The following is a 288,358-nucleotide window of genomic DNA, read 5'->3' on the forward strand; positions in this document are numbered from 1 at the left end:
GGGATTAGGAAACAGACTCCAGAAAGAGCACATGATTTATCTATATAAATAAGAACTAGAGAGAAGCCTCGGTAACCATCCTCCACAAATCTGCATGAAAAATGGTATAACTCTTCTTTTTCATAAGCTCAAAATCAAAAGCGTCATGATGTCATTTTACAGCATCTGGGAAAGGTTTGTTATAGACACATCTGTATAAAATGGTCCCATTTAATCTGAAGCAAGCTTCTCTGGTGGGTTGGCAGCCCTGTAGTAGATTTTTCTGAGAGTTTGAGCTGACTCCAGCATTTTGAATTTTGTTTCAACACTGAGGTCACAGGCAGGTGAGCAGGAGATAACACCTACAAACTCCCAGCACAGGAAGAGAAGAGGGATGATAATGAAGCTTCCCCTGTTGTATACCACTAACACTGGAGAAGAATGAATGCATGGATACATATTTTACTTGGACAGATAATGATAGAACAAGGGGGAATGGTTTTGAACTAAAGGAGTGGAGATTTATATTAGATATAAGGAGGAAATTCTTCACTATGAGGGTGGTGAGGCACTAGAACAGGTTGCCCAGAGAATCTGTGGATGCTCCATCCCTGGAGGTGATTGAGGCCAGGCTGGATGGGGCTTTGACCAACCTGGTCTAGTGGATGGCATCCCTGCCCATGGCAGGGGGGTTGGAGGTCGATGGTCTTTAAGGTCCTTTCCAACCCAAACCATTCTATGAAATTCTTTATCTGTTGGTCCTCCTTAATGAATCGACAATGTAATCTGTACCACAATAACTAGCAGCTTACTTTTTTTGTGAGACCACAATACATGTTGCAGTCAGATTTGGAGCTGTCCCATACAGGCTGTACTTTTCATAGCTTATCTGCTTAGTTTAAAGGACTATTGAAGATCCTTAGTAGCCTACAGTACATTTGAAAATATTGTAGAAAACTGACCACAGATACATGTTTTTATAGGTTGAGAAGTGTCTACATAGTCTTATCTCAAAAACTCTAGTGACTCTCAAACAGAAAATTCCTATTATCATAACATCTACGGTCAGATATTGAAAAGAAACCACGACAGGTAAGTCATTGATAGCTTAAAAAAAAAAAAAGAAAAAAGGAAAAAATCTCATTTAGCCGTCTTTGTACAACTAGGAGATATCCAGTTCAATCGTTCAGTCTCTGAAGTACTGGCTACACTTACAACTAATTTCATCATCAGACCTTTCTTCAAAATGTGACAATGGCTGCTATTGTGTGGTGATGACATAAAGCATACGGGATGGTTAAGGGACGCTTTTTTTTGTGTGTAATTGCCAAGCAAAGCCAATCTCAGCGAAGTGGCATGAGTTAAAGCTATGAAATAGCAAAAGTGGAAAATACAAGAACTGGGACTGCAAATGAAATTATCTACTAGTTATCGCCATAATTAAAAGTAGATCAATGGTGTAGATTCCCCAGGGGAAGCTGCTGTGGTTAAAATAAAAGAAATCCCTTCATCCCTAGCTGTGAATGGAGTTCAGTTGGACAATGACTGAAGTTTTTCATGTTATTTGCCTTTTATAATCTTAAACACATGCTTCGTCTCCTTGCTCCATCATGAAAACCACAACTAGAATAAGTATTAACTTATTAATAAGTATTAACTGTCTCCTTTGTTTATTCACAGGTATTGAAAAGAATTCAAAGTCTGAATACACACTGAATTTTCTTTCAGCTTCTAGAGCAAGAAACTGAAATACATGTACAGGAGATACCACCACTGTTGTACTACTGTACTGATACAGGAACATCGAGAAGGCCCCCTAAAGATTTTGGGGGGTTATTTGGAAGAGTTTAGGGCAAGCCTAAATCCTTCAATGCAGGTAGTTGTTGGCAGAAGCTCCACAATGCAAATGGTGGGCTGAGCTTTGTCATGTTGGACACCTGATTTTGTCTGGGGCCACAAAGCAGTGGGTGGTCCCATAAAAACATGGGCAGTGGGGTAGGACAGCATGGCCCTCGGGTTGCTGGGTCAGTGCCTGGCACTGCAGGACACTCAAGCTGCCAGGGGTCCACCCTGAGCCAAACTGTGGGTCACCTGAGCACAACATCACTCCTCTTAGTTTTGGAGAGAGAAAGGCAACTGTGGGAAGTTGCCCTCCCCATATGCCATGAAACACTTCTGAGAAATAATGGAGAAGCCATATGCACCTGTACTGCTGCGTTTCTTTTGCATTTCATTTCATGCCAACATGATGGAACTCAGCCATCCCCATCACCCTGGATGTGCCTAAAATCCTTTCCACAGAGCTCCCCTTTCCCTCCAAAGCTGGTCCTACTTTGCTTATGTCCATGTGACATAATAATCCACCTTCTCCAGCACAACATTTTCAGAAGGACAAAATAATTTTTTTTTTTCTGTAAAATGCTTAGCTTTTGAGTTAAAAAAAATATGATTAATAATTTTATTCCTAAAGTACTCCCTCTACTGATAGACTCAGCAAGAACTGTACCACATATTTAGGTATATTAATAAATAAGTAAGTAAATGTAGAAATGGTCACTGAAGAAACCTTGATAATCTGTAACTGGGATAAAACACAAGAAAGAATAGGGACTGAATTCCAAGAAAAAAAGAGCTAAGATCACAATAGGAGGATGTAAATATGGAATAATAATATTAAGAATTTGCGAAGAGATGGGAGAAGTTTCTCACATTCCTTAATTAGGAGGAAAAAGGCACTTGTGACTTCAGTACAAAGCAACTTCTGCAGTTTAGGTCCTCTGCAGCACACGCTAACCACCTGATAGTAGCATTCCCCTAAATGGCAGTGTTTGGTAGGCGTCGATGTATGTGAAGGGCTCAATGTGCACTGTGCTAATTCAAGGGATATAAGTCTCAAAGAGGACACCTTGAATGATGTCAAGGCTCAGAATGTTCCCAGCTGCTAAAAAACCTTCCTTACTCAAATCAAGTTGCTGCTTCTCGGGCAGGCCATGTAAAAACAATCCTGTACCATACTAACGGCCAGAAATGGAGGCAAGCACAGATGTTGACAGCTCTGAAAAGCAAGGAAAGGAGTAGAGAGCATGGGAGAGGTGTGGAAGGGGGCCTTACTGACAATCATGATAAATGTTTGTGGCTTTTCTTTCACACTTGGAAGTGTAACAAATGCCAGACTAAGCATTCGCAGGTAGGAATTTGGGCAATCTTTAGTTAATGTTAAACTCCATGTGTAATACTATTGTGTGGCTTTATTATTACAATCTGTTCCTACCTCTCATTCTGGTTGCCCCTATTCTCTGACAGCTCCCAGTGCAGTAAGACACTGAAACCATGGATGCCCTGTTTCTACTGAAACCCTTCTCTCAAGTCTTTAGATACAATCATGCATTTTAAAGGATTGTAAAAACAGTACTTGTAGTGTTGCTGAAAAATCTGTCCAGCTTTTATTTTCATAGGAAATATGTTTCATGATATCCAGCAGTCTTTCCTGTTGATAGCCTTTCCAAAAGTTGGAAAAGTGTCATGATTGCAACCCATCAGAAAAAAAAAAAAAGAAAAAATAAAAAAGTCAAAGTTTTTCCAGGGTATTACCCAGATAATCCAGTCCACACGTATCTAGCTCTATGCATGAGTGAGCAACCCCATTGACTGCAGTGGGTCTACTCACATGTGCAAATCAAGTATGAATCTTGTACAAAACAAGTATCAATCTTGTTTGCAAGATCTGAGCTCTGATTCAGTTCTGAAACAGAGTAAGATTCACATGGTTGCGATTCACATCGAATTTGAGCCTCAAATTTGAACATGCCAGCTTGTCATCAAGCTAGCTGCCTTTTCTTTATTTCATTTTTGTTTTTTTCTTTGTCAGTGCAAGCTTCTTATATTTCAGACATATATACATTTTGTGAGGCAGCTCAGCCTGCTGAGCCAGGATCTTTCATCAAGGAAAGAAAAGTGTATTGCTTGGTTCTTAGAGAAAGAAGAAAACATTGCTTGCTTTTTGGATTACATCCAAACTGTCTGTGACACCTTTAAATACCATACAAGTAGTGCAATTGGTCATAAATTAAACTATATATGGGTTTTAAAATACACATAGTCTGATTAGCTTGTGCCCAAGTAAAGCAGTCAATAACATATCCTTATTTGATTCTACAGCTCTAGTGGTCTCTAAGGAAATTGTTCCTCAGTCTTCTGTGTTTTAAAATGTAATGGATTCACTAGGTTTTACAGCATAATTCACATTTTGAGGGCAATATTCCTCCAAATTCTGTCCTCAAAGCTCCTAGAAACCATAGTTTGGTGACTTAATTTTTGTTCCTCAGATCTTCAGAGACAACCACCCCATCACCACTAAAAATCCCCAACCCCAAACTTTGAGTCTGTCATTAAGTTATTTAAAAACAAACAAACAACTAATTATTGCATATTTTCTTATAAGAAAACCAAAACTACTCTGGTATTTCCACAGTAATGAGAAAGACAGTTAGCCTTTCCAGTTTTGTGTCACTTCTATATTTTATCTTCTCACTAGGGGCCAAATGCTTTTCTCCCAGGCTGTTGGTGCAAGTGGATAGAACAGTGTTAGAAAATTCTATAAAATACATGGGGAGAAATCCTTCTTCCTGTATATGAGTTGGAAGCTAGTGTCAAGAACCAGGATGTGGCAGAGCTTATCAGTTCTGTCACCATGCTTTGCTACAACAACTGCGTGGCTTGAGGACAAGAGTGGGACCGCATCTGGACATTAGGAGCTAGAAGCTGAAAAATGCAACCAGCTGTGAGGGCTGTGAAGACATGACCAGTAAAGGAAGCCATATTTCTACTTCTCTCCTCACACATATGACAGCCTTATGGAACTAAGTTTCAATTAAAGGATGTGAACGTAATGTGTGGCCTTGCTATGTTCCAGAGCTTCTTTCTCTGTTAGGAGAACTGTCCCAGTTTCCTCCAGGTGGGCCACCCCCCTTCTATACTACTCATGCAGGATTATCCTTGGGGACCATTTCAGTGAATAAAAGTGATATAATAGGATTCAAGCACACATTATTCTTTTTAAAATCACTTAAAACTTGTGTGAGGAAAACTGAAAATTCCATCTTGAAGTTGCAAACTACCTTTCTGCAGAACAGTTTCTATTACATTTGTCCATTTCTCACCATTACAGCAGAAATAAAGAAATGATCATGACTGTTACTATGTTTTATTTTACTTTATTTGAAACTTCCTGAACATTTTTTTTCATTAGCACTAAATTCTTCTTCAGGATGCACTACACATTGATATCCATGGAGAATCTGAATAGTCAAGAGCAGAATCGGACCTCTGTGTATCACTGTCAACAAAAATAATACAGTAGATATGTATTTAAACAATAGCATTTTGCTAATTTAATAATATCTATGTGAAATGTCACATGATCAGTATACTCAGAATTGTAAAGTATTTTTATTGTTTAAAGGATACAACTGGACAAGGTATTTTGTGTAGTGCTTTATAGCATACCAATATATCCTACTATACATGTGCCAGAGAATCAAAGAGGTTTCTTGTTTTCATATTCTACTATCTTATCATTAAGTACTTCTATAATGTGTCTGTGACATTAGAACTCATCTCACTATAGTGTGTTCTATTGCCTGGCTCATTGTCTCAACAGTTTCCTTATGGCTATTTGATGGTTTGAAAACTTGGGATTACTTCCAAAACACATGAGCACAAGAGAGTTGTTCTTACTTAAAACCATTTTTCTAAATTAAAAAAAAAAAAGTTTCTGTAAATCCATATTATCTGTAGACTTCCATGATGTATTTCTGAATAGATTAGTTATTTTTGTGTGTACTGGATACTATGATATACTGAACCAAATTCAGCCCCTTCATATTACAGTATTGAAATCAACGCAATAGGATAATTTAGTAAAGATTTCAGCAAATGATATCAACTCAAATTTAATAAAAAATAACGGTAGTATAAATCCAGCCCCCAATTAAATCATCCAAAGTTTCTTTTTTTTCTTTCTTTCTTTTTTTTTTTTTTTTGGCCTACTCTTTTAGCCTTCCCTTCCCTTCCCTTCCATTTTCATCTTTTCAACCTTCCTCTTCTTCTACTACTCTACTGTAAATGCCTCACCTGCTCTGCAGTCCTTGAAAGCAGGACTTTTGGTCTGACTGATGATGCACAGCTTTGTGTAAAGGAAGACAGTGAAGCTTAAACAGTACTTAAGCTCTGTGCAGACAGAAGCACCATCAGTTATGGCTGAGTTATTTGACCACGTCCAATTTAAAAACAATATTGTAAACAGGAGTGGGATTTGAACAGAGAAAGAGTCCACAAAAATACAAACATCTCACAGTGTTTAACCAGAGAGAGCAGTAACTGCAAATCTGTCATTGTTTTTCTTTGTTTTGCTTCGAGAGCTTCACAGACACCAGACTTTGATTTTTGCCAAGTAAGAATATGTGTACATTCTTTTTTCAAATGTATACTTAGGATATTTATGGATACCAGTTCCCATATCAAATCATAACAATACAGATCTTTCTCTGGTATGAAATGCCTGGTGATTTTCAAGTCAGATGTGGGACCTCTGCCATGGGTCAAACAGCTTCCACATTTACTGGTACTCCAAAACAATAGACAAAGTACACATCTGCACATCTGTTTAGACCATCAAAACAATTGTTTTGTGCTTTGTTTGTTTTCAGACTTAAGCTCAAGATGCAGTTAAGACTGTGCTTGAACAAACCCATAAGAGTTAAAAGAATATCTGATGGTAAAATGAAGAAAGGTTTATAGAAGTGAAAAAATGGGACACTGTTTTGGTCAGGCTACTACTTCAGGAAGCAGAAATCTACGATATACAGCCTGGTATATGGGTTTAAATTATTGCTATTCAGTTACAAGTTTCACAGTTTTGGCATCTCTGTCTTTCATTGTTCCTTATGAGTTTATAATGTATAGGTTACAGCCTGTCCTGGTAGACTCCGGAAGCCCTTCGCTATAAGGAGGCCGTTCATCATTGTATCTCTGGGCAGCCTGGGGTCTGCAACTTCAATACTTAGAGTTGCCCTTTGAGCAAAACAGAGCGTGCGCTGTTAACTGTTTAGCTGTTACCCAAATGAAACTCATATATTACAGTTTTAAAGTAAAAATAAAACAGAACAACATAGTTTTAATTGCCATTTCTACAATAAAATTGTGGCTTATTTATAAGTTGGGATTTTATTACCTACTGCAATTTATACTCACTTTATCTGGAAGTTCATGGTGGGCAACAAATAACTAGTCACAGTTTTTTTGGTCATTTTTCCCTGAAAACACAATGACATCTTAAAATATGGAAAAGCAATTTATAAGAGAAATGAAAAAAGCTTACATGGAAGATTACATAAAATACATCTGTGTTTTCAAACCACTGAGATATATAAACAACTCATTCAAAACTGAAAAAGCCAAAGAAAAGGACAAAAGATCTTTTAATGTGAAGACATTTTGAACAGATATTTTTCTGCTTTTAAAAAGACAGGATGTTACTTCATTCCTAGGAAGAGAATCTCAAATGAACAGGGGAAAATACCAGAATTTTCAATGAGCACTGTCCCTGAGAGGGCTTATGTTAAAGGTTTAAAAAAAAAAAAAAGCTGCAAGTAGAGATGTCATTTTAAATAGAATCCAGGTTCTTATTTTTCCATTGCAAAGAGTTTTCTTTTATGTCAAATGAAATTTTAAGATCACCTATGAATTTGCAACTCAACCCTTTACTGCCAAATCTGATTCCAATCCTTAAAAAATCTGTTTCTGTAATACGGCCAGCAATGCACTAACTTCTAAAAGGTAGCCAGACATACTGGCAAAAAAAATATATGTGGTTAATCAACTAAAACTATGGAGTAGTTTGGGAACAATCAATCAACTTCCAGAACCTTTAGAGCATGAAGTTGCTGTGAGGCTATCCATGAGCTAGAGTAATAGTAACGGCTAATGTACACAGATGTTTTTGAGATAACCTTGTCTTCTTTTGGTTTTATTTCTTATTTTCAAGATGTTTCTAGCCAAGTATAAGCTTTACTATTAAACAATAATAAAACCACCACAAATAAATTCCTGATAATAATATAAATATAGAGGGACAGTAGGCGTCACTTTGCACCAAGTTAAAATAAGCACTGTCAAAAATGAGGTTTGTGTTCAAGCAGTGGTGGTGTCTTTATCTGTGCTCATCCAAACAAGGACTTAGGCACTTAAAGTGTGATATAAGTGAAAATACAGATAACTGCATGCAATATTGGGATTCTAAAATCTCCCAATGAGCTATTACTTGAGGCAGTGTAGCTACTAATCTGAAAGATGCCTAATCACTTGAAAATGTTCATCTTTATATATGCGATAATATTCCATTCTTAATAAGAAAAGCTGAGCTGCTCACTTCAATCTTCACACTTAGGCATGCCTGGCATCTAGGAACCCTCTGCTCAGTTCCTTGAGGGTCTGTGAAAATAAACTGCATGAAGTCACCCCTAAAGCAGAGCAGTGAGGAACAGTCACCCATAAAATGTAGTAGCACTCTGTAGGTCAGAATAGCTGGAGAAGGACTCCCAAGCACTTATCCTGCCTTTATAACATAACACTGTGTTTTGAGCATTGGTGGAAGAAATCATGACCAAGGTTCAGTTCCTGGCTTTCTCTCAGGGGATTTTAACCCCCCTTTCCACTTCCTGACTTAACTCTTTATTCATCAGGTTGCTGTATTCCACTCCTAGAGAGGTTTATGTATGAATATTACATTAAACTCTTCATGGATAAATTAGCAATTTGAGAACAGTCACTAAGAGAAACACACCTGTAGCTTCCATGTGGAAACAGTATCTAATTCACTGCATGTGCTACTGAAAATTATGGAATTGCCTTTAATCTCCTTAATAAATGCTTTCAAAAATCAGTGATCAAAGCAGACCTAATAGCCCTGTCACAAGAAATGGAAGTCGACATTTTTGTACTTAAACTACCATACTCCTGTTTAGGTCATCTGAGAATGAAAAAGTCTTGAATTTTACAGTTTTGCTGCCCCATATAAAACTATCTGCTTTTCAAATCTAGAATCCTGATTCTGAAGGGGTTGCTCCATCCCAAGCCAAGTACCACAGAGATAGTCTTGTTTTGGGCTGGTATCACCTAGGTATTTTGTTGGGTTTTTGTTTGTTTGTTTGTTTGTTTATTTTCATTGGAATCAATGCATACTAGATTATGCTCTGTAGGGAGATGTACTGAAGATGGACAAAGTATTTTTGTAAAAAATCTGTAAAGAAATTGTGCCATATAAATAGCTTTATTATTTTACATTTTGTCCACAAATGTGACAAGTTATCATCATTGTTAATAGAATGGTATTTTAAGTCAGTTTAGGATTTTTCTGAAACTATTATGGTCACTTAGATCAAGGTGGGATGTTGGGCTAGGTTTAAATATAGTGCATTTTGGAAACACTTCTTTCATGAGATAGAACACATTTTTTCTTTTTCATGTACTCCTGTGGCTCCAGTCATTTCGGGGGCAACTTTGATAAACTTGAATAAAGCAAATGGTCTGCCTTACAAGGTAGTTAGAAAGCATTTCCTACAACTAATTACATTCATGTTTACTCAAGGAGCAGTTCTAGGGATAATTTTATAACCTTGAATAAAATGTTTTTCTTTTCTCTTAAAGGTTAAGAGGAATTCTCATGTACACAGAACACTCATGATCCCAAATCATTAACAGAATCTGTGTCTAAATTAAGTATTTCATTTTAAAGCAAAATATTTTAAAAAACAACTACCTTTCAATTTATATACCAAGGCTTGAACATCAGGATTTTGTTTCCACTGCAACAGATGATGTCATTGGCACCTAAACCATGACAAAAGAATGCCCTTTTGTAAGTATCGGTGACATCATAACTAATTTGGGGTGCAGATTACACCCAGAAATTCTAAGTCTGGAAAGAGAAAGAACTGATGTCAAAATACCCTTGTATAAAATGTACTCGTTACCAAGATAAAAACTATGCAAGGTCTTGCTGTGGAGATCTTAAAGACTTCACAAAGAAAGGCGGGGAAAGGGGGAGAGAAGAGAATAAAAGATGATTTTTCTGCTCACACAGAAGACAGTTAAAAATATGTGTAAAGTGTGTGTTTTGGTATTTTGAAGTGGTTTGCTTCTAACAATAGAACTGCACACTCATCACTGGTCATGGGATTTGTGTGGTTTGGGGCTCTGTGTTATGCCAAGGCTCAAAAAATTGAGTAGTAGCTTTGCTCTGGTGGAATGGCAACAGCAAAAGGGAACTGATATGCAGACAGTGGTGACTTCAGGCTTCTGAAAGTTATATGATCACTTAGGATCTGATGTTTCCAAAAGTCCCGCGTGACACAAGAACATCTGACCCACTAACCATCTGCTAGGATTTCCCAGATTCTCCTCAGCAGATGTACCTTCACAAGCCCTGGTAGAGCCGAGAGGATAGTAAACTCTTCCTGCACAAGACTTTTGCAACTCTCGCTGGGCTGTGCTTCACCTCTTTTTATACAGACTGGTTAGTTTATGTCCATTACCTGCTTTGTACAGAGCCTCCTGGCAGGAAACAACTCATGGGCTTCTGGGGCAGTGTGCCAAAAAGTGAAACAACAATAATCTAAAGCAAAGACATTGTTTTCTATCACTTTTCCATTAACATATCAGCTGGTCTCATTTCTCTTACTATTTTGGTATTTAAGATGATTGCTGATTTAGAATCAAAATTCCTTTTGTCTTAAGACTCTGTGTGGATTTAAACATTCATTATGCATGTCCCTTGCAGCTCACCAGGACAAGATTCTCTTTTGCCACGAGATGTAGCATAATAGTTAAAATCTAAGGACAAAGCCAATTATTTTCCAATGTACACTTTATACAAACTTAAATATTGCATGCTTATGGATGCAAATCCAAACATTTTAGGATGTATATTGTATGTATTCTCATTATTTAATATATATATTATCTGTTTTGTGTGTATATGCCTACATTCACACCTTGGCACAGCACGCAGATAATGTGCACATGGGCTACCATTCTCCCCTTTGAATTTTAACTCATCAGGCCCAATTTCTATTTGTCATGGGAGATGATCTTCAACACAGACAAAGGACTCCAAAGAGCTGTTTTAGGCTGAAGATCTTGACCTCTCCCAGTCCAGCACTCACCTTTCTGCCACATCTTTTCCTCTTTAAGACTCATGGCCGCTCTTCCTTACACTTTACAACACTGGAATATCCTACACTCACAGTTACAAAGTCCAGAATAGACTAAGGAGAATAAATTTTGGGTAGTCTGAGAAAATGAAATTGAGATCCAAGAGTCTTTGAGTGCCTTACTGCTTCTATCCTGTGTGACCCTTGAATGTAAGGGACTTGAAAGGAGCCAATGTTACCTTGTTTTGCATGAGGCTCATACTTTACATGAAATTCAGATGAAAATGGTAACACCGACAAGAGTAGAAAACACAAGTCATCAGCAAAGTCTCAGCTCGCTTGCCTTGCTCAGGTAAGTAGGTACCATGATGTTAATGCACATTAAATCCATGTTTCATTTGTATGAAGTCTTTGCAAGATTGTGTCCCCTGATGGAGACCCAAGTGCTTCATAACAAGTAAATAGGAGAGGCATGGAGGGAGAGGAAAATTCTGAATTCTGATGAAAAAGAGTGGCAATAACATCGGTTGCGAAAGTACCAGTTATATTTATGATACAAGGTCTCATCCATCTGTCATTTCATTTAATGGCAGAAAGTGGGTGCAGACCCTCCATGTCCAGGTCTCTAGTCTGGATATTTCTGTAACATTTAAAACCACTTCCGCAATTTCACACAAACACAGATTACCAAACTGGCAACAAACTATAAAAGTAAATGCATTTACAATATGCCCTCTAGATAGCTTTACTGCCACGGAAATAGTTTGCTGTGACCGTGGGCTGTAGGAGCATAAGTCTGGGGAAACTACACACTTTGTAAAGATAAAATCCGATAGGTTTTAGCAGTACATTTTGCTTCTAACCTATGGTCATCTCACCTGCAAAGAGTGCTTATTAAGTTCCTTTCATGACCATGGGACCTGCAATTTATAAATGCTGCAGGTGTGAAGGCATCGTGTGGCACTTTTTGGTTAGTGAAAGAACATTGTTATTCATGGGTGAAATATTCCATTTATTCCGTGGAAGAGGAGTAATACGTGTGGGGGTGGAGAGTGTGAAGTTGAAGATAGAAAGACATAAATAGAAGCAGACATCTACCAAACACCTCAGCTATTCTATTGTGTTACTGCTTCGTGTGTATTTAAATCTGCCAGTAATGGCTGGGTGCTGGGACTTTCCTCTAATGATCCACTAAAATATTTTTAAAAAATTATCTAATCTTGATTAATTTTTATGGAGTTACAGTAATGGTACCAAACCGTACTAAACCAGTGGCTGCTTTTACGTAAAGACCCACATTCCTGTTGGTGTGGATCATTCTCCCTGACACCTAGCATTTTGCTGTATTTGTATACTGTGCTCCTGTTATCAGAGATGTCTATCTCTGAAACAGTTGTCTTTCAGAAGTGGGACACTGGGATTCCTTGAAGTGAAAGGCAGGACTCAAACTTGGTGCTACTTTTGTAACTTCTGGTTTTTGTTTGTTTGTTTCTTTAAGGATTTAGAAGAATTGTTATACATCACTACTATTGTAGAATACTACCAATTACTTTGTCTTCATTCTTATGACTATTTTCCATTAACTATCCACATTTTTGTTCTAAAGAACTGACAGTGAACATTTTGAATGTAACATTATCTTAATGCAATTAGCAGGCTTCATAATTTTGTGTTAGTTAAGGATTTTTAAAAACATCTAAATAATGATTTTTGTTTTGAAACAAGTTGGGTAAGTAGTTGAATCTAAATTCAAGTATTAGTGCTACTATAACATTTTATAACTAAAACCACCATGACCAGACAACACAGAAGTTAAGGAAACTATCTGGCAGGAACTATGATTTCATCCTGTGTTTTTCTTGCAACGTCAGCACCATTGTCTTTGACCTTGTTCCCTTCATTACAGATGACGATGGTTTCCTTGTATTTCTGTATCTTCTATAAACTGGATGATTAGACTGTAGCTGCTCTCATTCACACAGGAATACATCTCCAGCAAATTTTTACACAAATGACTAACAGTAGGATGTGTAAATACATTATTATTTTACAGCTATATACTTGGAGGTTGGGGAGGATTTTTCATGGACATCTCTGAGGCGACAGAACTCAGCTGTTTGAATAGAACATACAAATTTATGTTGATTTTTTGTCAGACCAGCAATGTAAAAATATTTATTACATAGAATGGTTTGGGTTGGAAGGGACCTTAAAGATAATCTAATTCCATCTAATTACATGTAGCAAAGGATGTAGATTCAGTACCATCAAGAATACTGATAAGTAATTTAAAAATATATATATATATACTTCATCACTTTATTTTTTCCTAATATGGCTGCAGATACTTATGAGTTTTGATTTTTCAGCTCTGTGTGTGCTGCATTTTAAGTCATTCAATAAAAAAAAAAAAAAAAAAAAGCATTCTTTTCCCATCTGTAACTGTAATAATGGCTGAAAGGCTAAGATATGTACTTGTCTTTAAAGAGTAGTTCATAAAAGTTGTGTGTTAACATCAAAACTGCTTAAAAACTGAAAATAATGAAGACAAAAGATTTCCTTGCTTCCACCTCTTCTACAATATTGGCAAGTGCTGAGCAGACAGTTATGTTGCTTTCACATTAAGAACAAGTAATGTAGAATATTTTATCCATGTGAAACTCCACAACAAACTTGAGCAACATTTGAATTTACTTAGAATTAAAACTAAACATGGCCTTGAGTTGCTCAGAGCACCAGCATATTTCCTTTTATATGATGAAATCTTTACAATTGTCAGAGCCCCAGCATCCCATTCACCAGACAAGGACATAATTAAGTACCAGATCAGAGTACCTCCCGTCCATGTACCAGCACAGCCCACTACAGCATTTGCAAGATCCTTAGCATCTGTGGAAGCAAACACTGATCAGTTTGCAAGATTTCAGCAAATCACACTCAATTGTGGTAAAGTTGGAAGCAAATAGTTGTAACACCAACAATGGCACATACATCTGTTTTTAACAAAGTTTTTCTGAGCATTTCAACATATTACAGTACATTACAAGCCTGAATCAAAAGACAAGTGGAACAGAATTCTGAACCCAAGTTTCTTTCAGACACACATTACTTCAGGCATTTGAAGAAAGTGTCGAACAGCTTCCCCACCCACTTTCTCAAAGCTAAGGAGAAATTGCTCTCAAATGTTGGTTATAAACGTGTAATCTGAACTCCAGCCACTCGGCAGGGCCGCAGAAGAATTTACGATGTGCTAAATATTTCCTTTGTTCTTCCCAGTGGTAGCCTGCTGTAGCAATTAGAAAGCAACTGGCTGCACATGTAAACTGTAGCTGTTTTTTAAAGAATTGTTGATAACTGTTAAAAGCCTTCCTAAACAGGACTTGGTCTGCTAATACTGCAATACTTTCCTTTTAAATGCATGTTTGTGTTAATTTTCTCTTTCTTTTCTCATCTTCTGATCGCAGTCTTGTCCTCTAGGTCCCTTACTACAGGAATAGAAAACAGACACAACTGTAGACCATTCCTGTGATTTAGCCGTTGCTAAACTTAAATACAGCCTCTTGAATCACTGTCTTTTTACTGGGCAGCCATGTAGCTTCCATAGGAATGATGTGGTCATGTAAATGATCCAAGCCACTATGACAACATCTATTTCCGTTTATACATGAAAATAATACAAAATCAAATCCAATGTCATTCCATCTCTTCTCACTTTCAACAAAGAAAGCAGTGTCCTAAGCTTCCCTGCAGCACTCTGAGAGCACGAGGAATCAGATCTCATGGTGGCAAATTTGAAGTAAGCCCACTATGAAGGAAATTGAAAAGAAGTGTGCCTCAGGAAGACTGCAGATTTTCCAGTGGTCCATTGCCCTTGGCCCAGGGCTTGGCATGTGGGTGCTGGCTGGGAGTCAAGGGCAGCCCAACAGTCTCACTGCCCACCTTGCCTCTGAAAAAACTGTGGGAGCGGGGAGGAACTCAGGGGGAAACTTCCTCCACATGCCAACACCAGGATCCATAGGATTTGGCCCAGGGGTTCCTGCAGAGTTTGAACCAATACGTCAAAGTCAGCTCCTTGGCACTTGAGTGCTATTGCTTGGACCCCTGGCTTCCCTAATCCTTGGGAAGGTACGTCCTTCTTTCCCTCTGAAGCATGAGGGAAACAGAGTTCTCCATTCAAAAAATGGCGTCTATTGGCTTGTCAGAAAAACACCACCCATGTCAGGAGGCTCCCCTCAAGGTAAACCACTGGCTGTACAAGACGACAGAAAGCTTTCAGATGCAGGCTTTGAGGAGGGCACACTGTCCTCTACTGGGGCCTTTACCCTGTTGTACCACCTGGCAACGTCTGGAATGAAGTTATTTATAGTCTAAACAATGAGATGTCAAGTGAGTTACAGGGTTCAGGGTTCTGGTAATGGGATACAGAACTTTCTGTTTTGGGCGTGCTGGGTCAGCCCCAGACCAGGTTGGTGTTAATGAGTGGATGTTATTGCCATTCCATTGCTTCTGAGTGATCTGTGTGAAATGGACTTTTCACACAGATGGTTTGGTGCCTGGGCAACCTTTCTCTGAAGGCTCTTCAGACAAATGAAGGAGAAGGAAGGCAAAGTGAGCAGTCCCTTGCTTATGTATAGTTTTGAGCCTCACCAGACAGAGTGGAGGTACAGCCAGTGCTTGAAAACCTTCCTAAATCTCACCATCTCTGGTGAGACATGTTTTCCAGAGCAGCCCCAAACTATACTGAAGTTGGTGGAATTAACCCCAGCTTCTGCTACAGCCTTCTCCTCCTCCTACATTTTAAATGTAAGCATGGCTGAAGAGACTCTCCAGACTGATATTTGAATTCACAACTGTATCCATTTGCCAAGATGACTTGTATCTGAACAAGTCATGTTTTTACTCTGTGCTGTAGTACCATCTCTGTATTTCAAACACAGCCCTACTATTCATTCTTTCATTCAGGACAACCACCAGTTTGCCTCTTCATCTGGCCAGCTTCTCATCACTGTTATCAACTTGCATTTCTTTCGATTTTTAGGGCAAATGATTAACCTCTGAAACCCAGTCATCACCCACGCCTGTGTGAGTGCTGAATATTCTTGTGGTTAGTGCCCCACAGGACCAAAATTACTCATCACCCTCAGACTCCAATCGCCACAAGACGCTTTGAAACACAACCCATCCCCAGCTTCCATGTTACATGGGGAATCCCAGTGATCCTATCTTTTTGCAATTTTAGTATTAAAATGAACAAGAACTCATTATTTATCTCCTTTTGTGTCATCAGCCAAATATGTCTGTCTTGAATCGATGTAAGCATTCAGTAACATTTCTTACTCATATATATCACAAGAAAGATACAGCAAGTAACACAGGAAGAAAGGGGAACACGTAACAAAATTCAATGGGAACTGAATAGAAAGGTAGCAAGGACTTCAAACAACCCCCCGTTTCTCCAATGATATCAATAAATATTGTTCTCCATATACGGAATGAAGCACAAAAAAAAAAAAAATCAACATTTCCTGACCAATCCAAGCAGAAGCAAGACTCCAGGATAGAAGATGTGCAATCCTAACAGCAGACATTTGCCTTGCATTCTGCTGACCCACTTTGCAGTTAGACAGGTTTAGGGTCATCATGCTCAGGACTGAAAGTTGCTGTAGGCTCAGAGGAACAGAAAGAGTGGACGGAGTCAGAAGAATAAACCATTGTAACTCAGATAAAGATAGCGCAGCAGAGAAGTGGCACAGACAGCACAAGCTAATTACGAGGGCAGTGATTTAACAGGTTGTGCAATGAAAGAAAAATCCTCCCTATTAGCATTTTAGGGTAGCTCTGATAAAACACATCCATATTGTATATTTTTAACCCACTGATCACTGTATTTAGAATATTAGCAAGAAGCACTGAAACAATGAAATGAAGTTAGCACAGCACTGTTAAATTTCAGCCACTTGTACATCAGATAGAGTGTCACTAACTTGCGCCATCAGTCTCTGATTATTTTTATACTTTGTTTGACAGACACTTCTGGAAATGTCTTCTTGTTTTACGTCGTCAGCAGAGCTCCCAGGCTAAGTTCCTTACGTATCTTTTAATGCTGCTAAGCTGATTGGCATTTACTTGTACCCCCCTCACTATAAGAATCATGGGGTCTGACTTGGCAAGAAACACCTTTTTTTTTTTTTTTTTTTTTTTTTAAACAAAACAGCTGCCCTCCAAACTTAAGCCCATCTGGTCTTATTTGAAAAATGAAGGGGGAAAAATTAAAATCAGTTCTAACTAATTAGAGGAAAATTGTATGTAAACAATTGAAAGGTCTTTTCAGACTTATGGCCTGACATTTCCACAAAGAGTTTAATTGCTTGCATGGGCCTAAAGGGTTATGTTCTTTTTTTAAGTTGCATATGCTGTCTGCCAAATACTAGCTTGGACATGCTGTGAGTGATTTTTGGATCACCAGCAGCTCTTGCTATTTTAGGCTCTGTCACAGCTTGAAGTTGTAATTAATTTTGAGGATCCTGACAATCATAATTATGACAGTCCTGGTTTCTGATAAAGCTCACTTAACTTTTTTTTTTTTTTTGTAGGGAAACTTTTGGTTTTAGTATTAGGAAAATAATATCATGTTGCAGACTATCACAGTGCAATAAAGTCTCAATTTAAAGAATAAATACATACAGTAAAGGTGGGCAGAAACACATTTATTGTACCATTAAACTTGTCATGTTTTCATAAATGTTCCCACCATGACATCAAGATTCTTCAAAGCTCTATTTATAAAAGAAGATAAAGGAAAAGGCAGTCAAAAACAACCCATCATGGTAATCTGTTGTTTTGGATGCTCAAGATACATTAAGAGAGATAATTTCAGTTTCTTTTCTGCCATCCTGTTTATATGAAAGTGAACAGCCCTAAAGAATAGACTGCTACATGTTCTGTAAGAAGCCTCTCCTGCTGAAACTAGCTAAGTTTATGCAATATCTAAATACTAAGTGGACCAGAGCCTTTAGCCTGTGTGTTTCTCTGTCCAAGTCAGTGTTTAAGTTGTTTTTTGCTATTCTGTGTTTTCTGTCACTTTCTCTTCCTATTGCTTCTGCTAGTTTCTCTCTAGAAGAAAATTGAGTTTTGGACTAGAGAGATCCGCAAAATATTGCACTGAACTGGTGAGTTCCTATAGAAAGTTTCTATTCCACTGAATATTTCTCTGTGGAATAAAAAAAAATAAAATAAAATTGAAAATATCCCATTTGTCCCCTGAAACTTAAGAATCATTCAACTTTTTTTTTTTTTTTTTAATAGGTAAAAAAGCATGGAACATACAACTTCCAGTATCGCTTACCTTCAGTATAGCTTACCTTCATCGTTCATAATTTATAATAGCAACAATTGCAGGAGTATATTCCCTATAGAGATTTTTGGAGACATTAAACTAAAAAATCACTGGAGTAGGAAGCACAACAAGTATACAGTGGAAAAAAAAATGTTTGCCAGGACTTTGGGTGCACTTCTGATGACTCTGGGAAATAATGTCTCCCTCTGCTCTTCTATGGCCCTTAAAGAGAGGGAAAGCATACTGCATGTGCTTTCACACCCCAAGCTAAGCACACACGTCATGCTGCAGTCACTGTTTTCTGAGATTTATCCTCTCTCTTTAGCAGCTGCCATTAATAGCAAAAGGAATTAAATGGTTACAGAAAGGAGGATGTCCCTTATGAAAGAATATTGTTGCACATTATTTGTAATATAACACTCAAGGCCAGCTTGTACCTTGCAGGTTTTGGCTGATTTAGGATAGAGCAGGGCTTCTGTGAGGAAGCAGCTCAAGGATTTTCCTAGGGCATGTGTTCCTAACTCTAGGAGCAATCCAGATAAGTGAGGGAAGACACACAGTTCTGTGCCGTCCTCTGTCCTGAGAAATCACAATGTCTGTGTACACAGACAGCTCTGCTGGCCTGCTGTCCGAGAAAGGAAGAAAAGTGATGCCTGTCTTCTCATCTGCTCCAGGGGCATTTCTTCCATCATGGGGATCAGGAATAAGCCTTCTCTGTGCTTCCCCAGCACAGCAATGGCAATTTTACCTGCATTCATAGCATCCTTTTGCTTTCCTTTGACAAAGAAGTGCCAGACATAACACTTAGGAGATAGTAGGTTTACATCATTATTTGAACCATATTCAGAGTTTTACCGGCAACCCTAAGCACTAAAATCATGCAAGGTTGAGGTGTTAACTTTCTTTTTTTTTTTTTTCATCAATAACTTGAGTTTCTAGCTCCTCTTTCTTCTCCAAGAATAATCTGATGGTGTAAATGGTGTAAACTAAGTAGGTATTAAGTGCCAGGGAGAAAACAAAACAAAACAGTAAAAAGAAAAACACTCGAACCCAAAGTGGTAATGAAAATATTCCATTACTTGTTATCATTTTTCTTAATTAAGAGTTTCTAAAGGAACGTTGTAATTTTGATTGATTGAATCTGGGTTTTACAGGGACCAGGACTGGTAATCCTGCCTAAATATTTACTGAATCAAAATCAGCACTTTTAAACACGTGCTTTTTTTTTTTTTTTTTTTTTCCCCTTTATTCCCTTTATTCTGTGGAAAACTCATGCTGAACATGATCAGCATTCAGACCTCAGCATGGATGTGAGAAATTCTCATGTACCTCCACAGAGCCACTTCAGAGCTACATCCACATCCATAAAGGAATAGATGGCAACCTGCACCCTCGAGGACCAAAGTCTGCCATAAAGACTGTCAACCCCCTTCTCAGTTTTTGTCTAATCCTACTTAAATGTTTTATTTTAAAACTTGCAAATAGTCCAAAATCTGCTACTGGATATGCCCAGAATATTATTTACCAAGCAATTTGGTAATTCACTCATTCCAGAAGCTAAAAGGTCATTGCCTCACTGAGCTTTCAAATGAACTTTGATCTGGTAGCCAATATTTGAATATCCTTAAATATTCAAGCCTTGCACAACTACGGCCACCAAAAAGTCCACTAGTACTCCACTAGTGGAGTAGTCCACTAGTTTTAACCACTAGTACGGGTTAAAATATTTCTGCAGCTTCAGTTCTGTCCTTTATCTGCTTATCTCAGATGTCAAGGTTTTGTCTATCCTGGGATATCTAACTTCTTCCTGCTGAAACAGCTCTGGTCTGTTATACAGGAATCCAGGCCTTCCTTCCTTATCTCAGGTGACTTGCCATCACCTCTGATTGTACTCACTCTTTCACTTTCTTTAGATTAGTAAATTGAATTATCTATTTGTTTCTCTCTCAGTATAGCCGCTGGTCTTGCTGTGGTGACTTTTTCCTTGGGATGCAAGGAAGATATTGAACTCAGGGTGGAAAATGCTCAAACCGTTAAGTGACTAATGACAAAGAAGGAATGAGGTGCATGATACCCACCAGCTCCAAGCCTGCACTTATTGAAACACTTCTTCAGTTATTCCATTTTTTTTCACCTGTAATTCTCACAGTGTGTACTTGGTTAAGGAGCAAGACAGTGAAGATACATAGAGGTGTTCCTGGGTCAAGTTCTGAGTGCTCCACTTCTTGTCCTCCCCACAGCTCCCTGTGTCCACTCAGTTATAATGTGGTGTCAGTGACTTTCACTTCACTACATTGCATTTTGATTTCAACCCCGAACTATACCACTGTAAGACTAATACATATTCTGAAAACACTGAGAAGTTCTTAATGTACTAAATATCATACATTGCTCATGTGTTTTGTCAAGTCTGTAGATTCTACCATACTTAGCCTTTGAAAATAACTGTACAAAGCCTCTGGGGACATCTCACAGCAGCAATAGATGTAAGAAGTTCCTGCACAAAACCTGACTCCAAGGACTCCTTTCTCCTCCCAGCATATTGCAAGGCTTTGGGATTCCTGAAACGCAGGGAGTACCAACAGATTCTTCTATGAAGTCTTCAGAAGGGAAGAAACAACCCATTCCATGGCAAAAGAAAAAAAAAAAAGAAAAAAAAAAAAAAAGAAAAGAAAAGGAAATTAAAAGAAAAGAGAAAAGAAAAAGAAAAAATACTTAAGGACCTCAGTCCAGGAGAGGAGCCTGGCAGCTCGTGTAAGGCATCTGTGCCCTAGAAAGTACTGACATCCAAGATCTACCACGTCCTCAAGACTTCTCTCTGGCAAGGCGAGCGTCCCCTGCTCCGTGTGCTGGCTGCTGTGAATTCCAGCAGGCGCTGAGGCAGGCGGGTGCGTTGTGCTGCTGGAGCGAGGTGACTGGCTGACGAGCACGGCCATGGAAAGAATTACAAGGCCGAGGTTTCTTTTTGGCTTTGGCCCTGGGATGCTTGAGATTAGGCAGAGCACCGCCCAGTGTTTCCAAAGACCCCTTTTCAGGCTTAGACTTTAGAGTATAATTTCCCTCCAGATGTGAATGTATAACAGGCAACTTAGGAGGTAACAGCTTAATTGTTCTTAGCTAGTAACCCTCTGTCCTGGTCATTAAAACTTTTTATGTACTGTTCAGAGTTTGTACATTGTATTAGCAATTATACTGAAATAGATAAAATAAAACAGACTGATAAACTGGATTGTTTATTTTCCTTTAGTTTTCTTTCCAGACCTGCTATAATTGTTTGTAATAACAGAAAGAGTATAAATAATGTTAATTAATAGGGTTGTTGGTAAGGCATGGCATGGATTCTGCCCATAGCTCACTACTGAATTCCTGTGTGTCCTGGGGCAAGGCTCCCAGTGCTACCATTCCCCTTTCATAAAGGGAGAAAAATGCTTCATTGTCTACCTAGCGTGTGTAGGTCTTATCTTTTAAGATGTACTGTGTAAGGAGTAAATCTGACCTGCCATCAATCTGACCACCTTAAAACATTAACTGATCGTTGCAAGGTATCTTCAGGCTCAAAGCTTTCTTTTACCTTGAAAACCCCACCAATACTCTGGCTGTGATCACATTTCCAAAAACCAGGTGGTACAGACCTAGTCATAAAGTCCTCATTCCTTTTAGAAAGGTTCTGCATCCAACACCTGGTAATTGCTCATAATTCCTGTCTAACTTATGTTTGGGGTACTTGCAGAGTTGCAGAGGGATGTAGCTGAGTAAACACCTTAAACACAATTAAAATCAAGACATGTATTTTATTAAAATAAGTTAAAATAAATAGGTAGTCTCCAATAAATAATAATAATAATAAAAAAACAACAACCAACCAACAAACCAACCAACAACAACATAAAAAAAGCACAAAAAAACCCAAACCTCAGCTGTATTAAAATGACCATTCTCACAGAAACTCAACCAGTGAGTAACCATCAAATTGTTGTTATCCACATTATCACAATTGTACAAGAAGATTCATAGATTTTTAATCTGTAAGGGACAATGAGTAATGATGACCCCAAATAGACATAAATTATGGAAATGTGTGTAGTTACCATTCATAATCAAAATAATTTGTCTATAGCATTTAGACTTGCTTAGAAAGACATAAGGTTATGGTGGATGCATTATTTCCTGTAGGATTTTTTTTTCCAGTAATGAACATCCCTTACATTTAAAAATAAATGTTTTTTTTTTAAACTGTTTTTGTTTTTTTTTTTTTTTAAATTTAAACCATTTTTTTTCTTATTCCCCACTTTTTCTTTTTTCTTTTTTTTTTTTTTTTTTCTTTTTTCCTACTAGGTACAGGAGCTCTCTAGTACTTCATATTTCTCCCTGTGAAAATGCCAGGCACTGAACATTGCCTGTGTGAAACACACTATTAGTGGTCTCCACAAACGCTAAAAAACAGTTGAGTTTTCATCTGTGTACCTGGAAGAAGATGTTTCCAACTATTTCAGACTACTGAGAAATTAAGTACCGACATCCAAGGTTCTTGCAGAAAATGCCTTGCCTGAAGTCAAGGGCAGTTCTAAGATTTGAAAAGCAAGCAATCAACAGGACAAAAAAGTAAATAGCTATTCACATCTTGAATTATATGAACAAGAAAAAAGGAGTAGAAAATCATTACAGAAGCACTTGTGAAATCAGTAATGAACTCAATTCTCCGCTTATTCCTAAAGATTGCATGACGTTGCCCCAAGTAATTAAAATAGGTCAAGTACCTTTGGATATTTGGGAAGAAAACAAAAAGCTTATTCCTAACATAAAGCTGGCACCAGAAGGCATCCCGTTTGTTCTGTGAAGAGGGATAAATTACGTCTATTTATAGCTTGTGAACTGGGATTAGAAAATGTGGGCTTATGACTCGCTTGGGTTCCCAATGTTTGCTGTTGGAGTATTGTGCAACGATCATGCATAGAGCATGTTGTAGTTATGCTTTCAGGCTTAGACTACAACTCCTACATGATTGTGTCAAACAGTGAAGGAGGTGGCTAAGCAAGCCTGGCAAAATGGAGCACAGAAACTTCTCTCAACTTCTGATATATAAAGTCTAATTCAGAAGTTATTTTACCTGTTTATTCAATTAGCTTTTTTAATTGATCTGGTTTCTCTTTCATCTCTTTTAGTTTCCTGCCAATACCCATATTGCTTGTATTGGGCCATATAACAAATTCTACTTGCAAACACTTTCTGAATCACTGGCATATCAGGTAGTCATAGAGTAGCATGGCAGAACCCCTCTGGCTCCAAGACCCATGTTCCTGATACTCCTGGCTGGCTTTGTGGTATGATTTACTTCCTGCTTGTGCTTGGAAAATAGAGTCAGTGAGAAGATGAAAGTCTGTGCCATATTAGAAGCATACTGCCTAGATAAGACCCTGTACTAAAGGGGTCTTGGTAAAGGCAAACTCCCAAAGAGCATCATGACCATCCTCTTCATGTGACTTGATGTGACAAGGGGTACCTGGATAAACCCGGAGTGGAGTTTATTTTTCACATCACCTGATGCTACCTTTCTTGTTGATGAAGCTGTGGCCGTCTGTGTGGTCTTGGGAACATTTGAGTCAGAGCTTAGTCAGTAAACGAAATGCAATGGCCCTACTAAAAATGCCGTTTTCCAGGGACCGAAGGCATGACGTATGACTGTGTCTTTATAGGAACACTGTTTTGCTAACCTATGGTTTATCTAATTGAATGGCTCATGCAGTAGTCTGAATAGTAAGACTCCATCTGTAGCCACATATAACATTAAGAACTACCAAAATTTGTTTAAACATCTACATAGCAGCAACAAAAGATATAATGAAAATACAACTGCTTAATATCACAGAAAGGACATCCTCTTAAAACAAAAACTTGGAACATGAACTTTGAATGAGTTTCTACTGTTTTCTAACCTGGGAAGAAAATAAATATATATATATAGAGAGAGAGAGTAATGAATGGTCTTTGCATTCACACATGAAATCCTACACCATCATAGATGTTTTTTTAAACTCCTTTAGTCAACTCAGACAATCCTTCTAGAGGGAAAAATGTGAAGGTCATTAAAAAAGTGCATACCAGAATATTGCATGTAGGTATTTAGAGCTCAATGAACTACACTCTTTCCCACTGGATTCATTTACTTTCCAAAGTAGCCCCTCCTAAAAGATGAATCTGTATGATTAAAATGTGGTCACCATTTTTTAGTCTTTACCACCTTACAGTAGCCAGCTCTAGGAGATATTAAGCTCCAATTCAAATGAGCAGACATCTGGGTTGAGACTTTAACAGCAGGCTGCTGGGCCCATGTGCAGTTATGTAAAGCTACACTTAATGGATTGGATGACTTCATGGAGTCTCTTCTAGCATAGTTTTTATGTTTCAATGGTATTAAAATGAAGTAGTTTAAATCTCATTTAACATTTGATTTCTCAAATCTGAAATTTCTGTTGATGCAGAGTGAAGTTTCATTTGAAAAGTTTCTTCATGGGTGAATCTACAAAATTTTATTTTTTACTGAAATAGTACTGCATAAAATATACACTTTATTTCCTATTTGACTCTATTTCTTATTTATGTTTCATTTTGCAATTGTACACCTACTGAAAATTCTTAGTGCTGATAAGAACATTAGATTATCTTTCAGTGCTTGTAAATACTATCAGAAATGAAGAATATTCAACTAGACAGTTATGTTAAATTCAAGCAAGAAAGGTGAATACAGACCTATGCTTGCTTGAGTTTTATTCTGAAATTAATACAGAGCTTAGGATAGTTTATTCTAGAGCTATGCTCTTTAATAATAGTTTAGAAAGATTCAAATTGTTTATTGAAAATATTGCTACCTTTTAACCTTCTTTAGATATAATAATTAATCCAGCTTTATTTCTTTATAATTGATAAATTGTATTAAGCAGTACAAGGTATGCAGAACGAGATGACTGTACCTCACATTTTACATCCAGGGCCTGAATCTTTGTGGTATTTAGTGCACCCAGTTATAATCTGCCACCCAAGATAGTCACCTATTGCCATCAATGGACTTTGACCATATAAGCAATTTAATCTGTGCTAAAGACAGTTTAGCTATCATTGTAAACCAGACCAGCCATTTTCAACAATATATCAAAACCTAGTGTGGAGCTGATTGTTTCCATGAATTCAGAGTGTACCATGCAGAGAGGGTTTGAGTGCCCTGCAGAAGTCAGCACATCCACCCTCTCAGGACCCCATCCTGCACACTTCATAGCAGGTTTGCTAGTTTCTGGTGGAATGATCTACTAACGTACTGAGTTATAGCTCAATAGCTACACCTAAACAAAGCAGTAGCATAGTACCAGGCTGAGCACTGCTGCCCAGCACTGCCCATTACTAGCAGGCTACTACTTGGTATGGGTTTGACTCAGGCTAGATTGAATATCATGGGAACATCATGGTATCCCTAGAACAGCTGTTTTTCCAGCAGTTTCATGTAAAAAATGTATTTTCAAAACCATTTGCTCATACTGAAAAGTTCAGAAGATGTAGGTTAACCAGGGAATGTTATGTCAGAGGGGCTTTACTCTCCTACTCCTGTTAGCAGAGGCTTCCTCTGATTTGTGATGTACTCGCTGTAACAATGTAGTGCAGCCCTCCAGCCAGACTGGACCATTGTAGTTGTTGTTCAATATTATTTTGCCAAACATTTCCACTCCTATAAAAGTTGAAAGTTTCCTGACAGGTTATGTCTTTGGTAGTAAAAGGAAAGTGTTCAGAACTAATGAAAGTACTTGATTTTTAAAAAATAAAGGAAGGAAAGATCCCACAGATATTTCTTCTTAAAGAAGATGTGAGCAGAACCTGTGATGGGTCCCAGCCAGGTCCTTAATAAAACGAATGATGCCTGTGTTCCCCAGAGAGTTCATGACGCCACTTTGGAGTTTGCAGTCAGCGAGAAGCAGCTCATGTTGCACACCGCATGACACTGGAATATGACTAATAAACATCAGGAAGTCCCCAACGGCTGCAAATTTGGCAGCACAGTCTGAATTGGCATGTCATGATGTTCGTGAATCTTGTGAGCATACCTGGGCCCAGTTTCAAGCTGATAGTAGATCCCTGGGTTTTGATTTAAGGCATATTGCTGTTCAAAAGAACCTGGCAAGTGAAATAACAGGGGTGTTGTGTCTGAAGCCTGAGGTGCACCGAGTTGAGCAGCAGGAAGCTGAAACTTGTGCGGCTCCTTTCTGGTTTAAATAATGCTGTAAACAGTCCTTGCTAACTTTCACATATACATCCATATTAAGATGCTAATAAAAATATTCAAACCACATCTGGGAGCTAGGTATTGCTATTGCACATTTTTGCTGTGAAGTCACAGACTTTTCAAAAAGAGTTTCTAATGGAAATGTTGATAGGCCATGAGCTAAAGTGTAGTGGTGAGAATGGCACTGCTACAGTAAGAAAGACCACGAGTCAGTTTAACAAATAATAAAATACTAGTAAATAGATGAGGCTTTAAGCCTATTCATTAGGCTCACTTTCTGATGAGTTAAAACAGACTTCTTATTTCTTGTCCATAAACACCCCCAGGCAGTTGAAATCTGTCACGGATAAGGCTGGTGTGACAAAGTTTATTTAGTCCTAGAATACGGTAGTCAGAAAAATGCAAGAAACCACATATGGTGACATAGCTCCCTTAAGTCTGTAAAGTTAGAGGGAAATTTTCTGGTTAAAAATTCTAATATGTTATAATAATGTATGTTATCCTACTAAAAATTAGATATCTGTGGGACCAGTTCAGAACAATGGGGCTGCTAAGAATATCATTACTAAAAAAGTGAAACCATTGTCTGAAATGGTCTCCGGCTGGAGGGTTGTGTGGTGGGAAAATATTTTAATGGGGCTTCTTGTTAGTGTGATTGTTCTTGAGATGTAGCACCAGTATTAAAATACAGTGGAATGCTCACCATGTGCATCTCTCTACTAGACAGTAAATAGCTCGTGGTGATCTCATTTTTAAAAATCTCTCTTTTAGACTTTTGTTTTATATAGTGATTAATAAATTGACAGACTAGTACAGTTGATGTTTACTTGAAACATTTATGCTGCAGGGGCAAACACATTACAGCACTGGATAGGCAGATCTGGGGAAGAAAGAGGAAGCAGGAAGCCATCAGAGCATACAATGCACACTGAGCCAGGAACATGCATGGTAGCTCATGACACCCAAAGTCAAGCCTACCTCCTGCCAACAGTTCACAGCCAAAGGGTCTAAGTCTGCAAACCCTGACAATTTGTAACTACTCACATGGGAAAGTATTTGCAGTATGGCTCCGTGAGCAGACAAAATATAGGCATAATCTGGCAAAAGGAGGAGGTGAAAAATGTTAACGTTTTCATTAGTTCCATTCTTCTGTCACTTGACTACCAGTTGTAGTACATAAACTTACAGCAAACATATTCCAGTAACAGGTTTATTTATACAGTAGCGTGTTTAAACCCAGTTTTATAAAGAGTGATAGAGAATTTCTATGCAACATAACAAGGATATGCTTTGATTTAGTAGTTCGGGTGTTAATGAACACTGACATATTTGCACATTACAATACTTTAATAATCAAATAGAATAAGAAACCTACAATTTTATGGCCAAATCTTTTTATACTACACTACACTTGATCTTAGCCAAAAGGGCCGAGAAGCGATTATATACCTGTATTTTTTCAAACCCAGTATTAAATTATTTTTCCTTGACAGTAAACTCACAGTTGCACCAGTGGGGGTCCTTGTTAAGCTTTTTCCCACTGTTAACACTTGTTCTTCTTACAAAACCAGTCATTATTGTAGGCTATCTTAAATGTAGGCTTAAATTGTAAGCTATCTTAACTTCCTTGTCAGGCAAAGTGGAATAGCTCCTCCTCCTTGCTCCTCACATCACAAACACATCACTCAGCTAAGAAGACAGAACTCCTCAGTTCAGCATTATGCAAACCCTGCATGTACACTGCAGTTCTGCACTTCTCTGGAGAATTTATACAAAGTTTTGTATGAATATAACCTCTAGGACAAGGTCCTACAGGAACAAACATACCCTGCAGAGATGATTTATGCAGATGTCTTGATACGGCATTAGCATTAGTTATGTTTGTTTTTTAATATCACTATTCATGTGAATCACGAAAGGATACACAGCTATCTGTGCTAACTGAAATGCATATCTGATTTTCAATATACATATACTGATGAATCAGTGGCATGGCACTTTCACAAGTGTAAATTACATTGTCTGGGCCAAGTTGGCATATGGATAGTTTAGTTTTGTTTTGCTTACTCACAATTCCTGCTGAGTGAAATTCTGATCCAACAGAAGTCATCAGGAGCCCAGCCTCTGATTTCGCATGGTCCAGAACTTCCTATCCTATTTTTCTAAATGTCTACAGTGGTGGGTTTTCCAATTCCTTTTACAGAGCTGCTATGTTACAGTACTTCTTTTTCTCAGACAATTGTCTGTCAAGTGGTTCCGGCTTTTGTTGTTTAATTTCTAAGTATTACAGATCATATGTAGTGGAGAAAAACATCACTGTTTAAGTGGTTTCTTCCACAGACTAAGGTTTCACTAGTATTAGAGAAAGTTGAGAAAAAAGCATTCTTTTGAAGGTATCTAAGATTCCCCTTCTTTGTTGGGCCATCCTATTCTCCCTCTGCAAGCATATACTAGTGAAAATGATAAACGTTGTCTCTAGCATTTGTCTTCATGGTTTTGGTGTTGTCATTTAATGTGGAATTTATCTCCCTTCAAAACTCACAGTAGTTTCCGACTTGGCTGTAAGAAAAGAAGAGCAATCCGCAGTGGTGAATCTTTTCACCAGTACGGATATATCCCGGAAGTTTGTTTTACAGCTCCGTCATGGGATGAAGCTGCCCTTAATATAGATGTAGTCCTATGATGTTAACATACTTCAAGAAGAAAAGAATTTCGGAATAAAGTAAAGACTGAGGTAGAAATTCTCTCCTGTTCTGGATTCTGTTATGCTTCTGTAAGACAGCAAAGTACAGTGCTCTAAGGAGACCCTCTGAAATCTACAGGACTTCACAGAAAAAGAGCTAATACAGGGAAGGCTATCTGGCCTGGGTTTTGGTAGAAGATCAGACTGTCTTACTGATCATCATCTGCTCTTCTTCCAAATGCACAGGTCACTGCCACCTTATAGGTTCTGAGTACCCTCTTTTCCAAATGTCTGGTTGAAGACAGCAGGCCATCTGCATACGGTTATGAGGGCAGTAGTACTGTCCCTCATCCCAGAAGATACACCAGTTGTTTTCAGACTGCCTGATCTCACTGAACCTACTACCAGGCCTCACAGTGGCTTGGAAAAATGTCCCTCCTCAGGCCTGGCACTTGTGTGTGTGCTACTGGGGACAGAAAGGATAGCAGTGCAGGGACCATGTGCGGGGACCATGGTGATGTGAGGTGAAAGTGATTTCATTTCAGGAGAGTGGGATGCCAGGAGAGCACAGCTTGTGCAACAGTTCTACCAAACAACTTAATGGGGAAGTGTGAAGCGTAAGAAAAGCTCTTAGCACAGACATGCCTACACTGCATGCACTTTTTGTTGATAAACAGGATTCTTCTGCTATTATATGCTATGTAGGTTTCCTCAGTTCTTTGCTGACTGCAAGCTTGTATGTATTTGCACCTTTGTTATACACAGTGAGCAAGCAATGCTTTGAAGTTCTCAGTTGTTTAAAAATGGCCCATGCTTTTTGCATAAAAGTGAAGAGTGAGTGAGCAAAATGTTCTTTTATTCATAGTTCAACAATTCCTGGTGATTTTACTATTTGCATTTTTTAATTCTCTGAATTTAAAATAAAGAATATTGAAGGAGAAGCATAAGAATTTATAAAAATCCTTTTCAGTTACACTGAAACATGGTGCCAACATGGAATTAGAAAGAAAACAAAAGGCTTAACAGCCTTAGTAGTAAATCATCTTTGTCATATTTCATAAAAACAAAATGAAAAATTCTGTAGAAGCTGAAAAGCATCATGGAATTTCAACATCCATAAAATTACAAATGATTAATACACCACATGAAAAATTAGATTAAACCAACATTTATGACTGTATGCTTTGAAGAGTTTTTTTCCACATTAAAAAATATGGGTTGCTTTCTCTGAAAGGTTTTAAAAGGATTTTTAATGAGACTGTTTAAGGCAACTTTAATGGTAGAAAGACAAGCTTCAGTATGAAGATTTGAAGATGTATCTATAGAAGTATTTATAGAAATACACAATGGATTTGATGAATCCTTTACTGGAGCATATGCAGCGGAAAGAAGATGGCTGAATGGACACAGTGAACAACATTTATTCCATAATTTGTATTCTTGAAAGGCTGACTGCTTGCCCAAAGTATGAATCCAATATCATACTTAAAGCTGGACAAAAGTGTACCTGGGCTGGATCCAGCAAGGGGAAGCCTCAGTTTTCTTGACTTTTCTAAATACTTTCCTACACTACTGATCAAGATCAAATAATGCTGCACCATCAGAGAGGAATATTTCTTGAAATGGACTGGAAGTCATTGCAGAGCTGACGAAAAGACCCAAAGCTCATCTCCTCGTTCATGCTTCCTTTCAGACTCATGGTACCAAATGGCCTCTTTAAAGCTACATCTAAACTGGAAGAGTTAGAGATGCTTTTGAATGCATGTGTGCAATTTATTTCTGGCTGTATCTTGACCTAAGAGTAGGTCAATAGCTATGCCTAGCTGTGCAAATGTGCTTCAGTTTCTCCTACAATAAAACTCAGGTGGATCTAGTCTTATTGGCCATCCTTCAGTGACTTATTCCTGCTGCCAGTAAAATAAGCTAAGAATTCTCAGTTTTCATGCTATTACATGTGTAATTTTACAGTTCACTGAATACTTGTCTATTACACCTTCTGAAACCAGAGGTTTTCATAATAGACAAGTGTTGCTTCTTTACTTCATTTTTACAATAAACCCTGCTAAGGTTTCTGTGTAGCTGCATGTTTCTTGCATCTGTGTAGCTTGCATCTTGCCTTACTCATTTCTCATTACAGATCAGAGCAATCCTCAGACTAGAGAATGCTTAAAGTGATGGACCCTGTGTCTTTCATATTTGGAATTCATAAGGTGAAGACAGCTGTATTTCTCAAACTTTGGGGAAGTTCTGTTCTCCTCATGGAGAAAAGAAAAGACTTAGGGAGAAGGAAAGTAAGATAAGAGGTAAAATAAGACAAGAGTGATATTTTTGAAAGTAATGTGATATACCTAGCTTTGAAAACCTGGGTTGTCTCATCTTAGCACTCAAAGGACCAAGCTGTAGCTTCTGAAACAGGCTCTACATTTTACTGATTTAAACTTTTTATATAAATGACCCAAATATAGCCTTCCTCAGTGCAGTTGAGATTTTAAGCGATATGATGATTGGGATATAAAATTAATTGTTAATCAGAATCAACATTAATATTAAAGAAAACAAAACAATTTGGTACTGGCAATAATGGGGATGTAAGATCAATGTAACTAAACATCCCAGCAAAGATTTTCACTAGAAGCATTATTTAGGCAAGCTTTCTATCATGATGGTAAAGTTATTCCAAAAGTGTGAGTTTAAATTATGCTGAAGACAATATTCCAGTTTACCAAAGTAAACAGATACCTTGTCAGTTGGGTTGAGGAGAAAAAATGCAATTCTCACTAGCTCCTTAAGTCTTTGTGTACTACTGACTACACAAGATGTCTTAACTAAAGCTCCATTGGTAAGTTTATAGAGCTTTGAAAAAATGGCATCCCTGCCTATGGCAGGGGGGTTGGAACTAAATGACCTTTAAGGTCCCTTCCAACCAGAGCCATTCTATGAGTCTATGGTATATATAAAGGTATAATTAAAAAAACGTATTAAAAAGATAACTTAAAACCCAGGGGAATCATATTTTTACTCCCACTTCTTCCCTTCATCCTGTACCCTCATTTCTCCAACCCTCTACACTCTTTCCTCCATCTTTCAAACAAAGATAGAAGATGAAAGGAGCCAAGTGCCCTGAGTTTCATGAGGCATCTCCTCACCATGGATGGTTTCTAATTTTAAGAGCTGTGCCATTGATCTCTGCTCTAACTCAAAGGAGGTATGTGAGAAGAATAAGGAAGAAACCTTTTATTATCTCTGGACACTTGAGCTTAGAAAACAAAGTGGCATTTAAGCTGTTTGTAGACAGAAGCAAAGTTTTCCTTACTAATCTTCAGTGTAATTGTGGGACTGGCAAAAATCTGACCTTTATTTACTCAAGAAGGTGGTGTGGTTTTTGTTTGTTTGTTTGTTTGTTTTTGTTTTTGTTTTGTTTGGTTGTTTGTTTTTTCAGTTATGTGCTTTCAGCAGAAATGGAGATCTATCATAGGAGTAATCTACCTCTCCTAAAATTGAAGTATACTGTAACATGTGGCTCAAGCCATAAAATGTTGGCTGATTTATCTGTGTAGATTGCATTTTTTTACCCTTGTGATTTGTTAAATCAGTTGTTTCTCTTGATTTGAGAATGAAAATTCCTACTTGTTATACTTACACTTAAGGTATTTACTGCAGGACCAACATTGTCTGACAGAAGCCATGGTTCTGTATCAGCTACTGGAACCGATGAGTGGTTTCATCCACGAAATTACTTTAACTAGCCCATATTCATTTCTTACACACTAAAATAAAGTAGCAATCAACTTCTGGTTTTCAGAATAACACTAAGTTATGAAGCCAGTATTGCAGTTCATTGAAGTTTTTGTTTATTTGGTTTCTTGGTTGTTGTTTTTTTATTTTCCTTTTTTCTTTTCTTTTGGTTTGGTTTTTTTGTTTGTTTGTTTAGTTTCTGTTTGCTTTGTTTTTAATTAGAGACTTCCAATGATGCAAACTTAGCCTCCTTTTACAGTAATTTTAGCTTAACTATAATCACTATACAGAATGAAACAACCACTAAACCTATAGATGTATGAAAGATTCTTGTCTTTCATGTATTTATAGTTTTCTTCTTCTTTTCTCACCTTTTGACATGTACTTTTGTTGTTGTTGTTGTTGTTTTTCTTTTCATATATTTAGTATTGACAACTTGTATAAACACTAGGGAAAATACTAGTTTAGGATTCTTGTGGGGATGGAAGAAATCTTGCTGACAACATTAATCACCTGCTTTATCTGTAGACAGAGGATTTGTTTACAGCTTTATGAAAAGAGATACCTGGGTAACCAAAGCTCCGTATGTATGAAAGGTCTGTCGAGCTCAGACTTTCTGTGTTTCCTTGAAAAACATAATTCATACTTTATTTCCTTGTGTTTTGTTTGTTTGTTTGTTTTGGTTTTGTAAAATTGTGCTAGAAATATTTATGCACATTACAAGAAATAAACTTTAACCCACTGATGTATGAGTAAATACCAGGGAAATTTCAGAAAGTATTATTTTATTAAAAAGCAGCTTCTATATTAGGAAAGTACTAATGCAATTTTTTTATGGCATGAGTTGAAGATTGCAGAATTAAAACTAAAAAATCCAGAGAAACAAAACAGAAGAGGATCTGGCAATTCTTGAGACTAAAGTAAAGCATGGAGAATGGTACTGAATCATAAATGAAATTCTATTAAATATGAATTATTAATAAGCTACCTAATAATCTTAAAAAACTGCCTGAAAATCCTAATTTATTTGTAAACATGCATATATACATATATATATATTTTTTAATTTAGAGAATTATAATGTGGACACTAAATCTCTCAGACATTAGTGTACAAACTACAGATGTGGTATTTGTTATACAAATACGATACATATCGAATCACTTCAAACAGAACATGATCACAAGAGGAAAAAATATGGGCCAATGTCAACACCCTTTATCTCAATATTATAAATGTCACCAAACTCAGCTGTTACAAGAGTGCAATTCCTCCTTCCTTGGACATTTCTTACAGATGATAATACAGGCTGCAACTATTGCAGAGCCTCAGAACAATTCAGACAAAGAAATTTCTCCAACTGAAGATGTGATTTAAGTCTATTCTTCAGGTCTGTTCCTCCACAATTAAAATCTGCAAGAATTTTCATTGCCAAGGACTTTCCAGAATTAAAATGACAAGCATTATTTTTCTTTACTCCAATTGTCATCAAAATATTGGTGATAACAGGGAAAAAAAAAAAACACATTTCTGCTTATACAGGCTGAGGAAGTTATTTTTGTGGTTCTTTCTTTTGATGGAGGAAATCAACCTCTGCCACAGGGAAGTAGGTGAACTCATCTTTTCTTGCTGTCACTTGGTTGTATGTTAGGGCAATATATTGTTTTGCTTTTCCAGACTAATTCACTTGAGGATAATTCCTGAAGCAAACGTTATGCTTCCCCTAACTGTTTTCTGATTTTCAGAAAGTGTTAATTACTTCACCAGTACCTCTCCTTCTAGAAATCCTGTTTGTTTTTACTATTCATTTAAAACTTTGTGCATGGTACTGAAGAGGATAAGTGGAAAGGTTCCTGGATAATTCAGCAAACTACTTCACTTTCACTCTGTTAATCTGTTCCTGCTGGAACTGTTTCATCGTGACAAAACATTCTTTAAACTTTCAACTGGGTGCAAAGTTAAGACGTAGATGTTGTTACCATTCGTTTTGAGAAGTGAGGGTACCTGGAAAAAATGTGTGAAAACACCTCTGCCATGTCACCTGCAAGGTACACTGAACTTGGCAGAACAAAAAAAGGGCTTCAGCACTTCCCACCTGCCTCCTTATCAGGAAAGTCACCTCTGGCTTTGCATAATTAACCACATATTTACACAACTAAAAAATCATCTCCTCTTGCTGCCATCTGTGGTAATATCAAGACTTAAGTACAACAAAGCTAGAGCAAAGCCATGACACCACATATTTGAGCATCATCAGCATAGTATATGTTGCCTAAGATATGGAACCATCTATGGAATTAGTCTGGAAAAGCAAAACAATATATTGCCCTAACATCAATTCTTTTTTTTTTTTTTTTCCCCAGTAGGTGGTATTAAACTCCATCCATAATAAAATGAAGTTACTCCCGAAGTTGTTACTTGTTTACAGAAATGAAAACTAAGGAAAATTGTTACAACTGGATAAAAAAAATAATAATAAAAAAAAAGGAAAAAGAAAATGTGATGGTGAGAACTACTATAAGGATTTTACTGTTTGTTTGCAAAGATTGAGTAAATTGCAAAAAAGGCAACGAAGCTGGTGAGGGTTCTGGAGAACAAGTATTATGAGGAGTGGCTGAGGGAGCTGGGATTGTTCAGCCTGGAGAAAAGGAGGCTCAGGGGTGACCTTATTGCTCTCTATAGGTACCTTAAAGGAGGTAGGGTTTGGTCAATTCTCCCACGTGCCTAGTGACAGGACGAGGGGGAATGGGCTAAAGTTGCGCCAGGGAGGTTTAGGTTGGATATTAGGAGGAACTTCTTACTGAAGGGGTTGTTGGGCATTGGAATGGGCTGCCAGGGGAGGTGGTTGAGTCACCATCCCTGGAGGTCTTTAAGAGACATTTAGATGTTGAACTCAGTGATATGGTTTAGTGGAGGACTTGTTAGTGTTAGGTCAGAGGTTGGACTAGGTGATCTTGGAGGTCTCTTCCAACCTAGACGATTCTGTGATTCTGTGTTATTATGCACAACTCACAAGCTGAGAGCAGTAAAACTGTTATTACACTTTGCACAAGTACACAGGTACTGTGCATCTCTAATACACAATCTGAAGTTCGTTTATTAACAACCACCCTTGTATAAACAATCCACAGAGTAACCTGACTTGTTTTCACTTGTTATTGATGATCTTTCAAAACTCAGAAATTGCCTCCTCTTCCATTTCCTACCACTGAATTCTTAGGTAATCACCTCATCAATAGTTCTCAATGAAAATAATTGTTTCCAGAGCAAAACTCTCCCCAGATTTTAGGCCCTGTAAATTGGTCCCTCTCTGGGCTTCAAAAGTGTGAATAGTAAAAATAATAATAATAATAAAAAGGTTCAGTATGTGCATATGCTTTTATTAAGTCAGAAGTGAAGAAAAGTTTTCCCAGAACAGGATATGGGGCAGGGAAAATGAAACACAGATTGTCATCTTTTAGGATATGTATTTTTTTCTTCTGACATGAAGCTCAACCTTTAGTCTCATTTTCATAGCAGAAAAGGCCCTTCACATGCTAATAAGGTACTCGCATTCACAGCCAATCCCAAGTGTGGTCAGCTACTGGAAAAGATGAGGAGCAAGAGAGCGTTGTATGTCTTTCAATGTACCATAGAACAAGGGGTGAAGATTTGCATTAACTGCTTTGTTCTTTCCTCTCATATTAAGCCGTGGTTCACATCCCATGGGTCCCTTTCCTGAACCCTCTTCTCTTCACTGTCATAGCAAAGATGCTCTGAAACCAGAGCTGAAACAAACACCTGTACATCTCAGAAACAACTTAGGAGCTGTGGCAGAACCTATGCCATTTCATTTTAATTCTTGAAAAAAAAAATGTTATTAGGAAGAGAAGAATACAATGGGAGAGGTATCAAAAAAGATAAAGGTTTAGGAGAGCATGTTTTCCTTGATGGCACTCTCTGCCTCCTATTATAACCTACTTCGGCCTGCTTTGGAGACCATTGCTCAAAATGTCCTTTTCTTGTCTTGGAATTCCTGTAGCCCAGTTGTAAACAAATGTGTAAACAAAGAAAAAAGTGCACATATGTTGTTGCATCAGTACTCGATGCTTCACACACAGAAGTCTGTCTGACTTGGGCTCTTCTTCCCAGAAAATGGAACAGAGAACTAACTTAAGATCTACTTGTCTGATACGGAAAGATCAGCTGATGGCAGTGCAGGCAACTCTCATAGCTCTTGATTTATCAACATTATTCAGTTATCTGAAACAAGGCCATGTGGCCTAGTTTCACACTAGCATCTTCTTATCTTATAATTCGCAGCTTGTGGTTTTAGAGAATATTTCAAGCGGTTGCTTTTCTATCACGTCTCAGTTCCATCACCTATATAACCCTGTGCACTTACAATACTAATGTCTAAAGCTCCAGATACTCATCAGTCTGATTAATGTTAAAGCTGAAGTGCTTCCTTCCAAGTGAAAAGTTTGATTTCAGCAGATGGATGACTGTGCCACAAGAGAATTATATCAGTAATTTGTTTACGTGGGGCTAGCTTGTAAGATCTCTGGGGCAGGGACTGTGTCTGCCTGTGTGTTCACAGAGTACAATAAGCCCCCAACCAGAATATATGCATTACAAATACATGTCTGTAAGTAACCAAATGTAAATATAATAACTACAGAATATGTTTATCACCTCACAGACAGAAAGGAACAAATTTACATTTTGCTGGATGTCCTAAGATTTCAGTACATAAAGAATGACTTAACACTGAGCTTGCCCTCAAGATTAGCTCACAGACACGTGAAAAACAGACCCCCTAGGACTGTTGTTTAAATGTCCTTAAAATAACCTAAACAGTTTATTTCTAATTTGTATCTCTGAGATTCAGGATTAAATCCTCAGAGTAACTAACATCTGAAAAGTCTGGTCAGGAATATCCCAATGAAAAACAACTTTGTAATACTTTCTGAAAAAGAATGGCAGGCGTCCCTGAATGCTGTGCACTGCTTTCTGCCTGTTACCATACTCTAAGTGCTAAAAATAAAATAGCAGCCTAAATCGATATAAATTTTTGGAACTGTATCTTACAATTTCAGAAATGTCTCAAGACTTTGAATATAACACTTTAACAGGAGAAAGGAACTTGTACTTTGAAATAAACCAGTTTCTTCCAAAAACACTCTTTGACATCATTTTTTTGGAATCTCTGCTTTTCATTTTATAGTTTTTCTGTGTTTCCTTCCTCTATTGCACACCACCTGCAAATAAATGAGTGAAATTGCCTGAGCTTCATTTAATCTTATACTACTAGGAGAATTTAATTCAATCAGGTTTCTGGAAGAAACAAGGTTATTTTTAGTGTAACAGTAATATATAATGTAATTTGTAGCATCACTTTGCAATGACATTTTTATTTCTATCAAAGACGTGAAAAAGCTCATGGTCAATTATGCCTTACTGAATATACGTTATTACATTATAATGCAATACAGCAACAATATGATGTTACAGTGTAGTAAAAAAATTCTTGGCATGAATTTATATTTGAGTTTATTGCATAACCAGCTCAATCCTGCTGACAATGAAACTGATGAAAGTTTTGCCATTGGTTTCACCAGAAAACAAAACTTGCCTGATAACTGAGTAATAAACACCAGTGCTCACTTACATAGATCATTTCTGCTTAGCAACAGTAACATGATTATATCATGTCTTTGATTTATATTACCTATATATGTAACTATTTTCAAAATGCTAGGTTTTATGTCTGGCAGAATTTGACGGTGTCTTAAATAGATTTACAGAAATAGTGAGGCGGCCATACCAAAGTTATTCTGTTGGAAATGTATGTAAATAACAAAGAGAAAGCTTAAAAAATGGCTGAAAATTCCTAGAAGTAATCAGAAAGTCAGGAAACTACATTTAACATGAAATCAATTAAAAAGCAAGTACAAGGGAATTACACTGTGCTGCAGAACTAATGTCTAATGAAACAGATATAAATGTTCACATTTTTATAGATCACTCAAGGATTGCTCTTTATTTTATTTGTGATGATGTGAAATCTGCAACAAGACTCAACTGCCAGAATAAACATGGATGAGTCCAGGGCACACCCGCAGACCTCCCAGCGTGCTGAGGCCCTGGAGGTGAGGTGCTACCAGCCCTGACAGCTCTCCCACCTCCCCAGCAACATGACACAATGCTGTCTGTCTCTGTAGCAGGTCTAAGAGTGACTTTCGGGCTACACCTGCACATGTAAATGGTCCGGGGATTACTCAGCCCTGAGGCCATCTGCCACAGCAGTGTTCCTTTAAGGCTAAAACTCTCATCGTTATTAAAATTATATTAAAACCCTCATATTCTCCAACACAGGATGGTTGCATCAGACAAAGCACTGGGACTGGTCTTTGGCCTGTGCTGCACCCTGAACGTCACCAGGGCATTTTTTAGAACGCTGGTTGATGAGAGCAAAAAGCACACCAATAGCCAAGCTAACAGATCTGTGTGCGAGCCCTGATTAATGTAGGCATAGCTTTTGTGTCCCATGGTGACAAGGAAGGTGTGGCTCATCATAAAAATAGATGACCCAGAAACTTTTCTGGGTAAGCTCCATATATTACATCCATGAAATTTCCATGAAGTGTGAAGGAATGGTGTCTTGCTGCAAGGAGAGAGTAGGTCTCTCCCAGGAAGGAAAGAAAGATCCTGGTATAATTGCAGAATACAGAATAAAAATTATTAGGCACACCTCATTCTGCCTGCACAGCCAACTGGAAAATACAGGTTTTCCTTTGCACCTAGCCAGCTTTATTTCAGGCAAGCTTTAAAGACAAAACTTCCACTACTATCAGTGAGACTTTTGTCTGTGTATGGGATGCAGAGCAGAGCCCTCTCCTGGTAAGCACTGAAGATAATTGAGGACACCCCGGCACTGTGTTTGGCACCATCCACAGCACATATCTATGTGATGAAGTATTGAACGTAGGCACTCAAAATAAAATATTAGAAAAGCTCAGCTATTTGGAGACATGAAACCTTGTGACTGAGGTCAGGTTTGTTTGGATTTAAAAGAAAATAAATACGGAAATCTAAATAACACTTAAATGATGGCATACTTGAAAACTGAAACTGAAAAATAGGTTATATAACATACTTAAAGGCACAGTTGGCACTTCAAACTCACAATGACTAGCCAGTTGTAACCTGCTTTTGAACCCACAGCTGAACCCTGGATGTCAAATTACTGAAAAGGGTGGGCCACTTTCTTTTTAAACCTGAAATCTGATAACCATGGCAAAAGAACCCCCATTCATTCTTTCTTTTTATGACTATAAAGCCATGAAGCACCAATAACAACCTTAAGTATACAGATCCACAAACTTAGCCTAATTAACACACTTGTGGATTTCATTCTTGATCCTGAAAATTAACAGCCATATTTCAAAGCCATGCTTTTGTAAAATAAAATTCGCAACAGGTACATAAGCTAGATTCAATATATGATAGACACTTAAACAAATCATAATAATGATACATTGCCAAAATAGTAGCAGTTGGTCACTCGATTATCTTAGAGTGTCTAAGTATAATCCCTTAAAAAGAAAAAGAAATATCAACCAACTAAACAACAACAAAAAAGACCCTTTTGTTACTGAGATGCAATCTAAAAGCATATTGGTTTTGTTTCAAAATTATTTATAAAGATTCTAAACCTTACTGTTTGTAATAACATGTGCAAACATGATTATCTGGAACCATACTATTTATGGCTGTATCTCATTAGTCTTCACAAGGTAAGGAGGGTTGGGCCTATGATACTTGCATGGAAGACCTGCAAGGAAATTCCAAGTTACTGTATGAAGTGGTATTTGTACAGGGCAAAATTCTTCTGCTGACTCAGTATTGAACAAGCATGAAGTATATATGATCACAAATGCTGTCTTTATATAAGAGGTAAAACCAAGAATATCGAACACTTGCAGTCATTAAACACCCTATGGTACTTTTTGCAAGTGTAGGAGTGCCTGGCCAAATACCAGTCTAGATAATTACATCCTGCCTACTTACATTCTTCTGTAGCTTTAAATGGATAAGGTATTATTCTTCTATTCTTGTGTAAAAGTGGATCCTACAGCCCTTCCTTGGGCTCCGCTAGAACTATTTCTAGCATGACCTTCTCCACGCAGGGCTCTATATGGTCACACAGAGTCATTTATAAGACCCAGTGCATTGCACTAGATTTTGGACTTGGAGCCTACTGAGATCACTTCCATTAAGCACTGGAATTTTCTTCAGCCCAACGGCACCAATTTAACCAAAATCATCATCTAATTACTACCCAGAAAAGTCATATTTACAATAAACCACTGCCAAAAATTAGTGTGCATTTATGATAACAGTTTCTGCAGGACTTCCTTCAGTGCACCTGTCCCAGGCCAAAGGCCCATTGATTTTGTATGGGACCCTGCCTGCTTTCAGCGAAATCTATAGCAAAAGAGCAATGATGTTCAATGACAGCAAGTCTAGGCCCTTTAATGGGAGATTTGCCTTGTGCCAGGTAACAGCAGTGAGGTTCTCCCACCCCTCCTCAATCTGAAACCGGTTACATCAACAAAAATTATGCGTAATCTTGTTAAGTCACCTGCATCTTACATTTTAAGAGGGGGTGCAACAGATGGTTATAAGTTTGCTTTAAAGTGGTATGTCTATTAAAACATTAAAACAAGCCAGGTTACTTGGTGACAGTTCCCTGTAGCAGGAATTTGCTTCATTGAAGTAAAGTGGAAGGAAACCAGACTTCAGAAAACCTTCATTATGGTGTTCAAGTGCCTCATATTAGAGCGCTGCTGTTCACAAAAGTCCTCTCGAAAGGAATGGGCTGTTAGCACGTTTTCCTACAGAAGGAGTCTGTTAGCAAGATGGGTGCTGGTGTGAGTCACAACTGGTACTCTGTAGCAGGGCTGTCAATTGCAATTATTTTCTGCAAATCTGAGTTCTTCCCCCTGCCAGTTGCTCTCTAAACACCCAGTTTCAAAATTCACTTCATTTTTTTTTTTTTTTTTTTTTTTCTGGCTTGTCCTAGGCTATGTCAATTTGAAGGTTGGCTTTTGGGGGCTTTTTGAGTTTAAATGTTTTTCTAGCTGTATTTGTGTAGGTCAAAGATTTTTCCAAGTCTGTTCTCTTTCTGAGTGGCGACTCTCCCAAGACAGCAAATACAAGGTTTTTATAGACTTGTTTTCATGAAGTTTTAGTCATCTGAAGTCTGAAATTATTTAGGAGGAAGATGACCATTGTCAGTACAATTCACTGGATGCAAATCATAAAATTCAAAGGCAGACAGCTTCAGTCAAGTTATGCTTTGAATAGTATCATTGAATGCAAGACCGAGCAAATGGAAGGCAGGTAGGAAAGAGTCCTTAGGAGTATGCAATTCCACTCCCCCCCCCCCCCCCCCATTTCATGTGATTCACTGAGCTCAGAAGCTTCTGACGTGCTTCTTCTGAAGATCATGGCATTTCTCTGAATGTTGCTGTCATTCTCCCCAGCTATAGGGCCTAACTTCTGATTCAGCTTCTGAATTTTTGACTTTATCCCTTTGAAGAGCAAAATTACTTGATAGAAAGAGGGTGATGCAACTGGTTGAACAAGAGCCAGCCAATCCACCCAGTGAAACCCAAGAGGAAATACACGGTTGATGGTAAGAGTGTGAAAAGTGACTAGGCAGGGATTTTCCTCCCCTTATCCACACTGGGTAGCAAAGAGGACCGAACACAGCTTTTGAACTTCCAGCAGAAAAGAGCCTTCAGCTTCCAAGCAGGAAGTGTCTCAATCCGCACTGACGAGCTTGAGAGGAGGGAGACAAACGCATCCCGTAAAAGGGTACTCTGTGGTGCTCGGTCAGCCTTCAAAGACAACCAACCGTCCCAAGAAGCCAGAACCGCTTTACTGTGGTGGTTCTTTGTAGAACAAACAAGAGGGGACAGACGGGAGAAGTGAACTGCTGGCTTTGGTACCCGGACTCAAGTGGGTCAGTGCCCCAGGCCCTTCAGCTCCCTTTCCTTCCTCTGCTCCCATCAACGCTCCGCGGGCACAGTGAAGGTGCGGGGTCAGGGCACGGCAGGACGGAGCAGCCCCCAGGCTCTACAGTGCCTTGCCGAGCCGTGCCGTGCCGTGCCGAGCCGTGCCGTGCCGTGCCGGGGCGGGCGGTAGCCGCGGGGCAGCCGGGCCGGCGCCTCCCGGCACAAGTGCACGGCAGCGTCCGGGGCTGCGCTCCTCGCCCCGCACCTCCCCGCTTTCGGGACCGGGCTTTTCGGCAGGGAGGGGGTTACCTTTCCTTAGCAAGGTCCCGTCCCTTGCCAGGGAAACTTTCTTACGTGCCTGTTGCGTGAGAGGCAACTGGTTGCGCTCGCTGAAGTGCGAAGAGTGTTTGGCTTCTCCCGCACCAGCCTCCTCCTCCGTCTCCCCCACCCGCCCCAAGTCTCCCCTCCCGTTTTGCTCCGAGTTGCGCTTTATTTGTGGGGGGGGGGGGGTTGGGGGGGGGGGGGGACGGGGACTTGTAGGGGGGATGTCCTGGTTTTGCCAGAGGAACAGTGCAAAAGGGGAACCTCGGCTCGGAGAAGGGACGAGAATAAATAAATAAGGAGCGGCCATAAAATAAAGGTAGCGGCATATCCCGGCGGCTACGAGAAGGTGAGTGTCTCCCTCCCGCCCCTCAGAGGTGCCGGGAGCCGCTTCGCTGTCGCATGTGCCCGTGTCCGTGCGGATGGGTGTGAGCGTGTGCTTGCGTTTAGGGCTCATTTAGCATTGTTTTCCGACAAAACAAAACGTTGCCGCGAAACAAGCGCCGTGGGAAGGGGCCGCGGAGCCGGCTCGGGCTGTGGCCCCGGGCACCGGGCGAGCCGAGCGGCAGAAATCCGCCCTCCGGTGCGAGCCGGCTGCCTTCCTCCCCACCCGGCCGGCCCCTCCGCGGCTGCCAGCCCCTGCCGCTCCTCCCTGGCCCCCTTTCCACTGGCTGCCACCGCACTGCTCCCGGCCCGAGCCTCCCGCAGCCCCCGGAGCGGGGCACGGGGAGCGGCAGAGGGCAGCCGGCCCCTACCGGGGGGCGCCCGCCCGCTCGTCGGCAGCGCCAGGCGCTGAGCTCGCCGGCAGCAGGCACGGGGGGTGCCCGAGGGGAGCCACCGGCACCGTTCTCCGTGCCCAAATCCCCAGGGCTGCCGGCCGCTGAGCTGCCCCCCCGGGCTGTCACCGCGGCCGAGGGGAGCAGCCCCCGCAAGGCCAGCGGGACCCCGCGCCCAGCGGTCACCGGCGTCTAAAGTTTCACCCGCGTTTGTGCGAGGGCTGCTCAGCGCCAGGGAGGCGCGCCGCTGCCCTGCCGCTATCCCGCGGGCAGGACTTGGAGCGGGGCGCTCGGGGGGCCGCCGGGACCCAGCAAGTGGCGATGTGAAGTGTCTGCTGCTTGCAACGCTCCCGGGACGCACGCCTGCCCAACCCCGGGGAGCGCCTCTGCTGGCTCGAATCTGAGCACGAAATCGTGCTAGAACAGTAAGAAACCAGTGTTTTCAGTTCTCCGAGGTTTTATTTGCGGGCGTGGGACACCAGAAAAGAATTGCTAAGACTAGAAACTGTATCCGAGGTAAACTAACCAGCAGTTTAGAGCTACAGTGAGGTATGCAAAGCAAGCATCTTCTCTCACCGTGGAGTAAATATTTTTTTTTGGTCTGACCTCAATATTTATTTGTTTATTTTTTGAAGACTGTACCTTGTGTAAAGCTGGGATTCTTTCATTGTTTCATTTCCTTAACGCTCAAAAAGCAGTTTCCTAAAATTACCATGGGTTTGCCTTTTTCCTGCCAGTATTTCTCAAAAATGCTGCTGAGTTACAAATATTTGCACACCTACACTATGTATCAGATTGTGAGTAAGTGGAAATACAGATTGACGTTTCTCTATCTTCTTCCTGTCTGTTTTGACATCTAACATTAGCTGGGCTACATCTTAAACGGTTCTTCCTGTTTTCTTTTGAAGTTTCTGGTATTTGCGTTACCAAGTGGTCTTCAATCAAATTTAATAAAACTAAAAGAGGAATATGTTGACTAACCTTTTAGGTACCTTTGTTCAGATAATGCATATGCACCTATAAATAGTTATGTATGTATGGTTGTACTGCTAATGAGTTTAGTTGAAGGTTATTCTTGCAGGATTTGTGTGTATTACTGGCTTCGCAACACTTTGCAGTAGAAATTTATTCTGCCTCATGGATAATGCCAATGCAACTGATAAATTCTAAACAAGGAATTTAATGAGTACAAAACTGGTCAGTTCCCAGGTAACTGCAGTTTCCAGTTAAAATGTTTCAAACAAGGCAACTAGAAATCCAGCTATAGATAGTATCCTGTTGCATATTTTTAGCCTCTGATGCAAGCTTTCAGAGCTACTGTTTAAACTTTATGTGACTTTCATATATCGCGTTCTACTTTTTAGTCCTAGAATTAATCAATGTTAAGCACTGGAACTTGGTATGGGAAACGTACCTGGTTCAATGATGACCTGGCGGAGTTGCATAATGTTCAATACAATCTTCAAGTGTTAAAATTTAAACTACTTTTTCCTCTATTAAATATGAAAGTTAATTCATAAAGAAGAAAGAAATTCCTGGAATTTCTGTCAAACACTGTAGGACGTAACTGTGAAGTTTTTATGTGTTATCTTTTTCTTTCTTGAAAGTAAGGATTTTATGAACTCGGGGTAAAACAGGTCTCCCTTTTTATAAGGAGAGTTTATTCAGCATACTTCTATATTGCAGCTGCTGATCATATTTCATAGAGCTGTTAAAGCACTTAAAACCTAAAATTAGGTACTGTCTGGTAGTAAATATTTCAAATCACTCCTTGAAGAAATAAATAAAGTGGGCTTTAAAAAGAAACATTTTCAAATCTATCGTCAAACAAAAGTAATCTTGCTTTGCTTTTACTCAAAATAATACAATTTCAATCTAAATCACTGTTTTCAACAGTGCGCATTTTTCTTAAGTTTTCTTCATCTCCTACACTTTTCTTTTAATTTTATACTGACTTTATTTGATATCATAGTATGCTACTTTGTTCAAGCTATGTTTACTGTGGCAACACTTATATTAACAGGTATCAAATTAACTTCTAACATACCTGTGCTTCCAGTGAGTATCCTTATGATACCGGGAGCTGAAATGTAAGTTCCTTTGCTTCCTGTCATGAGTGTTCTTGTATGGCTTTTAATTGCAGAAGCTGTACACTTGCTTGTTTTCCAGATTTAAGATGAATTAATTTACAGATAAGTATTTGTATTTTTTTTCTTGTTTATCTTGTTTTAATAGTGGTTTTCTATTTGTCTTCCAGTTGAACATGGTTTCCTTATGAGTGGTTTACTTATTCATTCTCATTCATTTTTAGTATTGTCAGGATTTGCAAAAAGAATGCAAACACAGGAGTGTCAGACTGAGAGACATCTGTTGAGTTTATCGAGTGTTTTTTAAAGCTTTATGAAATTTCAGCACTAAACCAGGTCTGGTAGCAGAAACACTTCTCTGCTTTAGGTCTTACTTTTTACTTGTGAATCCAATGTTATTTCTGCTGTCTGACATATCCATAATCTTCTTGCCATTTTGCTTGAGAAAAGCAGTGTTTATGTTGTGCAAGTGGAAGAAAAGTTTTGATACTTGTCCATCAATTAAGAGGTTTACAAGTAAACTTCTAATATGTAGTATTAAGTTAATATGTGATATTTTCCTTTTTTATATTTAAATATTGTGTAAATGTGTGTTCAACTTAACCTTTCTGTCATTGAAAAGCGCTAATTGATCTTGCTGGCCCTGACATAATAGTATAGTTTGATATTTGAAACCATTCAGCTTTGGCATGGCCCTTTAATCACCCCTGAGATTTCAGAGCAGGGTTCTGCTGAAGGCATAAGCTGCTACTCTTTTTGAAATTAAATAAAAATGGTTATTAAAAATAAATTCTCTTTACTTGCTTTTAAAATCAGTAGATGTTTGACCTATCCGCTACAATGCGCTACAATATACATTAAAAACTTTCTGTTCTACTTATGTGTATTAGGTGACATTTTAGATGTTACTGTACAGAAATCAGATTTTTATGAAACTTTTTTTTTTTTTTTGGCGAAGTCCACACTTCTGTGTTGCACTGTTACTAAATCTATCATTAAATCAGAAGTGCTTAAAGGAACTTAGATGCACTTTGCAGTGCAAAGGAACTGATATGAAGAGTGCTTATCTGTCAAGTAAAGAATAAAATTTATTTGAAAAGGCAATAAAACTTACATTTCAGACCACATTGTAGGTTGTAATATTGCCAGAAGGATTCCTTTTGGGATGCCTGTATTATGGGACCCTGGTGAAAAATATTTTAAAGTGGTTTCTTCTTAGCATCTCTAAGCCCAAGAAATGTGATGAATAGGTGGCCCACCTTTTGCTTTAATAGTAAAAAGTAAAATTACTTTGATGATTGATTACCCTATATCAAAATGCATCACTGGGTAATCTCACTCACAGGGCTGTCTATATGCTAGCTGTCAGATTTTTGAGCAAAATATCAAATGCTAATGGCTGTCTGAGGAATACTAATGTTTAAGCATTTTATTTTCTATTTGTTTTAAATTTCTTCACCATAAGGGAAGATTATCATAAGAAGTGATTATCTTCAGAACTTTCAGAGATTCATATCCCAGTGAGATTAGTATATATTTCGTCTTAAGCTATTACACTCAGGTACTGGACTAAATTCTGATATGGACTGTTACTACAATGAATTTTTAAAAGCCAGATTTTGGAGGTTTTCTGTGCCTAAATTCTTGTGAGGGTCTGTGTCCCTTTTCTAGAATAAAACGAATAATTGGCAATTTTTCCTTAAGCAGCTGTCCACAGAAGTACAGCACAATGAATAACATGTGTAGGGTTGTTTAATTGTATGTAATTTAAGTGCTGTCTCTGAAGAACAGAGTCTGTCTGGGCCGACTGAATACTGTGTCTCTGCACTGGGGTTGCCTCCTGGACTATACAATTTGACTGATTTGGAGCAGCAAACTGCAAAAAGACCTCCCATATGCAAATTATTCACTTATGGAAGACTAACTCTCATATAGGTGATAACTTTTTACTTACTCATTTAAGTTAATACATACTACGTTTTTTGGCAACATTAAAATTTACTACTATTGCGACGTGACTCAGTGTAAGTTGACATTGTCAGCAGCATAAAGAATTACCGCTGCTTTTTTAAAAAAACTGGGTAGACACAGCAAGTATTCTGCTCTTGACACATACATAATTAAACCACAAAAACCTACATTAAAATACCATGAAGGGTCTGATTTAACCCACAAAAATAAAAGAAATACAGAGCTGAGTTTGCAACTTTTCAAATAATTCTTCTCTATGACTATGTGTATGTAACTATTGAAATCAATGCTGGTGCATGAGGTAATTGGAAACTTAGCTTGATGTTTTGTGCCAGATCCTTTGCTGTTGCAAATTGAAGTAGGAATGTTGAAATTACTGGAGCGGTCTCACATTATGCCAGATGAGTATCTAGTCCTCTATTCTTAGAGCAGTCTGTTATTTTTTCGGGTATTGTAGTATACTTTGTATGTGTGAGATCACATGCACAGAGGAGTAATCCCACAATGCTTAGAGAAAAATAGAGGAGGGCTAGGTAAAAAAGTCAAAATCATACATTCATGTTTTGCTTTTATTCCCCCCCTTTTAAGGCATTTTCATACTCCTGTGTTAGAATATATATGTATATATTTTTTTAATAACACTTTATAAATGACCACAGAAATATCTTTTGCATTAGTTTTATTCCTGAAAGTGATTCTGTTAGAAATGTTGTCAATTGACTACGTTCTTTTAATTCCTTTTAGGCAACTTTGTTGCTCATGGAACTGAACAGCCGGATTGCATTTACTCAGGGACATTTCATGAATGCTAAGTCTATTCAATGAAAGGTGTGAAGTCAGTTTAACATGTTAAATCCCACCTGGATGTTCCTTTTTATTTACTGCAGTATATTCCCAGAGAACTGCAGAAAATGAAGGTCACCGTGCTCCCACGTGAGAGCAACTAAACAAGACTCGGTATGCTTCAGCTTATGCATACTGACGTCACACTATATGTGAGGTCTTTCTTCCAACTCTCCTGAGTGTCCCAGCACAGACATGGTTTCACAAAAACAGGCATAGCTCAGACAGATTATGCACATTTCCCCTGCCAAGTTCTAGCAGTGCAGCTCAGAGTCAGTCTAATGTTCCTGTTCTGGTCTTCTTAATACAGAGAGCTAAGGAGCTGGAAACTAACGGGGCTGAACAGCACAGAGGTTTTACAAACTGAGTAATGGTATTCTGGGAAAGGGTCTCCAAAATAAAATTTTCAGGTTACCCTGAGGCAAGATTTGGAACTGTGGTAGGTTTCCAGAGTGGAAAGATTCAAATGCTTTTCCACTGAGCCATCCCACATGTCTTCCCACCCCACAACCTTAATCTGGTGTGGTAGAAGGAGCTGTAGTAATGTTCATGTTAATTTGGTTATTGCACCTTCTGAGAAGCATTTTTTGTTCAAAGCATGCTGAGCTTGCAGTGCAGCAGTATTGCTGGTAGTCAACTGCAATGAGAAGAATAGCATCTTTCACCTTAAATGGCCAGCTGTGTATTTCCTAAACATTTCTGTTAGCTATTTAGATATGATTTGGCTTGCTTTCCAATTCTGTGATTAAACTATACTCTAATTTCTCCAAGGACTAGCTGAGTAGTCAGCAGATTTTTGGTTTAAGACACAAATGAAACAGAAGGAGCTTAATCCTTGACAGTTGTTGTGAAACTACCCTGCTTGTAGTCTTAAATCTACATTCAGGGAGTCCATGATTTCAACTGTAGCTAAAGAGATGCTGTCAAATCAGGGCTAAGACTCCAGTAGACAGACTGTAGGGTCTGTAGGAAGAGGAGCATCTGTTTCCTTTGTTTTCATGGTGCCAGTTCACTAGGGGCCTTGGTTGGTACAAGCAGTGATACCAGTAAGCTGCGACTAGTTCATGTGCGTGGCTGACTGTACCTGAAGTTTCTATGTCTATCCATTTTCTTTGGCAGAGCATGGAAGAGTGTGAAGCTGTGGTTTCTCATTCGGTGGCAGTGCTTCTTAAGCAGCCCTTACCCCTCCTCTGCTGGCCACTCATTTAAGCTGGATCCGTTCCTCACCATGGTTCACAAACAGCTGTGCTGGCACGATGCAAAGGTCGGAATGAGTGGCAGCACCCACGCTGCTGAAACTGGCACTGGTGCTGCAGAAATACTTGTGGAACCACAGCCTTGGTTACCTAATCTGCCACCTCTATTAACTGAAGTGCGGGGTCAAGTCTGTGGAATAGGTGGAATTTTTCAGAATGAAAACATTGTCTATAAAAGCGATCGCTTGATACTTAATCAAAAGTTGTCATAAATGTGTTCTTAACTAAAATTAAAGTTACTGCAAATAATTTGCTATACGTGCAGGTTAAAACAATGGAGAAAGTTTAGGTATCTGTGAAGGGGATGGCTGTGATGTTCTCAGAGGAATGCAGGAAATCAGATGTGATACCAGAATACATAAACTTTCCAGATCTAGACACTGGTGCCCAAAAGCAGCGCTCACGAGGGAGAGGCAGAGTGTAAATGCACTAGCATAAAATGCACTAGCAGGAAAACATCATCTCCAAAGTCTATAGCATTCACAGCTGGTTGTGTTCTTTTACCACTATTCCTGTGGAAAGAGGTTGAATAATTTCTAAAATATGGCCATTACTTAGCTGTCACTGTAGACAAGTGCTTAATTTATGGCAATGATTTTTTATTAGTCTCCACTGTCACAAAGTATTAACTTACATGCTATCACGTTCCAAATGCCTTTTGAAAGTTGTTCACATATAACACTGAAATGTGCATAGTATACCGCATCACAGGCTTATGAAAACTTGATCATGCCAAACTAGCAATATTATTTTTGATGTGAGTACAAGTTCTAGAGATAAGAGTGTAATACAGTTCTGTAAGGTTTTTGACTTGACATGACTTTTTGCTTAATAAACCTGAAGGATACAAAACCAACTCAACATAAATGAAATGGATTAAAAAGGAAATTAAATATAGAGTTCAAAAATACTTACTTGCTAATGAATCTTAAAGGAGGGCACTATTACACAGAGCCTTTCAGGGGTTAGTCATCAAATCAAAACTAACTACTGTTTTACAGGTGATACAAAAACTAGTAAGATTGTGTGAAGTGGTATCTTTTATTAGTTCATTTACTGACCTAAGAGAGAATTTCTTGCAAAGTATGTTGTACTTCTGTCAATAGACTGCAGTACTGCGACTACAAAGATTGAGGGAAGAGTAAACAACAAAGAGAGCAGAGTGCTGATAGAGTCTTCTAGCTTGTTCAGTAAACTCAGAACAAGCAGACAGTTTGTGCTTCAGTATAAATCAGCGGTTTATTTAAATAGAAAAAAAAAAGCAACAAAGAAACAAACAAACCTAGAGGCCATGGCAAATGATCAGATTAGTGTCAGAGCCAAAAAAGGAATGATAACTGTTTAAACGAAGAACTGCATGGAGCAAGAGGAGTGACATCATCTGCATAGGTAGTATGGGTGCATCTACTGTTGGAGAGCTGCAACCTCTTCTAGCTTTAGAAAGGAAGCTAGAAAAAATGGAGAAGACCATAGGAATAATTAAACAATTGAACAGCATGTCTTCCAGTGAATGATCATAATTTGACCACAACTAGCAAAAATCTAAGTAGGGAAAAGGCAGTGTCAAAAATGTAGACTGCATGGCACTTTTAATATTGTTTTTAACATTTTCTTTGTGATGTACAAAGATGGAACATAAGAGTTTTGCTCCTTTTCATTCATTGCTTTCTGATTGTTTCATTTTAATTTGACAGGCTTGGTGCTGCTGTCGAGATTGGATGAGTAGTGACTGTCCTTACCTTGGGTATGAAAACACCCAAGGTGGGTGCAGGAGCAACCGGGGGGATGCTGCCAGCTGGGAGGCATGGGCGAGCTGCCTGCTCCTTCCTGCACCCAGATGTTCTGAGGAAGCCTAGCTATTGTTTGGATTTCTTCTATAGCTAGCATTGCATACTCATTGAAGCATGAGACTGGTGAATACAGCATTGAAAGTGTGGCGTGATTTTTAAAAACAAATAAGATGTATAGATAGCATGCTGTCACAGCTTTCATTTTCACAAATGATTGGATTCTCTGGCTTAATTTGATGTATAAAACTGCTGATTGCTTTTACTGGAGGATGTGCTTCTTTTTAAGTTCTCCCAAATGATAAATATGGTTTCTGTTTTAAAAATAATCTTTATTGTTAACTTATGCTATTTCTGTGTCACAAGGTGATTTATTGATTTATTTATTTATCTATTTATTTATTTGTGTGAGAGGTAGATTTGACAGATCTTTTGGGGAGAGGAAATCATAAATAATTAATATTTTCAAGTTGACAGTGTCTCATTAAATATTCTGGCTGACCAAACATAGCTTTTTTCTTTCTGTTTTCAGTGGCTTGTTTATAAGGAAGTGAAATGTTTTATTTGGTTTGTTTTCAGCTACTTTCTTCAAAAAAGAGAGCCAAAATGTCTCAGAAATTAACAAAAATAGGCTATGTAGTAAAAAATAAAATCCTTCCCCTAAAAAGCTCTAGTTGTTCAAAACATTGAAATGGCCAGCTGGTAGGAAAATAAATCTATTTTTTTTTAAATTAAATTTATAAAAGAGTATTCATGTATGTGTAGCATCGTTGCATTATTTATTATTATTATTTTATTATTATTATTATTTTTCCCTGAGGATCATCTTTCCTTTTGGTAAGGTTTGTGTGGTTTTGAACTTTGATAAGTTTGAAAACACTACATGTAATTTTTTTTGCAGACCAATTTTCCTTTATTTTTAGGAGAACACAGTGGTGTTCTTGATCAGATTTGTTTACAAATTGAGTCCAGAAGCAGTCTTCACATTTGTTTTATTTATTTCTGGCTGAAATAACCTGTAATTGATTAATCTGGAACGAGTCAAAAGAGGTCTGTGTAGCTGCATGCTTTATCTAACTGTTGGGAAGCCCCCAAGCATGAGGGGATTCGCAGCTCTGTTTTCGATCTTGGCAATTTCGCAGCATATTTTGAACTGTTAGGATAAGGGAGGAATGGCCGAGTTATAATTCCGCACTACAAAATTTTGAATGCTAGTCCTTGATATTTGTTACACAAGTGTGGGATGGGAGTGGTAGGAAGAGCATGGGAGTCATTCTGAGATGTATTTGGGTACCAAACTCATACCCAGCTTTGCAAGACAAATAAATGCTGCACTGAAGCATTATTTTACCAAAAGTAAAGGAGACAAAGTGGTTGCAGTTGTTTACCATTTGCCAAGAAATCTTTCAATTTTCTTGACTTTTTACTTGTTTTCTTGTGTGATAATAATGGGACAGCAGGCTGATATATCATTGCAGACCATTGCAGTCCCTTACCTGTTTACTTCCATAACTGATGCAGAAACCTCTTGGTCTGTGTTGCCATGCCTTTTTGTCTTGAGGGTTGCTTTTAACCAGTAACAAATGGTTTTGTGATGCTTTGAGTTGCTTCCTACTCAGAAATATCTGATACAGAAAAAATCAGGAGCTGATTTTTTTCTTGAATAAAATATCCACAAGAACTGCACAAGCAGTGTTCTCCTTCAGGAAACTCAGTTTACGGAAGAAAACTGCACTGAACTGACAATGGTACAAATGTTCACCAAAGATCACGCAGAATTTACATGACTGTGTGTAATGAATTCATAGTGACTGGCATGAAAGCCAATTATTTGACTGGAATTTTGAGAAGTTTTCAGTGTATCACAGTTTGGTGGCATGAATTTTGTCTGTTTCAATTACTCTATTTAATATCTGGCATGAATTCACATGCTCAGAAAGCAAGATATTAAAAAATAGCATATTATGTCCTAGTTAGAGCTGTGTAATTTTTAACAGGAGGGAGGAGATAAAAGGAAAGTAGATGAATATAGAGCTATAAACACCTAATTAGTGTCAAAGCCCTCTCCCCTGTTCTTAACATTCATGAAAACTCAGAGTGGATAATTTCGTTGTCTCAGGATGTGGAAATGGCTGAGTTGTGTTACTGGGACCAACCAAACACCCTTTCATTTCCAGCAGGAATACTGAGCAGACCTTGGATTCCCTGTGAATCCGAGCCTCAGGGTTATTGTCATCCTATCATAGAAACCCAGATTTGATTTTTACTTCCTTTGTTTTTGTGCTGATAATATCTGGCATTGAACCTTGAAACTTACTAATTTGGATGTATGGTTTTTGTATAGAATAGAATATATGTTGTATACCCAGCGTAGATATGTGCACAGTCTTCTGCACATGCATGCCAGGTAGAGTGGAAGAACAAGAATGGTGAGCAGTTCCTGAGGTGTTCCTGCACGTCTTCCTCCACCCAGCCGGTACACTGACACCCATGCAGTTGAGTCTGAGGTGAGGGCTCAGTGTCACAGAGGAAGTGGCCACGCTCATTATTTGTTCCTCAGTAGGTCCTGCAGATCCCTCCTGTGTCTCCTCCATGCAGCCCAGCAGTCGGGAGGTGCGTGTGGGCACTCATCCCTTCCCCAAAGCCTACTCAGGTTGTGCGAGTTGCTGTATGAATTCCTGGTGTAATTTTGATAACTAAAAACAAGGAATAACAACGCGACTTCTCTATTTAAGCATTCCAACGGTAAATGTCAATTCCTGCAGTCCCAGCAGGATGTAGAGCCCAGCCAAGAAGCTTTGCCACCACCAGGGGCCGCTGAACGTACCCATAGCTAAAATAAGCTACGGCCTGGGCATGGTGCGCCAGGCTGGCCACCTGCTGCGGGGCAGGGCCTCTGACAGAGGGATCTCAGGGCTTTGGGGGTCGCTTGTGGTTGGAGACATGTCCAGCTGGGGGCCAGGGCCTGTAAGAGAGGGACCTCAGGACTTTGGAGGTCACTGGTAGATGGGGTTGTTTGGCCGGCTGGGGGCCAGGGCTTTGGGGGTCACTCGTGCCCTGGGCATGCTACAGGGAACTCTAGAGGAAAACTTCAGAACTTCTCTAAGGGTAAAATCCTCATTCTCAGCAAAGCAAAAATTGGCTGAAACCATGGGGGTACAAAGAAGGCCTTATCTTATCCTCTAGAGATGAAGGCCTTAGGGGGAAAAAAAAAAAAAAAAAGTATTAGAAGGGATGGAAAGAGAGGCATTCCATATTTCTCTTAATTCCCTAGATTGTGGAGAAAGGTTTGTTTCTGTAACACAACAAGAGCTTTCTGGGAGGCGCATTTCACCCACCTTGATTTCAGGTGGTGGGACCAGTTACCTCAGCTAAGCCTTTAGCAAAATTTCAAAGCCACTTCTACCTCCTGCAAGGATCCTTCTGATAAAAAGGAATGCAGGAATAAAAATGTGAGAGCTAAAATAAATAAATAAATGTACTCTGTACACTGTATATATTTCTCTCCACCTGGCAGCTTTCCTCAGAAAAGCAATATGTGTTTAGATCCTACTGTCAGGATGGCTTTGCTTGCCTTTTTATCTGTTTATTAGATTTATATTTAAAGTTTGTTAATCATTTGCTCTCCCTTGAAGTTAGATATAAATGATAATATTTCTTACTGTTTTTTTCCACTGAAGAATTGTTTCAATTAAAGTTGACATTCCTTTCAAGAGGATACAGCATAAGAGAAAACACAGAAGCCTGCAAAACTAAAAAATAGTTAACCATGGGAAATATATCAAGTAACAGCTCTTCAGAAATTATGTTAGGAGCTGAAATTTCATTTTGCTTTACAACATAAGAAGGCTGATCTACTCTCTTTTTCTACCAAAACAAGGACAGACAATGATCTCCAGTTTTCAGAAAGCCTTAATGTTATAATTCCATTTATTTTAAATGTGTTAAATTAGTATGGCTTTTCTTATTTGCTTGTCTGCTAACAGTGAATTTTGAAGAAAGCTTGGTTATAAAGCACATCACTGTTATTTCTCATCTGGAGCGTGGATCTTTCTTCTTTTCCAAATGTGATACTAATAGAGACTGAGAAAGCAGCATGTTTTTACTGTACAAAAAACTTTTTTTTTTTTTAACTATAGCTATAGGCTAAGTTGATATTCTATTAAATCAGGATTCAGTATCCTTTTCTTTTAGTTTATTCTAGGTTCTATTTTATCTTATTTCAGAGCAGACTGCAGGTGATATGCATGCAGACAGCTAGAGGAAAAAATGCTTTCCAGGCAGGAAATGCTTGAATGTTAGGCAGTGGCTGTACCATCTCTCTTGTTCCTTTCAAGAAATTAATTTCTTGGGGGAAAAAATGATCATGAAATCATCTAATTTAGTGAGATCACAGTGCATATGCACTACACATTCTTGCACTGATTCTGGAGCAATTAATTTCCTCGTGGTCTTCATGCATAACCTTTCATAGTGCCATATTTTAGGTATGTTCCTCCTCAGATGTTTTGTAGCAAAGGCACAAAAAAAAACCAAAACCAAACCAACCAACCAACCAAAAAAAAACGGACAGAGGCTTGCCTGAGGCTGGGGGAGTTCAGACCCTTGAGGCTGTGCTTATTTGTTCACACAATGGCACCTTACTGTGACACTTGCTGCATATCTTCAGTTGCAGTTATAAGCACTACATACTTCTGCTATCACAGGCTTCTGAAGTGGAGAACTAGAAAATGAGAAAATATTCTGTTTGTGAACACTTATCACTTAACATTTTGACTCTTAACCAGTCCGTGGCCATAACAGAAATGATTCTTTGTGGCTACACATTGTGTTAACTACAGCAGCATCCTTTCTGTTTATTCTCTAGACTTATTATTGACACACTTTATAATGTAAAAGCAATATAGTAAACTTGACTGGTATTGCGCAGCTCCTTTACTATACAACCAGAGCATAAACCATGATATAACCTCAATACAGGTTATATAGGTTACCTCAAAGTAGGTGTTCTGCAGTGAAGAAGAATTAAAAGAATCTGACGATGTTCCCCAGTGTGGGATTCTCATTCAAAAAAATGTTGATGTGGTAGAAACTGAGGACACTTCCCCCCAGCTATTTCAAGTGGCAAGAGCAACTTCTAGTGGAGCAAGAGAAGTCTTTCTTGCTCCTTTTAGGTTACGGTGAAAGGAACTAAAATTTTCTTCTGATTGCCAAGATCCTCTTCCAGATGAGGGACTCTTGTTGGAACACCATCACCCCATCTGGCTGAGTGGACAGCCTGAAGCAGGCTCAGAGACGCTTGGGAAATGCCTCAATGCTTTAAGGATGTTTTTTAACCTGTGAGTTCGCAAGCTTAACATTCTGTTTTGAGCTTGGGAAAGGTATAAGACATGAGTTTTTTCCACATCTCTTATGAAATAAAATTGCCTCTGTCAATTGTTTATTTGTTGCAATCCCAATTTTCTGTTGAATAAAAGCCTGAAGAAATCACTGTTAGGGGAGAGACTGTGTCCTTGCTGTCTTGCATTTTCAGTCATTTACGAAGTGGTATGCCAGAGATCCTTGCGTAGGGTTTTGTTTTTGTTTTTTTTTTTTTTTTCTTATGGGCGTATCTTTGGGAAGAAACACATGTTTCTCCTCATGGTGGAGTCCTGGAAGTTGCAGTTTAAATTTGATGAAGTGTTTTATTCCCCCAGATAAAAATAAATAAATAAAAAATTATATTTAAATGCATTTGTTGATGAGGAAAGTCAGGAATCCTTCTAATTAAGACATTTCTTAGAAAGGTAAAATTTTTATCTGGGAGCATAAAACACTTCATCAGTTTTAAAGCCACATCTGTAAGGACTGGATCAAGAGCAGAAACAGACATTTTTCTTCATTCCGGCTTGTCTGTGAGTTTAAGACTTTTAACAACAGTTTTTAAAATAGTTAAAAACAGTTAGAAACACTTGCAGTATAACAGGGATAAGAGTACCCTCCCTCCCTCTGTTTTTAATCTGGTTCTCTTGATGGGATAAACTACAAGGTTGAATTGGTAACTGGATTATTGCCTCATAAAACAGCACGAGGTTACTATTATCCTTTAATTTTATATCTTTATTAGGGAGTAATGTTGGTCTTATTTAAATCACTGACTTCTCTAATGGTTTTTCTCCTCTTTTACAAATTTATAAAACTAAACCCTAAAGGATTTGGTCTAAGTGCAATTGGAATAACTGCCATTATAAAAATCATTGTGTTAGCAGTTGGTTATAATCAGCAGCTTTAGCTGGCCTCAAAATGTAGTAGAATTTAGCTGTTGATATCTTAGACCATTAAGTAGAGTGCTGATAAAACTGTAAGTCTGAATTTTATTTTATTTTATCTTTTTAAAAAAGCTTCATTTCCAGTAGTAGAGTATTTGAATATTGAGGCAGTGTGAAGATGAACAACAGAGCCCTGAAAATGATTATACTATTGCATGCTTGTGGGAAGATATATTTAACACATGGTGTATTTATGCAAAGGTTAATACAAGCTTGTCTTGCAATTCAGTGAAGTCATTAAAAAAATTCCTGAAGGTCAGCCTTTTTTAGAAGAAGGCTAATATAAGTGGCATATTTAATGATGCATTGCAGTGGGATATGTCCACTTGAATTCTGGGACACAGCTTACACATTGTGGGTGACACATGGGTTCTTAATGGTAAAACTCCTGTTGGACTTACTTAGGTCAGGATTTATTTAACATATTGATAAACTTTATTTTTTAAGGAAAAAGGTGGCATGCATCCATTGATTTCAGTGTGCTTTGGTTAAGCTCATGATTACTATGGAAAGAGATGTGAATATGGCTGTCTGTTATGGTGTGGTTCTGTAGCTGGCTTTCATAAAGAAAGTGAGGGATCAGTCACCGTCTATGAGCAACAGTCAGACTTAGAGCATTTTCTGTTTGAATGCAATCCAGGTACTGACTTGCAGTCAGTAAACTTCAAAACTGGTCAAACAATTTGTTCTGAATCTTTTATTTTACTATGAGTGCTTGACCTTTTTTTTCTTTTTTTTCCTGCAGGCAATCTGACTAATGCAATAACGTGCACACACTTCAAACTCCTAATTAAATTAAAACAGATTTTATGTTTAAGTTCTTTGTGGAATATTTTAGCATTGGTTGTGAAAATTCACCTTTGTGTTTGGAATTGCCTTCTTTGGCAGGGGCTGATGAGTAATGGCCTGCTACAGGAAATCCCATGTAGAACTGCTTTCTTTCAAAATATCCGTTGTTCTCTCTAGTCTCCCATCTTAAATATGCCTATACTTAGTATTTAAAAGAAAGCTTTCAATTCCCCTTTTGTCTCAGCTGGACAAAGAGAACAGCAAATTTTTACAAATACAAGGGTGTTGGCTCCCAAAGCCAAAAACTATGGGAGGTGGTTACCATTGTAGTGAAGGCATCCTGGGTGAAGATGTCTGTGTCTTGAATCCCTTTGAAACTGAGAGGAGATTGAAGCCATTTTGAAAGACAGGAGTTCTTTGCAGCTTTCTCTTAAGGTGAAACACATACCACAGGATTTGCTTGCAGTTGGTCTTTTCCTTATGTAAACAAATGGCAAACTTAATGAAATGCTGATTAAACTTTTTCTGAAACTTAGACAAGAGGGAAGGAAAACAGGAGCGTGTAATCCAGGATTGATGGGAAACTGGAAAGAAAATAGATTGGGGTTCTAATTCTGTATGTGTGTGTGTTCTAGAAAATATCTAGTGCAAAACCCAAGGAAATTTGGGGAGTTAACACTTTGAGGATGGAGATATGGAAGAGGCACTTCAGACCAAGAGGAGAGGTGTTCGTAGGTGAATGCAGGGAGGTGCATGGAGATATGGGTGGAATGATCTGGAGCTCCAGTGCATGCAGACAGAGCTGTAAATCATTTAAGCTCAGATAAGTAATGGTTTCAATTATGCAGGTTGGAGATAGCATAAGGTATAAGCACTTACTGGTCGAATTTAATTCCAAGATGTATCCATAATATGTTTATGTTATTGGAAATACTCCCAGTAACTCCCAATTTCTTGGAGCACCTTGTTGATAAAAAAAATCCAGGTAATCTCAGATTGTTTGGGCTGCTTAATTTATGCATTTGCATACCACAATGTGTTTTGTTTTCTTTTGAATGTAACACCAGGTTTGATTTATAATTTTATGATTATTTATATATAAAATATCCCTGGCAAATGTTTTATTTTAAATTATGCAAAGTGTTTGTTACTCTGAAGTGGATCTTTTCTGAGAATGGAGGTTGTAATATAGTTGTGTGGCTTTGTAGTTAAGGTTACCGTAATCATCGCTATGCAGAATTCTTAGCATTGCCATATTTAAGATCTCAATATCTGATGATAGTGATTCACCCTATGAGAGTAGGCATAGACATGGTAGACAATTAGGCTGATGTCTATCATTTAGCACATTGCAGGGAGCTGCTTGTTATAAACCACTTTGTGTATTTTATTTAATCCTAAAGGAATTTAATGGACCTTAGAGAGGGGACTTCATGCTGATAATTGCATAATAACCTTTTTCTGCCAGACACTTCATGACTAAGAGGTTATCATTAAATGTGTATTAAGCTGTTTTGTTCTGTGTTCTGTAATTGTCTCTCTAATATGTCCTCCCAAGGGTTATCCTTTGTTGTCTACTTAAACAGCTGCCTGTATTAAACATTTTAGCTTTTCCATTGGCTTGTTTTCATGGCTATTTTTTCATCTAGGAGTGGAAAAGTCATTACTTAAATGTGTTTCTGTATCTGTCTGTGTATTTTAGATAGCTTCCCAAAACAATACTGGAGGCATTGAAACGTTTTATATGAAATGAGGCTTCATAGAAATCAATGGGAACTTTGCTGCAGATTTTAGTGGAACCACAGCCTCAGTTAGGGTGTTTGTTTATTGCAGATTGCATTAGAAGTGAGGGCCATGGACTAACATGTTAAATTTTTATCTCCTCTTTAATTTAGACCAGTGAGCTGTAAATTGAAGGGAAGATAATTTCTGCTTGTGGTGGAAAAGAAAGGTGAACAACCTCCATGGAAGACTCTCAGGATCTAAGTGAACAGTCAGTAAGTACAAATGCTGTTAAAGTTAATGGAATAAATTGAACTCTGTTCAAATTGTGTATGGAGGGATTTTACTTCAGATTTGAGAATTATAGTAAAATCTGGCAATCTTACTAGTAAGATCTTACTAGATAGTAAGATAGTATCTTACTCAGATAGTAAAAACTTCTGTGCCTCTAGATTCAAATATTTTCTTAGTTCATATATGAAAAGAGTGGTTTTAATCTTGCCTTTTTCCTACTGGAAGATCACAGTTATACAGGATTTTGCAGAACTAGATTTGTTGGAGAGCTGATGAATATAATTGATGTACACTGGAGGAAAATAAATATTAAACTATTGCATAGTGGTATGTCTTGTTCAAATAACTGTATCAAAATGTGTATCTGTAGTGGCCTGCCAGTTTTGCTAAAGCAAGTGTTACCAAAAACACGAACAAGAAATGTCAGGTGATTGACTGTTGAAAATGATGTCCATGAGTTCTTCTAGGGCTCTCTTGGCTTTCAAGAGGATTGTGAGAACTGACAGTGTATCTTCCGTGTCACAGGGAGATGCCCTTTGTCACTGATGAAATCGCTGGGAAAAATTGGGTGGACATTTCTTCTACGTGTTTTCTAATTTTTCCTTTCCCTTAAGGATGTGGTCTCCAGACTTCTTAGCCACCAGACTGCAGTTCTGAGGAGGCAGTGTTCTCTGATCAAATTTAAACTTGGCTGGGCTTGCCATCCAAAGTATTGGCTTTGTTTTTAACGTCTTAATTTGTAGCGGTCACAGCGCTGGCAGATTTTGTGAGCACCCTGTTCCCCATGAGTCTCAGCTTGGGTTCGGTGTAGTAAAGATCAATAAAGGGATTTCATATTTCTATTTCTGACATGCTGAAAGAGGTTATCCATGTAATAAACTAGTTTTAATATCTTTTTTATAGCAGAGACTTTTATATGTAACACAAGTGCAAGGAACTGAGAAGAGCTTGTGCGTGTTTTTAAAATGTCAGTAATTTTCTTTAATAAGAAGTACTTTGCTCCTGACTGGGTAGTTCCTATCTGAGACTTTATCTTGGACTAGAATTTTATAGCTTATTTAAAATGGGACAGAACTGGAAAGTCTTAATAGCGTCTTAAGTCACTGTGGTGGCACTACTCAGGACAGCTGCATGTATTTATGTACTTAATAGTTCCCAACCAAAACTTCAGAGCATGTAAAAACTACATGGCTTCATAATTTAATAAAGTTTTATAAAGATCATAAAAGATTAAGCAGAAGTTCTCTCATAGTCTGTGAAACAATTATTATGTGCAATACACATAGTATGGTTATTAATGGGAAGTAGATGAGCCAGTTTAGCTTAGTGCAAAAACGTGTTTTCATAGCAGTTAAAATATTTTTGCACCACTGGATGCCTGATAAATGCATACTTGAATAGCCATTTCATTGCCTTATCGTAGTCTAATCTCTAGTATTTTTCATAGTTATGACATAGTTTTATGCTAATGTGAGAACAGTTTTGCAGATTAAAAATTGAGGTGACATATATGCTATATTGCATATAGATAGCAAACACTACTGTTAGTTTCACAGAAAGTAGTGATTTAAGGCAGGAGTTTATTTTTCTACCTCTTTGCTGAACAGTGGCAGAATTTCAACATAATGGGTGGGAAGTTTCCCATTTCATCATCGCCTTCCTCTTAGGTGTGCACCCAGACGAAGGTCTAGCCCAGGTGTTGGGCGCTATCCTGAGAAAAGCAATTGCAGTGTGAAGCCTGTCTACCTACAGCAGATACTGAGTTCCCCAATTCATAAGCCTTTTCATTGTTGTATTATAGTTGAACTCTTCTCACAGCCAAGTTTTGAAAAAAAAAAATAGTGTTTCTGGTTTAGTTCTTTAAAAGCCACAGGGCAGGACTGGAGGTTCCAGGTAGAAAGAGGTGTTCTCTAGCCGAGGCTTTGGTGGCTTAAGCTCCAGGAAAATATCAGATGTATATGCTACACACCTTCTTCTCGTACTGCTATGGCATTTTGTAGTGGTTAGTGTGTTTTGTACTGGTTAGCTCTAGGCAGCTCCTGTTCATCATGCAGGATTTCTGGTTTTTAACATGTCCAGGGAATCTAGGCATTTAATTTTGGCTTCAGGATTTCTCTCTGGGAGCTAGGTGCATAAGATTTAGATCATGGAAATTCTAGGCGCTTAAGGGTCCAGCCTCTGCTGGAAGCACATTAGATTGTGTGAATAAGCATGAATGCAAGACCTGTGTTCAAACTTGTGCTGGCATCTTGCCCTGAATATTCTAGTCCATAATTACTTGAAAGACTGCCTGTCTCTGCAACTGAGATAGTTTAGAAGGTGCTTGCTGTTAGATAATATGTTTGATGGACAGATGAGTTTTCTGAATAGAGAGATTCCTTTATTGAATTAATTTCCCTGAGCAGTCTGTTAAGAGCCTTTCATTCTTGGTAAAGGAGTCCAGACACAGTTACTTGGAATAGTTAAATAAAGAGGCTGATTTTCAAGTTTTATTTTAAAGAAAAGAAATTATGCTAATTTCTTCAAGTAAGTAGTCCTCCTAAGGTATAATGTAGTGTAGTGTACCTTTGATTCTTACAGTCTTTTCCATAATTCTGAGATCACTGTTCTTGCTCTCATTCAAGTTTTTGTTGTTTACTCTCTTTTATTCTTTTAAAATAAACTAATAAGAAACAATTGGTTCTACAATTCCTATCCTTAAACTGTGTCATGATCAGTGAAACTCACATTATTGTAGCTATGAGCAATTCCACAACATCCCTGTTACCATATGAGAAATACATTCCCCTACTTTTGTCTCCAAGTAGTGACTGCATGACCACATGCTGCTTCCTTCAGCAGTCTAAGTGCACCCCTCTTCTCTGAGCCCCTACAGGAATTGCATCTGACTGAAATGAGCAGCTGTTGTGTTTTCTGAGATGCCTGCTTGATTAGATATAAGATATACACCATTTGCTGTGTTATGTCACTAATTTATTTGTTTTTCCTATTTTTATTTGTAGTAAACTCCTTTCCCCTGCTACATTTTAAATTTTTATGTACTCCTTGCCAGCTTGTCAGACAGTAGGGCCTCGGTATAGTGAGGAATACTTTGTGCTTGCTTTCCTTTCCCTTTTCACTCCCAGTCCTGTGTGGCAGAGGTGGAGGAATCTGTTCTTCTAGATATTACAGTGTTCAAAACAAAGTCAGAATCAGAGCAGGGCTTATTGTACTTTAGTTTTCCTGTCTCTTTTTTCGTGGCCTCAGAGGTAAAGAGCCGTATTTTGAACAGCAGGAAACTGATGCACGAGGAGGGATGGAATCGATCAGGCACAGTTCAGTTCTAACTGGGTTCCTGCAACCAACAGGGAATGGGCTGTGGTGGGGCTCATCATTCAGTGATGCTGTACCTCTGGGGGTGTTGTATCCTGAAGAGTTCACAGTTCTCTTTTTCTTTCCAAATTCAAATGCACAACATGCTCGGACATCCATGCATAGGAGGGAAAATTGAAGTTAATTGGCAGAAAGGTTCAATTTATGAGTATTCTGAAAGATAAGGAAGAAAATAGTAAGACATGTACGTCACAGCTAGAAGAAAATAACCAAATGATACTTTCATATTCTGATGTGATGTCAGTCACCATGTGCAGGCTGCTACTTATCAAGTGAAAGAACAATTAAAGCCACATAAATTGGTTTTATGGAGACAGATGTAGCTATGGAAAATGTAGTTTTGATAACTAGTTGCCATATATTCTATATACAACATATTAAAAAACTGTAGAATATATAATGAAACACATAAGATTTTATATTACTATTGCTCTCCTTCAAAATAAATATCCTGATTTTTACTAAATGCTAACTAGAGATACTTTTTCAAAGGGTGCATATTAAAAATTCTTCTATTTAGTTTGAAAGAGGAGAGAAAGAAATTTACAGATCTTGTATTTATGAAGAATACAGAATTTAGGAAAAAATTTGTTTTTATTTATTAATTTATTTTTAAGATGGAAGATATTTAATATTTTTAAGACTGTCAATGTTTAATAAAATTATAAATTATGTTTAGGATGGATAATTATTTATTGTGTTTTGGTATAGCAAATGGAATTTTCAGAACTACAAAAGTTTTAAACTAATTATTTTATATTCTTCTAGTCATTATTTGCTGTTCAATCTGTATTAGTAGAAAAAAATAATTTGGCTGCTAACTAGCTAGTTTAGGGTTTCAAAGGACCTTATTAGAAACTGATGTAATTTCATCCTCTGCCCCTTTTATATAACAGTGTGCATATTTAGATTACTTCATTTTAAACTAGAATTAAACAATAGATTGCAGTTGAGTAGGACAGGACGCTAGCAGATGTGAGGCTAAAACTGAATGAATCGCTTTTTTCATTTCTGTGAAGTCTGGGCAATCATCAGCATTGTGCACTGGGTAAGTTACTTGGTTTTCATCAGATTATGCAGATCATCGTATTTGTCATTTGCATTTATATTCGACACGTAGTTGGAGTCTTTCGGATTGTAATGTTTCTGTGTCTTTTATTTTATTTTATTTTATTTTATTTTATTTTGTTTTGTTTTATTTTATTTTATTATTTTTTATTTTATTTTATTTTATATTTTATTTTAATGTGTGAAGGTGTCAGATGCGATCTTCTTGCAGATCAGTTTTCAGGTGTAGCTGGTTCTTTGTCGCAGAGTCCCCACAGTTGCAGCTTTCGGTGAGGCTGTGTCCTGTTGTAGCCCACTGTGTTTGTGCAGCCTTCTCATGCCATGAAGGTTGGAGCCCTGGGCTTTGGCTGAAGCTAATTTAAGTGAAATGAAAAATATTGTAAACTCTCTTGCCTTCTTTTAAGTGTCAGTCTTTTAAAAGACTGTTCTGTATTACATCATAGCATGCTGTGGTTCTTATCTCTGTAATATCAATGTTTGTAGCACTTGGTATATTACAAGCAATTCATCTTGCCAAATTACAGAATTGTAGAACTGGTGGTTGAAAGGAAGCTCTGGAAGCTGTCTTGTCTAGCTTCCAGTAATGAATTGCTGAAAATATTTCATTGTTATGAAAGCAATGAGCTATATTACATATCAGTATGCAAGTACCTTCTGAAAAAAAAAAAAAAGGATTTAACGAGCAAAAATAATTGCCTTAAATGATTGTTTGCTTTTAACTAAAAACAATCATTGAAGAAAAATGCTGTAACTGAAAGTCAGATAAAGAAAATCAACACATCTTTCCAAGGTATGTTTGAGACTTTTTTTAAGAATTGCTTAGATATTTTATTACCCCCTTTCTAGAGACACGGAAACTCACAGAAAGATGGGTTGCCACAGATGGTCTAAAATGATCACCCATTGTACATTGCAGAGGATCAAGAATAAACTGTAATAGCAGGATTCCTGGACTGTATTCAAAGAGGAAAGTACAGAAAATTGAGGGAGCTGAATCTTTCCTGTTCCAACAAACTTGGGGTAGAAATGCCATTGTTGTTCTCTCCCTGCTGTCAGACCTTTACATAGAAATCTCTGTGAACACTCAAATACTATTTTTCTAATTACTTTGCCCTTCACCATTTCAGCATGCTGTGATTTCTGTACCATAATCTACCAGTGATAAGTTTGAAGGCATTTTTCCAAACTACATTAGTGGTTGTGTATGTGTTTTATTTTTCCCATTTACTGTTTGCAGACCAAATCAGACAAAACTCAGAAGCAGATAATGCATTTTGACAATCAGAATAAACTGAGCTGACTCATGTTTCGTATGGGTTGCAAGTAATTGGAGAAATACTGTTTGGCATTGGTCAAAGACACAAATGTTCACCATTGACACACATGTAATAGAAATGTGTATTTTTTTCAGAGTTAATTAAAAATATAATTTGAAAGCAGTTTTCTTTCAAAGCTAATTAGTCAATGTCTTCAAAAAAAATAGCCAAGAGAATACAATAGAATGACATTTGTGGCTTGTAACCTTGCAAGACAGGGTAAGAAGTAGGGTTAGCAGAAAAACAGAAATGTTCATGTTATCGGTACTGTCACATCTCCTCTAGTTCAGCTCTCCACCTGTCTTCTGGAAGATGTTACTGAGTCTGTATCAGAGGTTTAAATGGAAAGGCATTATATGGGCTGTTTTTAATAACAAGGGAAACCAATAAAAGAAGTATGTTGTGTTGTCACATACTGTCCTTGGAGTGCTGACAGAGACTGACACGTAGCTGCTATACAGTTTGTTATGACTGATATTTATGGCTCTGGAGAGGCCCCAGCTTGGAATTTTAGGGATAAAACTACTTGGGAAAATTGCTACCTCCATCAGCTATATCAGCTTCCCTCAAAGTAGGTACACATAGGGCTCCAGGGTGCCTAGAGTATCGAATTTCATATTAATGGTGATGTCAGAGCTCTGATGATATAAGGACAACAGGGATTATATGTTATATATGAACAGATTGTACTACTAGAAAAAAATGGAAGAAACTTGCAGGTACCAAACTTCCCTTCAGATCTGAAAACTGGGCCAACTTAGACTTGCTTTGCAGCTTCAAGAAGGGCTCACTCACCTAAGAAAATGTGTATATACACGTGTATGTAAGATTTGGAACATATCAGCCAGTATTATAAAAGCTACTACCCCTCCATATAGACGTGCTTCTCTGTATTAAATCATCCAATCTGACAAACACATTTCAAGCTTTGCAGCCAGATATTGGATGCAAGATATGATACTTGTTCAAATATTTAAAATGCCAAATTTATAAATTCTGTACTTTTAATTGATTTTAGTATTGTGTTTTACTTCAGAATTAGCCATGAAATTTCCAGCGATGTCCATGTCAGTCCTATCTGAGAATGAAAAATAAGAATATTATAATTTCCCTAGGACAGTGATTGTGCATCAGCTTAGACTTTTAACAGTGTCCACATGATGTTACCATGTCCAGAAATACTTTCTTCTTCAGTAAAAGGGGTCAGAATTCTGTTAATGCACACAAAATATTTGACAATATGACAGTGGATTAGCCCATCCATTTTTGTATGACACTGTTACACTCTAAGCCTTATGGCCTAGTCCTTTCATCTCAATTAAATGACCGTCTACATTTTTACGTGACAAGTACGTATTGCACTGAACATGTATTTCGTTTAGTCTCATTTGATTACTGTAAAAGCCCAGATGCAGCAGTGCACTGAAGAATGTGCAGGACTTAAGGGTGAGATTAAGCCCATTGAAATCAATGGGATTTCTCATGTGCTTTAAGTTAGGCATGTGCTTCAATACATTTCTGAAAAAAAAAAAAAAAAGAAACAACTTGGAAATACAGTACAAAATAAAAGCAGTAATTTCAGAAATATTTTATTAGCAAATACTTTTGAATGATTTGTGGCTAAGGATAATATTTGTTCAGCATCATATAACAGTCATGGTTTCTTTCTTCCCCCTGTAGTAACTTTTCTCTGTAGTAACTTTTCCCCTCAGCATCTAAGTGGTTGACTTGCAAGTCAACTCTTATTAATAAAAGAGAAGCATGATAGGGAGAAGCTAAATTTTTAAACAATAAAATGACACTAGATGAAGAATCTAATATCAATAACGTATTTTACAAAATACATCTTAAACATATTGAGCACATCCTGGTCAACTATAGTCATAGACTTGTCGTCTTTTCTACTAGGTTACTTCTCTAGCAACTTGAAAAGTTAAAAGGGTTGAGATATTATGGTTAGAGTGGATGAAAATAGTTTTGCCATACTCTTAGATAAGGTGGAAGTTGTCCCAGAGGATCCTGTTGAAGAAACAATGCAAAACATGTATTGGTTATTTTGTTATTGATTTATTAATAACACAGTTTGTCTTCGGATTGGTTCATGCTCCCTGCTCCTGAAAGCAACACCTGATGATAGGTGAGAAAATGTCATCATGGAGTTCTTTGCAGTGACCATGCTTTAGTCCAAGATGTCCACAGACTCAAATATGAAGCAGCATTGAAGCCAAGAGACAGTTTTGTGTTGGAATGTAACTTTCATAAAGGCAAATTTTGGGTAAGAAACTGAATTTATTTCAACCAAGCTGACAGTCAGAGCTGACTGACCAAGCTTTTCTTAAATGTGGCAACAGACCTAGTTTATCGTCTCTCTCTCTTCTTCTGTGTGTATATGTGTTAACTGCATCCTGATGCTGGCTTCATGATATTTAAAGCAAAGCCAGACCAGAGGATTGTTGAACAAAGGCACTGCAAAACTGTGTTAGTCATTTGTCAACTAACAACAGGGTTGAGAAATGCTCTGAAAACATCTCTACCCTGCAGTTCTAATGCATTTGAGAGACCAGTACTTACAAAAAAAAAGAGTTATTTACCTGGGAAAGCCTAGGCAATCTATTGTAAAATTTTTGTGTTTTAGTAGAGTCAAGAGTTTTACCCATTTTCCAGGTGCATTGCCTAAAGCCAAAAAGGGAAAAAAAGAAAAAAAAAATGAGAGAAAAAAAGTATAGTGGTTTGCACAGGTGCCTTTGGATAAACCAGAGTCTCAAATGCAGTAGGACTTGCTAGTTGATGTTTGTGCACTTTTACTGACACCAATAGATGATAGAGCTGTGTTTGGGCAGTATGCAGACAAGACATTTCTTTCTCTGCTTGAGACTGATATAAATTCAGAACTGAACAGTTTAATGTGCTTTCCCATAGTGAAAGAAAAAGCTGTATACTGAGATCTGAACAATCTTCTGGTTAGATGTAGTTTATAGCATGAACTGTCATTGGTATGCACTGGAAAAAAACAAGTCTTTATAATAAATGGCAACATTACAAGATTTTTTTTGGTATTGTTTAACAGGAATTTTCAATAATCAGTGTATCAAGTGCAGCATGTTGCTTCCCAGCAGTTCACATGTTTGTCTGAGTGGAATGGCCTGTTTTTGCCTCTCCTGATTTTTATCTTGGTTTATTTCAGATACGAAGTAAAGTTTTGTATGACAATTTTGAAACAATTAAAATAATTCTGCATTGAAATCTTCAGAACATTTGTATTCTCTCAGTGAGTTTTGGTATTGGAGGGAGCAATGTGTTCTATGCTTAACAGGTCTAGTTATGTTGTTATCCCGTGTTTTATATCAGCCAATATTAAATGCATTTATTTAAACAACCTCTATAAAACTAAACAAATTTGCCACTTTTATAGTCATATACATTTGTTTTATGTTTATATCATTCAAAGATCATAGTCTGTACTTTCAGGAGCATCTGCACTGTTAGGTGTCACCTACTGGCTTCTTTGTCTTACTGGCATGTATTGGCCTTGAGGGACCCTGATCCATTATGAGCATCTGAGGTCCACTTGATTACCTGCCCATTGTCGTCGGCCTTTCCAGAGTACTTTTAATCTCTCTTATTTCAGGAAGTAGATTCACACAGACTTCAGTGCACTGGGTACAGGAGTCCCCATTCTCGGGGAAGTAAGGTAGATGGAAAGGGTAAATGCTGTGTGCTGTCAGTCAGATCTTTTATGCATGGGTCTAACTGTTCAGGAGCTTGAATCCAACCACAGTTTCCTGTTGCATACATTTAATTAGTTTCGTGTACACTTAATCATACATTGAGCTACTGGTTATCACCTTCCTTTATGTATCTATTAACTCCTTTTCAGGTTATAAATTAGGGATAGGCTAAGCTCAAGCCCCAGTCATTAGCACGTTCACATAGTCAATTAATGCTAAATAATCTTAAGAGCTGTATTGGGGTATTTCTTTCTCTGTACTTCCTCTTTCATGGGGTGGTTTTGTAGGGGTGTTAGTGCTTTGAAGGGGGTACCAACACCCTGCTCTCCAGTCTGTTATTTAACTGATTGTGTATCATGTTTGCAAACTCATTGCCCAAGTTAAATAGCTTTAATAATAACTTTCCATGTTTTTTTTTCTTTTTTTTTTTCAGTCCTTCTTTTAAAAAGTAAACATTATCCTGTAAACTCTGTAGTGTGGCATCTGTATTTAGAAGATTCATACAAATAACTGATTTTCTTCCCCTTTTCTCATTGCTTTCAAGGTACAAAGGTCCTTATTATTTCAAATGGTAGGCAAATGGTAGGTAAATGTATAGGTATGTTAAGGTAGGTAAATGTAAAGGTAGGTAAATTCATAAATGGAAATTTAAAGTCTACACTTCAGGTCATCACAAGTGTAAATCACAGGCCATCAAGGAGTTGATACCTTACTGAGTTTTGTGCATGGCATTCTTTTAAGTCAAGGAATCCAGATTATAAATTCAGTGAAAGCAATTTTTATTTTTCTTGCAGTTGCTAAGTGTAATTGGGAGATAACTGCATAATAAAATTAGCAGTAGAGCAGTCTTTGTAGGACAAAGCACAGTTATGTGATGGATATTTCATGAGTCATTGGTTGATCGTTCATAACCTTTTCAGTTGTTTCTTATTAGTAGTAGAGTTCAATAATACTTAATTTTCACTATAGTAAGAACAGACTGAAAATAAGTTTTCCCTGAACTGTCAACATTGGCCTGAATGCTCCAGGTTGAAATTCCTGATGTTAATTTAAATAGGGTAGAATTAGAATTAATTACTGAAAATTTCTTTCATGCAATTTAAAATGTTGTTTAGAATATCTGTATGGTAGCAAATATATTACAATAATAACTGTACACTTTAGCTGTTTTTATGCTGTTGGTTATCTTGTTTTGTACATTAACCTTATGAAGAGTTCTGTTGAAAGTTATGGTGCTGAGCTGTGCGAAGACTAGGAATAACTGCCTAACAGGATATCCTACCACATGTAATCAGGTATGAAGAAGCATCCTACCTGTCCACAGCTGCGAGGTTTGGAAAGCCTACAAACCTGCTCTATTTTTTTATCTCAGCACCTGTATGTTGATAAAAGATGACTTGGAATTATTTTTTTCTCTAATATCCTCAGTGTTTTACACATTCTATAGTCATGTAGATAGAGTTAAACTGTTGATGTTTCTTTTTTATGTCTACGGGAGTTGAATGACTGAACAATGAGTATGATCCTAACATAGTTATCTTTTAGTCCTGGAGCTGTAAAATTCCACAGTTGTAGAAAACCTATCAGCTGGATGTCAGGCAGAGCTACTGTGTAAAAGCTTATGTGAGCTCTTAAAAAAGGCAGGAGAAAAAGAGGTATGTTTAGATTGTACTAATTGCTACTTTTGTCTTCTGTGGTATATGGGAAATTGTATATTTTGTCAGACAAGGAAACCTTGGTGTGGCCTGTGTGCTAAAATACATAATGATGAAAAGCAGACTATGATGATCAGAGAGCTTGTACGACATTTGCCTTCATGGATGAAGGAGTTTCTCATGTTTATGAGGAATATACTGCACATCATAAAGACTTCTATAACATTTTATGTCTAAAGGTACTTCTGCTTATAACTGCTTTGCAATATAACTAATTGTTGTGGGTATCACCTGATAGTGGATCTGCAGACCATGCTGCAAAATTCATCCAGTTTACCAGTAACAGTGTGGGGTTAACGAAGAACTGTAATTATCCCCGGGGAAGAGCTTTATTCTTTGCTGTCTGGGTTCACCTAACATGGTGTGCATTGAAGAGGAAGGATGCCAGCTGGTTGCAAAAGGGCTGGAGCATGGCTCCTTTAAAATCAGCAGTTACAAAACCCCATCTGGCATGTCTTAAGAGCCGGAGTTGACCTACTAGCTGTCCTCCTCCAATTTCCAGCAATCCCAGGGGACAATACTGGGAGTGAGTATGGGATGCAGTACCCAGCGAGGAATGGTGCAGTATTCTGAAACATCTGAATTTTTCAGCCAAGTGCTTTTCAGTGCTCAAAAATTGTACTTGCTGCTAGCATTGTTTTAGAAAAAAAAGATTAGAGAAAATAGTAATTTTCACAATGCAGGCCGATTAAGAGTGTATTTTAAAAATCATTATCCATAATGAGAAAACCATAAAACTCAGGAAAAGGGGAAAAAATGGAAAGAAAAAACTACACAGCTGATAAACCCCATTGGAAATCTGTCTTTTATTATTCTATGGAAATGGCCATTTCCTTTTTTGGAGTTTGAAACTTCATTGCCCTTAGTAATAGTGTTCTTCCTGCTGACTTTTTTTGTCTTTTTTCCAGTTAGGCCATTCCCTGGGTGATGAGAGGAAGAAAATATAGTGAAGTTTATTTGTCTTTGTGGGTAGTATTTTAAGCTATTGTTCAAATGAAGAGGCTCATTTTGTGTGAGGCTCATCTGGCTGTGCATGGATTTGGCTTTCCTTTCTATGTCTATGCAGTGCTAGTTGCCTTCAGTTAGAAAGATATAGCTGGAGACTTTGCTGCTTAAGCATTGCAATTTTAAAATTCTCTCCAGGTAAGGCTGTCCTGCAACTCTTAGCTAAAATGGAAAACATTAAAAAGGTTCTTTACCAACATAGTACGACATTTTTGAATTAGTGTCACTTTTTTCTCACCCTTCTTTGTAGTAGCAAGGCTGTAGTTTCAAGGGCACACATTAATTCCTCTGAAGAGGATAGGATTCCAGTAGATAGAGCAGAAACAATGTCTGAAGTACAGAAGAATGATACTAGTATTGGCAGTTTTATGTGGAGTATTTTTTTTCACATTACATGAGCTATGCAAAGTGTTCTCCATGTCCCCACTTGTGTATTATAAATATTCTATATATCATTCTGTTGAGACATAATTTTGTTTCTTCATTAATTAAATTCAGACATAGACCATGATTGAGTTACACAGGTGAATGCTGAACCCTCTAATCTATCTTACCTTATTATTATTATTATTTTAAGCCTATAATACTCATACCATCTGTAATATCTAGATCAGTTCTTTTAAAATATTTCTTTTTTCTACTGAAAAAAAAATAGTGAAAAGTATAAATAGGATTGAAGAGGTTAGGGGTGGTTTTCCTGCAATTTTTTAATGCTGTGAGTAAAAATGAAAAGAAAAAAAAAAAAAAAAAGAGCAACCAAGGCTGAAAATGACAATACTGTGGGTACTTTGACCAAGTGTATAAAGCAAAGTAGAAATGTGAAATGCAGCATGGCAGCCTGCTGTGGTGAATAATACAGTCAACAAGTTCAGATATGAATCTTTGGCTGTTGCTTTTGACAAGTAACTGTGCTTACTTTTCATGTTTTGTACTTTTCAGTGCTGCTGTTTTAGCAAAACATCAAAGTGCTGTGCCTGATTGCTACTTGAGAAATGGATTTAGACTAGGGGAGGCTAAGGAAAGTGCTTAGAGAAGCAGAATGATGGTATTATTAGGTGACAACGACTGGAAATGGGTAATGACTTACCTTCCAGGAACATAACAGTGTGAGGAAACCACCTCTTCCATGTTTATAGAAAGCTCCTGAATCCTGGTCCTAAGTACCACCTTGTATTGGGTTCTGACTATTGAGAGTCTCAGCTCAGAAGCCTGACTGTGAAGAGAGCTTGTACTTCATGTCATATTTGTTAACTCTTCTGATGATTTGAGCTAGCCTGCTCTGCTGGTCTGTTCCCGATATTCGTCCATCCTTTACTACTCTTTGCTGGCAAAGAACAGTAGAATCGGGTTCTTCTGTTCTGCTGCTGCTCTGTGATGACTTTTGTCCTTTTTCAACACAATTGTGAACTAGTTTGCATTGGATCCTTTTCTGCCTAAAAGCTTCCCCCCACCCTGTGGAAAAATAATCAGTACTGCACATTCCTTTAAAAATCGAGTTTATTGCCTATTGCACTCTGTGCTGATGCAAGTACACAGCATGATTTCACTGTTTATAGAGAAAATATTAACAAAAACCTCTATCCCAGAGAATCAGATGATTATAAAAATTTAGAAGCTGTTTAGGGGCACGGACACAATAGATTGTGCAGGAATGTCTCCAGCTGCTTTATTTATAATTTTGATCTGTCCTTCCTTGTAATTTTTAAGAATTTCTCTCTTAGGAGACTGTAAATAATTTCTCTTGAAATTTAGTTTTGGAAGTTTGTCCTTAGCAGATGTGATGGTACAAAGCAGGCAGCACAAGTTTGTGTGTAAATCTGTCTGCAAGAATAAGGTTTTTATGATGGTGATGAAGATCTGCACAGGAATCTTGTCTCTGTTATGACTACTTGTCATGAGGCTTGTCATGACTTGTCATGACATTGTGATTGTCATGCACAATGCTTGTGGATTTGGCTACACAAAGAGGTTACTGTTATGTGAAGACCAAAAACTGACATTGTTTTCCATTTCTTGGTCTACTGTAAGCTCAGTGCAGGTAGGAGAAAAGACTAAGCCGTCTTGTTATCTGTAAATGTTAGTAATGTCACCCAGTAAGTTTGCATGTGTAACTTTTCTACTTTCCTGAAATAAAATGTCTCCATTTAAATTAAAGTAACACAATGACTGAATTGCCCAAGGTCAAACTCAGCTATGTTTGTGAGTTTGACATCCATAAGCTCCACTGGAACTTGGCTTCATTCCCAGGGCTTCCCATTTGACATCATGTCGTACATACTGTGAGGTTATAATGCACTGTAAGTCATAAACTTAATGATGTCAGATTAAAGCAGGTAAATGGAGAAAAGATTCATCTTTAAAATAAAAAGAAACTGTAGCTGCCTTCCAAAGGGAAAGAAAATGACGGAATAAATCATTCTCTCATTTCTGGAGCTGACAAGATTATTCTGCATTAATAAAAAGTGAACACTAAAATTGTAATAAAGTACAATAAAGGTATTGCACATTATGTATTATTTGGCACTGAAAAGATACATAACTGGGTAGATGCTAAGCAGGTTTCAAACCACCTTTAGGCTTTTTTTATGGTTGTTGTATTTTTCATAGTTGCTTGAACAAAGCTATTGGTGTCACGTTATTTTAATGGCAGCATGTACTAGAACACAAGAGATACTGCTGTGCATGTTGTGCCCAGTACTCACACAAGTGACTTGTACAAAGCAAATGTGCCTTTTTACTGCAGAGAAAGGTAAATCACCATGGCACAACGAGAATGAAAGGGTTCTGTTGTATATTACATTTTTAAGAAAGCATAGAAAATAGTGCATATCTTCCAGTAAACATTTTTTTTCTATCCCTATCTACCTTAAAAGAATAGAATTAAATCATGTATGCAGAAGAAAAAAATGAATTTCTTTAGCAATGCATTTAAGCTAGTGGGAATGTTGTGTTTAAATGGTCCTTTTTATTCTCATTATTCAGTACAAACCCACTTTGGTTGAAATATGTTTAAGTAAATCTTTTGGGAGATGACAATTTTTCTCCCCAGAATCTAGCTTATGATGAATAGCAGTCTAAGGTTCATTAGTAGTCTCATTGTATGCTTGCATATCCTGGATCCTGTCTCCAATCGGTACATTTTGAAAAACATCCAACGTCTGTGCTACTACCAAGAGATTTATAGTATAATTCCAGTAGATCAAACATCCATTTTCTACCCTAGCAAAGAATCAAGTAGTTAAATTTTGACAACATTTAGATATTCTAAAGACTTAGACTTTATTCAAATGTACAATCCCCTCTTTTTATAATTATTTGCTACATTACTCTCTCTTTACAACTATTGAATATGACCCGTATACACATTTTTAGTAAGCAGATAATGTGTATTATGTTGGCAGATGAACTCTATCATTATGGCAGCAGAGGTCTACTCATGACAACAGTGACTGTTATTGTATATAGAACTGGCTGTGTCTTATGAATGAGTCTACACTGCCTAACATGGCACTGTATATTTTAAATCATTAAAATTAAAAAAAAAAAAAGTCTTGCTACTTATTATATAATGTATGCAATTTGAAATGATTGTGTGGTTTGAGAATGAAATACTATAAAAGACATTATAATTTTCCACTGCCAGTTAAAGAGCACCTCCTTTCATATGACACTAGACTCTTCTGAGTAGTTATATTCATCTTAAAACAATATAACTGCATGTATTGAATAGCAGACTAAGTGCCTAAGACCAACATTACTCTTTGGCTTAAGAGTTATTGCTTCCCTGGGACTTTAGTAATTTGCAAACTCTCTATAAAGAAAAGAAATCATATATTAAAATCGGGACCTCCACAGTTTTACAGTGGATCCTATATGGCCTGCTCCATTTATGTGGAACTTGACATTGTTAGCTTGTATGCTAGGGAAGAGCTGGTTTGAACATCATAAACTTCCCATATCATGTGAGGAAAAGCACTTTTCACAGTTGCTGTCAGTGTAAATACCTTAATGTATCAAATTCCAATGGAAATAGTTTGAAGATTTTTAATGCATCAGTTTAAACTCCTTTCCAGAGGGGAAAAAAAAAAAAGCACCACTGTTTAAATACTGAAATATGTTAATACCTTAAATATTGAATTTTGATAAGCCAGTAAATATCTGCTAATTTGTCAGAAAATTCTGTGCTTCCAAAATAGCAATAACCAAAGAAACAAAATACATGGTAACACAAACAAGTCCTACAGATCCTTAATTGTATTATGCAGTGGGATTCACAGGCAGGTGCACATGTGCCAGGGTCTTGTAGTTCATACTGCAAATGTTTGTTATTTCAGCAAAGTCGGTCTAAGGATGAGACAAAAATTGACAAATTTTTGGTAGTGGTTTTGGTCGTAATGATGTGTATGTGTGTGCCCAGCACATATCTATAAATTCAAGCTGTATGTATATATTGACTGTGAAGAGAAATTGATACAAGGAATCAGTTATAAAGAATTGTGAAGAAAAAGAAAAATCCAACCTGGCTAATTTTGTAGAGTACTTATAATTAGTATAGCCATAGCGGATACTGGTTTTGAGGGCTGCAGGAAGGGAACAGCCCATGATTCAGTATTTGGCTTTTATACTCAAAGAAGAACTCCCCCATCTTTACTTGGCATACAAAAGCATGCAGTAAAGAAATTTTTGTGCGATTGTGTGGATTTGTGACTTGGTATGTGATGCTTTAGAGATCTTTCAAGGATCATTGCATGATGAGCAGTAAAACCATTGGAAATCATAAGTCAGTCCATGGTAGCAATGCGTTAATTGGTATGAAGAATTTGCAGCCCACTGCAATTTCTGTCCTACTTATTTGTCATGTTGCTGTGACTTGAAAGGAACCTTGCGTCCCTTCCTGAGGTGCATATGCAGTCCTGATAGCATGCTCATGCTGTATACATCTTTCCATTATGCAAAGTTGGGTTGACCATCAAGTTCTTAGTTTATGCTGCCTATTCAAAGACTATTATTTTGATTTAAGTGCACGATGCTATGTTTTAGCATTGCAAGTAGAGAATGGCGTCTAATTAGTGTGGCTACTTTGACTTTCAAGATTATCTCACAGAGGTACATTTAATAACTCTGCAATTGAATTATACAAAAATCTCTGTGTTTTGATAGATTGACTGATTGCAAAATATGTTTGTAATGTTGTCAGAGTTTATGTGTAGTTTCTGGCTTGTTATATCCAAAGTTTAGAGTGTCCAGCTCTTACTAGTTCTTACTGCTGTTAAGAATAATTGCCAAGGAATGAAACTGTAGCTTTATATTTCATATTCCGTTATTAAAACCATGGTTATCTTGCATTGAGGGAGATTCCAAGTCTAGCCTTTAACTCTTTGATCCAAGCTGTTATGTGCAACAGAATATTTTTAAACTTTGTGGTTCTCAATGTAATGTTTTGGATGGTTCTGCTATAATACACTTTTATTCAGCTTCATATTATTTTTAAGTGATAGAAAATCAGCATGAACTAGATGAAAAAAAAGAGTAACCTTTTTTAGCAAAACAGTTATTTGAAACTAAATAAGGGGTCTGGTATTCCCATACATATGCATAATTACCATCCTTAGACTTGGTTTTCTCCAGTGCAGACCGCAGGGTTTTCCTGCTGGCTGATAATCACATGCAGAAATGACAGCATATCAAAACTCTACATTATTTAGTTCTTGCCAGTGGCTCTTAATACGTCTGGTCTATGTGTGCACTCAGTCAGCTTCCTGCTTTGTTAAAAGCAGCAGCTGAGCAACCTTACTTGCTAGTGGCCACCATCTTTTTCAGCTTAGTATTTCCCATAAAGAGGGATGTGCTGAACGGAAGCGAAAATGCAAATATAAAGTTTTTGCTCTGCAGTGCTGCTAGTGAAAGAAAATGAATGACCTTCTCTGAAGTTATCTTTTCTGTGCATGAGTAGCATCACAGAGCTTTTTCTTTCCTTGTTCCCTGTTTTTGCTGACTCTAACTAAGTATGTGTTGGTAGCTCCAAACTACTGTGATAAGCAACTCTTTGACCACCTGCCATTTATTCCCATTATATCAATATGCTCAAAGCTTCCCATCTGCTAGAAAATAAAGTAATGCAAAGAAAAAAGGTTACTCTGGACTTGTTCAGCTTTTTTTTTTTTTTTTTTTTTAAGTAGACTAACCTTATGAGATACTTAATAGGTCTTGGGATATGGTTATACTTGGGTCTCCTTTTGTCCATGCTGCATTTTCCAGTTGATCATGCTTAGCTGGGTTATGTTTTAAGCAGTGCATCATATCTTACAAATACAAAAGCACATAAATGAAAGCTTATGTTATGGAACTAAGTTCTCAGTTACTTTTACTCATGCGGTTTATGTCTGTTATACCCATTTCCTATGGTACCATGGACCTGATTCAGAAAAGCACATAAGCATGTGCTTAATTAACTGCTTTCCTGAATAGGTATGCTTTTCTGAATTGGGGCCCATAAGAGTACCTGGCATGTGGGCCGTAATCTCCCACCTGGGACATTCTGAAGGTGGATATTAAAAGACAAACTATATTTTTTTTTCTGCTATTCCTGCTTTCTGGAAGTCTCCTAGTGCTCTAGGTGATTTTAGTTTTTGATAAAGTGCATTTACCTGTGAGATGAATCAGGCTTTTTATTTATGGTATTCATCATTTAATCGCCTTTGTTTTGAATTCATATGAATTGTAATTGATAAAAAGCATATTTGAATTTCATGTTAGAAAGCTAGATGCCATGGTACCTGTTAAAGAAGTTAAATAAAGCCTTCTTCTCAATCTGGAAATCACTTTTGTACCCTTTGGTTTTGATATTTAGTGGGGTTTAGTTTTTATTTTTACAACAAAATTAATTTAGTTATTTTGAAGATCATGTGATCAACTGCCTGAAGTGTGTTATTTGGCACAGACCCAGATCCCTGTTCTCTTTTGGAAGTGTTACAGCTGCAATAAATTTGATTTCACCCTTGATAATTTCTATAATGTATAGTAATAATGTATTGCTGATTTAGTGTTGTTGCCTTTCTACTAAGGCAAAAAAAAGTCACAAATCACAAAATCATATATTTTTTTTTTGTATTTACCACACCTAAATAGATGTATATACATAAAATTCAAATAGGTTTCAAGGTTCATTTTGTGTCTAGTTTTGGGAGGTTATTCAAATAATGTAAACTCTGTAATTTGCATGTTATTTGTCACTTGTGAGAATTCTGGTAGGTTCCAGTGTTTCCTTTGAGATCTCTGTAGAGTACTTAATAGGAAAAAATGCACAGGAATCAAGAAGCTTTGTCACTACATTCATGAAGCACAAAGTATTCCGTATATTTGGCAACGTAACAAAATATTACAAAACACATATATCAAAAAGGATATTTGTAGCAATGGAAAAGTTGCTGTTTTATTTTAAAAAAGTCTTTTTTTTTTTCTGATTTTTTTTTTAATGTTCTGTGGTCTTCAGTGTTTATGCTCATTTCATAGTTGTACTATTTCTTCCAAAATGTCTTTCAGTTGTGTAGTTAGTAGCCTTTTTAGCTATTGCATTGCTTAGACAGACACAACATTGCAGGCTTGCTTTTTCTTTTTTCTTTCTTTTTTTTTTTTTCTAAAAGAATATTTAATACTTCATAAACTTTGCAAAATAGATTGTCTTAGAGAAACAGTGTGGGAGCAAAAGGGTAGTTAAAATGGAGAGTGACCAAAAAGTGACCAAAAAAATACCCCCCCCCCAAAAAAAAAAAAAAATTGCACTTTGTGTTTTGAGATATTCTCTGTGAAGGCTAAGGTAATACTTGATGATTGAACATTCCCATCTCTGTGCATAGTCTCATTAAAGATCATTTTTGGCAGATGAGATGGAGTATGTCTTCCCCATAGTCAGCAGCTATTAATGTATGGGTACGGACAGTGCTTTCCAGCTCTGTGGGAAACAAATTGTTCAAGGGGTGACATAATCACTGGTCCACCGGTCTTGCACGTACCCATGTACTATCCCTATACTATCTGCTTACTGGCCCTTTCTTTGCATATACACCCATTGCTGGTGTTAGCTTGTGTACCTGGTACCAAAGAAAGGGTTTTGGATTCCTCCCTTTTTTCATGATATTGCCACCTGCTGCCTGTTTTACAGTTTTTCTTGAGGAGCTAGCTGTAGAGCAGACACAGTTTCCCTGTACAGCCTTCAGGGAATGTAATACTTTGAAGGCGTTGGAGCAGAAGCCTCAGTTTTGTAACCTTCTTTTTGAGATGCAAGAATTACTGAATATGATCATGAAACATCATGAATGAACTGAATCAGGAACAATAATGGTTTCCTGTTGGGAAAAAAAAATTATAGCAAGATGGCAACTCTGCTGCTACTGTTTCATCCATTTTTGATTTCACTCTTCTGTAAGTAGGAAAATAAGTCAAAAGCCACCAGACAGAATCTTCAAAGGCGTCTTTCCTCAGTTGCCCATTCAACTCTACTGGTACTGCAGAACCTGAACATTCCTTTGCTTCATTAGCTGCAGAGGAAGATCCTGCTTTTCATTGTTGTTCAGAGCACAATTTGAATAATTTAGTAAGCCCAAGTGATTAAGACATTAAGAATTTAAGTAGCTTTAGAGTTAGACTGTGGTAACAGAGAAGAATTGCCTAAGTTGTCATCTCAGCAAAATATGGGAAATCTATTCACCCAATTCCTCTAAAAATGGCGAAGGTTTTTTGAAAATAACCTGACTCAAAAGCACTTTTTTTTTTTTTTTTTTTTTTTTTTTTTTTTAGGAAAAACAGCTTCCCAAACACTGTAGCAGTTCTTTAATAACATTTGCAGGATTACTGTTCTGTAGGTTCACCTCTAGAAAGCAGCATGTATTTTTGGCAACATGTATTTTAATAAAAGATTTTGAAACAAAAGTATTCATCTTTATTTTTAAGTCTTTAGATTATCAGTGTCTCCTTAACTCTTCATTTATACTTAGGTCTTTAGATCCTTAGTAGAATGTTGCTAAATAAGTAAAAGAAAGACTGTTGATGAAAATGTTGTTTTTATTGTTCACTAGATGGAAGAAAAAAATTAAGGGAAAATATTTAAATCAAAATGGTATTATTATTATTATTAATTATCCAATGGATGTTGGGCTATGTTCTGTCTGTAAGATAAGACATCAAAACTAGTAGATATCTAGAAGCTTGCTTGCTGATGAATGGAAATCATTGGTACAAATCTATAAGAATATAATTTGCAATAAGTGAATATCACTTATTTGATGTGTTGATAAACTTCAAGAACATCATTCAGAGCTTGCTCAGTAAGAAGCCATCCTGTTTTTGGTGGTGTTCTCACAACTGTATACTGTTTAAGGTAAAATTAGTTCCAGGAAACCAGTTAGAAGCAATTATAATCAATGCCCTTATTAGAAAGAAAACTACTAACATAGGTGAAATAATCTATTCTTTCTAAATAGAAAAAGGTTTGAGAGCCCAGGGCAAAATTACAGAAGCAAATGCTTCCCATTCCCACTCCATTCTTTTCAGTCTTCCCTTCTACGTCTGTGCTTTCTAGTTCATGGGTAGAAATCAACTGTATATGTCATTTCTGTTAGAGAGTAGTTTTATGTCACTGGTGAGCATTGCTCCCTTGCCCTAAAGGTGACAAGGACAGGGAATGAGTAATAAAGCAAAGGTATTCAGCTAAAGCAAGCTGAAGTAGCAAGCATCAGCTACTGCTGCACTCTTCTGACTTGTCCCACGAACCACTCAGGTGTGGCATTTCAGGCATGGTATCTAACCACAAAGATGTGGCTTTTCATTTTTTTAATTATTATTATTCTTTCCCCCTCCTATTATTAGTATAAATTGGTTTCTGGGCAGGAGATAGCAGTAATTGCAATTATCATATTGAAGACAGGGTGCCTGTGGACTCTCTAGATCTTCTCCCTGTGTCTTGGCATATTTTCTGCATATTGTCAGTTGTACTCATTTCTTTGTAGAGGAAAGGTTTTTCCATCAGAAAAACACAAGTATGTAATCAAGAGTGAGAGAGGTACATGTAGGAGAAAACAACTTCAGCCATTGTCCACATTAGTGACCAGAGTATAATTTCTGATACACAGTTACATTAATGGTGTTCATCCGTTTTGATCTAAAATAATAGAAGCATTGACTAAATTAGTAATTACAGCTCTCTTGAGCTACCAGCAGTTCTAGAGATAGTAGGCAAAAAACATCACTGCTATAAGTAGTCTGAAATCAATAGGATTAATGCATTTTCCCCTCTCTGTAGGCCAGTTAATTTGGAAGGTAAGCACCATTGTGTTTAAGACAACTTCACAAGTTTATGATTTATAAAATACCATGATAATGCCTTGTTATATCTTCTCAGCTTAGTGTAAGGCAATGATGTTAAATCTCTGTAAAACAGGAAGACCTAGCACTAAGCACCCAACTATAGAAAACACTGCTATTTCTTTACCCTGCTATGTCTGAGGGATGCCACAGGGTGTGTGCTTTGGGAGGTACATAAGAACTTTGCTGAAGGCTTCTTTAGGAAAGAAAAGAAAGCATTTCCTCTGCTTACTAGAAAATTATGTTAAAGGCAACAAGATGTACAAATCACTTATCTGTACATTTTATATTTTCCTATCATCTTTATTTTCAAGTACTTGATAAGAGATTTTCTGTCTAGGTTTGGTGTCAACAAAGAATGTCAGTTTTGTTTTGCCTTTTTTTTTTTCTTTCTTTCTTTCTTTTTTCTCCTTGGAACTGTATTTTTTAGTGAAAAGTTGCCTTAGGGTGAAACTGGGCATGCCTGCAAACATGCCATGGTACAAAGTGAGAGTACGCGAGTGGTGTCCTTGCTAGTTAACAGGTTAGAATCATGCTGAGCCCAGCCAAGTGTGATTAGTGAAAAGGTGGAGAGAGAGGGAACAGAAGTCACTAAGCATCAGCTTGAACCAGCAGATAAAAGTGGGGGAAACCCCCCAGAATGATGTTATGTTGTTGCTATAAAACTACTAATAAAATTGTCAATACAAATATAAAAACCAGAAGAAGAATTAAGAGGTCTCACCCCCCAGCCTCCTACAAATTTTTTAGAGGAATACAGCCATAGAGCTCCAGCAAATAAGAACATATCTGAATTTTTGTCATTTTTGGGGTAGTTTTTTTAGCAGAGAAGTTCAAATTTTGGTGGTGAGGTACAGTTATGTTGCTCAAAAGCTGATTGCTTACAAAGACCATAGCTATTCTGAGGATGGATTTTAAGTCTAGAGGCTTGCCTTTTGGAAAATTTCCCTAAGAGCATTAAAGTAACATATGAGCTTTCAGTATGTTATTTGGAGCCTGCAGTTTTCCCCAAAGTCACTGATCAAGATAGAAAAGCAATGAAAGAATATAAATGTAGCTTCTATATGATATTCAAAGTTTGAATTACAGCATGACATTTTTACCAACATAGCCCAAATCTCTTTTAAGGTTATAAAATAGTTTGCTCTTTGACTATAACTCTACAGCTAATCCACACAGATGTGGAAGCAGAGGAAAGCAGCTATTGAAGGAGATGTCTTTTCCTTGCTCTCTTCCAACCTTCTCTCCAGTCTGGTGGAGAGGAGCGATCAGAGGCAGGTGGGAATGTTTGGGTCAGGAGTTAAGTTTCTTCCCGTATATGTTTATAAACACCACTGCTGCTAAATCAGTTTTGTGATAGCACATAGCTCGTATGCACGGAAATAGGGTAACAGTTGAATCATCTCTTAGAGTGTATGTGGCCCATATCTAAATGATGGCAGTTCTGAACACATTGCAGCATAGCTTCTTTTGATGATGAGCTATGAAATTATTTAACTAATGTAAATGAAAACAGTGCTTCAGAATAATTAAGATATAGATCTAGGAAGAGAAGTTGTTACAACATGCAGTGGAACCATGAAACTGACAAGTGACAGAGGCTTTTTGTCTTTCACATTTCAGACAATATTTTGATGAGAGGCTAGACATATGGTGTTAAAGGACTGACATAATTTTGCAGATGCTAAAACAGGGTTAGAACAGATATATAGAAAAAGGTAGGTGTTTGTGTACATATGTATATAGTTTCCTAAAATGCACAGGAAAATTGTCACTTTCAACCTTAAAATACAAGTATCAAAACAGAATTGTTGATATTTGCAAAAATACCAAATGTGCACCATTCCAGGATTCTTACAGGAGTGGTTGTCAACTCTTGGTCCCAACTAATGTCTGGTATTGATGATTTTAAGTGCAACTTTCCACTCACGAGTGGAAACAGTTACTCTATATGCCAAAAATTAGAAACAGTTTTTGAAATTTGGCAGACTTAAAATAGTTAAAAGCTTTTTTCAAAGATACATATTTTGAAGATTATATACTTTAAATGCAGACAGAAATGGAAAGAAAACAGAGTTAAAGAAGTGAGCAATGAGAAGATGCATGAGGGAAAGTACACTTTTTATTTAATGGAATAATTACATTTCCAAATACCTGTATTATTTAAGCCTAGCTGTCACATTGCAAGGAACTGAATACAAAGATAAAATTAAGCTATAAAGACAAACCACTGCAAGAAGGAGAGCTGATGTTTTTGTTGCTTTGAAACTGACCATTGAGTGCTGTTTTCATAGTGGGGTTCATCTCACCTAATTTTAGATATCTACAGTAAAGTTGTTGGCTTCTTAAATAATCTCTCTGCCCCTCCCTTTAGAGTCAGGGTAGAGATTTTAGGGCCGTTAGTTTGACTCACTTTAGACACTGTTTTTAGTCTGACTCACTTTAGACACTGTTTTTCAGTGAGACAGATTGACCCTTAAAAATAACCTGCTTTTGTGCCTCTGTCTGTAAGAAGAATGTGGATGTCCATCTTTAGTATTGCGGTTAACCCTAGATCTTAGGCTATGGTGCAAAAGGAGGGCTCCATCTCTTCCAGACAAGTATTTGAGGATAATAATATCAATCAGCATCATCTTGTGCATAGCCAGATGTTGCTGATCCCTTGGTGTTCTCCATAGCTAAATTTAGGAGAATAGTAACTTTGAGACACGGATAGTTTCCAGGTCACTAGAGCTTAAAAAATGGATAAAGGAGATAAAACAAGAGATGAGAGCTGTCAGTCTTTCCATAGGGGACTCTTCTGGTTTTGTGCAGAAGCAGAGCTACAACACAGCTAATGAGTGGATGTTTTGAGTGCTATTTTAGTTGTTGACATGTGCTCCAGCCCCACTTTAGCTACTTCTATCTCTTTTGCATATTGTCCTCAGAACTAAGTTTCTACCAGCAAAATCTTGTATGACCTTATGGGGTGTATGCATCTAAGGCATTTGGGGGGTGATGAAGGAGGTACATGTCTGTATGTGTGTCTGAATGTTTGTTGGTTTGGCTTGGTTTTGTGTTCCCCCTGGGTTTGCGAATGAGCATTTCTTGCTGCATATCAGACAGACATAAGACTTCATATTCATTACATATGAATGTATCTATTGCAGGCCATCCTTTTAATCTGATATTGGAGAACACCCTCCCCAAAAAAGGTCTGGTCTTGCAAACTGGACCAAGTGGCTCCTAGTTGAGAATCCAACACCAAAGCAAGGTGGATCACTGATCTAGCTGGTAAATAGCAGCTTAACAATCAAGCCTGTTCCACCTGCTCAGTGTTTCTCCTGGGGCAGAATATTACAGCATGCTGACTTTTTTGGCACTGCCTTTTTCCCTCCGTGTAGCATATGTGAGCCCAAAAAGTAAATTAGGGTTCACGTTTCTCCTTAGTTCTGAATACCTAGATTTGTTCTTTTAGATTTAGCCCTTCGTACTTAATTGCTTACAGCTTTAGTAACACTGTTGGCTGTTCAGTAAGATTATCTGGTGATCAAAACGACCACCAGATTTATCATTCACAAGTGAGTGCTACGCAAGCTATAACCTCACTTGCTGCCAAACAGAAACAGAAGCAATGATGTTCTGCATAGGGCTTTGTTAACCGTCCTGTGGCAGAGTTCAGATGGTTTGAATGGGTAAGGGCCACCTGGTGGAGGTGCAGCTTCCATATTCAAAGTATCCTGGGCAGTTTTGTATGATTTTAATCAAAAGTATCTGTATAAAACTTTTCAATGCTGAAGGAGAACTTGCATTTTTATTGGGAGCAATCTACGGTGTGAAAAGAATACTGCTTGAAGTGGAGACTTTGGCTATGCATTGTTTTCTCTGCCTGATACATTCAAGTATTGTTTGGTGATCATGAAATTCAACGTATGTTGTGCTTCTGTTAAACTGTGTTTGTGAAAACAGTAGTATGCAGCAGTTCAAGAGCAGGCAAATATAGTTGCCTAAAAATAACACCATTAGCCCACAAATGCACCCATTGACATGGGTCTTATAATTCAGTTTCATATATATATTTTTTTTCATTTTTCTTTACACTGAAGTCTTTTAAAAAGTTCTGTGAGGCTTTGTGGAATGTAAACTGTCATATGAGATATAGCACACTGGAGAAATATTAGAGAAAACATCTTTCTACGGTTCTGAACTCTTGTCACAGAATTTTTATGCCACTACTTGGCTTCCTATCTGCTCATTGTTATGTTCATTCTATTTCTTACAAAACAACCTTATTAGCTCTCTCTCAGTGGCCTGTTCTTTTAGACACTGAATTTGGAAATTCAAATTAATTTTCTGTATACCAATCTGAAATATTTTGTGGCCGTCTCAGCTGCTTCATGATTCAGAGAAGAAGCCACTTAAAATACTCTTATGTTAAGTCCTCACAAGTATTAAAGTTCTTTTTACCAGATTCAAAGCTGACCTCATTCTTCCTCATGCCACACATCAACACACATATACTTATTTCATTATACTTGGAAATGTCTATCTCACCTTATCTGAATTATACTTCAGGTTGCATGCCCTGCTTGGCAAGAGAAAAAAAAAAAAGTAGAAAACAATTAAATAATACAGCTTCTCAAGTTAGGACTAAAACCTTGTAAATCTGTGTCATCAGCAACATCTTGTAAAAGATGGCACAAATGGTGACATCTGGGAGCCAATTCATCATTTAATTAAATGATCCTGTAATGAAATCTGCCTTAAAGAGATTAATTTTAATTATTAATAAGGAGCTGACATGGGCACAAGGCACCATAAATAATAAATGGAAGCTGTGTCTGCTCTGTTTCTGAGAAAGGACCTACTTTAGAAGAGCAGTGCTTTTTGTGAAGTTTTTTTTTTCTTTTTTTTTTTTGGTTTGTTTTTTGCACTGTCACTCTTTCTGTTCTGTTGAGTTTGGTTTCTGCTTTAAGCTTAAAGGCAGAATATTCATCCCTATACTAGGAGTAAGTGTTAATGTTTAAATATTTAATTTGATTCAGTCATTATATAACCAGTGACCTTCATTATTCCAGAAGTTAACTTCTACTTTTGTTTTCATATCTAACAATAGTAAAGTTAATTTTTGGAAATATACATTATAGATAAGTACTGTAGGTTTAAATTTACTAAGACTGCTTAAAGTGTGTCATTCTTTAGCTCATCTGTGCTATCACACCTATATTTATATGCATATATGTGCTTGCACACATGCAGCTTTTCCCTTGTTCTGCTGTAATGTCCATTTTCATGTGGATTACCTTAGTGTAATTTGTATTATGAATGCTGTTCATAGAGACTTTTGTAACTTGGCCATAATATAAGTTTATCTGGGAAGCATGGCTGGCATATGAGAAATGATCCTTGTGGGTACCAGCCACAAACACTCTGAGCCTTGTCATGATCATCTTACAGGTGGAGTGAACACTTCTGCCTTTATCTCCATCAGCGAGCGGAATACCACTGTGCTCTCACTTGCCAAATGCAAACTAGCTCCATAGAGCTGAAGGTGATTATTCACTACTCACAGAATGATTATTTCTTTGGTCTCCTGGGCTGCGCATGTTACCTGCTATATGAATTCCTTTCGGAGGAATAGTCATTTGTTTTAGCTCCATCATTCCATGAGTATTTGCTTTTCTTTTTTGTCTTTGCTTTCAAGTTGAAAAATTATTTTACTTCAGAAAGAATAATAAAACCAAAGTTAGAACCAGAGCTGTTGATACCGTGTAGTATCAGTAACAACCTTCCACATACTTAAGCTCCTGAATACAATTTTTGTGGGCTATCATTAGCCTGCTCACCTGATGGCACAGCCCGTGCTTGAGCCTCATTAAATGTGAGAATGAGTAAGGATGTGAACAGACTCCTCTCCAATTTGAGGAAATTCCATTTTAGGTTAGTTTCAAGGTCATTTTCAGAAGAATATCTCTTCCCAGCTCAGTCTGGGTGTGCTGGTGAAGAGGCATGACAGTACTTTGTGGCCTTTAGGTGTTGAAAGGAAACCATTGGCACTGGAGGTAGAAATAAAAGGTATGGAAAACAAAAAGGCCTTCAAAGAAAGATTTTAACTCTGGTGAACTTGATAAGAATTTGCCATCTGTTTTAGCAGAGCTCAAATTTAAGCTCTGGTGCTCCATCAATGTTGTGTCCCTTGTCAAGCTGAAATGCTGTAGTTCTGGTAGCTATCATGTTCTTCAGTGGCACACAACACTTCCTTCAGAAGCATTTGGCAGCTTTATTGGCAGTGGTGACTGTAGAAGGTAGCAGTTCCTGTGACACCTTTCTGTAAGCTTTCTTTCCTACAAAAACTACACAGGTAGGTGTGGATTTCTTAGTAAGGATAAAGGGATTTGTATTAAGTTCTATATGCTGCTAGTTATTTAACAGGAAGGGATTCTGTTTCTTCTTCCCTCCCAAACACACACAAACATATAGTTACAGTAGTTGGACCTTATAAGGGCATTATGTTGCTTGTAACAAACAGTGATAAGAGCAGATATGCCTAGAAATCATGGACTGACATGATTCACTATCAGTTTATGCACAGCTGAGAATTATTTGTAATGGGAATAGTTCACATCCCAGTGACTTTCTTGTGTATGCCCCATAACTGTTCTCAGGTACTGAGGATTTTGGAAAGGGCACTTTTCACTCTTTATCAACTTTCCATGGATTTTTAATGGTCATTATTGTTTTTGTAATACAGTGGTGTCTGCATCATTTGTTCGGTGGTGCTTATGCTATATGATATGAATAATTATAAGTATTGTACATGATAATTGTGTAAGTCAAAAAAGTTATAAATAATTATAGTATACAATATGAATCCGTATTTTATTTTATTTTATTTTATTTTTATAAAGGGTTACTTACAGGAAGAAACATCTCAGCCCAGAAGAATTCTCTGGCTCACTTAAAAGTGAGATGTAAAGATTCTGAGAAATAATCACCAAAGCTTGGAGCATGACAGATTCTTGAAGCCTTTCCTTTCTATGCTTTTACTAAAATAAGTAGACTGAAATTCACTATATCATAGTGTTACCTGTTTTTCAATGTATGTGACATATAGCATCTGTTTTAGATACTCTGATTCTTAATTCAAAATGACCTTTTTATCCAATAAGACTCTTATCCCACTAATTCCTCTCTTATGCAATAGTAAGCAATAATACTAAAGAATTGAAATGCCTCATTCATTTTAAAATTCTCTTAGGAGATGGAGATCTGGCTGATCAGTTCTTCATGCCTTTCCAAAAGGCACTCAGTAGTCTTCTTCATGGAATGCTTTTGATTCAACAGGCTTGGGAGAACAGGTTCTTACATGGATCAAATTCTGCTTAGAAGATAGGAAACAAGAAGTGGAATGCTGAAAAGGGGGGTTAGATGTCATCATGGAAAAAAGTTACTTGTTAAAAAGAAATCAGTTAAAGTTAATGTGTAGAGATCCCACTATTAGCTGACAGTCCCTTGGTTAGTCCAACAATTGCTGGAGGATTAGACAATTCTTTGGGAAAGTATCACTATGTGATTTCCCTGTTCTTACACATTTTCTTAACTGTTTACCTATTAGCATCTGCTGAAGGTGGGATGTTGGTCTCACTGCACTTTCTGTCATATTGAGCAGATCTCCTTATGTTCTTAAGCAAAGACTTGCAAATGCCCCAGCATCATTTGCTGCAGTAAGGACATAATTAGCTCTGATACCAAAACAATAGATGTTGGTGCTTTCCTTCTTGCCTTTCACAGAAATTAATATCCTGATTTGTGCACAAGCTTAGTATCTTGTTGCCTGAGGTTGGGTTAGAAAATGAATATGAGTTGCTGACAGTAAAAAAAAAAATAATTATTATTTAACTGGGATCATATCTGAGAAGCTTTTGAGCATAGTGTGATCTCCCAAGCACATCACATACTTTCAGAGCATGTCCTACTTTCTGGTATACATTTCTCCCATGCTACTAAGCAATGAAATTTCCCTTAGTTTTCAGTCCTTCTGTAACAGTCTTGGTTCAAAGTTTCACAGGACCTGGTTCCTTTCCTCACCCTCACTCAACAGGTTCCCCTCAGCTTTGCTTTTGCCTTCTGTAGAACCAAGGGTAGCCCATGCTGACCTGATAAGCCTGACTGGAGTGAGATGATTTTATCCAAACTTATTTGCATGTCCCTACCTCAATTCTGGGAATGTGACATGACCCACGATGCTAACACAGATTGTATTCATTTGGGATCCGCATGTACCTCCAAACTGAATACCTCATGCCTTACTAGAGGGGCACGTGTCAGTTGGTTTTGAGTAACTGAGCTCAGTGTTGTAAATTCCCTGGTGCTGGCCAGTCAGCCCTTGTTGTCACTGTTGTTCTGTTAAAATGCCGGACAATCTGTGGCAGAGCAAAATGTTCCACTGTGTATTAGCAGTCAGGTTTACTGACCTGTGTTAGTTGGATTCCTACATATATCTCTACATTGCAATCAAACTTAAATTTGGACTTGTTCTCCAGGAGCTGATCCAAAGAGCACTGATGCACAGAGGAGTCTTCCAAGTAACTGCTGTAGGCTTTGGAATGAGTTGAGTATTGTAATGCAGGTTGGAAACATTCAAAGAAGAGTCACTATTTCTCACACACACAGACACACTTGGATGTGTTCAAACGATTCATTATTCAAAGCTTATGTAGAATATTTTGTTCAACAGCTACAAGTAAAAATATTACTATCCAGTCAGAAGAGAGAAAACTCACTTCTGGCATGGTGGCCTGGCAGATGTTAGGAAATCTGTTTTTGAGGGTGGGTGTGCAAACACACCCGCATGTTTGCAAAGTTGTCTACTGATCCAACTCATTTCTAGCTTTAAATGAGATTTTTCAATGAGAAATGTTTCACTGACCTGTGGATTTATTTTCATGTTCTGTCCAGCTTCTCCCAGATGCATTCAATAGATGAGAGATTGGAGCGTAATACTGGCTAGTCTTTATATATTTAACATACCATCCCTTTCCTTCTGCAAGCATATGTTGAGATCTGGACAAATGTTTAATATCATTGTTAAATTGCAAAATTAAACCTTGGCCAATTGGACATGATCTACTTGGAAGAGCACAGCTCTGTAGAACATTCTGGTAGTCTTCTGGGCAGGACAGCCATAATCCTTTGCAGAACCCTAATTGCATTGGCTGAAAGTCAAAACTACCCCCAGGCCATTAACTTAGCCTTTTCTTAACTTCTGAGAAATGTCTGCTCCCCACAGTTTGTAGGTGGACATAAACCCTGTGCATTTGGACTTGTTTCTTTATACTTTGTTCCATGCTCCAAAGTCCTAGTTGGTTCCCACTGAGTTTAAAGTATCCCATTCGAAACGATGTTTTCATTAGTCTTATCACCCTTGCATACTGATCTGCTTTTGATCTGATTGGGTCTGTGTCTGTTCTATAATTGGTTTATCCGCATTTCCTAATGTATAAATGGATAAGGAGATCTAAGATGAGATATCTAACTTGCCAAGAAATTGGAATTTGTAAGTTCAGCCAATCTAGATATCCACTCGCTTTCTGATGTATACATATGAATGTAAATTGGTTTCAGTCATTTAATTTACATACCAAAGAGCCAGAAGAAGGTGTAAGTTACTATAACAGTGGGTAACTAACTTATTAATGCATGCTCTTTTTAGTTGTGTTTCCTGTTTAGCCTCTCTCCTGACTGTTCAGTTATTAACAATGTCATTATAAGCTAAAACATATTTAAATAATTCAAATTCAGAGATAATGCATACAAGGATGTAATTTAAATTTTGTGAATGAATGTGGATATAAATTTACCTGTTTTACAATTCTAGACTCACTCGCTTTGCTCTTAAGGCCTATTTTGACAGCCCGAGTCAAGAGACTAAAAATCAAGCTAACAGAGAAACGTGTCCTAGACAGTTCAGAGTATGCTGGGTCTGGCCTATGAGTGCCTATGAATTTCTTAGAATTAATCCAAGCCTTTCTACTTCCCAGAGTTGCCTGGTTTAAAACCATATGATTTTTAATCACCATTTTTAACCATGATTTAAACTACCCATCAAAAATAAAGCTTTTATCTTTTTGTTGTTGTTTGCTTGCTTGCTTGCTTTGTGTTTATTAGCATTTTAAAATTGTTATTCTTTAGAAACCTTCATTGTCATTGACAGTTTAATCATTAAACATGGGTTTGTCTTGAATGTCATCTGAAAAATGAGTATTTGGGGAAATAATTGTCTTTAACGTAATTTTATGGACTTCAGCAGCTTCTGAATCTCAGTTCATATTTTGTTAGATCTAAGGAAACTGCATTTTTTACTTGATAAAAATTTATAGTTAAACTCATTATTCAGATCAACCTGCAGTTTGAATGCAAATCAGAATTCCACCCAACTTCAGAAAAAACATTTAATTTATTTAATTGAAATAAAACTACCTTAAGTAGTTTGAATAAATAAAAAATATTTTAATGCACAACATTTTGCACAACATAATGCACAATATTTTAATCACAATTACAAAGTGAACAAGTCATCATATTGGGACAGGTTTTCAATACCACCTGGATACATTAAGGTATGGAAAGGTATACAGAAGGATTCTTTCTTTACAGAAAGATGTTACACATGAAAGTACTGATTTCTGGAAAAAAAAAAAAAAAGTTTGAATTGAGAATTAGGTTTCTTCCTGCTTGGACACCTTTGATGTTCTCTGTACCAAAAAACTTCAAAAAGTAACTGGTAGAGCTCAGCTTCTCTTACTTGATTTGTTATTTATGATTTGGAAAAGTGAAAATTTCCTGCTTTTTCAATTCTTAATTGAGTTCCTTTATGTTAGAGTTATAAAAACTTGATTTCTCTTGAAAGAAAACTGAAACAGTGTCTTGGAAAACACATTTCTGTGCAAGTGAAAATAAAATGTTTATCTGAGAAAAACAATTGCCAACATTTTCTCCACTGTATATTGTAAAACAATGCAATTGAATAATATGATTCTTTAGTTTAACTTTTTAATCTTGAGTTTTACTTAAAAGTTTTTCTTTCTATTTTTGTCTGAGATTAAAATAAAAATTCTCATTTATGTTTAATAAAGACTCAAAATAATCTTTTTAACTCGATAATTTCAGAGTTTTGTTGTCAGTCTGCTGACAAAATGACAGGTACTATTTTACAAATATTTTAAAATTATGCTTTGATTTAAGTGTTTTTTTGAAGTTTTGATTTTTGTTTTTTAAGTTTTGAAACACAAAGTGAACCCAATTTTTTTTTAAATATCAAACTATATATATAATTTAATATGTTGCTTCTCTGACAGTTTTTCATATGATAGATAAAAGTTGTTTGGAATGTTTTGGTACATTTAATTATTTCTGTGAGTCTTTAAAGATACTGTAATAACACTTTAAAGAAAGTAGCCTTCTCTGTAGCAAGACAATCTTGCAGAAAGCCATATTCATCACAGCTTTGGACAGTTTTCATGAGTGATATCAGGCCTCCTTTCCTCCTCAGCAGAATTTTCAGTTTTATTCCAATAGGCATTTAAACCAACTTCCTGAAGGTGGAGGTGCACTAAATCACAAGAGTCATCTCTTCATAACTTTACAACTTTCAAACCTTGTATAACCTAGACATGGAGACAAAATCTGAAAGATGCTTCTTGTTAGCCAGTTTTATGTTGTAATGATTATCCTGATTTATTCTCAAGGCTGGTGAATTTTAACTGTATCCTATCAAAATCTTTTTTTTCAGTCACCTTCTTCAGTGCTATTTTTTTTCTCAAATTCATGGGTAACTTCTAAGGATCTTGCATAATATAACATTTTTGTACTAGTAATTTTCTCCCTTTTTACTATTTGCATAGCTCCTCTTTATATTCATTCTCAGTTTTAGTTCCCTTTGAGCTGAAATAGATATATATGAATCTGCTTTCTAACCCTCAGAAAATGGCTTATGTTTAACGTAATTTTGCAGAACAACTCAGCTGATTTCTTGAACCCCCTGAAATCTAAGAATGTGTACTATTTTATCGTAAAAATAGAGATGTGAAAATCTCCATCTCCCATCTTCAAGGGCCCATGGCTTCATCTTTATCTGTGCTGGTAAGCTGATGAGGTTATGATAAATAATTAGGAAAAGCAATACTTTTTTTTTTTTTTTCATGTGGAAAGCTCTTGTCACACAGTGTCAAATGAAAGACATTAGTTAATGTTTTCCTAATTCTCCAGGTTTAATTGTTCATTCATATGTTCTTCTGAAACAATCCATCATCTCTGTTTTATATATGATTTTCTGTACTTCATTGAGATAATAGCTGTTTCAAACTACTTGTATACCCAGAATTCATCTTTGATCTGCTTCATTTATTCTAAAACTTGGTGCACTTCCAGGTCCTATTTGTGTTCCTTTCCCAATAAGCAACTCCGAAACAATGTGTCCCTCTGAGACTGCAAAACTAACCTAGCAATCTGTGGTCGTCACTCCCTTTTTGTCTATATGGTAAATCTTATTATAGAAACCAGAAGTTTAGATTTTGTTTAACTAAGAAATGAAGTGTCAGCTTTGAGGCTCCAGTATTGGGTTTCTTAATTGTAGAAAAATCTTGGGTTAAACTTACAAAATTGATCATCTGTTTAAATATAATAATCAAAGAGTTTGCACCACTGCTTCAGGCATCTAAATTTACACAGATATTTAGGGAACCCAAATTCAGGTTCATCCCACCTACTTCCCCATTGAGAAACCCAAGCTAGAAGTGAGTCAATGAAGAGATGCGGCCTCTGGAACAGTGAAATGGGTCTTGATCTTCAGTGTCTCCTGATGAAAGAGTCTCCAGGATTAACAAGTTCCTGAATTGGGCTGTTAATCTTTGTTAACTATTCCGAAAAAGTAGGAGGCGTAGAGTTGTGTTGTAGTTCCCTAAAGTGGGGCTTCACACAAAATCTATGTTAAGGTTACCCTGTGTCTGGTGTTGAGACTCTTCCAGTATTTCTGTGCTGCCACACAGAGGGAGGGAGGGAAATTTGCCCTCTATATTAAATTCTGTTAGTCAACCTGCTATGGATTTGAAAGAACTATGGAATTCAGATATGAGAAATGGAAATTAATAAAGATATTCAAAAACCCAACCCTTCTTTATGGACTGAGGCTAATATAGTTGACAGGTGACTGTAGAAATGCGTACTCAGTAATGAGTAGGATAGGGACTGTAAGGCAAGTGCTGCAATTTAGGGAGTATTGAAAGAAACTGAAATATTTTTCAAACTAATAAAAGGAATATTTTCCTACCAACACATAATAAAGGTTTATAATTCATTGCCACTAGATAACGTGGAGGCTAAAACTTGAGTTTTGTATGACTCAGATTATTTCATGAAAAATAAGATCATCCACAAATATTAATTAGTTTTCGTTTGTCCAGATATAAATATGTATATTTCACACAGGAAAAAAATCAATTGAGAATAAAGGTAAGATTGAACTCCTTGTAATGGCAGGTTATTCCATAACTACACTGTACAGTGGGGAGACTGTATCTACTTTTAAAATAGTCAGTAATGCCCACTTCCAAAAATATGTCATTGTATACTGTACAACCCAAAGATCTCATCTGGTAATTTAATTTGTAATAGAGACTGAAGGCAGAGATACCGTGGTTGATATCCTGAGCTATCAGCCAGCTCTGGAGTGCAGCACTCGCTGGGCAAAAAAAAATAATTCCCTCTTCTGCTGCCAATTTCTCTCTGCTCCCCTCTCATGCAGATACTTGTGTAAAAAGGACTTCAGTTGTAACCCCCTTTCTTTTTACCCCGTCCTTCTGCACAGGCACAGCCAGGCATTCATTTAATTTTTTAAAACATGGGTTTGAAACTGCCTTTTATTCCTCAGTACTTGTAATGCAGCACTTGGATGCTCACAGCAGGGACAGAAAGCAGAACTAGAGTTATATTTAGTAACAGGGTACTATTTGCTTGGGCCCTGCCTCTGTCCATATGTGACTCTTTTGGGCCAAATCAGCATGAATCTTGCATATATGGCTTTGGCAGCCAGTAATGCCATGCACTCTGATAGAAGTTTTCTTGTAGTGAAGTAACTGTGCTTTACTTCAGTTTGGTATTTGAGTTACTAGCTTGCATATTTCTTCTCTCTGCTCTGCACCTCGAGATATTTAAAAGATTTCTTAATATTTTCTAATATTCCCTTGAACTCTAGCTAAAACTGAAGATATTTTTAGTGGATTCATTTTGAATGAGTATGTATGTGTTTGAGTTGTTTCAAATCTCTGGAGCAATATTTTTATGCACTATATATATTTTTCAATAATATCTCAATGTATTTGTAGCTCTCTAGAAATGTGTGCTGTGTAAGTCTCCTTTCTAATTACACACATTACCACGTGATGTCTTTTTTTTTTGAGAACAGCAAACAATCACAAATCTGGTAAAAAGAATAGACCTGAAATATCAGACGGAAACTTAACCATATTCCAGTTTTGGTTCCATTCAGGTAGTGATTTACACATATGCCTAACTGCACACTGAATAATCTTATTAACGCCAATGAAGCAATTCACGTGTGAAGGGATAAGCATATGCATAAGCATTTTTACAGTTTGTGTCAAATACTCTCACTGGCTTAGAAACCAGTATTTAAAAAGAAATACGTTGCCTGAATGTACATCTCCAAAATGCTTTCTCATATTCTAAAAATTGGCAAACTACAGTTGTGTCTGTCTGACAGAGAAGAAAAAGCTTTATCTGTATATCTGTATTCTACCAATGACAAGAATCGCTACACTATCTTTAAAACTGAGAAAAAATTGTTTTGGTGTACTACAAGGAAATACCATTCGTGTTTTTTGTCTGTGTTCCTTTAGAGTTTGGTTCTTGGTTTCCCGTTTGGAAAGAAGTTTTCTTTACCTGCAAAAGTAACTAGGTTTTCCTCAAATACTTTCATTTTTGTGTATTTCAGTTCATTTCTTTCTCCACAGAAAAAGTCATTGAAGCTTCTATATTTTATTCTCTATTTTGAAAAAAGTACTATTCAATTATTGGAAATTATCAAAAGCCTATCTGAAGAAGCAGAATTCTAAGTTCCTTGTTTAGGCAGCAATATATTTTTAAAGGTGTGTATTAGGGAAGAAATAAATTGATAGGTATAAAAACAAAATACAACATCATTATAGTTTTTTTTAATTATTTATTTATTTTGTTGGTGGTGTTAAACATTTCAAAGCACTTTTTAACTAATGTTTCATGACAGTAACAGTAACCTGATTTTACTAAAGCTTCTAAATTATCATAAATCATAGTATTTCTTGACATATTTTATTCTTCATTTATATATGCAAATCTAAATAGCATGTAGAGAAGCAACTTGTCTACACTATTGTACTTGTGTCCAGAAGCAGAGATCATGATTTTAATCCAAGTTATTCTTCCAAATGCTTGTGCTGATGCTGAAAAATTGGTGATGATGATGGAGGATGTTTGCTCTCCAGCACTAGTCACTTGTAAGATGATCCACCTTTGAAGTTGTGGTAAAACCTCTGAAATACTATATTTTTGAGTAGAGCGGTGTTGAAATCTCTATCCTGATCCAAATTTTGCTCTCACAACAGTGCAACACTATTTACTGTAGTAGAATTGCAAGTCTGATGAGGGAAAAAAAGTTCAGTAAATTAAAACTTCATACATAGAAATACCGGGCAAAAGATAAAGGAAGGGCCAAATTTTGGTAGTATGTCATGGATAATTTTAGATCGACACTGCAGTAAAGGAGAGTATTGTCATAAATGGATATTAATAACATTGCATTTCTATTTTTAAATCTGCATGTTTGAAAAGTACTATAGGATTCTTGCATATGAAGCACTACAGAATTTTAAGTGATTTTACAAATTTTATAAGTTTGTAGAGTTTAGCAGGTGATCAGTTTAATACAAGGGTGCTTTGGCAAAACTCTCTGTGGAAGCCAAAAGCCGAATTGTGCTCTTGGTTATTGTGGTGCATTCCACGCCAAGCTGATGAGCTTGTCCAGAGAGCATAATATGCCCCCACATCTTTTCTGGGTCGATGAGCTTGTCCAGAGAGCATAATATGCCCCCACATCTTTTCTGGGTTGCAGAGGACTTAAAAATGAACTTAGGCTTCAGGATACAGTAGCTTAAAGCAAAGGGTGTATTTAATAAATTTACAAAAAGGGAGGATTGTATTTTATTTAAGCAGTAGGCTGTCAACTGAAGAAAAAAAGAAATAAAAGCCTATAGTGTAGCACAGCAGAAAAAGGAGCAAACTGATGAAAGCTGGATAATTTGGGGATATAGAGATGTCACTTCCTCCCTTTGCCAGGCTGTGAAATTCTTTGCAATTCCCACTGGTAAAGCTGCCAACACAAACAAAGGAAAAAATGGAAACTTCTGTGCAAGTTCTCCTTTGATTCACAGACGAACATATACATTCAAAGGAATGAATTTATCAGCACCGTGTTTGATACAAACTTTACGAAAGTATTATGGGAAAAGCATGGACATCTTACCCTAAAGAAATAAAATAAATAAGAAATTAATTAGCTAATTATAGTAAAATATCATTAGAATTGTGTTTCTAAGGGATGATTTTTAGCAATGCATGCACACTTTAAAAATATGGAATACTAAGGTGCCCAACAGTTACAGTGTCGTCTGTAAAGAATCAGCAGCATGGCTTAGCAGTACTTTCAGAGTATGGGTTCTTTATTAACGCATTGATGACTTCAAGCTTAAATGTAGTTATACAGAAAGATCTATCAAATCTTTGTACCAGAAACAGTATTTATTATTTTAGCTTTCATTTGAACTTTTAAAGTATATTGAAAGGTTAAATGACCCAGCTAGGCTGGGTGTCTTTCTGGACTATCCACACCTAGATATGGAGAAGACCAAGAATTTTCCCTGTAATATCCTATGTAGCTCATGTATTCCATTAAGTTTTACTTGAGGACCACTTTTTCATGCAATTAAAACCATTTTTTGGTAATGTGGCTGGCTTCTCTCAGCATATGAAAGATAAACTTCATTCAATCCCAAAGAGAGCTTTTCTTTAGTTTTGTTTAATGGAATACTGCACAAGCTTTTATAATTTATTTTTTCTTTTGTAGTACCTTATTTGTGTTGGTTTATTTTTAATGCATATATAAATTTATCATGTTGCATTGAAAGTTCATAATAAAAAAAAAAAGGCAATCACATTTTTGTTCCATACTTCTGTATGAATCCTAGTAAAGGAGGTGACGCCAGTTAAAACACTGCTTTTGTTGAACCATTAGAGTGATAGCTGAAAGAGCTTACTTGCTAGAAAACAGTCATTTATGGACAGTCTTTTTCAGGGTGAGTCAGCCATTCCTTAATTCCCGTGTCTCCCAAGTCAGAAGCTAAACACCATCTTTTCCCTCATGTAAAAAGCACTTCCCCTACCACATCAGGCTTTGCTCCAGGCACAAATAAACAGTGTGAATCCTAGCACTGTGCCCAGAAAGGTCAGGCTCTGTTGCTGCTGTTCCTGCTTTTGCCTGCCCCAGCACAAGAGCACCGCCTTGAAGTGGTTTGCATAACGCAGCTTAGGAATCCCTGCTTTAGTTACCTCGGGCTTGATATTGTTCTAGCTTTCTGGTGAGGAGGCCTATGGCAATTATGAAGGTGCCAGTCAGCTTTCAAAATAAACAATAAGTTAAATCAAGGTTAGAGCCCTTGTTTTATTTGAAAAATATATCATACCATTCCTCAAACCATTATTTCTGTGCATGTACAATAAAATAGCCACATGTATGAGGAGTGAAGGGGAAGAGGAAGGAGAGATGGTTGCCTTGCAGGAGCAGGGCAATAGCTAAAAAAAATGCTCAGTACAAGCAGTGAAAAGCATCTGGTGAAAAAAAAAAAAGAGAGAGAGAGAGAAAAATGGATAGCATTTTGTCTACTCAGACTGGATATTATCTAGATTGAGGCCTGACTAAGAGCAGTAAAATACTAACAAACACTCTTAACAAGTGTCTTTGAGGTCATAATGGTGAAAATGATAGAAATTGAGGTCTGTTAATCAGAACTTCAAGTCAAAAAACTCTCAACAATTCAGCCTCTTATTTCCCTTGCAGCTTTTAGGATCTGCTTTAAAAATTTAAAATCCTCTTCCCAACTTTCACATGACTGTAATTCTCTCCTGTACTTATTTAAATAAACTTTTTATTTGGTCATAAAATAAACTTTGAAGGTTATACTAGAGTTGACTCTGAAGAACCGTAAGGAAAAACTAGATTTTAAACTTTCAGTTTGTATGCCCAGCACTGATCTTTATTGGGGCCCTAGAAAATGTCGTGACTTTTTTTTTTTTTCATTTTAAAAATTATTTTTACCTTTAACGCCTTAGGTAAAGTGTTACAAGACAACTTCCCTTTAGGAGAAATTATATGAAAACTCTTTTCATATAATTTGTCCCTTGAGCTTTATGTACATTTTGAAATGTTCAGGATTTTTCTTGTTTTAAATTACAGTTTAAATTTTTAATTCAAGTTACTTTGATATTAATTCTGATTTAAAACAGAGTCTCTTAAAATGCCCCCTGAGATTAAGATATAGGTAAGTACTTTTAGACAAAATTTCATGGAGGAGATCAATGGAAAAAAAAATGAGATGGAGATGCTGAGGCAAAAAATACTGTTTCCAGTTTTGACAATTTTGTTGTATTTATGATATTAATGATTTGAGTTAAAGGCTTAATATCAAAGGTTAATATTTCAAGTTAAAGACATGAAGATGTATACTTGTGTTTTACAAAGTTACATGTAAGAGTGTACAAATAAATTGGAAAATGTGAGTACAGAAAAAACAGGCAATTTTTTAAAGTGATTTTTTTAAGCTCTTTTGGGAATGTATTTTCAAATATTTATGGGTTGTTGTTGTTAGTAAACTTTTTCCATTATCACTGTTTGTAAATTTGATGTACTGCTATATCTATTTCTACTTTGATTTCAGCAATTTAGATAGCTTCTGACTGTTTTTCAATTTTTTTTTGAGATTTTATGAAAGCGTTTTAGGTTTTGGTAACAATGTCAATAATGAAAAAAGTGCAATAATGAAAAAAGGTCATATCTTGACATCCAGCCACAGATATCTTGACATCTGCTGTTTTGTTCTCTGTACCTGAGAAGCCGCTTTCTGCAAGGCTGAGAGGAATAAAGTGAGGGAAGGTGACAGGGATGGTGATGAAACTGAACTTTCCTCCATGAGTTGCAAGATGTTGAGTGTCCAGGTAGAACACAACAGAGCTTTAGTTGTGACCAGAGTCTAACAAATACAGTATCACCTATCTATAGAACTGTTAAAATGGTGATGATTTTATTTATCTCCCTTGCTTTTACAAACAAGGCCTGTAGGAGGTAGGAGGCAATTGTGACATGCAATTCAAAGGATAGTTTGGCCTCCTGTAAGGTCTATCAGGTGTTGTGGAATTGCAACATAAACATTTTGGACAAAACAAACATACAAAAAAAACAAATAGATCAGAGATAACAAATGCATCTGAGAGGGGTTTATAAATGTAAATTTAATTTAAATTTATTGAAACAGCATGACAGTTCAGACCTGAGAATTTATTTTTTCCGACAGTTTGTAGCTAAAAAGAGGAACAAACAAAGAATTTAAAAGCAGTTGAGCTAGGTTTTTTTTTTTTTTTTTTTTTTTGACACAATTGGGCTGGTTTGAGGCACCATTAGACCAGCCTGGCTAGAGGTTCATACCCCTAGGGCCTGTCATGACCTGTGAGACCCAGTCCCACAGCCAGGGAAATGTAAAGAGGCCCTGAGGGGGATCGAAGTCACTGCCTTGCACAGTTCTCGTGATCAAAGTGCCTTCAAACCCTCTTTGAATGCAAGATCAGAGTCCACTAAAATGTTTATTTGGCATTGAATTTGATCTCTAATTATGAAACTGTTGACCAAACCAAAATCTCATAAGCAGCCCTTTCTCAAAAAGTGCTCTCCTTGCATTCATTTGTCATCAGTTGTATCACTGTATTGCTCAAAAACCGTATTGACTCAAAATGTGAAATAGTAGTGATGGCTCTCAAAATGCATTAGACAGGCTTGCTCTACAGCAACAAAATTTGCTGCTGTCGTGTGCTTTTCCCACTAATGTATCTTGAGAAGTACTTCACATATCATATGATGAAATCTGAAGGAATAGTTTTAAAAAAAAGCAACGGCAAAATTGTGTTCAAGGGAACCATATGTTCCCATCAGTATCTGAATAAGTGATTACTGCTTATATAAATAAAGCATTTTCCTTTTCTCCAATTTCTCCACCTAGAGGAAAAAGGAGAAAAAATTAGTAGAGAAATCTTTCTTACCTCCCCTGCTATTTTTATTAGTTTGGAAAGATGTGGATGTAACAGTACCTGAAGCTTATTTAGTCCTGAACAGTTTTTTAGTTTGTGACTATGTAAAAGGTAAAGAAGCACTGGCTTTTGCTTTGGTATTCTTTCTATTGCTGGCAAGCAGTGAACAGCAATGTACAAAGCAAACTACAGAATAAGAAACATCACTGAGAAGAGAATTCCAAATTATATCTGAAGCAATTTTCATTACTACGACCCTAAACCAAACACATTCAGTTTCAGAACTAATTGAGAAATTCAACACTTAACATTTCACGCTGTCATATTTTCTCAAATTAATACTTTTTTTTTTTAAATTCACTAATATCTGCAATACTCTTGCTTAATGTTCCTTTCTTTTATATTTTTGTCCTTAGAATGGTGGTGTAAAGGCCCAAAGAAACTCCCCATTTACATGTCCATAGAAAACAACTCCCCCCTTGGTGATCTCAATTTGTGAATGAAGTCGCTCATTAGTCACAGAGGTGCTGAGACAGTGGTTTCCCTGTCTATCAAAGAAAGAATGTTTTGCTGTAGATGTAATGATTTTCTCTGATCATCTTTTGACAGTATTGCTATGTGCACAGAATTATGGTTTTGATTTATTTTATTTCTTTTGTCACCACCACTGTGTTCATTCTTTAATGAGATAAAGTAACATTACCGTTAAAAGTGTCCAAGACTATAGTTTGGTGTCAGGCACACAGGCCTGTGAAACGACAGAACTATTTTGCTTTACTGGGAAAAAGAGGAAGACTGATGGTCATTTCCTTGGTCCTTGCCTTCCTGGGAGCAGAGAAGTGTTGGTCTGTGGCAGGAGATTGGGAAGTTCAGGAGGACAGAGGTAAAGCAGTGGTGGGGCTGGGGGGCAAGTGAGCCTGCTCCTCTCTGGAGCCACTGTTTGAAGACCTCCTGTGTACAGAGGTGTATGAAAGGGGTGAGGACGTGCTCCTGAAATACTTGGGGAATCCACAACCAGACTGCACTTCCTCTGCCTTGATGCCTGGTAGAAGAAGAAGCACATTTTATTCCTCATCTACTACTGTGATGACTCTGCAGTTTGTTGAGCAGTGTCCAAGGTTTTCCGTGGCAGAACTCATTGTTCATATCTGTCCCATGGCTTTCAATCTTTCCTTGGCAGCATTTTCCATGATTGCTTTTTCCTTTGTTTCCCTTTTTTGATGGTGAAATAAGCAATTGCTTGTTCGCAGTCTTGCATTAGCAAACTTTAACATCTGACATAGTAGTTGTTTCAGCAGTTAAGAATGAGGTTATGCCCAATGCTAGTGTCAAAAACAACATCTGAAAGCTGATTATGCTCTCCCCAGTTCTTTAGGTATGCTCCAGCGGGTTTTCATTGTCAAAGAGGTGGGCCTTTATTATACCACATAATGCAGTAAAATGAGGATTACTTGGACTTTCAGAGCATGAGATAATAGCAGCTGACAGGCACCTGTTTAAGGACATATATTGTATTCCTAAGTACAAGTATTTTATAAAAATTATGCAAAACTTCCAATTAAAAATCTTTTGCACTTAAACTGCCTAAATAGGTTTAGGTACAAAAAAGGCATCGAGGGATCTGGATGGATGTATTTATTAGTGGCTCTTAAAGTCCTGACAGTCCATTCTAATAATAAAGTGTGGGATCTGTCAAATGATGGCACAAATATCCTAATCTGAACTGACGTAGCTTTCTAGCCCAGTTCATCAATCATGTTTTATTAGCTTTAACAGAGCCAAGCTGCTATCTGTCATTTGGATGTTGTAGTGGTGACAAAAACTGGTGCCGAAAATGTGCTGCAGGTGTAACTTTCACTCAAAGAGCATTTCTGAGCAGCAGTCAGGTTGGGTTTGTGTGGGGAGAGAGTGCCATCTTCAGTTCCATGTCTCCCCATGAAACAAGGCTGACTTTTGAGTGTTGCCCGATGGCTAAGTGAAGAACAAAGTACCAGTAGAAATTTGGAAATGGTTCTCAATTCTTATTTTTATGGGATGTTGGACTTACAAAGAAAAATGCTAAACACCATGTTCTTGTTCCCATTTTAAGATACAGTTTATTTAGATACAGCTGTTGTGATGAGTAATTTCCAGTACAGTAAAGAAATGTAAGCTTGGGTTTTGCCTTTTTGGTTTGCAGTGTTATATGAAGAAAATAACAGTTGCCAGCTGGATCACAGAACACTAGTAACCAGTAGCATATTGTGTGCATCAAAAATGAGAGCTAGTGGTCTGTACACTGCTGCATATTTACTGTGTTTTGTAAGAGCAATCAGTTCCCTGTATTCTTTCAGCATAGAATTGACTTGGTGTTTGCATTGGGGTCCTGGCACTTGACCCTTGTTTTCCTTGGCTGTGTGTCATTTTGCAGCAGAGCTCGAGGACACTCCTCATCTCTTGTTTCCAGCATGTTAACATATTCAAGCAAATATCATCTGGCACAGGCATTATCCTTTGGGGGAGTATTTGTAAAAGTTTTAAAGTCCAGATCAAACAATGGCATCCATCTTCCTCCCTCCTGAATTTCTTTTATTCACAAGATGAATGTTACCGGCAGAATTCTTTCTTTGGTCTTAAAAAAGAGTTTATTTTGTGAATATTCACAGACAAGGTTAGCACTCATAACTATCTGTATTACTTGCAGGATATATGCCCAGGTAGGTCTCCTTATTTTAACACTTAATGGGACTTGGTACAATAAGGAGCAGATGTGTCATAGCGACAGCAGGCGAGCAGGGACTGGGAAGGTGGTTTCATTAAAAGAGCCTTGGGATAAATGCAGCACATTAGATACCCACTGAAAGACAGGAGCTGTTGATGGGGTGACCTCTGAATGCAAGTCATCTTACTATAAACAGAAGGGTGTGGAAAGCCATTGGACAGAGCCAAGCGTGTTTACTATCCAGATCTCCTCTTAGTTAACTTAAGTAATCTGACTGCGTGAGGCTTGGTCTGACAGTTCAGGGAAGAACAAAGTGTCTTCAGTATTTCTGAGTTTAGAAAGTTGTAGCTGGCTGGTGGATAAGGTTTTTGTCTGGAAAATCTGTCTGAACACCTTAGCTGCTGAACAGTGGAAGTTAATTAGTGCTGAACATCACAGACACTCTTTTATTTGTGTGTGTGTCCTGGTGACTTCACAAATTTGGGGAATTTGGTTCTGTTCTTCGGAGATAAATGAGGTAAGGTTATGATGGATTTCCATTTGCGATACTGATGCAATTGTTCAGTGATATGACGGGAAATGTAAGTGGGTATTAATTGTGCAGTTGGATTTATTCTGAAAAGGAGTTTTTGTTTTCATTTCTATAGTAGCAGTTTCAAACTTGTTTTAGAACAATGTATTTGTTAATAGTGGTTGTGGTGTACAGTAATTTAGGTAGTCATTTGTCCGAATCCCTCAAGTACTTTCCTCTTTTGGGAGCAGCTCTTTGTTACCACAGGAGGTAACTTGTTAAGTGCTATAAGAAATGAAGGGTGTTGTTCTGTAGTATGCTGTGAATTACACATTTTGTCAAATCTTTAGGCAGTTTGTTGGTTGGGCTACTCAATAACATTGTAAGAGACACTTAAAGGCTAGTATACTGAGACAGGTGCCTAGACAAGCGGAGTTGAAATTAGTTAGCCCTAAACTAAAAAACTGTGGAGGCAAATAGAGATTTTAATTTACTACTACATTTCAGTCCATTTAGTCCATTTCTAACTTGGTTAGGCATTAGTTTGGAATAAATAATGCGCCCTTAAAGCACGCTTTATATCTCTGTAGCATTATGTGCCAGTTGGCACTGTGTCTTTCTATTTGAGCACTGTGACTGTTTCAAACTTTTAAATGGGTTTTGTAATTACATAGCTCATTTTTTTCTGAAAACAAACTCTGATTAAAAACATCCTTGACCAGGGAGTGTGGGAGCATGCGTTGCTGTTGCACCCGAATGCTTCTTTCTGCCTTTGAGCCAGTGTAGCAGGCGGGCGCAGCGATGCTGCTGCCGTGCTGTGCGCAGGGGGCCATGACGTGAGCTGGCACAACCACCCGGCTGCTGAAATGTCTGCTCCATTCAGGGAGACTCGGAGGGGGCTTGTGCCGGGAGCAGCGTTTTGTTGTCCTAGGAAAGCAAACAACGCGCTAGAGGAGAAAGGGCAGCCCAGTTTGGTCCGTCTGTAAAAACTGATTTACTGCTATAGGGAACTGTAATGTTTAGGGAACCTGTTTGAAGAAAGGTATGATAAATTATTACAGCCAATAAGTTCTTCGATTTTGTTTCTGGGGTCTGGTGAGCAGCAAGTAGCAGTATCCGATTACACATTTCTTTTCTTGGACTGCTCACTCTTTTCTGAAATACATTTCAGCTAAGCAGCTTTTAACTGTCTCACCACTTTTTTTTTTTTTTTTTTTCATTGTAATGTCTTCATCTGCTAAGGTAAATCAAGTGTAAATTCTGAAAAGATACATAAAGCAAGGAACACTTTAAATTCCTGAATGAAAAACACAGTTCTCACCAAAGGATTTTTCCAACATAATTTTGAATTTATTGAACTGTGTAACAGAACTTGTTAAATGCTATAGTGAATCAAGTAGCATCAGCCATGTAGCTATATAGTAATCTCAAGCAAAAGAACTTGAATTTGGCTTTGGGGAAATATTTGTTTGTTTGTATGATCATGCAAGCATGTATATAAACATTTGAGTGTGCATACAGGGAAGCTAATTCATCTGCTACAAAAAATTAGAAGTCCATGTTAATTTGTACACTTAGATGGGGATTTGATAAAAATGGCTGAAGATACTGTAAAATAGAGGAAACATAAGAAAAACACACTACATACTGTCTCCTATTTGCATTATTACATATTTTTTAAATCTTTTGTTTTCTGTTTGCAAGTAGCTATACATAAATGTTATTAAAGTTATGTGTACTTTGGGAGAATCTAGGAAATACTTAGCACTTTATTTAGTTTTAATCTTTGACTTTTAAAATTGATTTGGTAAATGTTAATTTAGGAATGGTTAAAGTTTTAACATAATACATCATTTCAGTATTTTAAAATTAAAGACAGCACGGCTGTATTATATTTATCTGTAAAAAATATGTGAACTGTTTGTAGATTCTAATGTTCTGGTTAATGTTCTACTTATTTTTGTGTTTTATTTTATGAACTCTATTTTCAATTACTCTGTTGGAAAAAATCCAGAAATTTACATTTCTCTAACGGCTTAACAGGAAATATAATATTTGAGTATCATATGCAGTTTATTTCTCAACTTAATGCAATGTTTATTCATTGCCCTGAGTTAATACACAATTAAACAATAACCAGTTATAAGTATATATCTGAAGAAAATGTGAAGGTTTTTAACAGCTCATTTTAACCAAATCCCTTTTTATCTCCAAAAGGTTGCAGTTAAAATATATATTGAAAAACCTGGATTGATTTAAAAGTGTAATTATTCTATTTTTTGTATTGGATAGAACAGTCGTAGGCAGTATCCCAGAATAGTAGAATATACTATTATTTTAGCTATAGTTAATTGAAGATTTGATTACTAAATATTAAACCAAAGTTCTCTGTGTGTTCTCATAGTAAATCCGTAATTGTTTTTCAAAATTCATTTCAGGAATATTTAAAGGTCATTAACTGAGCTTTACAATTATATAACTCTGGCTGATCATCTGGTATAACTGATGATAAAAAGTTTGGAAGGGAAAATAATTTGAAATGGTTTCACATGAACAGAGATTCTGTATGTATTATATTTATTTACACACACAAATATCTATTCTCATGTGCTTGCATGCATGTTTGAATAGTTCTTTTTTACCAGGGGTTGCTTTTTGGATAATAGGAATTATCTCGTGGTTAAGTTTTTGTGGCACTTGAAGTATTTGTGCTGCTGGTCCAGGTGAGCTCTGCATTCAATTAGAGTCAGAACTGAGCACCAAATGTATGTGCTCCTCTGAGCTCCCAGAGTGTTCGCTCCACTGAAGCACAGTTTAACTTGATTGATACTCGGATTTTAAAGCAAATAAGAACTAATTTTTGCCTGTGGCAAAAAATCTTTGAAGTTTCATGCCTGCGCTGAGGCCAGATTAGCGAAGCGGCAGGACTGTGGCTGGGACTGTGACCCTGTTGTGCTTGGCAGGTTGTGATGAATGGGGGAATCTTTCTTAACCTTGTGGCCAAAACATTCCAGTATCGCAGGTTGGGGAGGCAGGAGAGAAGGGAGGGGGAGTCAAAAGATGCAGAAGCCTTGGCACATTCAGGCAGGAGACAAAGGACACTTGCTTGTTTGTTTGAAAGAGGGGCAAACGTGCATACCCTTTCCATTGAATATGCCTGGAAAGCATATGGGAGAGAGTATGGCAGATGCCCTGCAATATACTTTATTGTCATTTCTAACAGTTGACCTTGGTATACGAAATTTATCCTTCTCTATTAATCTGTCTCCTGCTTTTGCTTTGAATGCTTTCGGAGTTTAGAGAATCTTGCTTTTTATATTCTCCTAAACAAAAGAGGTTTTCATTTAATGCTTTAGATGTATATAAAGCCATTCATAATAAATTGGAGGAATGCCTTATTCCAAATAATTGCCTGTTGGTTAAAGAATTTACTGGAGGACTGCAAATATAAACAAATTCGTATGAATTTGAAAAAAAAAAAAAAAGAAAAATTAAAAAAAAAAAGAAAAACAAAACAGTTAATTGCTTCTGGAAAGCTGATCTTACTATTTCTATTTATAAAACCTTTTTTTTTATTTTTAAAGTAAAATACACATTTTAAAATAGCAGTATAATGAAAAATCTGAAAAATGTTTTGGTATGCTAGTGTAAAGTAGTATATAGTAGTATGAATCAGTCAAACTTTCAAACCTGAAAAATGAGGCAAAAATGGCTTATATATGAGGTGAAATATGATCTATCAAGGCATCTTGTGATTCTTTCTGTGGCATTTTAAGAGCTGTATTACCTCTGATGTTGTCTCTGTTGATTAATAATGAAAAATATATTATTAGATGATGGCCTGAGATTTCTTTACATTCTTTATACTATAAATACAGCTATTCTAGTTAGTGTTAAGAACTATTGCATAAAGCAAAAGGAAAAGAAAGAATGGTTAGAGTTTTTAACATGCATTCTAATTGTGGCTGTTGTTGTTACTACTCTAAAAGCAAATACATTGCATTCCTCTATATAAATAAAATGAAACATTTATTCTTTTGTGATTATTTTCTCTGGATGTCATTTTAACACTGTGATAGTTATAATATTTTTTTGCGGGTGTTGTGCTGTAAATGTACCTGGAATTCACTTGCTCATTAATATTTTAAAAATTAAATGTAAATTATATATATATATACATACCATATATATATATATGTATATAAATGTAGTCTCACTAGATAGTATTTTTCTTCTATGTTACTTGCAAGAGTAGAGTAACTAGATGTACATTGCATGTATTATATTTTCTTATGCACTCATTAGAAATTCCTTTATCTGTAGTTTGCCTCAGGTAAATTAATATTCTTTTTTCTCCACCCTTTAAAAAAAGACTTGTTTTTTAGCAGCATTTTCTTAAAGTGTTTTAGACAACACTTTTATGGAAGTGTTCTAGAGACACTGGAAACTAACCAGAAACTAACTACATTCTGTTGCATGATGATACAAATGCATGTGAATATGTCTTTGGATTATGTCCGCTTGTTTGTGAAATTTTATACTGCAGTGTTGTGTGTTACTTTATCTTTCTGCTAACAAATTATTTCTTCATGAGTTAGACAACATATGGACCATAAAGAACTGATTATCTTATTTTGACCGGCAAGTAGTTTGAGCTACAGAGAATTTTTTGCATTCATACTCTAATGGAAGTAGGTTGCCACAGTTTTTGGTTATCTGATGTAGTTTATTAATGTTACAACAGCTGCTAGAAATTATTTCTACAATACTCAGCAAATTAGTGTCAGTAATGAGGAAGAACAGAAATGTATGGTACTGAAGAAAAAAGACAGCTGTTTACTGTACATGTACTGGAGGTTTACTTGGTAATTTTCAAGGTGGAATATGATGCCTAAAAGTTTATTACCTTCTCTTCCGTATTTTTTTTCCAGTCTTGAATCCACTTTTGTTTGTGATTTGTAATGTCGTCATCTGTATATGTTCTAAGTTCATCTTTTTAATTGGAATAGCTTCTGTGCATGGTACAGAAAATACTGGCATTGTACAATTAGCTGATGACTTTACCTTTGACTATTTTCCTAGACCAAATTATCTATTTATGTTCAGATTCATAGATAGTACCTGTTGAAAAGACAGATACTTACAGCTGAATATCTCTGATCTAAAACTAGTAAGAATAGAATAGGAGGGCAGCTTTTGTTTTTGTTTTGTTTTTGTTTGTTTGGTTGGTTTGTTTTATTATTTTTATTTGAATACTGTTTTAACTTGGTCTCCATCTATCTCCCATCTTCCAGAATGCCTACAGGACTATGCTAGCTGATAATGGTAGGCAGGTGCTGAGCTAAGATCGCGTTCATATTACCTGCTCATATTACTGTGATTGTCCTCCCTCCAACCTGTCTACTCACTCTATCCACCTGTTGCTGTTTGGCATTAATTTAGCCCCCCTGCCCCCATCCTACAAAGGCACATTCACATGCTTACTTCTTTATTCTAAATTGTTTCGCTGTGGATAATGAGCCTAACCATCATGTTCTTATTTAAACTTATGCTTAAATCTTTGTAGGTTTGCCCCAAGCTTTGACAACTCTAGCTCAGCAAATGCCCTTTGCTAAAGGACTTAGTACAACATAGCCTCAATTAGCTATTTCTGTTACCCTCAGAGCTGTTGAAATAAGAAGGTACCAATGCATCCCCATGTGAATGTAGGCAGGAGCATATCATTTCCTGAGATTAGTGCAGTTAGTCACTGCCTGTTGCATTCCCAAATCCTAGTACATGTACTCAACATAGAAATTTTCCTGCCTTTCAGGGTTGTGAAGGAGAGCAAGAGCAGTTAACAACTGTCATCCTTTCTGGCAAAAATAATCACCTTTCAGAGCAGGAATTTTCCTTTTTTTTTTTTTTTTTTTTTTTTTTTTTCCTGTCAAGCATGCTGGAGTTCAACTGGGGCTGGAGAAGCCAAGAGTCTGGAGTGATCCTTTCCTTCAGCCATAGTCAAGCCTCCTACTTCCTGAGCCTGACCACTGCAAAACTACCCAATGGCCAGTTAAAAGATAATTTAATTCAAGTTGATATTTTAGACCATGTACAGTCTGAGCTCAAGTCAGGATGTGGAAGTGAATTGCTTTAATTGAAAAGTTAGATGATATTTTTTGATCTGTGAATAACACTCAGTTACACCTTCCTGTCTTTCTGGTTCTCTATCACATACAACACTATCCGCTCAAAATCGTTTTGTCTCCTGAGAGATGAAGAGGGATCCAGAAGACACAGAAGTGACTTGAGTCCTTCTTAGTAAATGGACTAAAAATTGTAATGAAAAGCTGTGATTCATCACTAGTTTTTCTGCTTTCCATGAGCACATCTACAAGGATCAGTACTTCTTCTGATTCTGTATGACATGTATGTACTGGGCTGGTCACAAAACTTGTGTTGTGCTGCCAGACACAGATAATATACTGATCCCCTGCCTTTACATCTGGCTGTATTTGCCATAGCTATAGGACCCCAAAGCCTGGGATAAGACCAACAGTGAAGCAAAAGTGTATCAGAGCAGGACAAAAAGTGATAGTGGTAAATGAGTGACTACACTCGAGACAGCTTGTATCTACCACATAGAATTGAGTAATTCAAGTCAACCTGGGAATGTCCTTCTTATCATTAATGAACAAAGTTGTTGTGTGGCCAATTCCATATATTATGCTTTCAGTGGACCCAAACTATTCAATGCCATTCTATCAGAGAGTGATTTGAGTCAGGTATTCGTTTATTCTTAAATTGGCTAGACATTGATGAAGACTTTGATGCTAGAAAAGTAATTAGTACAAAGTTCACATCACAGTATTGTGAACACACTAGGTCTGTCTTTTTTTGCCCTAAACTACATGCCCAGAACTTTCTGAATATAGTTCAAATCCACAAGCCTCATCTTTAAAGCCCCTTTATCTCTGAGATGAGGAATGCAGCTGATGTATATTCACCTCTAAAACAGAGTAGAGGGTGAAGCTGGTGGTGGTGTAGATGGATCTTCCTCAAGGCTCACCAAAGTTCAGGGAGTGGACCTCTCAGCAGAGCTAAGAAACTGAAGATTGTTGACCAAGACTAAGGCACATTTCTGGGAGCTCATCACCTTTAACCTTAGCACATAACCATATGTATGTTAAAAAACACAAAATACAAAACAAACCAACCAAACAAAAAACAAACAAACAAAAAGAACACATGGTTGGAAGGACTTCTCTATTACAAGAGGAAATTTTACATATATGTATTTCATCATCTGTGGTGAGGATGAATATTTAATGGATGTGTGACCATGTTTGCTATACCCATGAAAGGCACTTGGACAGCAGTGCTCCTAGGTAGAAGGACAAGGCCTTTTTTTTTTTTTAAATTTCCTCTAAATGAGGAATGGAAAAGCGATGCAAATTTTCTTTGATATTAGTGGGGGAAAGGTGTTATTTTCCGGTGAGGCAAAAGTCTCAGGAGATAAGTTGGCCGTTGTTACTTGGAAGGTCAGCATGTAGACTGTTGGGTGAGCTAAGAGAAAGCTGGATCCCAAAGAAGCATCAGCATCTTCAGAACAGTGAGGCCCCTTGTGGTAGAGGTACTTGTCTTGTGGTAGAGAAATCAGCATTAGCACTGGACACTGTATCGCTGTTGATACAAGATGGTTTCCACATGAAAAGAAAACAGTATGTTTTTTTACTGTGCTTTATGGCACAGTACTATGTGCCTTTAACAAAATAACTTGAAGTATTTGCATGATGTATTTGCAACATGGCCAAGTTAACACAGCCATAGGAACATTAACTTTTGAACTTCCTGACTTTCATTGCTTTAAATTTCAGCTTCAAAGTTTACTTTTTTTTTTTTTTTTTTCCTTTGCATTTTTTGGCCCTGGTTAGTTTTGAAAAGCAGGAGGAAATAAATTTTTTTTTTTTTTTGAGGAGGCACTGAATTTTATGCATATAACAGGAGATGACTTGTTATTCCTTTGAATATCGAATGGTAACTCCAAAGCATTTTCAATATGTTTGCTTGCGATATATCTGTGGAGCTGGGGAATCACAAGACTAAATCTAGACAGCAGTGAGTATCACGGCTCTTTTCCTGCATCTCACTGTGTTTCTCTGCTGAAAAAGAGATCAATGATATCTAGGAATATTGAGATTTTAAAAAAGAATACGCTTAAAACTAATTAAAAATGGTGTGATTATAGCAAGTGTGAGGGAGATCACGGGACCATAACTGAAGTAAAAACAGGAAGTGTTCTTCAGTATCTTCTAGCTGATTTCCAGTTTGTAGATAGTGGGGAGGCACCGAAGTAGTACTTACAGATTCAGCTGCACTGATGCATACTGCTGATTTGACAACAGCAGACCACAGACTTAACTTCATTTTTTAAAAAACAAACGGTCAAAAAAAAAAAGAGGTGGGGGGGAGGGGGTAAGAGAGTTTTCCAGTGGTAGTACTTTAGTATTTATTCCTGAACCTGACTTGGTCGATAAATGAGTTTCTCCCTCCTCCAGACTGGTGGAGCTTCCTTGCCTTTGCAATTGCTGAATGGGGAGCTAGCTCCTTTCTTTCTTTCTGGGAAAGAAGCCAGCCCGATGGCCCATCCTCCCAACAGGGCAGGGGAAAGTGTTCTGTGAGCTCTGAGCTATTAGGTAACTGATGCTGAAACAAAAAGTGCTATTGTGGTATGGCATTTGCCCTGCCTGCTCCACCAGTTAAGGAAAGGCATATTTCCTTCTTTCATCTAATGCAAACAAACAAAAAGAAAAAAAGAATGACTTTTTTCCCCACAGTGTATAAATAAAGGCATTTCATTGCAAGAAGATAGTACTTTACCATGACTTAAATTATGACTAGACCATCACACCCTTTGATATTTTTGAAAGTGCACTTGTGCCAAAGACAATTTAAAATGTGTTTTAAAAATGTTTTCAGGTATATATATAAAAGAGGAAAAAAAAAACTTGAAAGAAGCTTAGAACTCTGAACCGAGTGAACCCATTAATCAGTTTACAAAAACAAACGTATGAAACCCTTCCACTGGTAAGAAAGTACCAGGCAAGGAAAGTTTTGACCCTAAAGATAGCCTATGAATGAGGAAATTGACGAGGTGAGGTTGTCTCAGATTTTATCAGTTTATGCCATGAATACATCTTAATGAGACCTCCTTCTGTAAAATTTTGCAAATACAAACCCAGTTTTATATTAGGTAAATCCTTCTGATTTAATTAGCACCAGGGTTTGTGTCAGCCATAAGACTGTGAAATATTCCTGAAAGAAACAGTCATTATGGTCGTAAGTACGTATGAAAAATACATTTACCTGGATTGATTAAATCCCTTGTTACTTCATTTCCTATGTACTGTGCACACCAGCAAAGGGCTCTAGTGTGGCAATACTCATCATTCCAGCCGGGTGCAAGAAGATCTATGGGAAATACAACACAGCTTTGCAGCCTCTTGGCCTGTCTGTAGGCTGGTTCCTGTCAAAGTTTCATTCTCATTGTCATCTACAGTCTATTCAGGAGATCTGAAATATTGGTGATTACAGTGATAATTGGTGATTATAAGTGATTACAGAGAGTCATCTCAAAAAGTGGAAGTATTTAACAGATTAATACATGCTTTGTCAGTGATAGTGCCTTCTTCAAATTAGTAGAGACAATGACTAGTTCAGAGAAGCTGAGACTATGAAGCACAAAAATTTACCAGGAGCTATCCCTCTTCATTATTGTAGTTAGTGTTGCAGACAGAGGATTTAATGGAAAACCTGAACAAACAAACAAACAAAAAACAGAACTTTAATACTTAACTAAATTTAATCTTGTGAATTTCTTCAAATTTCTCCTTGAAGTTAAGTTGATTCTTATAGCAAGTTTTCCTTCATTCTTCCATTGAAATTAGAGCTGTTATATTTTTAGATCCACAGAGATACAATAAATCTACCTCAGGATGTGATTCAGATAAAATACAATGATGTACAGTTCTTCACTGTGGAAAAAAAGAATTTAAAAAAAAATCAATTTACTGTTGTGTCAAGATCTGTCAGTCAGCAGTAGCATCAGTGTTTGAGTTTTTAACTAAGTCAGAAACCTAGTTAACACCTGATGGTAAGTAACTAAAGCATTGCATTAATTATTTATACTTTCATATAAATTTGTATTATAAAATTTTATCGTTATTAGTCTTAAGTAATTGAAACCCTGATGAGACCTAGAAGTGTAACATAACTGATTTACTGTGAAAAATTCAGTTGAGAATTTGGGATTATTTAGAATTATTTTCAGATATTTCTCTAAATGACTTCAGCATTTGTGTTTCTCTCTGCAGAACCTTCACTGAGATTTTCTCTTCATATATATGCATAGCTATAGTATTATTTGAATTTGGTCATTAAAAGCCTGCTTAATTCTCAATAACATTTGTATATTTTCTTAAAATCAGTTTGAAAGCATATGCATGTATAGAATGCCTACAACTTGTTACTATACCTTAGCACTGTATCTTTAAGCCAGTCCTTGCCTTGTTTTTGCAGGCCAAGAAATTATTAATTTATTTGTTTTATAGTAGTAATGAAGGGTGTTGTCGTAGCAAAGGAAATCCTTGTTATACTAGGCATTGTACAGACAGTCTCTTTTCTAAGGATTTTATCATCAAGACAGTTACAGAGCGGTATGTAAGTAGTGTTGAAGTCAGCACATAAAAAATATCTGAAGTATAAGCTACTGTTCTTTATTCTTCACTTGCACAGATATCCTGAGCTAAACTCTTTTCCTATATGTCCATCAAAATGTTCCTCTGAATTCCCCATCCTTCCGTGCTCATTCCACAGAATTGGACCTCTCCCTTGCTGGTCAGTGGGAGCTGGTGAGCTTTCACACAACAGTAACTTACTGTAGGGAAGCATCTAGACAGTAGAAGTGCACTTGGTGTGCCCATGCTCCAGACCAATCAGAGGTAGCATCACCACAGGCTGAACAAACATGTAGACATGCTTTGAGATATCTTTGCATCTGCAAAGAGTGTTTTTCCCGCTTCACTCTTGTCTCCTTAATATCACATCTTCCACAGCTCCACCATGCAGTGCTACTTCATTCGGACCCAAAGCATTGCAGGCTCCCCATTAAATGCTCACCAGTCTGGGAGGGGTGCTCAAGGCCATATTTTATGTCGTAGGTGAGGGAGCTCAGCAGATTCATTGCCAGAATAATTTACTGCTGATGTTGCAAGATTTTTCAGCTGTGCTTACTGTAAGTGCTAGAAGGGATTTCTCACCTGTGTTGCATTATGAGTTTAATACTATGAGTGTGTGTGTGAGAACACCTCGCAGAGCAGGACCAGTTCATGGTTTAACATCTAGTGTAATGAGGTCCAATAAAATCATGTTAAAAGGATGTTAACGTTGCAAAGGAAAACATCAGAAGCAAGGAAATGCCAGAATTAATATGGCCTGTGGAAATCCAGTCTCTTATGCATTATGGTGCGGCTCTTATTACATGACACACTAGGCTTTCCAGTGGATGTCTACTTTTTTTCAGTGAATGCTTAGTTAGATTTTTCTTTTTATGTTCCTCAGTCTATATTTGTTAAACATGACGCATCTAAATTCCAGAATGACTATAAAATCATTCTTTGTCCTGTAGATATTTCTTATATACGTTAACCAAAGTTCTTCAGTGTTTAATAAATGCGTCTCATTTTCATGCTGCCCTCACACTATCAGACACTTAAAACAGTGTTTATGTTTGAAATCTGAAGAACCAAGGCAGAAATTAAGGCAGAAATTGTATAAAACATTGACTAAAGTTGTCACCAATTTGAGGCAAATTAGACCATCATTTTTCTGGTTAAACATAACATTTGTGCACCATCTTGTAAGTTCAAAGTATAGTTTCCCAGCTTGGATCATTAATTAGGTGTGCAGTGTAGATGGTGTACCAGAAATAGCCTGTTATTCTGTGTAGAGTGGTAAATAAAGCCTCTACTAGTGACTTTCATCGATATTTGATGATTGCACAGGCTTGTCATTATGGTATTTACTCCCAAATCTTATTAGAGGAGAACAAGATGTGCGGTTCTGTCCTGTCCCAACAAGCCGCAGTACTCCTCCACTATCCACACCCATCCCTACGTTAGCCACTTTTTTTCAGCTGGCTTCTGACCTCCTCTGATTTTGCTACCTGCAGATCCCTTTCTTCTTTTGCATCATGGTTTCTGTCCCCTCTCCCTGTTCAGATTTTTCTCCTGTTCCTCCTCCCCATATTTGAGGCTACAGGATTTTTCTTTGTTGACATTGCCCAGGTGTCTTCATGGAGAGACATTGAACTGACCAAGTAGAGAAGGATAGTCCCCTTCCTGATGCCACAGGTGCTCCTGGCAGTCAAGAGAAGTAGTTAATAATTCTTACTTGGCTCCAGCCTCTTTGAGATCAAGAGCATTCAGTACAGATAGGGTCTTCAAAAATTCAGGAGCCAGATTACAAGAGGACTCCACTAATGGTGTGAAAACAGCTTTTAGAAGCTTATAAACCTAAAAAAAATTGGACACCCTTTCACAGAGATGATGATTCCTGGGTACCAGTACACCTTGTACTCACCCACTTCCAGTTCTGGGATTCTGCCTCAGAATTTATGGGCGCTAAAGCCACTCAACAGCATAGTTACATGACTTAAAATATGAACTCAACAGCATGTTTTCTTAAAAAATTGGATTTAAGTATTTTTAGCTGAAATATTTCAAGCGGTTTGTAGTAGACAGACAGGGTAGGAGATTTCAACACTATTTGGTAAAATTCAAAAACAACTGAAACTGATATCTTACCACTCTAGTGAATGATTCTCAACAAGCATATAACTGAAATGATGAGAAAACCTGTGTAAACAGAGGGGGGAAAAAAGGAAAACAGAGTAGGAGTAAAGAAAAAGGTTCTTTTTATAACATTTAACACATGCAAATGTAAATAAATGTGGTGTTAGTGAAAGTTAATTATTTTGAAAACAGTCAGCAAAGCAGATTAAGAGGAAAAACAGTGCAGCTGAAGACAAAGGAAACGATATTTAGTCTTTGATCATAAGTTTTCACAGTGATTTTCTGTTCACCTTCAAGGGTGGCATAATTTTATGAATAACAAAATATGTTTTGCTACTTGAGTAGCCCTAAAGAGAAATGGTGTTAATTCCATACAGCCACTTGAAAGAAAATCACATGCCTGATCCTCCTTTAAGAAATAACATTTTTATTTATTAAGTCTTTTCTCTCAAAGAGAGACCCTAAAGATGCATAATGAAGTTTACATTCAGTCTCAAAGGAAAAGACAAGTATATACAGTGTGCTCATACTGCACGCTTCCTCAGACAATGATCACAGACAAACTGCATATATACCAAGCTGAAAACTTGAAATATTCTTATTTTGTAAGTATTTTGTTTTCATTGCAATGTTCTTGAATATTTAGTACTCTTTTTGTTTGTTTGTTTTGTTTTTGTTTCTCCCTAGAGTTTGTTCCACCTGACAGGTGAGTCTTTTTGATACAATTGGACCATGGCTTTTCTACCTTTTAAGGTATAACAATATACATATATATATATTTTTTTTTTTTCGTATGATCACCATGTAGGTAGTGTATATGTTCACCATGCAGGTAGCGCATAATCTTTCAGTCATCTCAATTTCTTTGTTTAATGTTGGTCAAAACATGATGCAGTAGTTGCGTGAGCAGGGGTAGGACAACTTGTCTGTGAATACCCAACTTTTGCATAACTTGGAGAAGTCCTCCTCTTCCCTGCCCAGGAACATAAGGGCTCTTAATGTGTTGTGTATGTTGAAAGTGCTCAAATAGCTTTCGTGTATGTTTGAATTATCTTTGGGCTTCCATGGTAACTGCCCACCAAAGGACCTGCCATCACTTTGCAAAATCAGGGTGTCAGGATGTGCTGGGTGACTGTCAGACTCTGCAAGCACTGGCTGAAGTGCTTGATTGAACTCTCCTGACCTGGGGATTAAGATCTGAGCCCTGGTGCCAATATGACAGAGAGTGCTATTGGTGGGAACTGACAAAGGTAAATGCCTGTAAACTTAACAGCAAAGAGATGGCAAAAATAGCCCAGAAGTAATATATGTTAGAGACAAGGAAAAAGCTTTACTGGGGTTTTTACTGCATACATTAATTAGATGCATTTATATATTAATTTTCTATGTAAAATTGAAACATTATTTTTCTGGTCAAGTCCCTCCATAAATTCCTGTTGAGAAAGTCTGCTTCTGAAAGTACACACCTGCCTCTCAAGGAAGGTTTCTTTCAAATTCAGTTTCTTTGAATGATTTTGAATTACTGTTTTGAACAATTGCCTGTAATGTTGACACTCAGTACACTAATCTGAGTGGGTATTTTTCTTGTTTGTACCTTAACACAAATTGTGGGCATTTACTTGGTACTCAATTACGTGCTTATATCTCAAGTTTTTTAATGTATTTCAGATCTAGTATTACTTTAATAATAGTGTAGTGAACAAAAAAATGTAGCAATGATGTTTATGTCTAAATATTTGTGGAATAGACTTACATGGGCTTTCATTGTCCTTCAGGCTGAGTCTCTGCACCATCGTCTCCACGATATGCTGAAACTACAAAGTCCATGGAGTAGCATAGTATGAACAGTGAAGAAAAAATCTATGAGGTTGAGAATTAGCAGTGATGAAACTGATAATTGGATAGGCTGAAAAAGGTTTTGTAGCAAAAATCAAGCAAGACAAAATATTTAGAAGATTCTTTGTGTTTTATGTTTTTTTAGTGTTTAGGGGTGTCACTGTATAGTAATAAATACAGCTTTAAGTTCTTTTAAGTTGTTCTTTTCTTGGGGGAAACTGTCATTATTGCTACTGAAAACTGATTTCTATGAAAATAACCAAGTATGTAACTATGTTGTTTGCTGAGTATATAGAACTCAAATGAAGAACAATAATGACCATCCTTAACTCCATGCTTGTACTTAGACATCTTTGAGTGATATTGCATGGCAGTCAGCCAAGGTTTTCAGAGAAAATACTTAGCATTAACCTAATCCTTTTTTTTTTGGACTTGGTGAATATTTGTAGTTTTGACTTCAACAGAATTGAGTCAGTCACAATCTTTTTTTTTTTTTTTTTTTTTCAAAAATACTTTTAAAGTAGCAAGAAGTTATAGGAAAATCTTTTGATGCAAGGTAATCTCAAAAACTGTCATTGAACACATGCTAGTTGTAATGGGAATGTTCTTTGTATTGTGCAAGTCACATGAAGTGAATTTGAGTGACTATGAGTATTTCTAGATGGCTTTAAAATGGAATTTTGAAACCTCCTGTACAACCCTGCATTCAAAGCACACAAGTGATCAAAATGCTTGTTTCTCTGCTGAAGGTATGAAAAGTTTAGGTTACCAGAAGGTACAGTTATATTTTTGCAGGAAATCCTAAAGATCCCTAAGAGATAGCTGATAGTAAGAGAACAGTTTTATATTTTTATTGGAAAGTAATGGATTTTTTTCACCCTTAATTGGCTAACAGCAATGTATTGCGAAGATTAATATGGAAGTCAAACTACCGTTTATGTGATTATATATTGCAAATATGTGTGCAAATGCTGTATGTGGTGTTTTAAGTTCATTGATGCATTAGGAAAACACATTTAACATACAGTTAGGAGATTCACAAAATGAAAATTAGTGCATGAATTATTTAGCTAGCACTGCACTTTGCCCCAGAATCTAGTGTTTATTATTGTGAGCTTTAGCAGGAAACAGAAGCAGTATCAATTGGGAAAACATTTCTTTACTGAGCTGAGAACAGTATGGCTTTCTGGTTTCCAAGTGGGGAACCTGGTTCTTTGCTTTCTTTGTTCCCAGTTAGGCTACTCCCAAGCTATTTTAGCTGAACATTTTACATACTAATGGAGCCTAGGGAAGTGCATTTGGCAGCCGTTCATGGGATAATAATGAAACACACTGTTTAGTACTGCATACTGCTGCTGTAAAATGCGGGAAGTATTTTATAGAGATCATGGTGAGCAGAGCTGCATCCACTTTAAGCGATGTAAGTGCGTGAACAGTGAGTGAGGAAGTTGTGTTTCAAGTGAGAGTAACTGTGGAAATCCTTTGCTTTTGCAGGTAAAGAAAACGTGTACAGAATCAGATGTGTCAGAGCCTCCGAACACCAGGTATGGTAAAGAAAGGCAAGTGCTGACTGCCTGCAGCTCAGTGGTGCAGCATGATACGGAGCTGAGCTGCAGATACATAGCACTGTGTGCAAGAGACCTGCTTTGCAAAGAGTGAAGGACTGGGTTAATTTTAAGTGCTTTTCACTCTAGAAGGTTTTCCCCCCTCAGTCTGAGATGAGGGCTATCATCAGGGTTGATAAGTATAAATTGTGCCATAAGGCTGAATTATCATTCTCAATTTAAAAGAAAATCCTAAGAAATATCATAAAGAAATCTATGTACTCAAATTTCACTTTTTTTTTTTTCTTTTGTCCCTTTTCTGCACACGTGAGAAACCTGATGTTTACTAGTAATATAGTTTATTTCCTGTGTTGGCAGTTCTGTCTTAATTTGTGAAAATTTACCTTTATCAAAACTTTTTTTTTTTTTTCACTTCTAAAAAGCATGGCACTGTGTTTATAAGTTAGGAAGAGGCCATGTATTCTTTAAAATGAAACTTTTCAAACACTGTCTTTGCTAATTTCATGTACATGGGGAATAAGAGCTGCATTTAATTTCTGTGTTTTGCACGTGGAGGTACAAGTGTGTATAGTTCTGAGCAGGTGAAGTAGCAATTGTTTTAGGTTTGTGTGTTTCTGTTAATTAGTAAACTGTTGAGCCACAGTGGGTGATTTTCTTAAAATTTGGTGGTTTGCAGTGTTTTTTGCCTATCTTTGTCTTGCTTCTGTTTAGAAGAACTATTTAATTTTCACAAAAATTGACATCATGCTAACACTGTGATTAAAACTCAGAAAAGCTAAGTAATTCAAGGTTTGCCAAATTCCATCCTCAGATTTGTGTCACTGTTGCAGCAGCATCCTTTGGGAGCTGGGGGCCACATGTAATGTTAAAGTCCAATGTAGTATCTGTGGCATGAGCTATGCAGTGCACTGTCTGAGTTTCTTTGATTAGCTTCTTGTGTCCCTTATGAATACATCTTTGCCTTTCATTTAGTTTGGTAAGAGATGAATATATATAAGGGAGTATAAAATTCGGTGTCCTGATATGCTTCCAGTGAAGTCAGTAGTAGTTTTGCATACTTTGGGGCATATTTTGTCCTTTGGTTCTCATTTAATAACTTATAAATGGAAAATGTATCTGCTGTCCTGCTGCTTTGGTTTAAATTTTATTATAAAGATCAAGCTCTTTCCAACTACTTTGATGGCATAACAAATCTCCACTTATCACAACACTTGTGCATGTATGTAATTTTAAAGACAACCGTTATATCTCAAATATTTAAAATTAAGATTTAAAATTTTGAAGAATCCATAGATGTTTTTTCTTCAGACTATGAATTGCAACAAGCTTGAGGACCCAGGATATAACATACTGTCATTATCTCTGCACATTAGGAAATTTCTTAAGAATTGTAATTAAATTCTTCATACCAGGTGTAAGGAACAGAAAACTTTTTTTTTTTTTTTTTTACCAAGTTTAAGAGGGAAACCACGTTACAAATAGTCAATTTGAAGGAGAAATCAGGTAATATTTATTTATTTATTTATTTTAATGAGCAAAACCCAAAATATTTTTTTCATTTGGAACTCCATGGTCTCAGTTTGAGGATATATCAGAAACAGTCGAAATTAACGTTCCTGGCCCGTGTGTGTGTAATGCTGTGTATACAGCCCGCAGAAAGCATTTTTTGTCAGATCTCGATCCGCGGTGCGACTTGGGTCTTCCAGGGGAATCTCTGACAGCCTTTGACTGCAGCAGCGCTAGGGGGCACCGCACAGCACATAACACTTGAAAGCCTGGAGCAAGGTAATTCTTCTCTAAACAAGTCTTAAGTGAAAACATTGCACATAAAATGAAACATCAGCATAAAAATGAATGCTGGAGACACACAGCCTTACAGAATGGCTCCTGGCTTGGGACCTAAGGCCAATATCATTCATTTATTTAGCTAGCTTTATAGCGTGTTGGTTTTGGATTTGAAACTATTACAATAAATGCAGATGGAAAGTGTTTTTACAGTAGGGAAGTAATTAAACTGGGTGTGGGAACTTTGTCAGGAGAATTCTTGGAGTGACATGTGTGTATCAGCAGATTCTTTGTCTTGCTTGGCCTTGGTTCGTCTTTTAGAAAGAAACATTCAAACTGCAGATGTAACTAGTAAATTCCCTTCAGAAAAAAAAATACTAACCTATGAAGCATATCAAAACATGCTTTCCAGAAGTATCCAGTTATATAGACAGTAAAAATCAACTGTCACCAGTGTTTTTTAATACAACAATGGTTATTATCTCCACAGGTAAACTGCAGACACACACAGGTAACTGTGGTTAAGAACTGAAGTCATGGTGGGTAGGCACCCACCACATTATAAACACACAAAAAAACATGCATGGATCTTCAGTATCTCTGTCACAAATTGTAACTCACAAATTCCTTACTTTTACAAATTCTGTCGAAGTCTCTTGAGGGTTATTTTGCAAAACCCCTATGAGCTGTTTGTAAATACCTTTGTCAGATTGTTTACGCATTAAACCTATCACGGTGTTATTGTGGTTATAGCAATACTAAGGCATTCTTTCTACATAATTTTTTAATAAAAATCAAATTCACCCTGCATGTCTAAATATCTGTCTAGTTGGACAAAATGTTTATATCTTCCTGGAGCCAGAAAGGTTGGGACTTGCTGAGTGTCATACTACAGGTCTGACAAGACAGGAGCAACATGCATGGGTGACAACTCCATCACTCTGGCCATGTATTAAATTCACTAGTGAGATTAGGAAAAGTTCAGAGCCTATAAACACACATTGCTTTTAATTGTCTTATCTACTGGGTATAAATGGGACTGATCCCCCAAATATGCTGAACAGCTCCTACATTTTATTTAATATTGTATAAGAAACACTGAAAATTAGCGTGATGCATGAAAGTTAACTTGTTTGCAGTTGTTATAACTCCATTTTTACATAGATAATCAGAGAAGTATTTTTAATACTAATAATGGAGTGTTTTGTTGCCTTAAAACTTGTAAGCTACAATTACAGCCTCACACCTCAAGATATTCCTATGAAAATGAGTTAAACACTAGAATATATGTGAAGTCTGCTAAAATGGTAAATACTGGGTCCCATTCCCCATTTCGCTGTCAGCTACAACATGTTGGTTTTGGCTATACAACCCAGGGCAGCATCTTTCTTTGTGACAACAGACTGCTTGATGAACATATCACTGCTAGCCCAAAGTCCTTCCCTTCCCCTTTCCCTCTCCCTTCCCCTTCCTACCAGGCCTGTCAGAGATTCTACTGTAAGATCAAAGTCACATCACAAACTGAGATCTGGCCCAAGATATCTAGTTTACTGGGTTATAAAATCAAATAGAGAGGGGAGGAAGAGGAAGTCCCTGCAAAGAGAAAATTTAGCAGTCTTCTGCAGCTTCCTCTAAGTCCACTGATTATAGGGCTTTTTTGCCCTTTCTAGAGGATAGAAGAATCTGCAGAAGAATGAATAGATTTTTCTGACAGATGAGACAGTTTATTTTCTTCCTGGAGAGGTAGCTATTATGTTAGTACCAGTTAGACAAAGTTTGTTCCTATGTATTGCTGAAAAGCAAATTCACTAATGATGATTACTGGTGAATCACGCCCACAGAGACACAGTTGCCAGATAAATAGGCTGTCTGAAAAAACACAGAGGATTTTTTCATGTTTAAAAAAGATCTCCAATATTTCAATTTAATATGGGTTTCAGTGAGGCTTTCAGCATAGATTGCAGCTGTTCATCAGATGATTGCTGTTCTGGCCTTCCAAACCCACCTTCTTAAAAGTGCACCACATTGTAAGATTTAAAAGGTATGCATTCCTTTTCTCTTCCTTCATCCTAAAAGTCTCTTTCAACCCCCCTGAATGAGAAATGGGCTTTTATATTTTTTCATTGTTCTCATTTGGATACCTACTCCTGTTTTTGTTTTTATTTTGTGAGGATATAGTGCTATAGGATATAGCACATACATGTCCAGAGACAATTACTGTTGTTAATGCACTAACAAGTAAATAGATGGTATTGGATAACAGTGAGAGCTACCACAGTTTTCACATTGCATCCATGAGACCAAGGCTTGGTTCCCCTGTAACTCAGGACACTGGTATGAATACAGTTTTCATGATATTTGCTATACCAGAGCCATGTTAACACTGAGTGCATTACCTGAAAGGGTTTCCATGGGCATCAGTGCATTTAACAAAAATAAAAAGGAAAATGATGCATATCTCCTGCACCTTATTCTGGACAACCAGATCATCAAAAGTGTTTCATTTATAACAATTTGAGCTGTGTAAAACACAACCTGAAATTTTACTTGCACTAATTTGTTCAACAGAACCTTCACATTCTTAGCTCAGGTTTGATGGCTGATTGGAATTAAATAATCCAACCCAAACTATTCTGTGATTCTATGATACCCTGCATTTATCTGTATTTACCAGGTCTAATAACTTCTCAACCCAAATACAAGCAGAACAGGTCATCTGATGGGTTCTGTGACAGAAGCTGTTGTGCCTTTCCCAGGGTCGTTTGAGCACACCCAACCATTTGCATACCAGTTTGTAGGAGTGTGAGACCAGCAGTACCTTTCCATTTATTTTCAGCTCAGCAGATGAACAATAAATGTTTATTATTACATGGTGAAGAGGACCTTTACGATTTAACTGCCAAGCAAGAAAAGCCAGCAACAGCTATGGAAATTGTCATTAATGTTTCAGCAGTTATAACAGAAAAAATAAATAGTATTGGTTGTGCAGTAAAAAGGGAGTGAGCTCAGACTCTCAAGTTTTCAGATATGTTGTTTAGCCAAATGTGCTCCTACATTTAATTCTCAACTATCTGAAGAGTTTTCATTAGAAGGTAGGGATTGGTTGTTTATGAGACAAATGTAGCTTATTTAGGTTAGAGGCTAATTGAGACACTTTTAGAGTCAGGAGCAGTGTAGCACCACTGTATCTCATACTGAATAACCTGTAGATCATGATGACGTGATAAATGGGCTTCATCTGAGGAAATGAGATATTGACATGACAGTTTAATTTAGACTCCTAAAGTCACATTCATCTCATGGTGAAGTAGATGTGTAGAAGATGCTTCTGAGATGCTATTTATTTGAACCACTTCTCTCTATTGACAATGTATTCCTCTCTTCCTGAATATCCTTGCAGACTCCACCAGCAATTACTTGCTGCACTGCTGATTTTGCATAAGACCAGCTAGATACACCAATGAAAGCATTTATGTTGATTGTTCATATTCTGCTGTTCTGCAAAACTGTTCAGTTCCATAAGGGAATCCATGCAAAAATAAAATTATCCTTTAGTCAGGAAAAAAAAAAAAAGGCGCTTAATGCTTTGTTACTGGCTGCTAGTATTTCTTGGGTTTGGGGCAAACTATAAGGAGGAACAGATACAGCAATATGAATTTGCTAGGAAAAGGCAGAATAAGTAAAGCTAAAATTGAAAGACTGCCACAAGTAATTTTAGGAATTGGAACAAAAAAATCAGTCAACAGGAGGTACACTATGTGATTGTCAGAATATCGCATTCATGTCAGTGAGTTCTTTATAGTTATAAACATTTCACCTAAGAGAAACGTTTGGCAGGATCCAGGGCAGACTTCTCAGTGGCTGGCAAAAAATGTTTCACAATTTTCCAATTTTAAAATAACTACATTGTGGAATAAGATTTCTTATAAAGGCTGCATTCTGGGACACACAGGCATAGCTCGCAGTCAAGAGAATGTTTTACACAAATCTGTTACTTATTAAAGGTTTGGTGCACATATTTAGTCTGCATGCCACTTCAGCAGTTTGAGTCAATCAAAGTAACACAGTTAGCAAGATGACTGTGCAGATACACGTAATTGAATGACATACTACATCCATGACCATCATACGGCACTTGCAACAAGTATGTTTTCTTCCTATGTGTGTTGTATGCTTTTCAGGCATGTAGTTTGCAGACAGCACAAGTCTTTCCTATTTTTGGAGCAGTCTGTGCGGTGTCTCTCTGCCTGCCATGCCCTGATGTTCTCATGCGTTAACTTTAGAAATTTGGTCTTCTGATTACCCGGAGCCTACTGAAGCTGGTCACTGTCTGCCCGTTGGTTTTCATTGGCTCTGGACCAAGCCCCCAAAGAGTTCTAAAAATATATATGATATGTTTACAGAAATTGCAATAATCTATTTAGAGTACAAACACATGGTAACTGATGACATCACAGAGAAGTATTGGAATGGTTTATATTAACAGATCCCTGTGGTTTTAATGATAAAATTAATGTATTTTTTATATTTTTCCTCTGTTATAAATTCCGGTGGTTTTTTGTTGTAGTTGTTGTTGTTGCTAAAATCAGGCATAACATATTTTCTATTATATTACAAATGATTTCTTTGTGTTATGCCAAGCCAGATCATGTCACTATCAAGACTTCCACTAACCTGAATCAGTTGTGGGTCAGACTCTGAAACAAGCAAAAGGAACTAGAAAAGAACAAGAGGTTTTGAACAGCTATTGGAAACTTATATAACCTTTAAAAAAAAAAAAAAAGACTAGGATAAACAAGATTTTAACAGAGGTGTTAGTAGAAGTAGTAATTTGGAAATTTTTTTGTTACTCTTACGTGCAATCACATAGTATTTTTGTCTAACACTACATATTATGAAGGTAAGTGCTTTCTAGTATGCATTTGTGCTGCTAGAATGCAAGAACCAACCACTGCTAATAATTTTAAACCTATACTAAAAACTGAAAGAAAAATAGTACATCTGGAAATTAAAAAGTTCTCCAAGAAACAAAGAAACATATTTTAACAGCTCTGAGTTTATTTTTTATGTTGGTTGGACTGTGTCTTATTAATGAGATAGAGTAAATAATACAAAATACTGATCAACTACATGCTGGAATGTACTAATTTAAACTAGAAGTATTTATTTATTTGCTGTTGCCTTAAAAAGGTGCTGTCATTCCTGCTCTTTAAGGTGTATTTTGAAAATAGTTAAAATCCCTTTGAATACTGTCTAACCATCTACACTTAAAGTGTTTCAAGAAATAGTTGCTATTTTCTACATTTATGCACTGGATATGACCTTTGACTTTATGTCTTACATATCTTAAGTACATGTCCTAAACAAAAGACTGTTAAGCCATTTCACCTGGTAAAAATATTGCATATTTCTTAGAGTGGGGATCTCATCCAAGGTATCCTATAACCAGCAGACATAAATCAAGTCCCTTTTGCTATCCCATACTGATCTGTGTGAAAATTTTCTGCCATCTTGGGTAGTTAGTAGTTAACAGACTACTACTATATATGAATGATAGCGGTGACTCCCAGGATATTGCTGTGTCCACATCTCTGTTTTAAAGTCCTCTCACGGTTCTGTCTTCTACGTGCCCTATAAGAGGCAACAATTTCCATGTGTGAATGTTTCTGGTTAATTGTGAGGAGGTCTAGAACCACCCCATGTAATTGTATAATTAATAGTTTTGATATAATTGAGACTTCCGAAGTGCTTTGTGATTTCTGAGCCAGCTCCAAGAGCACAAGTTATTTAGCATGCCCCAGTCATGAAACCCTTCACACATGCTGAGCTACTGTTAGGTGCTTTCAGCCATCCCAGACAGGGGGATTGTGAGTGCCCTTCAACTGAAATGCGTGCTGGTGCTCTCTGTGAGGGTTGGGAAAGGTTTGCAGAAATGAAGTTCTAAAGCTGTGTCAATGACTAAGTATTAATGGCAGTTAAGTATGAAGAAAACCCCCAACAACTAAACACACAAAAAAAACAACTGAAGAAAAAAGAATGCAACAAAAATTTCCAAAATTTCATATTTAAGAAGTAGACACAAAAAACTCATAGTAATAGCTTTCGACTGGGGTTGGCAACCTATAAGAAATACCTATAAGCACATAAACAAATGTAATATGAATTTTATGATCAAAGTTTTTCAAGCACATTGAAATATTCAATATAATCCCTTAGTCATCATTGTAGAACAATGTGGTAGCAGCACGTGTACAGCAGTGCACAGGGCAGTTCTCACAATGCTATCTTCTCTCCCTTTTATACACGGGTGCTGTTGCACAATGTAACTTGGGCAACTACAGTAGCTAATTCCATGAGAGAGAAATTATAATACATGTTTTACTGCCTTTACTACTGAATAAACAGGTGACACGATGTGATGTACATGGAGACAGCAGGAGTTAAAATTTAAGTCCATTTGCAAGGCTGTTGTCACTCTCCATCATCAACTTTCTGTAGCTGGAGGTGCAGGTGCACAGAGGGAGCAGGACTGAAGCAATCCCAGTGACTTAGTGTACACCTGGTTGTTACTCATCTATTTTGGACTGAGCAGGTACCAGTGTGGGTGGTGGGCTGGTGTCCTCCCCACCTGCAAATGACACAATTTGCTTCTCTTAAATCATGGTGTGGATACTGGCAGCCCAACATAAAGCCTGAGCTGTCACCAGTTGCATAGACTGGTGGTATTTAAGTTCGCTTTTCTGCCTGTTCTTCATGTTGCATTATTAGCTCGGGCAGCGTGTGTTAGCTCACCACCAGGCATTCTTGTCTGCCAGCCATTCCGAGGTGACAGTCTGGCAGTCGCTGGCAGGCTGAAATTAGTTTCTGTCTAAAGTGAGTATATTGCTGCTCTGCAAAATGAGGTGCTTTGTGCCCCAAGGTGAGGTCCAAGGGTTTGGCCTCTAAAAGTAAGCATTCATTACACTTCCCTTTCCCTCTCTGTTATCCCTCCACCCCTGCCCGTTGTGACCAGTTTAGACTGAATGTGTTGATCTGCAAAGTCATAGTACTTTTTCATACAAAGTCTACTTGAATTTCAGAGAGTTGGAAAACAAGTACATATATTTCTGAGTTAAATAATGTATTAATCAGAACTGAATATTTTTGAGCCTTCAGGAGTGTCTTGGGATAGGGGAAATACTGGTTTTGAGTGAAAAAATATAAGCTGAGATTGTACCTGCAAGTGTGTTTACTTAAACCAATAGTTTTACAGATTTTTTTCCTAAAATTGAACTGGATTTTGAGACATAAAATGACGGTGTTGGTTCTTCAAGTTCAGCACATTTAATCACAATGAGAAAGAGCTCTCTTTCTCCCTAGTCTATTTTTTGCTGTCATATCACATTACAGCAGCACACAGGAGAACTAATTCAAATCCTGTTCCAGCTTCTTTGACCTCTTAGATAATCCAAATATATTTTACCAATGGTGAGCCTGAATAATAAAAGTATTTGGTTCCACCTGGTTTACACTTCAAATCCAATTGAATAAGTTCCTAGAAGAATGCAATATTAAAAAATTTTCCAGTTCGATCCAAATTCCCTATTCAGAGATTGTTACATGTTGCTATTTAAATGAATCACCTTTTTTTTTTTTTTCAAATATTTTTAGGTGTAATTTGTTGGCTAGATATTTCACAACATGTTCAGATACATTTTGAATGTCATCTGTCAATCTATGTGTTCTGTAAGTACTTAACTAACGCCATGCAATTAGTATGTTGTGCTAGTATTTAGCACACCAAAAATCACCTCTTTGCCATCTTGCCAGACCCTGATCAGTCACTAGGAAAAAAAAAAAAAAAAAAGGAAGAAAAAAAAGTAAGAAATGAGTAGAATGAACTGCAATAAATTCATATATAAAGACCACATGGAAATAAAGTAAATGCAAGTTTGCTTTCTGTTTTCTAACATCTGCATGTTATACATGACTTGTATGCATGTTCAGAATGTTTGCCTTATAATATTTCAGACTTGGTCTCATCTATTTATTTTAAGGTAGCCTAATTCCTGTGCTTCAGTTCTCTTTACACAGAGTTTAGGCTGCACCCCAGTCATCATTGTCCCGCTCTGGGAACAGAAGTCAGAGGATCCAGATGACAAGGAGGGAAAAAGACTCCTCCAGCAGCATCTGGCTCTTTGGCAGATTTGTCAAGCACTTCTGCTAATGGGTTTGGATTTGCCCAGGGGTCTTTTATGTGGTTACATTGCAGATGGTCTGTCTGTTCTATCTTCTCCTTTTGAATGCTTTTATTTAAAAAAAAAAAAAGGAAAGAAAGAAAGAAAAAACACAAAAAAACTTTCATCTGATCCTTAGAATTTACACAGTCCTTCCCAACTGATAAGGTTCTTTATGAGTCTCATAAGATGCCTCTGCATACTCCTTTCTGTTAGAAATCTCAAAGCTTTCCATATATCCAAATGTGTGTCTTGAGTTTTGCTGGCAATTCTGGACTTAGTTCTCCAGTTTAGCTGCCAAGTGATATAATTTACTGTGATCTGAGTCTGTATGTTTGTCAAATTTCTGTGGGATTTACTTTATGTCATTTGTAGAGCAGAGGTAACTTTACCTCCCCTTAAAGCATGAAATATTCTTGCCTTCTACTAGCCTTCCACCTTTGAAAACCTAAGTTCAAATCTGGATCTGGTTATTAGTGAAAATGAGTATGATGGTCTCAATCTAATTCATAGGGGATTCTTGTCTGCCATTTAAGAGAGGTCCAGGCCTGCAGCAGCAATTCTTTGGGAAGGTATGTTGGCAGATCTATGGAAAAAAAGCATATACAATGCCCAAATAAATAAAGCAATTTCATGGATCGGCTTTTTAGCAGAATTATTTATTTTGTGACCCGAGCGAAGAAGAGGGCAAAAAGGGAATGCATCTTCTTTCCTGAATTTCATTTTCTTTCTCTTTAAATTTACAACTGTATCTCTAAGACTTTAATGTTTAAAATTCTGTATTTATTTTACTTGCTTTTCATTGTAGAAGTAATTGGCAGGTGACTAGACATAAGATCACCTTTTATTCTTATGTTATTTCAGGGTTTTATCTTATTTCCCTTCTAATTATATATATTAAATTTGATGGAAAAAACTTTGTATTCTCAAAAAATGTAGTGCTTTTCAAGTCTTTCTCAAAATAGTACTAGAGAAGCATACTCATTCCCTTTAGAGTTTCATTATTATACTATGTTTCACAACAGTAATATTTTAAAATTTACTGAGAAACAAAACATATAAAACGCAATCATGTTGTTATTAATGTCTCCTATTCGTGTGCCCTGTATTGCTAGTCCAGTCCTTAACCACCGGGCAATCTGTGCTAACTGTGGTAACATTACAGTCTTAGCCCCAGGAAGTCTGCAGTATAGATGTGCATGACCTTAAAAAACAACACCACAGAGTTTGTTTCATCCTACCCTGTTTTTCCCTCGAACTTTGACAGAAGTGGGTATATTATGATTTTTAAAGGCAGGATGGTATGTCAGAAGTCATACTGGGGTCAAACCATTTGGTGTAAATTGGGCTTTTAGCAGACAGAGGTATAAAGTACAGGCAAACCGGCAAACCTTTTACAGTTTCCATCAGACATGCTGGTTTTTGGTTCTGTGGGGGAGGGGGGGAGGGGGGAGGGTAAGGGTGGTGCATGGGATATGGAGTAGCTGGAGCCACTGCTGTGTCCTTGCCTCTGCCCTCTGTCTGCATGGACAGGAAGGTATCCCCTACTGCAGCTCACTTGTCAGAATCCAGTCTGAGCTGAGACTGGAGGGTTCCCATTTTGCATCTGTACCTGCCACTTCTTACAGCTTCAGGGGATAATTCAGAAGGGATTATGCCCTAGAGTCCTCAGCTACATGTATTTATTGACTCTTAGAAAAATCACCCGCTTCTACGGACGCCTACCTATGCAACCTGCTCTAGGGAACCTGCTTTGGCAGGGGCGTTGGACCCAATGATCTCTGGAGGTCCCTTACAATCCCTACAATTCTGTGATTCTGTGATTGTGTAATTCTACCCAAATTAAAAAAGGTACATAAAAACTGTGTATGTTCTTTAGGTCTTACATTATAAAATTATAAAATGACTTAGGGAAATCAAATAGTGAAGCAAAATTAAATGTAATCATTCAATATCATTTGTAAAGGGTAACCAGCATGAGTATATTTATCAGGACATCATCTATCAGGACAAAATGAAAAGGGATGCATGCAATGCATTCAATGTACGTTGCTATCCAGAATAGTTACCCATAGCTACACCTTATTATTTAATAGCAATGATTAAACGGTAAAGCAGTTAAAGCATCGGGCAGTCAGAAAGTTGCATATACTTATTTCATATTCTAAACATAGAACATTATTGTGACTGCAATTAGAGAAGAGAAATAATTGCTTTTGACACAAACTGTTTTAGAGCCAAACATAATGTGCTCCACATGAAGTAAGCTACAGAATTTTTGTCTTGGGAGCCAAGGTTCAGATCAGGTTTAACTTTTAAGAGGAACTTCACTGTTAAATGTGAGACATGCTAATGTTTCCCATGTTAAGCTTGCTTGCCAGTAGCTGTCTGTATTTTATCTTTACCAAAAAAAAAAATAAGAGAGAAGATTCAGAATGTTTGCATTAAAATATAAAGTTTGAATTGAGTGTGAAAGTGACATGTTTTTGACAACTCTTAGTCAACGATCATAACTCATTCTTTCTGGAGATGGTTGGAGCTCTTGCAGGCCCCTGTACTGGTGGCTAATGAAATTACATTGAAATTAGGTACAATACTGCACACCTGAAAGACCTTCTTTCCCTTGGGCAATCCCTGACAAAGAACCACGTGTTTCAATCACTAGTTTGAAATGTAACAGACATTTCAATTCAGGGAGTCAGAGACACAACTAACCCTCTGCTGTCTTGTTATGAAAATGTGAGCTAATGTTTATATTGTGCAGTCCAGGCTCCACTGAAGCCAACAGCAAAATTCCCAGAAATTTTAACAGGCCTCTCATCCATGATTTCCCAATTCTAGGCTTGCTTAAATATTGTGGTACATGACTAAAATTGGCACTGTTGTTATGTTGCAATTAATAATGTAGATACATACCAGGAACTGATATCTGGACCCAGACGGTCGTCTCACTGTTTCAGTTAAAGTCATGCTGTTATGCAATGAAGGATGGTGCTGTGTGTTTTCCCTGAGATGTTTTGAAATTATATGCAGTGAGCCGGGTGACTTCAAAGGCCATATCTAACAAAAGACAGATTTGCAACAGGCTAGTAGTTGGCAGAGCTAATCGTCAGTTGTCTAAGTGCGCTTTACTCTGTATATGTAAGAAATGTCTTTTTTGCCCAAATGAGACTTAAAAGCACCAAATAAAGACTCAGCGAGATCCTCCAGTTGTCCATGTGGTTGCCTATTCCTCTGGGTCAGGTCACCTGCTGGAGATGCAGGAAAAGCCGAAGTTCCCCTGACCAGTTGTGCTACAGAAGTTGTGGTGCGGGAGAGAAGGCCGCAGGCTTGTTGGTTGTGTGCTAGCCATCTCCACAGAAGTGTTTGTTATTTGTTTATGACACAGATCATCATGTTGTAAGAACCACAGGGTCCGTAAGTGCTGATCACATCTGGAAGTGATCAGAAGTGCAAAAGGGAGCTGCTGGGTGAACTACTCGTTGAAAATGTGTCCCTGTGATCCAAAGACCGGTATTTAGACCTTATGTATCTGTAAACTGGTAGTCTGTATTTCATGTAAGTTCAATATTTGACAGCTCCCTGTGGAACTGCAGTGTCATTATCGCTTTTGATTTATTTAAATGCCCACATAATGACTTCAAAAACTACTTTAGTCACCTTTTTTTTTAAGCGGTAGGTTAAACATGGGTTTAACCTCCCATGTACCTTCCTGTATTTTCTGTTCACACTGGGACTAGAAGTCCGTAACCCAGCCCGTGGACTGTATGGCAAAGCTCACAGCAGGGTGTTAAACATGTCCAGGCGTGAGCCAGGGCTGTGACAAGGGAGCATTCGTGCCATGAAATTGTTAGGGCTGTATGTACCATTCAGTCCAGGGTGGGCCAGGTTTTATGCAGACCAAGAAAGTTTATCTCCTTACCCTTCTCTCAGCTACTCCTCCTCAGGTAGCCATAAGCCAGAGAACAGCCTCTGGTTCACTCTGACTACCAGTTGAGGTGTTCTCTGCCTGGATCCTAGAGTTAGATTTTCTCCTACCATCTACCTTTTTCAAGGAGAAAATAGGAAATATCTGTTCAGATGCCACATTACCTCTTGACAGATACTTCCTTCAGAGCCTGGAGCGAATACCCTGAACTAAAAATGTATCATAACAAACCTGTGCCCCTCACAGCCCACAAAAGAAATCTCAAAGTCTTGGATCCAGCTGTCCAGAAGGTATCAGTTAACGTAGCTTTTCTTTTTTTGTGTGTGAGCATCCATTTATTGCAGCAGAATATAAGAGTTTCCCATATAAAGCTATCATCTGCTTTCATCAAATCAAACAAATCTCAGACTGAAGGCTGGGGAGGTGGAGTGGAGGGGAGCCACACAGGGAAAAGGTTGTCAGGGAAAATCTTTTTAATGACAGTCTCCCTGTTTTTGTTAGTGGTTAGTGTAGACCTGTGTTGTATAACTGAAGAAACCTCTTGAGCACAGAGAGGGTGAGCTGGAAGTCTATGCTGAAGTAAATAATTTAGTAAGCTGCTGTTGTTTTTGTTTTGTTTTGTTTTGTGCTGCAGAGTTGTCTGGATTTTTATGTATTTATTTTAATACTTTTTGGCATTGGAGAAATGGACAACATGCCCAATAGGAGAAACCAGAAGCATTTCCTAGAAATTATTGTATGCTTTATCCACAAGTGGAAATCAAAGTTAATTTTGCATTTTCTATTAATTGTGTCGAGAAAATGTTGTTGATCCCCAGCAAAGTCAGAGGGGAGTGAAAAAATAATTTTCTGTGGATTTGTGGCCAACTCAATTGCACCAGAATAGACAGTTTTCTGTGGTTTGCTGGAAACCACATTAAATGACATTAAAATGAAGTAAAGTGTCTCAGTCAATCAAGAACCAGAGAGACCATAGTGTTTCTGACTCTCAAGCAAATAATAGTTTTCAGCAATTATGTAGCACAAAAATCTGAGCCTTCTAAACTCATTAGTGTGTTTAGACATCACCAGAATAAATCTAACCTTTTCACCTTCAGTTTATTCCTCAAACAGAATAAGAAAGTGGCAGTTTTTCTTCTCCAGCAAAAGAAAACTTGAATTTGTAAGCAGTTGTTTTTCATATTGTTTAGTCATATTTTTTTCACTAGACCCACTGAGAAGATATCCATATACTCCTTTTGGTAAAACAGTATCTTCTTATTACTATAGCAAAAGCCATATCCTAGACTAACAAAAGCTATGGCCTTTGGTGTTTGAGAACATGTTGAGAAAAGAAGGGAGCATGGATGTAATGAAGACAAAAAATACCTGACACCTGGCTGTAAGGAGACACAGAATCCCAGAATGGCTCAGAGCCAAAAATGGAGGGTAAGAGCAGAATTGTGACTAGGGAATTGGGCAGAGGGGCTGGGGAAGAAGTGGCAGTGCTGTTAAAAGAAAAATCCTTTTTCTCTATCTGTAAGTGTTGTCCAGAGGCACACTACAATGCTGGCCTTTGTCACTGAACCTGTTTGCTCACAGTCTCATCTGAGCCCTCTGCACCAAGTGCAGCCTAAGCACTGACATTGACTGCCTGGCAGACATCTCCTGTAAAGTAATACTGTCTACATGAGTGGTTTGTTTTTTTCTTTCATTTCTTTTTTTTTTCTCCTCCTAGAATTAGAGCTTAAATAGCCAAGAGAAAGACAATAGGCATGAAAGAAAATTGAGATACAATCACAGCCAGTGCCACTTTATGCCCCAAAGGATCACCAAAGGAGTCCCATCCCCTGCAAGATAAGCAGTATTGTTGAGATCTAAAAAGCTATAAAACAAAATTGAGTAGTTCTGATTTTTCTTCAACTTATTGTCTCTTTGTACTAGAAGGATCCTCTCCACAGTGCTGTTACTGCAATGCCTGGGTAGAGGTTATTTTCTTGTGAGCTTGAACTCATGCACTGTGTAAGTGCATGATAATATTCAAGTATGCAATGAATCATCCATGGTCATAAGAACTCTAGTACAGTCTTTATTGTACTGTTACAATTGTATGAAGCCGAACCCCATGGTATTTTTATTATATATTAACTAGGTGGTATTTATTGACATGGTAGAGATGCTAATGTTGTTCTTCATTTCACTGAAAATTCCTACCTGTGATACCCTTTATCTGACATTGGTTGTAGATTGACAGAGTATTTTTCAGAATATCAATGTTGTGGCATTCATTTGCTTCTTCCTCTTATCTTTTTAATATGGAAGTTGAAATCCTAATTGCCAGACCATGAGAAATAGAAATTATATAGCTAGAATCCACCTTCCATCCCCAAATGGTTGCAAAAAGTTTAGCACTTGTTTTTTGGATTGTTAAAAAAAGAAAGAAAGAAAAAAAAAAGGCAATAAAATAAAACTATGAAGAACATTTGCTGGTTATATCCCTATAACATGACATTTTTCACTGCTTCTTAGCACTGTATCAGATCACTTTACACATTAAGAAATGAGGCCTTAAGGAGAGTGGAAAGGAGCTCTTGCTAGTGTCCGGCAGCATTATTTGTTTTTAACTCTCTGGCAGACTCCCAGAACTTGTATGCTTTTGTGAGATTGTGCCTAGAATAGCAAGAGATGTGGTATTTTGGCCATCTCTTGAGCTTGAGAAGATACAAAGCAGGCTTTGATGAGCCTGAGAAAACAAGAGAGACAGTCACCCCAGTGGAGCAAATTTATCTCATCAGTTTTTCTGTTTCTTCCTTACCTTTCACAGTGGCAAAAGTGCCATACACAAAGTAAAAGCACCTGGAAAAGACAATATTAATCTGTATTTTAGTGTTAGTATAATAATTAGAAATGTTAAGATACAGTTTTATATATATTAAAAAATATACCTGTTGTTATTGATTATTTTAATCTATGTTGCAGATTTTACATAAATTTTGTTGAACTGATATTTGTGTATGTGTATGCATTCTGATTTGTTGTCAGAGTGAAAGGCTTGTAGGAGCTAGCTCAGACTGAATGTGGAAGAGAGATATGCTTATGAGAATTGTTCAGAACATGGCTGGAAGACCTGGGGAAAAAAAAAAAATCTATGGGGAATGGAAATAACAACAGCACACTTGTCTTCAAAACTGTATAGTTGGTCAGAGAGTTGAGTTGACAGCAGTAGGAAACAGATTTAGCTGAGTCTGAACAGATCTGTTACTCAATATTCATATTGCTCTATAAGTTAAAGTTAAATAAAGGGAAATGCCCTTTTTGTTTAATTTTAGAAGCTCCAAGGTAGCTGACATCTTAATTGGAGAAGGCTCCAGGTTTCTGTGAGAACATGTGGATATGTAAGAAGTGGAGTTACAACAGGAGGGATGTAAGAAAAAGGGGAAAACGACCCTTCTCCTCCTGCCCCCAACAGTGGGGTACATTTTGCTACAGTGAAATTTAGTAAAGGTTTGGCTAAATAAAATTATGTAGAAAAATTCCTTTTAAAGAATTTTGAAATGAAAAATACTTTTAAATGCCTTTTGTTCTGGTTAATATAGAAACTAAATACAGTTATTTAATCAGTTATTTAATCTTAAATAGTCCTTTCAATTCACTTTTAGTTTGGATTTGTAAAATACTCATTTAGGATGTAAAACACTTTGTTTTCACATTAAAATATTTTTTCTTCTATAGCTCTTTGATAAATGATTTCATACTTTCAAAGTTATTAGTAGAAAACAGTTTGAAATATAGTAAAAATATTTTATATATTTTGCATTTGAAAAATTATGCCATTAAAAAATCTAAATATGATCTACTTGTAGAATTCATGAATAATCAATTAATTTTTTAGTTGTGGAAGAACCCAGCTCTTCCTACATGTTTATTATATTTTAATTGGAAATGCAAACAGATAACAGTGTTGTAACAACTCAGAATTTTTAGAAATAGATTTTAATTCTGCCAAAGAAAAGCAGTGTACTAATGTATATGTGATTGTAATGGGGGAAGGGGGAAAAGAGAGAGGCGAGAGTTTTAAAAACAGAACCCTAGAAGCAAGGCTTGAACTTGTTATAAAACTATATAGAAACTATACACAAATGGAACTGTTAAGTTGAGCAACGATAATTATCCATGCTGAAAGCTTCCTATGGTAGTTTAGGTTATGATGGTCAGCTGTACTCTTCAGTGAAGCAGGATGCATCACAGGTTCTGTTTAGCAGCCATTGAAAAGACAGGTGGGAAAATTTATTTCCTTGGATGCTGTTCCTTAACCCACTACTGAACATAGGTTAACCATTGAAAAGATACCACTTCATGCCAAGGAACAAAATGTGCTCTAATATGGCAAGCCAGTATTCATACACAGATGCAAACAACTTCCATTTGTTGCGGTTGTCCCTGTTCAGGTTGGAGTTGAAGCCCACAGGGGTCTGTCTGGTAGGCTGTTCTGTGCAAAAGAGGTGGTTTAGAGACTTTTCCAGTAAGCCTCTGAAATGATCCACTAAACATGTGCAAATACCAATTTTCAAAGACTTAAAGCGCAGCCAAAGCAGAATAAAAGACAAATCCATCTTGCCAGATTTCAGGTTTTTGCTTGGAGTCATGTTAGAAGTCTTCAGACAAACAGATGAGGAATTTAAAACATCTTGCAAAAAACATTTCCTTCCAAAATATATCTTTTTATACAATTTAATGTTTTACTTAATTACTCTGAAAAGTAGCCTTAGACAGTTAAAGAGTGGGAAAACTAAAGCTCAAACAGTTAAATTCCTGGCAGAGAAGAAGGAAAAAAAAAAAAAAAGGTATACAACGTATTTTTTAAAGCAGATTTAACAATGGGCTTTATTATTATTTTATTTAATTGAAACACACTGCCTCTACTAAAATATATATATATATTTAATAAATAAAAGCATAAAATTACAAGTATTAATTGGTCCTTCAGAGATCACTCTTTACTTTTTTTTTCTTTTCTCTTTTTTAGTTCAGGAAAACACATACTGAACCCAAACCTGCTTCTGATTAAGTTAGTGAAAGCAGGACTCTGATAAACATTTAGTTTGACAAAATGAATTCAAGATGTTGGAATTATTTCATCCAGTTTATTAAACATTTTTCCTGAATCCTTCATTCAATGAAAATGTAAGATTTGAGTAGGTCTATTACATCGTCTCGAGAACTTTTTAGGCTAAAGGTAAACTAAATGCAACCAGAAAGGTGAATTGAATGACATCTGTTACACAGAAGGCAATGTGCACTTGAATAAATATATCACATAGAGATATATTAAAATAATCCCCTTACTTGTTCACACAGGGTAGAGCACCCAGGATAAACGTAAATGTATACAAGTGGTTTTGTGAAGCCTTTTATCGTTTTGGATATCCTTTTTTTTTTTTTTTTTCCTTAATAGACTGCAAGTGCAAGATGTATTTTACTCATCTAAATAAAATGTGTATTTGTAAATATACTACTTTAAAAAAGTGTTAATTAATGAACTTGCCCTGTGTGGACATCTATCTGCCTTTTGCTAGATGCTGACTGTAGAAAACAAATATAAGACATTATACTTTTCTGCATAAAAGGTTTCATACTGGTGTGGGACAAAAACTATTCCTTTTATAAAATTGGTGTATGTTCTTTGATAAGCAAATGAAAACCAGTGGACTTAGTTTTCTGATTAATAAAATCTGATTGATTTAAGTGTGAAGAGTGCTTAAGATGGATAGTTCTTACATACAGTATCTGGGTAAATCAGTGATTTTGGTTATGAAATGTAGCTGAAGCATTTAAATTTGTGGCCATGGTAAATACCTGTCTGAAAATAAATTATTGTAGTTTTCATGCTAAACAAGAAAAAAATACATGTGAACTTTTCAAGTTAGGACTGCTCATTAGGTATCTCTGGGCTGATTGTACTTGAACAGGAAATCATGACACTTTAACTGCTAAGTGAACACGTGGGGAGTATTAAACTGTATATGCAATGAAACACACATTGTTTATTTTGTGTAGCATTCTCCTGCTCCCTTAAATACATACAAGATGGAAACTCACATACTTTTTTTAACCTTTAGCTGCTATCCTTGTACAGAAACTACTAAACAAAAACTGACGGAATAGTAAACCACTTGAGTTCATTTTATTTCATCTAAAACTGATCACATTTCCAGTAGACAATAAATATAATGCACTGCTGACAGATGTGTGGAAATGTATATACAATTAGATGATGAAATTTGGGTCAAAGCAGTTCAAATCTCAGTTTATGCCTTTGCATTTCCGTGAATATTGCAATAAAATTCCTACCTGCTGATGCATGACCTTCTGCAATATCAGCTTACCCTGGCTCATCCAGGCTGCTGTTGGGAAGACTGCCCTGCCAACAGCATAGCGGTGCATCTCAGGCAGGATTCAAGCATTTATTGGAGTAAATGAGATTTTTTGTCTGGCTTTGGACAAGACCTTGGTGCATTTTCCCAGCCGAGATGTAGTATTTCCTAAACTAGAAGATACTCAAGACACGAAAGCTCTAAACCTGGACCCTGGACAGGCTAGAGAGTTGGGCCTGTACAAACCTCATGAAGTTCAACAAGGCCAAGTGCAAGGTACAGGACGTACCTGGGCTGGGGCAATCCCAAGCACAAATACAGCCTGGGCAGAGAATGGATTGAGAGTAGACCTGAGGAGAAGGATTTGGGGGTAATGGCAAATGAAAAGCTCAACATGAGCCAGCAACATGCACTTGCAGCCCAGAAAGCCAACTGTATCCTGGGCTGCATCAAAAGCAGCGTGGTCAGCAAGGCGAGGGAGGTGATTCTCCCTCTCTGCTCTGCTCTCATGAGACCCAACTTGGAGTACTGTATTCAGCTCTGGGACTCATGCACAAGAAGGACATGGATGTATTAGAATGAGTCCAGAGGAGGGCTATGAGATTGATCCAAAGGCTGGAACACCTCTTGTGTGAAGACATGCTGAGGGAGTTGAGTTGTTCAGCCTGCAGAAGAAGAGAAGACTCCAGGGAGACCTCATTGCAGCCTTCCAGTACCTGAAGGGGGCCTACAGGAAAGCTGGGGAGGGACTCCTTGTCAGGGAGTGTACTGATAGGACAAGGGGGAATGGCTTTAAACTGAAAGGGGTTAGATTTAGATTAGAGATAAGGAATAAATTCTTCACTCAGAGGGTGATGAGGACCTGGCACAGGGTGTTCAGAGAATCTATGGATTGCCCCATAACCGTGGAAGTGTTCAAGGCCAGGCTGGATGGGGCTTTGAGCAACCTGGTGTAGTCGGAGGTGTCCCTGCCTATGACAGGGGGATGGGAACTAGATGGTCTTTAAGGTCCATTCCAACCCAAACCATTCTGCGATTCTGTGATCTGTGTCTTGGAGTAAATGAATGTAATGAGAGGCAAAGTGAATGACCCAGGATTTCAGCTGAACTGGGAGCACAAAATGGAAAACATTGTCATTCTGGATTTTTTTCATATCTTGGAGGAAAAAAAAAAAAATATATATATATATATTCAGACAGCAGACCCATATTTTATTGAAATATGGTGAGTTTTGTTTGTTTAATTGATTGATTGATTTTGTTTTGTTTTGTTTTGTTTTTCCCAGAAGAGGATGTGTGGAGTACAGAAGACAGTTTCAAAATGAAACTTGCAATAAATAATTAGGATTCTGGGTGTTGCATATGCAGTTGGCCACTGCTCTTCCTGGCCATAATATGAAGATACAGGAGCAGTTGTGCTTATTGAACTATCCCAACTGTTCTCTTTTTAGTCATTTCAACCTTCTACAATTCATTTGGTCTTTACAGCTGTGTAAGACAATCTTTCTGTTGGCCTTTGTAGTATACATATGGTAAATGGTTCTCCCATTGCAGATGGGCTGGCAACTTTGCTTATACATAGAAAAAAGGCTTCTTTGGGGAAAAAAAAATCTCAGTAATTAATTTATAACTGAAGCAAGGAAAAGGCAAGCACACACTGCAAATTAGATTGTTATTACCAGTCTAACAAGAAACACTCCTTGTCTGCTTTGTCTGAGAAAGGGAGATCTGTTGTCACTGAATGAAAGCCATCCACAGTCCCTCAGTACAACTCTGACACTGGAATCCATTGTGGTCTGTATCTACATCATTATTTTTTATTGAAAGTTTTCGAGTCTCCTAGAAACGACTCAGAAGAAAAAATATCAAGTAAACTAGTAAGAATACATGCATTTTTAAGAGTGAAGAAACTTTCAGATGTATGGAAAAGGCCTGTTAATTTACCTGTGTGTTCTGTTACTATGATTTAGTATGAATTCAGTGACTACTGGTGGTTGGAACACAGACAACGGGAGGCAGAAGTTCTTATTCTGATTTGCTCTGCAATGACTGACTTTTTACTTAATTTCTCTGTTTTCTTCTAAGAAATACATACTTACATACATTTATCCAGTTATCCATCTAGCCATCCATCCTTGCATGTATGCAAGCATACATATATTTATATATCTATATGCACTGCCTTATGTACATCTTATACAAGCTCTTTGAGCAGTTTTGTAAGCCTGTGTCTTTTACTTCATAATACTTGGAGGAAAAGTGGGTAATACTGGTGTTGCTGTTCACAACAAATTATTTGCTACTTTTTAGGTGTAGTAAAAAACAACAACAACAACAACAACAAAAACTCACAGGAATAGGTATTGATTTGTTAATCTAGCTACATTACAAATTTTCCATGTAAAAATGCTTTTTTACAAAAAGTAGATTATTATAGGTAGTACCACAATATATATAAATACCATCACCTTATTTAACAGGTCTATGGAAATGCAAGATCTAGCAAGTCCTCATAATCTTGTTGGAAGCAGTGATGCACCAGGTAGTTCCAAACTGGATAAACCTAATCTCAGTAGTACATCAGTTACAACAAATGGAACAGGAGGTAAGTGTAAAACATTTCTGGTGCATAGAAAGTTTGGGCTAGCTTTTAGTCATGTGCATTTTTAACATGATTTCAATGATGAGCATAAACCCGCTTATAAACCCAGAAAGAAATATTTAAAAAATTCCAGTCATAACAGTGTAAATCTACTAATCCCTATTTCTCCAATTTCCACCAATTGAAATAAGAGGCAGAACTATGCAAATGTGAAACTAAGAAAATTGTTGTACAGTTGTACCAGGTCTTAAAGGCTTGGTTATACCTGTTGGTAACTTGAAATATATTGCATTTTCTGCTTCATACTTCATTGCTAAACAATAATTTACTGTTATGCCCTAAACTACACCCATGTAGATTTATTTTCAAACTCTGTTGAAAGAAGTACATCAAAATTGTCACTACTGCTGGCTTAGGTAATTTTTCTTTTATGATGAACATGCTAATTCTATTTCTTGGAATGAACGTTTGTCATAAAGAGATTTTTAGGTTTACCTCAAAACTTACTGTTTATTATTGCTGTATCTATTACTGTAGACACAGCACTGCCGTGCAGATACAATACTGATGTTCCAATATTTTCAGATAATAGATTCTTCCATAGCTGAGACAGAGGAGTAGGAGGAAGGGTACCACATTCTGAGTTGGAGTCCCGGCCCCATTACTGTTCACAAGAGTGACACCATGGATACAAGTCCAGCTGGAGTTTCAGTCCTCTTTTTTGGAGCTTATACATGGCTGTAGTTTAACAGCTGGCACCAAAAAGACCTTTGTAGTTTGTTCTTTCTGGCCATGATGTAAAACATTTTATTTACTTATCCCTATTTTAAATATATTTATATATATATATCTGTAAATCTCAGTAAAAAGTGAATATGCATATGAAGGGAATAGAGCCCTACAAAAAAAAAAAAAAAAAAAAGCTGAACCATTAAGGTTCAACCTATTTATTTATTTTTAATAGAATCCATATTCCAGCTTAAATAGAAGGGAAAACTTCAAGCATACCATTAAAGAACAGTAATAAATATATGCCCCTATATTATACTTTCATAAATAAACTGGTTAAAATAATGCTCATAAAATACAATGCAAATACAAAAATACAATACAATGCAGTTAAAAGACTTGGCTCAAAGAGTAAAAACACTTACTTGCATTGAAGAATATTCATGTACACTGAACAGACATTCGGACAATGAACCATTGTACCATTCCTGTCCTCAGGAGACAACATGACAGTTTTAAATACTGCAGACTGGTTGCTGAGTTGCAGTACTCCCTCCTCTGCAACAAGTATGAGAGATCCTGGTACAGTGCATGTGTGTGGTGGTGTCTCTGTGACTGCTGTGTAACTTCTCTTGGTTTGCTCTGTTCTTTTGTTCTGTGGTTTGAACATTTCCATGTTGTTTTTTCCACCCTTTCCCAAGAGGCTATTCCCACAGCCAGAAAACTGGAGGGAAGTTGCAATATATAGTTATCTTACTGTACTTTGAAAGACATTCAAAGAGCAAGGAGAATTTTAGTAAACTTAAAATTAGCTTAACTGCATAGATGCACTGAGAGCCTGGGAGAGCCCCGTGTGGTGAACATGCCAGGAAGGGCTAATTCTCAGCATTTCTGTAAGTCAGACCAACAGATTTTCCACTGAATGTGGAATGTAGCACTGATTGTGCTACTACATGTAACTTGCCACACGTGTCTCACAAACGTTTGGCCAAATTTTCCAAGATGTTGTTTTCATTTAGGAGTTTCCTCTCCCATGTGTTATTAATTGTTATGAGATACAATGATTAATAATAATTATATATGTATCATTGTCACAGTACATATGAGATTAATCACAGGTGTAAATGTTCATCACTGTGACTCTCTATAAGCCATTACACAGGTGCTTAAGCTGTGAGGGTTTGGACTAAATTTAGGAAGATCTTAAAAAGTTTCCTTCTGAAAAAAATAGGAATAGATTGCCATTTGCAAGTCAGAGTTAACAATAAATAAAAGATAGATAAATAGACAGATAGATAAATCAGACAAGCACAAAAGAATATTTTACATTAGAATAAATGGTTCCATGTGAATGTTCCTGCTGAATTTAAGTTTAAGGAATTTAAGTTTAAGGAAGGCTAATTTAGTCTGTCACCTCAGTTAACTATTCAGCATGTTGAGATCAATATAGAAGGTAATAATTTAACTAGTAATTAATAACAGTGGGGAAATGTAGTATGAAACTACTTGCATTACTGAGGGCACTTCAGCTTTGGTACAAACTGAAATTAAATTTTCCAAAGGCAGTAGCGTGTTTAGATCTGTGCTTGAATATGTCCTGGTGAGCCCAATTTGTTCTGTATCTGTGCTTTTTAATATATCTGTACTTTTTAATATATCTGTCATTGTGGGATATGTGCTTAAACTGTGTGGAGTTTTGCATGTGCCATAACTTGTCCCTTCATGAGGTGTGTATGCTACAGGTTTTCCCTGGCTGCCTTTATTTGGCTGCTTCCATGTGCCTGCCATCTCCATCCTTCATCTCAGATGTTCTGCCCAAACTGGGCCCTATCTCCTGCCCTCCAGACCTGGCACAGCTCTAAGCTGAGCCTCAGCTTGCCAGGTAGCTGCCAGCCACCACAAGAGAAGTGCTGCATTTGGCTGCTGCCCTCTGTACAACTTTCATAGCTCATTGGCTAAACAACAGAAAAAGAAATGGAAGAAGATGAGCCTTTAGTCACACTTGTTTGCTCTAATATTACCTTCTATCTATTGCATGTGCTTGTCCAGCTTTGGCCATAGTAGTAGCATCTCCTGCCCCTAAAACTCCGTGCACATTCTCAGTCCTTAACACATAGAGGTTCTTTAGGAAAAAAAAAAAGAGGTTGTAAAAGTCAGAGTAAAAGTCATGTTGACCTGTTAAGTTTCTTCATCAAATAAAGAACTTATATTGTAGAAATTACTGACTGTTTGGAGTAGTAGTTGGAGTTACTTTAGAAGTAATTAGGTTTGGGAGAAATCCCTGGAGGTCAGCAGGGCCAAGTCCTACTCTGAGTAGGGCTCATGGCAGCGTCCAGTCCAGTGCTGAGTATCTCTGAGGGTAGAGGTGCCACAGCCACTCTGGGCACTGTCTCAGGGCCTGACTACTCTCATGGTGAAAACTGTTTTACATCTAATTGGATTGTTCCCCTGTGTCAGTTGCCTCCACTCCATTCACAGGACACATTCACAGAAGAACACGCCTTTGTTCTTCATCTTCTTTGCACTTTCCCATTAGGCAGCTGAAGGCTAGCAGTTAGTTTTCCCATCAGCCTTCTCTACTTAGGACTGAACAACCACAGCTTCTTCTGTCAGTCCTTGTACATCATGTGCCCCAGCCCTGACCATCATGGTAGCTCTACTCTGTTAACATCTGCAGTCTTCACTGTTAGCAACACTCAAATGCTTGAGAACACTTTTCATTTTATTTTTACTCTTTCAGTACTTAAAACAATCCACACTTAATCCACATTTTAAAAATAAATAAATAAAAATGAACACAACAGAATATTAAATTTATACTCTTTTAAGTATTCACTCACAATGATGGCTCAAACTCGATCTTTGCACTATGTCTAGAGCAGTTGCCTTAGTAGTATTACAACCACACTTTATCTCACGTGTCAGGAAACCTATGGATGATTTTGTGTTTTGATTTAGTGTCAGCTTGTTTTGATTTCAGCTTTAAAGTTTTTGTTTGTTTGTTTTGTCTGATGTTAGAATTGTTCTTTTTTGTTCTTTTTTTTTTTTTTTTTTTTAGTTAGCATAGTGCTTTTTCACCCTCTTGTTTTAATGACATGCAACTTAAAAAAATAAAACAATAAAAAAAGTATTAGTCCAAATGTCTAGCTACACTGAGGAAAGACCTGGATGAATTCCTTACTGTGATAAAATCTGAATGTAACAAAGTAGAACTGTTTAAAATCAAGCACATAAAAAAATAATTGCTACAAGTATTTTTCAACAAAACACAGTGACAATATGCTTTTTTTTTTTTCCCTCAAGTTAAGTACATGAGAGGGTTTCTTTTGTTTTAGATCATTTTCTGCTTGACAGGGAGAGAAAAAGTTGGTGAATGTTTGTGCTGATGGAAGTGCACTGCAGCTGGCATTAACCAGAAATAGACAAAACTGTAGTAAACACTTCAATTTGTTACTGAAGCTTTGGTTAAAGAAAATGGTTAGGCGCAAACTGAAGTGTCCTTCTGGATGCAATACTAAACATAGGTTTGTAGCTCAGTATGGGCAATACTGCAATACCTGCTTGAATAGAAAGAGTTAAAGGTGCTGAAAAGTAGTTTTTTTTTCATGTAGGTAAATGTCTGCACTCTGAAGAGAAAAGAGACATGCAGCTTATAAAGTAACATATGACCAAAGATCTTCAGAGGGGAAAATAAAAAACTTTTCCACTTACTATGGTCTGACAATCTCCTTCTGAGGTATAGGCAGACATCTGTATTTAGTAATCAGAAAGGCCTGAGATTCAGTGGAGTGGAGTGATTGTTATTTTGTAGCAAATGACCCCTAAGCTTTTTCCTGCTACATATTTTATTGATTTTATTGATGAGAATAAAAGTACCTTTCGCGCTTAAATAGAGAAATGGGAACAGTTACAAATGACTTTGTTCATTTTATGTAATCTTTGCCAGTTTTTGTTTTGCTTTGTTGTTCGTTATTTAAACTCCCCCAACCTCAGGTTTGCCCATGAAGTCAAATGTGGGTGCAGTGATGTTGATGGCTTAGCTGACATCCCTCGGAGGGGTCAGGTAGCTAGCTGGCAGAAAATGCTTTTGATCAGGATATGTTACATCTGCTGAGGGGCTCAGCCAGCCTGGTTGTCACAGCAAAGGCTTCTCCACAAACCAAAGGTCTTTCCAGTTCCAGTGCCTGGCATATGACTGTGGCAGTGGCACATACAGGTCCTCACTGCCACTGCACTCTGCATGCCTGGGCTGTGATCAGTGCTGTGATCCATAAGCAGGCCCCTGATATGTCTGATAAATGTGCACACATGCCTAACTGATCATCACAAGGCAACTGTGGTAACATGTTGGGGTTTGCCAATGTTAGTGTTTTTGACATTTGCCAGTAAAATATCTATTAAAAGTAGCAGCATATTCTGCACTGCTGTTTCTTACCACATCAGTCAGTGGTTCCCAAACTCTGTTGCAAAAATCCATGCTAAAAGGTCTGTATAGGTAACATGTTAAACTATAAAATCTGGATTGCCGCTGTGGTGCCTTTGGTTATGGCTTGGATGGTAGGACTGCATGATTATCTGTAAGAAATATTTTGAGTTTATAGTGGACCCAAATGTTTGGTAACCTCTGAATTAGAAGCTGACTTGTTACAGCTGTCATTTGTGCTCCACTGTAGTTCTTTTACTTCTTTTCTTTTAAACTTCACTCTTCTTTTATGGAAGATTGCTTGCTGGTGACCTAGCTCAAAATAAATAAATAAATAAAATCCCACAGATACTGCAAAAGGTGAAGGAGAAGGCAGAATGCTGGCACTGTGAAAGTAATTTGCTTCCATATGAGCATGAAACTGTATTATTATTGTTTCACTCGTCAGGCAAAACTATTTTTGTGATGTGCTATATCCCTTGACAGCTAATGTTTCCTTCCTCTCTGCTACTCTTAGGGAATTATTGGAATCAATTAGATTTAGGTTGAAATCACCCCAGAAGGTATTTCAGTTGCTAAAGCCAGTAGATAGCCGAATGCACAGATAAAAAGCTATATAGATGCTTGGCCATTCCAGATGGTAGCAATGGTAGAGTGTCTCAGTGCTGTGGTAGAGCAAAGGTCGAAGCTGTTGCACCACATGCTTATTATATCTGGACTACCACTAGTGAGACAGGCATGAGGACTCCAGTATAAATTTAGAAGTAAAATCTCATGTCTACTTATTCTTCTATGTAGTGTCTCTTCTTGCAGTCAAAACAGAGCCCATGAACAGCAACGAAACAACAACAACAACTGGAGATGGATCGCTTGACACTTTTACTGGGTCAGGTAAAGCCATAATGAGATCATATATTGCTATACACACATTAATGTAGTATTTAATAACCTTCACTAATGAGCATTGCACTGCATGGAAGTGATCTTTTAGAAGCCACAAAAAGTAACATTTTAATACCAAATAATAATTCTAGCTTTTTTGTTTGTTTGTTTCTGTAGATTAAAAAAAAAAACTGCAGTTTTCATGAGCTATGATTGTAAAAAGCAGCTTTAATAATGACTAAGACCATTCCTGTATGTAAAAATCTTACAGTAATAATGTTATTATTATACCGTAGCTTTTTTTCAGTGCTAGTCTTGTATGATTTTAGGAAGAAAAAAATAGATTACATTTTTAAAGGCTGTTCTAATTTGTAAAATTTTAAATCTTAAGGGCTATATTTTAATGCTAACCTTTCTATCTGTATGAACATTGTGTTATTTTAAACACTGACCGGATTTCCCTAAGCCACTTTCTCTCCATGTAAATATTTCAGTTTAAGTATTTTAAATATGTTAATATTAATCGTAAATTTCAGTTACCTCTTAAAAAATTAAGCCAGCAGCAACTTCTAAGTAGTTTCCTATAAATTACTAAAAGGCGATGGACTGTGAAAAATTATGGAAAAAAACCTGCCTTCTAATTATTAGGCTGAATCCTGCTAAAAATAACATTAGAAGGGAGAGAGAGGAGAACTGATTTCATGTCTGAAAATACCAATTCAGCAATTGGTATTGGAAATACCAATTCAAGACTGAAATTTCACTGAAACCAAGAATTGCCATGCCACTGATTTTGGTAGACATAGGTAGTCACAGCCTATTTAAAATATTCTGGAAATCACGATGCTTCTGTATAATTAAATTGTTTTAAAAACTGAGCATATGCTTCTGGAATTGTTTTTAGGCATCAGTAAATGCTGATATACTCTGAAGTTTGTTATTCGAAAAAGAATTGAAAACAAATTTTGTGCCTGAAATAAAGATCTTTTGTGAGATGTAAAGCAGCATATACTTTTTCTGATTAGTAAAAATGAAAAAAAAAAAAGTTCTCATTATGAAAGAAACAACATCAACTTAAAATCTAATATGTTCCATTAAAAAAAAAAATTGTCTTGGCTAAAAATGTTGGCTTTCTTTTTTCTTCCCTGTGATTATTGATACTCTGTCCTAAGATTTTATTAGTAACGATTACAGGTTATAAAATGTCTGACTATATGTGATTTTGGCATTGTTGATGAGATTTTTATCAGTCTGTCCCATGTATTTAAGACATCTGAGTTGTATCCCACATGTAAAACATGGCTAAGGCAACATTTGCAGGAAGGAGGTGCCAAAAATTGCAGTTCAAGTTCATTCTTAGGTACCTAAATAACAGCTTGATTTTCAGGATGCCACTCACCCCTTAGCTTCCACTGACAGGAAAAGAAGCATTGAGATCTTTGGAGATTTGAAAACAGTTGGCGCTGCCAAAAAATGAAGGAACTTGAGGTTTACACAATCTTTTTTTGTCCGTTAGCCACCTGCATATTCAAATGAAAAATGAGCCTGATTCTCTGTTTAAGCCACAAACTCAAGTATTCAATGAGTATGGTCATTCAAAGTGGGAAATTAGTAGTCTGCCTGTCAAAGTGATGTGCAGTCTTCATCATCAGAATGAGAGGCAGAGCTGCCTTCACAATGTACTGAGCCTTTCTTAAGGAGTAAATCCATTACTTGCCTTTTACTGGTACTTGTAAACTGGACAATATGATTGTATCAGTTTTGTGGCAGATGTCTTAAAAAATAAAAATAAAAATAAAAACTCATAGAAAAAAGCATCTCTCTGACTTTTTAACCTAATTGGTGATTTGGGAAGTTTGATGTGTTGCTAAAGACAATAAATATTAACTAGTAGAAAGATGCCATTTCAGACGAACCAGCTGCAATTGAAAACAATGCATAACAAAGCCCAGCATTTAACATTGTTTGCTTTTTCCCAAAAATCAGTAACAAATATATGTTATTCCCAATTGTGACAAAGTGATAATGCTAGTACTTTCCTGCAGCTTTCAGAGCACCTGTGAGCTCATTTCACGAGGATGCCTGGACATAAGCCACTAGCCACTAGCAGGGATATCACTTTCTCTGTTTTAATCAAACATAGGTCAGAAGAATTCAAGCAACCATTGTTAAGTAGGGAAAGATTTAGGTATGTTATTAAACATTTTATGAAATAAAATCGCATAGGGGAAAGGCTCACTTGAGAGTCTGCCATGCAGAATTCTTCTCCTTCAAATATTCTACCCATTAAAATTGATTTCCATGGTCCAAGGGCAATAAAAACCCGTGACATGTCCTGGGGCTGAGCAGAAGGCTGAACAAGCTCTGTAAGGTATAAAGTAGCCAGCTTTGTTCCTGATGACGAGCTTTAACACAGAAAGTGATGATCAGATGTACCATGCAAGGTATATGGCAGGAGAGACAGAAGAGGCCTCCCAGGTAACGGATGAACCCTGATTTTTGATGGATAAACACTGCAGCTTTTTGAAACTGCTGTCTTACACTTGGGCTTGTTCCTTCCCTGACATTCTGCAGTCAGAGGTGCCTCCAAGACGGTCTTCATGGTCTTATGGCAATGTCCAGTGCTAGGTTAATGGTTGGACCAGATGATCTTAGAGGTCTTTTCCAACCCAAATGATTCGATGAGTCTATGACAATAAACCTGCAAGTTGATACTGAATGTGCTAACCTTGAGTCTCACTTAAATAGCATAAACTCAATATACTAAATAAGAAACCTCACATCTCAAAATTTAAGTTGAAAAATAAACCATGTAGATCTAATGAATTTAAAATGAGAGTTGGAATGGTGGCCCTGTCCTGGCTGTGGTGTTGCAGCTCATGCTCAGAGCTCTGCTCTCCCCCTTCTGTAGAGTTACCCCCTGAGAAAAAAAACACCACTTAGCATAGGGTAGCAAGGTAGGGAGTCACACTGTGGACCCCTCTTCCTCTTCCTTTTTCTTCAGGATGGCAGTTGGTAATTATTATCAGTATACAATTTGAATCTTTGTGATCCTGTAGCAGACTCTTTTTGGTGTGGAGAGCTGCAGAACAATCTTAAACTGAGCACTTTCATACTCTGAGAATTTGCTGCAGCTGCTATATTGAGTGCATGCCTTTTTGTATTTGAATTGCTTAGAATACTAGATTAATTTGGGAACTGTTCATCATTTTAATGGAGCTGAAATAAACATTTGAATTTCTTGTCAGCCTTTCTATTTACTATTTATGACACCCAAAAAAATGATATTAAAAAAAATAAAAAAAATCTTAAGGCTCTAAAGGCAATGTTAGGAAATGCCACCACTGCATAACCTTCATTTGGTTCCCTTTTGTGTAGAAGTTGTGATTCACTATTTAAATGAGATCCTTTTAACCTATCATGTACACACAGAATTTTCCAGATGCTTAATAGAAAAATACAGAATTCTAGCCTCTGTTAATATACTGAACCCAACACATGCTATCAGCATCATTTATGGTCATTTCAGTTCTCCACATCCACCTTGGACAGTTGAGCTAATGGGGTAAATAGCAAGAGATGGCTGTCAGCTTTTTGCCCCTCTGTGAATCAACATTGGTTGGGATATGGAAATGTCCTCAGCATTGTATTGAGCCTCAGCTCTCCCAGGCTCTCTTGCTTGGAGCACACCTCAGTGGGCCCACGTACATCTCCTTCTTCTCCATAGCTATTCCTGTCCATTCCTAGCATATCCATTCCTATCTCCTGCAAACCTTTGTCTTTTCATCTCAGCCAACCCTTGTCAGCAATGTCTTTTGCCATCCAGTACATTCATTCCTCATCCCATTTCCTACCCCATCCTCAGACTTCCAGTCCAAGGAGCTCTTCTCTTATACATCTGTCCTCAAGCCTCACTGCCATTTCTGAATCTCCACCTTCCATGTTTCCTTCCAGTGGCCACCCCTCCTCATGGATAGAGGGTGGAGATGCTGGAACCCTTTGTGGCACAGTTCAGCCGGAACTGCCACCTGTGGAGAAAGTGGGCCCAGTGAATAGAGAATTTACCTGCCAACATCTGCATGCTGCTTTTACAGAGCATGTGCAAAACGTGACTTTTTTTCTTTTCAGAAGTATGCAGCTTGATGGATTTTCACTTGAGAAATAAAGGGTCTTATACTTGCCCAGAAGACCATTCATTTGCTAAAGTCAAGTAATGAAGTCTTAGAAATATTTGAGTTTTTCAGAGAAGAGACAGATCTGTTTTTAATATAAAAAAAAAAAATGTTTTCTACTCCCCATTCCTATGGCTATAGAAAATGACATGGCTATGAAAAGCATAGCAACCTACCTTCACATCTCCTCCGTTACCAATCCTCTCCACGAAAAGAGAACTAGGGTTACAGCAGTAAAAGTTGTTTAAATCTGATAACTGAAAGAATTACCAATCTGAGCTGTGAGATACAGGATTAGTCCACAAGCCCTACTCAGTCATAGCGTTCTCTTACTGTGGGTCTTATATCCCATGTTTCTCAAATTTCTCATTCTAAAATGTTCAAAAATAGATGTGAAAAGAGTGAAAGGAAGAGACTTTTTAATTTGAATGTTGCACAATTTGTTTCTGGGGCACTTGCCCCATTCTGTCTCCTCTCTACAGTCATTAGTGACATTAGGTCAACTGAAAAAAAAATCCTAAGTTCTTTGCTTGTCTGAATTTATGAAATAAGGTATACGCAGAAAGAATAAAAAAGTAGGCAGGATATTTTTTTGCTGAAAAACATTAGTTTTTCATAACTGAAGTGAGACAAATGAACAGTCATTCATTTTTTGTCATTTATATCAGCTTTAGTAGGATGGTAAATGTGCTTTAACTGAGATGATTAATCGAGTGATGTGTCATTCAGCAAACAATAGACAAAAAACGGAGCAGTACGGTTAAAAAAGATCCGATAAGCCAGTAATGGGTCATGAAAGTTCCTTGCCCTGAGAATCACCAAGGTCACTGTGTTAGCTATTTCTTGTCTTTAGAAAGGTCACAGTGATACAACAGGCAAGACTAATTACTCCTCAAGAGTTAAATAAATACCAGCATCTTTTAGGGTTTTATGGGCAGTTTATGTTGATATATACAGCTAAAGATTTGTCTAAATCTGGGAAAATCTTTATGCACACCAAGTAGATCACTCTACCGATTAAGCTTAAACCATGGAAAGACATTCTCAGAAAAGAATAACCAACAAAATTAAATTCAGCAGATTTCCATCACAGGCAAATACTTAATATCTTTTCAGTCAGCAACTCTTTTATGAAATCTGGTAGCACATGTTCAAAAAAATTATTCACTTTTTTATTTTCAAGTCATTCTCAACTGCACATTAAATAAAAAAAAAAAGCTAATGGTTTTTCTTCTACTGTATTTCCTTTTAAGTCGTACACGTTCTAAATGTGTTTAAACTAGCTTTAAAAATATGAAGTTCTGCATATGTTCAAAGCAATAGATTTCAAAGACATTAATTAGACCTGGATGTAGAAATATATCATGTTTCATAAAATAGTTAGGAACCTAAACCTATTTGTCACTTATATAATTCTGAAAGTTCATTTCTACTACCATTACGAACAACTCAGGAAGAGGGTACACTTTGAAGTACAACTATGATTGATTAGACTAAAGAAATTCCAGTGCTTCGTTGTGTACTACTTTAATCTTTTGAAAAGTGAATGAGCAGCAGATGGCCTAATAAAGACACTCTGTATGTTTGCCCAGTATGGATTTGGTCTGAAGGGATTGGTTCAACACTTTAGAGTACATATATTTGGAATACATTTGTCTTAGTCAAGACAGATGGTTAAAGGAAAGAGGAACTTCCAAACACTTGGAATTAATCCAGTGTGAGCACCGCTTCTGAATGAAATTTTAATGGGATATGACTATTGTTCTGTTAGCTTTCTTGGAAGAATGCAGCTGTTAATAGTATGGACATACATAATTTTGATGGCTACTGTACAGGGCTGTTTTTGCTTACTTTTGAAATACAAATGTTGTTAGTGCCTGCATTCTAATCAGCCTGTTGATAATGATGTTTATTTGGTTTCTAGTAGTCAGTTGGGTATCTCCCATCACCTAAGCAAACTAAAATTGATCATACCCATATAAAACATATTTTTACTATACAGTATCAAAATTAAACTTGTTAATGTAGGCTGTAAACAATGAATGTTTGTTGAGTTTGCCAAATGTTTTAGTTTGTGTATTAAGATGTTACAGTTCAGGTGACATCTACTTTGTTGAAAAGCTGTTCATTTCAATGACATTTTCTGCTAATGTGACTGTATTCGTATTTAGACTGTTTGGCTGTATTGGTCTCATGATGTTTTTAACTGTCAAACTCTTTGTTTTCTGTTTTGCAGTAATAACAAGTAGCGGTTACAGCCCAAGATCAGCTCATCAGTACTCACCACAGATATATCCTTCCAAGTTAGTGTCTGTACCTCTTCTTGTCTTGTATATGGAATTGACCTTGGTTGTAGGCAGATCTGTGGTTTGCTGCAAACAAATATTCATCACCAGAAGAAAGAAAGTAAAATACTTAAGCCTCAGTATGGAATCTATTACAGTTCTATGTCCAATTTTTTTTTTTCTCACATGGCTGCAGAGTAAGATCTTACTCTGTGCAATACTGTACGGCTGCACAAGAGATATCCTTGAATTTCTGCACAAAACAGAAGGAAAAAATTGGAGTGTTACTTTCTTACACATCAGCGTCTTAATAGTGCTGGCATTAAATACAGACACATTTTGAAGACAGTTTATATTTAGAAATTACAATTGCATGTGCAAGATGCGTACTTAAGGGTAACCCTCCCAGTACTGCCAAATTGCTCCAAACATTCCAGAGTTATGAACCATCCTTTCCTACTCTTTCTCCAAGACCATAAGATCTAAAAATCAAATAAATTATATCAGATTAACTTTAATCTCTCTCTCTCTTTTTAAAATTATTTTGAAGCCAGTGGAGGTTATTAAAACTAGAACCTTACTTCCAATTTATTTTTATTTTTATTTTTATTTTTATTTTATTTTTATTTTTATTTATTTTTTGAGGAAAATTAACTCTCAATCATATAAATTGAGGAGTGGGAACTTTATGGAAAGCACTGAGGATGTTTTATGAAACTGATGAAATTGACAACCTATAAAATTGCATGTCCTGTGATAAGTGCTTTGCAAAAGGGTGCTGGATTTCAGTATGCCATATATTTTTTTCAGTGTATTCAATGCATCTACCTATGCAACTTTGATATTTGATACAGAGAAAACATTGAAACTATAGCTGATGAAGCTTTTTCAAATTTCTTTAACAAATTTGCATTCATTTCATGTTAACCAGTATTTACTGATAGAGAAAGTAGATGCCTAAACTAAAAACATTCCTCCTTATTCCACTTAAAACAAGTTTTGGCAGAGTATATCAGATACCTTTGCCCAAATCCATTACAAGATTTAATAGATTTTTTTAATCTACTGTAATAATTTGCTATCATCTAAATTAATGAGTAATCCTTTTCTGATAGCAATGGCTGCCAACTGTACTGAAATAATTAGAAAGAAAAAAAAAAGGAATAAAGAAAAATAAATTAGAATCTGAAATTTAGTCATGGCTTTAATGGCCAGGTTTCAGTTAGCTTAATTCTGCAGAGTATGTTTATTCAACTCTTACTCCATAAAATCTTATTTGACTTACAAAACAATCCAAGACAAATGTTTCTCTGTATGTTTTTGCAACTCTGGAGGGCAAAAATTTTAAACTTGATTTTATTCAATCTCTCAGTAAAACCCCAGTATTTATAAATTAAAGCTATTTTTATTTTCATTCTGCTTCCCTAGCCTGTATTTTCCAACTGTTTAAAGGCTATCTGGTTACCAAAGTATTGCTGTCAATAGTTTTCATGCTTTTCTCTGTGGGCATGATCCACCTCCCATTGAAGCCAGAGATGTCTGCTAGGTGTCTGCTGAAGCAGAACCACACATAGAAAACACAATGTAGTAGCTTTAATGTACTCCTCTGTATTTCCTTTATTCTTCCAGTCCAACTGTCCCTCCACTGGATTAAAAAAATTGAGGGACTTTCTCATTTGAGCATGCCTATCTTGGCTCAAAAGGGTCAAATCCATACAAAACTGTTGCAGCAGTGGTACAGTGCGCCTAGAGCTGGACACAGGAGCTTAAGAATTAAATTGTAGTGATGGGACAGCACAAAATACTCATGGTGCCCTGGAGAATAAGCCAGAGTGTTTTTCAGTTTATTTCAGTGGGGGATGGAATAACTCCCGTAAGAGGAAGGGTTGGCAGAATAATGAACTGCCTTTGGACATCTTTAAACCTTTTTCTTTATTGCTTGAATAAACATACAAAGTATTTGTTGCCACAGTAATGCTATTTTTCCTGATATTTAGGCCCTATCCACACATTCTTTCTACACCAGCAGCTCAAACAATGTCTGCCTATGCCGGACAAACCCAGTATTCAGGAATGCAGCAACCAGCGGTCTATACAGCCTACTCACAGACAGGACAGCCATACAGCCTACCTACTTACGGTATTTGACCTCTTATTACTTCTCCTTACCTAGAAGTAAGAGCAATGCTGATGTGAACATTTTTGCCTTTTTATTATTATTATTATTATTACTATTTTTCCCCACTGTAAGAAAATATTTTAAAGAATCAGTTGAAAATTAATTTCTTATACAGATTTGGGTGTAATGTTGCCAGGCATCAAGACAGAAAGTGGGCTCTCGCAGACACAGTCACCACTGCAGAGTGGGTGCCTCAGTTACAGTCCAGGTTTTTCCACCCCACAGCCAGGCCAAACACCATATTCATATCAGATGCCAGGTGAGTAGCACTTGCTGTCATGCATCATCCTGCCCTGCTGCTGTCGATGGTCTGCTATTCCCTCATTTTTATATTTTCAGTTCATTTTTGTGAACTCTAGCAAATATGTGTGTCATTGGCAGCTACTTTTACCTCTACAATATAAAGCCAGATTTTATTTTATTTTTTCCAGTATTAACATGCATACATATATTCATTTTGGTCATTTTCTAATCTAAGTCATGACATGCAATGCAGTCCTCATTTGCAACTTAAGTTTTTTATGGGGTAAAATCACATGGCAAAACTGGAAGCATTAGTTGTATGTATCGGAGAACACAAGTCACTTTCCCTTGTTTTCCATGTTTCTGAGTATGACATCATTAGATGCTTGTTTTAGAATTTCTCCTTAATTCATATCTATTCTTTCATTTATTATTCAATTTATAATTCATTTATTGCCCTTTGATCATTGATACTTTGTTTTATCTGAATACATTTTTAGTTTCTAATGCAATGGCAAATTTTTTAAATATTGCAAGTACTATATTAATCATCTGAAATATCTTGAAAACATGGAAATGCCTCATTACAGGTTGATTAAAAACAACCAGATCATTAAAATATTCTTTTTTTAAAAAAAAATATTTTTGTTTCATAAGTGAACATACACATAAGCATTACAACTTACAAGGAAATAAAGGAAAAAGAGAATAACAATATCTGAACAGAGGTGAGACACTGTAATACACTGACAAATGCTTTTGAGATTACTGTAATGACTTATTGTCAATACCTTCCTTCAATTGTGAGAAAAAGACTGTATGCCTTTATGCATGGAAGTAGCATTTCATATCTTTAAAAGTCTCATTATAATGTTTTATTATTTAAATGAAAAATAAAAATTGATTTGTCTATGTCTTAACATGAAATTCTGTATTTAGAATTGTATTTTGATTCACAAGTTATTGCAACTAATCATAGTTTTAATTTTAGGTTCTAGTTTTACACCATCATCCACTATTTATGCAAACAATTCTGTTTCAAATTCTACAAACTTCAGTAGTTCACAACAGGTATGAATATCAACATTTTTCCTTGTGCATTATAAAAGTATTTCTGTAGCTCTAATGATGGAGTGTTATTTAAGTTTAGATTTTTTATGCTCAATGAGACTTACTGTGGTTCAGTGCTATTTTCCGTGGAAAACAATGAAAGTCCCAGTGGATGCCTAGTTTCATCTTTTGGCACCTAAATACTTCATCAATCTTCCCATAGTCTTCTAATAAATATTCTTAAACTAGAAAATGTAAAATAAAATCCGGCAACTCCTTGCATAAGTCATTTGATTGCATACAGAAATACTTTATGGAAAAATTTGCTTGTTACTCTACTCAGGTAACTGCATTTGTTGTTTTAGGATTATCCATCATACACAGCTTTTGGCCAAAACCAGTATGCACAGTATTACTCAGCATCAACATATGGTGCATATATGACCTCAAACAACACGGCCGATGTCACTTCTTCATCATCATCAACCTACCAGTTACAGGAATCTCTCCCTGGCCTGACTAGTCAACCAGGTACAGATCTACATTCAGGTGAAAAGAAAATTTTAATCTTATCCTGTATTTGTATAAAGCCAAGATTTCCATGTCTACCCTGGTGATTTTGTACTGTTTGACATTTTAAGCTCATGCCTTTCAGGAAACTTTATTTATCATACAAACCAACCAAAATAAGCTTTCTGTTTGTTTTTGTTTGTTTGTTTGTTTGTTTAAGAAATCTGTGTAACTTGTTTGTAAGTTAAAAACAAACAAACAAACAAAACCACTTCTTTGCAGTTTGAGATTGTTATCTGTGGAAGGAGTAGACTGAAATTGTTGCGATGGTCTGTTAGGGATCTGTTAGTACCAAAAACAAATGTACAGTAATAAACCTTAAATAAAAATTCAGTCAGATCCCCAGTTACTGGCAGTGTAACATTCTGGTATCTACTTACATATTCTGAAGTGTTACTGCAAATGATTTAAAACACAATGTTTTTCTTCATTTAATTATGCCCCAATCATCCCAGCAAGTGTACATGCATTTTATTCAAAATGTATAGAAGCCAGACTTGCTAATTCACAAATTTAGGTGACTAAGAATAGAGTGATCAGTTATTAACACAATTCTTTAAAACAAACAAACAAACAAAAAATTGAAGTAATTGAAACTGTGACAAAGATAGCTCCAAAGAGAAATCAGGAGACTAATTTTGCCTGCCCAACTCTGCCCCCTTGTGCATATGCATTACAACACAGTATTTACTTACACATCTGTGTTTTTAGGGCATCACTGTTGGATAATGACAGCTCCTCATTTTTTCTCATTATCATTATAACCCAGTTCATAGTCATTTATTTTCTCTGTTCTACATGTCATGAAAATGCAGATGTTAACCAAGGATTTTTTTTCCACACTAGAGTTCCTGAACATCTCACCAATGTATTTCCCCACATTTAATCTACATGGGACTAAAGTACATCAAGATAAAATTATGCCTTTGAAATGATGCATAGTACAGTTCAGAGTCTCAGACTTCTCTGTGGGCTGGCTTAGGAACTTACAGCCACAGTCAGATGTGTGGTAACCTTACTGGGTGAATAGAGCCTGTTTTTTCATCCTTACTTTCCTATATTGTTTCTATTATTTCAGGAATTCCTTAAAAATCTATCTCAGTTTTATTTCATATTTATATCCTAAACAGCCTACTTAGAGCTGCATGTAGCATCTGTGAGAAAGGACACAATTGCCAGCTGCCTGGCCCAGTGCAGTTAGAGCAATCTTGTAGAGACAGTGGCTTCACATATACAGCATGGTTAAAGTCTACCTTGCCCACAGGCTGTGACCATTTATGAATACACTAACAAACTGGTTTTGGATTAGGGTCTGAAAAGGGAAAATGTGCTTTGCTCACAAAGTCAACTCATTCTGTAAGTTTTCCTAATTCTCTTCCTAACAACTGAACACTGATAAACATCATGGGAAAACTGTTATGTGATAATAGTGTGTAGAAAGGAAGGGTAATACTGTGTAGAAGAGTATAGGCAAGGCCTCATACTTCATGTAAGCTGCTTAAATTTACTGAAAACTTTGGAATGTTTAATTGCATGAGTTGATTTTTTTTCCTGCTAGCTTTTTTCCTCAGACTGATCTTTAAATTGTGTATATATGTGCATGCATGTGCATATTTGTGGTATGGCATGGCATGCATATGGGGAGATCATAGAATCACAGAATGGTTTGAGTTGGAAGGGACCTTAAAGACCACCTAGTTCCAACCCCCCTGCCATGGGCAGGGACACCTTCCAAGAGATCAGGTTGCCCAAAGTCCCATCCCACTTGGTTTTAAACATTTCCAAGGATAGCGCATCCACAACTTCTCTGGGCAATGCATGTTCTCTTGGTTTTTGATGAAAACATAAAATGCCTCAAAGAGCAATTTTAGGAAGAAAAGTAAAGATACAACTTAAAATCAATTGAAATTCCAGCAGTTGCAGAACATTCATGATAGAGCAAGATCATATGTAATGTATTTTCAAAAGAGTGGAAAGAGTATTCACAATTGATTTTTTGATAATTGTGCATGTCTGGTGCACTTTTCCTTGTTCCTTTGTTATTCTATATTTTTATTTGAGAAAACCAGACAGCATTTTCCCTTTGTCTCTACCTTGTGTATCAGTTTCCTAGAAATGCTGTGTAGATATCTTATGTCTTAAAACTACCTTAGTATTGAATAGCAAAATTGACAAAATAGGAATTGACAAAAGAAAAGAATTTTACATAGCTTAAACAGATAGAAAAAAATATTGAAGGCTGCACATCTATGAAACAATAAGGACTTTTCTTATTTGTGGATTGTTTAAGCGTATGAACTTCTTTTCCTTTTAAGTAGGTTGTGCATCTGAACTTACAAATCTGCCCACTCACTCCTTATTTCTGTGAAGTGCTGAACTGGTCATGAGACCCTCTATTGAGAGTGCAACACCCACTTTGAGAATACATGACATGCCTGTGCCCTTGTGTGTCACTGTAAAAATAAATTTGTATGCGTGAGATTCAGTGTCTTGGATATAGAAATCACTTCAGATAGATCATACTGCAGAGGTTCAGTACTCAACATGTTTGCTTGCTGCCTAACAGACCTTCATTGCTTGGTCCTAAGAGTTACTCCAATTAAAACATAAGATTAAACACAGTAAGGCACTTCATTCTTCTGCCATCTCTGCTAGCTGCTAATTCAAATTAGACTCTAGTACTCTCCATACACACAGGACTTCTTGTGATAAAAAGCCCCATCAGATCAAGATTTAAATATCTGTTATAATTTTATTTGTTGACCAAGTAAAGAAAATGAGATGAAAATAGAAATAGGCATTACTCTCTCTACTACTCATAACAACTGATAGCACATTATGGGTCAGGTCTTTGCTTCTACTAAAGAAAGGGATTCTTGGCAAAAGTCCTGTTTTTTTTGAGGAGCTTGTGGACTGTCAATAGGCTGCTGGGATCCAGAGACAGCCACTTCCACAGAAGTCTCACTGGAAGACAGGGAGAAGATTCAGTGCCCCCTGCTCCTGACAGTATTTGGTGAGAGGCTGTGACATGCTCGTCTGGAACAGGATACAAACACACACAAGACAGTCAGTGGTAGCTTTCCACCATTACACATGTCAGAAGTTGTCTCATTGAGAACTTGTTCTGGCCTGTGCCCACACTTTTCTCCAGCTTAAGTGGCACAACTGTGTTTTAACAGGGAGGAGGGGATGCTTGCATCAAAATACAGGTGAGAAAGAAATGTTCTGAATATGAACTACCTCTGTTTTTACCAGTTTTGGTGTAACTCCCTAACCTCTGGTTGGAGCTGCTGCAAGGTCTGTGTGGCATGGAGAGCTTCATGTTGGACATGAACTAGTGTATGAATATGTGCATGAACATCTGTGATGAAGTGGTCATTCTACGTTCCAGTTTTAACATTTTCCTCTTGTTTTATTGGATCTTTGATGCTGCTCATAGTTCCAGTGAGAGAAGGCTATGACGTGTACTTATTAGGCATGTGCTAAATATTGGAAAAGCTAAAAAAATTCAAATATTACAATAAAAATTTCTGTCTAATGTTAGCTGCAGTAGAAAATCTTTATAAGGGTAAGGTTTTCAGTACTCTTTGGTACTATAATTTCTCAGATTCTTTTACAGAACTGAATTTTTAATAAGTTTTCCTTTTATCAGTATTGACCTCATTTCTAAAGCAAATTAAAGTTAAGAAAATGCAGTTGCTCATTTAGCCTGCTGTCGGTAAAAAGCAAATCAAACAATTAAGCCTACAGTTGTTCAAAAAAATAAAAATAAAAATCACTACAGACTTATGCAGTTCTAAAATAGATGCATACCTTGCATTCAAGTAAGAGACAGCTGCTCATTCTGATTTAGAGATTAGTGTAATGAAATAAAGTTGGCTCTAAATATATAGGACTTACAACGTACAGTGATTAGTTACAGTACTGATTAATGGATAATTATGCAATCACATACAGTGTTGGCCCAAGCAGAGGCCTGGGGCAACTGGTAATGGCTAATGCTAAATGAAACTTGAAGTTGTTTACTTCAGTTGTTAGATAGTTTCAGAGAAGATTTAGAAAATAGGGTGTTGTTTTTTTATATATATTTTATTTTTGGTAGATTGGAGTAAGCACGCTCATTGAAAACAGATGTTTTAATATATTACTGTAGATTACTGTAGAAGTGAGCCTTGATTTTGTTGTAAAATGTTGGCATGTTATAAATATGAAAATTTTTGTGATAAGAATGTAAACATTCATATTCAGTTATTTAGTTTTTGACTCTTTTGCTGAGTTTTGTTTTTGGATTCTTTTTCCATTCTGTCAGAGTAGCTGGGAAATTATAGTTTTGTACATAACACTTGTATATTCAAAACTTCTTTTGAAGTCAGTATCAGTTTTTGCTGTGCAAGGAATGTGATTCTGAAACATCTTTTTGTACATTCTTATATTTAGAAAAGTATATTTTGCTGTTGTACTTACAGAGAAAGAACGAAGGTAATGTGACCTTATTGATTGCTCCACGACCTGCAGTGTCCTTATTGACATCAACACCATTCTGGGAATAGAAATAATTAGTCAATAAGAACTCTCTCCCCATTGTGTAGGGACAAAGTAAAAACACCATGGGAACATTATTCATTAGATATTATTATTGCTGCCTAATTTCCCCATCATTTCTTTTCTGATAAGAGTTTCAGCTGAAAGACAAGAGAAAATACCACAGAATGTATATGATCAGGACTGACCTATCTAAAATGGCACCTGGAATAAATTCTCAAATTACAGTTATGAATATCTCTTCTTAGCAGCTGCCTGAAAGTTTGGCTATATTCTGCACAGCCAGAGACACACATTGGTTTTGCAACATTGAACTAGTCATCATCTATTTTGAGAAGAAAATAGTAGTATACTCTTCCAGGTGATGGTTGAATAATTAGAGTACTTTGTCAGGAAGTGAGACAGACAGATTTGATTTCCTCCTGTTCCATGGAGGATTCATCATCTTCCACTTGGATGTGCAGGTATATGGATTCTGAGTCATGAAAGCATCTCTGTATTTATACTTATATATGTATACACATATATATCAGTCATTCAGTCAAATAAACAAATGTGCCTCAGAGAGGTCAACAGAACCTAGATATGTCCTTCTTCCAGGTAAATATCCTAACCAATATGCTCAGGATCTAACTTTCTTCATGTTCTGCCCTGTCCTTAAATCTTGAATTCTTTCCCGATATGTCTAGAGCTCCCATTCAGGAATGCAACATTATGGGCTTAAATCTTATTCTTCCAAGAAATACAACAGTATTTTCTTTCCATACAAGATATATAAGTATATCTTCCTAGTATATTTATTTTAATAATATTTTGTACGTGGTTCACTGTAAGGTATAAATAAATGATGGAAGAGATGAAGAATTTAACTATGGTGTTACGTTACGCTCAGACTCTCACTTAAGATTGTGTTCTATTTTTTTCTTCTTAGACTAGAATTGTTTTCTTTGTTGTGGAGAGAGAAAGAGGTGAATGACTCAGGGAAGATCATAGAAACTTTCAATCATTCAAGTTGGAAGGGACTTCTACTGGTCTTTTGGTCCAAACTGCTCATGGACGAGACAACTTATATCATATTGCTCAGGGTTCTCTCCAGTCGAGTTTTGAGCATCTGCAAGGATGGAGAACTCACAGGCTCTCTAGGCATCTGTCCCAGGGCCTGACCACTCTCACAGTGAAGAACTTTTTCTTGTTCTAACCAACAGGAATATCCTCTGCTGTGATTTCTATCTGTTGTTTCTTGTCATTTCTCTCTACAGCTCCATGGAAATTCCCTCAGCCTTTCCTCCTATGTGCTCCAGCCCTTTAACTGTCGTGGTTGCTCTCACTTGGACTAACTCCAGCTTGTCAATCTCTCTCTGGTACCTGGGGACCCAGAACAAGGCATTTTTTCAGACATTGTCTTGCAAGATCTGAACAGAGCAGAAAATCGCTCTTCTTGATCTGCTGGCCACTTTCTCTGTTGCCTGGTGGAGTTTGGCAGTCTTAGCAATCCTCTTTACTAAAAATGTATGGTGTTCAGATTCCAGTTCAAAATCAGATTCATCATAGATAATTCTTTTGAAACATTTGTACCAGTTTTTTTGTTGTTGTTGTTTTGTTTTTTTCAGAAGTGGCATCATGAGCACTTCTAACAAATATTGCCAAACAAACAAACAACAAAAAAGCCCAGAAAATCACAATTACATGCAGCACGAGGAATCCCTTGAATCAAACTCTACAGTAGATGTCAGATCTAAGCTGTACCCATTTCTTCACTGGTAGAGAAAAAAACAAATCTTTAATAGTCTAGATAATGAAAGAGTATTTATGCAATTTAGCAGTCATGAACTTCACCAAACTATTTATTGCTAGCAGTTTTAAAGGGGCACTGAAAATACTGTATTATGAAGAAAAGGATAATTTCCAGTTACTGAGCTGCGGTGTAAAAATGCTTTAGAAGGCCAAGTTACACACCATCCTTCCTGGAGGTACCTTCTTCGGTCTGTCTTACATAGCTGCTGTTGTGTGTGATCACCTCCAAAGCCATTTGTTACCAACAGAGGCAAAGCAGATTACATTTAAAAAGTCAGGGGTATAAGCCTGAGCATTAAGAGCAACTATGCCATACTAGATCAAAGGTCCTTCTAGCTCAATGTCTTTTCTCTGGCAGCAGACAGTGGCCAATACTTAGAGAAGGAGGATCAAATACGGCTTTCCACTTTTTCTGGTAGTAAGTGGAATATTACATTTAAAATTGTGACTTTCCTCTGCCAATTCATGGGCAGAGTTAAAGTGGAAAGAAAAAAAAAAAAAAAAACTCTACTAGAGGAGGAGATGGAGGAGGAGATGAAGCACTCTTGGTATTCTGGTGTGTGTGGATGAGTACCAAAGGGTGTTCTGGTAAAATACAGGACTTGGAAATAAGTCCAAGTGAACTCCAAAAATGGGAAATAAACTTTTTTAACTAAAACACACTTCATGTTTTGATAAGTCATTAGTATGACTTCTAAAATACATCTTCCTTGGATCTATCAATATTTTCCTTGTGCTCATGTATGTATGTGTAGGTCTGCACAAGCGTATGTGTTATTTTTATCTCTCTCTTATTCTACTAAGATTTATAACACTTCCTTTGTAAAGCCAAAAGTGTTTGTGGCATCTGCAGACTCCTTCTACACTGGACAAACTGCTTATCAGTCATTTTGTACAATTTATTTAGGCACATTTTGTGGTTGTGTTTGCATACAGGTCTGTCTAGCTGCGGAAAAAAAGTTTATTACTTAAAAATCCAGCACTAATTTTGCTATGAATGGTTGACTTTACAGGGGAGTTTGACACAGTACAGAGCCCCTCCACGCCAATCAAAGATCTTGATGAGAGAACATGTAGGAGTTCTGGGTCAAAGTCTCGGGGTAGAGGGCGGAAGAATAATCCATCACCCCCTCCGGACAGTGACTTGGAGGTATGCCTGCAGTAATTGATGAATGGTAATGTGGAAGTTTCTTCTGCTGAAAAGTAAATTCTGAAAAGTACAGCTGTGGAAATAGCTTAAGGCACTTTAGAAAACATCATGGACTTGGTGTCGCTAACTGAACATAACAGATATTAGCTGCTGTTTTAATATACGTGTACAATGAGACATTACAGTTCTGTACAACAAAGAAAAGTAAATGTGATTCAGCCTTCCACTTTTTAGCTCTGACTGTGGGTCCTTTAGTTCTTCATACAATAGAACCACAAAACTGTGAGACTTGTTTATTCAAAATAGTCAGAGTTTCTTTCAGCTTTTGGAATAGGAAATCTCAAATCTGTTTCTCAGCGTTACTACATTTATGCAGTGTAAATATGCAGGATCATCTGGCCATAGCCTTTCAAGTACTTATGAACAGACCTGTCTTTATGTTTTAACTAATGTCAGTGGATTTCAGTGATGCAGCTGACATGAGTAAAGTTATGACAGTACTTAAGTAAGTGCAATATTGATGCCTTAGTGAAGAAATATATCTACCTAATATATGCAGGGATGATTTAAAACACAGATGACCTCTTAGCAAGGGGGTAATTATAGTCTTAGTACTCCTGCATTAGCAGCGTGCTACCTTAATGCAACAGGAGAAGGAAGCTCAGTGCCTTCATGTATGAAACACTGGCATTGGAAGAATGTGCTGCCCGCCTGTGTGCTGTGCCTCCTACTGCCATGAGACTGGTTTTCGGAGTGGGTAGCCCCAGACAGCCACGCTGCCTGTGCCTTCACTGAACACCTTTGGGTACAGCAGAAAACAGACTTGGCTAGGACTTGGCTGATGACACAGTCACTGTTGGGGTGACAGGATAGGCTGCAGTGCAAAGCACTGAATGCACATGCCATGTACATTGCTTTTATACAGAAACTGTTATTAACATATATTTTTTTAATCCTAAAATAAGATTTAAATCCTGTATGACATTCTATGTGGCAGGTAGTACTTTTACCCAAGACTTGATTCTCGCTATGCAGGAGAAAAGAATCTTGAATCACAGACTTGTTAAGTTACTAAGAGGAGTATCTGAGTTTATCATTAAGATAACACTTGCATTTGACCCCTATCATGTTTCTGAAATCTGTTATGCAACTTTTTTGAAAAGCTTTTTAAGGGAAGAATAAGAAATGGTTGAACAGTTGAAATCATAGAATCATTCAGGTTGGAAAAAGACCTCTAAGATCACCTAGTCCAACCTTTAAGTGTTACTGTCCATCTGACTTTTTACCAATAGATGCATGACATACTATTCTTGCTGATTTTCAGAGAAAACCTGCTTAGTTAAGTTACAGTTAAAGTTTAGGACTAAGCTGAATTTTAGCCACCATGGGTGGGGTGGCTGTGGGACTCTGATGTTATTTATTTGTTAATACTGTCTCCACTTCTGTTTTCAGCGTGTATTTGTTTGGGATTTGGATGAAACAATCATAGTTTTTCATTCACTGCTTACAGGATCCTATGCACAAAAGTATGGCAAGGTATGTGATCCATGATTTCTGTGTTGATTCAGTGTATCATAGCTGTCTGGCCTGTACACCTATGTGTTCATAATGGCTTCAGGGAAGGTAGAGGGAAAGTGTGCAGTAAACCCCATTTTCAGAAGGTTAACATGAAAAAGTCAAGGAGAGAAATGAGATGGACTCTAAGCACAAAACATAAAGCAGGACTGAAGCAGATGTTACAAATGAGGGAAGAGTTTATAGAAGAACAAGGACAAGGTCCCTGAGGTACATTGGAACAGACATTCCAGGCAGACAATGGATTCAACGGGCAAATGGAAATAACTGACAGCATTTGGATGCATAGAGGAAGAAATAAGAAAACTGGAATGATGGGTTTACAGGGAAACTGATGAATCAGGATAAGTAAGACAGACCTGTTTAAGCGCCAGCTGCAGATGTTATTCTTTTACTCCCTAGCTTTTCCATTGCATCTTTGGTCCCACTGGCTGGCTCTAGTCTGAGTAATGCTAGGGAGTGAATCCCTCTCCCCACCAGACAGTTGCACTCATTCTCTTTCCTGCAAGGAGATCCAAAAGGCATTCAGGTCACAGAGCAGCAAGCAGGAAAGCAACAGGAAGAGGGAGGAAAACAGGGAGGGAGTGAAGGAGGGAGAGGAAAGGAGCCACAGTCCGCTGGATGATAAGGTGGAGTTGCCCTGATGAGTCAGCAGGGAGTCCTGCTGGTGGCAGGAGCAAGGGGGAGAAGGGGTTGGGGAAAAAAACAGCATGTAGCAGTGGGAGCGGGCTGCCAAGAAGGACAGAAGTTAATCAAACAAAACCATTAGGGCAAATGCATAGACGGGAGAAAAATGGACAGGGAGAATGTTGGTACACATGCAAAAGGTTTACTAGGTGTTTTGCCATTCAAGAGTAATAAATGCAAACCTATTTTTTCTTAAGAAAAACTTAAAACTTAAACAAGCAGAAGAACTGCTTGTTTGTCGTAAGTTTCCTGCCTCTTTATCTCAGCCAGAATCAGATGCTTAGGAGAAGCCTGTGAGAAAGCGTACATCAGAGAAATGCTTTCCACACCCAAACTCCCCAGCCAATGGGCCAGAAATTTCCAAAGCCAGAACCTGCAGATTATAACTGCTGATGGGCCAGTCCTCTGTGTTTCAAGGCAGATGTTTGTGGTTATAAAAAGAGAAAGCTAATAAGAAAACTCACGGGCCCAGACAAAAATCTGATTTTCTGGAATGCTAAGATAAGAGTAGTTATTCATGTCTTGTACAAAATAGGCTTGTTTATGTTGCAGCTTACCAGTGCCATATCAGTATGCATTTCAATACCCTGTCAAAAACTTCTCTTCTACTGTTTTTCAAACACTGTAACAACAGCTACTTTGTAAGAAACATTTCTAATTAGCAAATCAAGAGAGAAACCTAGCTGAACATGAATATTTGTATTACTTTTGTGTGTAGCCCACAGACTACCACAGAGCTTGCAGAATTGCCACAGTGATGTTGTCGTTTCTTTCATCCCTGTTTGATTGTGCCCATAGGATGTTTCCATCTCATGCACATCACATACTCTATAAGCAAAGTCTGAATCAACTATTACAAGTTTTAAAAATCAGAGCAGATTTTTCTAATTCTCAAACATTTATGGATAACTATAAACTGTCTTAAAGACAGCTACAGAAAAGTAATTCCTCTTGGATTCTTGCTTTTGTTATGAGTTTGAATATTTGAGAAAGACCAGTGCCACTGGTCTTTAAGAACTCAACTGTTGCTATAATTGATTCTCCATACAGAGATGTTAGAAACAGTAAAGGCATATTAACAGCCAGTAGTATTGCCAGCAGATAAAGTTGACTTGTATAAACCAAAAATATCCCAAGGGCAAGTGAAATTAATGTATTTATACTGCTGACATTAGCATCAGTAAACAAATGTCATGGACAACCATGAAGTAAAAGGAGTGGAATTCTTAAGTAACTTTTTTTTTTTTAAAATACATATATACTGATAAGCAACATCCATATAAATAGAGAAATGTGTTCATTTCCAGGGACTGTAATAGAAAATTAGTAGACTTTTTCCTTTTTTTTTTTTTTTTTTCCCTACAGTAACTACCTTTAACATATTTATAGAGAACTTAATGAGAAAGTACCAATTAAGCTAGAATATGTGTCATGCTGACTGCAACAGTAGACTGGGGCAGTGCAAAAGGGAATACAGGGAGACCTTATTAGGTCTCCTTATTAGTAGGCTTTAACTTTTGCATGTCATTGAAGTGTTGTCTAAACTTAAGATGGGATCTGTCTGAGCCTAAGTGCCTAAGAGGTTAGACATAAGAGAAGGGAAAGATAGCACAGCTGCACCTCAGTAAGCTTCTGGTGCATGACCTCTCTAGCAGATGTAGCCCTTATCATTCCTGCATATGATCTCTATCTATAAACAAGGTCTTAATTCAAACCAAGGTTATGAGAATTGGATCACTATGAGGATAAATAGCCCATGAATAGTGAAGTTCGCAGTGAGCAAAGTAGTCTTTCAAAAGTGTTGCAGGTGCGACTTTTTCCTAGAAAGCCTGTACAATGAAAAATTCTCAGGGTACTACAAAATAATAATGATACTAAATTATTTTTTTGCGATGATTTGTTCTCTGATTAAAAAAATAAAAATAAAATTAAAGGTGTGTAATGTTACATAAATGCTCAGTTGCACATGTGTATTTTTTCCATATGTATTTTGTATAACAATTGGGTTTAAATATTCTATATTTTAATACTCTAAATGAGATTAGAGAGTCTTTAATGTGAACTCTGGGGAAGGGAAGGAATCTTTTTATACCAAGTGTGCTCACTTTGTACTTTCAAAGGGTAAAATGCTGTGTTTAGGACCAGTGCAAATACACAAACAAGCAAGGATATTTACCCTCAGTTCTCTTACATCTATTTCTTGGTGTGTGAACTTTCATTCTCCTTTTTGATTATGTCTTTACCTAATTTCTGCCAGTGAGCAGGTAAAAACAAAATATTAATAATAATAATAATAATAATAATAATAATAATAATAATAATATCTCTCTTTTCTGTGCATTATAGACTGCATGGAGTGCAGTATGTGGGGTTGGCTGTCATGCTGTTATAGCTAGGGGGAGAGACCAGCAAATTGCTGCCTCTTATCTCAGCACTGGTAGAGTATAGCTTTGAACTCCACTGAAGTGGGAGAGATTTGGCCAGAGGCGGATCAATGTATCACTTTAAAATATCAAGATATAAAGCATATCCAGAGAACGATTCTGTGTCTTGCTGTTTTCTACCTGTTGGTGCTTCTGTCTGACTTTTGGTGTAGTGGTTATTTGATCACATTGGTCAGAATTAACATAAGGAGAGAATAAAAACTACCCTATACCTCTGTTAGGTTTCAGGGTAACTGTGCTGCTTCCCAGCATTGAAAGTACCTCTCATTGTTCACCTCATTTGCTCATCTGCCTCGTACTTCATAAAATTAGTACATTTCTATTTTTAATTATTTACTACAGTAGTAAATCATGAACATCATCATTTGAGCTGTTATATTATGACTTGTGTGGCTGATGATGGTTTTTGCAGCTGAGCACCAGTTGGCAGATACACTTTTCTACAATGCTGAACTCTTAAGTAAGGATTTGTTGATGTGACAGGACATGTGTTATATTTCATCACCTGTTAAAGTTTATGAGGTACATTCTTATTCCCTGTGAGCAGCATATATTCTCTGTTCCGTTATATTCCAGTTATTCTCACTGATATAAGGCTGATTAACCTGCATTTTTTCTACCTCAGAGCATTTATATTTCACTCATTTCCCCCAGGTCAAACCAGAGGGCAAGGATGCACAGATAAATGCTGTGACTTACAGTGAAACTGGTTTTAAAAAAAAAAAAAAAAAAGTATGAAAGTCCCTCATACCCTTGGGAAGATGAGAATGTGATCTCCAAGTGCAAAACTCAAAACCAATCCACACTTCATGATCACATCTTGACATTTTTTATAGAATTCCTAATGCCAGGAAGTTGTCAGGGAGGCCATGTTAACCTTGTAGACTTCTCTGGAAGAGGCTCCGAAGGTTTTTATTGCTCACATGCCGCTTGTCTAGTCATTAAACAGAAAAACTTTGTCACTATTAGCACACGTTGACACTCTCAAATTCACTCATGAACATGCTTTAGTTTGTCTATATTAATCGTGTATCTCTCATAACTTCCAGTTGTGCTCTCCATTCACTCCCTCATTGTCTGAGACCTCTGAGTCCATTTTCCTACTGCCTTCTGGAGAGCACGGAACAGAAACTCCTTGTGGAGTACGTGAGTTGTCCTTCATCAGCCACCAGATATGGTTATTAAGAGATGTATTCTCTTCCTCCAGTACCACCTATGTGAAACTCTCCTGGGAACGAATGTCCCCTATGAGATTGTGAGAGCTAAACTTAAATCTGGGATTCCTATGTAATGTAGGGAAGTGTCTTTAAGCTAAAAAATATTAGTATATAACTGAAACATTTCCAATCTTTTTCCAGAGGTCAATGCTGTTGTAAGTCTGTTCAGGACAGCCATCCATTGAAAATCTGTTCTTATAACATTATTCATATATTTTGCTTGTTTGATTTCTTGCTTATGTTTAACACTTTGTGTATACAAATTCCTGTCAAAATGAATCTATCTGACTGCCTGTTTACCTGTTTGTTATGTGAGGCTTTGTATAAAATTGTTTGGTATGTTTGTATTTTATTTTTCCAAGAAATGAAATTATTTTTGAACATCTAGTGCTGAAAACTGACCTTCCAACATAATATTAAATAGTTTTCTTCCACTAATGACCACTGAGCTTTTGAGACTTTATTCAAGCCACTTTTCTCTTGGTCAAAACATATAAATATTGGTTGTCCCAGGATATTTTTACCTAGTCTCCCAGGAGGCATTCTAGTGGATGGACCAGTCTAGTAGAAAAGTCCATAGGCAGACAGTCTGGCTCCAGTTTAGTGCCTTCAAAATAATGTAACTAAAGTGGTATTTTGGTATACAGAAGTGCCATAGCTGGTCCTGTTTCCTTTGCATGCATCTGACTAAAATCATGCTTCTGAGGGCCAAAGAGTTATGCTTCTTTATTCTGCAAATTATCTGGGGAAAACTTCCAGATTAGTTTTGTTCTGTTTTGCTTAGTTTCTTAATTATTATTATTATTATTTCCTCTTTTGTATGTGCTTGTGCAGAGTAGCACAGAACAACAGTCTGCCTTTTATTTAATTTCTCAGTTTGCTGTGCTAAATCTATGTCAGCTGCACATTTCTCTCTTTTCAACTCAGTTCTTTGTGCCACTTGAGTCAGTCTGCAACTCCTGTTTTGAGTTGAAAGACAGTAAAATAAAGATTGGGATGTTCCTCCACATTCTGCAAACATTATAAAACCACAAGACACTGACAAATCTGCTTCCTCTGTTTATTTTTGTATGTGAAAGGATGGATTTACATGGCAAGAGCTGGAACTTGATGTCTAATTCTTGTTAAACAGTTGCAGTGCGTGTTTGTTCAAATTTATTAAAGGAGGAATTGTTCCTGTCTTGAGATTTCAATTCCAGTGACTCTTCTTAGTAGAAGTTGTTACAGGGAGATCCCAGACTGATTTCGTGCTAAACTGAAATGAAGTCTCTTTGTTTTATTTTATTTTATAGTACCTGGCAATATCCTACACATGCCTTTGTCAAAACAGGAATGTAAGAAATCTCATTTTAACAGTAATAAAGTCAGGCATAGTTGGTTACAAAAATGCTACTAATAAGAAAATCGTAAAAGCTATGTCATATTTATATCTTTCAAGAATACTAGGCAAGGCAGGAAATTGTGATACATATTTGGTAGTTTCTGTAAAAATAAATTGGATTATAATGGAATATGTTATAGCATATTTCCTCATTTCACTCCACTTCTACCCAGGAAGGGGAAAAAAGAGGCTGAGAATCAGAAGTTTAAGATTCCAGTCTTGGAAGTACTCCAGTGAATAACTTAACTCACATAAATAATAATGAGTTACCACCTGTGCATAAAGCTATGCACATACCTTAGTGTTCATAGGACTGAGGCAAAAAAACATATTGCAGAAACTCTTTATTATATTGTATCTAAGGAGAAAAAAAATCATAATTTACTGTGCACAGAAGAAACTGCAAGAGAAAGGAGAGAGGAACACGTGTATACATGATGACATTTTGATAAAAGCATTATGGATTGATGAGGAATCTCATGAGTCCAAAGTATTTTTATGATTTGTGTTCTAAGTATCTTACATGAGTTTTTTGCAAATCTGCTAACGTGCATTCCTTAAACATCCCCTTGGAAAACTGACCTTTATACTTGCTGCTGCCTTCACCCACATGGCTTTCAGATCCAGTGAACATGATTGCAGAAGACGTATGGGATGAAGTTACGTTACTAGGCACTGCCTTTGGTTTTTACTTCTGAAAGGTAGTCTAGACCAGTTCGAAGGTCAATATAGAAATATTTCCTTTCAGTGCCAGAGAATTGGATCTAACTTTGGATCATTACAATTTCTTACACACTATTCTTCTCTTCAAGTCTGACTTTTTCATGAGCAAGGGCCAAAATATGTCTATGTTTCAGATTTTACCATTAGTTTTTTAAGTGCTTCAGGGCAGAAGCCATCTTTTAATCTGTCTTTGTGAAGCCCTAGAGTAGCAGATGTATGATCCTGATTGGGAAGCCTTTGATCCTAATACTAATGAATGATCATTTGAGGTTTTGAATGGGGTGGTTTTTTTTTGTTGTTGTTCTTTTTTTTTTTTTTTTTTTTCCAGATGGGAACATACTGGTAAACTTTTACACTTGTAATCTCAAGGTATTTTTAAAAAAGATTTCTAAAAACTCACAAGTGTCAATCACTTTAAATTATGAAATTTAGATTTTTGTTCTTGTTTTAATGAGAAGAGTATCACATCCACTTTTGAAAAATATTGTAGTATCTCAAGTGTAAAATGTTAGCTGAACCTCACAAGCCCAGGCAGATGATTAAGGCAGTGGAATAACTAGTTACCAGCTATCAGGTAGACATCAGAAACTGTCCATGTGAGCTCTTATCCTTAAAGAAACATAAGATAATGTAATTTGCCTCAACCTCTTTCCTAGCAAGCCTAGCAAAATCAAGTTAATTGCCTCACATTTGCTGCACAATAAAGGCTCTTAGACAAACAGCTATTGCAGAACAGGAAATTTCTTGTATCTTGCTGAGGTAGCATGATTTGATAAAATGAAAGCTGACCTACAAGCAGATAGCAACATTTTGAATGAATCCCATCCAGGGACAGGAATCCTGTATTTCAAAATAAGTGAAGGGATTATCTGTAACAAAATCAAACTTGCATATGCTTTCACATTACTGTAGAGCACCTAAAGAATTGTGCCATAGATTGTAAACATGCTGAAGAATACTTAGAAGAATGCTTGCAGGCACTTTGCAGAATACCTGCAATAAAACCATACAGGATATCCTGGGAATTCTTCAGTGAGTGCCTGCACAGGAGAACAGTACATATTTAGACTTGAAAGGACAAAGCACAGTGAGGACGCATATTGGGGCAGCAGAGTTTAGGGAAGAACTGATATAGGCATAAACATAGGTAAGGCAGTGATGATTTATCTAAAGTGAAACTCAGTTTGGGGAAATGGACAAGGGTTCAGACTGCCTTTTATACTTTTCTAAAGCAGAAACAGTAGAAATTGAAAAGGCCTCATAAACCATACCTTCCTACCAAAGGGTAGGATAATCACTTACAAAGAAATCATTTGGTAGAGGTAAACTATCTTTCCTAGTCCTGTTTAGCACAGCCTTGTTAAGGACTTCTGTGCATCCAAAAATTGGGAAGACAAGCTAAGAGGCCAGAGGAATTGTGTGGTGGACTGGGTATCACATGGAATAATTTTGTTCCAGCCTCTGCCACTAACAGTACATGGGCTCAGAAAAATCAGTTACAGCTTCTTGACTCTTTCTCTTCTGCCCACAAATTGACAATCACGATACTTACATATTTTTATAAGACTCAGGGATGAAAAATGTAGTATATTTTTATTTTAATAATTTTTTTTCTTATATGTATATTTAGTAGAAAGTACCCTGCCTGTTTACAGCCTTATTTATGCAGGTTTACATAGGGCCACCAGCCTTCCCCCTTTGCCATAGTTTAACCATGTTACAAATGTCTCAGCTTTCAAAAAAACATACCCAGCTCTCCGAATGTTTTCACACAAGTTCAGCAAACTCTTCTTGTAGTGTTATACTAAAATAGCTTAATACTGAAAGGATTTTAGAGAAATTTGTTGCAGTGATAATTTTTCAAAATGCATTTTTTAAAGTCATGATGTAACTTAAAGGTATTCAAGTAGTTAACCTTGATTTCTGTTTTTTAAGGATCCACCAATGGCAGTGACTCTTGGACTACGAATGGAAGAAATGATTTTTAATCTTGCTGATACACACTTATTTTTTAATGATTTAGAGGTAAGAATCAAAGGAACATAAATGCTGTTATACCTGGGGTTTTGACACAGTGGTTTTGCTGTGCATTACTGTTTGTTATGTGTGATGCCATATGCCTTTCCAGACTTTGGATTTGTCATATACTAATCAGAGAGGTGTTAGCTAGGTGGCAGTGAGTTCCTGTGGCACCAGACTCCTTCCATGAAACTTAGTGAGATGTGTAATCTGCAAACTACACCTTCCTCTCCAAGACAGATCTTTCTCCTATGGCCATCTTTCAATGCCTATGGATTTAGAATTTTCTGCAGTGATTTCCAGGAGAGATGTAAGTGTCTCCCATTCTTTCTCTTGAAGTTCTCTACATTCGCTTTGAGGGGGTGGCATCATCTGACCTAAGAGACTGCACTATTCTCTTCACACTCCTGAGTAGCCTTTTGGCCACCCTTCTTGCTCAAAGATAGAATATTCTTCACTTACCTCAAAGACTGCAAGAATATTCTTCTCTTACCTCAAAGACTGCAGCATTAGTGAACTGTGACTGTGTCATCTCCAATGCTGTAGAAACTAAGGACACAATCTCAATTTTCTTCTGATATGTGTCAAAACCTTGCTATTAGAATATAGGAGTTTATGTGCAGGTCATCTTCTCCTCTTCTCTGCCCCGTGAAGAATACTGTGAGTTTCAAGTGGAAGATAACAGACAGGAATGGCTCATTCTGAAAAATGCCAAAGTGGTTTATGGAATAAAAATTAAAAACATTAAGAAAAAATTAAAAAAGTCTCCATTTCCATATAAACTAACAAACAGGCCTTTCTGAACTTAGTTAAGAAATTTCTGGATTTATTTAATTTTTTGTTAAAAAGACTGAAAAGTTCATCAAGAACTTGTAAGCATTGAAAAGAACACAGTTATTTCTAAATTTTGTGAGTCTAAAGGTTCAAAACACCGTTTATACATCTGATTCAATTCCATACTTTTTCGGTTACCTTCCCAGTAATTTAATTTATGACCCTGTATTCCTTTCAGAGACTTTGAATAAGCCATGATCAATAACACAACTACTCCTTTGTTTGGGTTCTTCACTGTCCCATGCACTTGGGAGACACTCACCACCAGGTTTCTGGAAGCATAGGAGTTTGGTCAATCCAGTTATGGCCTCTGCATATCAAAGCCTGTTGTGTATCAAATCCTGTACTGTCTAGCTTGTGGATTTTTTTTTTCAGCTTTTACATATTTATTTCCCTTCCAGATAAAAGGGGGGAATCTGGAGAGAAGTTCCCATCCAAAATTTTAGATCTGGCAGGCTTTCAAATATCCAGAATGTAGTGTGTCACATCCTGACAATGTGGAGCCTCCTGGTTGCCCACGTTTTCTTCCTGAGGTAACCAGGAGACCACACGTTTTGTCACAACATACCCAGGGTGTGCCACTTGGCATCTGGTCAGAAAAGGGAGAGGCCTGTTCTTGGGGAGCGACCACTCGGGATCACTTGCCTGTGGGAAGCATGCAGGTGGACCGCCAAAGGGACAACTGCCTGGGGAGTGGGCCCATCGGCAGTGCTCCACAGACAGTTCGTTTCCCTCCAGAAGTCTGTATCTGCTAACGTGGAATGTGGCAGTCTTACAGCTGTGTTTATTTATCTCTTTATTTATTTGGTGGAATAGACAGTGGGTGAAAAACAGCTCTCAGATTGAAGTGCAGGCTTATCAGACCTTCCCCTCACCTAAATCAGTGTTGTCTTAGAGTGGATCCCAGATTTCCCTCTGTGGACAGATATTTCTCCACTAACAGCAACTGGAAGACTTTGAGTTTTTGTGTAAAATGCTAGAGAAAGATCTTTGGTGAATGAATACAAAAAAAAAAATAGGATAAATGAGATTTTTCCATTCGCTGGGCTGTTGGTTTTTCTAGCATGCACTTCTTTTGTTCCTTTGTCAGCCGTGGGCAGTGGGAAAAGCAGAAGGCACCGGGCTGAAGTCCTTGTCATGCCCTGCAGACCTCACTTGTTCTCAGCTCTTTTCATGTCAAGAAACTAGGATCTACTTCACCCTATAACTGCATTGTACTTCCTCTTTCCAGCAGCAGAAACATAGGACAGTAAAACCCTGGATATGCCTTCACCAGTCGGTGTTTTATTGCAGTCTAAGTGAGTCATCACTTGACGATGCAAATGCATTCAGTGAATGTTCTCTTTCTAGTGCCCTGTACCAGGGATAGATTCCAAATCAATTTTTCAAAGCATTGCTTAAATTTCTTTTTAGCAGACCTTTGCCCCTGCATGTTCAGATTTCATGTGGCACCCAATGAACTTTAAGCCTTTCGGTAGCATGTGCCCCGATTTCTTCAAGCTAGTGCTGCGTTCAAGAGGAAGAGTTCATCAAAATGGAGCTTTGACCGCTTTATATACTTTATTCTTGCTTATGGCCATTGAAGCTTCATTCCATTCTTTATTTATGTTCTTTGTAGATCACAGTTTCAGCTGTCATAGTTGACTCTCAAATCTGAGTAATCATATTTTGTATATTCTTCATAGGGTGGTTTTAATATCTGGTGTAAAAATTCATACACCAGCTCATTCCAGAGCTTGGACATTACCCTGATAGTTTTCAGTTTTAGATAAATCAAAAAATTGTCCTTGGGGATGCTCTTTTAAAATCTCATAACTCAATCAATTTGATGTATTAGATTTGATTGCATTTCTATATGCAATTATGTCTTTTCTAGCTTGGAATTCAGCTTTGTTTCAAAACTAACTCTATTATAAGATTACCAAAATTCCAAGCTTTGTACTTTGAAGCATGGCATCTTGTGCCAAAGTACATAGATGCATCCTTTAATACGCAGATGATTAGATCTATCTGTTTAAATATGTTTGCAGAGCACATGGCCATTTCTAAGCACTAAATATTACAGTGTACCTACACGACGACCAAGTGACGAATCCTGAGAATTCCCCAGTTCCTCAGTTCTCTTTCTCTCTCTGCCTTCCTTCCTCCATCCTCCTGCAGGAGGAGGGAGGTAGGCTATGATCTTGGTGATGATCTGCTGATAGTCATGGTCATCAAGACATGAGACCTTCAGTTCTCACTGGAGATATGTTTTTCTTTTTTTCAGTAGACAGATTACTGAGATTACTTATACTTTCTTCATCTCTCTTTTCTAGTGCTGAGCCATCTGGTCTCATACCTTCTGCCTTGTTTTCATCTACATCCCACAATAAACCACACGTCTCTGGATATGGCAATTGTAATGTACTAGTGAATTTATATTCCTTTATATTTCAGTCACAGCATCCTCTAGGCTCCCCTTTTTTCTCTCTCTGCCTAGGTTACAAGCACTGCATACCAAGGTCTAGTAATAACAACCAAGTTATTGAAAATTATCACATACAAAAATAAAGTTTTCCTTCCTCTATGCAAATCTGTCTCACTACAATGACTGCTGATGCAGAAATTCCAATCTGTTGAGACATTCCCCACTGACCCAGTAACCCATGTCCTAATCAGCCAAGCTGCAGTTTTATTTCAGGCTAGGCTGTTCTCCAGCTATTTCATTTTCAGTGTATAAATTTTAGTTAGTTTGAGAAGTATCACTTGGGAGGGCAATTGGTATTTTGCCATGAAAATAGGAGTCTGGTGCTCTAGAAAGTTCATGTGCCTAAACAATGTTTAGAGCTGGGACTAAGGTCAGTAACAATAGCCAGAGTAAAGCAATCTGTTCTCAACCAGGTAAGGAATAAAAGGAAGTTTTTGTTCATATCTCAGTATTAATTTTAAGCCAGCTTTTAGAAATGTTCTAAAACATGCTATGCACACCCACAAAACAGTTTCTACAGTTTGCAAGCGTGAATTTGGACATGAATCTTCAAACTCTGTCATCCTTCACTCTCTGGAGTAGTGTAAGAAAAGCATATTTATTTCAAAAAAACCGAATTACATTTCCATTTTTATCATAATCATATCATATTTTAAGGAAGGTTTTGTTTTGTTTTGTTTTGTTTTGTTTTCTCATTAGAAATGGAAATGAGAGAGAAGAAATAGATATAAATAAGTCTCAAAACTTGGGAGGCAGGTCAAACTGGCTTTAACAGAAAAAGAAGCAAATACATAAAAAGGCAGGTTTCTGTATAATCTGAGAAAGCATAGTGTTGAATATTTTAAGGGTGGTTTGTTGATTCTGTACTCTCAAATTTTCAGTCTCTAAAAATTGCTGCAAAGAATTGACTGCACTCAGATATAATTTAAATTGGTACTGCTTCAAGCAAAAGCCTGTTATTATACCTAGATTCCTTTCCTGTACACTCAGTATTATGAAATATATTTTATCTTTCTTAGTTTTGACCTTGCACTGACTTGTGACTTGAGTATAGTCAATACTGTAGCTGCTGTGAAAAGCATTTCACCTTCACATATAAATTGACGGAGATCTTTCCTTCCCTCCTTCCCTCGACTGTTTGGTCTCTTTTACAAGCAATTCAGATTTAGTGTTGTGCCACCAGTTGATGAGAACTATCTCCAATCTGGTTAAACTGCCTGCTTTTTCTTTTTCTTTTTCTTTTTCTTTTTCTTTTTTCTTTTTCTTTTTCTTTTCCTTTTCCTTTTCCTTTTCCTTTTCCTTTTCCTTTTCCTTTTCCTTTTCCTTTTCTTTTTTTTTTTTCACCCCAATTTGTAAAATGTAATCATTTTACTTGAAGTTGATGAAATAAACAAGAAGACAAAAGAAAATGATGCAAAGAGTGGGGGGCACATGAGTTTACTGTTGGTCAGCAAATGGGTATTGCCATATTGCTTAGCAGGTGAGCAATAGATCTTAGGGGAGAAGAGGAAGGGGAAAAAGGAGGAAGGTAGGGGATGGTGTTGATTTGGATCCTTTCATATGGCTGAAACTTAGCAACTTTATTTCAGGAACAAGAGGCATCAATCATGTTCCCCTCTTCTTCTGTTGCTGGAGTCAATGAAAAAATTGTTAGTAAAAGTGAACAGCTGAGCCTTTGCCACCCACTCATATTAAACTTAATAATTAAATTGTCAGTGGAACAGTTATCTGTAATTTTCAAGGCTGGAACAATATAGCTGAACAGCTTAACAAAACCCAAACAGCACAGAGAGTCCTTCTTATCCATGAGGACTTCTGTGTACCCTCCATTTAATTAGTATATGTTCAAATCCACAGGACTGTTTTTTAAACTTTTAGAACTATCTTATGCTTTGACCAGTTCCAGTGTAATCAGTAAAGGTGATTAGGAAACCAGATACTGCTCAGATATTGCAAAATATCAAGTCAGATTTTTTTTCCCAGTGGGACCTTTCCTCTGAGTTTTGAGCTCTTTTTCTACACTGGGTGGAGTCCAGTTGCATTTTTTTTTGGGGGTTTAAATAATAAATTAGGATAAAGGAATGAATCTTTTATTTCAGCTGTCACTTCCTTTTTTCTTTCTCTTTTCATCTGCTATTTACATCCAAAAGCACCTTCTTTAAAATATTCTAAAGCTCAAGCTAATCTTCTTAGACAGAACCAAAAACTTTTATTTCTCCGTTGGGGAGAAGAATGATTCATTTGTCTTCCTTGAACGCAGGTCTTTCATGCTTGTCTTAATGTATTAAGCTAGATGAGCCCAATTTGGCCATTCATTCTTTTAGACTTGGTACATACTTTTTAATTATGATCGCTTGTATTAAAATGAAGTCTTATGTGTTTATTTTATACACAAATTGCTATTTTTTTAACTTCATGTGGATAAAAGTCTATTGATATTTTCATTCAGTGCAAAGCAAGCAAAACTTTGGACAGAAATGGCAGTTCCCTGAAATCAAGCTCCCTAAATTCTAGGAACTTGTGGTACACACATTTGGAAATCACACCTCTGTTCAAATTTATCCTTCATCTGGACAACTTAACACTAGTTCTAGACTGAGGTCTGAAAATCTGAACTGCATACTTTTGTATGTCACAGAGTCTGAATTAAGCGTTGCTTGTGAGAAATATTATTTGAAGTAGATGACTCAAATGACTATTTGAAGCATTAAACTGTTCATTTTGAAAGTTCAGCCTCATTTGTCTTAGTGGTGATACTAAATCAGAAAATGTTAGCTGGGGAGTCATTTGTATGTAAATACATCCTTGAACTTTTTCATAAATAAAATGGGATTATGTTAGTAACAGCTATTTTAAATATTAAAAAAAAATCATTTACATACAGTAATGTAAAGTCTCTGGATACTGGATTTCCAGTGTGTCTTTGGGGTAGGTTATTACTGCTAGCAACTACAGAAATTAGTAATACGATGCCTGTTTGTATTTACTGTTGCATGGTGGCTTGAGTTTTTTATTTATTTGTGCTTCCCCTGCATTTTCCTATCTTTCTGCTGTAACCTTTGTGCAGAAAAGGATATTTAATAGCTACCCAATTATAAAAACAGATTGGGGGGGGGTCAGGTTTTCAATGTACCTCAGTTCCCTGGAATTACTTCCATCCCTTCTGAAACCAGGAAATAGTCAAGTTCTCCTTGATTATCTGCAATTTCCGAGCCAAAATGGTTTGGAGAAATCAAGACAAGAATCTGATAAGCATCCAAACTCCTAGACACTCAACAGAAATTACATGCGTTTTAAGGTTCATCATCACTAGCTTTTAGGGAGCAGGGGAATAAGGTTTCAGTGATTTTGGAATATTGGTGTGCTACAGAGAGTACAGGAGTGAATTGTAATTGTCCTTTTTTCAATTAAAATAATTTTTATGGAAAGTCACACTAAAATTACAGAGCACTTTTCTAAAGGCCTGTTTTAACTGATAATTTATACAGCATAGGAATTGAGGGTTGTATTAAGGAAATTGATGGTGGTAAAAAGCTGTAAGTGTACATACACTGCCATCTTCTGGTACAGGTAGTGGCCTGCAACGATCATTTCTTCATCTGTATTGAGCATATGGTGAACATACTCTCCTTTAAAATAATTTATCATTTGATGTTTTTTTCAACAGGAATGTGATCAAGTTCACATAGATGATGTTTCTTCTGATGATAATGGACAAGACCTAAGGTAAGATAGAGCATTTACTTTTTTTTTTTTTTTTTTTCTTTAAAGATTAAATACATTGAGAATTTACAGGAATACATTGTATTTATTTTTACTGTATTTTGGGTGTTTGCAGTACCTACAGTTTTGCAACTGATGGCTTCCATGCAGCTGCAAGTAGTGCAAACCTTTGTCTGCCAACAGGTGTAAGAGGAGGGGTTGACTGGATGAGGAAGCTGGCTTTCCGTTACAGAAGAGTAAAAGAGTTGTATAATACTTACAAGAACAACATAGGAGGTGAGTTTAATTGTCACAAACAATTTAGAATGCTGGTCAGGTTCAACTGCATGGCAATGAACTTCTGCCAAATGAAATTGCCTTGCAAGCCACAGAGTGAATGGAAAATTATTTGACTGGACCTTGAGCTATTAAAAGTCCCTGACTGTAAGGATAGATCCAACATTGTCCTGTTGTGCAGGAGAACCAGAGATGGAGAAGCAAGACAGGCTTCCATTTCGTTTGCACAGAGGCCACTTTTCTCTTCAGATCTAGATAAGCTGTACCTACGTCCTCCTGACTTACTTTTAGGTTGAGACACTTATTCTACATCAAACAAGCTGTTACTCTAGGAAAGAGGTTGTGTAATTTTCCACAGTACAAATTGCTTCTGGCTGGCCTTCTTTTACATCCTACAATTTCTTGAACCAGTTGGTAACAACATACTTGCTGCTTAATTCTCTGCTCTGCACCTGCTAGACTGTTTTCTCTAGTGAATGCAAAAAAACTCTAACATTGCCATACCACTAGTTCCTTTTGTTAACTCTATAGCTTACACAGTTAATTTTGTTCACAAGAAATCCAGTTTCCTTTGTGACAAGAACTCTTCTCTTACTACTTTCATTCATGTACTCACTCATGTCAGTGCCAGCAAGCCTTTAGGAAATCATAGCAGTCTAGTGGCAAGAATCTGTCCTAGAGAGTCCTGTGCGACTTGCAGAGGCCTCTTCTGAGGAAGGAAATAGGTCAAGTGACTACCTCAAGAAGAGACTGAGAGAACAGGGAATATTTCTAAAGCCACAGCTGAGGATGAAACAAGGCCAATCCAACCAGGAAGCGATCCAAGTGAACACTCTCCCATTCTACAACATGGACTTTTTCAACTCAGATGAAATTTATTTTAGAGGAACCTGAAACTCAAAGTAAATCTCACCTTCAGCAAAACTAGCTTGGTGTACTTTTAGCACTTCTTGCCCTTTCTCAGAAATGGGTAGCAGTCTACTAACATGGACAGTGAATTAGTCGTTAGCTTAATGATTTTCTAAATTACCTAAATCTGGCATATATATGTATTTTATGTTTAGTAGTTCAGAGTCTTTAAATGCCACAGGATAAAGCAACAGGAGCAAAGAGTAGTAATAGTTGGATGGCTTTTAATTGCTCTGCCTTGCCCTTCATTGATGTCATGAATGGAATTGTTATATATTAAGAATAATTGAATCATTAATATCCATAGGTTTACTGAGTTTTTTCTTATAGAATCTCATAATGCATCCACAATTACAAAAACTGTTGCACTTCATAAACCCTTTAACACGACTATCAGTTTATATCCAATAGGATGGCATAGACAAACATACTAGAAGGTACCATCATTGCAAAGACAGAGTATTAAGGTTTTTATCGTATTAAATCGTATCATTTTCGTAAATCGTTTTATCATATTAAATTATATTTTTGCATCGTATTAAGGTTTTTATTCTCTTCCACAAATCCTGCTTCAGAAATATAATCCATCTTTTCTGAGCAATTTCCTTCATCCATCCACTACATGTTTTTTGTTTGTTTGTTTGTTTGTTTGTTTTTAAATAATCTTTTTATCACATATGTATTTCAGAATAGCTGTTAGTACACAAGAATAGGCTAGATCAAGCTAGGCATTTTAAGTTGATTTGTTTCACACTTTTTCTGAAAGAGAAGATGGATAATAAAGGTCATGAAGCCTGCTTTTCTGTTCTTCCAGTACCATATCTAAATTTAAAATAGCTTGGTTCTGAAGAAGTCAGGTTTCAACATGCAGTTAGCTGGGTATTTTTGAAATCTGACCATTCATACTTAAAAGGAGATGTTAAGGTGCTTTTAAAGACTACCCTAGGTACAAGAACATAAGATGTACAGATATTTTGGGACTGTAAATGTTATAAAAGGAGCTACCATTACTAACTACAATAGGATGTGAAGAGCAAGCCATCAGTAAACAAATGTATTTCCATATGCATAACCTGAGGTTTACCTGAGGTTTACCTATATACAGAGTCATAAGCAGGGCAGTTTTTAACATACACAGATAGTGCAAAGGCAAGGTTATTCTAAAGTTGTTTTTTTCTGAGTGTCTCTGCCTATGATCCCCATGGCATGTATCCACTTCTCATTGACTCTGATAGAGTGTAAGACAAATGTAAGAACTTGGTTTGAAAAATGTGTACTTTTGAGAAGTACACTTTGAACATAGTCAAGTATACTGAATATATGAAAAATAATAAGGTGATGTTTTTTTCATATTTTAGTGAAATGTAAAATTGAAACAAATAGCAAAAATCTATACATTCCAACTAATACTGAATTTAATTTTATTTATTTTCTTGCTTTTTTACATAAAAGGACTCCTGGGACCTGCTAAAAGAGATGCATGGTTGCAATTAAGAGCAGAGATTGAAGCTCTGACAGACTCCTGGCTAACAAATGCACTTAAATCATTATCAATTATCAGCACAAGGTATGTATTGAGTCTACTATTAAAAAAATATATATTTTTTTTAGCTTTAGATATGCAATGGCTATTTCTGACATTTTAGGTTACAATACACTAGTACTTTCAAAGAACATTATAGGTCTAATATGACTTTTGAACAGGACATAGGAAAGATTCTATGGAAATTGATTTCATTTTCTGTGATTCCAGCATTTGCTAGTATGAAAAGTCTTTCAAAATGTGGTATATGGTCCTGTGTACATTGAAAGGGTATTTTAGAATTGTGAGCCAGCCTTTAAGTTATTGTCTTGCAGACAGCATCCTCTGAACTCCAGGTTTCTGTTCTGGGCTTCAATGTTTGTGCCTATTCACAGTGGTACCTAAGTACTGTATAAATCCCAGAACATTTTCCTTCAGTTGATCCAAATGAATCAGTATGATTAAGTGTATATAAAAGTTTTCAGAAGAATGAATATCTGTGTTTGATATTACAACTGAGATAAAAGTCTGGGTTCCTAGTCATAAGACATAAAATTAATTGTTCTTCTGAAATAATAAAGCTGTGAGCAATGCTGCTGGTTACTCATTTAATATGTATTTCATTAGAAATCCCCACCCCCCCCAAAAAAAAAAAAAAAAAAAGGTTTAAAACTATAAGGAAAGAACAACGTTAAACCATCTTGCCTTCTGAACAAGTCTGGGAAAAAGCAATCAGCATTAAATTAAAAGAACAGACTTGGAAAGATGTGGAAAATTACTTTAAATGTAATTACTTTTGCAATACGCTTCTCACTTAGCCATTGTTGTTTTTTATTTTAATAGTCTTAAGCACCTCAAGAGAAAAAAAATGTAAAACAATTGTGTATGCCACTATGTGTAGCTCTGCATTTCTTTCCAAATTGCTAGTCTTCAGAAAAACATTGTATAGTGAAGATTAGTTGAGCATTGAAAGATGAATTTGATAAACAGTTATCACTTGCTCAGGACTGTTAAATAATAGTCTTTTACCTTGTCTCAAAGAATTGTACAGTTATAAATCTTCAGAAGATATACCCATGAGGCAGCAAAACATTACCTACATGTTACTGACAGGAAATTGAGATACATTAACACAGAAATAGAACACAGAAATAGAAAGGTCTTTCTTGGAGCTTTTGGAAGGACCAGGATCAAAAGTCACAACTAGTGGCTCTCAGCTGCATGTTCACACCACAATCATACTGTTGCTGTGTCTGCAATGGCCTGGCCTTCAGTTTTCTGTTGTGTAACAGCTAGCTCAGCTTCTCCATTCAACCTTTCAACCTCTCCATTCAGTGCTATCTTCTTAACATAATTATGATTCTCTTTCCCTTTTCTCAGAAAAACTCTTACTCTTGAAACATGAAGAAAGTGATGTCAGCATGCAGAAATGTATACTGGTCACTTATTTTCCCTCAAGACAGGAGTAACAAATGGTGTTTCTGCTTTCTCCTAACACTTGAGTTTGGCTGGTAGCTAGTGCCAAGTAATCACCAGCAGGAAAATGATACTTTGAAGTCATTGGGATGTCTATTCTCAGAGGCAGTTAGTGATCTTATATGTCTATTTCAATAGACTCATCTTCAAGGACCTGATTTTCATAAATCAGCATGGAATACTTCCTGCAAATCATGCCAACATAAGTCTTAAAGGATTTTGCCAAAAGGTTTATGTATATTTTTCTGGAAGTGATGGCACTGAGTAGCAAAACTCTGTGAGTGAAAGTAAATGTAGAGGAATCTTGAAAATATGCTCTACAGCTGGTTCACCTCATCAGCATTTGGGTAATGATTTTAAACTATTCAAATTTAAATTATTTCTCTCTTTTTAGGAGTAACTGTGTAAATGTGTTGGTAACAACAACCCAGCTTATCCCAGCACTTGCAAAAGTCTTGCTATACAGCTTAGGAGGAGCTTTTCCTATTGAAAATATTTACAGTGCAACCAAAATAGGTAAGAAAATTATTCTTTTATCTATTCTGACTACACTGCATTATCAATAATTCTTTGTCTGTACCGGATGGATTCAAAACGACTTTCCAGACGTTTACATTGTTATTTAAAACATGCATGTATAGAGTTGTTTATGTCAGTAATAATCCAAATTCAGCTTCCTTTTAGTTATCCCTAAAGGCATAAAGTTTCCAATACTGATTAAAAGCCTCAGATTCAGATACAGAGAATATAAAATGTGCAGAAAAGAATTAAGAAAATTGTTTTGTTATTTCAAATCTAAACACAAGGGGGTTTTGTTTGTTTGTTTGTTTGTTTGTTTTAAATAGTCTCTGCTCTGACCCTCAACTCTACTTAAGCTAGACCACAGCTTCACCAGCTTACCTGCAATCATAGTATATCACTGAGGGTAATGAAAACTGGTACCAACAGAAGCTGGGTTGATGGATGCCACAAGGGCATGTCCTTAATCTGTTACTAAAATGCAACAGAACAGGCTTGTGTACAATTTGGAAATTCATGGCATTTGGAAATCACATCCCAAATTGTCTTGCAGTATAAGAAAAGTTACCATTCTTGTGAGACATGACACAGCCTACAATGATGGATAATTTTGGCAGATTTTGTGATTTACCATTTATTAATTTAAGAATGCTTAATTTCAATACCTGTGATATCTTGTATAACAAGGAGATTGACACTTCTTTTACAAAAATATTACATTTCATCTCCTTAATGATTTTCACAAGTGAAAAAACTTGTGAAAAGAAGTGAAAAACTAAAAATATAAAGTGTATTCTAGCAGTGTCAGGAAAATCAATTATCTCCATTATCTGTTAATTAGCTGTAGCTCATCCCTTGACACAGAAATGCCTCGAATCCTTTAAAAAAAGTCAAGGCACAAAGTATCCCCAAAACAACATGACATTGAACAGCCTCTGGAATTAATGTCATCTGTCATACAGCCTGTATATATTGGCTTCAGTTATTGAGATCAGGCCAAAGGAAGGAGCATTAAGAAATCGTGCCAACATCACCAAAAGGGGTAAAGAGTGAAGTACAGTCTTTGGAGGCTCTCTGGAAGGAGTCCTGCACCAGGATTTCCTTCCTAACAGCAGTGTGGCTAGAGTTACATCCATGTCAGGAACACAGCAAACTCTTTTGAGTACAAGATCTACTTTTCATCTCAGTGAACTCTGCACTGCGCTGAGCACAGGACAAAAATTGTAGTTTTTGCTTGCACATACTGAAATCTTATCCCTGTTCAACAGTTAATACATGCAAGTTTTTGTAATCATAAGCCTCTTCCTACGGACCATCTAAAAAAAAAAAAAAAGAAAAGAAAGAGAAGAGCACTATGAATCATAGATCTAGAACTCAGGAGCTTGTGAGAAGAAACTGAAAAGCCTGGGATGGGGTGTAGAGTATGTGGGGAGGACATACTAACAAACCAGGTATGAAGCTATTGCAAAGAGGAAAGAAAGAGTCTTTGTCCACATTGATGGGAGGTATGACAATAAGTGATGATTTAATTGCAATGATGCATGTGTAGGTTGCAAATAAAAGAGAAATTTCCTAATGGAAAAGTTAATTAAATATGGGTATTGCCTGTGGAAACAGTGAAATCTTCATATCTGAACAGTATAATTATCAATAGCATAAGCATTTGGTGATAAAACCGAAGCTGTAGTACATTGGGAAGATGGGTAGATGACTTTGCAGTTTATTGTTTGTTGTTACTGGGATAGCCTGCTTGTTTCCACTTTCCTCTAAAGAGCCAAATACTTCATGGAAATTCTCTCAGGAACCTGTTGTCTAATTATATTTTCTGTGTCCGTTGTTCTCCAAACACATTTTCCATTGCTCCATGAAGCATTTTTGCAGATATGTTATAATTAAAATTGTAGCTGTCCTTGAAATATTAATACTACAATAATAGGGAAATATTTAAATTCAATTATTCTTTCACTAACCTATTCATTTTCGTAATGCTTCTAATTTCTTCATCTTACTTAGTGGCTTTCCTGTAACTCTTAATAGATTTAGGTTTAACCGAATCAGCTTAGTGTCACTAAGGGAACTAATTCCTTCTCAGCAGTTTCAGCTCTAAGTCACAAGGCTGGGAACTATAAAAAAGTAGTAGTAGTAGCAATGTCTTACCTTTTTTACCAAATTATCCTTTGTAGAGCGTCATGATAACTTGCTTGATAGCTTGAACAAGTAGTGCATTGTTTTTCAGGCAAAGAGAGCTGTTTTGAGCGTATAGTGTCCAGATTTGGCACTAACATAACTTATGTTGTGATTGGAGATGGCCGAGATGAGGAGCATGCAGCTAATCAGGTAACTTCACTCTGAACTCTTATCTCATTTATCTTCCAGGAAAAGAAAGTTGCTTTGAACGAATAATGCAAAGGTTTGGCAGAAAAGTAGTATATGTTGTAATTGGGGATGGTGTAGAAGAAGAACAGGCAGCAAAAAAGGTAACCTGTCTCCTGAAATGTTGGTGTGATACATAGCTACTAATGCAAGCCTTTCTGTTTGCATTTCTGTCAGTGTTTTACAATGGCAGAATTACAAATATAATTTCAGTCTACAGGTGCAAGACAACAAGAGCATGATGAGATCAGCACTTATAGTAAAATGAACCATTTGGATTCTAGCATTTGCTTCATTTCAGTTTGGAAAGAAAGAAAAATGCAAAATTATTTAAAAATAGACAAAAAATGATTGGGTCAAAAATGTCTGACTATTTCAATCAAATTACATATAAAAAGAAGACAGCAGGGGTTTGACATGAAGGTTGGGTGTTCATTTTCACTGTTTTAAAACAGTGAAAACACACAGTGGTTTAAGAGAAGTGTTACAGAGAATGTGGAAAGCCATTAAAAGGATTGTGAAGATTTTTTGTTAACATTAACAAAGATCTGTAGGTAGCTGGAGCAAATATGATGAATATGAACACTAATAGTTTGCTTCAAGAAAGACACATCTGCAAATTAAAAAAAGAAAACAGCATACAGATTGTGCACCAAATCTGTGTACCTAAAAATAATAATAATAAATCTGGAAGGTTGTTTCCTCATCTTACGAGTAAAAGTCTAAACTTCATCAGATAAGTTTTCATGTTCAAAAAGAGATCAAAATGGTAATAATTTGAACTGTATTTCATAGTACGGGCCCTGGAAATGTGCAGAAAATTGAAAAATTTTGCCTTAGGACATCTGCACAGGGCAATTTACATAAACATCTTTGCTAGCAGCAGTAAAATTAAGTGTCTTTTTAGTATTAAGTTTTTACGGTGTAATTAAAATTAAAAAAATGAAAATATCTGAAATGCTCATTCCAAATGGTTCCTTGATATAGGTACAGTACTGGTGATGGGTCTTTCATAGTTTGTGCTAAACAAAGGTGGTTGGATTGTGTACTTTCCAGTTTGGCATGCTTTTTTCTTAATGTTGGCTATATTGCATGAATAGATACAGAATTCAGAGGGACGGATGCCCATTACAAATAGATCTGAACAGAACATGAAAGTATGATTTTTATTCTATTCTGATCAATTGCTGAAAAGATAGTGCATATACCTGCACTATATCTCTTATACTGATGCTTTCTGTAACACATTATCTTCTTTTAGAAACAGAAATGTGTTATTTTCTCCAGTTTTTTTTTTCTCCTAGAAGGACAAAACTGTAATTTAGCTCTGTTTTAAAGTGTTGTGTGTGAACCCTCATTTAATGAAAGTCTTATAACTTCGTCAGATGAGCTTGCAAAGTATAACAAGTGGAGCAGAAACTGTTAAAGCTCCTTTATATGGGTTTCCATGCTAAAACTATAGCAAATAGCCCTTACCAAATAATGGGCTCTTTCCAAAGAAACTATTAAGAAAGACTGTCCAATTATTTTACCTCCAGTTGGACTATTAAGATCAGATCTATTTTGGCCTGATTTTTGTTAGTACCTTACTGGCAAAAATCAATCCTGAAACACAGTGGTGTAAAATCCATGGTGGTAATCTGACTAGACTTGTGTATCAGACACCACCCTCTGTCATAGCATTCATTGTTCCTGACCTTTTTCCCCCCTCTTACAAACACAGCACAACATGCCTTTCTGGAGGATATCCAGTCATTCGGACCTCTTGGCTCTCCATCAAGCACTGGAACTAGAGTATTTGTAACTGTGTTCTAAAGTTGGCGATCCTTTTTTTATATATATATATTTCAAGTACACTGAAATTTTATGTGTGATTCAATGCCTCTGGCTTTACACATATGAATTGTCTTAAGAAGGGAAGAAATATTTGGAATTAAAAATTCCAAATTGAAGAATTCAGATTGCTGAATGGAGTTAAAACATTAGTGCTACGTAAGGAAGCTCTATGGTCTTATATATGCAACGTTTTTAAATGAATTAAAACTGTGGAGGTTGCTGGTACACACCAAATGAGCCCTGATAGGAGTGAACAAAGGACTCAAACTGGCAAAGCACCAACACGCGTTTTCCAACCGACAAGGTGGTGTTCAACAACATTCCTCAAAATGGGATATATTCTCAGCACTGAGGTTTGAACCAGACTTTAACCTACCTAACCCAGAAAATCTGAATTGGAATGCACTCAGACTGTATAATGACAATCCTGTCTAGACCTGTAATTTGTGTAAATTATTGATGAAAATAATTTACTGTGACTTTATTAGCAGCTGATTTTGGAAGTGGATGCAATTTTTCTTTCTTTTTTGGGGGGGAAGGGGAGGGAGAGGGTTATATAATATTGTCTCTTTTATAAGTTTGGCAAACAGAATGTGCATAATGATGTGTTGTGCCTTAAAGAAAAGACTGTGTTTGTGTGTTATAATGTAATTTTGGTTAAAAACTATGTAGATAAACAAAAAAAAAGGGTTTTGTGATAATTTTTGACATGACCAAATTTGAAATTCAAAGAAATCAAAGAGCAGGGCTGCACCAAAGCATTTAAGTATTTGTTGCAGTAAGAAAAAAATAATAATAAAGTTTGTGTTTTTATTTGGATTCTCAATAATTCCACTGATTGTTTGAGGAAAGTTAAGAGTATGTTGGGAGGTTGATATTGGGGACCGCTACCTTGAAAGCTAAAAAAAAAAAAAAAAAAAAAGAAAGTGTTTAACACCTTCAATATCAGTTCTTGATTCTCCGATGAGAGAGCTAAGAGCCATATTCATGAATTACTTAGTCCACTGAAAGCCATACAGTGAGTACATCTGCTGTGTATGAAAGAGCAAATTCCCACCCAGCAGAAAAAGGTACCTGGAGATCACTGGTGGCATTACTGGAGGGTGAAAATGTGGTATTAAGCACAGATGAGGGATAAAACACGAGTTCTTTAGAAAGAAAAATAAAAATCCCAAAGAATCTCTTACCAGTCAGATGCATAAATTATTCTACATTTAGCATATTCAGGATCAACACAGGCTGTTGGAATTGCTGGCATGATGACATTGACCCTTTCAGGAGCACAGTCTAATTTGGTAAATATAACAGCATTTTGGTGGCTTTTCCATTGTGTTCCACATAAATTTGTCTTCTGTCTTGGGTCAACATGATTTTCTGCACCTATTTTTGATTACACAAGAGTATTACACAGAAGCAACCCTAAGAGTCTTTGAATCCAGAAATTTCAATAGCATGTCAGATATATGAAGAGAGGATAAGGAAGGGATTTTTAATGAAGAAATATTGAGAAATATATTACCTTAATTTTATTCATTTCTATTAATAATTATGGTCCACATGGTGATAATTACCTTGCAAGTTTTGAACATGCTGCCTTTCAGCTTTGGAAAATGAGCAAGGTCTGTATTTGACGCAAGGTCCCTAGCATCCTACATGCAGCTTGAGCACTCTGAAGAAACTACAAGTGGTTCATCTCTCATTGCAGAAGGAGGAAACCGCTTTTTGATGTATATCACTGTACATGTAGATGCCTAAGGTTTCCTGTGCTACGAGTGTGCAAGAGATGTTAAATGCAAACTCCAGAATGCTTACACAAACACAGTAGTCAGCACTGAGATGTTCTTCCATCTATGTGCTGTGAAGCCTGCATATGTCTAGTCATCATGTATTAAATTTCATCTTTGTTGATTGCATGAAAGTTATTTGGTAGGTGAAAGCCTAAAGCCACTAAAAGACCAATGCAAAACTCCTTTATAACTTCATAAAAATGGAATTTGTTTGCTGCTTTGGAATTCAATATACAAGTCATCAGACAATGAACTAATGATTTGTTATCACTGGAAAGTATGAAACCATCAGGTGAGACTAGCGACATATGAAATCATTATACACCAGTTACTTGGGTGATAAATTTGTGCGTCCAACAAGTAAAAATGACGAATACCTTCTTTATATATACAGTATTTGCCCAGTCAAATTTGGCCTAGAAGTACATTTTCATAAAACCTGTGGTACCAGCTTTTCATAGTCTTTCAGGTGAGAAAAAATGGGTTTCTATTGGAATAGGAAAAAGGTTGAACAAAAAGCCCCTCTCAAGTTCCAGCATCAGAACATCACATGAGAATCTCAGCATAAAAGTTTTTGTTTAAAAAAATAAAATAAAATAAAAAGTAATAATTGGTATGGTGAAGTAGCTTATATTTGTTTTCTTTTTTCTTTTTTTTTTTTCTTACAAGTGATAGTGTTATTTAAATGCATGAAGCAATTTTATTTCTCAGTTATTTTTTTTTTCAGCTTTTCAGTGTTCTTTTCCAAATCAGAAGTAAGAACAAACAATAACCAGCAACAACCATTAGTTCTTACAAAAGGTTTGCAGTGGAGTTGTGTTTAACTCTCCATGGCAGGTATGGCTCAATTAATATACCGGACTTTCAGAGAGGAGATGGAGGCAAAATGAGGGAAGTTTTTCAGAACAAGACAAAGTTCTGATTTTAAATTGGATTCTGTGTCTTAGCGTAGCAGAAGTTAATTATAAAAATGAAAAATCCACAAAAATGCACAAGAAAATCAAAGATTTATCTCAAAAACCTTCATAATCTTAAAATTCTAAAGCAAAATTTCGGAGTACAAATACTCTCTTCCTATGCAAAATTTGTTATATATATATCTTTGAATGAAACTATGTTTTGCAAGACTGCCTTGTAGAAAGAACTTACTCTGATAATAATAATATACTGTGTGAACTATACAGAGGAGAAAATAAGCAAGGCAGAGTTGTAGTCGTGTCAGACTGTTCCAGATGGGCCTGAGTATATTAAACTGAAGGCTGGTCATTTTGACATTGAGTGCATTTTAATTCAACAGCGTATTCATCAGAAACTGCCTTCCATGCAGCCTCTCCTGAATAACCAAGATTGAGCACAATGTCATGTTTGCAAGTATTTTGTGCAAATGAAGTATAGGATATAATGCCTTTTGCTGATTAGCAGTTTTCAGTCAGTACAGAACTTGAACGTTCATTAGGCATTTGAACAGTCAGCTTGCAGAATACAAACACACTGGGATCTCAGTCACAAAGTATTAACGTAATAGATATATAACTCCATGCAGCTCAGTATATCAGTAAAAGAGGAAGCAAAAGCTAAAAATGATTTTTCTTTTTAGATGCCTATGGAGATAGTGAACAAAGGTATAGGTGGCAGCTAGCTCCCAGAACTGATTTCACTAGAAGCAGCAGTGTTTACATCCACAGTAGATGCAGAGTATATTCCAGTGTAAGCACTAACAAGAGAGATGCCAACCCAAAATCCTGTATACAAGCACAGATAATATCAGAGCAGATGAAGTCCCACGGCCAATCAGAACTGCAGATTTTATGGGAAACATGGAGTTGGCACACAACAGCAAGTCTAGAGTTTAGCTCTGAGGGTGTATCCAGATCCAGGGTTTTGGTTCAAAAGTCATCTCTACTTTACAAGAGTGATACCATGCATATACTTTAAATGAAAGTGGTATTTAGTATCTCTGAAGAGGAGCTGAAGTGACATGAGCCAAATCCCAGCAAAAGCAGCATTTTTGAGATATAATTGAAGCCAAGGGTCTCTGTCATGTATTAGATTATAGTTTATTAGGGCCTACATAATTTAAGAAAATGTAAATTAAAATTAAAAGCTTGTAAAATTATGTACATCTTTACTATTTCTCAATAAATACACTTGGAAATGTCATTTTCTGCACTATATTATGTTGCAAGATGTTTGGTTTGTGGTTGAAATCCTCAGTACAGGGATCTGAGTTTGACTTTGAACTCTTCTTAAGTATATCCATGATATCTCAGTGATCCATGTCAGGAACAACCCTGTGACCTTGTGGTCTGGTAAAGACTGGCTTCTCTGTGTGCAGTTTGCAAGGTGCAGCCTTTGTGGGGAACGGAAGTTTCCTTACCAAAACGAGTAGATGTTTTGTTCCAGATTGCAGCCTGAGAGACAATGCGTTTTTTTGTGATGGCCAAAATACAGAACCAATTTGAAAGCCTAGACACATAACACATTAATTTAAATTCACTTACCAATTCACTTACTAGTGCTATGCTAATATCCTTCTTATGGACAATTACTTCCAAAGCATGGGCTGTTTGGGAGACAGATTGAGCTATTGAGGAGCAAGTGGCCGTTCCAGTCAAAGCTGAGCCTCGTGAAATTTTGTATGTGTCTTTGAGAGTGGTGCTTCATGTCAGGTGCTGGCCTTGGTTTGCAGGATGCAGTGCCTCTGCAGTCTGCTTGCACAGGCTTTAAGGCAGTCACTTCAAAAGCAGGGCTGCAAGATTATCAGCACACATAGATGTGACGTTACAGTCTTGGAAACAACATCGCAAGTGGCAGATCCTCAGTAACCACAGTGCTTCAACCACAAGAGGCAGATCATAAACAGATTTTTCCCAGGAGTTAGATTAAAGCATTTCTGTTACACAGACAACTGTTTTCTGTGTAAAGATTCCCAAGTGATAACAAAGACACTGCTTTCTCTGATAAACTGTTCCTTTGTTTAATTTTAATGTCTATGCTCTCCCAGTGTCCATCAGTAGACAGGGTAAAATTTATGTGTTATTTGCAACATTATATAGATGACTGTGGCTATCTGGATATTGCACAATACTGAAAATGCTTATTGACAAATAAAAACCTTATAAAATTGTGCATATTTTCAAGTGAATTAAAAATATGTAATAAATTTCTTCATGTTTACTGGGTACAGTGGAATGTAATATGCAACATATGTGTGGTATATTTGCCTTCAACTCCAATTTGAGGAACCAGAAGGAAGATACATCAAAAATAGAGTGGACAAAACACAAATAAGACTCACCTACTGAGCAGACTGATACACTGTTAACAGTAGATTTAACATTTCATCTCTCAGGTGGGTTTAGATGTGACTCTACAGAAAAGAAATAAATATTCAGTACCACTTCAGGAGACTGAGCTAAAAGGTAGGCTGAAAATGTTTTTTTTCCTCTACCACTAAAAATTGTGGGAGATATCAGAACTTTTCCCTTTTAAACATCAGGATAAAAAATGAGATATCTGAGGTTTCAACATTAACAGCTTTTGTCTGGATTATAGCACAGCATTAGCCTCATTTCTCATTGTTCTGAAACTCGGTGTTCTCCATGACTGTCAATAGGTCCGGCACATGATAGTTTGCAGCACTGAACTTGAGTAGAAATATACTGAAAATAGGTATGGGTGGAGAAATAACTTTCGTTCATTTGGGTGCAGAAATATTCCTTGCAGTGAATAATGCAATAGGTATCCATTACCTATAGTGAATCTCCAAGGAAAACCAAGCAGAAATTCAGATTGGAATTATTTGCTACGTGTCCTTTCCATTGTATGCTGATGCATATTATCACTAGGGCATGCACATTTACCGATGACTTGTTTGATCGTTTTTCTCTTTTCCAAACAAACAATGGATTCTGAAACATTTTGCAAATGTTTATAAATTTGAGGGAATTGTTTCAGTTGCCAAAAGCCCAGTCAGTAGGAGAAATGCTGACAAAGTCAAAACATCTCAATAGTTTATTGTTGCCTGTTATTTTCTCTACAAGTTTCAACGCTTGATATTCCAAAGATTGAGGCTCTGACTTGAAACCACCAATGAAAATGAAGGGGGATTTTTTATTTGGTTGGGAAGAACAGGGAGAAAGCACAAGCAACTTTCACAATTTTATTATTATTATTATTTATGCTGGATAAGCAAAGAAAATCCTTTGTCACACAAAGAACCATCTCTCAAACTTCACAGACGAATTAGTCATCAAACATCCATTTAAATTAGAAATTCACATATGCACTTCAATAAACATAAAGCAAGAGAGCAGAGGAGCATGAAGGATATGGATTTTAAATGAACTAGATCATATCAAGGAGTCAGGTTGAGAATAGATGTTAATTAGTGTTGCTTTTTCTGCTGTGTTCTCAGTCTCTGGGAAAATGAAGTACAGCAGAGGAGCAGCAAAAGGAAAGTGATTCATGTTTTCTAGGCTACTATACAACCTCCCGTGCACCAGGAAGCACATACTTTTTTTATTATATATATATTAAAAAAATAAAATAAAAAGGAAATATTTGCAAAATATTAGAAATTTTTGACTCGTTGAAACCAAAATGTGTGTACATACCAACACTGATGAATGGAACATTCATCTGTGTAGAGAAAGAGTGAATCAGGAGCACACCGGATCAGACATAAAAAAAAGTATGAGCCATTGCAGGAGCCTGGTGACTGTGGATTTCAGATGGAATGTCAAGCCTCTGATGTTTTTCCATCTCCTAATATACTTAAATCTTATCTGGGTTAGTATCTTCTTGATTTCCAGTCTTCTGACTCATAAAGGTTTGGTCCCAATAGTGAACAGGAATGTTTCTGAAAACAGAAAATAATAATAATAAATTAAAAAAAAAAAAAGTGAAGAAAAAGGAAGAGAAGAAGAATTGGAATAAATAAATAAATAAATAAATAAAAAATTCTCTTTTCCCAGCTCTAAAGCCAGAATGCCCATTGTGAAGGCTTATGGAAATAGAAAACTTCCTGGACAGTATTTAACAACTGAGAAGCTATGGCGAGCTGGTTGGTTGCCTGCAGGATGGGAACAGGCTGATAAGGCATGGGAAAATACCAGCAAGAAAGAGCATTTTGTCTGTGCAGTGTGGGGATCTCTCCTGTTTCACAGGACAAATTTACTTGTGTTCTTTGTGCTCTGTATCCCCACCCCACACAGCAGCACTGCTCCTCCAACTGTCCACCAACTCTAGTCCATGGGTTTTGATCCCTTTGCTGCCTTGTTTCTGTTTTCACACTTCTCTGTTACCACATTGCTCATACCATAGCTGCTCTTTGCTGTCGGTGAGTGTATTAGGATCCCAAATAGCCTTGAAAGTGTAGCAGCTCCTTACAGCTTTTGCAGGGAAAAGAAAGAGGCTCCCAGTGGTCTTATGCCACATGAGCTACCAAGTTGAGTCCCTGCAGCTATGATTCCAGGCCTGTTTGGGATACTGGCATTATAGGAGAGAGGAGCGTGCACAGGACCAGCAGTAGGCAGCATCTTAGCCAGATGTGCCACTCTCCCTTTGGCGGGCACAGCTGCCAACATTTCTCTCTGCCACTCTGCTTACATCCAGCACAATGGTGAGCACGTCTGTCTTTTGCAAGAGCAGACAGGCAGGAGATGCCATATACTTTTGCAGAGCCCCAGGAAGCAAGGTGAACAGAGTTGTCTTTCCAGGGTGGGAACAGAAGCACAGAAGTGACCTTATGGGGTTTGTGGAAGAAGCACATGGAATAGATGTGTCTCCTTGTCAGTGGAGCTGAGGGCTGGTGTGTGGAGAACAGCTAGTTGGGTTAACATGAGGACACCACGTTTAGTATTGTGGGCCTCCCAGGCCGCCAAGCAACATAGAGCACATCTTCCTTCCTCCTCCTCCTTCTCTGACCTTGGTGTTCCCTCTGCTGTTTCTCTCTCTCATCTGTTCCCTCCTGTGCTGTCTGTGCCATATTTCCTGCCCCATGCTGTCCCGAGGTGTCCACCCGTGTCTGCGGGGCCCAGCCCTTGCCTCACAGAGGCCCTGCAGTCCCCTGCCACCACCTGGGCACCTGCACCCAAAACAGGAGGGCAGGGGAGGGATATCTGCCCTGGTAGCTGAGGTGTTTGCTTTCTGCATCCCAAGGGGGGGTCACCACAATTCACAACCACATGACATCTGCTGCACACAGACATTTAAATAAATTAATTCTCCAGGAAATAGTTAGCTGTTATGGTGAAACCTTAGTAACAATCAGGTGCAGTTGATTTAATCCCTTGCTATTGCAACACTATAATGGGCTATAAAGATTATTTTCATTCATATATATATATATATATATATATATATATATATATTTCTCCTGGAATAAACAATTTATCCAGTGGGAATAGGCAGTAGTGAATGGGGGCTGAAACTGATATCTTCTGAGAATTTTTTTAGCAACAAGCGAATATTCTCTTTCACTCATGCTGATTGCTGTCCTGTTGGTGACAGACGTGTATGTATTGCCCCGAGAAACTTGCTTCAGCATGAAAGCTGTTCCTTCTGGTGGCAAAATCACTCCTCTTCCTGTGTGGTCTTCTCTGTGCCTTCTCCTGCCATCTCCATGCAGCCCTGGTCTGTCCCCCTCGGACTGTGCTTGGTGTACAGAACCGGACATACTGGTCCAGCTGCAAGCTTAGTCCTTCCACACACAACTCATTCCTCCTGGCAAGAGCTGAGATAGCAACAATTAAATGCCTTTTCCTTCCTCATCTATCTACAGGGTTTAGTAGGTGTATCCTGGTGGTACATGATCCCATCCCCATTATTCAGGAGCCCCGTTGAGGGAAGGCAAGGTCCTTGCAGGTTATCCGTGCTGCCCCCACCAGCATGTCGATGAGCAAGGTCACGTATCTCCTTGCTAGGGCAATTTGGTGTCTCCCTGCCCCATCAGCCCTCTTTGATGTTTTTTTCTCTGCCAGGTAGACTGTCAGCAAATACTGCTACTGCATGGTTGTGAAGCATCAGCGGGAGATCTCTGCCTTTATCTCACCAGCATGCCCCCATGAGCTGTCTATAATGCTGTCTTTACAGGAGTGCATCAACTCCAAATGTTATCTTTCTCACATGTAAAACTTTTAGTGTTGTTTGGTGTTATGGGACAAGCCATGACTGGCACATGTTACACTTCTTCAGTCTATGCAAAGGAGTATTTACCAGAAAATCTTAATGACATCTGTGCCTTGCAGTCACTCATGCTTAAAGAAATGAAATACAAGTTAAAAAAAAGGGGGGAGACGGGGGGGGGGGGGGGGGGGGGGGGTAGGGATAGAGCCAAATGCAGGGGAGGGCTGCTCAGCTCAAACAGCACATGTACACTGATTTATGAAATGCAATCCTTTTCTCAACAATTACCACAGGCCACTGACACTTGAGAGATGATGGAGGTAAGGTAATTACCAAAGCTTAACTTCTCCTGTTACTCACTGGGAACTAAAACAAGTTTTTCTATCACAAGCAAGTTTGCGCTCAAAATCAAGCTGCCTGGTTGCCAAGCCAGAGTCCACGTAGCTGCCTGTCCCCCATGGCAGTGGGGAGAGACAACCTTGCCCGGGTCCCTTCTCGAGGTGGGCACCCATCCTGCTCACCCAACCTCTCAGCTTGCCACCACCCCAGTTCCTTTTTTCTTTACTGAGCTGCTTTTACATCTTCTTTAGACAAAGCTGGTTCTAGTGGGTTCCTAGCAGGGAAGAACCTATTCACAAGTCTTCAAGAAGTCAAGAACCTTTCAGCCCAAGTGGTATTCCTAAAAATCCAAGCAGTTGCCAGTGTTTTTATTTTTTTTCCCTTTGCCTAAATGCTCAAAGTGAGTTTTCTTCTCTGGTCATACTGCAGTTCCTTAAAAGCAGTTTATTTGTAATGGAAAGGCTGACTCAACCTTCGCTCTAATCACCAGGAAAACACAACCGGAAAATGAAACAACAAATCATTTCTCTGACAGTAATGAGGCACTTGCTTAGACATTTATCTATACTTTTACAGGGCAGTAATTTTATGGTTGAAAATCCTTGTTTTTAAACTTCGTGTCCAGGAAGAAATTGCCAAACCCTGGCCAAAATTGCCTCGTTTAGCAGATGGTAACATTGTACATAATTAATGCATTCATTTTCATTCTTAAAAACTAGTAAATGCAGCTTATTTGAGTTTCCTCCTGAAAGATGAATTTATTAGCTACAAAACAGAGAACCTGAGCCAACTCTTTCAAGTAGATTGTATCCCATATTTCCCCCATATTCTGTTTTCCACCAGTATCACCTGGATGAGTCTTCCCTCTCTACAGGAAAATTCAAAGTGGGTTACAAGTTTTTCCTGTCCCTTTTAGTCTTCCATATATTGCCATGACAAAGGTTTCTTTCCTTCACCTCCAAATAAAGCACAGAGAGGCTGCCACTTGCTTGCTGAAAATGCCTTTAAATTCATCAGCTCTCCCAGACCTAATAAAGTGACATGTTTACAATGTTAAAGGAAATCAGGTGTTTTAATGTTAAATGAAAAAAAAAAAAAAACATATTTATGTAGTGTTATAATAATACCGTTTGCCTGGCCTTTCTCAGTCTATTCATCACCCAGCAATCTCCCCACGAGATGCTGTGGAGTCTGTGTGCTGGAATGCCATGCAATAATAAGCTCGAATTCAACATAAATAATATATCGCAGTGGCTGCCCCCCTTGCTGCTGGCAGCCAAAGCAGTGGGGCACAGGTAGGGAAAGAGTTCACCCCCAGGCATGTGGCAGCATGGAGCTAAGGAAACGCTTGGGATCCTTCCTTTGAAGGACAGTAATCTGTCCCATCCTGGGCAGCCAGTCCCTCAAGATGCTGTCAAGGATCCTCCTCAAGTTATAGCTGTGTGGGAGCCCCAGTCTTTCCCTTCCTCTTCACCACGAGTCTTCCTCATCCTCTCTGCCTTCCCTCCTCAAACCCTCACCCCCATTTTGCCCACTAAAACTTGGTCTCTGCCCCCTCATTAATTTCTGTGTAGAACGCCCCTGGCATCTCCTGTGTACGTCAGGTGTAAGCAGGGAAGATGATGCATTGTGGATCCTGGAGCAGCACAGAGAAACACCTCTGTGCTGCTGGCACCAGGCTGCATGGGGAGGAAAGAGAAAGTTGCTGCCATGCTGTGTTCTTGGATGTAACGCAGGCATCTACAAGCAGAGGCATTCACAACACAGGCAGAGGCAGCGATGCCCCTGCATCTATGGGGTTTTGTAATCACCTAATCTAGCCTGTAAATCCAGTGATTAAGTGCACATCCCTTTGTGAAAAGTGAGGAGGATTCAGTCATTTCCATTAAAGTGGATAAAAGCAGAAACCCTTTTGTAAACCACAGCTGAGAATAGTGGAAGCCCCGTGGGAAGTTGTCCTGTGTAACTTATTGGAGGTTTGTACACTGATTTCTGCAGAGTTTGGGTTTTATTGAGGGTCTCTAAACACTCTGAATGGTGATGTATATCCCAGGCTATGGTTTACATGTGGTTTCCCAAGATGGCTCCTAACTCACTGCAGCTGTGCTGAACACCCCCCATTCTGAATGGCAAGAGAAGTATTTTATTTACCTCTTACACATCACGTGTTCCCACACTCTGAAATACACCATCACCCATCACTCACATCATGTTCACAGAGGCCTTCTTAGAGGTGTTAACAACATGGACCTTCTCCTGGCTCATTTACTTACTGCTGGGTCCCAGCACGGTTATTCTCAAAAACCCTGTAGAAAAGAGCAGTCAGAGTAGGCAGCTAGAGTCTTAATGATTGGTATTAAACAATCAGAAGTTTTCCTTTCTTTTCTTTCCCTTTGTATTAAATTACCTGAAAATGGAAATCCTCCAGTCTCCCAACAAGCTGAAGCCCTTCACGGGATTCCCACTCTGAGTGATGTGGTGCTGAGCAAGCCCAGGAAGAGTGCTTTTAAGAGAGCCACAGCTTGCTTCTTTTCCTACTGCGTGGAAAGGTGCTGTTATTTTGTTCTAACACATAGGTCGCTGAAGCATTAAGTGATTTATGCACAACATGGCAGGACATGAATCACACATCCCAGGCTAACCTCATCTCCCTGCCTGTACCTGCTATTAAATGCCTATTCTTCTCTGGCCAAGCCCCCACACAGCTTCTTACTTCCTCATTGAACTTTTCTACTCTGCTCCGTGGGAAGAAGGTGGTGTGCATGTATAATGAAAGCAGGCTGTTTTTAAGGAGTTGCTGAAAAAGGCTTTGCTGGTTTTCCATCTGGCAATTCAGCCATTTTCATAGATGTTGGTAGAATATATATCTTTAATTGGCAGCCATCTCTTTTCCCTTCTGCTGAACCGCCATCAGACTCTACTCTGTGGTTTTATGTTAGAGCAGAAAACATCCAGAGAACATGTGGTTCCTTACTTCCCTCAGCTGGCTGTCATTGCTGAAGGCTAATTTCAACCTCCCATGTACCTCCACTGGTAGTCCACAGCTGAGCTCTTGCACCTATAGATGCCAGTTCCTGCATGCAGGCATGCAAAGCCACAGACACTTGACACTCACACTGACAGCCAGGGTTAATGAAGCTTATCTCTGCTGCAAAGACTCTGCAGTAGTGATAGCTGCAGTGACACAACAACAGTGATTTCCGTGGTGATGCAATAACACTACAGAATAAAACATCTGGCTATAGAAAGCATCCATTGGACTTTGTAACAACAGCTTCTTTTAAATGTTTTTAAGAGGATGAGGGGTGTAAAGAAGTGGTTAACATTGCTAAAGTATATTTCTGAACTAAAAGAGGGTGAACCTCTTTATCTCTAGTAACCCTTGATTTCAACAGAGAGATGTATCACAAGGAAAATTTTGTCATGATAAACCATCTCATTATACTCCGAGCCTTGTAACTAGAATCCTTTTTTTTTTTTTCCTTTAAATTTTCTTTCTTAACCGTCACAGTAGTAAATTCACAATCAGCCTCCACGACACATTTTTATATAGAGAGGCAACAATTTCACAGCTTTTATCTTCATGGATTTCAGGAAAGTGTAATGAGGAGAAGAAGCCAGAGCGTTTTTCTCACTTTTGGGATTTATTAGAACAGTCAGGAACAAAACAATTGTGTTGATATTTGCTTCGTTAAAAACAACAGACCGAATAATAGAGCATGTAGACTCTGGAATCTGATGCTAGCTGGCAGCTTCTTTCCTATTTCTCCATCGTTGTACTCAATCCAGAGTTCCTCAAAAGTTTTCAAAAAGTTTTACACAATGAGTGTACATTACTTCCCAAATGCAGAGCCTTTCTCCTGGTCCAGCTTACCTTTCCATGGCTGATCACACATGTCCCCATTCACAGCAGATCTGTGCTATGTAGCATTAACGCCTGGTTTGGAAAAGTCATGTTCAGTTATGTATTTTTGGCTTCTTCAGGGTACTAAGGCTGACCAAATAAAAGAAGACCGCTTTTTTTTTTTTTTTTTTTCTACAGATGTGAGCAGGCGGTCAGAGAACCATCAGCAGCCCCAAACCTGTGGCAATGGCCACTCTTCTCTGTTGACCATTCAGCAGGAGCCCACTTACCTACTTGCAGTCATTTCTTCAGATAAACAGATCTCCCCTGAAAAAGACTTTCTGTTTTTGTTTCTTAAAAACCCGTAGCTCATTATATCATTTGTCCATTGAGAAAGCCATCTCCAACATGGGACAAAGTCTAGTAACAAGAAAATTGAAAGGTTCCATGAATAAAACCCAGGTCCATATGTTCTGAGACCTGTACTCCCTCACTAGCTCTCTGTGGTCAGCTCCAGCTGTTGTTCAAAGGAGGAAGCCTCCTGCTTTGAGGCTTTGTGGACGCTTTCACAAGTGTGAGTCGTTTCAGTCTTTCTCCCAAAGTTTTTCAGGAGAACTTAAGTAGATGCCATGTGTTTTATGAAAAGACATACTAGGCTAACTGCCCATCAAGTACAGTCTCCTGTCTCTGACAGGGACCATCACCAGATAGTTCCAGCAAAAAAAAAAAAAAAAAAAAATGCCTTCAGGAAAGATGTAGAGACTGTACCCCATCTTGAAAAGGTTTCTTCCAGCAGTCTTTCAGCAGCTACTGGTTTAATAAAGCAGGCTGGCGACCAGTATAAATAACTACCTGCACTTACAGAATTGATGATATTTTTATTTGCCTTGTAAAAATCTAGTCTTTTCTGAAATCAGTCATGCTCTTTCCCTCAAAACTTTACTTGGCAGTCAAAATTACAGGTCAGCTATAACAGTTTTGAAAATGTATCTCTCTGTTATGAATGTGTTTTCTCAATTTTATTGGTATTGCCTGTACAAAATTATAGGGGAAAAAAGAAATACAGAATATAGGGAAAGTAAAATAACAATTATTGTCTAGTTCTGTCAAATGGACATGGTATGTCATAAAAGTTTAGTAGTACTTGACACTAATACTGCAATTTTATCTGGTATCTTCTTACTCATACCTTTCAAGAAGTTAATTAGTGCATAGCTTTGCATTCAGCAAAAATGCCTGGAATAGATGAAACAACATTTAGATATTTCTCTTTTTCACCCATTACTGATGGAATATCTCTGTTCATGCAGTATTGTTATAATTTACTTTGATTCTAGTCTCTGACACAGTCTCCAGTTTGTTATCTACATTTGTGCATTCAAAAAATTATCTTTTTCCTATCTTCTAATCAAGCACTTGAGCTATTTCAGGATTATTGTTTTCCTTTTAAAACAGTTCTAACCATTTCTCTCATTTCCTGTTTGTGTTAGGTGCTTCCAGTCAATAGAGGACGCTGGATCCAGTGATTTTGACAGAATTTCAGCTGACTATGGCCCTTACAGTTGATGTATGAGGCACACCAAGGGATAACCTTTTCACAATGGTTGAGCAAGTTTGGAGGTGGAGGGATTAAAAATCCATTGTGCCTTGGTATTATCCCTCCTTTGGGACTAGTCAAACATCTCCCTAGGATGTGGCAAAAATGTCTTGGAGGTCATTTGAAGAGAAGATTACACTGCATGGCCCCATAGCCCACTTACTGAGAGGTAACGAGGGTCTGAGAGTGTTACTCAAGAAAACCTCCTGGAATTGCTGTCTCCAAAGCTGATGATCATCCAATAAACTGAGATCACACATGTGTAACATTACAGAAGTGTCAGCTCCGTAGCATACTATCTGCAGTTAAGTTTTCTTGGAGTTGTATAAGCAGTCTTGTGATTTGCTTGAGAGATGAGGGGAGACATGTGCACTGTAACATTTGGCCTCAGCCGGAAGACGATGACTTCAGTGGTGGCAGACAATCCAATAAGTACATTTGTTGTTACAGTATGCCTCTCAGCCAGGCAAACGCTTCTGCTGTAAGCCAAATTTATGTCTCAGACGAATCACATAATTTATCAGCAAAGCAGACCAGACCTATTGTTGCCTATAGAAGTAAAAGAAAGAGCCTTCAGAGATGACAGGAGTGTGGTCCAAAGAGTTTGTGCTGCAGTGTGTGGGGCTTTTCCAGCTCTCAAGGTGTTAGAACAGGCAGAGATAAATGGTTAGATTGGGATCTCTGTAACTTTATCACCCGATGCTTAACAAGACAATGCGCTGGCCATAGAGACGTTCCCAGGAGACATTCCATTAGACCCCTGGAGCCACGACTGGATTTTCAAAGAAGCCAGAAAAAAATACAGTATTTTCACTGAATGAGTTTCCTTTCTATTGATGTTATAGCATACTGAGACACAGTAGTTCAGATATCTGCACTTCCCTTCACTTAAAAAAGAAACAGCATTCCCATACCCTTCTTTGTAGAGAGGCTTAATAGCAAAACAAGTTGCCAGCAACCTTAAGCAAGCTGTGGTCCTTCTCTTATATGCCTGTTTCAGTGTCACAAATATTCTGTATTGGTTTATTCTAGAAGAAGCAAGTGAAACAGAGCTGGTGGACCAATCTCATAGGTATCTGATACCCTTAAATTCCTTGGATGTCAGCCATTTAAATAGTAGGCTTAGTCATAGCATTATTCACAGTAGTTGTCGGTCTCTAAAAGACTGCCAGTGCTATTACATCTTTCAACATACTTCATTTCAATTGATGGAGAGCATCTGCTGTGCTGAGGAGAGATGTGAGGCTAGATATATTCATTTCTTTCCTGAAAAATAGAATACTACTGAATGCCTCTCGTCTCTAAAGAGAGGAGACTAGCTATAGTCTATCTGTGTTATTTATTCTAACTACAGTGACTTCTGTAAGTCTTTCCTGCTACACAGCATCTCAGTAAAACTGGTGGAAAGAACATCAAACTGATATGGACTGCAGTGTTGCAATATCAAATTGTCCAGTTTATTCTAGGAGCTGACTTAAACTTATTGCTAATAGCAGAAATCTAAATGTTCAGAAACATGGGATACAATTTGTGTACTTAGTACCCAACAAATTTTTCTACAATTCAGTCCATGGAAGACATCCATGGAAGTTTGGGATGATATCCCTTGATCCTTTTGGCTACACTCCCATTCAGCTCCTCACACAAACAGCAAGCAGGTTACAGCTTTTCATTTTGGAAGTAGAACTGATTTTAATAAGATGATGTTTTGGCAAAAGACTTTGTGAAATACTTGGTATCTCAATACAACCTCTGAAATAAAATAAAATAATAATAAAATAAAAAAGCCTGGAAGCAGTTACTAATGCACCTATTGACTTTCTGGGCAGACTAGAGTAATCTCAGATGGAGACATATTACTAATGTTGGTCAGAAAATTCTCTTTCTCAAATTTATGGAATAATCCTGAAACGTTTTGGAAGAGAAAAGGGATGGACATAAAAAGATAAATGCAGAGATAAACTCTCTGCTTTTGAAAAATAATTCCAGGCAGAAGGAAAAACTCTGCAGAGACTTTTTTTTTCTATTTATTTAGAGGGGGAGAGAGAGAGAAACTAAACATTTTGGTTTAAGAATTGTTTTCTAGTTCTTTTACTGAAAAAAAAGTAATTATAATAATAATAATGAGAGACTGCCACAAATGACTTGTATCTCCCAGTCCCGCAGCCAGTGTGACTTGGAGGGGAGACAAGGCTGGTGCAGATCATTTCACCATGGAAGCCTCTGGGCAAGACCAGAACAGGGCTTCCTCCTCCTCCCCTTCCTCCATTGTGTTCTGGGCTGAGGACCCTCCTGCCACCACCCTGGGAGTCCCCAGGACCAGGGGTGGGCAAAGGAGGAGATGTGTTGTGGAGCTGGCTGAGGGACAAGAAAAGCTAAGGGGAAAGAAGCTGGGAAGCATAGCCTCTCCTCAGTGACAAACTGGACTAGGTGCACAAAGAGCTCTGGGGGATGAAATTGGTCTGGGAGAAGCACAGAGCAGAGCTGGGACAGGTCAGGGCATGAGATCAGTGTAGCTGTTACTGCAGCAGCACTGGGGGAACAAACTGCTCCTGAGCCATCTGTGCTGCTGGGAGGCTGCTGGAACGCAGTTGCCTTCTCCAGCCATGGTCTTGTGTTGAGATGAATGCCAGCCTCCCTTTCTGCCTCACATTGAAACTCCCTGGGAAAGCAGGTATTATTTCTCCTATTGGCCAGCCTCTGAAAGCAGAGATAAACCATTATAGGTCACAGGCTGTTGTGGTTTAGCCCCGTCAGGCAGCACCCAGCTGCTCACTCGCTCTCCCCAGGTGGGAAAGGTAAAAGTGCAAGAACTCATGGGTTGAGATAAGGACAGTTCACCAGGTAAAGCAAAAGCTGGGTGTGCAAGCACAGCAAAACAAGGAATGCACTCACTACTTCTCATCGGCAGGCAGGTGTCAGCCACCTCCAGGACAGCAGGGCTCATCACACATAACGGCTTCTTGGGAAGACAAACACCATCGCCCCAACACCCCCCCTTCCTCCTCCTTTCCCCCAGCTGTTACTGCTGAGCACGGCGCCATGCGGTGTGGGACATCACTTTGGGCAGCCTGGGCCAGCTGTCCTGGCCATGTAGCCCCCCAGCTCCTGGGCACCCCCAGCCCATTTCCTGGCAGGGCAGCACCAGAAGCAGGAGAGGCCTCGGCTCTGTGCGAGCACTGCTCTGCAGCAACTGAAACATCCCTCTGGTATCACTGCTATTTTCATCACAAATCCAAACCACAGCATTGTGTGAGCCTCAACAAGAAAAATTAGCTCCATCCCAGCCAAAATCATGACACAGGTGAACATTGATGTGATCATTCTTGCCTACACTGTTGAAACCCATGAATACGTGCAGTACACTATCTGTCCATATTTCCCGTTTTCTCATACAGAGAGATCCCAGGAGATATTGCTGTGATTGCTGAAACTGTGATTCTAAATACCTGGACTCTGAAAAAGGTTTGGATGTGAATTTGAAATTTCTGCATCTTAAACTTACCTCTGTTTGTATTCAGTATTTGCAACCTGTTGAATTTGGTCTGCCAGAAAACCCAGGCAGCTCTGCTTGTGTGCCCACCTGCCTTGCACCGGCTTCTCTTTACCTCTGCCCCGTGCAGCAGTGTTCCTGCCTTCAGCTCACCGGCTGAAGGGGATTTCAAGAGCTCTCAGCTTTGGTCTGACCATTACAGGATTGCAGCCACTGCTGATACCTTGGGGATACTGGTGTCACCCACACGGAGCTAAGGAGGGCTCACCTGAGCGCATTTTAAAGAGGCTATAGCATCATCTTCTTCTCCAAAGCTCCCCCAATATGTGCTGGAAATCAGCAGAAAGTCGCACACCTTGCCGTGAAGCTGTGGAGATCACTGCCATCAGCCAGAGCTGCTGTTCCCACGCCGAGCAGCTCCGGGGGCCGGCAATTCCCAGCCGAAGCAGCAGGGGTCATCCCACCCTTGAGCTCCACCTGAAAGCTGCTTCTCGGCACTACAGGGACAGCAGCACCTCTCCCCTTCTCCCCTGCCTTCCGACTGCCCGCGATAAACCTGGACTGCAAATAAGGTTGTGTTTAGACAGAGAAGTGGTGGGAATTTTGTCTGAGTAAAGACAGGAGGATCTGTCCCGGTGGAAAGGCTTTTGAGTGGTTTACAGTATTTGCCTGTAATTGTACACATTCCATGAACAAATCACGTCCACTCATTTATTATCCACACTAAACAACGCCGTAGGTCTGGTACACAGGTGTGTCACTCACCCTGCTTCAGACTAGAGACATCCGCAGTGGAATGTAATTTTTCCACCCAGAGATTAGTCATGTTAATGCAACGTCAGAGGTGACCAGTATGGGGAGACGGGGAGAAAAAGGAATATGGGAGAAAAATAAGCTGAACAAAATGTTCACAGAAACTTGGAATAAAATCACCCAGAACAGGTGCTTGCTTTCTCCCATGACATGTGCAAAACTGTGGTGGGTTTTTGTTCTTAATAATAAATCTTATTTAAAATTTAAGTAATTCTCTAACCTGTGATAGTTTGATCAAAAGGACATGGAAATCAATGGGAGCTTTCCCTGGGCTTTGTATCGTGTCATATGTGTCAACTGAATTTATTTGTCAAAGGAGTAGTAATGAGGAATAGACTGTTTAAGGCTAGAACACCTAGGGCTTTGCTTCTGGTTAAAGCAGGTTACACATCTAACACATCTGCACTTTCTGTCAACTACAATGCTAAATGCAAAGTGTTTGAGGCCCAGAATCCCAGAGAAGCAGAGGTGCAAATTTAGAGGAAGGTAAAGGCTGCACACACACTTACACACACACGTGTGTTGTGTGCCACTTTTCTATGGTTGAGGATTTCACCTCATACATGAGTAGGCTGGATTGATGTGGCTTGGACAAAGGGCTGAGCCCTAAAGCCCAGACATACCCACTAGAAAGTTAAACCCTTCCTTCCTGACTATGCTTTACAAGGATGCCTTTACCTCTTCAAGTGCATCATTTTATTTCATGGCAAATAGCTAGAAAGAGAGATCCTCAGTTCCCAATGTGCATTAACACATGAGCCTCGCTCAGCCTTAACATTTATTTGCTATAACAGGCTCTGATGCCTCAGTCCATGCCTGTTCAGCACTTATACAGATAATGTAGCCTGAAACCTTTAATGGATGCCTAAGATTACACCATATCGGCATTCACTCCCTGGCTTGTCTGAAAGTTTTTCATCATCTTGGCCAAGAGTTTCCATTCTCTTTAGCCCCCAGAAACATCAGGCAACCCCTGTACAATTTATTGCAGTTTATAGGTTCTCTACATAGATGTCATTTCCAAAATATTCATTAAAAAAATTAGTCATTTACAATAAATGTTACATTTTTACAAGAAAACGCAGTGATTATTTATTAAACATCTGGATTTTTTCAGCACCACTTCGTAATGGGGATGAGCCTGAACTGGAACACCTGATCTAAGCCCTATTCTGACTTTTGGAGAAATTCAGATCCAAGTTTTTGAGGGCTGGGACTGTCTTCATTTCAAGTCTTCTACTGCACTGAGCACATTGTTGGCACTTAACAAATAAACAATAGTAATCCAAATCTGGACCAGAAATTAATGGCTGGGGTGTATCTGTACTTTATAAAAAAATGTATACATCTTCCACTTTACCCATACTCCATCAAATCCAATGCCTTCTTTCTTCTGTAACCATGAAAGATTGGGATTCAACAGCCTCCAGCCCATCACTTGTGGGGCAGTGAGGAAAACCCACCATCCCATGTGGTAGCTCCAGTCATAAACCAGAGGTGTGAACACAAGAGCCATAGAGCAGTGATAACTCAAACTAAGGCAGCATCTGCCACAAAGCCCACCTGGGCTAGGGTCTGCCTGGGGTGGGTCACACGTGGGTACACCTAGGAGGGAAGAAATTAGCTGCATGTCTCTGCTGCTTTACATGAACCGTGGACCTGGAGTTTAGGACACCGCTTGGAAGTGTTCAGATTAGTAAACTTAAAAAAAAAAAAAAAAAAAAGGAAAGCATCTCGCATTGTGCTCCCTCAGGAAAGGAAAATGCCCGTCCTTAACAGAGACAGGCCCAAATGCAGCAGTGCAGTAGCATTTATTGTAATGTGTATTGCTTTAGCCCAAAAGCCATAGTATATTTTCCTTAGCATCTGTTTTGGGATATTTTTGCTTCACAGTGGAAATGAAGAACCAGTGAAGACTTCTGGCAGTTTGCAGAGAACAGAAGGAGAGAACATAGACGGAAAAGCGCTCCAGCAGAGGTGGAGTAATGGCAACTGATATGTAAGGGGAAGTCATAGGAAACAATGCAATCTAACTTGTTCCAGCTGCCTGAGCAATCACAGGGACAGTGCCAGATGTAATATAGCTCTGGTTAGAATGAACAGAAATGTGGGATGGTCTCCAAAAACAAGGACGGGGAGAAGAGAAGAAGCAGCTTGTTTGTGAACAAAAGACTAAATTATTTGGTTGCTAAAATACACGCAAAGGAGGTATCCCCTCCCTTTGCCCCATGTGGAAATCACATTTAATCTGAGCAAAAGACAAAAGGAAAAAAAATTCGTTTGTGGTTGTGCTGAATTCATATGATAAACACTGGAGGCTGTGCTGAATGGTGAGGAGATCTTGGGGAGTGTTATTTTGGTTGTGCAGCAATTCATTCCAACATTTTAACAAACTACTGCTGCTCCGTTTGAGAAATTGAATTTTTTAAATGTGAATCAACTGGGACAATTCACAACAGGACAGCAGCTCTGAGAATCCCTGTTAGGTGTATGGTATGTTGTTGGTCAGTTCCTCCCATGATTACACTGTAGGATGGAGGGCCTGAGTTACAATGGGACTAACTACCTAGGGTACTCTGAACCCAACCTATATGGCCACAAAAGAGAGCAAATAACCTTATTCTGAACTGTTTTTTACTGATATTTAACCTAGCCCCATCTCAGATCACTTTATGATAGCTTAAGCCATGCTCCTGACTGTTGAGTTAACTGTTCCCCCAGGCCATATATATGATGAACGAAAAGCAGAAGGATCACATAGATCAGATTGTTTTGTTCATCCCATTGCCTGCCCACAACTGTTCCCTGTTCCATGAGAGTGTGGGGCAATGCACAAAGCAGTCAGGACAGGCAATATTTTAAGTGCTTCTCCAAAGGTGCTTTGCAAAAGAGTCCTCCTGTAAGGAAGGATCATTCTTCCTTGGCTTCCAGCACACATTAAGAAATACCTAGAAGATGTCTTTCCTTTTTTAACTTGCTTCTGCTGTCCCCATGGGAGGAGGATCCAGCTGTCCAATTTGCTTGAAGAAGCAAGTCAATCCGTATAATGCAGTTTGAAGGAAATGATGCTGTGTGGGCTCCACTAAATTCTAAAGCAACTTGGCAATGTTTGATTATTGGTCATTATTGAAGTGAACAAGTAGCAGGAGATGGGAAGCATTATTCCCATTCTGAAGAAATAAGTGAAGACATGGGGAATTCAGACTATTTACTTACTCTGGGGTTTTGGTCCAGCTCCATTCCTCCTCTGACACAGAAATCACAGTTCTGAGGAGGGCAGCAGGCACTGCACTGATGTGGGCCAGCCATTCATTACCGTTCTCAGTTAGGAAAATGAGGCTTTGCAAAACAGTAAAAAAAAAAAAAAAAAAAAAAAAAAAGCTGAAAAGCGTAGTTAATCCTTCAACCTAACAACAGAATGGGCTGCAACAGCAAAATCTCTACTCCATTTGCAGTTTCTGAGCACTGCTGTGGTTGTCTTTCCTGCAAATATGATCAATTATCATACAGTTGTTAACATTTATAGATGTTGCCTCATAATGCAGATGGGACTGTTCCTTCCCCCACAGCCACAGTCTACTTGAGGGATAAAAGCTGCTGCTTTCCTACAATCAGAATTCCATCAGTCTTACGAGTATCAGATCTGCGTTGAGCTCTTGTCACAGAAATGCTTTACATTTATCACCTGGCATGTGCCACCTTTGTGCCCTTTTTCCCAGGGACACCACTTCTGTGAAAATATTAATAAATGACAAATTGCATTTGTGTAATCTTATGAAATGTTTTGACTACTAAAGTTGTTCCATAGCAGTTCATTAAAGGACACATAAAGTATTTAAGTTTACATTTTATAAAAAGATTAGGAATGCTATGGCTGATAGCTTTCTTTCTATTGAGCATCTGTTTCTTATTTTTTTTAACAGCTTACAGCAGTGGTTGGCCAGTTCTGTACTAATAGTTGATCTTAACTGGATCAAAACATTGTAATTTCTTAGCAAAGGTTAGAGAGTGTCCTTCTAACACAGCTTCCTATGGCTGCAACCAGCAATGTCTGTGCATCAACATCTGGTTTCAAAATATTAAAAATGATAAACACTTCCAGATACAATCCATCTGGCCTCCCAAAATTCTACATCTGCATAATTTTGCTTTCCTTTTAAAAACCAAACACAGCCTTAGTTTGGCCCTGCTATATTGCTGAAGAATCCTCCCTCCTTCTAAGTGTGGGGCAAAGCCCATGGTCAAGCTTTGTTGGAAGTGACTGTCTTCATCTGGCCGACTGTTGTGTCTAACGTTGGCATTATTAGTAACTGACAAGCAGAAATTCTTCGCCTTGTTAGTGTATGTTATCTGATTGAATCAAAAGGGAGGCTGCAATGAAGAAATCATGGTGCACTGCACAAGCACTGAAGTTTGCAGTGCTGGCTGCTAGCGGAGCTTTGAAAACTGTTTGCTCACCACCCACCTGCATCGCGTCAGTCACCTCAAAGACAGCATCAAGCCTGCAGGATTCCTGCCCAGTGCAGATGTAGTCACTGCGCATGATTCACTGCTTCGCTCCAACATCTCAGGCTTTCTTGAGAAGCATATGCCTTGGCTGTAACACCCTGCAGACAGGTCTGCAACACTGCAAGGGGCAGAACACTGGAAGGGGGACCACCCCTCTCCCTTTTGGCTGGAGATACTTCCTTTGAGATGCTGCTGCAGCTGTGACTAAACAACACTGGACTACTTCCTCTGGCCTCTCTCCCCTTCCTTTTCATTTTCCATGCCAATTTAAGGAGCTCTGTACTGCGGAGTCCCTGACTGCTTTACCCAGATGGGAAGATGATTTGTATTTCATATGCACTGAGCAATAACAAGACGTTCTTACACAGATAACTGCATGCAGAGTATGAAATGTCACTGATATCATTCACTTTTAATTAATGTTGCTATGTAGTGTTCAACATTATATATATATAAAGGAATAGTGAAATTAATAATAATTTATGGTGGAATTAATAACAACTTAAGGAAATTAACGGAGGTGTGGGAGATAAGTATTCAAAGTTCAGTCAAAATCAGAAGTTCATCTTATCGTTTTTGTGTCCCTCAGTGGTCTAATTTGCCACAGAAGAGTATTTTTCCCTTAGCTTTTAAAAAAACTGAAAAGGTTCCAGCAAGCTCTGAAAGCAGGACACTGAACAGGCCTTTCAACCCCAGCTGGAGTGCTCCAGCTTAAAGCTGAAGAGGTAATCAAGATGGGAATTAATGCTCCTTTCACTCTTCCAAGATTTTACTGGCTCCAATGAGAGCATCTTTATGCTAAAAGCAGGAACAGATGGCATCCTTCAGACCCAGAGAATGTCTCAAAGAAGTTACTGCAAGATCAATACCTCGACTCAGCTCTCAGTTCAGAGATACCTGGTATCCCATGGTCTGTTGCAAAATACCCCATCAATCAAAAATATACCAAGGATCATGACCGCATCCTGCATGGAATGGTTGATAATAGCAGCAATGAGTATGTGAACCACACAGATAATAAAAATTTACAGATATTCATTTCATTATGGAAAAAAAATCCAGTCAGTCTAAACTTTTAATTCCATAGGCAAGCTCATTAGGTGGATATACCTAAATTCAGCTTTAGACCAACTTCCCTGCTTAGACCAGAGACAGCAAACACCATCTGAACACTGTACCTGATCTCTCACAACTGATGTGGCTGTTCTTAATATTTCCTGTATTTATGATGGCTTGCCAGGTGCTGAGGAATGAAAGCACAAGCAGACCTTACAGAAACCTGAGTAAAGCAAAGACCTATGATGGCACTAGTTATATATGCTGCTGTTGTCATCTTTTACATGTGGCTCATCTGGTGGTATGTGTCAAGTGCATCAGCCAGAAGGTGCCCTTGTAAGTTAGGGAATGACAAATCAATGCCAAAAAAACATAGCAAACTACTAGCAGTCAGCATCAAACAACCTCCCATTCACCCACAACAGCCACTAGAAATTGAAGGCAGAGAAAGCAACTCTTTCCTTTCTTGACTTAGATGTGAGGCAGCTCCTTTTTCACTGTTCACAACTGACATTTTCTTCATATTCCTTCCATATTTTGAAAGAAATCTGAGCAAAGCTTACCTTTATTCTGAGAGCTGTGATAGTTTAATCGTGATGATAATTCTTTTATTTGAAACTTAGGAAGTCAAAATAGAGTTTGTTCATCAGTAAAAGAACTGAGGAAAACACAACTGTTGTTTTGCATTTCTTAATGACCATGAACAGACAAAGTCACACAAGGCAACCAACTCAGAAGTATCCCTTTCACAAACTGATCTTAATTAATTTGATCATTTGATAACCACACAATTTGATAATTTGATAATCATATGTAATTCTGAGGTGGCAAGTAACATCATCATATGAATCACAATTAACATGTTTTTAAATTTTAGGCTTCAAAGTCTCTCTTTCATTCTTTCCTCCTCTTTTCTATTTTCATCTCCCCTAACTTATTCCATCTTCCCTTTTCTCAGAAAGAACATTTTCCTCCATTACAAAGCCAACAGTTTTACTGTGATAAGGGCAAATGGCTAGACAGAGGTGGTCATCACCCTTGTGTTTCCCATCATCAGTGTTTCAACTGAAGAAAACAAGCTCTGAAGCTTAATTTGTTTAAAATTGTCCATAAAGAAAATCAGAACCAAATTATGCTTTCTGTTTTCTTAGAAGGAGGGATTAGATATACGGTATGCTCTTAGCCTGGGTGTGTTGCTTCTAAACACCTGCTATCCTGCGCCATTCCTGCTGCCTGGAGGTGCATAGGGCACCACTGCCTCTGGAGTGGCTGGGAACCCACTTCAATGTAATGGAAACTTTTTATTCTGTGGGCACAAGGGTTTAGCATGGAGTGAGATGGCTGCTGTAAGCTCTGCCAGGAAAGGGATGCTAAGAGTCTCTGAAAGGTAGATAATAACAGCTGAAATGGGATAAGGCTGTGAGGCTAGTCAGGGTGCAGGACTGAAAAGAAACTAGAATGTTAATTTTATCTTTGACATGAGGGTGCAGGGTCTGTCTTCTCAGGCAGAGATCAAAGTTTTCACCCTCTAATTCCTGAGAAATAACATTACAGCAGTGAAGCAACTCTTGCCCTTATTTAAGATACTGTTGTTCATTGGAAAGAAAGGATTTGGAGGAGGCATTTGGGGAATCCTAATACTTTTATCTGTTTTAAAAGATAGGCAAAAATTTGAAGAAAAAAAAAAAAAAAAGATAAAATTGAATAATGTAGCCTTACCCCTAAAATCTGCCTTACAGATAACCTGAAGTGTTTGGCACAATCTCAGCTAAACATGATTGACCTGCATAGAGGTGTATGCCCTGTGTTGAGACAGAAAGAGTACTGCCTTGGTTTATAGAATTTCTATCAATTTTGCCTATGTAGACACTCAGATAAAACTGAATTCATTACAGATTAAATTTGGCCACCTTTGTGGTGATGATTTTTTTCTGGTGAATACATTTGGTACCATCTGTGTTCACTGAAAAAGGGATATAAGAGCAATATTAGATATATTATTTGATAGCAGAGAATAAATGATGACACAGCATGTTTGATTATTGGAAACAGGAGTCTGACAATTATTCACTGAATCAGGACAGTGAAAGTTTTGTGTGTAAGAATATTTTTTCCATATTTTTTATTCCATAAGTTTTTATTCCATAAGAATAAATGCTATCAGCACAGCTTAAATACTTTAAAGTGAGGTGTAAATAGTTGCAAAATTTGATGTAGCAAACAAACTAAGAAAGTAAAAGTCTCAGCAAATAGTTTGCTCTTTCTAGGCAAAAAAAGGAAAATAACCCAAGTAGTTGATATGTAGTAGTTACTTATTCTCTAAAGGTTTTTGCTTGTTTGTTTGTTTTTTATCTTTGTTATACAGAAATAGTTGAAACAGAATCTAGTTTTGTTTCTGCTAAGACTAATACTAATAGCATAATTTCCATAGTAAGGAAGAAAATCTATTTTGCCAGAGAAATGCTGTAAGAACTTAACCATTCTCTGACATGTAGATAACATTATCATTTACTTTCCTATCAGATAACATTGTTTTAGTATGAACTTCTTATTGCTTTGGAAGATTTTTTTAGTCTGACCTCAAGATCCCTGAAGAGTGATAGACTAAAACTATTTCAAATAAGCCTGTCTGAAAATACGAGCAAGCCTGAGAAAATTATGCCTGCTTCAAATTCATCTGCTCAAGTGTCCAGGTTACCACAAATCAAATTTAAATTGTACAGAAGAATTTAAAAAATAAATAAATTGCCTCTTTAGCTGTAATTTCCAAAGTCTGCTTTCACTCACCTTATTCAATAACTAAAGGCTGAGAAGCAGGATAACATTAATACTTATCAGAAAAAAATTATATATATATATATTATTTTTTTTGTCAAGCTAAAACTCAGAGGGACAGGCTACATATGCAAATATACAATCTAATTGCTGGGAGATTTCATGGCTGCTCCTGGATATGAATACTCAAGCCAATTATTAATAAGGACTAAATGCCTTAGTCATTCAACAATGCACTTAATTATGTTCTTCAGTTTCCACTTAGTAACAGATTTCTGTCCATTCCATTTGTATTACATGTTCCTTAAATTGTACAAGTTCAGTCTTGTAATAAAGGAATGTACTTCCTCCTCTGGGTACATATGTAACCTCTTAGGGATCATTTACACTTGAAATTAGTTTGGCACAAATACAGGTAGAAAACTAAACACAAAAACTATTTCTGTTTAATTCCACATGTAGATATTAATATTGCACAGCAAAATTGTCCGCTTGTGGGATTGTCCAGGAATGTTGATCCAGAACTGCTGCTCCAGAAAAACTATTTAGGTGTAACACCACATTTGGGAAAGTCCTTCTGATCCATATTCTAGTCATATGAACCAGAAGAGGAACGAAGACAGTCAGAAGAACTTGTGATGCACATCAGCTAGGCTGGCAGAAAATCATTAACAGAGATGCCAGAAGTCCAGTCAAGACTTGGTGCTCTGATTCCAAGGGGTTTCATTTATTTTTGCAGATTTACTGCAGTGAGCCTCTGCCAGTCATGAGATCAGAACTATGATTCCCTGAAATCAACTGTGCCCTTACCAACTCGCTACCTCTTCTTGAGGCACACAAGGTAAAATGCTTGTAGCTTACACATACAAGTGATATCGGCCATTATATTAAAGTAATAGAGGACTATATTTTAATCTCACTTTTAGTAGCAATTACTTAGAGAGATGAAGAAGGAACTCGCTCACAAAACTCAACTGGTGTCAGCTGAATATCATCTTGTCCAGAGGAAAGGGCTTCTTCTTCCTTCATCTGAAAAACTGGGAACTGACCTTGTCCAAAGACATAAGAACTGATTTACATTGACTCTCTGTGGTGTGAAAAGTATTGTTGAGATTTTATATTGGTGAATCTCAACCATATGCTCATAGTCAGCCCTTGAGACAAATAAATGCTCCCTTCTAGCCTTAACCAATGCGAAAACATGTGGCTCTCAAATTGCTCCTTTCTTATACGGATTCTAGAGGACGTGTTGCACGATGCCTTTTTCCACTCAGCCATTCCAAAGTGCTAACCACTGAGAAGTCCTGCAGAGTTGCAGGATTGTGACAATTGCAGAGAAACAAACATTGAATTGAATGTGTTACTAGACCACGAAGTAAGCTTGAAGACAAAAAAACTCTTTGTAAAAACATAAAATCTGGAAACAAGCTGGCTGGTGAAGTTTTAAAATACTGGCTGCAAATCAAACACAAGAAAGGTATTGGTGAAGGCCATGTCACACACAAAGAAGAACAGTTTTGGAAACTTCTTTAGACTGTGGAAACAAATCAAGCTTCATTTAGTCAAAATATCTTCACAACTATACAGAGTTCTCCTTTGTTTTTACAATTTAAATGTAAGCAGAGGACATAAATGAAGCTGTATTTTTGCTTTTTATACAAAAAGACTATATTTTCCTAAAGCCTGCCCCAACTACATTGCTCAATAACACCCTTTACAATTAGCATCCCTTCTTAAAAATAACAAAAATATCCAATTATATTCATATGGTCACTCTTGCTTGAGATGTTGCTTGATGCTGCTAAGAACAGAATGATAGACTTACAAAACTAAGAGTTGTACAATAAATTGACCTTAACCTGTGAAGGGTTAATGCATCGTTACCTTAAATTCTCCTGATCACATGCTCACACGTTGTTTTTTTTTGTTTGTTTCTTCTTGCTGAGTGCTTGCCTTGACTAAGTTTGCGACACAACTTTAAATCTCAAAGAGGTGACTCCAGGATTATCATGTAGGTAAATGCGTGCCTCAAAATGTCATCTTTACTCTCCATTAAGTAAGAGTTAAACAAAATGTTTGAATGGAAAGTTTAATAACAAAAGACATTTATGATGTTTACTTAAATTTTCTGGACCATTAAGTCTAAATGACATGAGTTATTGGATGCTATATCTGGCCAAAAAATCTTTTTGACCAGTCTAAGTTTTACTACATGCTGAGCTGCCAGCATCCCTTTTGGAAAAAAAAAATATATATTTCAAAAAAAATCTGTTGTCAAATCCTAGTTTTCTCAGTGAAATCTGGATTCAGAACAGCCATTCATGCCAGAAAGTACCTTTTGAAGTTTACATTAACATGGATATTTATTTATTTTCCCTCTGTAACAATGACAGTGGTTGAGATAAACTGTTTAATTCTAAATAGAAAACACATCTGCTGTTTCTGCATTGTTTGTGGTTGCTGGAGGGGTGACAATTTAAACCAAGTAGCACACATGACATTTTAAGTGAGATGTTGTATGAGGATTTGCAGCTGCTGTACTTTCCTATTTTCCCCTTGCTGGACAGCACTGCTTCATTGCAGGGCCTGTGAAACTTCTCATCCCCAGCACGTCTCTGAAATGAAAGCTCATACATATATGTAGACACATGCATGAATACGCGTATACATGCAATACTTTTGATGCAGTTGTTTTCATTTCTTTAGAGCTGAAGGACATTTCCTACACTGGCATGGATGTCCATGGCCAGGACTGTCAGAGACTTTGCAGATGGCTAGAGGATGAGAAGAGCTCCTGGATGCTTAGCAAGCATCTCAGAGCCCCTGCAGCAACCTGCAGTTGAGCTCTGACCTGCTTGTGTTGGACTTTATGACCCACCTGGGGATATAGTGTGTCTGCGGCAGCCTGGGGCTGCAGGTCCTTTGGCGCTGGGGAGCTTTGAGACCTGCCCCAATCTGGCTCTGCTCTCTCCTGCAACATCCACGTTATCTCAAGGCTGTCGGACAGTGTTAAACAAATAGAAAGCTCTACGGGGCTGGGCTGAACAAGGTAGCAGGAGGTTGGAAATGCGGGCCCCACGCCAGCAGTGAGAGATGGATCATGGAGGCAAGCATCCCGCTCTGCCCCTAGGGGCTGCAGTGTTGTCCATCCCCTGCCCCGAGAATGTGCTGGCAGAGGAACAGACTTCATTCCTGCCGAGGGGATTCAGGAGTATAACCCTTATTTGCAAATGAATGGAGTACTGCAGAGCTGAGACCTCTGTTAGGGTTAAACCATCTGTTTTTGGATCCTTAGTTTCCTTAACTCTGGTGTGTTTACAGGTCTTTAAGGTATATAAAACCATGGGTTTTGACAGTGCAGTAGTGCAATCCACTAACCATAAAAAACAGTGTGGGCTGATGTTTGACTCCTGTATTATGGCTGGAGAGGCCAAAAAGCTCCAGAGAGGTGGTAAAATATCCTGAGCTGTCATCTCAACCAGGGCTAGGCCCATGAGCTCCTCGCACAGCCCCACAGCATTTCTGGTGATTTTTTCCTTTTCAGTTTGAAGAAAGGTATCAGTATTTTGTTTTGCTGTAGCCTGCTAGAGAAGAAGCTTCCTCTTTCCCTTCTTGAAAAATCACTAAAATCCCTCTTGGGTCTGAAGGGAAAGTGATGAATCTTTCTTCACCATTTTGGGATGTTATGGTTCCTCCTCTCATCCCAGCAAAGCGAGGGTTTCTCTTTGAAGTTTGTGCGATGACTTTGAGGAGAACAAATTATTTCCCTTGGGAGGGACTAGATTATAACCAATTGTAAATATTAAAAAAAAAAAAAAAAATGTCCCAGGGGGGAACCTCAGTATTGACCTCCAGGTCATCTTTCCCCACAGCCCTCTTTATGTCATACAAACTGAACTTTGTCCTGCACTACTAGCATGCCCAGTGCAGTTTTCAGAAACCCAGTGTAAACACACGCAGCCAAGTGCAAGTGTAATACAAATGTGCTGTCTCTCCCTCCAGTTACAGTGGTGAGAAATTGCTTGTGTTTTAAGGGGGGCTGGGGAAATCAGTTCCCAGGTTGGGCCTGGCTACGGCCATGCAGTCTCAGGGCTGATCCGTCTCCAAGGCCAGGCCCACACGCGTACTCTGCATCAAGCACTGGGGCTGCATGGGCCGGCAGGCCTTCATGGGGTCACGGCATGTTTGGGTTTGTTCGTAGCTCTGGCCCCTGTGCAGCAGCTGCGGAGACCGGGGACACAGTTTTCTCTCAGTTCAGGGAATCACTGAGCTGCCAAAGAAACCATGTAGCAACTATTCAGCAGATGAACTCCAATAATGCCACGGTACTTGGGTGGCCATATTTACACTGGGCTAGCCAGGAATGTCAGGATTTCAGCATTCCCAAAAAATGCACTTCTGGCACAAGCTGTCTCTGTCATTTCAGCTCCATTCCTCAGTCTCAAATGATCCATATTGTTAGGGGAGCCTCAGTGTTTGGACTAACGTGCGTTTCCCGACTCTGGAGGTTTTGGGAGCAAGGAAACGCACCCAGCCCAGACATTTTCCTCCACAGATCTGTGGCTGCTTTCCTCTAAGTAAGCAATGGCAAACATGCAATGGGGGAGAGATACATCTGATCTCATGCAATCTGTCACAGCACAGCATCTCCTGAGCACAGGCTTTTTATCCTTGGATCTATCCCATCTCTGTCTGCACAGACATATTTCAAGGATTTGTCACAGGTCACATCTGCCAGCAATCATGTGGAAGAAACATACAAAAAGAGCAATGCGCATTAGCTCCACTCTCTTCCTCTACAGCCCTCCTGTGCTCCTGACAAGTGGACAAACTCCCATGCTGAAGGTCATCAGCCTAATTCCCCACTGCAAAGAAGCAAATGGGAAGCTACCGTGAGCTTCAGTGGACTTTGCCCACTGAAGATGGGCAAGGAGGAGGTGAGGAGTCAAGGCAAAGCAACATAGCTACCCCAAAACTTCATCCCTGTGATAAGCCTCTGGGCCCTGCAGTGGGCAAGGCTACCTTGTGCCTGGAGTTCCCCTGAAAACTGTTTTACTATTCAAAAATGTCATCTAGGAAAAATATTAGGGGATTTTTACACTTGAGGACTCTTGGGTGTCTCGCAGGCCAGTGGAAGCAGATCTGTGCTCCGCCCAACCTAACCGCTGTATGCACCACAGTATGGGGCCTCTTTGGCAATGCACAAGCAGATCAGCCGCACCGGTCCTCCCCATGACTCCACATGGTATGCTGCTCACAGCAATATCAGTCTAATTGCACATGAGGTATACAGCTCATTTGCATTTAAGCTCAAAGTCCAACATACTTTGAAAGCCCTAGATTTAGTGCATATTTGCAATCTGCCTGCAGATCAGAGCTCTCCTGGGAAAGACAAATTCTTCTGTATATGGTTTCTCAGTCAGGAAATCCCAGGTGGGAATGCAGGAATATGGTTGAAATGGACAAATAAAGATACCTCTGTAAATTGAAAGGTGAGTGCCGTCAGCCTTTCAGAAACAAGTGTAGATGAATATTATTGTGTATCTTACAGTCTCAGTGACCTATCCAGTTTCATTATGGTCCTGGGGCTGCTTTTCCAGAATTAGTCTGCTTCTCAGTGTTGTCCATACACTAGCACCATGGGGCAAAATAATCAAGGAAGATTTCTATAAAAAATACATGCATATATAAAATCCTGGTTTAAAGGGCTGAGAAACCTAAATATCAGAGTAATATCACAGTAGCTAAATCAAGCAAATCCAGATCAGAATTAGTCCATGTAACAGTCTTTGTAAATGAACTTCTACTGTCAGATAATACCAGTTCCGTAAAATGGTATTGACGTTTGCTTTGATCTTTTAGGAGTATTATCCACATCTGAAGAAATCTCTCACTGCAAGGTTTTCTGAAGTATTAGAAGACTTGGTAGAATCTTTTCCTATATATGATCAACAAACTGCCAAAAACAGCTGGTGCTGACACAAACATATTTTGAAACCTGGATGCCTAACACACAAACATCTTTCTTCAGGCAAGGCAGTGGGCCAGGTGTTTAAGACTGAGGATGTGCCAAAGTATTTGGAGCTGAAATGGGAGCAAGACCAATGAAAAATTCAATCTGTGTGCAGTATTTCAATGTCTCTTTTACAGGTTTTCCATTGTGGGTTTTTTTTTTTTTGTTTGTTTGTTTGTTTTGTGTTTTTTTTTGGTCTGGCAAACTCAGTACAAGGGAGAGGCTTGCACAACTTCCATTGAATACTTTCCTCTAAAGAAGAAAGAGTATTGTGAAGGAAACTCCAAAGCTTATTGAAAGATTCACACCAATACATTATTTTCTATTAGATGTTCTGTAAATATGTTATGAACAGGAAATATTTTATAAAAATAATACAAGAAATATATACATATATAAAAATCCCTCAAAAAGAGACTGATCCCAGCCTTATTCAAGTTAGTGGAAGGTTTGCCAGACATTTCCAGGGAAATCTAGGTCTCATCCATCTCATGAGGAGTCAGTCCTGAACTACTACAGATAATTCACTAAACACTGTAGAAATGAGGAATGACAAATGCAAATCAAGGAGATTTATGCAGTGTTTGGTATCAGGATTACCAGTCTTTATGCTTGAAATAAGATATGGTGAATGAAGACTGACTGATTCAAGTCAAGTGTGTTCACTAATAGCCAGTGTAGGTGTACTCAGCAGTAAAAGTCACAAGTCAGACACCCAGCTGATAATTGACAACACAACTTGTAATTTGTGTTGTTTGCCTGTTTGAGGTGGCTTCCTCCTAAACTGAGTTGGAATAGTATATTTAAAGAGCTGGTGCGCAGATGTTAAAAATAGGACAGAAGCACATCACGCACGTCAGGAAATCCATTTAAAATAATTTCCCAGAGCATTCAGTGGCTGCACAAACTACCCATCCCCACAGACCTGTTCACCTGCACAGTTCAAGTTGCTTTAAGCAGAGCTGTACCACTAGTAACACATGTGATATGTGAAGTTGGAAAACCTTGAAACATTTGAACTGCTATTAAATCTCTGGTAACATTTAGATTAAAACCCCTCTGAGGTATGGAAAGCCTTATGTATCTAAGCAGTGCCTAGGAAAACTTGGGAGGGAGTGAAGACTGAGGTTATGATGACTTCTCTACGTCTATTTCAGTGAGAATTTCTATTTCTGTTGTTCCTACATCTAATGAGGGTGAGTCAGACTATTATGAAAAAAAGCCTAGGAACAAAACTGGTTATCCATAGTCTTTTTCCATATATAGGTAGGATACTAAAATAACCTAAATTTTACAAATTCCTCTGAGTAAAGAGGTATCAAATAGAGTGGCTGCACAGCACCAGGTTTAGCCACAGGACCTTCCTCCACATGCTATTCTTTTTCTTTTTTTTTTTCTTTCTTTTTTTTTTCTTTTTCTTTTCCCAAGGCCCTGCAAGTCTGGGGATGAGCCATAAGCAACTATTACCTCTTTGCACTGGAGCCACAGTGCCAGCTAGTTCAGACACAGCCTTCATACTTCTTTATGCTTCTACTTTGGGGTAAGCAGGTTTCATGTTAGACTGCAGCTGTTGTCCCAGGTAAAGATCCAGGAAAGCTCTTCACCTTTCACACTTGTCCTCCCCAGTCTGGTACTGTGAAAGTTGGTCACTGTTCTTTGTTACAGACAGTGGAAAAAGTGGTTGCAACCCAGCTTCATGAAGTTCTCCATGCCTGCTGTTTGTGTCACATGAAGGGGTGCAGCAGTCATTTCCATACCCAAATAAATGCAAACTCCAGGAATGCAATGGAGTAGGCAGTGCTCCTGAGTATTTCAGCTTAATAGAGACATCTCCCAGAATTTCCCCAACCCATATCCAATAAATATAAACCTCTTCTTACCCCAGCACCTCTTCCTCTAGAGTGTGTCTTTTTCTGTGGCAGCAGTGTGGAAATACACTCCTCATAGTCACATCTGTTATTCTAGTGATTTCATAATTGTTACAGAAGTGGTAATCCCCTCTCACAGATGATGAAACGTCTGAGTGGTACTAAATGACTGAGGGGATTACAACATTCAAGAAGTTTGTGAGCCTTAGGTTCTCCAAAGCCTTTTAGCTTTGCCTATGCCTGCCTCTATTCATTTTGCATGGTGTCTTTTGGGCTTGGCTTCTGAAATGGCTAGATGAGTTACTAAGGTGGAATTCATGGATGGTTGCAATGTACTTTGATCAGATTATCACCAGACCTGTTACCTTGTCCCTTGTTCTGATTTTTTACAGGACAGAGTTATATTACACAGACTGTAGAGCCAGCAAGACTCGGAAGCTTTATGCAATTGTTCAGATGTTATTTGCATGGATATGTATACAGTAGGTTAGATACATGCTCCCAGATCCTGATGATTTAAGAGAAGATGACTCCAGAGTATGGAGTTAGCTGCCCACCTTTTTTTTCCTGAACTGAATTATGTCACAGCAATAACATTAAAATTCCTTTGCACCAAGGAATTTTCTCTGGAAACTACAGCAATTTTATTCTACAATATAAATTTCCAGTCACTGGAAGACATTTACTTCTGTATGGATGCAGCTGCCAGAAAGAAACAATGATACATGAAGGCCCAGGAAAAGATTTTAAAAACCTAACAGAACATGCCCAGGAAATACCAATCAATTCATATAGTAACTGATCATCTTCACTTTTAAAAAGCCAAACTAACAGCTGTGCATTGTCTCTTCTTCCAGAAATGAGTCCAGATGACCTGGTGTTACACTATTCATTTCTATTGTAGACTTTGGCAGTTTGTTTCATACTTTTAATTATACTCTTTGAGCAATGAAAGTCATCCCGAATAGTTTACAGCTCATGCCTCATCTGCAATATGTAACCTCTTTCTTTGCAATTAGCAACAAGTCACACAACATTTTATTTGAAATAACCTATTCCTTTTTTTGGCATATATTTTACTGTACTTTCTGCAAACGCCTATCCCTTTTAGCTTCAGTAGAACTTCAGTCTCCATTGACTTGAACCCAATACAATGATTTACTCCACAGCTCCTAGATTTTTAAGGCTTGAAAAAGCAATTGCATTGTCTAGCCTGAGTTCCTGTACAATAAATGTCATTAACATCATCTAGCTACTGCAGTGTGGAGAGTAATATATTGCCTGCTTAACATTCATATTCTTCTATTGTTGCTATTCTATACAGTTAATATGAAATGTATCACTCACAATTGCATTCCTCAGTTTCTTATTCCCTATACATGCTAGTAAATGACTCTATAAGGTATTAGGCAATGAAGAATCAGACTAAAATGGTCAAATGGATGCAATTTTTCCTGATCAGTTTTCATATATCCCTATGCATAGTGATTTAATTATCTCTTATTTCAGGTTTCAGTAGTGTTTTTCTGCATTCTGTATGTACTTTCTGGAATAGAAAATGAAATAGCTACATAATAAATATTATTGTTATACTGTCTGCGGAGTTTGGAAGGGATCTTGCTAAAACTCATTTTTGATTAAAAATAAAAAACTTTTAGATGGAGATTATTTTTCTGCTTTTTTGGTTAACCAAATTGCTATTTAAAGATTAAAATATTCACTGTCAGATGGCAGAAAACATATGAAAGATACATTTACTGAGGGTGAAAAAAAAAGGGGGGGTTCAAAAATGGGGCAAAAGATATATAGATGTTGCTTCTGGGGAGGTGTTTCATGTCTCTCATCTGAAACCTTGCACTGTGAACAGCATTTACAACGGTGGCAGCTTCAGATTCTTGGTCTGACATTGTAGACTTCACACGAAATTTCAGAATAGCTTTTTTGAAAAGCTATTTTAGTGTGAGATATCTTTTTCTAAAAACACAGAGACAGTTCATGTCGAACACTGAATTTAAATACAAGAATGATCACTCCCTCTCCTGTATTTAGATCACAGTTCTCATGTTTCCAACTTGAGTTAAAGGAAGAAGCCAGAGGAAAACACTCAAAAACAGGTTATTGTAGAACTGGATATTTTTGCAACATTCTCAATAGTATTAGAACACAAAGCAGTCTTCCTCCTCCTCTATCTTCATTCCCAGGTTCTATGTCCTACATTGGCCTAAAAAATGAGTGTTCAGATATCTATTGAAATTTGAGTTTGATTGTAAAAGCTGCTTCAATTTTAAATTGTTTTCAGCATTTGAGAAAAAGTTGTCCCAGCAAGCTGGAACTTGGAAGATTTTCTCCAGCACAATCCGACAAACAGAGAAACGGCACAAAAAGCTGCTTAAAACTGCAAGAGAAGTAAATACACCATTGCAGCTGAGGGATCCAGAGGGCTCAGTCGAGTATGATCAAGAGAGCATATTGCACAATCTATTTTCTGTATCTTAAAGACATGCTTGTCCTAATTTATTTAGGAATGTCGAGTAAATAGACAGCATTTTTGGTATTGATTAAGGCATAAAAATCCTTACAACTCTCCCTCCAAAGTCTTAGAAATCTGATGAGGAGAGTCTTAGTCATGCAGTATTAGAACATTTTCTTCCCAGAGAAAGCATCAAACACAACATAAGCCCATATAAAGATTATGTTGAATGACCATTTACAATCCTGTTATTTTTCTTCTTTTCTTGTATTGATATGAACCTGTCCCCCAAAACTTATCATATGATTAAAAGACAAATGTAAAGAATTATACAGCATTAAATGATTACAGACTGACTCTTGCCCTCTATCTTACTTGTTGTAAGCTCTGTTATGCAACTGAGTGTAGTGACATAAATAGGATATAGGCCGTCTTTATCTTTTTGGAAGAAGTTATAGTGTATTTAAAAGATTTTTGGTATGTGTGTTACTTTATCTTCATTATAGAAACAACTTGGATGTGGGCTCTGGGGGAAATTTATAGTCTCTCCATGACACAATTAAATTACAAATGTCTCATTAGAGACTACCAGTTTACCTCAGATAATGACTCTAAAACATTCATCTCAAAGCTCATTTCCAGACTGTTTTTCTTTTGAACTTGTTGTACTTGAGTATTGTGCTAACGTTTATGAATATGTTTTCAAGGGGTAGTGTCCTTTAGGGCACACCATAAAATACTAGCGTACTCGGAGTAAAAGTTGGTAAGAGTCCAGAGAACAGAATGGAGGGAAAGCCTGCAGAAGGGAAAGACAAAACTAAACAAAACAGCTAAAGCCCAGTTATAAATACTTTTATCAAACACATGATCAGAGAAAGAATTTTTGAATATACAGATACTTCACCCATTGCAAGCTACAATTAAAACTAAATTTCAGATGATGAAACAAGTGCACCAGCAGAATATATTTACTGTGATTCACTATGAGCTCAAATAAGTTTGGCACCAGCTATTTCTGCTACTGATCAAGTTTTACAAAGTAGGCCTTTCGTGAATACTTTCTTATATTTTGGCTTTTTGCCTTTGTCACCAGTTACACACTTGATTATTAAAAAAGTAATCAAGTACTAATTAATTCAAAATTAGCTCTAGATGATTTTTAAACTTCCCTTCCAACCCAAACCATTCTATGATTCCATATTAATCTGCCGTTCATGAATTCCAGGAAACGGATGAATTAGATTAGTTTATTCATTGTATATAAAAAAATAAGAATAAGAAGAAAAAAAATCCATTCTTCTTCATATTAAATATGCTTTTTACAAAAATTTATGTCCTGTTTGCAAGGAATAGATTACTGTTTAATGCTACATAAAAGTACCCTACTTAAATTTAGTTCTCTTTAATCACTACTTTGGTGAGAGAAGACACTGGTAATCCTGAGCTCCTTTTCTTTCATGAGTATATCTGAAGGGAACACAGCATATAATTTGTGCAGAAAGGAAGAAAGTGGTTCTAACTTCTGCAGTTCACCTGACAAGTGGACAAGGCTCTTTTTATTCTGTCTAAAGCCTCTGCCCTCTTCCTCCTGATATCAAAAACTTGAGCCCAGTAACAATAAATTAAAGCTGCACACACAGACCTGAAAGTGTTTTCTCTGTTAACTCCCAGTAGAAAAACCTAACAGTCAACAAGGTTATAAAATAGTCTTCTCCCTCAGTCTTTCAAACAAGTGATTCCCAATGGTCAAGAGACCATTTTTGTAATGGTCTTTTGAGGTGTACAAACAGAAGAGTGTTTGGCTCTTCTCTTGTTTCTGACTTTCTCTCTTGAACTGAATGATAATATGCCCAGTTCACAATTTGGAAGAATTAGTTGTAGCAAGATCATGCATTTCTTGAAACAGTGATGAATGTGAGGCACAATGCATGTTAAAAAAGTTTCAGGTCACATAGAGCTGTTAAGGGGTAAAGTCTCAATTTTGTTTGAAATTTTCCCTGAGTCCCTACACTTTTCAGAAGTAACAGGCAGGAAATTTTAGCAAAATACTCTACTGTCATCTCCAGATATCAGTTATTGCCTGAAGAAGGATTAACTGTGGCTGTGAAAGAACAGATATTGATTTTGCAGTGACCTGTGACCTCTATTTTTCATCCATCCTTTCTACTTCCAGGAACACTAAACACAACAGGACACAAACATTCAACCAATGTGCAATGAGAGAGTGTCAGCATTGCTTAAACTTAACCAGAGTGCATAGATATGAAAAAGGGAACTCAGAATAAAGATCCGTGTGAGTGGGAAAATGGTTCATGAATAGCTAATATGCAGCACTCCACTCTGAGGCAATATCCACTAACTGTTCATTTCTGGTGCACTTGAGACAACATGGCTGTGGTGAAAAGCTGACACATGCAATCCTTACAAATCCCAGAAACAGGCAGACAAACAGAAAGAAATGGAAGATATTGTAGTCTCTGAGTTTTCTGTGAGCCTGACTTATGAATGCTGGAAGCCAGCAGTACAGTACTACAATCTCTTAACAAAAATATAGCTTTTTCTCCCCTTCCTTATATTTCCCTGGGAGATTGCATGTGCTGTTTCAGATTGTGGCTAGTAGTGACAAGAGTGATATAGCAGGAGACTTTATTGAGGAAGTTAGGAACATTTTAAAGTACAAACTAGGCCAAAAAGGCATTTAAAATATCCCAAAGGCAAGCCAAGAGAAATGGCCCTTTGGATGTTTCAGAACAGATACTCCAACAAGCTCAGTATCTAACATCTCCTTCTTAGGCACTTAACAGCAAGGCTGGGCTTTCAAGGGTACTAAGCTCCATGAGCTTACCACTCTGATTAGGAGACCAGCCCTGTAAGGCTTTGATTTTTCAGCCTTGTTTTTTTGTTTGTTTGTTTTTGTTTTTCCCTAGATCTTAATAACTCAGGGAAACTTTTTCCTCTTTTGTTTCATTTTAAAAATCTGTGTTTCCTGGAAGTCTGGCAAGTCTCACACTACAATAGTAGATAGCAAACATCCCTTGCAGTTCGGGTCTTTCACTGTAAAGTAAAATTAGCTGAGGTGAGGTTTACCTGTGCTACCCACTGCAGTCTGATTACCTGACTATCACCTTTAAGAATTCAGATACATGCAAAAAAAAAATTAAAAAAATCATAATTTAAGTATAGGAAAGATTTATATGGCTATAAGTGAAACTATTCTTCTGGAATGAATATGATCTTAAAGTTTAGAAATCCTCGGGCTATTCTCTAAACAAAGATGTGGGAAACTATTGCTGTTTATATTAAATATTCCCATGTGGATCTTTTGGTCCTTGTGGAATATGAATGGCAATCTCTTGTAAAATCCCTACTGGAGCTGTCAACACTTTTTATATGAGGCATCCCAGACACAGAGAGGAGTGAAGCATGCATGTTGGTGGGTCATACCTGTTTCCTTAGGAAGTGCTCACCCCTTTGGTGGCCAATAGGTTTTCTGAGGCTACCCAGATATCAGAGCAAAGTCAGTAAAGGGAGAACGATTAGTCATAGGGGAGGACATAATACACTCTTCCCTGTTACCAGCTTTGTGAATCAGTCTTCAGCAGAACTATTCCTGATTAAGAGTAGAGGAATTTGAGACTAAAAGAATGATCCTATGCCACAGAGTTTGTCCCCATTCTCACAAAACCCAACTCATACAGTCAGCTCACATACTCATTAGGTTCCACCTTGAACCTTTCAATTTTTATCTGTTGCCTTCATGAGCACCTGACTCAGAAACCATCTTCTACTTTGCAACTTGAATTAATACCTGAACTGTTAATAACCATTTCTCATTGTGACAGTCTTCTCTGTTCATTTAAATTTCTTCTCTTCCTGGTATTTCTTCTTCTGTTCTTCCTTATTGTACTTGTGGAAAGTAACCAAGTCTTTTCTCAGGATTCATTGCAGTGCTAAACAATGCTAGCTCTTCTGGTCTTTTCTTCTGAGACAGAAGCCCCAGTAGGCACGTTGATGGGCTTGTTGAACGGGTTCTTAGTCATTCCATGAACTCTTCTCTGTTCTTATCCCCATGTATGTGTTTGGTCCCCCATAGTCAAAAAAAAAATAATAATAATAAAAAAAAAGTGGGTTCAGAGAATACCAGAGAATCTCCTGCCACTACCTTGGAGAAGGTCAGTCCCTACAAGAAATTTTTCAACCAAAATGTTTCAACTGATAAACAGCAAGCTTGCATTCTCATGGTCAAGACCCCATTACAATTTCAACAGTATTTTTTCCTTCTTCTATTATTTCCAGATGATGGGATCTGACTTTATTGCTTGTAGCACTTATACAATTAAGTGAGAGGTGAATCAGGGCCAGGTTGTTTGCCAAAAAACAAGTAAAACCCAAACACTTCATGTCACTGTTTATTTTTGCACTTTTCTTGAAGAAATCCCTAGGTCAGCTACATCAAACTTCGACTTCAGGATTCCTTGGATAAGGCTCTTGCTTAAGCTACCTTGTTTATACCTTTCTGAATAATTTCTCCAAAAATGATTGTAGCCCAAAATATACTTACCAGCATATTTAAACAAAAATCAAGATTAAAAAGTCCTCTGTTTTTTCTGTATATGCAGAAATGAAACAGTAATTATACAATGCATATCTGCTCATTATAACTGAGATATTAATTTTATGTTACACCTACACAAAGAAAAATTATTATTTGATAGATCTAAAATGAAAATGTTGCTCCCTTAAAGTCAACAGCAAAATTCCTGCTGAGTTTAATGGGCTAAGATTTCTTCCACAGAGTCTGATTTACTACTTCTCTTGATGAGTTGTATGCAAGGGTAACTCTGCTGAAATCACTGGAATTCCCTTGACATTGAAGCAGTGAAATTAAAAATCAGACAATCATTGTAGTTTTTACTGGAATAAAAATATTGCAATTGAGGGATAAATGTTTAGGTAAATATCAATTGTCTGAGATGTTCAAGACTGGCTTTTTAGATAGTTGCATACTGCTATAAAAGCCAAATATAAATACATATCATGTATTCATACCATTTTTATAAAATTGGATCTTGCATAGACAAAACAGGGAAATTGCAGACTTACATCATTGCTAAATTAGTTTCTCTTTAAAAACTGCTCAATGTTTTTTAGAACAAGAGCCAAATTCTGCCCCTTGATATACACATGCAAATTCCATTAAAGTAGCTGGAACTGCGCATTCATACTTGTGGGAATGATTTGGCTATTTAAAGGCAGTTCTGAGGGCATTGACTGCTAGGGCTGCTAAAGAATTTTCCAGTGGAAAAAAAATATATATTATTTTTTGGTCAAAACCTGTTGATTTGTCAAAACTAAACATTTCCGCACAAACATATACGGCATGTTTGGCAGTGATCACGTTTCTGGTCAAGGATAAAGAGAAAGCAAATGTCCACAGTACAGCCAACAAGCACTTATGCCAAATAGAGGGCTAACGTTCATATTCATGCTTTCCCAGAAGTGCTCCTTTCTCTCACAGTCCATGATGAATCCCTTGACCAGGACGAATCGTCATCAGTCTCCTTCACTTGGAGCTATTTCATGCAGTTCTAGAAATTCAGTATTAATTGTGAAAGAGACTGCCTAATCATCATTTCCCCATCTGGTAGCTTTGTGTTCTTGTCAGGAAAAGGAATAACTTGAACATCTCCTCCCTTCCATGGGATTGTTCTCTTAACAGGCACTTTTGTTCCTGAATGAACAGGGCATTGGCTTAAACACCCCCTGCCGCAAAAGGATTATGTCCATCTTAGAGTACTGGGAAAACTCTTTACTGGTCAGAAATAATAATGAGAATGAACATTTGTACATTCCACCCACTTCTCTGAAAATACTTATATTTCTTAATATAAGATGTATTTCTTAATTTTGGTTTTACTTTGAAAATCTATATTTTTGTCTATACCAATAACTTTTGATATATTTGCTTCCCACTTGCAGTATTTCAGAAACGAAAATAATACTTCATTAAGCACTCATTTTTCAGGGTACTTGGGGATACAAACTAAGAGACAAACTTTTTACATATGTACATGCTAGACCAACAGCCAGAGAGACACCATGCTCCTACTGCACTGTTTACCACAGCAGCTGATAACAGGCGGAGGGATGAGGCAGAAAGAGGGGAATTTAACACTAATAGTACATATTATGGATGGCTTAACTGGCTGGCCTCTGGAATGACAGAGTAAAGCACAGCCTGTCAGAAGTGTGGTCATTAAGTTGAGATCTAAGTCCATCGCCATGTCAGGGAGCAAGACTAAAACAATTCTGATGTGTCAGTCCTGCTCTGTTTTTTCTGTTGGAAAGGTAGGCATTTCTTGCCCCCTCCCCACAACACTCCAGTGGGAGCCCCCTCAAGGGAATTGCAACAGAAGCTGTTATGAGATGTGAATATCATTATATGTTCCAATATTTTTTTGGAGTGAGACATAGAGGTGCAATCAAGTTTGTCTCCCATTTCCCAGTTCTGTCAGCTCAAAAAGGAAGTCTCAGACTCTGTGAGCAGCTTGGCTGGCAAACAGAAGGGACAAGGCTTACGAGATGAACAAACATAATGTTAGCTTTTTCCACAAGCTGAATTTCACTCTGTCATTAAATGTAGCACTGTTGACTTCTGCCCACCATTAACCCCTTTAGGACTCACTCCTTAGCTGCTTTTTGACAAATCCTTACTGCTTGTGAATGAAATCCAAATGAAGCATTTTCTCCTCTTTTTTGTTCAAAACTCTTTGATTGCTCTGGAATGATGGAGCTGCTTTTCTATAGTTTGAAGTTACTTAGTTCATTGCCTTTCTTCCTTCCTTTCTTCCTTTCTTTCCTTCTCTCTTCTTTCTTTTTCTTTCTTTCTCTTTCTTTCTTTCTTTTTCGTTCTTTCGTTCTTTCGTTCTTTCCTCTCTTTCTCTTTCTCTCTTTCTTTCTCTCTCTCTCTTACTTTCTTTCTTTCCCTTTCTCCCTCTTTCTCCCTCTTCCTCTCTCTCTCTCTTTCTCTTTCTCTTTCTCTTTCTCTTTCTCTTTCTCTTTCTCTTTCTTTCTCTTTCTCTTTCTCTTTCTCTTTCTCTTTCTCTTTCTCTTTCTCTTTCTCTTTCTTTCTCTTTCTTTCTCTCTTTCATTATCCCTTTCTTCTTTCTCCTTCCTTCCTTCCTTCCTTCCTTCCTTCCTTCCTTCCTTCCTTCCTTTCCCTATTTCTTTGTCATTCCTTTTTAGTTTTAACACTTTCACTTCTAACTGCAGTCCAGAGCCTGTAGGAAAATGCTTTCCCTTCAGCTGGGCCTCTTTCTATCTTATCAAATAATATTAGCTTGCACTCCATTTATACCACATATAGCCTTAGAAACTCTCATAGCTTTTAACCTGTCATGTAGATTAAGACCTCATTAAATTTCATACTACCTTCAGCATGATCGTGTTACCTAATGTTAAAGATTTTGAAGCAACATAATCGGCACTGATACGGAATGAAAGCAGAGGGATATTTCATCATATGGCTGCCAGTGGCTTCAGTTGCTAGGAAGACAGTTCGTCGTTGGTTCAGTCTGGTCTGTGTTGCTGTATGTGCCCTTTCTGGACTAATTGATTGCTATGTTTCTGAATTTGAATGAACACGCCTGTTCTAATAGATAAAACACTGGTATTTGAGAATCAGTAAAGTGTGTGTATGTGTACATATACAGATATGTATATACATGCATATTTATTTAATATTTTATAAGCATGAATAGGTACAGGAATAAAATTCCCTTATATTTTTCTGGCACTTCTTACATGTTTGCAGAAAAAGCTGTTTAGAGAGGAATAACTGAAACCAAATAGAGGAATATACTCTGCTGAGGTTTCAGTGTTTGCAGTGTGATAACAGCTATACGCAATTATTTCTAAAGGCTGTTTTTTTCTGTGTGTGTGTGTGAGCACAGTATAGAGAGATTGAACGTTCAGCCCTGCCACAGCAGCTTTACAGATGAAGCATGTTAAACAAGAGAAAGTGCGAGTGATCTAGTTTTATTAATAAGGAACAAAAATACAAAATGACTTGTTCTCAGTCATCTAGGAGATGATCCTCTTATCATTTCTAGGAGGTGATTCACTCCTATCACAGCAAATACCTTTGCTACCAGTCCAGTCTTTAAACTTTACTGTACTGATAATGTTTCTGGTCCCGTCACAGATATAGAAAATCCTGAGAAAGATACAAAAAGAGAGATCTCAGTCTCATACAGCTCAAGTCCCCTGAGGATATGAGCACCTCATACCAGTTCTGTGTTTGCCCTAACAACAAGACACTTAACTGCGAGGCTGCAGTCCACTGCTGATGGGGAACAGAGGCAGAGAGTGGGCAGGAGCTGCCCACGGCAGCTGGGGGAGTGCAGGAGTTGAATTCAAGTTTTCCTGAGGTTTGACCTGGAGGTCTAACATTTGGTTCACTATTTCTCCTCTGGGTGCTTAGCTAATCATACAGAAGTCCTTATCAGGGCATTACAGACCTCCCTACAGGAGAGCACTGATTAACAATCCCTTCAATGCATTTCTCCACTTATTTTCTTTCTCTTTTTAAATGATTCTTGCTCTTCCAAAGGATTAGGCAACATAACGACATCATTATCATTTTTCTCTTGAAAGCACCTTGTTAGGTTGTCTTTTTTCTTTTTTCTTTTTTTTTCTCTTTTTTTTTTTTTTTTGAGAGAGAGAGAGAGAGAAATAAGGGTGGAAGAAGAATAGGAGCAAAACCAGCTCTCCCCAAGTAGTTGATGTAATTTCCTCCTGGGACAGACTGCTCCTCTTGACCTGCCCCCTCCCAGCCACAGCTCCTTCTCTGTGGCCAGGGAAGGCCTCCGAACCTGGCAGGATGAGGCCCTCCCCTGGCTGAGCCTAGATAGCCACTCGGAGGACTTCCCTGTGTCACGTCCATTGTAAACTCCACCATGCTTTTCCTGTGTCTGCACAACATCTCAGCTCATTAGGAAGACATGAGATAGCATAGCCTGATATGGCGCGCTGTGGATCCCCCAAGCCCAGGAGATCCTCCTTCCCCTACCACGCATGCATGGGACCCTTCACTTTAACCCAGCTTTGCCTTTTGTCTGAAGGGGAGAGACTATTTATGAGGAGTCATACAAAATAAACATGAAGAGTTCACCATAAAATATGACAACCACTTTAAATAATGTTGACTTAATTAAACTTTAAACTTTATTTATATATTTTATGGCTGTAGTGTGAGCTCTTCTCGGATGTTTACTTCAGTGAAAAATCCATCATGTGAGGGCCTTGAAAGGAATTAATCCCCTTACCCCTGGCACAGAACTCAGCTCCAACAATTCAGATCTAAATATTTAGTGATGGATGATACATGTTTATAGAACAGAGGGCAGCATGACATTTAAATGGGATCCGGGGTTGCTATAGTGAGCGTACATTGTTGAAAAGAAACGGGAAGCTGAAGCCATGCCAATTATCGGAAGCCGATAAGTCAGCCCCTTTTTGCCTGATTTTTTTCCCTTCCATCTATCCCTTCTGGGTTTTTGAAGGCTTATTCACAGAGTATTATGAGCAATTTTCAGAAGGAAAAGTTCTGCTGACTCTTGTACATTTGGTAGTGCATCCCATGGTTAAACTAATAGCCTCGTTGGGTGTCAGCCAAAGGTTACAGGCCTCTCAAAATATTCTTGGAAAAAAAAAAAAAAGAGTTTATCACTGAACTGAAGTTTCTCATTAGTAACCCTGTGTTGTCTAATCTGTGAAATTACATGATTAACTCTTTTGCAGAGACAGCTTCAGCCAGAGTTTGCAATCCCACAGGAAGTTATTAAAAGTATCACCAAGATAATTTCCCCGCTTTGTACTTGGCCCTTAGGGTAAAGGAAATACATCATTAGATGAGTACTTTATAATAAAGCTATAGATCACTAACAATTATTAAATGGCTGTCAAGAATGATTATTATTTTAAAAGTTGAGGACTGTGCAATTTGAAAAACAAATAAAAAACCTCGAAAGAAATTACTTCCTTTGTTTTTGTATAGAAATTAGAAACATGCCTTCTCCCCCATTCTCTTTGAAGTGATTATTGGAATATAATCTTCCTCTGTACACAGCCATCTTACCTTCAACAATTCTTTTTGCATCTCTAAAAATACTCTTAATGAGAGCAACCACTTGCTATTAGGAGGAAATTCCTCAGTGGCCCAGAGGACAACAGGACCTTTTGCATGTACTGACAATGACACTCAGTGCATGAGCTGTGAACCCGATGCTTCAAGTCACTGAAGCAGAGGTGGTGGTCCTTGCTTTTGGTGAAAGTTGAACTCAGGAATATCTGGGACACAGAATATCCTCGAGTCACGTATTTTAGCTGAAGTCACTTGCAGATGTTTTCCATGATTTGTTGCAGTGGTTTTTGGCTTCCTTATGAGCTCCTCCCAGATCATTGGGTGGTTTAGCTTGCATCTTTTGGGAGAAAGGGTGACAGGATCTTTAGTAGCTTCCCCTGCTAGGCCTTTCTTCCCTTTTTTAATTTTTGTTTTGTTTTGTTTTCAACTGTTAGTGAAAAAGTGTTTAGAAGATGGAGATGCCTGCACAGTCATCCAGGCTGTGAGTGTGATCCAGTGACACAAATGTCCGGCAGGGACTGTGGTGGGACATCCAGTTGAATCATGTGAAAGTCACAAGAGGTTTAGACAGAGGTGAAGCTCATGGAAGCATGAACCAGCAAGGACTCTTCTGGTCCTCAAATTATATCTAGCCAAACAATTCTGTATTATGGGTGACAGCTAGAAAGCCAACAGAAAACAGCTGGAATTTTTAAAATATAGTAAGATTTTTCCTCCTCACTCCCAGAAAAGTAAGACTTCTACCAGAGCCCTGTAAGAAAATTTATTCGCGTTGCTGCAAGAATGTCAGATCTTTCAACCAAGCTGATTTTAAGAATTAACCACACATCCTCACAGATCAGCTTTCATGATTTCATCTCATTATGGTGCCTCAATATAACTAATGCACCCATGCAGTATAACCTAGGAGTTAAGAAACAGTGCCTTGAATGAGAACAGCTGAAGTCTAGTCTCAGCTGCATAGATGTGCTACCAGGTCAAGTGATTTGATCTTTCTAGGCGACATTACTTCTTCCTCTAATAAATTCTTCCTGACCTTATATAAGCCATGATCTTCTAAGACAAAAGTCAGTGGACTGTATAAACGCAATATGTGTTTATACATTTTCAATATAATTGCAGTTTCAGTTGCTCACTTACCTTTTTCATTCTGTATCACTTTCACTGGCAAAAACTGGTATACTCTTAAGTGTTTAGAATAAAATTCCCTCCAATCTGCTCATTCTTATTTTTGAAAAGTGATCTGAGAATGGCCTGGATTAATCTTTAATCCTTTTACTGCTTAACCTAAGATCTACATGTCTAGCACTTTTTGAAAAGTTTAAATAGGGGAGGAGAGTTTGTCTAAATTGATGTATACATAGGATAATATTCCTCTTATTCCAGTTCTAGTTTCTAAAATAAAATGACTGGAATTCATTCTAAAGTTGCAGGTATCCATACTTCCATGGGAAAACTTTCAGGGGTCTGTAAACTGTAAACCATTGAAAAAAAATATATGTATATGACACATGCATATTTGCAGAATGGAAAAGAATAACTTAAAAAAAAAATATGAGTGTCAATACAAAATCTCTGGCTCACATCTCTCACTTTGAACTGGGATTTTATAACATAGATCTCTGAATTTGTAGAAGATAATCAAATACGCACTTCAGAGCTAATCAGAAAAACAATATCAATGCAATTCTAATTTGAGGGATGAATGCAGCATGCAATTTTCTTCTTGTAGTTTTTCATTCTCAGGAGTTTTATTCTCCCTAACTGAGGTTGATGGTAAAATACTAATTTATACAATTAGAGAGATCTGCAAGTCTATATGAGAGAATCAACGTAATCAGGGACCAGTTCTTTCAGAACTATTAGACATCATAGCACAGAATGGGTCATACCTCATTTTAGCATTCATTTCTGATGTTCAAGTGATACCTCCAAGAGATATAGGAGTGTGCCTTTGCTTTTACTGTGGATTATACCTTTACATCTGTGGGAGTAGCTGTTGTTTTGTTTTCATTTCAAAACCAGTTTGTTGCAGATGAGAACTGTGCTCTTTTCTGCAGTATTGACTCATTTTTCTTCTTGTACTACTGATTTTCCTTATTTATATCATCCAAGAAAGAGATCACTCTTTACAGATAGAAAATATAACTTCAGCATCCAATCAAAGCTATATGTTAAATTACTACATTCTTTTTTTCAGAAGTCATGTGTAACCATCCTTTCATTAATATATATGCATGTTCCTATTAGTTTTAAATTTCTTTCACTGGTCCGCATTCTGTCTAATTTGAGAGATGTTGGCCCTGGCTATTCTTGTCCTAAATGAATTTTTATCATCCAGCAAAGGATCGTGCTCTGTATGTATGCTTGGCATTCGCAAAACCTGATAATATCTCTGTTTCATCTGCTGGGAAGAAGGAGGAAAGCTCTCCTGTGGCAGGGATGGATGTTTCCAAGAGCATCTCCTTTTCCCTGCCACTGAGTGGCTGTTTCGCATCACTGGAGGCAGCAGGAATGCAGCAGATCTCAGCTTAGGGCAAACCTCCCATCTTCTAATCACTCGGCTTCAGGTAAAGGCAATAGTGTCATAATCACACCAAAGGCTCGTTCCATAAATGAATGAAGTAGGAGTGGTAGGAGTAGCAGAGGTAGGAGTAGGTAGGAGAGGCAGGAGTGGAAGAGTGGAGGGCCTTTCATGTTTGTTAGCAGGCACTCTGCATTTTCGAATGCCATGATTTGAAAGAGATGCATCTCCATCAGAGATGAAGAGCAGTGGAGGAGGAAGATTAAAAGAAATAATAGCTAGAACGAATGTGGAAAAAAAAATCAAACCCTTCACTGAGTACTTGTTTTACACTTTTTGTTTTTATAGGTTATGCGCTTTTTAAAGCAAAAGTGTTAGGTTGTTTCTGTACTTCACTGCCAAATCAGAAAAAAAGATTCATGCAAAGCATTATCCCTGCTTGTATTCATATTTGTAATTATTCTTACACTTCGAATGTGTGGAAAATCCATTATTCATAATACTGTGTTTTAGTTGGTAGAGCACCAGACTCACAGATGATTAGTGATAGTTGATGAAATGAACTTTTGCTAAAGTTCAGGGGTCTTGCGTTATATAAAATTGAATTTCTAAAATCAGTGCCTTTGATGTCTTCCCAGTACAAATATTTTACTCACAATTAAGCACTTGGGACAAAAGTCTGGGAGAAGGGGGAGAGAGAAAGGGGAGGGGAGATGTGGTTAATGGCAATCCTCAGTAGGACAACTTAAAAATATGACTATGATTTCTCAATAGCTGCTACTGACTTTCCGGTTTACATGAATTTGCCAAATGTATTTTCTTTGGGTCAGATCTTACTTGTCTTGCTCACACAAGTATTCTTATTGACTACTCCTGAGAATAAAGCAACCCAAATTTTGCTTACTCTTTCTGTTTAGCTAACTCCCTGAGGACCAATTCAAATAAACTAGAGTCCTGTGTTTCTGTATCAGTTAACGGGGCTGTGATTTTATACTAATATTCACGTTAGCAATTTTTTTTCAGGGGAAATACTTATTTTCCTTGGTTCTCTCAGAATGAAAACAAGGAAAGAAGAAACGTTTTCCTGACTTCAGAGTGGAAATCCTGTTATCCACAGGCCTGGCCAATCCACATGCTGTGATTAGCCTAGCTCTAAACAGATGTTGTTTCTGCAGTTCCTGCCATTTTTGCTGCTGTGATTTTTTTGGGGTTGGGAGTTTAATAGGCATACTTTTATGCTTTTTTATTTCCTTTTGCTTGGAAAGTTTTTGTACAAATGTTTCATTTTCAGTGAAAAAGCCAACAGTAGTCTAGCTGAAGCCTAACTTTTTATGCTGACAGCCACAAAGCTGCCACAAATTGAGCTTTTGCAAATCCCAGCAATGCTACAGCCTCACAGTGTACAAAATAGCTATCACTCTGCATTTATACCTGAATCTGAATATGTACCTGTATGTGCACCTGTACTGACAAAGCTCTTTTCATACTTCTGTATGCTCTATTTTGCAATTAATTTCAGTCTCAGATATTTCAGACTATACAGTTGAATCTATTTGGAGTAAGAGAAGAATTTGTAAGGACATAATGTATAGTCTTCGTTGTAAACAGAAGCAAGCATAACGTTGAGTTAGAGTGAATGACTGAAGAAAGCTATGAGTCCAAAGGGGAGCTGGGCTGAGATTCCTGGCATGTAGGTGTTATTTCTACTGCTTCTGGCAGCCTCCTTGTGGACACTGGGTGAGTGGCTTCCCACATTGATTTAAATCTTACATTGCATGGAGCTTGGATTATCTCCTACTATATAAGCCTAAGTAGTGTCAAGAACACCCAACCTCCAGGACAGTTCTTAAGTGATGTTATGATGTATGATTATCTTTTTTTTTCCAATGCAATGTTCAGTGCTTTCAGCCCTTTGCTAGAAACTGTTTTGGTTTTTTTGTTTGTTTGTTTCTTTCTTTCTTTTCTATTCTTTTTTTTTTCCCTAAAATTTGGTTGTTTTCCATGGAAATATAAAAACTCATTAATGGGAACTTTTCTTCTTTAGGTAGGTATGATGCTGTACTGGTTAAGACATTAGTTTATATTCCATGATATTCATCACTACCTGCAATTAGATTTGACCGAGGACTTTGACCTTTACTTGAAAGTGTTGCCTTGCCCTTCCCTTCCTTGGCTAGCCAGTATGTCTGCTGCAGACAAGTGTGCATCTGGAAGAAGGCATCTTTTCCTTGGGTGGTAGGAAGTTTCTCCCTGACGTCACATGAGCAGCCACATGGACATTGTCAGAATCCCACAAAATTTGTCCTGCAAAAGAAATCAGTTCAGCCCCCAACCTTTTGCCTGGGGAGCATGGGGAAAAATAGTTTTCAGTCTATAAACAGAAAGTTTGACCTGCTCATCTTAGCCAGCTTGTATAAACAGATCAGTTCATCAGGGAGGTGATGCAGGTTTCAGTAGGAAAGGGGGCACCCTTTGCACGTGTGAGACGGATCCTGGCTTGTTGCCCTGCTCCCCTCTCAGCATACAACAAAGCCTTTGGGATGCCTCCTCTGTCAGGTCGCCCAGCGCATGGCGTAAGGGGAGAAAAGGGGAATCATTGCACTGTGTCTCTGGATCAGTAGGCACCAACAGACTAATGGCAGGGTGAGGAATAACCTCAGGGTACTTGGCTTTCAGCACACTCAGAGGGAAATAGTCACAGAAGATGGAAGAGGGGGAGTACCTGTTGCCAAATAGCTGTGATTACAGTGGTGGCAAACATCCAGGGAAAGAGAGCCTCAGTTCTGTTTTATCAGGATCCTTTGTAAATTGCTATTAAGAAGTATTTTTCAACAATCTCATTTTTATTAGCCGTTTGTGCCCATTATAGTTTTCTAGTTGCTAGTTTGTTATGGCTGTAACATAAATAAAGTTCTAAAAATGTCTCATTTGAGAAATTGCAGAGCTGGGCATACCATTTAGACACAGATAAAAGCAGATGTAAAGGGCTTTCTTTGTAATGGGTCTATTTTATATTTAATAGAACTGTCATATAAACCTATACTAGCATTTAAAATGCAGTTTCTAGGCTATAAAATAAACACCATTTCTAATATTGCTGTTGGCTTTCACCTATGGGACACAGTTCATTAAAAGCTCTCTAAGGTATTTACGTGGGATTGCCATATGATTTACAATCTAAGAGCCACCCCAGGCAACAAATGTGTTTCTCCCCCACCTTAGGAAACAGTTCTTCAAAAATATTAATGATTCCTGCAGGATCACTCAGCCAGGAGGGACTGGTATGAGCGGTGGTGCCTGTGCTGGAGGGGACTGGCACACCTTTTAGAGCACGAGCTCTGCTAGGTACAAATGCCTCCCACAGGAAGACTATGCCTGGGAACCACTTTTGCATTATTTAAGGATGTTTGTGAGACAAGTGTTACCACAAAAATACCTGTATCAGGTCTCTGTGGGAGGTAAGGCAGGGCTGCGTGTGCTGGATTTAGGGATTAGCTTGTTTGCTTGTCTGCATTGGGCTGAACCACCCACTGGAGATGCCCACATCTCTCCATTGGCTGCAGAAATAGGCATCCAGGTGAGGTGGTGAAAATAAGGTGGAAGCACCTGAACACAAGTTCTGCATTACTATGTGAAGATGTGAGACAGCTCGAGGACATTGCTTCTGACATGGTGCTAAATTTCATCCCAGGTTGAGATACACTTTTCATACTGTACTCATCACTCAGCAACATTTTGGCTTCCTCCCTAAAACAGTAGGATGCTTAGATCCTCTCGTACCTTACTGTCCTTCTGAGCCAGACCAAGAGCATGTAGTTCCTTCTCTCTGAACTGCCATTAATAACATCTCCTCAAGTCTTCTAGGTGAGGAAACATGAGGAAGAAGAGAAGCAATCTGTGCACCACTCTGTAGAGTGCCCTGACCAATCCCCCCATGGCACGCACTGACACTGTGCTGCTCATCACTGCCCAGCAGCAGGCAAGCACCTACACTGAGACACTCCTGGAAGCTGCTGTCCCCTGTGGAAACAGCCTGCCTGCTTGCTGGCGTTAAGGCAGCATTGCTGTTATCAGGGGTGATGTTCTGTGCCTCCCCTGAAAGTTCCTGAGATCTCTGGCTCTGGCTCCTCAAAGCTTGTCAGACTTTAACTGGCTGTACTGTTATTTTCCATGCCTCAAGCTGATTATTATTTGTTTAATGGAGCAAAATACTTCAGCCATTTCTGAGCCAGGAGCTTGGGGGGGAATATATTTTTATTTTAATATTTATTATTCTTTTAATGTTGTCAACCTCTTCTCCAAATGCCCCTGTGATTTCCAGAAGGCACTTCAGACTTGGCAGGGATGGGGTCCTTTGTGCTGGTCAAGTGCATACCACTTTCTGTTTTGATTCAAATCTAATGGGATTATATTGCTCTGAAAAATCAGACTGAGTGTAATGAATTGATGTTTTGATTTTAGCAGCTAAAATTTTCTATGAATCCATTCTCACTAAGCATTCTGGACCTCTTCACAACCCATGGATGCACCAAAACAGTTCTACACAGACCAGCTGACACACGCAGCTTGCCCAGTAATACCAGGACCTTGCCCTGCAATGCTGCTCCATGTCTGTTGTGACTTTAGTTGCATGTGGGATCCAGCTGGCATGCTGTGTCTTGGGCCCTCAATGCCTCAGGAAGACTGGGCAAGCTCTTGGAAAAGTAGCCTGTGGCTCAGTGGACAGAAATCTGGTTGAGGATGTGGGGGAACTGTCTGAGGCAGTGCACAAGGACTATTTAAGCAACAAAAGTGGGAAGAGAAAGGAAAGTCTGAGAGATCTGGACAGGGCAAGCATGCAGAATAAAACTGAGAGGAGGGATCAGATGTGTACTGGAGAAATGAGAGGGTGTAGCAGAAGGGAAGCAGCAGAGGAGAGGAATTCAGAGGCTGGGGTGGAAACCAAACATCCCAAGTCTTACTGTCCTACTGCCTTAAATAAATATTTCTGAAACCCACTGGCAGGGCACTTGTCTCATCCTCATCTGATAGTGGTTCACAAGGAAAATAAAGGGCAACAAGTTCTGTTTTTTCCTCTGTTAACACAAACAGCTAAAGTACGCACAGTGAAAGTAGTCTCCAAAAACCAAACACATACACATCAAACTCTGTTGGTCTCAATGTGGTATTTCAGGGGTTTTGCAATTTTAATTAGGAATGCTTACCTACTTGAACTTTATAAAAAGGTATAAAAAGCTTGTAAATTTGTTACGGTATCAAAGAGTTGAAAAGTAGGAAATATGTTACAAGTAAGGTTGACTGTGAAAATTGAGGTAGGTACCTTGTACCTTGTAACAGGTTGTGAGATAAGTGTTAGCATTTTAGCAGGGCTTTCTGAATAAATGACGACGGTGGGAAGTGCTATGTATATGTGCATAATGGGTGTGCAAGTGTGTCTGCTTATCTTCTTGCAAGTCAATTACCCCATTACCCTGTAACTTGGCTTTTTTTCAGATGAGTTTAACCAGGGGACACCACTCCAAGCTACTAGCCTCACACATGTTTTGTGACAGCATGGGCCCCACCAAGCGAAGAGGTATCTCCAAGTGTCCTCACTCAGCTCACCTCTCACCATATAGCAGGGGAGTCTCACAGACCACAGCCACCCCAAATTCCCTGGCCCCAGCAAAATCATTAGTCCATCTGTCAAGGTCAGCCCTCTGGTGTAAATAATAAGTCACAAAGAACCAGCTCCAGTGCTGCATGATGAATGAGACATTACCCACCACGTGCCTGCTTCATGTGTTGTAAAAATCAGTGGAAACTCGCTGTTGCAAATCTTGCTGGATTTACATTAACAGAAATGACAAGTTTTGGTTCAGACAGCTGAAAATGAGGCTCCAGGTGTGGCTTCTGCACTAGGTTTTTGCACAGGGGTGCTTGAGGAGGCACTGCAGTTCTGCCTACAGTTGGACTGAGCAATCCCAGCCAGAGGAATTGTGCTGTGGCCAAATAACAACAACAACAACAAAAATCTCAAAAATTAGGACTCACCCTGGGCCCTGAGGATGAGTGGGAACTCCTGATTTTTCATTTTCTGGGGCCGCAGTTCCCTGTCTGTCAATTAGGTCCTGTCACTGAACAGGAACATTGCAAAAATAATAGAATATTCATGGAATAATAAACAATCAAATCATTAAACATTTCAGTTAAACGGCTTGCAAAGGAAGCCCTTAGTGGAGATACATCATTATCTTTCCATAACAGTCTTCAGTGTATTCAGATGTGTAGATAAATAGTTAAAAAGCCCACTCACTTAACCTTAGACACTTCACAGCAGCCCATATGTTAGGATCCAGGCTGTTCTCAGCTCCCTTTAAAGTAGGTGATGATCTTAAGTGGCCAGAATCACCCTTTGGAGATATGTTTCCCCTCTGGCTACAGGAGGAGTTCATGCTGACCAGCCTCAGGAGGCAACTCTCTGAGTGCCTGAAGTGGGTGGATAAGCTCAGGATGGAGGGGGTGATCTCCAGGCTCTTCTTGTGTGGCACAGCTGTATGGGAAAGGCCTGGGCAGTGGTGCTGTTAAAAGCTACAGAGCACCAGGGAGGCCAAAACGGTTTCCAACAGTGGTCTCCATCCTATTTAACCTTTTATCTTGGGAAACATCTTCCAATGACATGTCTTTACAAGTAGTATTTATATTTCAGAAGTTCTTGAAAGCCTTCAGCTCTGTCGCGCCAAGCATTGAACAAACAGAGTTGTGAACTATTTTCCATCACAGATGATTGCATATAATTCTGAAGCTGTATTTGGATTAATTTTTTTTTCATCATAAATGGCCTAATTTTTACTATATCATGTCCCATACAGACCCAAGAAAATTAACTGTCAATATCTTTCCAAAATCAGGCTACTTTCCTTAAGGATTGTCTATGCCAGGAAGAGAAGCATGTGCCAAGGTTTTGGTGTATCCTGAAGTCACGTTGAAGTTAGTGTACCATTAAGAGCCTTGCACAAGAGGTCTATCACAGGGCTGCCTGGCAACCAGGAGAAATCATGTGGAGGCCAGGGAGCTGTAATGACTTCCTTATGACCCATCTCCAAACTGAGTGGAGGTCTGGCACAGCAGAGATTCTGGCCTATAGCGTGTAAATAAATAACAAATGGGAAAGTCAGAGCAAAGGCTGAGATGAATGAAGTGGTCCACACAGCACAGCTATAGTTTTACACTGTCTCCAGGCTATGGAAGGCAAGCCATCATACTTTGGTTCAGGTTCTCAAAATAATTTTTATTGCCATAGAGGGTGACCTTATTTATTTATTTATTTATTTAAATGAAAGCCCATGTTCTGGAGCTGCCTCTTTAAGATATAAATAGAGCCAACAAGGATAGTACTTTTCAACAAAAACATTCGTAAGCTCTCCTTACTACATTGATAAATGTAGTTTGGGACAGAAATACGAGTATAATTCATTTTAAATTGATAGGTTAATCTTTAAATTGATTAATAGACTTCAGAAGAGCCTGCACTTTGTATTTTTCTAAAACCTACATGAAAGACCATTTTTTATCTAAAGGGATCAGGAAAACAATTACCAGTGGGACTAAATCAACACTTATAAATGGGACTGTTTCAAAGCAATTAGAAAACAAAGTTGGTAGCTTGTTCTATGGGTTGCATGAATTGCACACTGTATTGAAAAATTAAGTTCTCAGACTAAGGTCTAGAGTTACAGTATCTAATTTTAGCCAGTAATGGACAAAGTCCAGTAAACTTCAAGGCAATATCACTGCCATGTCCTAGGAGGGGTGATGGCCAGGGAATATGGTTCAAAATATTATGAGCAGGCTGAAAAAGATGGCTATGGAAAGATGGCAGACAGCTCAGCTGGCAGATGTCTGGTATCCTTCAGTGTGGAAAGAAGGGGTATGTGCAATAATCTAGGAAAGTGGGTGTGTGCTCCTCTACATTAGAAAAAAAAAAGAATTTAAGTCTGTATTATCTTAGTAAGAAATTACTAAGAGAAGGTGTTATGTTATGTAATTCTGGCTGAGAGAGCATCAAGGGGATATGATGCTCCATTGAGCATCTAAATATTTCTGACAGCCTGTGAAAAGAAGGATTAATTAAGTCTATCTGGGAGTTTGCAAGAAACTATCATGATGAGAAGGCGAAATGGAAGAAGTTGTGTTTCGTTGTGTTTCTATAGCAGAAGCTCAGCAGCAGCAGCTGATCTATGACAGCAAGAGCAAGCCTAGATACTTCACGCATAGCTTTCAGGCTTTGGCAAAACCTGTATGTTGGAATGTGCCACTGCAGGAGTAGGGCTCCTCATCCCTGGACCCTCAATCTCCAGCTCATCATCTGGGGAGTTCATTTTGGTGTCCCTCTGGCTTGTCTCCTTACTGTGAAAACTGTCACAGAGAGGGAACACTACAAGAATGGGTCTGATCTTGCCCAGGCTTTGCCATCCCAACCAGGAAACAAGCTGCCAGGGCATGGACCCAGTCCTTGAACTTGAAACAGACCCAGTAACACACAAATAGCAGCACAGAAACACAGAAAGAAAAATGCGTGTCATCTCGTAGTCAGCAGACCCTCAAATGTCAGCAAGTTACTTAATATTGCTGACTGGTGGCTGAACAAGGCAAAAACTCAACATGAGAAAACAAAGATGGACCAGATCATCTTAGGACCACATTTTCAGGTCTTGACCCTCGAGAGACAAATCTGAACACTATGTTTCCGGCCTATATCAGCAGCTGGGGTAAGTGCCCTTAACTACTGATATAGACCTGAAACATAGTGTTTCCAATTGATTCAGTGGTGAGAAATGAAGCCTACCTGAGAGGAATGACTGAACCATTGAGTGAGGAAGGTAACATCCCAACAGAGAGAAGAGCAAAAAAGCCTGTGCCCTCTCAAGGCATCACCAGTAGGCCTGCTGAGGAAGATGGCTCTGTGGATCCCCTGATCATGATGCCCAAAAGAGCCCTCCCACCTGTCCCCTCAGCTCTGCCAGCCTAATGGAAGGGGCCGAGGTGGCTAGGGGGACACCATGGGATAATTCGGAAAGGAAAGGACATCAAGGAGGGCTCTGATCCCACCCTGCCACTGGCTTGGACATGACACAGACCACAATGCTCAGGTCTGCTCAGGACGCAGAAAAGACTTTCTCCTTATAGAGGGAGAAGTGCAAACTTCTCTCACAAGGTAAGCCTGTAAATGGTCTGGGCAAGAACAGGAAAATACAGACACTGGCTGGCAAGAGGTTGCCAACACCTGGACTGGTAAATTCCAGCTCCTGGTTTAGCAAAATGACACATTCACCAGCACATCTTTTGTATGTTCACTGAAATATTAAAGTCTTTCCCAGGCTGGATGGAAGGTAGGGAGTTTACATTTTCACCTTTTTTTGTGTGTGTGTACGGTTGCTTGTTTGGTTTTGTTGTGTGAGTTTTGTTTGTTTGGTTTTGTTTATTTATCTTTGTTTGTTTGCTTGTTGGATTATTTACTTGTTTTGAGGAAGGCTAAGAGAAATTAAGGAGAAATCTAAGACCCTCCTCTGTGAGCCGAGGAGTGTGGATGACTGGAAGTCTGGGCTGGCAGAGGAGGTCTGCTTAGAAATAATGAGAATAATGAAATGCTAATATGACTTGTCTGTACAGATGGATCTCCAGCATAACAGAGCAATGAAATAGCACGTTCCCCAAAGGGGAGCTCCTGAGCAGTGAAGCATAACTCTTGCCTGAGAGTTAAATGACAGTGCATCTCTTTGCCGTGAAATTACTGCAGTGCCAAAAATCCACACACAGACACACATGCACACTGACACTGGAAGAAAAGCTGTGTTGGCATTTATAAAATTGTAAGGTCAAAGTTAATTTTGTCAGATTTACTAATTGTTTTCAAACTGTGTCTTTTGTTTAAGCTGATTTAAAAGTAAACTCTGACTTACTGTGATTTGGTTTGAAATACCTTTTGGTTACAGTCATTCTGAATTACAAATAGCTTCATACTTCTTCCTTCTTATCAAACTTTGACGTATGCAAGATAATAAGAGGGATTTCAGAAATATTGATGCAAACCAGCAACCCCCGAATCATGTTAAGTCAATAGACCTTAAGAGTTAATGTTCAGATCACAGAGGGAGTGTTCAGTAAGGGTCTGGGGAAGGGAGAAAGACTTCCATGTCTTTTGAGCCAATTCATTATTCACTCCATTTAAAATTGTCAAAGGCAATTTTTGCAAGCATGCATCCGTTTCCCTTCTGTTTAGAGAGGTATATGGCAGTATGACTACAAGTGAGCACAGTTAAAAGAAGATAGTCATGGCTTAGTGCATGCTGTAAGTGGATTGCTGTCATCACTAAAGCTAACCAAGGGGACCAGGGGGAAGATGAGATGTCATACTAGCATTTGTCCACACTCATGTTCCTGTGGGTATTTCCGTGCATTGCTTTGTTCCTTGAGATAATAATGTTTTCTTTCTCTAAATAAAGATTTGTTAAATTTGCTTTCCTGGAAGATATGTTCCAGGGATTGGGTCAGGGCCTCCCTGTTCACTGCTGTCCCTGTCCTTAGAAATACTACACTGTGTTAACAGGAAATGGGTGGCACAAAAAGCAGGAGTATTCCAAAATCCCACTTGGATTTTTTTCTTTGTGTTTTCTCTGAAATAGCCTGGCCCTAATCCTTCAATTATTAGCTATGTGACCAAATTTTGCATATGCGAGCATGATTGTTGACTTCAGTGGGAATGCTCCCATGGGTAAAAAAGACCATATAAGTTAAGTGTTGGATGGGCTGAATCCTGTGTAAAATGGTTGAGATTTTTTACAACTTCTCTGTCCTCTTTGTTTTTTCAAGTCACAGTCTGTCATCTTATTGGCATGTCAAGCCTTGAACCAGTGGAGCTAGAAGACAGCAAGTTGGCTCTATCCTGTTACAAAAAAAAAAAAAAAAAAAAAAAAAAAACACACTTATTTGCCTATGAAGGAAAGATGGAGATGGTGGAATCTCCTTCTATGAAGGCCTTCGGGCATCTATGAATATCTGATCCTGTGTACTGGCAAGAGGTTTGTTAGAAGACCTCATGAGGTCCTCTCCAGCCCTATCTTTTGTTAATGTAATTGACAAAATTCACAACTATGTTGAATGAGGGCAGGAGTCTTATTACTGAGTAGGGAAGAGGCAGAAAGGATCAAAACACTTTGCTTTCAAACTTCAAATGGAGCTTGCAAAGTATCGACAATGTTCTTTTGATAAGTATGTAAAAAAAAAAAAAAAAAGCAACAACTTTAAAAGAATAAGTACAAAACTGTAATATGACTCTTTTGGGGATGGGTTTTCTTCCTGCTTCCAGTGTCCCCTTATTGTTTTTCAAACTGATTTTTTTTTTATTTTATCTTGAGATGAAAAGATGGAAATAACATCAACAAGCAGCTTTTTACTTCAAACCCTTGTTGCCAAAATCATTTTAGAACTATTATTTGTAACAATGATGTTTATAATGATGAACTTTTTATTATTTACTACATCCAAAACTCAAGTAGAAGACCTGAAAACCAGCAATACCCTCTTTCATACTACACTAATTTGACAGGAATAAAATCTTGCAAATTATTATGGAGCTTTTTTTCTAAAGTGAATGAAAATAGGATCTGATTATATTCAAATAATATACTAACATTTCTAAGGCTGAGTGGAAGACACTTTTGTTGGAACACTGCAACTAAGCAGGTATATAAAAATACAGAAATAAAAACATAATTTTCCTTTGTTATCATACAAAATGAGAGTCCTATATTGCTTATGGAAAGAGGAAACTGCAAAAAAATAAGGAGAGAAATTAATACAAAAGACCCTAAAGAAATGGAGCTGTCTTGCTCCTTATAAAAATAAATAAATAAATAAAATGGGAAAAAGAGTTCAGCATGGATCCATATGGTGTGAGATTTCTCTTCTGTGACATTTTTATTAAGGTTATGTATATGACCGTTCATCTTCATTCTGCTGGTGCTAATTGCTGTCTATTGGACCCTTCGCTACTGTGTACAGAGAACACATGCTTCCCCTCGACACTGCCATCGCTGCGGGTGCACTGGATTGTTCTGCTGTCCTCAGATAGGAACCTGCTGCTGCTGCCTGACCGCAACAGCTGGGAATATTCTGCTTTTAAAAGCTTATCTTGTTGATACTTGAGTTGAGCTATTACACAGTGGAACAAGCAAACAGAATGAATGGACCCTCTGCGGGCAACTTATGGTAACAAAAAAAGCTTCCATGTGCTTTTGAATGTGTCTCTTGTCTTGGAATTGACAGTGATGTTTAGCATAGATGTTTCCTGCGAAGAAAGTGTAATGGTATAGAGCCAGGAACAGGCTAAAGAGGAACATGTACAGAAGACATGTTCAGCATTTAAACTGCTTTGCAACTCTAAGCAACATTTAGCGTCCAATTTTGCAAAGGTCTGCTGATTTGAACTGCCCCACTGAAATGCAAGTGGCAGCTTTTTTGTCTAGAATGGCTACTGCGATTCAGTGTTACTTTTATGCACAAAAAGAATATGTACAGCAGGTCTCTATCTTCTATGGAGCTTTTAAGGAATCAGCCTGAGAAAGGGTTACATTTATTTATCAGCATTAGGTCCATACATACACACATGTACATGCAGATCAGAGTACAGAAGCAGCATTCCCATGTTATGGATGGACCACCCAGAGAAATATAGAAATCTATTAATTTTGCTTATCACTTAGTTTCCAATTTAACAAAACATCTAATAGTGTCATGAATTTTTCTGTCATGAAATAAGTGTTACAATCATCTAATCTGACTTCCTGCATAACGCAGACTCTAGAATTTCATCAAGCAATTCTGACTTACACATCCATGCATTTTATGGAACATCTGGAGAAGTAATTCCTATTGTAAAACTTAATATCAGCAATAAGGATAATTATCAGACTCGGTTCATGCAATTAGTGAATTTTAAGCAGTTACCTTCTTAACACAGTGCCTTTTGTGAATGGTCCTGTGCTTAGCCATGCCTCAAACTACAGACCAGTCTCACCACAGACTCCACATGACCTCTAGGCAGGAAAATCTCTCTTCTGAAGCCTTAATGGAGGCGTTGTCTGAGCAAGCACAGACCCTGAATGACACGTGCATTATTCTGTGCATGGACAAACATCTGAAAATTTGGCTCAGACCACACTGGGCAATCTGTGAGAGTTGAACTTGACACCTAACAGCCAGACTCACTTGTAATTGTGGTCTCACAGTGATGGTGATTCTTGCCATACAACCTCAGTTTTAACCCATTAACCTTACTTAAGCGGCCAGTTCTCTTTGGCATAGGAAATCCATGGACCTATGTTTCCTTTTCCAGCATTCTTGGTGACACATTTGGCTTAAGGAAGCCAAAACTCCCCCTTGTGCCACTTTCTCATTTGTGCTTAGGCAACTGTTTACAAGGTTACGAAGTAAAGTGAATGAGGATTAAAATTAACTCCACCTTTTTCCCTATTCTATTAAAAAAAAAATCTTATTCCATTAAAAAAGAATTATTATTATTTTTCCAAATGTAACAATGTCCCTTCTTGGAGGTGTTGATATATTTGGAAAAAGAATGATAATTTGGAGTCAATATGAAAAGAATTCCTATTTTGTCTTTTTATCACTGTAGTGAAAAAATGAAAAAAAAAAATACATCCGAAAAAAAATTATTTCAATGGATGTATAGGCTATTTTCACTCCCTGGCACTATTTAATCACTTTACAATTATTATATTTAGTTCATATTTGAAATGAAACTGCTTCCCAAGAAAGCACTCAAAATAAAATATCTTGGAAACTGAACATAAAATCATAGAATAATAGAATCGTAGGATTATTAAGGTTGGAAAAGACCTCCAAGATCATCTGGTCCAACCATCCCCCACCTACCAATATCATCCACTAAACCGTGTCCCTAAGTACCAATTATCCTGCAACTTCTTTTCTTAGCAAAAGCAAATACTTTAATACAACAAAGAACTATTACTTATTTTGGAAACCTTTTCTGAAAATAACCCATTCCCGTGATTTTTATTGATTATTTTGCCTGTACCTCATTAAGGACAAGTTGCACCTCAGGACGATAGCCAGCACCGAGAACGAGCTCTCACGTCAGAGAAAGAATTCTACATAGGATCCCAAGGTTATTAACAACTACAGAAATCATTACCAAAACAAACACACACAAACAAAAAGAACACAATACCCAAGTCTCCATTTCAACTAAGATATAAACCTGTCTCTGGTCAAAAGGCTTCCTCACTGCTTTCTGAGAGCTGCTGTAGGGTTCTGGCCAAATTCCATATAACACATATTAGTCTGGGGGCTGTGATGCTGCCTGGATGGGGCTAAATGCAGCCCCATTCCACACTTTTTCTGCTACAACCAGCTGTTTAGTGTGCTGTTTAACTTTGGATTTGCATCAGAATTGGTTGTATTATATATAGCAAGAGAAAGTGGTTCTTGTACTCACATTTTTATTTAACTGGATAAAGCTGTTTCTTTGGACAACACTAAGTAATCTTCACATTTTTAGCGACTAAAAGTGCTCCTAAATGTTAATCTTAAGCAATATTTTGCTGTCGTTTCCTTCATCTCTTCCTTTTCTTTCTTGACCCTACCATAATTATGCCTTGTTCTTACTGAGCACTTCTTGCCCCACAGGGTTGTGGCATGACAAGTCAAATTATTATGGCTCTTTGTTCTCATGTACAAGAAAACAAGGATGCTGTCCTTACATGGGGATGGGAGGACCAGACAACACATTTGGATAAACGCCTTGTCAGCTTGGAAACGTCTTGTAAAATCCTGTTAATGTTTCTCTGCCATGCATGAGGCTTGCATCAAGTGCCTTTTTCAACAGCATCACTGTAGACAACCATTTATCAGGTGTATATTGTATGGCAGTGCGGTGTTTGGAAATTCCATTTGCCATATGTTATTCATGATCCTTGCTCACAGCCTTCATTTGTCAGGGGATTTAGATCTCAGCTGTGTTTAGTTTTTGGGGCTTGAGAACAAGTTGACCCACAGGCAGACACCTAATGATATAATTTGTTCAGTGCAAAAGGTTTGACTGCCCTCTATCAACCTTTATGCAGACAACTCCTTTGAATACAGTAATGGATGACAATATCAAAAGCATAAATCTCGGCAAACTTCAAGGTTTCCTGGAAAACACGACTCTTAAACTTTAGGCACATAGACATTTGGCACGATGTCAGAAACTTTCTGGACTATTCATTTATCCAACTCTGGCCAAAAATAACCAAAGACTCTATGTGTCTGTTGATTTGTTTTGAAATCCATTCAAAACGGCAAAGAAGTTAAAAAGTAAGAGACCAGCAATTGAGAAACAAGACTTCTGAAGTATGAAAGATCCTTTTCTGTATCTTACAACATGTGGTGCTAACAAGCCAGGTCATGTCCCTCATACAAAATGGTTTCTGTGAACTTAGTGTTGTTAAATTATAAGTAGAAAATGGCATAGTTCAGGTTCCTTATGGTTTTAGAAAGTAGTAAACAAAGCCCTCGCTAAAGGAGCTGCATCAGAGGAGAAGAACATGCCGATGACTGTGGGCTCACCTCTGGGGGCAGGACAGCTCAGCCAGGGTAATGGTCTCCTCCTTAAACCTGTCAATTTCAAGGGTCCCTGTTTCCCTTTTTTCTAGCTGCATCCCATTCTTTTCTTAATGCCTCTTGTGTGACACCCCCTGGCCTTTTTCTCTTCCTCTTCCATGTACACTCCTTGAGCTTTCCCCTGCACTACGTCTTCTAGTGAGAGGAGGAGAAACACATCCTCCTGCTCTCTGGAAGAAGACTACTCAGCCTTCCTTTCTCTGTCCCCTTGGCATGCAGACTGCTCATCCTTCTCTCTAAGCAGAGAGGGTGGCCAGGAAAAACTGCAGTACTGCACTCTCCCCTCCCATTTTGTTTTTCAGGCCTTTCGTTGCCCTGGCTGGAAGGACTTGTTGCAATGTCAATGAAGGTCCCCAGCCACACCCTTGATAGCACAGGAGAGCAGTGTTGTCACTGGTTGGTTTGACCTCAAGCCTCCCATTACTATTGTGTTTTATTTTAAATTATGAGGAAAAGGGAGGCAAATGAATCTTTTTTGGTTTTGTTGTTTTGCTTTGTTTTGTTTTGTTTAGCACAGTCAGTTTAGGCAACTTTATTAATACCACAGTCACTCAGCATCTCTTTTAACAGCTTGAGGTTTTCTTCTTTAAATACTTCTTCACTCTCTTTCATTCCAGAATGTTTACATATCCCAACAGGAGTGATCAAGAAAAAATGACAATTATTATAACTTGTGAAAAATTCATTTGCTTTGTCACAGCTTCATGATATTCCTCTTGTTATTGAATAGATGTAGGAGTAACACTATTTTACATCTGCAACAGTGTTTTTGATCTTTATTTATACTGAAAAAAAAAAAAAAAAGAAAAAGAAAAAAAAAAGCCCTTATTTCTGTCTAGAGCCCTTGTATGCACTGCATAGCCCCTGTAGTAGTGTCTATAACAGTAATAATACTACAAAACATAGAGCATTTAAAAAAAAAAAAAAAAAAAAAAAACAATGCACAAGTGCTTCCAAAGAATTTGTGGCAAACTGGTGGTCAAAAGGAATGGCATCTTCTGAGTTCCATCTGCTTCTACAGATGCAAAACTAAAAATGTAAAATAGTCTCTTTCTGAAAGTCAAGATGCCTATGAAAGAAACAGGAAGAGAAACATGCTCTGCTCTTGGAGAGAAAGTACTCTGTATCCTGCAAATGTTGGAGTATGGCTTTAAGGTACCTCTCTTATTCCTTAAGGGAAATCATACATTTTTCAGTGTGACTGCTGTACATGCATGAAACAGAGGCAGACAAGGGAGGCCAGCTGGCTATGAAGAATATGCGGTGAAGAAGTAATAAAGACAAGTTGAATGGATTAGAAGGAGATATGGAATGGAGAAGAAAAGTAGGCAGCAGGTTTTAACTTTCAGAAGACAGGGCAGTAACTCCCAGTCTGTACATAGCTTGGAGACTGCTGTGTCTGTCTCAGAAATAAGTGTTCAGTATTGATGAAGAAGAGATCCTGTCTTTGAGGTCCTGTCTGTTTGCTCCAGCTGAAGGAGCTCTTTTTCTAACAATAAAATGAAAAATGCTTATTACTTCTCCCAATAAAAGGTGCCTAATTTTTTAAGCACACAACTAAAAAATATTTCAATAGACATGCAATGCCAATAAGAATGTATGAGATACATTGCTACTCTTACTTTTCCACATCAGGTGCCTACTGAAGCTGCTACAGCTATGTTAACCATTCATGAAAAAAGCTGGACTTGCACGTGAGTGTGACATCTTCACTAAGGAAACGGTCTGGTACATTGGACCTAGAAGAAGCAGCATCCTGTTGCCAAACAAGAATACCCATTTTGCTGTGTGGTCCTAGGTAATTAATTTAATGAAAACCAGGTTTTGAGGTGGGACGATAATGAGCCCATCAGCCATTGTGAAGATAAGTCACTTGTCAAATGCTACCAATATGTAAGTTGCTATTTAAGAAAAAAAAAGAAAAAAAAAAAAACATAATTGTTGCATTTTGACATTTGAGAATGGGAGACACAGGGCTTCAGAATCTGGCACATCTGAAACTACAGAACATATGTGTAGTTTGGCTCTGCTCAGAGCACAAGCTATCTCCTTCCATGAATTATTTGGCAGACCTTCTTCTCCTGCCCCCACAAAACTGCCAATTTTCAATGGTAAATCTCAGCTCTGAATACTCCATGCTAATTCTAAATCCAGGCCTGATATAAATATTAGTTTCCTTCAGTGGACCTATACTGGTTTCTACCAGCTCAGCACCCAGTTCCAAGTATTTCCACATAAGCATTGTTCATTCTGGTTTGACCAGTCCTTGCACCCCTTACTAATTAAGCAGAGTGATGAGTTGCAGTAGGCATGCCCTGACTTTCTTATCACAAAGGAAAAACTCCTTCTTTTCCCTTCAGATCCCCTGTACAGTTTGGCAGGACCACTCAACCATTTTTCTTTTCTCATCTTGAAAACCCCTCAAACGTAGAGTATTGTCAGGCAGTTTCACGTGTTATGGGCAACCTTTGCCAAGAAAGTATATGATTTTGTGGTAATTGGTTTTGCATTGAAATGTTTCTCCCTCGGCTAATCTGTGTCAGGGAAAAAATGATGTATACTGAGGGGATCTGTAGGAGAGCAGTGGCCATTAGCCTTTTCTCCTGTAGAAGGTTCTGGTGCCTTCCAGGCACCAGATAAAAGAGAAAAACTCACTGAGAAAATAAATTATTTGTTCTTGTAAATGTGAATGTTGAAGTTTTACAGTGAAGCAAGTTGAGAGCTTAAAAGATCTTGCAGTGTCTGGTTCATGAAAGCTATTAGAAGGTCATATTCATTCAAGATTTCAGACACTGAAAACTGGTGGAATGATGCCCGGAGGCAAAAGGAATTGTGCTTTGTGCTGCTTATAGGAGAGGTAAGGACAGTTTCTGGCCCTGTCAGTGCTTTTTTGAGGGGGTCAAGTACCTCTACCTTCAAAGGGAAATGACAGAACTTTATACCTGAAAACCAGAAGAAGTCAAAAGACCAGAGAACCCCCTTCTACAATAACCTTTGGGGAACCTCAAAGTGAAGGGAGTGAGCACTGTGAAAGCAGAGGCAATAACTGAGAGGGATGAGAGATAAGTATGGGTCTACTCAGCACTACTCTGGACTCAGTCTGGTTAATAGACTTTAAGAAGGGTAATGGGCCTAAAATCCCCTTGGGTTGTGGTGTATTTGCAGTTCTAAACAAATATTTACTCAGTCTTGTCAAGTTCTTTAACTCTTCACGTATGTATCCTCACACAGTGTACAGCCAAGTCAGTGGGAACTGCCAGCAGAAGATTGATAAAACAAAGAAAGAGCTCATTTTGAACATATATTTATATATGCCAGGAAAAGCGTAAACTTTCCATTTCATCCAGCTTTTATTTAACAGATTTGGCATCTTTGGGCTAGGATCTGTAAATTGGCACACCAGCATTGTGATCAACGGACCTGAGCCAAGAAGTTCCTCTCAGTAACGTAGGCTTTGGACTTTCACCTTTCAGTGTGTGGTTACCATTTTTAGCTTCTGACACCTACTGTAAGAACTGCACAGTAAAGCCCATCAAATCTTCCTTAATTCTTGAACTAGCCATGATTCTTACTTTAGCTAAGAACTATATGTCATGACAAACAAAAATACTGTAAACATTCCATTATGAAGTAATCTATAGAAAAACACTTGAAATATTTTAGAAGAGCCAGAAGCATCCAATTTTAACACCTATACATTAAATGAGAACGCCTAGAAACAGACTATTACAGTGGAGCCAAAAAAAAAAAATCCTCTAAAAAAAGATTTGTTAAATAGTGCCCTACCCTAAAAATCCAAATCTGGGAAGAAAATGAGCATCAGGAAGGCTTGTTTCAACTGTCAGGCATAAAAGAAAGTCAGCACTTCAGCTGGTGGGAGGATTCCATAGCAGAAGGATATTTATTTTTCGATGTTCATATCTACCCATTAATTCAGTTGGATGCTAATTGTGTGTGCTATGAAGAGATGAATGTATTATGCACTTAGAAGGTATCTGTTGACCACTAGTACATTTTGCCTAAACAAAAAACCTTAACTTTCCTGAGCTTTTTTTCTGATTCATGCAAAACCAAACAATTCTGTCGTTCAGAGGTCTACTGTGGGAAGGAAACACAGTGAGGTAAATCCTCAGGGCAGTGACACACAGTAGTTTACAACCACTGTTACTACAGCAATGAACTATGAGCATTCTGTATCCTTCCAAGGAAAGCTTGCAGTGTATTCCATGGGATTGATCAATGTTTTTGCTATGTCTTCTTTGACACAGAAAGTTAAGCTATATTTTTTTCTAATTCCCCTTCTTCTTATTTGAGTTGGTTAATTCTGTTGGAAATAGCAAGGATCAAGCATACAAGGATCATGCTACAGAAGATGTTTTGCTTCCTGTTGTCTCTGAAGGCAAACAAGAAACAGGATACACACACTAGCTTTGCATGTGCTTTAAGCGATGACTATAGCCACTCTAGGAAATTCAGATTGGACTCCCTCATGAAGATGACTTTGAGTAGGCCATATAATAAATGAATAATTGGCGCTGGTGACTATAATTTATTTAGCCTCCCATTAAATCTATGCACAGGTATTACGTGATCAAAAACCCACTGAAAGAATCTCAAAGCATTTGTAGCATCTAGGGAAGGCCTGGAGCATCTAGGGATCTCTTAGAGGAGATCTGTGGGAAAACAGGGAGGATGTGTGGGTGACAGGGCAAATGGCTACCATTCTTAGATCGGACCACTCCTCCTCTCAGGGGGAAGGCATATAGCCAGCACACAGGCAAGTAACCATAACCGCATCCTTTTAATATCTTGGGCAATGTGGATTTTTTCCTCATGGCCTTCCATGATCCTCTGTATCCCCTGTATGCTCAATATTATCCCTCTGCTGCACTGCCAGGCAATGCAAGCATGGAGGGCTATGCCTCCTCCAGCCAGACTGAAAGGAGGGGAGCAGGGAAGGCGAGGACAACATGCTGATACAGGGGAAGCAAAGGAAAACAGAGGGAGAGAGGTGTGAAACCTGATCCATCTAATAACATCAAGACTGATAGTGATTTTCCACTCTATCTAGTAAGTCAGATGATCTTATAGTGCGGTGTTAGAGAGAAAGGAGATGGAAATATTTTCATTTTCTCTCAGAGTCAATATTTCCCTAGCTGGAAATTAATCACTGGAAAAGAAGTTTAAGGGGAGTCTGTCAAGGTTTATTTAGGCTTCAAAATAACTTTTTAAAACACTGTCTTTTGTTGTTGTTGCAGGTTTAGAGGTCAGAGTTTCCCTCCACAGCATTCTTCTCTTGACAAATGATCTTTGCAGCAGCTAGCCAAGTATATATTTTTTTTAATTTTTATTTTAAATTGACTTCTTGTGTGTTCTGCAATAAGCAAAATGTTGCAGATACAGTGGAAAAGGTAGAACATCCCCAGTCATCTCTATTTATGTATCATGAATCAGACAAGATCTTTCTTTTACCTAATTATTTTTCTCTTAAAGGATTGCAGTAGTGAATCTTCATTTAGCAACCTGCCACCTGGTTATAAAGCAACTAGATTTTGAATTTAGGTAATGCCTTCTGAAGTTACTATTATTAACTCCTGGAAGCCTACAGCAGAATGCCTGGCTCAATGGCAGTTGGCTAGTACCTGTGGATGTACAGAACATAGTCTGGCATCTGGCAACCAGTTATAAATTACAAGCCAAGCCTGAAAGAATATATCTGAAGAAAGTGTGAGAACTTATCTATCTGTGAAATAGCTTTAATGTCTTTTCAGTAGACCCTTTGCCCCTTCCAGACACAGAAATCCAAGAGGAAAAACACATACCAAACCAATCATCTATCCCCATCAGCAGCATCTAACCTGGGTTACTCAAATTTTGAGGTCTATCATACAGCTGCTTTTAGAACCACCTGGATCTGAAAGGAGTACCTAAAGAAAGCATCAAAAAGAGCAGTTTTCCTTCTATCACTTCATTCTTGAAGATGAATCAGATTCTGATTCTGCCCCACACACCAGAACCAGTGAAAAAAAAGGGAAGGGAAGGGAAGGGAAGGGAAGGGAAGGGAAGGGAAGGGAAGGGAAGGGAAGGGAAGGGAAGGGAAGGGAAGGGAAGGGAAGGGAAGGGAAGGGAAGGGAAGGGAAGGGAAGGGAAGGGAAGGGAAGGGAAGGGAAGGGAAGGGAAGGGAAGGGAAGGGAAGGGAAGGGAAGGGAAGGGAAGGGAAGGGAAGGGAAGGGAAGGGAAGGGAAGGGAAAGGAAGGGTTCTCCAGAAGGGCTATTGAGATCAACTAAGAGAGGAAAAATTGTCTGTGTCTCCAAGTGACTTAACAAGAGCAGAAAGCAGGAACTTCACTGAGGGCCTGTGACTACAAAATGTTATTTCTTCTTATCATACATCAGAACACATCTGTAGAAGTTTCCTGGCTGAGATGCCAGATGTGTTGGTTCCCTTTATCATCATGCACTGATTATTTCTTGTTTGTGTAAGGCTTGTTTATGGTTTTACATTTTGTTTCTTCTGTGACAGCTTTAATTATTCTGTGATAGGCACTTGTTATTTTGCTAGACATTTTTAATGCCCTGCTATTATACTCAAAGAGAGCTTTGCGAGTTTGTAATAGTAAAAATATTAATGAGTAAGCAATGTTTTAACCCCAGCTATCATTGCTGCAATTTTTTGGCACTCCATACTTAAGGACAGCTTTCCTTGAGAATTCACCTATGAACTACAGATTTTCATTCATGTGTATTATAAATTTGGTTCACTATAAATGCACTGAGCCTATAGACAATGGAAGATAGGAGGTCTTGCCCTAAGAGGCAACTGTAGCAAATCACTGTGAGATTTCTTATCTGGAGCCTCAGAATCAAACTTGTACACAATGTGCCTCTCAGACTGCCAGAGACTCTCTCCCTTCATCGTAGCACTGTGCAACTTCATACAGGTTGATATAAAATTTGTTTTCTACAACTGGCAGCCACTGTGTTACACCAAGGACTTAAAGTTTAATCTACCAAAATCCAGATACACACAAGATAATTTCATGTGCTTCCATGTGTCTTGTTTGTTTTGTAAACATTCACCTCTCCGTGCGTTACTGGCACCAGCCAAGGAAAGCTGTTCAATAGACTTCAGCAGAGCATTGCCCATGTTCCCTGAGTGTGCTCAGAGGGGCTGGATGATGTATGGAAGGGCTGTTTGCCACAAAGCACCGTTATTCTACCAGGAAAATAGTTCGGCCTTTCTGAAACTGGGTGTGGGCAGGGAAGGGTGAACTGGGGAGCAGGGGAAGGGTTGAAATGGAGGACCGGACTGAGTTCTCTGGAAACCAGTGATCACAAACCATGAATCATGCAGGAACTGCAGAGCCAAACGTTTGGATGAACAGAGCCCTTAACAATTAATTAATTGTTGACTTTTACTGCCTGTGCTGCAGATGTGCTATCATTTCTACAGAGCAATCCCTCACCAATCTCTTTAAGTTGTTTACAAAGTAATTGGTAAATGAAAAAAAAAAATTGTATGAAAGTTGCTTCCACACATGCACAGATGTGTAGGCGTGCACACAATGAAAATAGGAGAAAGGTTGAAGACTGCATGATGTTTGATTTTATGAGAGTTTATGAATGTCCCTTGGAAAAGATTTCATGTCTTTTTCTCCCGTGCTTCCTGGATTTTGATGTTTCCCATAAAAAAAAAAAAAAAGGCAGAATATCCCTTCATTTACAAAATGAGTTGGATTTAACTCTATAATTTGTAAATATTTATACATATTTCCAAAGAATACATGGGCTGAACTGCATTTTTTCCTGATTACTTATATGCCTCAATATATCATCTTAGCTCCCACATCTTGTACTTGCAAAACTGAACTTTCAGATGAAAAGTCTTTACAAGAAGTTGACAACAAATTGGCAGAGTGTTGCAAGAGAAACGATCTAAGTGGCATGCAGTTCAGAAACCTGAACAAATGTGACATGAAGCTATTTTCAGGTATGGTCTTTCAGGTTTGTGACAGCAAAAGACCTTTCTGACGTTAGACCCAAGTTCTACAAGCCGTTAATATGCTTAACATTATACATTATATTCAGAGATAAAGTTGTCCCACTGCATTCAGCAGGATTACTCTTGTGCAAAGTGCCTTTAGCAATAAAACTCGAGTGATTTGAAGCTTATATGTAACACGGAGTTCAGAACAGTCATTTCATTATTTTAGTATATTTTTCTTTCATTTATATTTCCTATGCCACCACAGCATTGAGGCATAATTACCTTTTTAAGCTTGTAACTCGCTAATGCAAATTAAAAACATCATAGGCAATGAAATGAGGAAGGCAGAGACGCCCAAAACTCTTTGAAAGGGATCTGAGGCAGGTGTCCAGAATCAAATACATCGCGTATGCTCAATGCTGGATTTGCACCCAAACTCTGTTATTCGAGTTGACATCTGCTTGCCATGCTGGGTAAACTCACTGTAAGATCTTAAGGCACTTAATACATTTTTCACTGAGTCACTCTGCAAATACTTCTGAACAGGTTCAGTTGTGTTAATCAAAGGATTTACTGAAATGCAAGATTGTTTCACTTTGATTTTTGCTTCATCAGCCTATAACTTTTCTTTCACTATGGGTTTTCTATTTCACTGCACTCTTGTGTTTTTCCTCACTCCTAGTAATTACAGGGTATTGGTGTACATGTGCATAAGTGCAGGTTTCTATTAGATTACTAAGAAATGGGTAGAAATTTGAGGAGTTTTGGCTATTCAGCTTAAGAGATATTCTTGGGACTGACTGAAAGGAGGTGTGACTTAAGAAACTATCACAACATTTGGAAGTCAGATCACATTTGCTAATTTGGAGATCTTAAAAATAGAAGCAACCTACATTTCTAACCACTTCAGAGGATACCTATAATTATCTCCCTTTTCTCCCTCCTAACACATGTGCACAGAGGGGGAGACATCTCATGACTCACCACACTCATTCCTGCAGTTCTGAACTGCAGAAAAAGTTCATCAGTGTTTGTAAGATGTTTGTGGTGACCCCTGGGATATGCTCTCATAATGAATTTCAGACCATCTACCCAAGCCTTTAGACTATCTGTCCAATCTTATTGAATTCTTAACCTCGCACTTCCTCCTACTGCAAGTCCTTTTGGGAGACACTGGATACTCAGGATGAAACATTTTAAAGCCAGTGCCTGCATCCTTGTCAGTACATCCAACACAAGACCCCACTTTGTTGTTTGCTTTAGTGTAAATCTTTACCCTGTTCACGTGTGCACAGGAAGGTTTTTTTTCTTATGGATTGTAGCCCTGCACTTGAGAGAAATCCTCCTTCCTTTCTCCTTTTCTGGATGCTCTCTTTGGTGCAGAAAAAGAGAGAGAGAGTACTGCATAAGAGCAGTTTCAGATTCTTTTTCACTGGGATACAAGGAAAAAAAATATTTTTTTCTACTACTATATTCACCCCTAAAGTCATTTATAATTAAAATAATAATAATAATAATAACCTCTGCATCCTTACTTACAGAAAACCAGCCTTAGTAAGCAGACCTACTGAAACTGGAAGCCCTAACTAACCCCTTGGCTGATTCATGATTTATCTATGCCAGGGTGAAGTGTTCCACATATTAGCTGGAAGAAATGAGGAAATACACTTCTAGTTTGTAATCTTGATGAATAGTTTCTAGATTTTTTTTTTTAATGCTCATTTTAGTAATTCGTCATTATTTGAAAACCTTTTACAAATATTGCTTTGAAACTTCCAATGAGTGATACATTTGTGAAAGAAAACCCGCACTAGCAAGAAAAGAAAGAAAATTCCTTAAAAAAAAGAAAAGAAAAAGAAAAAGAAGAAGAAGAAGAAAAAGAAGAAGAAGAAAAAGAAGAAGGAAAAGAAGAAGGAAAAGAAGAAGGAAAAGAAGAAGGAAAAGAAGAAGAAGAAGAAGAAGAAGAAGAAGAAGAAGAAGAAGAAAAAGAAAAAAAGAAAAAGATTGTTGATGCCATTTGACCAGACAAATGAACACCAGTGCTGGACAAAACAGATTGCACATAAAATGCATTAATGTTGCAGGTGGTTTGCTCTTGTCCTACTTTATAGTACATTCTTATTATACCAGTGTCTTATGAAGGGTTAATGGGCTACTGCAAAACCATGCCAGTGTAACTCCCTCCTGAGCCCAAAGTCAGCGAACAGGAGGGGAGTGTATGAGAAGGAAAGGTAGGTGACCTTGTGGCCTTATGGAGAAGCACTCATGGAAATGATTAAATGATTTCTATGCCTCTTTTTCCCTCATGGCTATTAATAAATGGTCTTGGAGCACACACCATGATCCCCTGATTTCAGCAGTGCTATAAACAACAGTAATCAGCATGATAGACTACCAGATTTTTGAACCTTTAGGAATGTTGTGTCTCACAAAACATTGTTATTTTCCTACAGAAAGCACAGATTTGAATTGTCTCTACTACCACTTTTAAAGCAAATGGTGCAATGAGGAAGATTATAATGCTGAATGAACCAGCATGACATTTAAGTCGCTATCACAAATCAAGTTGCCCCTATTTCTGGGTGTAAAAGCTAGAGTTTCTCAGTATAGAAGGGGGTAGGGGGGTGGTTCTCAAGCCATTATTTTCGGGGAATGCTTTGCTACCTGATACTTAAAAGGTGGTGGTTAATAACGCTAAATCATTCTCGTTTAATCAACTCTGAAATAATAGGAAGAGAAGTTTAGACATTAGGAGGGGCGTTTTTTCTCCTTCTCTGAGAATAATGAATTGGTGAAATGACCTCAGGGGCAAAGTTGTTAGGACAAGGCAGAAGGTCAGTCAAGGAGCAATTAAATGCTGTCCTGTGGGAAAATGGTAAATGCAGTCCCAAAGAGTGAGCTGAAGAATGGCTAAGAGTTACAGAGGGAGAGGAGGATGACATCCCCCCTGCCAGCACTATTATGTAGTCTCACGGTCTTCTTTCAGGAAGAAGCTACAGAACAGGAGGTCTATTAGGACTGTAATAAATACTGAGTTATCAGAGTAAGAGGGAATTTGGATATAAACTCCAGATGGATTTAAAGCACATGCTCATTACTCTCACCTCTCACAAACTGTAATAAGCCAAGGCACATGGTCCCGGACATTAGTCAGCTGTAACTGTTCATGTTAGCATGCCACAAGCAGGCCCCTGCCTGTGGACACTTGGTCTGTCTCAGTCCCCTCTGCCTCAGCAGCCATGCCCGTGACAGAATCCAGAAACCCAGAATTACAGAGGTTAATGTAGTGGCAGACACTGCTTCTGCTGCAAGGGAAAGACTAGAGCAAGTCACTTTGACACTGAATTTGTGTGCCCTGAGTTATATATCTATGCTGCAGTAAGGACCTGGTACCCAAGCCGTACAGATAAAGTGCAGGAGGACTCTGCAGTCTGTGCCCTCAGTGATGTAGCCATACCTATATTAGCGAATCAGTGCCAGCAGCTGCTCCTGCATACAAGTCTATTCAGACAAGATGCTGTTAGGGCTGTTCCTGACCATTTCGGGGGCCTGGCTCAGCTAAATTATCCCCTTCCTCTCTTCTTGGAGATTACTTTGAAACCAGCATGTCAGATAACACTCCCAGCTACCCTGTTTGGAGCTTAAGAGGGGTCAGCTCTCTCAGTGCATGCTGTTGGCCACAATGCCAGGCAATGGGGTTGTGCACTTTTAATCTACCTGTACAAGCACAGTCAGAGACTCTAGGAGATAAGGCTCTAAAGAAGAGATTAATCTCAGCAGGAATGGAGAGGGTGCTCTGTCTCTTTGTGGTGAGAGAGATGGAGAAAAGCTTCATCTCATTTAGAATTTTATTATTTAAGGATTCTGAAACACATGCAAATCTTTTGGTCTGGAAACTCTGGTACCATCCGTGAAATAAGTCATACCTGGACCAACAGCCACACCGCAATACTTTAAAACAGAAGGCTAGCAGGATACTCTAGGGCAAGGATAGTCTAGCCATGTACCACCACTGAACCATCTCTAGGTGGACAGCAAGTCTAGTTCCCTCCAGCCACCAACTCAGGTTAAATACAGAAACCAAGAATTAGGTTAAGAGAAACCTGCTGTTCATGTAAGGCAATGCACTTTCATCAACCCTCAGCCCAGCATAGAAACCCAGAATAAATGGCTGTGACAACATAACACTTGTTGTGAGCTCCAAAGCCCACCTGAGAGAAAACACAAACACCTGCATAGTGTTAAAACCCCTTCCAGGTTCTCAGTAGCACAAGAAGAACACAGAAGAGAAAGCAAGAGCTAGAGCCACCTCCAAGCACATCTCGGGAGACCTTCTCTTGTTATCTTCTATTTTCTTTCTCTACTGTATTTCTGGTGAAGTACACACCAGTCCCACACTACTACAGCCATTCTACATCAGACTGCCCTGCTATCACTTCCACCTACGACCCAAAAAATCCTACTTAGAAAGATTTATCTTCATACTTACACACCTAAATATTCACTTTGCAATGTGCCTTCCCAATAGTAGCCCTTACAGATTTTGGAATTTAAAACCATTAAAAAAATCTAACACTATGAGTAGCCAACAAACACATTCAAATTCCCTGTACAGTCTAAGTCCCTAAAACATCCTAAACAAGGACCCCCTAAACAAAACAAAACAAACAAACAAAAAAAACAGACTTGCTCTGCCAGTACTCAATCCAGTTTTGTCTATTTCCTTTTCCTTTTTCTAATCCTCCTTCTCGCCCATCAGCTGGTCCTGTTAGTGTAACATGGCCCAGCTGCATCTCCAGCACTATAATTTAACCCCTCTTTGTCTGGCTCTGCACTTTAGCATGTACAGCAAAGAGGGCAGAGGCCTATGGATTGCTATATAGAGAGACATATTTGAATTTGCAATTACTGAATGTCCTGAAAGTATGAGATAGTTTCCCTTGTACTTTAGTATACATAGGAAGAAAAAAAAAAAAAAAAAAACTAGTCAATCTCAACTGTTTTAAACCACAACCATGAGAGCTGGGTGCTGAGCTAGCCAGCATTTGCAAACAGGCTGGTGACATTGTCAAAACCAGAGGAACTTAATTGCAGGTTTAGCTGCTTGAGGTTATCATGAATTCAGTTTTTTAGTCTCAATGTGCTATTATTTTGTTTACAAATTTCTGCCCTTGTTTCTCTATGTTTCAGATTTAACAAGTAGAAAAGAATAATAAATGGTTATTAGAATATACTTGGACAGTATATATATATATATTGTCTTTCTGAGACTTCACTAGGAAACTTAGGTCCAGCTAGGCTCTTTCCTGGAGGAACCTTTTGAATGATTGCTTGAAGTAACCCTGGGTTTAAGAAGTTATAATTGTATTGTAGCCTGTCCTACTTAAAGGACAGGGAACTGAACATTTCACATATTAGTTTAAAGTATTGACCTCTTCTGATACCTTTCTTGCTTTATTTCAAGAATTTTAATAGTAATACAGCAACAGATATTATATCAAATATATTAGATACCTGCACTTTATGAGCATAATAACTGAGTAATTAGATGAGGTGAGATGTAAGTTTTCCTGCGGTACAAGTATTAAAACCAATCTCAGATTCTTAAGGGAAGCCACGGGTAGTTACAGAATTTGGAAATCTTTACCACTGAGTCACTGCATGCCTTAAAGTGATTCATTTTTGGGTGCAGGGATCATGCAACCCCAATTCAGGCAACAAATTTTCTGGGTACTACTATTATTTCAAATTGTATTTTTTATATTTTTGACAGTGCTAGGATTCTATAGCACAGTTTAAGAAGCAAATTGAACAAATCCAGAAATATATTCTTGGCCTTGGGGGTGTTAGTCCAAGCTCCTCATTGTGCAGTTTCATTCATCTGCTCAACTTATAGATTCTGAAAGTTCATTTTTGCCCACCACGACACTTCTTCTACCATGCAAAGCAAATCCAGGTTTTAACCAAGACACTAATAAGGTAGCCAGAGCTATGTCTTGGACTGAGCTCTGACCAATGATTGCTGTTTTGGGGACTGGCGTGTTTGTAACCATCAGGGTAACTGAAGACAGGTGTTATTTCCAGCACTCTTCTGCAACCATCTAGGCTGAATGTTCTCAAATTATTCTGAAACTTAGTCAATGCAAAAATATGTTTCTCTGGTATAGGTCCTGGCTTGCTGATTTTTAGGCATGTGGATTTTATTTTTTACATTTTTCCCTTTTCTGCACTGTACAAAACAAACAAACAACAACAAAAAAATATATAAACAACAAGGGTTAGCTGATCATCTTAACATGTACAACAGATATTTTTCTATATGCAAAACACTCTCAAATGTATAATACAAATAATTTAAGAAACAGAGAAAGATATTTCTTAACTATCTAAATTATACTTATCAGCATTTTAGTTGTAAGATAAATGTTATGTTAGTTATGTTTATCTTGTGTCCTAGATAACTAAGGAGTTATACTAAAACCTTCAAATAAACTAAATTTAATCCCAATCAAAAAGTCACGCTTTGAGTCAGATGTGATGTCAACTTTGAAATAACAGTGTTTCGTTATGAGGTATTGTTTATGTTTTATAGAGTTCATAGGATCTTTGTGAAAGCAAAAATCATGAAAGTTCCTTTCTGAAAGCATTTATTTATATTATATTAATTTAAAGCTAAGCTTTTTGTTGCTTTCTGCTGCTCATTTCACCAAAAAGAACAGCATGCTCTGATTTGAACAACAGAACTATCACATTGCCCGAAAGGCTGGCTCTAGTTTTCCATTTGGAATGAGCAGGACAAAGTCTGTTGCAAATGTACTTGGGCAGAGATTTAATCAGTTCTTTCCTAGGAAATGATGAAGAAAAATATTCTCAACAAAGCTAAGATACAATGTTAAAGTGTGATCCACCCACTCACAGCTGCCTTCTAAACCGTTTCCAGTCTAGAAGCTACTGTTCCACTGAGTTAGCATTACTTGATGCGAACTACTTTTTGTTATTTGCTGTTTGTTGTTTGTCCTAAATTGGAAAAGAAGGCAAATAGCTGTAGCCAGTGGCAACTACCCCAAAGCATACAAGATCACAGTACTGCCACTGCCCATACAATAATAAAAAATTACTGTAAGGAAGGACTGGTATTGAACAAAGTGTTTACTTGACTTTCCAACACAACCATTAATTTAGACAGACCTGAGTGTTAGTCAGCAGCAGCAGTGCCCAAATGGTTGTGTAAAGTGAAGTACTTAGAGCAATTTCTGAAAAACAAACCTTGAAGAAACGGCATCCTATATGTTCCCACAGGCAGAATGATATTATATGCTACATTGTATGGAGTGACAGGCTTTGGCCAAAGAATCCTGCAAGATCAGCATTTTTAAATTATTATTATTTTATTTTATTTTAATTATTTTACTCCCTGTTTCTTTTTCCTTCTAGGAGCAGCATTTCAACTGCCAAGCACTGGTATTTTCATTTCTCTGCCAAGAAATTCCCCTAATGAGGAACACAGAAATTAAAGACAGCTCTGAAGAGCTAAAAAATAGGTGAATTCACTTTAAATATTTGATGAAGGTTGTGGTTGACTGGGACTTCTCTCTCCAGTCTACTTCATCCTGCTCAGGAAAAACAATGTGTTTGTTGTGCTCCCTCTGACTACCACTACCAAGAAAGTGAAAATAAAAAAGGCAACAGCATCCTCAAAGGGAGGACCATTACATATTTCTGGCAGTAATCTGCTTCCAGATTGCATCTATTTTTTAAGGACTTTTAAGGGCCAATAACAAGGGGACTCCCAGATCCCACATCAGTTCAAAGAGTTAAAACATTCAGCAAGCTAAACTCCTTGCTTTGGCATGTCTATCAAAGTCTTTGAGTCTTTAATGTAATTGAAAACAATTGTCCCAGTGGGGAGGTCTAACACTCTTACCAGTTGCAGTTAAATGTTTGAACTGCCTGAGAAACTAGAGGGGTTATAAGAATTCAAGGGTAAACTGCGTGACACGGTTCTGGTGATAATAATGTTCCAGAATTTATATTTATTAATATTGCCTTCTTTCGGTCAGACTCCCACAGGAAATCCTGAGGAGTACATGTCTCTGGCATGTTTTATCTTAGATAGTCCCATCCTTGAGGTATTGCGTGCTGATAGCAGGACAGAAGAGTACCTTTGAAAATCTCTGGTCTTTATAGAAGTTGCGGATGACAACAAGCAGGACCTTCAACACTCTGGGAAGACAATCCATCTACTTTCTTTAGTTATCATTAAAATGTCTTTTAGACATAGGTCATAACTGGAAACCTATAAAGGATGTCTGTGTATTAGGCACTTCCCACAAAGCCCAGTCCCTTGTGATTAAAATTTATCACATTGTTCTTCTGGTTACAAATACTGCTGATATGTGTCATTACTGCAGAGCACTGCTCATAACATTTTGACTTTACTCCAAACATTTTTTTAATTCTGAGTTTCCCATAAAGAATATACATCTGAAGTTTTTAAAGGCACCCATTACTTTCAAGTTTTTAAGCCTGTTTTAAAGGTTGTTAACTATTTTATTTTTCTGTTAAATGTTCACTTACACTGACAAATAGCTTGATGGGAAGCCTCATGTTCCCCTCTGTGTTCCCTAGGATGTCGCAAAGAGCAATTATGGTGCATAAAATCATATAGACTTATCAGTTTATATGGCAGTGTATAAATACTCCATCTTCTTAAAAGCTCTGTCTTGACTGAGACTGGTGTCACTAACACTGTATTTTGTGGCGTTCTTTTTGAAAGACTTGCTAGATTTGCTTTTTAAAAATTTCAAACAGATTTTTACTTCATGCATTTATTGGTGAAGAAACAGAGAATAATTACTGTTACACTCTAGCTTCCTTGCTAGAATAAGCTTTTTGCTGTGCGTGTTGCTAGATCTCTAGTCTTCGGCAGCAAAGACCACTTTTTTGTCATTCTTTATGAAGAAGATGCTTACAACATCATACCACATATAGCTTTCCTGTGTATGCATCTGTGTGTGTGTGTGCCTCTGCCACCCTCTTGCCCTCAGCTGTTGATCATCTTGCTCAATTGTAACCAAAACTGACTGTGGAGCAGCAGTCACACAGATTAAAAAATTAAAATAAAAACATGCTTTGTGAAAATAGTTGTCTAGGTAGAAAAAAAAAAAAAAAAGTATTTACAAGGCTGACTCTGACCTTGTCTGTGATGGGACATCGAAGAACCCACATGAGAGCCCACTTCACAACACAAACCTTTGTTCTCTCAGCCACTCCTGGAGCTTCTCTATCTGCACAGCTGGAGCACGTACAGAAGCAGCACCATTGTTCCCTTCACATGGTTTGTCCTGCTGGAGAAAGAAGGGAGTATTTTAGTTCTGTTTACTCCATCAGAACGAATTTACTTAACCACAAAAGTGGGTCAGATTTCTACACCCACACTGTGGTATTAGACCAGGTTAGGCCTGGATGCCTGTAGCATCCAGACTATGCTTCTGTGCTGCGCAAAGCACAGATCTTCAGCAAGCCATTCCTGTTCTGAAAGCATAAGTATCTGAGCATGCAATCAGAATTAAACGTCTGAATCAGCTGGATTTAGGAACTCTGTGCTGACGTGTTTCAGGTGGGGATGTGGACAACATCCCTTGCTTCTTCGGATATTCATCACAGCCACCCTGTGAAGAATAGCTGAGTTTGGCAATGAATAGGCATGGACAAAACAAGGATTGACACCAAAAGGTAGCATTCATTTCAGAAAGTATCATTTTGCAGGTATGAACAAAGGGATGTTACATACGTGAAGATCAGATGGAGAAACTAAGTGAAGATGACCTTATTTTGCATTCAGTACTCACCATCTTATTCTGGGTAGTACTATAATTAATTTATTTCTTAAAAAGTTAACAACTTTACTTGTTGCATTAGATTTTTTATTATTATTTTTTTAACTCTAGGTCACTTGCATTCTCATATCTGCCACTTGCTGTCCCATTCATGTTTTCCTACTTCTTGTTTTTCTTCCTTCGAGCAAACCAAATCATAGTTGCCATTCAAAAAGACATCTTGTCTTTTTGTGCAAGCTGGGGAGTAATGCGTGGAAAAAAAAAAAAAAAAAAAAAAGCTGTAAATGACAAAGATCTCTGCTCTGTTTCTCTGATTACACTGGCAAAACAATATATTTGAGAAATATAGGGGAAAAATGAAAAGCAAAAGATAAAAGCTCAAAACCAAAGATAAGCTGTGCTTTCAGATATCTGAGCAGAGAGAATACTGGCTCTTCCCGCATCTTTGGATTTCATAGTATCCTCAAACAAACAAGCAAACAAAACCTCTTCACTTATACTCAGAAAACAGAGATATTCCCTCTCTGTGTTCCCAGATGGCATTGTAGCAATTTCTATAAAACTAGTGACAGATTTTTATTTTTTTTTCTGATATGTAAATGTGCTGAACGTGATCCAAAAACATTAAAGCAGCACTCTGGCAGCACTGCCCATGTCTGCCGTGGGCTTTGGATCAGACTCCACAGAATAGTCAGAGGCAGTCAAAAGGAAATTATTTTCTCCTGTTGTACCCTCTTCATAGCAGTTCGCACAAACAAAACAGCTCACCACCTATTTTGACAGAAGACCTGGAAACAGCATGTAATATTAGTAAGCCAGATGATATAAGGTGCTGGATTTTGCCCTTTGATACATTTGCAGCAGGAACGTGTTGGTTCCCTTCCCCTAAACACTTTTGGATCACTTTCATGCAGAACTGGGGTCCTTCAGAGGGACAAGCAGCCCCTTTCTCTTTATACTGAAGGTGCTCCAGCACGATGACTGTGGTGAGCTCTGTTGAGAAACACGGTGGACTGTCCCTTAGGGACACAGGCTGCATGACATTAGGGCCAGGAGGTCCAGGCTTCAACTCCATCCAGAAACTCTGGGGACTCCCAGTGACTCAGAATGAAGCAGGACAGCGTCAGAGAGAGAAAGAAATAAGGTGGATGTAAAGAAGAGAGAGAAACTGTGATCCAGGCTCAGTTGCATGGAGGCCCCCAGCACATGAATACAAAAATTCCACTGGCCTTGTGATGTTTTGAAAAGTAAACTATGGAAGAAAGACCAGAAACTTCAAAGAAATTCCTGATTTGGAAATTGTCTGATGTAAAAGGTGTTAGCATAGAGGAGGGTAGAGAAATAGCCTGTTCTCAAAGGCACTCTACCAGAGGTCAAATGTTGGTCTGGCTCATATGGCCATTTTTTCCAGTTGTACAGTATATTGTGTAAACTAAATATAATGTAAAGATGCAAAAGCTTCCAGAAATGTCATCTTACAGACATTTGCTTGGATGCAATCCATGATTATGTGAAAACATTTACTTTGAGATCTAAAAGCCATGGGTTACGTGGGTGTTCTGTACATTTTACATTGGAACTTATACTATAGAGCCAGAAAAGACTGAGAGTCTTAATTTGAAATGACTTCCATTGGTATACTGGCCTGCATTGTACCCAAATGTAAATGCAGGTGAGTATATGTGACAGAAGGAGAGGATAGTTCACAACCTATTGAAGAGAACAACCAGAAACCTTTAATGTGGCTGGGACCTCAGTTAAATCTCTGCTGGCAGTCATATGCTTGCAATTGCCCCCAAGAATGGGTTACTGAAAAATCTTTAGACCAAGATGCTGACAGATTTTTCTGACTTGTGAGCTGTTCAGCTGGGCTTACCAGTAAATTTTCAATTGACAGGACATGATTTTAAGCTCAGGTAAGGTGGTACCTTGCAAGGGATGGAGACAAGGAAAAGTCTGTTTAGAGAGCACAAATGAGAAGGAAAGTTATTGTATTATACTATTACCTTACAGCTCTTGCAACAAGCATCAAAACAATCTACAATCCAGATTTCTCTGTTTCTTAGTCTTAAGCACACACTTGTGATAGGCTGCCCCAAGCATCCATGCTGCAGGGGCAGTAGGTCGCAGGGAGTGATGTACATATATACTAGTACTCAGTGACTCGTCTGACTCTACTTTTGACACTATTGAATTTCTCACTGATAAAAGTATTTCAATATCCCTTTACTGTTTATAATTCTTTTTATATTTAATAAAATAAACAATTAAGGGGCTATCATCACTGTGCAGTCAATACAGAGGTGCCCCCAGAGCTGACTGTACTAGTTCCAGAACTGCAATCTGTACAGCCACACCATTTAAACCTCATTAGATCACTGTGGGTAAACTGAGTCTCCTGGGACCCCACCTAGTCTAATTATATGGAGTTGCACTGCTCCAGGTAACGTAACAGTTCTCCTGTAGCCAGATGGAGGATTTGCAGCACCTGGTGTAAGCATGCCCCAAAAAGTACTCCGTAGTCTTCAGCAACTGGCCAAAAGCATGTCCCTGTCTCTCCCAGTGGTTTGGTTCTCAAGTATCCTTAACAAAACCATGCCCACAGACTATCTGCACAAGTCCTGAGGAGTCTGGTCCAGTAAGTGAGAGTAAAGTGGGTTTGAAAGCAGCTTGCATCTCTCTGACATTCTGAATGAATAGCAGAGGTTATGGGGAAAGAGAGGGCATCTTCTAGCAAATCATATTTCATCATTACACCCTCAACCTGGAAACAGACTGCACTGCTGTGCAGTCATTGTACCCAGCTGTTGCATAGGAGAAGTAAGCATTGAGGGTTCTGGCAGTTCTCTGAAAGACTTCAAATATAAACAGAATTTCCAGAACACAGATTTTTTGGAGCAAAAAGCGCAAAATAGTAACTGTTGAAAATTGAAAACAGTGAAAGAAATTGGAGGATAGAATTAATTAACTCCCACAAAATATCCAGAAATCTCATTTGGGTGAGGTTTTGCAACCATTAATGCTGGTGTCAGAGCAGCTGCGTGTGGGAGAAGTTGCTACGCAAATTGAACCCAGGGGCTTGAGTGCTGGCCCTTTGCTATCTACATGATTGGGACTGTGAAGCTTTAGCAGGATTCAGACTTTTCCAGGCATCCGGACACAGAGCAGATTCCAAAACTGCAGTCTCAATATCCTGACAATTAAAACATGAAAAAGGTCACATTTAATCTATTTATAGCAATAATCATCTGAAAAGGTCAGGAATGAATTTTGGCTCTCTTCTAATCAAAAGATTTTTACCATTTGCTTTAGCAGATGGGAATTCACACAAGGAACTTATTTCGGCTTAAGAAAAATAATCACATGGCTTGGCCAGTGTATAGTCTTTTTCTTAGTATTATTTATGCCAAAATAAGAATCAGACGGTTAAAAACTGGAACTTATGCATTTTGTTTCTTTCAGCATCAGAATACATATCTTCCAAACCAAAACCTTTTCCTTGGAGCAGTCTAAGGAATATAAAATCAATGAATCAATGACCCAATAACTTTCCTAACATGGTAGCTGGAATTTATATTAGAAATATGAATTTGGCCAAATAGCTTTTCTCAAGCTGATGAAATAGGTGAAATAGCATGTGACAAAGTAGACAACTTTTTTTTGCATAAAAATCAATCACCCTTTCAAATGTTGGCTGTCAAGGATTCCTATTCACATCTTACATTTGCCTTAAAAAACTTCCTCTGCATAACAAGTCTCATCAAAGGCACCTCTGTACTTATTTGTAGTTCCTGCACTATAATATAAATATTTGTTTGTGGAGAAAAAGGTCAAAATTCAGTCAAAACTCAAAGTCAATGCTTTTGTGCATTAACTACTTATCTTTGCAATGCACTGGAGCAAACATTGTTTGCTTCATGTCCTAGGAAATGGGTCCTGGATTTGTGCTGGAGGCTGTGTGAAGATTTAATCATAACTGTGCAAGTTGGCAGTGTGAGTGTGTCTTTTCGTTTACTGAATGCATTTGTGACAGAGAAGGAAAAAATAAAAACCCAACTTGCAAAAGTAAAGGTTTTGAACTCCCATTATGTTCAGGTATATAGGGATTCAGTTTCTAAAGAGTATTAGAGGACAGCATAAAACCTATACTGAGACCGTTGCAGAAGAGGACTGTTGCTTTCTCCCATTTCAGTTTAGTGTATGTGCAACCAGAGTCTCTGTTATACCAACGTGAAATCTCCTACTCTCACAGCACCTTCAGGGTATCCTCATTTGCATGCTCTGGTAATGACCCTTTCCATTTTAGCAGCAGATGTCTGCTCCTAAAAATTGGTGTTTTCTGGGGAAAAAGTTATATTTAGGAAAACAAAGCAAAACAAGCAAACTGAAATTTTTACTCCAGAAATTAAGAAAAGCAGCTCTCCTGCTGCCTACTTGAAGAGTTTTCTCACCCTCTGCAAAGAAAATGTAACAGAATAAAACTCAAAAATAAAATTTGATCTGTTGGACTGACAATATCAACGTGACGAATGGACACAAATCTCAGAAGGAAGTCACTCTATGCCCAGCCAGCATCACTTCTAGAAACAGGAAATACCAAGAGGAAATGGGTATTGTAGACAGCTTTATTAGTTGAGGGTTTGTTTAGTTTCAGTGTTTTGAAATCATGCCCCACACTTGGCTTTAAAACTGCATCTGTTTCACAGTTCTGTCTAATTTCATCACTTCTTAATGGTGTCAACCTTGTGTTTTTGGTAGTTGTATCATGAAGTTTGGTTTTGTTATCAAAATCACAGTTATAGGGATAGCTTGCAGTAAAAATAGTTTTCATTAGCAGCAAAAACAACAACAACAAATCTTACAAAGAAAAATTTGACAAAGAGTAATTATGGTTTCATCAAGGGAAAGTCCTGCCTTAGTAATTTGATCTCCTTCTCTGATAAGATCACAGACTTAGACGATGAAGGGAAGGCAGTGAACATAAATTTTTTGAATTTTAGCAAGGTTTTTGATATTGTCCCTCACAGCATCCTTCTGGACTAGCTGTCCAACTGTAAGATAAACAGATTCACGCCACGCTGGGTGATGAACTGGCCCAATGGTAGAGCTCAAAGGGTCACAGTGAATGTGGCTACATCTGGCTGGGGGACGGTCACCAGTGGTGTTCCCCAGGACTCAGTTCAAGGGCCAGACCTGTTTAACTTTTTTATCAGTGATTTGGACGAAGGATTGGAATGCATCCTTAGTAAGTTTGCTGATGATACTAAATGGGGAGGTTCTGTTGATTCCCCAGAGGGATGAGAGGCCTTGCAAAGAAATCTAGACAGACTGGAGCTTTGGGCAATCATCAGTGGCATGAAGTTCATAAAAGGAACTTGCTGGGTGTTGCACCCCGGACAGAGCAACACTGGGCATGGGCACAGGCACAGGCTGGGAGACGAGTGGCTGGGCAGCAGCTCAGCAGAAAGGGACCTGGGGGTGCTGGTCAACAGCAGGTTCAACATAAGCCAGTAGTGGGCCCTGGCAGCCAACTGGCATTTTGTGGTGCATTAAACACAGCACAGCCAGAAGATCAAAAGAGTTGATTCTCCCACTATATTCAGCAGTGGTGCAGCCTCACCTGCAATATAGTGAGCAGTTCTGGGCTCCACAGTATAAAAAAATGGCTGTTAAGGTCCTTGAAAGCATCCAGAGGAGGGCAACAAAGCTGGTTACAGGGCTGGAAGGCATGTCCTGTGAGGAGAGGCTGAGGGCACTTGGGTCCTCTAGTCTGGAGAAGAGGAGGCTCAGAGGGGACTTCATTGCTCTCTGCAGCCTCCTGAGGAGGGGAAGCGCAGAGGGAGGTGCTGGTCTCTGCTCCCAAATAAGCAATGTCAGGTTGCTCAGGGCCTCATCTAACCAGGTCTTGAACACCTCCAGGGATGGGACATCCACAGCTTCTCTGGCAACTTGTGCCAGTGCCTCACCACCCTCTGAGTGAAGAATTTCCTGCTAACCTCCAATCTAAATCCCCCTTCTTTTAGTTTAAAATAATTCCCCCTCGTCTTGTCATTATCTGATTGAGCAAAGAGTTGCTCCCCATCTTTTTCATAAGTCCCCTTCAAGTACGGAAAGGTCACAGTGAGGTCCCCCAGAATTCATTCCTGTCATTTCTGTCTGCCTCCAGACATACACTTCTATTATCAATGCTAATAAATCTGTCTTCCCGTATTGACTCCATAAAGAAGTAACAAATTTTTTAAACTGGACCAGCCTAAGACCAATGAACCCCCCCTCTTCCCTTATTTTAAGGAAGCTTTTGGGGTTATGTAGTCTGAATTTTGAACCTCTGCCTAAGGTTTATTTCCACACCTAATATATTCTGCACAGAAAGGCTGCAGTCATATCAACCAGTGCAATTTCAGTTGCATCCACACCAGCTGATGAATGTATGTGCTCCTTTTTTACAGTAGCATAATTATGCTTAAAAATAAATAAATAAATAAATAAAGTGAAGGTGGGGTGTCTTTCTTATTTACTCAGTTACAAATTTATGCTTGCAGTTTATTGCAGGCACCCAGCTATTAGTGGACTTGGAAAGAATGTGTAGACAGGTCTTTTCCAACCTTAATGATTCTGTGATTCTAAACTAAACAACCACTAGGAGCAGTGGGCAGGCAGTGGCCCCTGATCATCCACATTGCTTAATTGCTTGCCTAATCCCTAATTTAGGTTTTAGCAAGCTCTCTAAAGGACTGTGCCCTGGTATAGTTGTGTCAGCTGTTCACTCCAGGGACCACTCCTAAATGCCTCGAAATATACCACACCTGCCCCCACATTCATTGTCTAAAGCATCATTTGAGTGGCCATCACAATGTTTCAGACACCCGAAATTATAAACATGTATATTCATGGCCATAAGGAACACATAGAAAACTCAAGAGCAATGTTGTGTAGATGTGGTTAGTCTACTCCAGACCAAGTAAGCCCTTAGCAGGACAGACATAAGTCAGTGAGTGTCACTTTGATTCTTGATCCTCTTTTACTTAGTAATATAGATAAAGCCTATGGGCTCTACAATTTTATGCTGAAGCTCTCATCTTGAATATATGCAGCATTAAAAATTCTAAGATATTTTCTGTTCCCTGTGAGAAAACCTGTTTTTCCTTTCACTTTTTTTTTTTTAGAAATGCTGTCATGCTGTCTATCTATATGCTTAGTGCACTTCTCCAAACCCTTGAATTCCATGACTCTGATGGATCATGTTTTTCTCAACTTTCCCCTGAGCTTCCATCTTATCAGGCTTCAGTGTAGGTCATTAGTCTCTAATGAATTTTATAGGTATTCTGGAGAATGTTTCTAATATGTTACAAAGATTCTGATAAGCTCTTTATTCATTAACCATCCTAAAGCATAACACTCTGGGATGACGTTGCTAGGTTGTTTAATGCCCATATATTTATTTCTTAAAGGTCAACAAGAGCAAACTGCCTAACTTGTAAAGAAGTGACATAATTGCATCCATTGTTTAAAACCTGATGCAATACTGGTTGTAGTCAATGGAAAGATGGAAAACTCCAGTGGTCTTTTGAAAAAGATTTCTGAGAACAATCGTGAGTGCATGGAACTTCACATAAAACAGTAACTGCTCTCCTTTCAGAGAGATTTTCACTTACTTGTGTTACATGCTGTACAAAATGGACTGATGCAGTCAAACAATCCAAATTATTTCAGTCTGGCTAATGTGAATGATAATACGGGATTTTTCCACATGCTGTTTTTTTGTTTTGTTTTGTTTTGTTTAAAAAAAAAAAAAAACTACATGGAAGTGGGACAGCACCACTTATTTTTGACCCTGTAGAACAAGCACTCCCTG

At 37.9% G+C, this 288,358-nt stretch overlaps 1 protein-coding gene across 17 annotated transcripts; it reads left to right on the top strand.

Moving 5' to 3' along the window:
• The first annotated feature begins 42,801 nt into the window (after window positions 1-42,801).
• EYA4 (EYA transcriptional coactivator and phosphatase 4) lies at window positions 42,802-201,550 on the top strand. Of its 17 annotated transcripts, none has more exons than XM_035538367.2 (19): window positions 42,802-43,292; window positions 61,247-61,348; window positions 123,682-123,731; window positions 146,515-146,639; window positions 152,587-152,679; window positions 159,079-159,145; window positions 161,125-161,267; window positions 161,422-161,565; window positions 162,541-162,620; window positions 162,965-163,130; window positions 170,519-170,655; window positions 172,108-172,191; window positions 180,618-180,707; window positions 187,670-187,728; window positions 187,841-188,001; window positions 190,363-190,477; window positions 192,303-192,424; window positions 194,664-194,764; window positions 196,524-201,550. In XM_035538367.2, exons 2-19 carry the CDS (start codon window positions 61,316-61,318, stop codon window positions 196,602-196,604), a joined length of 1,851 nt encoding a protein of 616 aa, XP_035394260.1. In that variant the 5' UTR covers window positions 42,802-43,292; window positions 61,247-61,315; the 3' UTR covers window positions 196,605-201,550. The 17 variants fall into 17 exon arrangements, with proteins under 17 accessions (XP_035394260.1, XP_035394259.1, XP_035394266.1 ...); XM_035538366.2 differs by having other exon boundaries at window positions 42,802-43,221; XM_035538373.2 differs by lacking the exon at window positions 194,664-194,764 and adding an exon at window positions 194,804-194,904 and having other exon boundaries at window positions 42,802-43,221; window positions 152,602-152,679; window positions 196,524-197,554.
• Window positions 201,551-288,358: the final 86,808 nt, after the last annotated feature.

This window comes from Cygnus atratus, chromosome 3, assembly GCF_013377495.2.
Source record: "Cygnus atratus isolate AKBS03 ecotype Queensland, Australia chromosome 3, CAtr_DNAZoo_HiC_assembly, whole genome shotgun sequence".
Taxonomy (NCBI): domain Eukaryota; kingdom Metazoa; phylum Chordata; class Aves; order Anseriformes; family Anatidae; genus Cygnus; species Cygnus atratus.

Coding starts and splice junctions, on each gene's coding strand:
- EYA4 (XM_035538364.2), top strand. CDS start 61,316: ATGGAAGACTCTCAGGATCTAAGTGAACAGTCA. Junction 162,621..162,964: donor ACTTCAGTAGTTCACAACAG/GTATGAATATCA, acceptor TTGTTGTTTTAG/GATTATCCATCATACACAGC. Junction 188,002..190,362: donor TTACAAGAACAACATAGGAG/GTGAGTTTAATT, acceptor TTTACATAAAAG/GACTCCTGGGACCTGCTAAA.